This window comes from Bacillus rossius, chromosome 15 (genome assembly GCF_032445375.1).
Source record: "Bacillus rossius redtenbacheri isolate Brsri chromosome 15, Brsri_v3, whole genome shotgun sequence".
Taxonomy (NCBI): domain Eukaryota; kingdom Metazoa; phylum Arthropoda; class Insecta; order Phasmatodea; family Bacillidae; genus Bacillus; species Bacillus rossius.
In genome coordinates, this window is record NC_086342.1 from 35,482,615 (window position 1) to 35,770,972 (window position 288,358).

Consider the following 288,358-nt stretch of genomic DNA (forward strand, 5'->3'; position numbering starts at 1 on the left):
ACATTCATCAACAATACTCCCCTAACTGTCTACGCAAGCATAAACGTTAACGGAAATATTATTGTTCCTCTCGAATGTCATAATCTGATGGAGAGTTGACAGGAAACTCAAACCAGACGTATTGAAAGCCACAAGTGGATCCAGATACGAACTGGCTCGGCTAACATTGACTTCCGCCGGCATCACACCTTTCATAATGGCATACAGAAAGCAATGCAGCTCGGGACAAACAATATTGACACAAGCTTTCCTATTGGATATAAACGTTGGTAATTTCGTGTGCGGCGCGCCAACAAAGAAAGCCTTAGCTTGAAACATGTACATCCATGTTAATCAATCGCTTTAGAGCCCACCCACTGCCACGAGCAGCGAACTATGCTTAATACTTAACTATCTTTACAATATTATAAATTTTAACTATGCTTAATACTTAACACATTGTTTGTATAATATTTATTTTACTCGACGTAAATTAATAGTCTTTGTCCTAACTATGCTTAATACTTAACTATCTTTACAATATTTATTTTACTTGACATTATATAATAGTAACTATGCTTAATACTTAACACATTGGCAGAGAGCCAATTACTACACAGTGTTTGTACAATATTATAAATTTTGACTATGCTTATTACCTTTTGAACGTGATCTGCCACAATAGAGGTCCTACATTTTTTAACTATGCTTATTACTTGGCGTGTTGCACAAGTGCTACCACTAAAGCATTTACACACACAGTGTTATTTTAAAGACATTATTATGCTTATAATATGATGTGGGGATTATAATTACGCAGTTTATGAGTGATGCTCCAGCAGACAACATCTCGCTCTCTGTGCGCGGGATTTTTTTGAGGTTATGTTTCTCTCAGGTATTTAGTCATAGCTAGTATGGCGGTGTTTGTTTTAAACATACTCTGGGTGGTGGCATCTTTTAAGCATAGCGGTTGGAAATTAGACATGGCTGCTTAATCATAATTTCTTTTGGAAAAAAAAATCAAACATGACGGTATATATATTTTTTGGAAATTTTAAAATATGGCAGGTTAGGGATAGCGGTTCGAAATTTAAATATGACATTTTAAGCATAGTGGTTCGAAATTTAAGCATAGCAATATTTTTATTTCTTTTCGAAATTTAAATATGGCGGCAATTGTGGAGTGGTGGGGGTGTGTGTGTGTTTTAAGCATACATCATGGCAGATTTCTTTTTTCGAAATTTGATGGTTTAAGCATACAACATGGTGGCGGTTGTGGAGTGGCGGGGCTTTTAAGCATATTTTATTAAATTTAAACATGGTGGTTTAAGCATACAATATGGCGGGTATTTTAAGCATAGCGGTATTTATTTAGGCATAGTGGTGATAGTGGGTGTTTTAAGCATACTTGTAGTGGGGGTTGGAGGCATTTCTTTTCGAAATTTAAAAACATGGCTGATTTCTTTTTTCGAAATTTGACGGTTTAAGCATACAACATGGCGGTTTAGACATAGCTAGAATGGTGTGGCTTTAAAGCATATTTTTTTAAATTTAAAGACATGGCGGCATATGTACGTTATTTAATTCCCCATACTTCAGCTGGTTCAGTGGTCTAGTGGCAGTCCGCCCCGTGCTCGCGTGGTGAGCGGACGTGTGCGACGCGACGTGTCTCGTGCGCTGTTACTCTCCTGGTTTAGTGCGAGAGCGAGTTAAGTGTCGTGCGGCTTACACGTAACGTATTCTAAAGGCTTCTTACTGACTTTCGCAGGACCATCATGGCGACTTGCCAACCGACCCCACGAGTGAATACCCTTCGCGTGAAGTGTCAAACCAAACCGCTCGCGTTGGACTTACTCCGATGGCTCGACGAGACCCTTGGGCTGCAGGATGACGAAGTGATTGCTGTACAGGTCGACGGACGCCAACGGTGCATCTTTGTGAAGTTGACATCACTACTACACTGCGAGAGGATCATCCGAGAGACCGGCGGAACGTCTCAGATACACGCAGCGAGCGGTGAGTCACTACAAGTAGACATAGAACTGGCGCTAGACAACCTGAAAACCGTCAGGGTCGTAAACATTCCCGTGGAAGTACCAAATGAACGGATTGTTTACTCGCTCACTCCGTACGGAAAGATACACACGTGCGTGGACGAAATGTGGGGGGTGTATCGCAAGTTCAAAGCCAAGACAGGGGTACGAATAGTGAAAATGGAACTCAATCAAAATATTCCCTCACAGCTGGTAGTCGATGGGCATCACGGGTTCGTAGTGTATGACGGACAACTCCAGACCTGCAGTCACTGCTCGCAGGCGGGACACCACCGCGCGGCCTGCCCCACTCTTCCGCGCGAGCGGTCGGGCGCGCCGCGCACGTGGGCGCAGACACTGCAGAGTGGCGCGCAGAGCAGTCGCTCGACAGAACCGCACGAAGTGCGGGACCGGCCCACCACCTCTGGGGCGAGCTTACATCCGCCGGCACAAACTCTGACGTCAGAAGACAGGGAGGAGAGGCCTTATGAGGCGGTCCCACTCAAAACTCTGCTGTCCACCATTACCGCATCACCTCTTGCTCCGACTCAACAGGACATGCCCGCCCCGGATATACGACTCGATACGCCCATTGACATGGAGGATGACGGAATGTCCGAATGCTCACAGGAGGCGCACTCCACCAACCCCCGCTCAGGCAAAAAGTCCGGTGGGCGTGAACGGCCCCCGAGCGGGCGCAAGGACAAAAAGGCCCGTCATGCGAGTCGCAGTCCAAGTCGCGACACCGCCCTACCGGACAGCCCGCGTTCACAACGTAAATATTCACTCCGCATTGCCCAGCATGCGATCGAGCAAATCAAGGGGGGCGCGATCAGCATAACGGAACAGAGTGGGGGAGGGAATGACGTAGCTAGTAGCAAAGACGTAGCGGATGACTAGAGTTTTAACAATTGCCACTGTCAACATTTGTGCAATTGAAGCTCCTTTCAAATTTCATGCTTTACACAGCATTGTACGTGCGCACGCTATCGACGTACTATTTTTACAAGAGTGTGCGCTAGAGCGGCTACCATATTTTGACCAATATAATGTGTACCCCAACATCGGCCCTCAAGGGAGAGGAACCATTGTTGTCACAAAGAACCATCTTGAACTCACGCACATCAGAGCGCACGCATCTGGGAGAATAATCTCTGGCACACTCATAGCGCTCAATCCCTCCAGCGCTACTGGCAGGAGCATCATCGGACAATGTGTGAATGTCTATGCCCCCTCTGGCTCTCAGCGTCGAACAGAACGCCAGGAATTTTTTCGCCAGGAAATCCTTCCATTTATAAGGAATGATGGCACGGGTCTTATTCTAGGTGGAGATTTCAATTGTATAATTACACCCAGTGATCACGTTGGTGGACACTACCCCATTAACACGGCACTGCATGAGCTCGTTACTGCCATTGATGTGGAGGACATGGTCGACATTCTTCAAGTACCCACACCACATTACACCTTTCATGCCTATTCATCTAGTTCGCGCCTAGACAGGTTTTATATGTCCCGCACGCGTCGACACAAAAAAAAAAAAAAAAAAAAAAAAAGTGGTCAAGGCGTCTGCCTTTCAACCACGACGTTGCTGCGTCCCACGGATCGAATCCCCACGCTGCTCAGGATTTTTTTGTATACAATTCCCGCCTTCGGAGCGACGGTGGCGCGCTCCTGTAACTAAAGGCTGAACTAAGATGGTGGCCTTCAGCAGATGTAAACAACATGGCGGCCCCCAGTGGCGGCGATGGTGGCGCGCCCTGATAACCAATGTCAACAACAATGGCGGCCCCCATGAAACAAGATGGCGGCCCCCAGGGGTAGTAATGGCGCAATGTTTACATTTCAATGTTTACATTGATCCAGTATTCATTCGGTGCCCCTACTTACAGTATTATACAAACATAACTTGTAGAACATTAAACACAAAATTCATTAGCCCTATATTTATACATCCACACACAATTTACAAATTTTGTATTATCTTATTACTTATTTTGTTACACTGTAACACAATACCACTCACTGGTTATGGTGTCTAGTGCACTGCACTATGCACATTAGTTGCAAAAAGATAAAATATCAATTAGTGAAAAAAATTAATATTCGTCATGATATACATAACCCATGAATAGCTGACATTTACTTTTGGCAGAATCATAAATAGGAATACAAAATAATAAAATTATTTTAAAACTAATATATTAATTTATTAACTAAACACAAATAAATAAATACCATGTATTCCTAAATTCAGTATTTACGTTTAACCGAAATAACATTCAGGTTTTTCCTATCGTTCATGGCGAGATACGATGATCCATAGGCGTACCCAACCATCCCCCCCCCCTTCCACAGAAATAAGGCAAGAAAATTATGAACACTCATGTCATTCGAGCTCAATTTCTAAATACAGAGCAGCGAGAGAAATAACGTCACCAAGCAGCCCAATTGGTAAGTAAACGTAAACAAATTTGAATTGCAGTGGTTGGTTTATGATAGGTCAGTCTAAATTCTCAAATCGCGGTGATTGGTCTATGGAATAATCAGTTCAACTCTACTTTGATTATGTTTTAGATTTGCTTAGTATAATTGGGCATTGATTAACAGTAGTGATTGCGACCTAATTTCATACAAAACTTTATAAAATTATTAAAATGTTGGAGGGGACGTTTTTTGGTCATTGGTTTTGACAAGTCAGGTACTTTCATTTAAATACTGTACATATGTATGTATAACACGTAGAAAAAAGTTTGATTATCGCAAGGTGTCTAATTTTAAACGACTGTTACAAACATTGAAAAGAAGAAATGTAAATTTCTCGCCTCAGATGAAAGGGACCTCGTTGAGTGCAACGTGGTGTAAAGTTGTGTTTGAGTCAGTAGCTTAATGGCCTCAACTTAATGTGTAGGTGTTTTTAGCGAATATTGTAAATGAACAATATAATTTAATATATATTATACTAGCTGCCTGACCCAGCTTCGCACGGCTATACTAATGGGGGGAAAATTAGACTAAATATCCCATTTACAGTAATAATAAATGAAATAAAATGCAATTAATTTCGACAAAAATTTATTACAATGCTTTGTAATGTACCGGAGAGAACACGAGTAGCACCGATGGTTTCCCATTTCTCGAGCACGCAACGTACAACTGATGTACCCGTACTTCGCTACGGCAGTCTACAAGCAGAACACTTGCGCCACTTATTATACATGCCCCTCCTTGTGGGTACGCCACTGTCGCACCTCGAATGGAAAAAAAATCAAAGAAATTCTCGTTGCCATGGAGACGCAGAAGGCATAAACAATGCAAAATCCCGCTGTCCCACTGTTGCCCGGGCTTAACCACCCTTGGGAGTTGATTTTCGGAAAACGTCATTCTGCATAACATGAGGAACATTACTGTCAAGTTCAAGTCTGTAGGATATAAAATTGAAAAAAAAAGGCAATTTTTGATATTTAAAGTCCCCGTAAAATTTCAACCGTGATGAGGACTGCACTAACAGTGAATCAGTTGTTGCCATAAAGAAGAGTGAAGCATCAACAAAGCAACAGCCGTTGCCATGGTGATTTTCTACCAAAAACTGGAATTTTGATATTTTACACCCCCAAAACTCCCTTCGGAAAATCATATCTTAGTGAGCATCTACATACATCACAAAATGAGTAACTATGCTAAGTTTCAATCGGTTGAAAGATTTCAAGTCAATCGTAATGAGTCAGTCAGTGATATTTCGCACAAATATATTTTTAAATTTAAATAATTTTACATAAAATAATAATTAAATATATACAGAAATATGCCTCGAATTGAAAAAAAATCGATCTAAGCGATGCCCGTTGCCATGAAGACGCAAAAGGCATAAACAATGCAAAATCCCTATTTCATGGAGATGGAGTACCCACTGTGTATATATATATATATATATATATATATATATATATATATATATATATTGACGCCAACCATTAGTGCTCCTCGAATCCGCACAGACCGCTATGGCGCACCGCCGCCTCGCCCCGAGCGTGTGCGACGTGAACGCACCTGGGTGCAGGGTGGTGCAACGCCTCGAACGTAAGCTGCCCTGCCTAATCGACTGTCGCCCGCGCGAAAGTCGACCACGGGGGTACCGTTAGGTGACCTGATTACCTGGACTTTGAAATTAACATTCAGCACTCTAAAAAACAATATTAATTAAGTAATGACTATGTTTAAATATTAATTGTAATTCTGGACTTAGCGCGATCAGGCGGCGTGCATGGCCCGGGATTACTTTTGCACACGACACGTTTTCGCGGGAGTGAGGCTGGGGAGTCGTGCGCCCGCGGAGCCTCTCGACCTCCGCCCTTGCCGTTTCTACCGGAATTGCGTGCGTTTTCAGCCCATCAGAAACGTGTCCTGTAGAGCGCGGCTCCCAGTAAGCGGGTCATGCACGACGCAGCGCATGTATAGCGTGCCTGACAATAAACCACTTTGAATTGAGCCCCCGCGTATTTTTTACAACGCCCGTAGTATAGCGTCCCTGGTGGCTAAAACAGCCGGGGGTAACTCTTTCGGAACGAACCTTACTGCCTACCGGCCACGTGGCGACGTCACGCCCTGAGTCAAGAGTCTCGGCTACACACTAGCACGTAGCTATTATTGCTAGTTGGCGCCCAGAAGCAACTCCACACCCTCATCATCACCTTGGCAGAAGGCAGAAGGCGTCTATATATATATATATATATATATATATATATATATATATATATATATATATATACACACACATACATACATCTTTTTGGTTTTTTTGTAGGTATTTTAATATTGTAATGTGAACTTACTTAAGTTAATAGAAAGAAATGTTACATACAAATTAAAAAATAAAATTTGAGACTATTCTATTTATTTACTCAAGAAATAATTAATTTTTGGTGTTTATGCAGTTGTTCTTAAAAATCTGGAAGAACACCCCCCGAAAAAAATTCCTGGGTACGCCTATGCGATGAGCACACCGTTACAAATGTACAAATAAATTTACGTTTCGAATGTTTGCTAGCTCATAAATTTAATCAATTGTCCGGTAGAACTTAAGATCTATTATAGTCTTAATATCTGTAAGTCAGTTGTGTATTTGAATGTTCGTATGATTGTGCCATTTAACACTTCAAAGAGGCTAAAAAAATATTCAATATAATATTTAAGAGTGGGGGGTTAAAGTTTATTAACGTAATGTCAATGCAATCAAAATATCGCTCGCAAATGTTAATATGTTGCGTGGCGTCGGTATAGGCTAGTTTTAGTGACAAAGCATTAACAAAATGGCCATACCGGACGGACGATATATTTTTACGTTAATAACGTAAAAATTTCGAATGATCGTTCGCAACTTATTATATCATCAGCATTATGATGATATCTGGTATCTTTTTTAAATCTAAAAATAGCAATCAGTAATTATATTTTCATATTACAGAAATACTAAGTTTATCTTCATCACTTCCTTATTAATAAGAGCATGCATTTTCTGCGAAAATATTTCGAGACTAGCTGAGAGTTAAAACACTAGTAGGTATTGTCTATGTTTCATGACTGGTTCAGTTTCGTTCAAGCACATGCTTACTATTAGTATGCCGTCGCCTGGGTTCTCGTGTTCGAGACTCGGCGGTGTTCCTAGCGGGAAGGCTGTTCTGTTGCGGGGAAACGTGTCCGGGAGGGCGCCAGGCTAACGCGGTGGTTAGCCACGAGGTGGGTCGTGAGGTTCGGAAGCCCCTGCGTGGCCCACTAGGAACGGCGGCTATGGTGATGATGCTAGGGATCCCTAATGCGTGTTGCCCCACTGACCCTACACAGCATAGGACGCTGATCCCTAACTGGATTGGTGAGGTTTAGAAATAATATACATGGTTTGCACTGTCGTTCGCACGTCACACACAGAGTGTGCAGAGTGGATTTTTAATTACGTTGGCAAATTACACGGCACTTACAATCACACGAATTCCCTAACATAAAGTACATTGTCCATTACACACGAGGCGCTCTGACGTGCCATCACTAATGTTATGCCCTCACGCCAGTTGCAGCTGAGGGAGAGTGTTCGATTAGAGTCGGCTAATCCCATAATTGGTAAGCTGCGACGCGCGGGCCCACCTGTGTGGACTGCGGCTCGCTATTAAATTAAGAACACGTCTACGATTGGATGTAGCTAGTGCTTGTGCACTAAGCAATTAAGTAAAGTTCTGTGGTGGCGGGAGTCGGCCCGTGCCGTATATTGCACGGCCCCACGTAATGCGTTGTGTGGGGCGTGTTAAATTGACGCGGCTGGGTAAGGCCCTACACCGGAAAAGGACCAAACACACACGGGGAGTATTTAAAAAAGGGTTCGGTTGTGACTATAATAACCAGATTGAAGTTCGATGAATACAAAGAGATGCTGGCTCCCCGTGGGACGTGCGTCCGTCCCGGTCCGCGAGTCGCGCTGTACTGGCGTCTGGCCCTGGCGCGAGGGGAGGGGTGAGTTCCCTGTCGCGCCAGAGTTTCTAAAGTTCCGTTATTCGTAAAAAATTACGTTAATAATAAAAAGCAAGTGGCCCTAAATTCATACAATAAAACTTAATGATTAACTTAATATCTATATATGTTTTAGAAATTACATTTAATAAGTTTGTCTAAAATAAGTTTGAATATTAGAGTCAAACTGGAGACTGTCTGTTTCTTGATATCTACTCCAGTGGCGAATGATAATGCTAATTTGGGGCGGTTTGAGTTAAGTCACATATTTCACTATTGAATTTAGGCTGAAGGCCGCAAGGGTTGCACTCACAGCTGTTTTAGTAGAAAGCTACACGTGAGTGACCCAAGCACTCCTACGTCGCACTTGTGTTGCATGGTGTTATTAATTCAATGTGGCGGGTTCATTAAAGTTTGTTGAATTTACTGTATACATGGCTTGATTTGTCTTGCCAATTAATGAAGGGCGTTGAAATACCTAAGTTCCACGGCGCTCGCCTGACTCGGGTGGGCCATGGCTAGGGGCGCGTTCCATTGGCGGGGTCGGATACTGGCGGTTGCAGGTCGGGCTTTAGGGTGGCCTTCGGCCGGACAACGTCAAGTACATGAATCACAGCCATCCAGTGCGGGAGAAAAAGTGTTCTGATCTGCACTGTGAAATAGGGCTGTCTTCTCTTGCAGGCGGCAACCAGTCACAAGGAGGAAACTGTTGGCGTGGGCATACATTTTTGCGGTCTAATGGGCATTCGAAATTTTCGCGAACTTCATGGTCCTACTTATAGTCGAAAATAAATTAATTTTTGGATATGTGATTGGTCTACGGAAATGTTTCTTTTTCGTTAGGCATTAAGAAACATTTAATTACAATGTTCCTGAGACCTTTACCCATTTGTCTAACTGTTTTTAATAATAGGTGTTGCTTTAACTCGCCCGTGTTTCTCCACTCTTGATGTCTGTACCAAATTTGCCAACGATTTCTTACTTTTAACACCGTTATTCATTTTCTTGATAAAAAAAAGTTGGTTGTCTGTAAAGTCGGTTTACGGACGATAGTTTAACGTGACAACGTCATAACAAAACATTGATGAAATTATTGCATACTGTTATGAATAAAATTGAAACATTGTTATTGAATGATCACTATTTTGTATGGATAAAAAGAAGAAGTGAAATGAAATCTACAATTTAATTGATCAATTTACTTTTATTTGCACTCATTAATTCAAATATGTTTATTACTTTAACAAAGAGATTATTTTAACTATAACTTTTATACATGTTTGCTATTTAACTTCTTCCAATCTGTGTTATTCTGTTAAGGATAGGACGATGATAGGATAAGTAGGAAACGAATGGGAGTGTTTCAAGTTTAATGTGCCTCGAAAAAGTCAAATCGATGGTTGTTCCAATCGAGTGGAAGAGAGATATATGCGGCGCAAGCGCACAATGAGCGTAACGGGACACAGCGTAATGAGACAATGTGAGTTACGGGACACTTTTTCGTTCGTGCAGCCGGCATCCATCGATTTATTAGACGTTGTCACGTCAATAAAGAGCGTTTTGAACGTTTTCGCCCTTTCGTAACACCTTTGTGCCACTTTGGCATTTTGACAGAACCGAAAATGCCGTAGACTGCACTCCAAATCTATCGCTCCGTCTGCAGTTTGGCAACAACGGAGAGGGCGACAACCAGGGAGGGGGCGAGCCCAGCGTCATTTCTGATAATCGGCTGTGAACACGAGAGAATGGTGTCATAGATAAAGATAAGAAACGGGTGGGCTGGGCGGTGGGGAGGAGTAAAGGGACGACAGAGGCAGCGCTATCCTACAGGCAACAGTTGAACTTTTTTCTTATTCTTGCCCTATGTTTCTGGAAACGACCAACAGATGTGTTAGCATCGGAAATTTATCCTCGTAGCCGAGGGCCTAATAAGCCTTAACAGAACTTAGTTGCATTTCGATAGGCTGACTTAACTGACGATAACTTAAAACAGCTTGTTTATGATAATCAGATTTTTCGTGAGCTCGAAATCTTTCCAGAGCTTTCTTCCAATTCTTGAAACCGTGCGTTGTGAATGAATTCTCCATTTTATTCACAAGTATTTTGTCTGGATTTAAACGGCAATATCGAATGCAGTAGAAACAAATAATACCGTTTACGTTTTGTTCAATACTTAGCCATTTGAAGTCTTTAAACCACGAAATCTGAAACTGCAGGGTTCGTCCTTTTAGGTTTTGAACAGGAAAGTTCTCTGGCAGTTGAAGCGGTCTTATCTGCATCATTTAAAGTAACACTAGAGCCAGCACTTTCAGGAACACGCACTGAAGTTCGTACTTCAACATTACTTTCATATTCATTTAATTGTGTACTTGTTGATTATTCCTCACATTTACGCTTCTTAATTTTAATAACGAACTTATCCATGTTTTCATTAATATATAAAACCTAAATTTGCGAGTACCGTAACTAAAACTACAACCACTCCTACAGTTGGAAGCTTCGGAACTGGCATATTGATGTGTGTGTAGGTGTGTGTGTATGAGCAAATTGAAGGGCGTCGGATCATGTTACTGGAGCGTACAGATAACGATAGCAGCATCTCATGTTCTTATTGGCTTTCAAAGTGCCGCCCGTCGAACATAATACTCCTGAGATATGCAGTTATTCTCCTATGTGTTAGGGTTTTTTCGAAGAATACATTTCTAAGAAGAGAAGGAAAAAGGACTTACTTTTTCAATCATATGCTTTGTGTGTAGATATTAGCTGACAAATGATCTACTAATTTATTCCATTAATGAATCACATGTATTTTATAAAAATTAAAATACTATAAAAATACTGGTTGTACTTGAAAATATTAGGGGGTATGTGTCCCCCGCGTCCCCCCCCCCCCCCCGTCTGAGACGCCCGTGCTCATACGTCATATACCGTTTTATCTCATTGTATAAACCGGTGTGGCATTAAATTTTGTGGTCGATTAGGATAGGTTAGCTACATTAAAAATACTTTAAAACATTGTGGATGGTTGGTTGTATTAGGTAATACTGTAAAATAATTTTATGGTTGCTTAGCAAATAACTTTTTAATATGTAGCTATCCAGTGCTAGGAAACCATTTACATGATTTCACAGTATCTTTAATGTAGCTATTCTAACCAAATCAACCATCCACAATGTTTTAAAGTATTTATAATGTAGCTAACCTAACATAATTGACCATTAGATATCATGAGTTGTCCAATATAAACATTCACAAACACATGGCAAACGAAAAATATGGCGGCGTACAAATAAATACCATTGCCTTGTTTATGGTCTTTCCTTTTATCAACATCGCCATATTTATTTACAATGAACAAATAAAAAACGAAGATGCATGATCGGGTGTTTGGCTCTCTCGTCTGTGAAAAGGCGGCTTCCCCTAAGAGCCCGTCTACAATAGTCCGAACCTGTGAGTGGTCCATGTCCTTATCCGAATGTGAGTGATGTCACATTGTCTCACAGAAAAATGCCCTGTCCACAATTGCGATGTCCGATGTCCGAATGTATTGATTTCTAAAGTTGTCACCAGAGCGCAGTAAATGTGCCAAACCAAATGTTTTGGTTTATTTTTTTATGCTTTGTAGTTTGAGATTGAACTTATGAAAATTGTGGGAGTTCAATATTATATATTTATTCAGTAAGGTAAAGTGGCAAATGTAAATGCTAAAAAATTAACTCATATCACACTGCCAGAAATGTATTCATGTGTACGGTCTTCTGGTTTTTTGCTGCAATATTTCTGTTCTTGACTTACAACACATTCCATTTCCTTCAATAACGAAAACAAACACCACGTTTTCAATGGGAACCGGAAATTAAATTATCGTGAGTGTTCTGTTCTTTTTCTGTGTCCGAAGTACACAGGTTGGGACAAAAAGTGCAAATTGACGAATGTCTTCGGACCAGGTAGGTTCGGACCTTCGCCCACTTGACGCAGGACGTCAGAGGGTCAAGTGGACCAATCAGCGACGAGTGTCCTTCAGACACAGTTTAGGACATTGCTATTGTAGACGGGCCTTTAGTGCAGTCAAATTAGACATTGCAGCATAGAATAAAGAGTCATTGCATTGACGCCACTCCCGCTGCCTGTTTAAGTTTTTGAGTAATTATTAATCTGAAAAGTGATCTCAGGGGCAATAACGGGGATTCGGCCTCGTGGCTGCAGGAAGGAGCGCGTCGCGGTTCGAAATCTACCCAGGCTGTTCAGGCCACCCAGGACGCCTTATAAATAAATGGTAAACTGATTGACACGACACTGCACTTTATTAAGAACCATTACACACACTTGTCCAAGGACTGGCCGTGTCTGTTGTATGACCGTCGCTGCACGCGAGTTTCTATACGTAGACAATGCGCGCGACCAGGATAGATGGTAAAACGGTATGTGCGGACTTATACTGTGGCCGTTATCGACGTGAATGATGCAGCAAATAATCGCGGAGCTACTATGCTGCAACGGCTTATGCAGTCAATGACGTTAACATGTAAAACAGCACATACAAATGAATGTTCTAAAGTTATCTGCCATCTAACCTGTTACAAAACGTTAAAGTCTCGAAATGTACGTAGGCCCGGTTGACGTCGACCCAAGTGTCGATCCAACTCTCACAGCCCGTTATGCCATGCCAACGCCTTCTCCTGCCTGTGTTGCGTGTACGACGATAGTGCTGTGTGGCTAGGGCAGGGGAGGGAAGAGAGGTTGGCACGCTAGGGGAAGTTTAATGTAAATACACAAGAACCGGACGTGACTTACTATTGTAAATATTCTTTAAAATTCTTTACTGTAAATAGTTATTTTATTATTTGGTGTGTTATGTATAAGTTATGTTTAAGTTTTTACTTGTTCACCGGGCGCCAAGGCCGTGGCTTCCGCCTGTGACTAATCAGCGTGTTCCGCGGGCTCGCGGAGTGGGGAGGGGATGCGGGTGCTGTCGCGCGAGGCGGGGAAGGAGTGAGTCGTCAGTCAGACGCGAGAGGCTTCGGTCGCGGGAGCAGGCCGCTCCACGCTTGTGTCAAGGCAGTCGGCAGCTGGGCGCAAGAGACAGCAGATGTGTCTGCGAGATCGCTCCAAAATGGTGAGAACGGGCGCGGTGTCTCGCTGTAGTTCAGGCCTTGCCGAGAGGAAGGAATTTCACTTCCTACAGCCGTGTTGTCATTCAGGCGAGTGTGTCACCTTGTCATTCGGTCGCGGGTTGCAGTTTGTAATTTTTCTCGAGTGCGTGTTTCTCTGGAGGATTGCGAGTCGCGGAATACTTTTGTGGACTGGATATTCGCCATTGCTTGTACAGTAATTTACGGGCCCTCACGGGCACTGTGTTGTCCGGTCGGAGAGTCATAGCGAGATCAAGTCTTAGCGGTGCGGGTAATGCTCGTCACGAGCGGGACGTCACATATTTTTCCAACACAGTATAAGTGCGCGGAACCGGGCTTCGCCCTACAGAAACAGTCACAGGCGGAAACGCGGCAGCCTCCTGTAAACGGTTTGATTTATCGTATATAAAGAACCTGTAAACTGTTTTCGAGTGCTTAAATTGTTATTCTGGTGACTAAGTCCCTTGGCCACGCGGCCCGAACCCCCCTCTACCGAACACTGAGTAGCCTGCGAAATACTATCATTCAGGGGCTAGTCGACCAGGCGACGACACGGTTAGATGAAAACATAAAAGTCACAGTCACTTATTACAGCTTGAAACAGTTATTACGTGGTTAGATTGCATGTTATATGTTATATATTTAAATAAGATAAAAATTAAATTCGTAGATTAACGAGTTAGAACTCGACACACGAAGTTGGCTAGCCTTTGACGATAATGATTACTTGGCTTCGAAGCCTGAAAACTGCGTAAGATTCATTTACGCTGTCCTTAAACTCTGGACATGAAAATTACGTAATAAGTAGAAAATCTCCCTGTTGGGATTAAATGACTAAGTAACGAGTCGCACTAAATGACGTACGACTGAGTGGGGTTGGGCGCAGAGCTGGGAAAAGGATTTGACGAACTTACACTATTGCTGAGACTTGGATGTGGCGCGCGAAATCTGAGGGCTCTGCGTTCGCGGAGCGACCGACCCCTGTGAGCTCCCGACGGCAACTGGCGCGAGGGCGCCGTGCGACCTCGCGCCGAGACACGTGAAGCGTGGGAAAACAGCTCCGACCAGTTTTGGACTTAAATGACATATTTAACAATATATGATTATTGAACAAATGGACATAATTTCCTTTGAATTGATTATCTTTTAACTGTTATTAATTAGGTTGTTTTTGATTTAAAATAATAATTACTGATTTAATTTAGCGCATTGCTACACCCGGCCGGGCGCAGTAATCGACTTGGTGTTCGTCGCGGTGCACTTTCACTCACTCGGCGGACATCACGCTCAGGCGTGTTCGATGCACTTAAGAGTACATGTTGTTGTGACATAACGGCCTGTGCGGACCAGAGGGAGCACCGGTGGTTGGCGTCAGCATGTTGCATCAAATCAGGTATTTTTGCTTTATTGATATGTTATTAATGGTGCAAAGAGAATGCCAAATCCAAGTTTTCGACCTCGGCAGACGACCGTGTCATTATCAAAAATTTATAACCCTCGATATTTTCGACCTTTTATCAGGTTTGGTCGATTTTGACCCAGAAGGACTGTTATTATTATTATTATTTTTTTATTTTTTAGCAACGTTGGTTCATTCAGTTTTGAAGAAGTTTAATTTGCAAAAATTTGAGATCAAAAACATTTTTCTAGGACTAATAAGTTTTGAGCTGCAGATTTTAAATATTTGCCCAATGTTTCAGTTTATGTGATTTTTAGCAACATTTCATAGTTTTCAGTAACATTTGTGTTTTTGAAGACCCAGTTTATTGTTCGGAAACTCTTTCCTACCCTTTCAATGTACTCTACTGAGATCTCAGGAAACCACGAATTCATCCCTCATCCACTTGAGCAAAAAAAATGAGATATTTGTATTTTTATTTACAGGCAAAGGAATGTGAAAAAAAAATCGAAATATTAAGTTACTTTTGTTATATTTTAATTATTGGGATGAACATTTATATATAATATTGAAAATAAGTACGTAAATGGAAATATTTGAAAATCTAACATCATTACTATTTAAAAATCTAACATAGGTACATATTTAAAAATTTTTAAGGATTTGTTTGTTATTTTGTTGCGTGTGCTTCGCCCACGCACATCCAGATATGTCGCGCGGCGCCTAACCGCGCGCCGATGCAACCAGCACAAGCAAAGTGTTCGCGCGCTGCGCGCGCGAAGTTCGGAGCCGCTCGGGAGCCCTCGGGGAGGCTCGTTTTGGCGGGCTTGCCAACCGGACATCGCCGCAGCCGCCGGTTCCGGTTGCCCCGACCGAGAACGTTCTGCCATGTTTGATACGAGCAGTTCGCAGAATATAAAAGGGGGCCCATATTACGGTGAAGGAGGAGACTCGTCGCGACCGCCAGCGACACCAGCCGGAGGCCCTGCTGGCCTTGGCTGCGGAAGGAAGCTACACCGTCAACACGTCTCGCCGGCCTGCCGTCACGCTGCCCGTTGGAAGAAGCTCCCACTTGGTAATGTACTGTTTCGTCGTAGACACTTATAAACCGAGTGGGTAGAAAACTTAGACTGAGAAGAGGGGCAGTGGTGACGGAGGCAAGGCTTGGAGACGGCGGTGTGAGCTGTGAGTCCCGAGGAAAGACTTGACTACCGACTGGACATACAGCACTTAGGTGCGAAACCCGGCAGTGACACCCGAAGAATAAACCCAGTGCCCACACCGACGAGCATTTCTGGCGCTAAGATAGTTTGCGCAGATAGTCACTGGTAATCCATGCATCGACTTGCCCGCAGAAATACGTGTCGACAAGAGTCGACGAGGTGTTAGAGTAATTATTAGAGGTCTGCGTGCCTACGTAAATACATGGTATATGTATTAGTCTTCTTGTGTACAAATGGTATTATTTTAGTTACTGATGTTTGGTAACTTGTTCATTGACAGAGGTCAACAATATATTTTCTTTTACAGTCTGGGAACTTATGTACGTTGTAACTTAGCTTTTCTTTTGACGGTGTACCCAGCGCCGAGCGGCGTGCCTAGTATGAGAGCACGGGCAATTGTAAAGTTGATGTGTTAAGCTGCATTCACGTGTCTCATAATTGTTAAATGTTTCTGTTCGCAGACTTTCGAATCAGAGCCACGCCGCAAATAGGAACTGTTTATGTTTTCGTCATTAATGTTGTAATGAATAATTTCTTGTATGATCAGTAATAAATGTATTCAGTTGTAATAGCTTTCGATGACTTTTCGCCACACTCTGTTTCCTTCCTACTCCTTGTTCCCCTCGTGTGTTTAACACGAGAGGCTACAATTTTAATAAAATTTCATCCTCTTTGATGGACCTGATTGGTCCTAGACTTCTTCTGAAATGACAGATGGGTATTAAAACAATGTCCGAGACGGGCGTACCACAATTCTTCATTTAGTTCGTCTTCGTCTATCATTTCATCTGAGACAGGTAAGTAATTCACTCCAAATGAGAGCTTAGGGACGTTTTCACATGAGGTTCCCTCGCAGTTGCTACAAACGATGGTGACGTCCCATACCCTGAAGTCCCTAAGTCCCTGTTGCGAATTGTCCTGAAACTCGTCCTGATTTGCCCGCGTAGCTCCAGTTGGAGAGATAGTGGAGTTCAGGCCAACGTGGCCGGGACCAGGAAATGTAGGACCGGGAGGGAATCATGTAGATGTTTCAGGTTCTGATTAAGGTAGAAAGGAAAAGAAGTTGCTTTCCGTTTACACGAGCTAGTTTATTTCGATGAAGTCCTGTCGCAGCCTGGCCGACACGTTGCAGGACGAACGCTCTCCCCCACCGCGGCCCGGACTTCCGATATTACACGTAAAATAACTTGTACGCGACTTACACTGACTGTGGAGGCAGTCCCATGTCGAAACTTACTGATAACGAATATTCAGCCGTACTCGGTGCTCGTCTCGCGCGGAGCGAGCGAGAGCAAATCTGCTCTGCTCGGAGACTGGCAAGCGACTCCCTCCCCGCCCGCCCGCGCGCCGCTACATGCGGGCCACGGAGGAGGGGAAGGGGAAATAGGCAGGCTTGGGAGAGATGCAACTCGCGGCGGGCCAGGTTGCGGTTCTACATGCTAACATAGGCACTGCACTGAAATTATATACAAAATGTTTAAACACAAATTATTAAAGAATTTATGAAAACATTAAAAATTTCTATACAAAAAACGTAAACACAAGTTATTACGAATTATGAAAATATTACAAATTACTATACAAAAATGTAGCTGCTCGTGAGTATTTACAACAGGAAACACAATTATAAAAGAATTACAAAACAATACAAATTATATACAAAACACGTGGTCGTTTGTGGACAGTCCAGGGCGCACGTGGATGCATCCCTGATCGTAAGACACTACACCACACTGCATCGTACTGCACCAGTAATTCAACAGAGGGCGCCGACGAGGCATAATGGCCTGAAGGAGCCGGGGAGACACTTGGATCGACGTCAAATGCCCCTCCTCGGACGAGGCCGTTATGTCCGTCAGCGCCGCTCATTTACCCGCATGGACATGATAAACTAGGCCGTTGCACTGGAGCACTAACCTGGTGAGTCCGGCGATGTTGTGGTGTCCGTGTGGCCCATACCTGTCACCATGCAAGCGGCCGAGGTGGATGGTGGCGGCGTCGCAGCGCCTTCAGAGGCAGGCGGCGGCGCGCATAAATCGGCGAGCGTGGCAGGCAGCGGCGTCGCGGCTCCTTCAGCGGCACGCATGATGCGCGGAGGTGGCGTGGCATCTTCAGCGGCGTGTTTGACGTGCTGAGGCAGCGTGGCACCTTCAACGGCGCGCATGACGTGCGGAGGCGGCATGGCGCCTTCAGCGGCGTGCTTGACGTGCGGAGGCGGCATGGCGCCTTCAGCGGCGTGCTTGACGTGCGGAGGCGGCGTGGCACTTTCCGCGACGTGCATGGCGTGCGCAGGTGGCGCACCCACAGTGGCGTGCATGGCGGCATGCCCTTGGTGACGTATGGTGGCCCGGCCGGCTTGCACCGTGTCAACCCCCTGGGAGCCTTCTCGGCAGTTGGGGGCGGCGGCGTCGTGGTGGGCGAGTCCGTATCGGTGCCGGGTTGCCTGGCTTCGGCAACATGGTGGTCTGCCAGACTGGGTCGCGATGTGGCCGTTACGATGTGTGGCCACACCAGTCGCTCCCTCAGTGGCTGGGGGCGGCATCGTCGGTGGTGCAGGCCTGACGCATCGTCGGCGGCCTGACGCATCCACCCGGTCCCTGCGTGCCAATTGTACCACAGGGGCTGGACGGGTGCGGCTTCCTCCGTCTGTGGCGATGTCTTTCCGCTTGGCGTCTCCACCCCATATGGCGGGGGGGCATCGAAGCCGGCGTCGGCAGTACTGGTGGCAGTGTAGGCGGCGTGTCTGTGGAGATTTTCAGCTCCGTCCAGTCCACATATCCGCCCCTTTTGCTGTGCAGCTCTGTGTTGTTGTTGGTCTCTGTTGGCTCGGTTGCCACCTGTGCAGCAACAGGGGGCGCCGTCGGAGGCGGCGTGTCTGGGCCGGCCTGACGTGTCCACCCGGTCATGGTGTGCCAATTGTACCACAGGGTCTGGACGGGTGCGCCTTCCTCCGTCTGTGGCGATGTCTTTCCGCTCGGCGTCTCCACCCCCTATGGCGGGGGCGGCGTCGGAGGCGGCATCTGTGGTTGCAATGGCATCCGGAGTATCGTCATCTCGAGCGTAGACAATCTGAGCAATGTGTCGGCGTCCGCACAGTTTGACCACTCGGCTCTCGTGGTCACTCGGCCCACAGGAGTTGTTAATGTGTGAACTTCCAGGGGTGGCGTAGTAACGATTGCGGCAACGCCTACACCCAGCTTCGCTCGGCACTGGTCACATGTAAATCCAAACATCCACGCCTCTTCTCGAGCGATTGGACGCGATTACTCCTCATACCATAGATTCCCGCACTTCTCGCAGATCCACTCATCAGTTGTCCCGCCGGGGCATGAATCCGCACCGCACATCGTCGTGCCATACGTCCGGTATTCAAAACTAAATCCACATTCATAATTTGTAAAGTGATAGCAACTCTCGCCTGGCTTTTGAAAGTCTGCGTCGGCCCAGGATTCATATGCTTCCTGGAAGTCGTTCGTGTTTTCGAGACGTAATCTTAGCTGCCCGGTAATACAGTCCACGCCTTCCCGACGCGTTATCTTGCTCCGGCGATCTTGCTGCGTCGCCGTCTTGGATTCCCGGCACTCTCACATCGTGTTATCTCGCGCCAATGTCTCGGGTTCGCGCCGTTCCAGCGCCGTGTTATCTCGCGCCGAAATCTCGGGTTCGTGCCGTTCCCGCACCGTGTTATCTCGCGCCGACGTCTCGGGTTCGCGCCGTTAACGCGCCGCCTTATCTCGCGCCGACGTCTCGAGTTCACGCCGCGTCCACGCTGCGCGGCCGCAGCTTCCGCCGTCCGCGTCTGAGCGTGCGAGACCCAGCCTGTCCCGTTTACGTACGTTTATGTGCGTTTACGTCCGTTTATCTTCTGGCCCCAGGTTGGGCGCCACATGATGTCCCACGCCCTGTGGTCCCTAAGTCCCTGTTGCGAATTGTCCTGAAACTCGTCCTGATTTGCCCGCATAGCTCCAGTCGGAGAGATAGTGGAGTTCAGGCCAACGTGGCCGGGACCGGGAGACGTAGGACCAGGAGGGACTCTTGTAGAAGTTAGAGGTTCTGATTAAGGTAGAAAGGAGAAGAAATTGCCGTCCGTTTACACGAGCTAGTTTATTTCGATGAAGTCCTGTCGCAGCCTGGCCGACACGTTGCAGGACGAATGCTCTCGCAGCCAGGACCCAGACTCCCGAAAATACATGTAAAATAACTCGTACGTGACCTGCTCTGACTGCGGAGGCAGTCCCGTGTTGAAACTTACTGTTAGCGAATATTCAGCCGTACTCGGTGCGCATCTCGCGCGGAGCGAGTGAGAGCACGTCTGCTCTGCTCGGAGACTGGCAAGAGACTCCCTCCCCACCCGCCCGCACGCTGCTATGCGCAGGCCGCAAAGGAAGGGGAAATAGGCCGGCGTGGGAGAGACGCTACTCGCGGCGGGCCAGGTTGCGGTTCTACATGCTAATATAGGAACTGCACAGGAATTATATACAAAATTATTTGAACACATATTATTAAAGAATTTATGAAAACATTATAAATTACTATACAAAAAACGTAAACACAAGTTATTACGAATTATGAAAATATTACAAATTACTATACAAAAATGTAGCCGCTTGTGAGTATTTACAACAGGAAACACAATTATAAAAGAATTACAAAACAATACAAATTATATACAAAACACGTGGTCGTTTGTGGACGGTCCAGGGCGCACACGGGTGCATCCCTGATGGTATGACACTACACCACACCGCACCACACTGCACCATTAATGCAACAGAGGGCGCCGACGAGACATAACGGCCTCAAGGAGCCGGGCAGACACTTGGGTCGACGTCAATGGAGCGCTTCAGCCCAGTCTTCTTGCAGTTGCAAGCACTGCCGCAGCCTTTTCTGCAGCCACAGGAGATGATCTCCAGCAGATGTTGAGGTGGCGCATCTCTTGTCATGATCTTGGGGCTGAGACCTTAAGAAAAAAGTGTATATTCTCAAGGATCCATTCTCTCTTCCAAACCCAACATATCCTGAACATACAAGTGAGTACACTTAGAATTAAAAAAGTGGCCTGCAGCATGGAAAAATGGTGTGTGTGGAGGTTAAATGCAAATCCCAGTACCCTGTTCTATCTGCTTCGATGAAGTGTTTCATCAGTGTCACCATTTGAAAATACTGCAACCACAATTGGGCAGTAGGACCATTGCTTTGAAGTTGGTGAAGGGCACTAATTAAGTTTGCAGTAACTGCTCGAAGCTTCTCATTGTCCTTGGAAGTCAAAATTACTGATTTATCAATATTTAATAACAACTCTTCCATGATGCTTTCATCATATTCTGTCACTAGCATTGTTTTTACAACTTCATTTGCTAATGCTATTTGGACCAAAATTTGGGCCCTCACTGCTCTAGCATAAGCATAGGCAGACATTATCTTGGCAATGCTGTTTTCTGCATAAATGTTTGAAAGTAGTTCTTTGAGTCCACTTCCTTCCATGATCACACCAATTGTACCCATGAATGACTTGAGTAAGTGGAAACCACCCAACCTTACCACTATGTTTCTCAAATCAGTATCGAGGTAGTTCTCGATGATCTCTTTGGCTTTGATGAAAAATGGTTGATAAAAGGTGATAATGCAGGATTTCGACCCATGGATTCAAGATTTTTCACTAGCAAGCTGGAGAATTGTTAGTATGGTGTCATAATGTGATGGTGGGTGGTTGATGAATGGAAGACAAAAGAGGTTTGGATGTTTCAAACAATTTGTCTTGTGTGGCCTTTTCCATGAAACTATTCCATCCGCTGCTAGGCAAGTTCTTCTGAGTTTTGCTTAGCAGCCATAATAGATATTAATGGAGTGGCAAAATATCTTCAGGCAGGGTATGGATTATGTTAAGATGTTCTATCTCAATTGATGTCAAATGATGATTGTTAGCATGTAGGAAGTTTTCAAACTGAATAGGAGGTTTTTCTCTACGATTTGAGCAGCCGTGATATTTTTTGTAAGACAGGGTATACTTCCTTCAGGATGTACAGAATAAAATGGAGTCACAATCATTAAACCTCCCATTGCGTGGAACATTCCAAACCCATCCAATGTGTTTACATTAAAATCGCCATTGTCGAATGCAAATTGCAGGAAGGATGATGGCTTCATGCAGAGATTTTCTGGTCGCAGGATAGCTGAGGTTGCAAGAACTGAGGTATTAAAGTAGGATGCTACAAATCCAAGTGTGAACATCAAATCAATCAGATGTTTTGATCCAGATTTGTGATAAAGGTAAACGTTGACTCCATGCAATGATAAGGAAATTAATTACCGAGGTCTCACTGCTGCTGTTACTGCATGTGCAAGAGCAACACACTTCTTTATATGTGTATCTAGACAGTACCGTTTATCTTTAAGAATTAATGTTTCCAAAAGTAGTCGCAAAGATTCGGGGATCACAGTATTTACATCATGAAAGAAATCATCTGAGTGTGAGATGAACTTGTGTCAAAAGGTTTTGCACGAATAACCTCTCATATTACATTGGCTGCTACCTGAACCACATGCAGTCTCTCTTGTTGAGAATCTGAATGTTTATCATTGTAAGAAGCATTATTCAGAATTTTGTGTCAGTAGGTGTATTTGGTAGGTCCTGGGACACCGGCTCATGGCTGGGGATCCGGGGATCTGGTGGCCATCTTGGATTACGTCACTTCCGGCCGACATCTTGGATTACGTCATGTCCGGCGGCCATCTTGGATTTGACCTTGACATTTGACCCTGGCAGCCATTTTGTTATTCTAGAACATTCCACCATTTTGTTTTTCTAGAACATTTCGACATTTCGAGTTTCGTCCGCCATCTTGAAAATCTTTATTTATTATCCGATTTTAATGAAAAAAATAAATATATATAAAAATATTAAATAATCAAAATTTTAAAATAAAATTAAAAATATATTATTTAATAAAATTTCAATTAAATACCTGCGCATCGAATACCCCACTCCTCTACATTACAAATGCACCATCTACAACCCCACTCCTCTGTTACAATGATATCATCATCGAACACCCCACTCATCCATGCTACAATTTTTCGTTACACAGCATTCTTTAAAATAAATTTATTATCAAAATAAAAAATATATACCATCGTTGTCTGCCGGAGGCAGCCATCTTATTTAGTGAAGACCACCATCTTGATTTCATCTGATGGATGTCATCATCGGGTGTAGGTTTCTAAAATAAGTTAGTGTATGTACGGTCGAGTTCCAATTCTCTACCAACATTATTATGAACCTTATAGACAAAAATCCACAAAAATCCACAAAATCCACAAAATCCACAGTCATTTCGTTGTTGTAACCATCCTTTTTTCTTAAAGTCGTATCATTTATAGGTTTTAACTAAAATATATGTTATCAATAATACCATTGTGGATGTGATAGTTAAATTAATGATAAAACAAAAATGTTTATTACTCGATCTTAGCAGACCAGAAATTTTTCAGAGTCCTAACTCACAAGTAATATTCTCTTCTAATGTTTGCGTACTCGTGTTTTAAAAGTTGCATGGAAGGAGATATTTTTAATGTCTGCTTATAATTACATTCCTAAACAAGTTCATGTTTGTGTACCCGTGTTTTAAAGCTGCATGGAAGCAGATATTTTTAATGTCTGCGTATAATTACATTTTACCATTCTCTATAAGACATTTATAAGTATTAGTACCTTTGATGATATGGGTGTTATATTAAAATAATAAACAGTTTGACAGAAGCACATTCATAGAAAATAACGCACAATCGGAAGCACAATCAACAAAAAGGAAGCACATTTGGAAGCACAATAAACAAAAAAGGAAGCACATTTGAAAGCACAATCAACAAAAAGGAAGCACAATCGAACATTTTACGTTTCAACTTAGGGCGGTATTCCAAGACGTTTGAGTAAGGTAGCGAATATGCACTGCCTTGTTGGGCAACTGCGGTACCCTAACTCTCGGGTCATATTCCAAAACGTGTCCTAACTGAACCCCTGTAAGGTATCAGATCGGCAGTCGTTTTAATAAACTAGAACTTGTGCGAGGCTATACACAGTTTTACTTCATTGAATCCATCGTAATTTTAATTTATTTATTAAAACTATGGAATTATAATGTGAAATAAAATATTTAGTTTTGGTTGTACAAGAATAAATGATGAATTTTTGGCGGTATTTATGTTCGCTGTTTTTTAAGATATTAGGGGGGGGGGGGGGGGTATTGTAATCGTAAATGTTCTGTTAAAGTTCATTAAAAAGGAAAAAATATATATATACAGTTATGGATCAAATCGGCAACAGATAGGACACCAAAAATCAGTGCCCTAAAAATTAGGTACTGGCCGTGTCCTATAGTGCACTTGGAATATGGTTAGAGTACAGGTATTGATTATTCAACACCTAAACCCTTATTTTTCTGTCTTGGAATATGGCCGTAAGTACGCAGAGTGAAGGAACTTCTCGGGCTGAGATTTGCAGCATGGTTACACAGTGAACAATATTCTTATAAATAGGAGTGACAAAAGATGAAGTTACTTTAATTAACAATTAACAATTAGTGATTATTTAAAAAAATTATAATGACAGATCTATGTCCAGCGAACGAATAAATAAATGAAGAAGTTGAATGAACGGATTAACATTTCTCGATAGCCACCCGCACGTCGTTCGACCCAACGATCTCGTGTTAGTTCACTTCGCTACAAACCAATGCGTTTGTTGTACACATTTGTTAAGGATATCTGGGGCCGTATTCCAAGACACAAAGATAAGGGTTTAGGTGTTGAATATGCAATACCTGTACTCTAACAATATTCCAAGTGCACGATAGGACACGGCCAGTCCCTAATTTTTAGGGCACTGATTTTTGGTGTCCTATCTGTTGCTGATTTGATCCATAACTGTATATATATAATGACGTCCCTCGGCTTTAGGTCCCTGACTCCCCATTTACGTGATTGTCCTGTTAAGCCCGTACTGCTCTCGTCGGAGAGGTGTGGGACCAGGCCAATGTGTCCGGGACCGGGTAATGCGGGACCTGGAGGGAGAGTTAGGTGAAGAGGGATAGTGGTAGGCTGTTCCAAGGATAACTCGGCGTTGACGATTTCACGAGCCTCTTTTATTGACGTTTTAGAGCCTGCCGCAGCCTGGCGGAACCGTCGCGGAACAAGCGCCCTTCCCGCGGCGACCCGGACTCCCGTAAGACCGTACTGTCCGTTAACATGTCCCATCACAGATTGGGAATTTTCCCACGTAATACTGATCCCGATCAAGGTTACTCCACGAAGAAGCGCAACACGTGCGCGGTCCGTTACGTAACGTTTCGTAAAGACGACGAAGGTTCAGTGACCCGTAATTGCACGTCCGCGTTCTGGAACTCTCGACTGGTAACGTCCCTTGAAAGACTCGTAAATTCAGTTAGATGAATGACTCGCGGAGGCAGCTTGGCTGCCGCGACAATCCGTGAACTAAAACGTACGAGTGGCCACGAGCTCAAGGTACGCGCCTCGCGAGCAGCGCGGAGCGGCGTACACGACTGTCTCGGTTCGAGCCCTGAACACGACTGACCTTTCCCGCCCGCCGGCAGGCCGGAGCCCGCGTGCTGAGGGGGAGGGGAGGAGAAATCGGCCGGCGTGGGAGAGGTCCCGCCCCGCGGCGCGCCAGGCTGCAATTACATACTAGCACGGCGAACACTTGAGAAAATCACAGAATATTTACACAACTAAACGAAACATTAATCAAAAGCAAATTTACAGAATTAATAAACTACGATTACATTGTTTACATACTGGTTGAGGCCCGTGATCACTTGGGAAAATTATACAAACACAGAATTATCTATTACACAAAAAAAGGCTCACTGGCACGCTAGGGCGCACGCGGGTGTGTCCCTAGCCGTTGCACTTCACCGATGTTGCACTGGGGAAACAAGGGAGGACGTTGACGAGGCATAACGGCCTGAAGGAGCCGAGGAGACACTTGGGTCGACGTCAATATTTTTTCCTTTTTAATGAACTTTAACGGAACATTTACGATTACAATTTCCCCCCCTAATATCTTAAAAAACAGCGAACATAAATACCGCCAAAAATTCATCATTTATTCTTGTACAACCAAAACTAAATATTTTATTTCACATTATAATTCCATAGTTTTAAAAAATAAGTTAAAATTACGATGGATTCCATGAAGTACAACTGTGTATAGCCTCGCACATTTCTAGTTTATTAAAACGACTGCCGATCTGATACCTTACAGGGGTTCAGTTAGGACACGTTTTGGAATATGACCTGAGAGTTAGGGTACCGCAGTTGCCCAACAAGGCAGTGCATATTCGCTACCTTACTCAAACGTCATGTGGCATAACGGCCTGTACGACAGAGGAGCACGACGGTTGGCATAAAATTTAACCCTTTTTTAAAATAATTTTTTCAATGTATTAATTTTGTTGTTGATTTCCAAATCTTAAAAAATTATACCAATCAATTTTTATTTTTTCGCAATCATTGTTCTTATACATCATTCTTCTATTTTAATATAGAGTCTGTCTTATCTTTATTTTTTTTGCTACCAAATGATAACCATTTTTATCTCGTGTTTACTTTTCAAAGAAATGCGCGGGATTTTATTAGCAGAAAGATATCGTGCCGTAAATCCATAAAGAATTTTGCGTTTTGAGTCACTGTGAGTTAATTCCCAAATCGGTCTTGACTCTGGTGTTGTTTCAACTGTAAGTTCCTTTTTTTGATTGTAATATATGTGATAATTATTTTTGTACACATTTAAAACTGAGGAAAGGATTGCTTAAATTTCATTACGTATGTTGAAAATTCTGCTAGCCTCCGTTTGTTTAAAAATGTAATATAATTATTAAAACTTTATATTTGACAGTTAAGTATATTGTATAATTTTATGTCAAAGTATGTTAACATAACCCTGAAATGGGAGTGGTGTACAACGCGTTAAACTATATTGATTACGTTACCAACATAGAGGTGTTGACGCTTGACGTTATTACTTCCCCTAAATTCTTTTGGGTAAATACGGGAATACGTGGATTTTGGGCGGGGAACATTCGGATGCAGTATAAACATTTCTTAAAGTAACTAGCTCCAGTTCTACTTATTCTAGTATGCTGCAGCTTTTTCGAAATTTTTTTTTTACGATATTCCAAATGTTATGTTTTTTAACACTACGGAACGGACGTTCCTCTATACAACCTGAAAACAAAGTTTCAAAATTCCTCATGGTTTCTGAGAAATTACAGTTTATAGTGGACAGTATGCACTTATGTGGCTTTCGCCATATTGTTTTTTTATTATCCTAGCTTAGACCGTTTTCTATGAGAGATGCATGAATGTTGTCGCCACATTAATGTTTACTTGATACTAACCAGTGATGCGGCCGTTGCAATATTGTGGGTTATTAGCATAGCCGAAACTGTGTTTCACAAGACATTAGCCTGATTGTTGTTGCCAACTTACTGTTTACTTATACTAGAGGCTTTTTTCAAGCCGACAGGGTTAAATATGTAGTTTAGCGGTATTTGCGAAAGAAAATGTTAAAAATCCGAAAATACTTTTATTATATGCTCTTTAACTTCCTCTTTTCATTAAACCCGACGGAGATGAGAAATTCCAAATACTTTAGGAGATATTGAATTTTTTAATTTTCATAGTTAGATGATATTTGTTAAAAAAAATTTTTAAATTCCAAAAATACATACTTGTATTCTATGCTCTTTAACTTCCTCTTTTCATTAAACCCGGCGGAGATAAGAAATTCCTAATACTTTAGGAGCTAACAAATTTTTTAATTTCCATCACAATACCTGTGCATTCATGCTGCTTTCACAATTGTTTCTTGTTTACGAGTATGGAATTTTTTTTTCTTGCGGCGTTCACCCACTCTAACTTAGGTGAGTTTTTAACGTTTCAAATTTTAATGTTTTATTTGTTATTTGGATATTGTTGCGCAAGTAAAAAGTAAAAAAAAAAATTACGTGAGTTCCTACTGTTCATCCTTTGTCCCGGTTTGTTTGGTCAGGTTAGTTACATTATAAATACTTTAAAACTAAACAACCATTAAAATTAATTCACATTATTTTTAATGTCCGCTTAGTTTGAAAGTATTTATAATGTAACTGACCTGACCTAATCGACCATTTTAATTAATTAGGCATTCACGAACACACGGCAAAATAAAAACATGGCGGCGGTCGAATAATTGCACAGGTCTTGTATAGCAAAATAAAAACGGCGATATCTCCTAAAATATTTGGAGCTCAACTCACTCGTCCATCACACACGGCACACTCCGCACTCAAAGCCCCTTGCTTGTCGTCCACCTTCACTCACCCAAAGGGTTCACTTCGCCCTCTTCACTTCGCTGTCTCGGAGGCTGGCTTCACCATTTTTACACCCATCTGCCCCGTTCTGGAATGGTCTCCTACCCCTTCGAATTATCGCATCATCAGAGTCAACTTGACTCACGATGTTCCCAAAACAGTGATATCCTGGTTGTGTCACTTCACGTTGGCAGGGCTCTGGGAACTACTGAACATTCCAGAGGTGCTGATGAAGGGGAAAGCACTGTTGCTAATACGATCATACACGCTGCAGTAATAGACCATGCCCCAGCCAGCTGTCTGACCAGCCAGGCCACTGGCTCGCCCAGCGACCCCACCTCCAGTGTACTCGTAACAGTATATCCTGATACCCCTTTTTATAATTTAACTATTCATTTTCAAATATAATTTTAATGCCTTGGGTACCTACTATAAAAATTCTGTAGCCCTACCCTTTCTTCTAATATAGAACATAATATTTATATAATATCTACGGCATTGTATGCTATACTGCTATCCCACCTATTTTAGTATATTTTATGATACCCCATTTGTATGAGTCAATTGTTTATTATTTTGTACCGTGATTTAAACTTATCTGGTATTGTAAGGTGTATTTCAGCTCTTCCTATTCCACCTTTGTGGCTGGCAAGTACTGTGCTTTTGCTCTTACACAATACCTTTTAAAAACAATATGAGACAGTGGAATTTTTAGTGTATATTTTCATTACAACAGCACAGAAGGATCATCTAGTTTTATTATTTATAGTCTTTGCTTTACTTTTTACTAAGTACTAGATGCTTTGAAAAGTGTTGTACACACTTTCCGCGATATTTTTCCCTTTCAGTGTAAACATCAATCTACAATTAACTAAACCTGAACAACCCTGATGGCACTGATTTACATATTTTTTTTTTTTTTTTTTTTTTTTTAAGATTTCAATGATTAACTTTTTTTTAAGAATTTTTTTTAAGAGCTGCAGCATGTGGATTGGTCGACTTCACTAACATTCATCAGTACTACCAAAAAGTGTAAAAGTGTTTGTAATGGTGGCTTTTTGAAACCAATTTATCTTTATTTTTGTTTGTTAGACTCAGGGTTGGCTGATTTAAATCACAATGGCTTAAAACACTGTTATACTTATTGGTCCTAACATGTTGTCAGATAGAATCAGTTTATGAGTAGGCATGTATGGTTTATTATAATTTTGTGGATGAATTGCTACAAAATGATCAGGTTAGTTGGTATGTATCAAATGCAAGGAAGATTTGGAAAACTGGAATAAATAAGGGAATTTTGAAAGGTATCTTTAAAACCTTTAATAAAAAAAAATTCATTGCATCAGTTTTTTTTCCTCTAAAAGGTACTATGTAGTTACTTAATTTCTTTAAACTGGTTTGTGCTTATTTTATCCTAAATTAATGTGCTGTTAAATAATTGATACAATTTTTACTTACTTTAAAACAAAATGTTAAGGGATACCTACAAACAAATGAAGCACAATCAAATCTCTTTAGTTTTAACACCTTTCCCAGCTAGTATTGTATTGTTGTATAGTTTGCATAGCAGACTGTATATTGTGCAAAAAAAAAAAATTATAGTCAGTTCACTTGTCTGATCCGGAGAAACAGCTACATACTTATGAGAAGGAGGCTCTCTCCTGCCTGTTCAGAGTAGAGAAATTCGCCTCGTACCTGAATTGCGCAGAACTTGAACTGTTCACTGACAACCAGGCTTTTAGCTGGTGGCTTAGCCATCCTGACCAGTTCGGTGCTCCAACTCTCACGCTTTCGTTTTAAACTGCATCACATTAAGCGGCGTGGGAATGTCGCTTTGTTGACAGTGTGGTGGACATAGAGAAATGATACACAATTACTGTTTGTACATCTATGACCTATTATTTTCTCTTCACCCGTGGCGATTGGTTGAACGGTTTAGAATTTGATGCGCTACAGTGTCATCTAGCGGAGAGTTACAAAAACATGCATGAAATCCATGAAAAAAAAAAAAAAACTTTGATGTGCCAACTTCCATGGTGATTAAATAAATGTTGGTGTGTTCGTCTTCGGTTTTGTAAAGCTAAAGATATAGGTAGGAAGATATAGACATAGAGAGCTAGAGATATAGAGAGGTATAAAGAAATAGCGAGGGCGATATAAAGTTGTATAGAGAGATTTAGAGATAGTATTGAGAGAGGGATACACACACACATACACACACAAACTATATATATATATATGTGTGTGTGTGTGTGTGTGTGTGTGTGTGTGTATATATATATATATATATATATATATATATATATAGATAGATTAAGATGTAGAAACAAATACATAGAGAGATGACATAGAGTGATATGGATATATATATGTGTGTGTGTATAGGGACATATATATATAGAAAGATAGAGAGAGTTGCATTTTATATGTGTACTTCAAAAAGTTATAAAAAAATTGAAAGAGGTATAGCATTACATGACTTGTATGTAAAAAATATTTAAAAAAGGTCGGAAATTTTTTAAATTTTGGTCATGGAAAAGTCAAGAAAATTTGTCTACAGATTTGTGTGGACATTCTGTATGGCGGTATCATTTAGCACTTCAATGTTAAATTTGAAATCTAATAGTAAAACTGCAGTCAAAAGTACATATTTTCATTTGCCTTAAACTTTCAGGAAATTTTTTTTAGAGAAGTTGTCTTAAGCCTGAATCCAATCAATAATATATTGTGTTCAAAGTTTTGCGTTGCAAACTGTACCTAGGGCTATATTGTGCAGGATAAAACATTTTATGGTCAGTTTGTTGTAATAAGTGGTAATCCTGTAGAGTGTTTCTGGACTGTCGGCAGACTGGAGCCGATGGCCTCCGAAGCGGTGTTCCTGAAGGCGGTGGAGAACTTGCCGCCGCAGACGGATGGCAAGACGCCCCGCGAGTCGGGGGACGCGAGCGGAGCCCGCGACCCGGGACCCCCGCGGCACGAGGAGCACCAGTACCTGGACCACATCCGGCTCATCCTGGAGAAGGGCGTGAGGAAACAGGACCGCACCGGGGTCGGCACCTTCTCCCTGTTCGGGGCGCAGATGAGATACTCCCTGAGGAATGGTGCGCTCTTTTTGTTTGTATTTATACTGCTCCTCCTTCATGTACAGTAAGTCCTCGGTTTACGTCGGGGTTACGTTCCTGAAAACCGCGACGTAAATAGAAACGACGCAAAATGAGCCATGTTTCATGCCACCGGCCGACCACGGCCCAAGGTCGGCCGGAAGCGCCGGCATACAGACGTGACGTGACAACGGGCAATTTTATCAGCAAATGACAACCGACAGCGTGGGAAACAAGTCCAACTAGTACTTCTCAGCTTTATAGAATGGTTATTTAACCAGCTGCTTTATTACCTTTATTGATTGAAATATAAAAACAGATATATAGTCGTTTGGAAGACATCTTATGAAGAAAAAATCATAAATTGCAGTGAGCTGATACTGTAGGCCTACTACAAACGCATTTAATCACGATAAAGTTAACAACGGCACGTTTAAAACTCCGGCCAACTCAATGATATCATAGCGACTGAAGTCGTGTATTCGTTACTGAGTAACGGGTGCGGCATCTAGTAACGAGTAACGAAACGTTACACACGAATGCATTTCGTTACTCGCATTTTTCGTATGTTTTACGCATGCGCGCGCTTATTTGTTACAAAGAACGATGTTTGTTTATTAAGAAAAGTATAATTTGGAAATTCGTCGTCCAAGTTTTTTACTGTTTATTAAAGGTATTGTGTGTGTAGACGAAGTTTGAGATTGGAATAGAAACAACGTAAGAAAGTATTTTTTACAAATTATAAATATGTATGTTTTTGTTTTTTATTATCGCGTATTTTCACGTTTTTTTGTTCTTATCTTAAAAGAGATATAATAAAGCTGCTCTAATGAGATTTTAGTTTCTTGGTTAACAAAAGCTGTTAATTATCAAATACTTTCAATTGTTTATATTCAATTTATTATTATTTACGCGACGTCATACTGTACGCGTACGAAATACGACTCGATTCGTTGCTGTTACATAACATAGCATGTTATGCGGTATCAGAAGTAACGAGTAACGATACGAAAGTAACGAGTACTAATTGTTATAGTAACGAATACATACTGGTACACTTTTTTTAGTTACTTTTACACCTCCACTGAAGTGCCAAGGAGTTGAACGAAAAGGGGTAGGAGAAAATGCTGTGTCGTTGCGGGAAGTAGATAACACTTCTACGTGCGAGATACGTGGGTGGCCGAGCGGGCGGGCTGGTAGTATTGCATCACCGCGCGGAGAGCAGCGGAGAGCAGGAAGCGTCCCTCATGATATATGATAAGATAAGGCGGTGAACGTGTAGCTTACACTACATAGCATAAATTAACTACCGAAGGAAACAAAGAATTATAAACGAATTATATAAGTTTTTTTGGTTAAAATAAAGATTTACGGTCATTGTAAACGACGTTATTGTGAATCGGTGACAACTTAAATTGAAACATGAGTACTCAAACATTAGCGACGTTAATCCGAAACGACGTAAATCGGTACGACGTAAATAGAGGACTTACTGTACTTGAAAAGTCCTTAATTTGTCCTTACTTGAATAAGGACCCTTAAAAGTCTTAAATTTCACTTAAAATCCTTAAAAACTCCTTAATAAAGACTAATAGGGTGTAAATAGTGAATAGGGACAAGATTATATGGTTTCATTTATAGGATAATTTAATTTAAAAAAAAATTCTATGTTTTTTTTTGTTTTTTTTTATGAATTCTGTTTATTCATAACTGATCCTATGTCAGATTAGTGATTTAGCTGGGGGAAAAAAACTGAGCAAAATAATTAGATCAGACAAAAATTGTCAGTGGATGAGACAAAAAATTTAGATGATTAATTCAGGTTCTTGTTAAGATTGTTTTTTTGTCCACATTCCCTGAAGATATATCAGTAAGGGCTGGAGAATTCAGCATCTATTTATTTCCCCAAAAAAGCATCTATTATTGTGAAATTAGCATTATTATTGTGAAACAGCATTTACATTTGAAATTAGTAAAAAGTAAAATAGCATCTTAAGTGTAAATTAGCAACAAACTAGCATCTATAGCAAAATCCTAATTTTTCCGACCGCTAATGGTCATGTTCCACGCTGTATCACGACTCGTCCATGATGTTCCTCCGCCCAGTTTCTACTTGCTGTACGGTGCTCACTTGTTACTGGGGCCTACTGCATAAAGGCCATCTGCGTGGAGACGATTACAGACATCCCGAGTCCTTTTGCTGTTTGCATTCTGCCCTCTGTTCCAACATGCTTGTAGCCCATACTGCTGCTGGAAACACATCTAGTTTGATTCCCTATTTCTTTTGGTCTGATCTCACAAGTATGTATGTCAGATGCTCTTATATTTTGACCAGTGTATTACAGTGATACCTCACTAATAAAAACCTGTTAGTACAAAACTCTATTAATACAAAGTATTTTTCACAGTCCCTGGAAATTACATAGGAGTTACAGTGCTACATAATTTGTTTGATACAAAAGTAATTTAAAGTTATTCTTGTTACAAGGGTAAACACTTACATGAAGTAAAGGATGGTAAATACAATATTCCAGAATAATGTGAAGAAAAAATGTGAATTTTGTGCCGTTTCAGTGCCACTTTCAGGCACAAATGTACGAATTTAAATTTAATTTTTAATTTTTAAAGAAGAAAACCAAATAATAAATTTGTATTTTTTTTATTTTATTAAATTTTGTTTCCATTACTGTACACTCCGACGTAAGCTTGTGCTACCCAGTGCACCTGTGCTTGTTCACAGGCTTCTATTAGATACTGGTTGCTGACGATTTGTGATCGCAGCATCTCGGCCGCGGTTCGCGTCAGGTTTGCTCCATGTAACAAAATGACGTTCATGTTAGCGAACGCTACCCCAACCCCACTGCTAGCAACTTTCTTTTCTCGGAGGCAAGCATAGGTAAGGGTTTTGCAAGCATGCCTCTGGACCAAGTTACAGCCAGCGGCGAAGCCTCGGGACGGTCCACATGACGCCTTTCCCAGGCGACTTAGCAAATTTAAACCCCCCTCCCCTCAACACCCACCTGTGGCTTCACGAGAACTCAAACCCGGAGCAACGACCCCCAGTGAACCCCGGGCGGAGACCTTGTCTCCCCAAGGACATTCACACTTGTCAAACAGAGCCCTCCGCGAAGTCTAGCGGCGGGAAAAATCCCTAACCTTGCTCTGAGCGCTGGTCGCGAGCGCGCCCACTGCACTCTAGCGGACGTTTCTGTGACCCTCCAGACAGGTTCTCGTCTTGGCCACCAGAGTGCAATACTCATCCCTCCCATAAGAGACAGCTTGTCACAATCAACCTTGGCAGCAGTCGCAGTGCAATTGCGATTTTAGTTCAACTACGACTCGCGTGAGAGCGCAGCGAACAGGTTGCAGTCTGCTTCGCCCCTTCGGGCATCTCCGGACACCTTCGGGCAATCACCCCCCCCCCCCCCCCCTCCTTCTTTGGCTGGGGGCAGTTGCTTACTTTAATTAGGCGCCCCAACACAATTTTTTGAAGATTCGGCGGGCAGCATCTGGTCTGTGCAGACCACGCGTCGGGATCCGCGAGAGTCAATCTCTGTTGTTCGACCAAGACTCAACACTACGTCATGTAGTCGCCAACGTCAAGGCATAGAGGCCTCAATTTTCTTAGTTTTAAATTTTGCTGCCCGCAATAGTTATTTGCTAATCTAAATTATTTCTCTCTCTCTCTACATGTCTACCGCGACCATTCGTGCCGCGAGCTGCCTTCTCTGCTCCTGCAGCCAGCGTACATGACTTCACCCCGCTCTTTTGGGTAAGTGGTCGTCATCCCTACCCCCCCCCCCCCCTTTTTTTTTTTGCCTTTCACTGGGCATAGTCTTGCCCAGGCTTAGCCGCCTGTTAACCAGTCTAAGTAATTTGGGACTTTAGTTGCAGGCGGGGTCCAAGTTGAGGTCCAAATTTGAGGTCCAAATTCAGCCTCCAAATTGAGCTCCAAGTTCCAAAATTAGCTGCAAGCTCCACTCCAAGTTTAACTCCGAGTTTCTACTAAAAATGATTTCTTCTGGATGTTAATCTGCCGAAACCTCCGGTGCCAGGACACAGGACATAATTAAATGTCAATGTAATTTTTTTTTTTTTTGAGCCTGCGAGCTAACTTAAAACCAGTATTAAATTCAAGAGGTATTATGGTGTTACTTTTATATGTATTTTGTTGCCCCGGGGCTCCCTCCATTTTGTAATCAAGATGTTTTAATACCAATATAATTAAAAGATAAAATCAAAAGTAAATTAGTTAAGTAAAAGGGCACTTATATAAATCAAACCACCAGTCTTGTTATTTCATTAGTATTCATCCCCGATCCACATAGCCTACTAGTGTTGCTAGGAGGTTATAAATAAAATTCTTTTATACAATGTCTGGGCACCTCTGTGACTATTGTTGTTATTGTTTTGTTTTCTGGGCTGACGCTTCCAAGGCCTTAATTTAGTTATTCACTTTGAATGTTTACCTGCAGCCCAGCGTTCGTAATAAAAATGGTAGCAGAGCGTGGTTTCGATCCACGTACCTCTGGGTTATGGGCCCAGCACGCTTCTAAGGCCTTAATTTAATTATTCACTTTGAGTGTTTACCTGCAGCCCAGCGTTCGTAATAAAAAATGGTAGCAGTTAGCGTGGTTTGATCTTTGCTACAAGTTGGTAGCATAGAGCAATTTTCTGCTTTATGTTGGAAGTTGGTAGTATTTAACGTGGTTTGGTTTATATGCATACCCAAATAATAATTTTAATTTTTAATTTGAAATTTCAATTTTAAATTTGAAACATAATGTAATATATAACTAAATGGTTTTTCGTGTTTATTTAGACTCAGATTGTATGACATATTGTTGTAAGTCCTAAAACTGGCACCCCCTTCTTTATCCTTAAATTCATTTAAGTTAAAATTCTGTTTTCCCTTTGACCGGCGGACGCGTATTTTTCTCCACGCGGCCCAAGGCGGGCTCCAGGCCTCGTCACTCAGCTGTTGGCCTTATCACTAGGACGTGCTCAACCGTTGTAAACAACACCCCCTCCCTCCTCCGCACCTTATCTCTCACTGCGCGCGTTGTCGCGTCGAGTTCAGTTCACCGCCCTGGGCGACCTTCACAGGACGACTGACCGCACTGCCACAGCGGCCTGCTGGGCACGCAACTTGACGAACGTCGTTCGTCCCCCGAGCCAAGCAGTAATAATTAGTTTTCATTACCGGCTAGGACGCATGTGTTTGACCCATCCTAGGTATAAAGTTAAAGTTTTCTAAACAAAGATTTTTGTTACTTTGGGCACATACTTCCGACCTGCTGGAGTAACGATGATATTATTAAACTAAGTTATGTTAAGAGTGTCTTATGTATAGAATTTAAGGTACTTTTTAAACAATAGTTTTAAGTCTTTGTTGGTATTTTTTTTTTTTTTTGACCAACCAACGTCAAAAGTTAGTGTATTTTTTTTGTCTTTGTAAGATTGGACCAAGGTCCAACGACGAAATGAACACATGGCTCACGCCGGAGTATCTCCTCCGTGACGAGCTTATGTATGAACTACGGTTTCGAGGCTTATCAGACCTCGGCGACGTGGCCAAGCTCCGGAAAAGACTCCGAGCTGCGTGTGCCGAAGAGATTCAGCCACAAATAGCTAATCTCGCGAACTTGGACCCATTGAATGAATTTAATTGTGTTTGTAACGAATTTCAAGATCTCTACAGCTACACTAATTCTGTAGGAGATGAAACAAATAAAAACAACATCCTCCGTGCGCTAACTCGCTTGAGCCATATCGGCACGAGGTTTACCAACCTCACGAGACTAGCTACAAACAAATTGATCTACCAAGCAGAGATCGACAGATGTAGGCAGCAGATCCCTGGCTTACACTTCAAATTGCGGAGCAAACTAGCCGCAATAGATCAAGCATTACTTGAACCCGTAGATGCAGCGGTAGGAGGAGTAACTGACACTCAAGTACAGCAACCCCCAAAACAAATGCAAACTGGAGGCAGCTCAGTCCCTACCCCCCCTCCTTTAACCTCTCCCCCTCCATCACCCCCCGTAACACCACGCCGTCAGGCATTCCCTGTCACCACCCCTACATCCATTAACTTGCAGTTTCCCTCCGCGACTGTCATGGCGACTGGTACTCAACAGAGCACCAATGTTACATACACTCATCCCATTCAATCGTTCACAGCTCACCCTTTTTACAGGCCTCAACCATTATACCTACCCTCCACCTCACCCACCATTTTCAACCCCTATCGTGAATTCAGGTCCGCCTTTTCATCCCTTCAAACCTCTCCGGAAGCCCACCCCACCTCCTCGGCCATTGAAAGGTCAGGTTCGCCACTTATAGCCTTTCCTTCCGCCCTGGCAGCTACGCTGCCGCAAGCAGCATCTGTGCCACCCGGTGGCAGAGTAGAGTCGCAACTTCCATACATCAGCCCCGCCACCACATAACTGCCATTGGCTCCGCAGGTATATCAACCTCAAAATCAACCTCAACCAACCCCACTTCCATCCTCTACCCTAGCACCGAACCCAGTACCTGTATTTTCTACCTCCAATCAATCAGCTGGAGGCAATTTCTATGCTAAGATTCCACATCCCGTGGAGAGGCTCTTAGCTAATTTCAAGGAAACAACGGGATTGGAGCCCAGGAGCCTAATCGAGTTCCTCAAGCATTTATTCAGAATCAAACAAAAGGCTAATATTCCAGACAGGGAACTGCTGGAAATCATTTTCCCCTTCACACAACCACCCTTGAGCGAGCGAGTGACGCTCGCCATTGAGCAAAATTATTCATTTGACCAATTTCACGAAGACGTACTAAATTATTTTATTCCAGCCCGTTTGATTACCAACATCAGACTGGAATGGTACAACAGGCTACAACAAAGAAGTGAAGCCTTACCAAATTTCATAGCAGACATCAAATTAGCTGCACAAATTCTTCGGTTGCGAGTGTCTGAGAACGAGATAGTTTCAAACATCCTTGATGGAATTAATCCGCAGGAAAGATCGAGGGCAGTTTTCCAGTCTCGACCGCAAAACTTTGTCGAGCTTGACCGCCTGTGTATCTCCAACACAAACGTAGAATACGCTGACCACCAGCGAAATCGAGAAGCTAATTCCTACGCCCACAACAACGCACGGACGGGAACAGAAAATAAACAGCAATTTTCCAATAAACAATTCCAACAAAGGCACAACTCTGAACACTTTGCTAAGCCCCAGTACAAAGATGAAAGCATACCGGTTTGTAGATACTGTAAAAAGTCTGGGCACTACATTGAACAGTGTCGTGCAAAAAACTATCGGCCAAATTTTCACTATTCTCAAAATTCAAAAAACGTGTAAATCGCTGGCCAGTACACCAATCAGCTGTAAGAAATATTTGCTTCCACACAAACGCAAATAATGAATCTGACAGCAACAAATCAAAACAAAACACAGCTTCCCCAAATCGGTGGAAAAATAAACAACAAAAACAAAAACACAAAACAAACAAGAAAGTCGGAATTAACAAAAGAAAACAAACTGATCATAGCAAGACTGTTACGCTCAGGTGTAAGAAATGTAACTGTCCTCGCACGACTGACAAACGAACATGTCATAACATTTTCGCCAATCTACCCACAGTTTTGCCCTACGCAAACACAACAATTGGAAAACAAGAAGTCCCAGGTCTAATTGATACTGGATCCGTGCGATCATTCGTGTCAGGCCAGCTGTTCAGGAAATTACAACAGGACCGTTTGACTCAAAAGGTAGAGCCAATAGAAATACAGTGTTTTACAGCTGCTGAACGGCCTTTGAAAGTAAATCGCATTGTCCTTGTTAAAGTAAAAATCGACTTGTTTTCTTGGACTTTCCCATTCTTAGTAGCAGATGATTTAGCCACAGATTTAATTTTTGGTTCAGATTTCATTGTTAAAACAAGCATGATAATTGATTTGAAAGCACGAAAATTTCACTTCAAATTTAACAACCAAGTTTTTGTTTCTTTTGTGTCACCTGACGCAAAATGTCAGAGCAATGTAAATGCCATTCACGCAGATGCTAAAGGTGAAAACAACATTTTACTAACCCACCTTAACTCCGAACAGAGACAAGAAATAGAAAAGTTATGCAGGAACTTTCCCGACGTTTTGAGTCAGAAATTAGGACGCACCCATCTCACACAATATGAAATTAAGCTTTTGGACAAAATCCCAGTTAGGTGTCATCCTTATCAATTATTAGGACCTAAAATGCAGATAATGCGGGATCACATACAGAATTTGTTAGACAAAGATGTCATCGAACCTTCCACCTCCAGTTTCGCCTCCCCGGCATTTTTGGTACCCAAAGATCAAGGTCAAGGTCACCGCATGGTGGTCGATTTTCGCCGTGTCAACCGTCAAATTGAAGTAGAAATGACGCCATTACCAGATCTAAATTCGGCATGTCACTGGTTCAGTAAAGCCAAATTTTTCCGTGTGTTTGACCTAAACTCGGCCTATCATCAAATACCACTAACTCCAGAGTCAAAACACGTCACAGGTTTCTGCGTTCCGTGGAATCTCTACCAATACAAAGTAGTACCTTTTGGTCTAGCCACAGGCGCGCAAGTGTTAACACACCTTCTAGACCAAATTTTCGGCGACCTGAAATTCAAATTCGTTTTTAATTATCTTGATGACGTCGTTGTTTATTCAGAAACTTTTGAAGAGCATATTGCTCATTTGCAAGCAGTTTTTGAGCGACTACGTAAAGCAGGCCTAACTGTCAATACAAAGAAGGTAAAATTTGCAGTGCAGGAAATTTCTTTCCTCGGACACCTGATTTCAAGTAGAGGAGTAACCATAGACCCTAGTCGCACACAAGCGATAAAGGATTTCCAACCCCCTAAAGATGCTAAAGGCATTTCCAGATTTATCGGCATGGCAAATTTATACGCTAAATTCATACCTAATTTTGCTGAGCATGCAGCACCACTGAATGCTCTACGTAAGAAAAATTCAGTTTTCAATTGGGGTCCAGAACAGGACAAAGCCTTCGATTTCCTAAAAAACAGGCAATAGCTAGCCCTCCAGTGCTCAGAATGGCTGATTTGAGTAAGCCTTTCATTCTGCAAACCGATGCATCCAGTGTGGCCATTGGTGCCGTGTTATCTCAAGAGTTCGATGGCTGCAGGCAACCTGTAGCTTTTGCCTCCTGCACCCTAACACACCAGGAGAGAAAAGCCTCCTCGGTATACGAACTTGAGTGCCTTGCCGTAGTTTTCGGCATAGATAAGTTTCGGCCATATCTAGAACATAAAGAATTTCTACTAGAAACAGACAACCAGGCCCTTGCTTGGCTGTTAGCCCATCCGAAGCAATTAGGTAAATTAGGTCACTGGATTGTAAAAATTGCTTCTCTCAAATTCAACATCCAACATATTCGTGGTTCACAAAACATCGTGGCAGACACTCTTTCTCGAATGTTCGAGAACCCTTCCAACTCCGATATTCAGGAAAACAATCCCATTGCCTGCCACGCATTGTTAACAATTTCAAACTAAAATAATACTGATGTAGGTTGGGAGAAAAAAACATAGAAAATGATGGTTCATTTTTTTGTTGATAGACTTTAAACCTTTGCTTTATTCTTCTGTCTGAAATCTTTTTAAAAGTAGTACAGTACAAAATTTTTTTGAGACACAATAGTCATCCTAAAATTTTGTTTTACAATCCCTAAAAAAGTACATTGCTGTATAAAAGTGTATGCAAGTTTCCTTGTAGCATATTATATTTTTTTTAGGTGTGTGAGTGTGATTAATCTACTAAATGAGAAAAACATATTTTTATTTTATTTGAATTTTATTTTTAAATGATCTAAAAACTGTGAGTAAACTTTGTAATAGTTATGGTTGATACAAACCTCGGTTTTGCAAAGTGAAAAAAAAAATACTGTCCCTTCAGGTTTGTTTTATTGAGGTTTTAACAGGAATACCAAAGCAGAATATTAATATACAGCACAGCACTTACAAAAAAAAAACAGAAAACACAGTAAGTACTGAAATTATTACATTGGGTGAACTAAAAATGTGGGCAGCACAGTGGCACAATCTAGCGGTCACATGCACATGTACTTGCACTCTCGCACGCACTTGTATGCTCACACTCACACACACTCACACACACACTCACACACATACACTCACACACACACTCTCACACTCTCACTCTCTCTATAGGTGCCAGATCACAGAATGTGCCTAAACGGAAATACCTGATTTTAGTAGGAACGGTTTTTTATTGAAATGATTCTTCTTTGCTGTTATGAAAATTCCAATTGCATGATACAGGAGGAGACGGCAGTGGCGAGGTAGAAATGACGCAGCATGCTTTCACACTTGTATACTTGCATATTCACATATTTGCACTCTCACATACTTACATATTTGACCACTTGCGTACTTTGTCACTTGCATCCTTGTGTAATAGTGTAATTTAGCACTCGCATACTTCATATATATATATATATATATATATATATATATATATATATATATATATATATATATATATATATATATATATATATATATATATATATATATATATATATATATATTTTATCTGTGACCTCAGCCAAAGAGAATTTTGTTTCCTATACCTAATATAATAAGCAGTAGTTTCACTTCTGTCTTCTGTTACTCTGTAAAAAGAATGCATTGATTGCCAGTGTTGTTCTGGTTTGTGCTGAATGCCGTGTGTTGTCAGGTGTGTTCCCACTGCTGACGACGAAGCGCGTGTTCTGGCGAGCAGTCGTTGAGGAGTTGTTGTGGTTCATTCGCGGATCGACCAGCGCCAAGGAACTCCAAGAGAAGGACATCAGGATCTGGGACGGGAACAGCTCGAGGCAATACCTCGACTCTCTAGGGTTAACGGACAGAGCAGAAGGTAATCCTAAATGATTTTTATGATTTTTATGACTTTTTATACTTTTTTATATTTATTGTACTTTTGTTATGACCAGTAACTAACCAGGGTGTCTACAGGTCATGAAAATTATGAGTCACAAAAAAGTAATGACCTATTTTAAATTTGCTGCCTTATCTACGTGCTGACAGTTCTAAACCATTTTTAACAACTTGAGTGGTTCTCTTCCTGGTAAAAATCACATCATCTTGGATGTTATTTATGGCCCAAACACCGGCGGTGTCGATCTTCCGAATCTTCAAAGTTTTTTTAATGTTCCCAAAAATAAAGACTTTTAGTCTTTGATTCGACTTCGACTTTTCAAAGCTTCACACGCCCCTATTGTTTTTCCGTCCTGTGATGTTAACTCAATATAGGCCAAGCTACGTTTCAGTCGACACATTTGATAGATAACCTTTTTTTGTGTACTAAATGTTAATATGTGAAAAATATAATTTGCTCGACTACTCGAGCTCATGAGCTTTAGCTTAGGATTCGATTAACACTCGACTTAAAAAACCTCAGCTCTTAGATGTCATATAGTGATACTTCCAGAGGAATCACCCCTAAACAAAAATTATGTGAGAATGCAATAATAAACACCATTTAGCGAGACTTCATACATTTTCTGCCAAACTTTCATTTTAGTTACGATCACCTACAGATAGACCTGAAAAGGATGATGTTATTTTGACATCTACTGCCTTTAAGAAACCGAATTGGCAGATGTAAATTCTGAGGATGGCATTTGTGACATTGACCTGTGCTTTAACTCGCGGAGCGGAGAACTCTTGAAGATCTCGGGGTCGTGACGTAGCCACGTGGCGAGTGAGGCAGTAACGTGTGGCTATTGTTTCTTAAATGAGTATACACACATTATTCTGGTCAGATAGTTGTTTATTCTGACAGAATTCATGGGACTGTGCTTGCATGGCCTATCTTAAAACGGAGCCGAGGTCCATCTGATTGTGTTTATTGACAGGTTTCCACTTGCTCTGCATGGGCGCAGATATTCCGCGTAATGTCCATGAGGATGGGTTCTCCATTGAGGTTGAGGAGTTACACGAGAAGCGTACTTGCGGAAATCATTTTTAACACTGGCACTGCAGGGGTGAGAGTCTGTTGCTTAACTCGGATCAGCCGAAGGTGCACGTAAAAACACAAAACTCCGAAGCTTATGTGGCATACAGAGCCTTGCGCTAAAGCGGTCCAAGGAGTTCCACGTGGTCAAACCGCAAGTCCTTTATCACACTAATGCTCATGACCGCAAATACATTATAAGCCCCACACACTTACACAGAAGCCTACACGGCAAAAAAAAAACACTGGAACATTGAACCCTAAGGTGGTCACGAAAGAGGTACCACGTGGTCACACCGAAAGTCCTTAAATTAAGCAATGTTCTGTGAATGGTTGGTGTTATTGTGCCAACCAGATGCTGAGTAAAGTTGAAGAAAAGCCTGATGGTGTGGAACTGCCTTAAGTTGAGGTCCAGCGCATCCCTGACGCCCGGACAATGTGCGATAGGTAGTTGGGTGACCAAAGCCCTTACGAGCACATATAATTAAGTAAAGTGGTCACTACATGCAAGTACACCGTAGGGTCAGCCGCAGGGCCTCAAAGAAAGGTTTAGGAGATCATTGCGATGAACTCAGATGAACTGCTTCAGCCAAGGGCGGCTTTCGTGCTCAAACTTAACTCAGACGTGAGTTTTAGCTAGGCCACAGTGTGAGTTGATACAGCTGTATTAGAGATAATAACTTGGAGTGTTATACGTATTTTGTATTATCCATTTTTCTGTATATTTTGTGTATAGTAAATGTATTCACTGAGGTTATATAATTATGTAATTAATATTTCGCTAAGTAATGTGTCATGTTATCTTGTCCTTTAGGTATTTATGTCTTCTGTTTTCATGTTTTGTGAATATCCTGTGTTGTCTCTATTTATTGTGATAGAGTTTGTTTTTACTTGTTTTGTGTCGTGCCCACCTCTAAAGTCTCAAGACTGTCGGTGGGCATGTAACAAATTTAAATAAATAAATAAATAATGCTATAAAATACACGAACCTGTCACGCTGGCAATATATCATTGATGCCGTTCGGCACGCTGCCTGCACTGGTGGCTTGGGTGTAGCACGTTGTGGCACACACACTTGTGAGACGACGATGGAGCATGAGGGCCTGGGTGTTAGTTTTCTCAGAAATAGGTTGTTTTTTTCCAGACTTGATGTGATAACAATGGTTTTAATTGGTAATCTAAACTGTATCTTGTTGTGAGATGTATTTGACAATCTATTACCAAAAGACAGTTTGCATAGTTTTTAATTAGAATGGAAGCAATTCATAAATCACCTATTTACTGCTTCATATGGATTTTATATTTTTATGTTAAGATGGTAAATTCTACGAATTGAAAAATTACTTTTCTTGCTATCAAAACAATGACTATAAAACTATGCTTGTAAAAAGATTTAAAAACCAATTTGAATAATTGTTTGACAAAAAATATTATTTCTTTCATTATATTTGGACGTAAGTTTTGTGTTCGAGTTTTTATTAAAAATTTTTTTTTTGTGTCAATGGCCAACAAAAAGTCACAAAATTTCTAAGCAAGTGTTTTTGTAACCAAAATGTGAGTCATGGTAAAAAAAACTAAGTACAAATTAATCAGTGGTGTTTAAATATAACAAAATAATCATTGTTTGGAAATTATTTGTTCAAGAACTTTAAAGTTCTTGACATGATTCATGCAATGTACAATTCTTTGAACATACTTTATTGTGTTTGGAGAAACAGTCAAACTGCTTAAGTTTCCCATGATACTAGTTCCTCCAAAACAGTGTAATTTTGACTGCCACATGATGCAATTTTCAAAATAATGATTTTTAATAAGTATGTCTTAACTTTCTGGAAGAAATAAAATAAATCTTGTGGCATGAGCCTGCCACTGTATTTTATTTTTTCATAATTGTACTTATTTTCTGATTATTTTAGTAACATCAGTTTTATTTAATTACACTTATTATTTAGTTTATCCACTTAAATTGTTAATAATTTACTTTACTTTTGGTAAATTTGGTTTTATATCAGGTTAGCAATGACTTAAAAAAAAAGAAATGAGCTGTAAACTCTGAGAAACAGATGCTTTATTTTATTTTAAGTGTATAGTTAACTTTTTATCTAACTTTTAAATGGTCAGGTCTTTTATATACAATTTTTTGGGGAGCATAGACACATCAAGCTTTTATTCTAATTTATATTTGTATTTACCAGTGCAATATAAACTCTAGAAAGTGTGAGTGACATTGTGGTGCGAGCATGCAGGACTAGTGGCGTGAGGCGCGGCCAGTGTGTGGGCGTCTACCCGAGGCCGGTGGTTGTACAGGGTGGCGACCAACCGGGAAAACCGGGAAAACCGGGAAAAGTCAGGGAATTTTGCCAGCAGGGAAAAGTCATGGAAAAGTCAGGAAATTTTTCAAATAGTCAGGGAAAAAATTAAATCTTGTCTAAAGTTCCTGCTGCAGCATTTTACAGCTTAATATTATTCATAGTCTTTGTTAATTTGTTAATTGTATGTAGCGAATTATTAACTGAAATTCTGAATACTATATTTTATACAAAGTTTGACATTTTAATGAAGCCATTTTTGATGTCGCGGGTCCATGAAAACCTTGCTGTGTTTGCATTGCTGATAACAGCTGGCTGGCGTGCGCGCGCATGCATTGTATTGCCACCATAGTCATGGTACGTGTACCAAATTATTCTATGCTTACTAGTTTTATAGCTCATAGTACACCGAGATGACCGAAATAGTTTTATTTTTGTTTCTCGTATTATTGGCAACTGTGGTACAAGTACACGAACGTTTTGGGATGAAAACGTGAGTGCTTTTTTTTGTTGCCAGTCGTGTTGTGTAGTGCTTCTCTACGTTTTACTTTTCAGATGTACTATTTATTTCATTTTGCTGTCCTCTTTGTGTAAACGTTTTGAATAGTGGTGTGTACATGTTTTCAGTATTATTTAGTAAGCTAGTCGGGCTTTGTTCTGAAGATAAAAAGGAGAGAATAGAAGTAGTAGACAAAGATGGGGGGAAAAATGTGCGCGGGATCAGATATGAACGTGTGGGCTTGGGAAGAATATTGCCGTTGCTGAAAGCTAAGAGTAAAGGTGATTAATGAGTTAAAGTGTTTATTCGGTTATATTCAAATTTTTAGCCCATTACTTTTATGGAGTAAAACATTTTTTTTAAAATGAATTCCAATACAGGATAAGAAAAGTGAAAGGTAAATATTAAGAGTAGCTAATCATTAGACTTGCGCATAAGGGCTCTTTCACACGGAGAGCCGTGCGGCTCGCACTCGCGAGCGGGAGCTTTTTCTGCTCCTACCTTCCACTCTTTCACACGGGGAGCCTTTTTAGCTAGGGCGCTAGCCATTGCGTAGTCGCAAGTAAGCATTGGAATGGATCGTACACGTGTCGTGGCCATGTATCTTCTTTACAGTAGGCGACGTCTTCGACGACAAAAACGCCGATGTACCAAAACGTATTGGGTACATCCTATTAATCAAAGGCGCGATGAAACAGGTGTTTTTGCCACGCTTTATCAAGAACTTCGACGAGATGGCAACAAGTTTTACAACTACTTTCAAATCATTGGCCTCATTGATGAGCTCCTTGGGAAGATCAAGAATAGTATCCAGCTCGAAAATACTAACATGAACTGCATTCAGTCTGAACTGAGGCTGGCTGCAAACAACTTCTACACAAACTAAAATTCTATTTAATTGAACTAAAAAATCTTGAGAGGGAATAATTTTAATAAACTCATATGTTCTTTAATTTGCAGCATTCTTTATTGCGAATAAAATTAGCAATGTATATTAAGCTTAAATAATGCGCACTGAAACCTCACAGTTTGTATATAGGTAATACAAAAGTTATTTCTAAAAATAATAAAAAATAAAAAATTGAAGGCATTGAAAAAAGAATATACACAATGAAAAAATAATTCATTAGGCAAACACATACTCATTGAAACAAGACAATTACAGTATCGTCCCATATCCTGTGGAAATGGAGTCTGTGTTGGAGACGTGGTTGTGGTATTGCTTGGGCTGGGAGAGGGCATACATGAGGTGGGCATTATATGCGAGTAGTTGTAGCATGTCAGAAATGCGTTCTGCAATTATATCATGTCACCTGTTGGTGCTGTACCATGGCAGATGAATGCAATTTAATTCTGTAATGCAACAATGTCAAAAATGTCTTCTGTAATTGTTTTATGTTACTTGTTGCTGTAACATTGCAGATTAATTCAATTTAACTATGTAATGCAACAATGTCAGAAATAATTTCTGTGGTATTTCGCAGCACCACGTATTTATTTTTTTATATTTTATTTGTAGGTACCTGCCCAGTAACAAGATATGTAAAATGTAAACAGAAACAAACAGTACATTAAATAAAAAGAACACAAAAATTGATCTAGCTCCATATTTGAGTACTTATTTTACTTGGCTGGTAAACTGCCGTGCATTCAGACTGAAAGTTTATTTTATAAATACTTCATTCCGGTCCTTTTATAACTCGGTACTTTTGTCCCAAAGGATAAGCCAGATACGCACTGAATTAATTAAGAACTCGACATCAACATCCATCTTGAAAGCGAGAGACTGAGGAGCGAGAGCTATTGTCGCCCTTCGTGTGAATGCCCCCACTCCTCCCTTTGCATTTCGAGGATGAAGCGCGACCCCCGTCCGCAGCGCACGGCTCGCGATGCGCGCATCCGGCTCGAGATGCACGAGCCTTGCCGGCCCTCGCTCGCGCGTCCTGAAGGCCCGCGCTCCCCGTGTGAAAGCTCCAGTTGCACTCTCTGCATTTCAGTCTCGCGCGTCTCGCTCCCGCTCGCGAGTGCGAGCCGCACGGCTCTCCGTGTGAAAGAGGCCTAATAGTTCGCGACCGGGAGCGCTCCTATTAAAAACGTTTACACAAAGAGGACAGCAAAATAAAATAAATAGTACATCTGAAAAGTAAAACGTAGAGAAGCACTACACGACTGGGAACAAAAAAAAAAAAAAGCACACACGTGCGAACTAGGTCGCTCTTTTAGTTCGTCCGCTCCCATTTCGAATTCAAAGAAGACAGGTCACAGATAGTTCGTTCGCTTTGCTACCGCTACTGCAGGCGATCTTCTTTGTATGTTATAGTAGTTATTTTTTATAATGATCAGTGTTGTGAACGCCTAGACTATTATCCTTTTTTGGGTTATTATACATCAAATGAGTAAATAAAACAATAATTTAAATAATTGGGTAAAATGGCGTATATAACAGTTGTTTTTAATCTTCACTTAACATATAATATAATCGAAAAATTTTAATTTATAAAAGGATTTATTTTATAGCTAGTAAAAGAAACATTATTTATGAAATGTGTTTATTTTAGTGAATAAAATTCAGTTTTATAAATATACAAATTTTAATTTTTTTTTAAGTTTTAGAAATAATCAACAAAAAATGCGTTATTATTTACAGGCAACAAAATTACGTACATTATTAAGAAAAAAGACCCATTACTCTTTTAATTTGTTACCTTACAATTAGACATAGAAAAACTAATAAAAACTCTTTAAGTAAGATTGTTTGCTAATATTGCTTAAGAATGTGTATGTTCATTAGTACCTATATATAATTCACTAAATATTAGCAAGTTCATCATCACTTAACATACATTATAATCGAAAAAATTTAATTTCTAAAAGCTATTATTGTTTGTCTGATTTTGTTTTGACATATATTTGTGTATGTTATCTGATAAGTTAGTTATAATATGTAAAAATAAGAAGGTTTTACGCTTAAAAAAATTGATGAGATTGTTAGGCATGGTCAGGGAATAAAAATGATTTTCCTGGAAAAGTCAGGGAAAAGTCAGGGAATTTATTCTTTACAGTTTGGTAGCCACCCTGTTGTAGCAGGCCGCGCGAGCCACACAACACGGGTTTCGAAGGCGTATTCGGCACAATGCCATGAATGTGGAATTTTTTATGAAGGTGATCGTGTCTGCGAGGATGTGTCACGCTTGTAACGAACTTGATCGTAGAATCTTTACTCGTGCGATGTTTGTGTACTTTACGAGTTGCGCGATCGAGATTTCCGTGTCAAAATGTGAAGTGGATGTTTGCTAGCGGAATCGTGTAAACACCAAGTTCAGCTGTTGCGGGGAAGCTGACAGTGAAATCTGTTCAGAGTATTTAAGGGCGTTTTTACATTTTTATCCACCTACCGCAACTTGAGACGTGAGTTACCTCACGCGAATGCTGTTCCAAACTGGACTTTGCAACTACAATTTTGTGGGGCCCTGTCTCCCTGTTTCCCATTCGAATTCAAGTAAGACCGTTAGTGTGTTTTAAAGAGAAACTCATGGGCTTGGCCTGTTTGAAATCACCAATAACTATGAAGTTTAAGACTTTTTGCACATGAAATATATCGAGTCACGATGGACCTTTTTTTTTATAAAGTTTACTATGCCGGCATAACTCATATTTAATAAACTTTTTGTAAGACCTTTTCATGTAACTAATAGTTTAATATTTTTTTAAGCGCCCCAAATTACATTGTATCTACGAACGTTTTTTTTAATAATTTTAGTAAATGTGTTTAAGGTGCTTTTAAGTTTCTAATAATTTGTACTTATTAAAGTTATGGCATTTTTTTTTGTTATAATTGGCAGAATAGTCTAGTTTGCCTACGTGTGGAAAGGCAAACAAATAACTTTATAATTGTATTATTGCGATTTTTGTCTCGCACGCACAATTAAATATATGGTGGTAATTTTTTTTGATAAATCCGTTGTAAAAGTAATTTTATCTAGTTGCCTCATTTGTTTATATCATATTTTTCTATTAAATGTTTAGCAACCTTTTTAGTTAGATTACTACTATCACACATCCTAAACGTCTTGCTATCTTTTGACTTATTTACCAGTCATCTGCTTGTGCGATTTTTTTGGGCCCATACCCTGTTGCGGTCGGACCCGCAATAAATGGTCAGGCTGCGTTTTCAGAAAATTTCAAAGTTAATTGTTAAATGAAGCCGCTGACGGATGCAGTCTCAACCTCAGGATGGAGACGGAAGTTAGTAGCTGCAAGATACAGTACTAACTTCCAATCTGTTTAGTATTTCTGTGTTTGAAAAATGTAGTAAGGTTATAATGTAACAAATGAGGTAATTGATAACAGTTGCAAGATTTAAAAAAAAAAGTAACCTTTTTCCTATCATTTTTATTAAAAATATGTTACAAACATTGTGCTAAATAAATTACTTTTATTGAATTCAATATTTAAAAGATTAAGTATTTGTCATTAGAGTTACATTTTGATTGAAAATAGTGATTAGTTACATGAATTTAATTTTGAATCATTTTGGTGCTTTATGGTGTATTAACTTGAATTTCGGTGTTATTTCTGTTTTATGGCAATTCACTTGATATTTTCTAGGTCTCTACATATACACAAGCGAAAACCTATGTACTCTCTTGTGGGAAATAGAAATAAAGAACTGTATAAAGGAATGGATTAATGTAAATTATCCAAAATAACTTATATTTTTCTTGGAAAAAAAAAAGTAAAATAAATGGGAGATGCACCAGTGCTGATTGTCAGTGGTGTGCTTGCGACAGGCGACCTGGGCCCGGTGTACGGCTTCCAGTGGCGCCACTACGGCGCGGAGTACAAGGACATGTTCAGCGACTACGCCGGCCAGGGAGTGGACCAGCTGGCGGAGGTGATCCGGACGCTGAGGACACGCCCGCACGACCGCCGCATCATCATGTGCTCGTGGAACCCGGTGGACGTGCCCAAGATGGCGCTGCCGCCGTGCCACTGCCTGGTGCAGTTCTACGTGGCGGGAGACGAGCTGTCGTGCCAGCTGTACCAGCGCTCGGCCGACATGGGGCTGGGCGTGCCCTTCAACATCGCCAGCTACGCGCTGCTCACGTGCATGGTCGCGCACGTCACCGGGCTCAAGGTGAGCCCGCCCTGCCTCCCACATAACGGTTCCCCCGTCATTTGCACCTTACCATTGTACGGTAATTCTGAATATCTCACGCTTTTCAAGCTTAAGGTTTATTTAATGTTTGAGTTTCGTTTTTGTTACAATATGGCAGCTCATCGTGACGTATTCGGACGTAAAGAAGAAAAGGTGAAAAAAGGTTGATGGAACAAAATCTAGCTAACCAACTGCAAGATTACCTTCTTTTTTCTCTCCGTTAAATTACCACAAGGAAAACTTATTCACATGACGTCTAGCTTCGTGGCGGAAATGGCGGCGTCTGTTGTTGGATTGTATTTTTCTGTGTATGTTTTCAGAAGTTTAATGGTTTGTGGCCAGGTGACAACGTTACAGCACGGCTGCATACGCACGGACGTAAAAACATTTGGTCCTTTACACTCCATAGCCGCAATTTAACTTGCCATAGCTGATGTTTGTACAACAGCCGATAGCGTAGACAGACCTGTGCGCGCATCTCTTCCCCCCTTGTTTGGCTAACTGTATCCCACAGCACATCTGTTGTTTACAGAAGTTGAAACAGACTTTATGGCGTCGTGCTCGACTTTTTTTATTTTGCCTGCAGAGATTTTTTGCTATTAGAAATTTACAGACGTGCAATTCAAGACTGGGCAGTAAAATTCACATCGCGCTAAATATATCAGCGCAATCTGAAGACGTGCTAAGTGAGGGATAGGTGTACCATACGATTCCATGCATTCAATAAAAGCTGCTACTGGCATAAAAGTTTGCCATTAAGTTCATAACAACAAACATTAAATAAGGACTTTTTTTTATTACAAAATGCCTTTTATGAACAGTTAAAAATAGTTTTATTAAGAATATGTTTAAAATCATTTGCAAAACCATGTAATAATAGACACAAAATGATTTAGGCTCCTATTCCCTTATGACGACGGGACCGTGAACCATCTCGGTACTGATTCAGTTGGTGTCCTGCCAGGTTGTTGGGATGGAACTCGCGATCCTTCCACAGAGGATTGTCAGCTGTCACCACCACTGAGGACACAAGTCTCTAAAGTACAGTAAAACCTCATTTTTTCAGCCCTCATTTGTCTGGGTCACTGGATAATCCAGATCAGATTTGGAGACATTTTATTTCATGTCCACATAAAATTGTTTAGCTATGTTAGCAAGAAAGCCAAAGTATGCCAAATATTCACTTTTAGTTTGCTTTAATGTACAGTACCTGCATAGCTGGTAGAATTATAGTAATAAAATGTTGAGTTTAAGAAATTGCACCAGCTGACAAACATCATGGCGTCTCCGACACCACTCTAGCTGAACTAAGGATAAAGCGTTTGCATGACCGCGCTTCATTCAAACACCATACATGTTTAAAACAGAAGAGAGAGGACCAATTATTGATTGAGAAAATGACGTGAAAAGTTATTTTTATATTAAATGTCTTGTAATCAATTTAGGGCATATATACAAGGTTTTTTTTTTGTTTCAAAGCTTAATTTTTTATCGTAATAAATGGCAAGTCTGCTTTTTTAAGGATTTTTTTTTGCTTACTACCCATAATACCCAGACTTTTGATTGTCCGGATCGCCTTTGTTCCCAGTTAGTCCGGACAGACGAGGTCCGACTGTAGAGCGACGTGCGTTGTGTTGTCTTTCAGCCGGGCGAGTTCATCCACACCCTGGGAGACAGCCACGTGTACTTGAACCACGTGAGCGCCCTGAAGGAGCAGTTGCAGCGCGCACCGCGCCCCTTCCCCTCGCTGCGCATCAACACAACCGTGACGCGCATCGAGGACTTCAAGGCTGACGACTTCGAGATACTCAACTACAAACCTCACCCCAAGCTCAGCATGGAGATGGCGGTGTGAGACATCGCAGCTCCACACTTGACTCTAAAGAGCAGTGTAAGTGCACACGTGTGTAGATGAAACCAATTACATATGCCAAACTTAGCAACCAGAAGAAACACAGCACGTATGTATAGTGATCTAGTAAGCTGTCATAGACTTGGGTATGTCATTGCTTTATTAGAAAGTTTTTAGACTTAAACTACAAAGTTTAAAATAACTGTTTTAATTTAATGTTTTTATATGTGCATAAGGTTATCAGATACAAAAGTTGTGTTTTTAGTAAATTCTAAATTTACATTTGGTACGACTTAAAAAGTGTGGTTTTATATCAGTTACACTGATGTTGGATTGGTTCCGTATTATGATGAAAGTCTCCAAATTTTTGGGTTAGTTGAATTCAGTAATATAAATAATACTACCTTCATGTCTCGTCAAGCTTGAGTAGTTTCAAAAGTTGTTTTTACTTGCTTGAATAGTTTCAAAAGTGGTTTGTACTTGCTTGAGAAGTATCAAAACTTGTATGTACTTTGAAGTGTAATAAAATGATCAGTATTATAATAGATTGTACTAAAGTACTGAGAGTCAAAATAAATACCGGTTTTTTTTATCTCAATCGTTGCACGCGCGTAATTGTCGCACCAATATTTTAGGGCGTCAAAATTTGGATGAAAAAACCTCTCGTGTAACGTCGCACAATGTTTTTGGTCTTGCTATTAGATTCTGAGCACTTTGTGTGTATGTTTTTTTTTCCTCGTAGAAAACTATGTATTTTAAAGTAGAAATCTAATATTTATTCGAACATTATCACTTATATTATTAACGGAAATACAAAGTTGTCTGATGTGTAAATTTTCTTTTAAAGAGGTTTTTAAATGTTATAACCGTCATCTGTTCGTATGCGTCGCCACGGTGTACCACTTACAAAAATGTAGCCAGCACTAGTTGGCATCATTCATGTTTGGTTATGTTTCTTCCCGTATAGAGCGCGCACACGTAGTCGAATATCGATATTGATATCTAGCCATTGCATGCAACGCGCACTCTCTGTCAAGTGCCGAGTTAACTAAATTTAATGGCCTGCACTCTTATGTGGTGTTAACTATGACGATAGTTATGTATTATTTCAGGCTCACAGATTTTGTTTTTATATGTAAAGTTGAAAAGTTTTTGTTGCATGACCTATTAATTTAAATAGTTTGGCTTGTTTTTGTATACTTTACTTTTTAAATAAACGTACTTTCCATGAATAGGTTTTGTTTTTATGAATAACTTTACCAAACAAAATAAAAATTATTTCGCATAAAAATCGCTTATTTACTTTTCAAACTTGATTTTAGTATAAAATGTGCGACGATCGTGCGATAAAACACGGTATTTGCATGAATATGAAATTTAATATTTTAAGTGTACAGACCTTATGATATTTAAATGTTTTAACTATTTAAAAAATAGAGCTCATAACAGGCCATGACCTTAAAAATAGTTGGAATAGTGACCTAAAATAAAGTGACCAATGGTGATTTACAGAGAGAATTAAGTGACCAATAGTGGCATTTCCTTCTATATTTCCAGGAATTAATAAATAATAAGGAAAAAAATTGGTTTCAGATACCACATGAATTGTTAAATCTATGAATTATTCCTTAATAGCAGTATTATTTGCAACTTACTAGTTTTTTCTGAATAGCTTTTTGCCTACGTCATCAATGATTAGCTCACTGATTTTTTATTCCAAATTTGTATAGCCCTTTTGAAAACTATTATAAAAATGTTTGACTTAAATTGTGCAGAGATTTTGTGTGATCATTCATGAGCCTTTAAACTTGTGTATATTTGGCCCATCTGAACCAAGCACTAGCAATGATTAGAAACAAGAAATTATGGTGGATTGTGATAAAACTGCAATAACAGCAAAAACTATGTCAATACACCATATGCCACTTAAATGCATTTTATTACACCATAAAGCACTGAAATGCAACTAAAATCATGAAATCAGCCATCATTTTTAATCAAAACTTTATTAAGATCATGTAAGCATAATTTTAATATAGTAAATTCAATTGTTAATTTATTTAGCATGACGTTTGTATCAAAATGCATTACTAACTAGATTGAATTTTTTTTTTACTTTGATCTTGCAACTGTTACAAGTAGCTTATTTTTAGATTGCAGCATTGATACATTTTTTCAGACATTCAAGTACTTGCCAATTTATTTTTATTGTTCCGAGTAGTGTTATAAATGCTTTTTACAAATTGTTATATTTTGAAAGTACGTTATGTATCAGTCAAAATGAAACTGTTTTAATGGAATATGTATAATCAAACTTAAGTGCCATATTCGTTAAAGGGTTGTTACCACAACGCCGAACGTACAATAACGCTGAATACCATAACGCTGAATGCCAAATTGACCGCAACGCAGGCAGCTAGAAAACTGCTGTGTACCACAACGCCGAAATACAGTAACCTGAAAAATGCTGCGGGGAGGGGGGGGCCACAGGAGCAAAATGAAAAACAACTGAATGAATTTGTGTGTGTTTCTTAAATGTATCTTAACGCCGAAATACCACAACCTAATGGTATCCTGCAATGGCATTTTTGGGCGTTGTGGTACACAGCAGTTTTCTAGCTGTTGGCGTTGTAGTCAATTTGGCATTCGGCGTTATGGTTTTCGATGTTATTGTACGTTCGGCGTTGTGGTGCGTCCCCTTCGTTAAATAATAGGTTATCATTAGGATTAAAAAATTAATTAAAAAACAAAACAGTAACACGGAACAATGTTTCATAAATGAAATTGACCTAAAAATAAAACCATAAAATCTTCTCTATAGCAATAAATGACTGGGTAGTTGAACATCTATACTGTAGCCTTACAAGATTTTTGCCCAAGAAAAATGTCTCCAGATGACTTGACTTACCAGTACCACCTGATTAATCACATTTAAACAATACGAAACCATTCATTGCTGATTATATTTTCCGAGCAGAATTTTTTTAATCATGGGTGAATTGTGTAGCAAGGTGCCAACAGCCAGCACTACATCTTCTAAGATATTTTCCTTGAAATAAGGTTCAGGTACTCCATTTGAAAGACAAAAAAAATACTCAGGAACTTCAGCAGGAAATATAGCTTGAAAGGTTTCCAAAATTCCACTGGCTAAAGATGCTGTGCTCTTGTTGCAATGCAATATTTTGCCAACACCAGAAGAGAATGAAACTAAAAAACTAAAGGCTGCAGTGTAGGGAAAAAAGTGGCATCTCAGTATAATTGACACATCACAGAGTATGTATAAGGGACAAGATTTTATGGTTTTATTTTTAGGTACATTTCATTTTTAAAACAGGAGATTTCATTGTTATTGTTTTATTTTTACACTTTGAGTTTAATCATAAGAATGGTGTATTTATTCCAAACATAAAACTGAAATATTTCTTAATATATACTTATTTCACAAAATAGTCACATTTTTTCTGACACATGATGCACTTATGTAAGTATGTCGCAAATACTTATTCTGAAAAATTAATTAGCATATTTTTCAGTGTTTGAAAAATGTGCCAACTTGATTAATGTAAAATATGTAACTAATAAGAGGGGCAAGATCAAAAAACATGATTTTAATTGTTTCCAATCCATTTAATTTATACATTTTGGTACAAAAGTCATGCTAAATATTTACATTTAATGAATTTACGATAATGAAAGGTAACATTTTTGTGTTATTGAATTAGGTAAGTTTTGTCAAATTTCTGGTTGATTTCATGTTTTTAAATACATTTGTGCTAAATTGTGTGTTAACTTGAATTTTGGTGTTATATGTTGTATTTACATGCGTTGCGTGTTATTTCGGTTTCATTGCAATTCACCGTATAATCTTCTCTCCAGGTATTAGATATGCTGGAAGCAAGAGTGGAGTGACAGCAGTAAGGCAAAGTTTAAGAGATTCTATCTTAACGTGAGCATTTTCCTTATGCTATTTATAGAATGCTATGACAATACTTTGATTTTTGGATACGCTCTTCTTGGGGTCACGTTGTGCAAAGGTCCTTCACTTTTGAGGCCATGCTGGTTGAGTGCTCTGATCACAGCCAAACCTGGATGCTTCACAACGTGGACGTTGTCGACAGCTGGTGGGATTTATTGGAGTACTCCTGTTCATTGTCATACTCCAATTCATTGTCAATACTCCTTTCTCATGCTATATCATCTCCTATCATCTTTAATGTCATTGATGTTGACAAGACATTAAGCCCATTTATTGACTAATTACTTCATACGTAAAGTGTTGTTACTTAACTTCTTAACCATTTTAGATGCCTATTTTTGATCATTCTTTCTAGTTTCTGATTCTAGCTCACTTCCTATTCATCAGGACTTTTGATTTTAATTAGTGGTGCACCGATGCGGATACCGATGAATCGTAATCGGCGATTATGGGTACTTACCGATTAATTGTAATCTGCGATTATCGTAACGATTACTTGCCGATTATTTACGTCCCGGCGTAATTAAGTAGGTTTTTACCGTGCAATATTTTGTTACACATTTTAGGACGAAATACGGTAATATTTGTATATATTACAAAATTTATCTAACTGCGTCATATAATTACAGATATTTCATTAAGTTTAATAAATCTCATTGCCTCAAACAATAAAAAATGCATTTTTCCTACACGTTTATTTACGTTTCCTCTTTTGTTTAGTGGCCTTGTACATTACGTATAGCCAGAGAAGTAAAATAGATGGCACGCAATCAAAATACCACAAACAGTTGCAGTGGATTCTATGACAATCGATCTTTTCGAGTCGTAGTAGCGGTTCAAAATCGTGGTCCCGATACCTTCTAGTTTTTATCACTGCGTTTTACAAACTAGTTATGGGCGTCTTTGGTAACATAATCCGTTTGTTATTTGTGTGACGTGAAAAGTGAAAAAGTATTAATAATTTTATATATTCAGTCAACATAAATAAAATCACATGTGCTAGAATTGGTTTTTAGTCATTTTTATAAAATTATAGTGAGATGGCGAGTACGGAGAAAAAAAAGTGAATTGTGGAAATATTTTTCTATAAACTCAAGTGAACAAAATAAAGCAGCATGTTTACATTGTTAAACGGTAATTTATTGATGCAACCTTATGTGATCGTCGATAATAATGCGTTTTCCGCAACAAAAACTTACCCATTGTAAATTACAATTATTAGACTGTAGTTCAAGTTGTTTACAATAACAAATATTTAAATAGAAGTTAATTTAATTTCCCCTTTCAATGACTTAATAGTGTATTTTATATATTTTTATACTGTTATAACTGTAGTCTCAATTTTACCTAATCTTATTATTAAATTCACATGGGAATAAAAATTTTTGTGTGCATTATCACACTTAAAAAAATTTCTTCATTATAATCGGTAACTGAATCGGTATCTGCCGATTATTGCTCTCATAATCGGTAATCAAATCGGTAATCGGTAAAGTCATATTGGTGCACCACTAATTTTAATTTCCCTGGACACTACTAAATACGTGTAAAGTGTAACAAAAACATCGGATTAATAGTACGAGCGAAATTTTAGCATATTTTGACTGGGCTATTCCTTCATTAGAACTGTATTGCTAGTTTGAAAGCTTTCAACAAACGTTTTTGACAAATAATCTCAGTCCTGACATTTGACAGTTGATTATTCCTCTGCATTTTACACGATCATATTTTTACATATTTCACAGATGCTGAAACAAACACCTATATTTTCGACCGAGTCATTGATTTACCCTCTTTTATTGCATAATCGTCGCACCTATGTTTCAGGCCATCAAAATTGATATAAAATAAAATTCTCGCGTAAACGTTGCATTTTGTTTTTGGTCCTGCTGTTAGATGCCAAGCGCTTTGTGTAGGTATCTTTCCCGTATAAAACTATGTATTTTAAAGTAGAAGTGTAATATTTATTCGGATATTACCACTTATTTAATTAACGGAAATATGAAGTTGTCCGACGTGTAAATTTTCTTTTAAAGACGTTTTTAAACGTTATCACCTTTATCTGTTCGTTTGCGTCGTCACTATGTACCAGTTACAATAATGTAGCCAGCGCTAGTTGGCATAATTAGTGTTTGGTTATGTTGCTTCCCGTATACAGCGCTAACACATAGTCAAATATCGATATCTCGCCGAGTGCATGCAACACGCGCTCTCTGTCAAGTGCCGAGTTAACTACATTTGATGGCCCGCACTCTTTCGTGGTAAGTCTGTACTTCGACGATAGTTATGCGTTCCAACTCACATTCGCATTAAAGTTTTGGTTTTTCTATTTAAAGTTAAAGAAAGGTTTTTGTTGCATGACTTATTAAATTAAATTTTTCGGCTTGCTCTTTTAAACTTCACTTTATAAATAAACGTACTTTACATGAATGGCTTTTCTTTTCATGAATAACTTTATCTAACAAAAAAATTTTTTTTCTTGCATAATCGTCCCACCCCTACTTTTCAAGCTTGATTTTAGAATAAGATGTGCGACGATTATGCAAGAAAACACGGTATAAACCTCCTTCTATACGTGTCAGTGATTGCACATTTATAAGTCGTTTGCTAAAGCTCGGCAATGAAATATTTTACATTAGTTAATGTTTTAAAAAAGAGTACTTAATAATGAGATTATTTCACTTAACGTATAAAATGGCGCAGTATGAAGAATTATTTATGCATTGCAGCATTCTAAAATTGTTGTTAACAAAGTTTAAAATTACATTAGCAAAACATAATGCAACAACACTGTCATTTGTGTTTAAAAATTAAAATTGAAATTAGTGTATAGCACCAACATAAAAAATTTAAGAAATATTTTCTCCCCCTCATTTTTGATGTCTGGAATGGATTTTGAGGCGTGGAAATTACAAGCTTTTGGAACTTAGATAGTTCATTAACGTATTACTACATAATATGCGCCAATCATTTTGATACCAACCAATTCAAAACTGAAGAACTCTTTAAGTTATTTTGGAATTCCTAATTTGGTGAATACAATATTTATTTTGTATTCAAATGGACCAATTTTTATTAAAATACAATAATTATTACACCATCTGGAATCGAACACCAATGAATTACTGATTTATGTGGCTGTTTTTAAATAACTTTGTAATATTTCAAGGAATAATTTTTTGTAGGGATGGGACGATTCCAAAACTTTCGATTCCGATACCCGATTATCGATTCCTTAAAAAATCCTTCGATTCTCGATACTCGATACTCACCTAGTTAACTTAATATTAAATAATTCAAATTCTATTTGCAACATTATTTTTCAGCTTTCAAAATATATATATGATGTAGCATAAATCATAAATTCAAAATTCATATTTATCAAATTTGAGTACACAACTAAGTTATTAACATTAACTCATATAAATGTTTACATCATTAGAAGTTAATGGCTCATATGTCAAAGGGGTCAAACTAATCTAAAATTTGTTTTGTAATAAGGAATAAACTATAAAAAAATTTTTTAAGCTTTCCTTGAGCAGTATAAATAATTTTTGTTCATACAACTTGCCTAACTTAGAGAAGGGTACAAATTAACTAAAAAAATTTGTGAAATGAAACAGTAACAAAATTAAGCAACTAAAGAACTAGCAAATGAAAGTGTTGTACTTGATTGTGTTATTTCGGCGTTAAGTTACATTTAAGAAACACACACATTCATTCGTTGTTATTTCGGTGTTGTGGTAACAACCCAACAAAATTTATAAAACACTGACCAACTAATCATCATCGTCACACTATTCGAAAATGAATGTTTGTTTACATTTTCCGCTTTTTGGCACGATTTAAAATGCTTGTGCTGCCCCGTACGAATGGGTGACGAAGTAAAGATGTTCCCAAGGTCCCCTATAGGAGTTTCCAGAGCCTGGTACCTGGTTCGCCCGATCCAAGGTTAGTAGATCTAATAACCTTGCGCCCGATCATCTGCTTAATTCTCAATAGCCTACAACTCACGTAGTTTCGGTTCCCTACCACGTTCGTGTAACTTCGGATTTCTCTCAAAAATTGAAGGGTTAGGTTATGTTAGGTCAGTCACAACATGCTTGTTTTCATTGGAAACCTGATTTAGCGGCTGAAGTGGCGTTAATACCAAAACACAAAACTTCGGAAATCTTCGGAGCAGGGGGGACACTTCCTAGGGCATGGCAATCACATTTTTCTAGTTGCTATACAGTTTTATCCAACATCTGAGCACGAAAATTATAATCAAAATACCACGTTGATTAAATAAATATTACATTTGTTTTAACATTTTATCAAATTTATGGCATAAATTGGTATTGTTGAAATGAAAATAAATAATATATTTACTTAAAAGAAAATAAACAAATTTTCGTTGGCATGTTGAACCACTTGTTTATCCAACAACACCATAATTAATGGCGTCGGCGTTGAATGAAGCAATATTAGGTTTAATAAAAAACTTTCTAAGGAAATTTTGTTTCAATCATGTTGAAATAGTAATCTCGTAAAATAATATCAATTATTTCATGAACTACTTTATAAATCACTGTTGACTGTTATGAAACATGCCTGATTCAGCTACGTGTTGTGTTAACTACTGGTACAACAAGAGAAGAGATAATAATAATTAACATTACTTTAAGTTTCCGCTTGACGAAACTAGGTATGTGTAAATTATTAAAACGAAACAAAATAAAAGTTTTGTGTAATTAAAATAGTGATGAGCATTTTGTTTTCATGCCCTACAGAATTTCCTCTTTTTAGGCTGTGTGTAGTCGCACGTTGAGGACAAGCACACAATACATTAATACCTAGGTACTGTTCTAAATGTCAATGAGTCTCAAATTCTGCTCAAACTTGCTACTTATGTACTTTAATTAGTCTAAATGTTTTGTATGAATTTTATTTTTAGGTCGAGAGGGAGGTGTGGGTAAAAATTCTGTTTTGCGTATCCAAGTCTATCCCTTGATACTAATGGCATTATCCTGTGGTAATGATTCTTGCTGTTTTAACATTAATTAAAACAGCAAGCATCATGTGCCACCGGATAAATTATTCATGATCATGCCAACAGGATCAAGGGATAAACTTGGATACGTGATACGGAACAATTACCGAGGTGAGGGTTGCGATAAAATTAAGTGTCTTTTAAATTTTTATGTTGAAATTAAGTTTTTTTCTTCTTAAAAATTGCTATACGCCTGTCTTCAAGAAGTGAAGATACGAGAATTTGTACTTTCACCTAATCCATAAAGAATTGATGCCATTGGTAACAGCTTCATTTCAGTTTTTGTGGGAAAATTGTACAACTTAGGCAGTTAAATTTGCCAGAAATACACATTGCCTGTGTTAATGATTAAATACTTCTGCACGTTTTTTTATGCATTAGTTTTGTTTGCGATTTGTAATGCAATTCGGTAGGTACCTACGAAAATCCTAACCTTAACTTCAATCAACGTGATTCTACTAGAACAGAAATTGTTTCTTGGACATAAAAAAATGCAGCAATTTAGTATAATCCAAAATATGTTACATGTTATGCATTTTAACAAATGTTATGATACGTAAACAAAACATTTTTAACCGAAATGAGGTTAAGGCAAACACTGTCCCAAAGGTAAGAAATTTACTTATTGTTTTAAAAATATTGCTCTCCTAAATCATTTTATGTTATGTTTACCGATATTTAGTTAAATGATTTGCTTATAAGGGGAAAAAAAAATAAAATCAATATTTTTATAAATATTAATGCATGCACGAAAAAGTCACAAGCTCGCCAACATTCAGTTGAAGCTGCAAATTTCCCTACTATTCAAATTAGTGTTTTAAGCATATTAACTGCAAATTGTACTTTCTACGATCAATGTTGTATTTAAATTAAAATTTACTTATAATTTGAAACGTAAGTCTTACTCCAGAAGGTACTTTATCTCGGTTTTAAGCCATTGCAACTTTGTTTTAATGTTTGTCAAGTTTGCGTTTTTGTATAGCAACTAGAGCATTTCTGAATAAAAAAAAACGTAGAACTGCAATAGCATTGAGTGTCCACTCTGTACTAGTACTTTATTTACTCTATGCTTCGGAGGGAACCGAAACTACGTGAGTTGTAGGCTTCCAGCTTGATACTACGACGCTGTTCCAACTATATGCCAGCGCCCCCGACTGACGTGATATGGCCACTCACGTAAGGCTGTTCCAAACAAGTTTCGCCCAATCATCTGCTTGCTTTAGTATTTATCCGTTGTCGCTGTTCCAAGCTGACGTCAGTGCCCCGAGCGGTGTGCGTAGGCTTTAAAACTTCGTGTGTTTGTCTTATCTATCCAAACATTATGCCGGAAAGGAAAATAAACACCGTAGTTTTGCGTATTTTTACAGTATATTTTTGGGTTTAACATTATAACGTGAGCGTGTGTAAGCTTTTGTTTGCTTTAGTGCATTTATGATTAATGTTCAGTGGCGGCCATATTGCGGTGTTTGTTTACCAGTGACGAGACAAGGCTTTTACCCAGTATTTAAATTTCCCGTAAAAACATTGCGATTTCACGTTTTAATACTAAATTTCGTGTAAAAACGCTGTGTTGGGGCGATTTCACGTAAAAACTGTATTTTACGGTGATTTCACGTTTATCGTCATTTAACCGCGATCGCGAAAAGAACAGGCCCCTACTAATACACAGTGATAATTTTTTTATAAATAATTTTTATACTTTGACTTGTGTATAACATCGACCCAAGTTTTAGATATTGTTTATTTGGGGAAATATGACTGTTATACATGCGTCTAGTCAGTCATAACCCCACTCAGAGTCGTTAAATAATTGTATCTGACAAATTTGCAATGTTGTTAAATGATTTTTTTTTGCTACATGCGGAAATCGACTTTTATCATCGATTATCAATTATTTAAGTAGAATCGGTAGGTATCGATGAAATTGGGAATCGGTTTTCCTATCCCTAATTTTTTGCTTTTGGTTCTTTAAATAAAATACATTTGTGTTAAAAATATTTGCGCATCTTTTTGACGAGCATAACCTCCAGCCTTGTCAATGCGCTGGCCCTCCACACAGCAACGGAAACAATACAAACGAATAAGAGAGAGAGAGAATACGTGCGCGAACTTGAGACAAGTGCTACTACAGCGCTCTAGCGTGGGAGATTGTAACCACGAGTGCCATCTTTTCGACAGCAGAGCTGTCTGGCGAGGGTGCTTTCAACTATCTCAGTTTGGCTCCCAAAACTAACAGAATAAATCGTATCCCCTTGCGACTTCTATTCATTATATATATTCAATGATATAAGCCTGATGCTGTTGGTTGTACTAGCGGGAGTATATCTGACAAATACCGGAACAGAAATAAACATATGATTCACATGGATAAGATAGTTAAATGAATGACGCAATGAAAATAAAATCACGGGGCTGACAGTATTGGTATGAACCAAGCGGTGATACATGAATAAGCACTTTAATTTTTAAAAAATTGAAATGTAAATATCCGGACAGTAATATTGATTTCACTGCCAGTACAGGATAGTTTTGAAAGTTTGTGGAAAGGTACGCAACGTGAATTGAAGGTCACACCCGGGCGGGCAAGTCAACTAGCCGACTGACGATAAGTACATAGCCACCTATCTCCCGTTACACGGTGTCATGTTTGTCATACAAGTATTTAATGGTAGGCATATAATAATAAATGGTGTGACATTTATTGTGTGTTATGTAAAGAATATTGCCCTACACGTTTTGGAACACATTAAATTTTAAATTAGCCTTATATTTAAGGAGACTAATGCTTCAGAATACGTGATTTTGAATAACACAAACATTTTTAGGAATGCTAAGTGAGGGATTGGTATAGAATAGAACATGACAGTTTCATTTTAATGACCAGTTTACTTTGCACCTCTGCATCATTCAAAGCGAATATAGCTGATAAAAAACATTTTTGGCACTGTGAGCTCTAAAAATATCATAGAAATGATATAGACCAGGGACAGGGCCGGCACGTCCATATAGGCGAACTAGGCAACCGCCTAGGGCGCCAAGTAGCTGGGGGCGGCGCAGCACGACACATAACAGCTGTTTAACGATTATTGAAACTAGATGGAAATGGATTTTTGTAACAATTTGAAATGTTTATATTGATATAAGTAATTATTTAAAGTCCACGGTGACCTGTTTATGATTTGTAATAAGTAAAAAAGAAAAAAACACAAGCCTGCTTACATTTAATTGTTGACAAAATATTAGGCTTACGTGATGTATTTTGAGGCAAGTAAAAATTTTTTTTGGGGTGTCGGGGGGGGGGGGGGGGGGTGGGTGGGGGGGCATTAAGGTTTTTCGCCTAGGGCGCCAATTTACCTTGCACCGGCCCTGACCAGGGATGCCACCAAGAATGGTTATAAAATCCTGTATTAGACCATAAAAAATCCTGTAAGAAGAAATTTTCTGTAAACAGGTTTTTCATTCTTGCCAACATTTTTTTTTACAGCTAAGACACAACAGAAAACAAAGTACAGTCAAACCTCTCTGAAACGACCCCTCACGGTTCCCAGGAATACGGTCGTAATAGAGGGGGGGTCGTAATAGATTTTTCCTGAAATTTTCAGTTCATTTCAAAGCCCCCCCCTCCCCAATTTCCCAAACCGCTACTCGCTAAGAAACCAGCCGTTCAATGGCAGGATACTGTCACTCACAATGCTAGATGGCTTTGCTTTAAACCCACATCAACCTTCATGACAAGTCCATCGCCCTACAGGCCATTCTAAAGAAAATATGTCAAAAGACAGTTTATTTTTACTGGTTAGTTGACATGTACGTTTTCTGCTTGCCGTAGTTAAATACACTAGAACGCCGATGTCACGAACCCTGGATTTAACCAAGCAGTGATTTTACGTATACATTCTCGGGAACCGTCAAAAAATTGGACATTTTGACTAAAAAGTGAAAATCAGAAAAAAAAATATAAAAAAGAAATGAAAGATCATTAAAATCTGTTAATTTTAACACACAGTGTATTTTTGTGTCGGCTTTAATACTTCCAAAAATGTTCATGTAAGAATAACAAAAAAATAATGGGACATTTCCTGTAAAAATATGGCAGCTGTAGGTTCTGCAACGCGAGTGGGCGCACACGAAGCTCGCCCGGCTGGCTGGCGGCAGCGGCTTCATGACGCATAAGCTCACCCCTCCCTCCCAGACACACAAATCATCTAGTGTCCTCCCTTATAACACCCCAACTTCGCTTCCTTTGAAAAACCTTCAGTGAGAAAATGCTCATTTCACCCTCCCTTCTCCTGTAAAATTGGGCTATTATGAATGGGGTACTAAAGTGGTGAGGGAGGGGTCAAAATATGTCACTTTTCACACCAAGTTCGAGATCAGTCATCTCTGGCAAGGAATTTACATGCGTTCAAACTTAAATATAAATGTATTTTAATAGCAAGGGTTCTATGAAAAGGAATATACCGAATAAAATCAAACTGCTGTCACCAAACAAAGCATAAAACGGTCCAATGCGTGGTCGCTTCGTTATTGCTCGCGCGAGAGGTGAGACGTGGAATGTTAGAAGAAAGATAAATGCAGGGGAGACAGACGGCAGCCAGCTGTGTTTCCTGCGTGGGGAATAAGTGGCGTAGCCTTTTTTTTTTATGTTGGGTAAAGCAACCTTTTTCTGTCAACCCATGGGAAAAGATAATTGCTTGAGCTGTCAAAATAAACATCGCTGTGGCAGTTAAAACAAGTCTAGGCGGGCGTGCATCCAGTCGGTCTCTGTGTATTGTCAACCGATAGTAATCAAAATCAAGAGAAATCCAGCAGGCAGCTTTGCCTTAACTGCGTACCACACTAGACACTCACAAAAAGCTAAATGTAAACACGTTGCCACAAAAATCTTTATCTGCACCCTGCCGGCAAAGGGACGTGGAATTGGGGTTGTTAAGCGCTGACAGCGGTCGTAAACACCGGTCGTAAACACGTTGCCACAAAAACCTTTATCTGCACCCTGCCGGCAAAGGGACATGGAATGGGGGTTGTTAAGCGCTGACAGCGGTCGACAGGAAGTGGTATATATTTTTAGATATGCGCTGCCTACGGCAGTACAGCACTCCGCAAGAGAAATGCAGTAACACGCTACTCACCACAAGAAACTTATTTTCTGCCCGATTTTCTTCGGATTTTCGGCAATTTTTCCTCGAAATCGGGTTGTAATAGAGAGGTGGTCGCAACAAAAAGGTTTTACTGTATTATAATCATATTTCTTCAAAAATCAGCTTTTCCTTCATTCCAGTTGCATAGGCCTACCTTAAAATAATAATAATAATAATAATAATGAAGATAAAAAACTGATAAGTTTACATGTAAAGAGTTAAGTACCAGTATGAGGTTCTCACAAAAATCACTTTAAAAATATACACACAGACTATGATGTATTTGCAAGCATTTCTTGCCTGAACACTCCAACTGCTTCACTTCTTCAGGTTCCTAGCTTTTTTTCTCAGCTCATCAGTGGGTTTGAATTCTAGCCCCAAATTTTTGGTCCTGTTGTGGCAGTGCAATAAATGCATCCAACATTGGCATTTCTAAACAACAGCAACTGTTTTACCGGGTTGCAGCAACTTTAATTCTACTTCCCACTCACGTTATATCGTTGTTTATACAGCGTTTGATCTGGAGATGCCTTGTGTTTTCTTTCCATTTCTTTCAATTACTATCTCCACAAAGATGCAAGCCGAATTTTTTGTACGTAACAATTACTTTAAAATTAACAACAAACTGTAAACACTCTGTCAATCCATCATAGAAATCGTGATTGCATGGTATAACAACACAGACTGTATAAACACCGTCACAGATATCACTTCGCACAAATATTACTGGGTGTGTTCCGTTACACGCAAGAACGCAAGATCGCGCAGAAGAGAGAAACAGAACACGGTGTCTAAAACAACTGTCATAGATATTATGATGCATAGTATACTTTCATCCGTGAAATAAAAAAATGCTTCCAGACATAAAAGGTAGAGCGTGAATTGTTATCATCTTACAAAAACTGAAACAACGTAGCAAAGTGAAGTGTCTCTTGACATGTTATTTATGAAGTGGAGCGGGAGCAGTAAGTAAATATTTATGTTTGTGCGTTCGTCAATTAAAATATCCGTGATTCGAAGTGCTTATCCTTTAATCTGGTGTAACTCCAAAATATCTGTGAAAACGGATAAAATCCGTAAAAACGGCAGCCCTGATATAGACTTCTATTTATTTTTTTCAATAACTGTAGGTGCCAATTTTTTCCCCACATTTTATTTAGTAAATCTTTACAGTAGGAACACACAAATACACTCAACTTTTCTATTACTGTGCTAGAAGTTAGTGGTTCCAGATAAGAATATCTAGAAAGTTATGCTTTAATAGAACTACGCTAGATGAAAAGCATTGTTAAAATCTGTAGTTGAGAATATAATGCACAAATTAATATGAAAAATACTCTTTGTCATTACAATATACTACGATGAATCAAACAGCTCAAGAATCGACCCTATACACTAACAATGCAGACATTTAGATGAAAGACTTATTTTTATATTTTACCAACTCAAAAAATAACCAATGCATGCTAAGGCAGAACATAAAAATAAAAAGGCAAAAAGTCTTCCAGTTATAGGTGAAAACATCCATATGAAAATTATTTCTTTATATGTATATAAAAATTATTAGTTACACATGTAACTAATTTTCACCACAAAACAATACAGTACTATGTTACAATCACTGAAGAAGTAAAGTTTAGGAGATGTACTTGAATACATTCATACAATTAAAATCACACATTTATGTACATATCAATGACATCGTCATCACAATTTTGCTTTCTGACACGGCTACAATCAGTCGACGGCTGCACCTCCCCCTCCTAATAGTAAATAACTAAAATGTGACCAAAATAGCAGTTTATTGCAGTAAAAATAAAATGTATGTACAAACTGAATCAAAGCAACTTGATGAATTTAGGTGAGTTTAATTGTTGTGTTCAAACAATTAGCAGAGCTATTAGAAATATGGGAGATTTCTAAATTCTTTGAATTACCATTTTGACTCATGCTAAATGAAGAAACAATTTAGTTACATGCAGTATCGAACTTTCTCTTCATGTGCACAGTAGATCACATATCTCATTCATTTTCCTCTGAAGCCACCCATATGTTAACACATCATGTTAGTGTCACCATCCGAGGACTGTTGAACTGAATCCTGCAAAAAAAAAAAGTAACAAGTGTTATGAACTGTGAAAAAATTAAACATAAACAAGGTACTATTTGAAGTCAGCAGTTTGTATAAAGCAAGAAGCAGATAGTACAGCATGGGGAAATGAGAGACTATGATTCAAGAACAGAGTGAATCAAAATTCAAATACCGAAATAACTTAGCACTCTATTTTGGCTTTGTGTAAATAACAATTTGTTCATGTCTTTCTAGATGAAAATACTAAGATTCTAATGCTGATTTTCCTTTATATATATAAAAAAGGCAGTGCAATATGCTAGCAAGCATTAAGTCACAGGTTTAATCCATAGTAATTCCCAAATCAAAAGGGTTTATTGGGTCAGGCTAGAATTCATCACAGTGAAGAGAATAATACCAGAAAATCACCACTGCATGGTTAAAGTAAAACAAACAGGGAACACTACCAAGTACAGTACACACTCGATTATCCGCGAAATTAAGTGGCACGGCCAACGCGGATAGTGAAAATCGCGGATAATCCGCAAAAGAGCTGAAAATGGGAAACATTTATTTCAACTTAAAAATCGAAAAATTTATGTACAGTAAAAGTTACAATTAACAGTAAAATTTTTTAAATGATGCTAAAATTTTAGTATTTTACGGAATAATTAACATACAATACATTTCAGTAATGTGAACATAAAAGTGTTCGGTACTTGCTTCGTAACAAGGATACAGTACTGTACGTACTCAGAGACTGTATTAGACACTGTGTGAGTTCCGAGAAGGTCTGTGGCGTTTTACTGTAAACCGCACACAATATACTCGTCAGTAGAGTTCAAATTTACTCACTTGTAATAAAATACAGATTTATGATTTATATATGTGCTGTATTTTTTCGTAGCAAGCGCGGATAATCCGCACCGCGGATCATAGGAAGTTTACTGTACCTGTAATACTGATCTCCCCGCTACAGGAAAATGCAAGAGATTGAAGTCTGGTTTCCTCTTATTAGCCAACTATCAACCTTTCGTCCTTGAGATGAAACAATTTGAGGCCATAATGGTGGCTGTGTTGTGTTTGTGTATTACTTAAGTGTTAATTAGTCTTAAATGACCAACATACATTAAATTTTTTAAAATAATTGAATTATACATGCACATGTGTCTTGGGACACAAACTGCTAAGTATGAATATAAAGTGAGTCAGGTTAATGAAGTCTACAAGACAGGCTTATTTTTTTAAAGTGTGAAACTATAAATTTTGTACAACAATTTTGACAACTATTACAAAATGTGAAGCAATTATGTGGCATTTTATGAAGGATATTTTACAAATTAAAAACATTTTAAATTAATTTAACAAAAGGAAGCATTATTTTGAAAAAATAATGCTTCATTGCATTTAAGTTGAAAATAAGCAAAAAAAATATATCATGGTGGCCACTCACAGCCACCAAAAATATTCCCTGATTGTTCCCTGATATTTACAATTACAAAAAAAACAAACTTTTGATGAAAAAATATAATATTATAGAAAGAGATTACTAATATTTTAGCACCCTGCTGCATTTTCTTCATCATATACATACGGAAGTTCGTTAAATAACATAATACATTTTAAATATGTCACTTTACATTATAGCGTCCCTTTCAATGACCTGCAGTCTGTGTTTTGTTTTATGTCTAGAGACCGGAAAAATTCGCGAATTCATTTCGCGATAGGCTAAAATACAAATAGTTATACCTCAGTGCTGCCTCTGCTATTGGCTCACTACTCACCTGGATGACTCTGGGCCAATGAGAAACACCCGACCAAAGCTTTATCGAATCTCAGGCTGCTACGTTGGGACGTCTCACAAGACAGCAGCCAATGAGTGGGTGGCATTTGACCGAGATTACGCAGAACTATGGAGTTCATCCTACAGGTCATTGAACCCGCGAATTTTTCCTGTCCCTAGTAATGAGGTATTTCAGTGGCAAGCACTCAAACATTTTTTCACACAACTTTTGATAACTGTTCTTACATTCATTTTTGAAGTGTAACATTTCTAGTTGTGAAATATTCTTAGTCTTAGTACTCTCAACAAGGGATAACAGTACAGTGCAAATTTTACCTTGTGTTTGATTTAAAAATGAAACAACTAATAGATAAATCTTCACTGCATTACAATCAGTACTCCCATCTGTAGCTAAAGCAAATGGTTCACTTACTAAATATTCAATAATTTCAATTTAGTTTCACCAGCCATATACTCCACTAAGGCAGATGTTTTTGCACTCGCACAGCTGTATTTCTGTGCAATTTTTGAGTCCGGAAACATAGCTCTATACAAATTACCCGAATGATCGGCTACTGCTATCGGTAAATTGTGTTCTACCAAAAAACTTGAAAACAATAACTCTGCGTTTGTTACTTTCGTTTCTTCAGATGTAGCGAAAAACGGCGATATAGATTTATTGCTCGCCACGGCTTTAAAATGTTCTACATGTTTCTTTGATTCAATATGCCGTCTACAGTCATCCCTTCCACCATGTGCAATCGAAAAGTTACACGTGCATACATTACAAAACGTGTGGCGTTCCAAAACATTTGAAGATGAAAAGCATGGCCATTCTTTTGAATAGTTTGGTCGAAAGTTCTGAAGAATAACGTTCTTTTTTTTTTTTTTATCCCAGATACACATTGTTCTGTCACACGCTTCATTTCTACAACCGGCACTGAAGAACACAACACTATCGAACAACATAAAATGGTTTCACGTCTGTAGACACGACAAAAACACTTTGATGAAAAAAATGGCTTTCAAGAAAGTAATTAACACAATACAGGTTAGCCAAAGTACCGTACAAAAATTATCGTGATGTAAGTAGCTAACAAACGAAAAGTCCGAGAATATGTACTAGTTGTATCGTACAACGGACGTAATACCGTACCATTTCTATTACAAAACACAAGAATTAATCTACTTATTTCGACAGTACATGCGCATATTTATTAGTTCCGTTATGTGCGCAACCACGTGATGTATTCAAACTGCGTTCACGAAACACACACACCAGAAACGGAATTTTTTTCCGTTACCCAGCAGCACAAAGCCTCGTTTCCGTAATAAACCAGCTATGTTCCGTAATTCCGTGTTAAATCTGTGATAATTACGAAAAATCCATAATGGTTGGCAGCTCTGCGGAAATATACATGACACAAAAAATTCCCTGACATTTCCCTGATAATTCCCGATCAACGTGATTTCCCTGATAAATCCCGGTTTTCCCGGTGAGTGGCCACCCTGTATATATAGAGCAAGATGTTCTCATCCTGACTAACAGCTCTATATAACAAACATACTCCTGAATATAATAAAAACTAATTAAATATATAAAATATTAAGTTAGCATTATCAAGTACTAATCGCATTAATTTATTACTAATAAAATGATTAAAGAAAGTATTAATTCCGGGACAAAATAAGCACGTTTCTTTAATTTGTTGAAAGATAACGATAAACTTCCCAGCCGACCACATGATGAAAATAAACATGAGTACCAAATAAGAACTGGTAAGTTTTTTGTTTTTAATTAGGTAAAGATGCCCTGAGTAGTGCTCTGTACGGACACCACATTACTTCAGTGCAATCACAGCTATACATCATGAATCACGCTGAACACAAACTTAACACCTCTGCACCTCTTCTCAGCACATATTGAACTAGGTTGGTTTACCTTCGCTGTAAATAGTCTAAATGAAACTGGGCCACCCTGTACCTGGAAGAGGGACTGACTAGAGGATCTGTTGGTGGAGCCGAAGGGGTTGATGGAAGTCTCGTCCACACGAGGCGAGGCGCCCAGCTCGCTGAGGTGGGCAAGTTGCTGGGTGAGGGCCATCGTTCCGCTCTCTGCGACCGTCACGATCACCCAGATGATGTCTGGCACAGAACCACACGCATCACTTCGTCGTGCGTGGTTTACATCACAGCCCATCAACACAACGCAAACCATCTCTAAATGCTAGTTCAGATTCATACACTACAACGGGGTGGCCACGCAAATCCATATATATATATATATATATATATATATATATATATATATATATATATTGTTACGATTTCCCTGCGGGTTCGTAAAGGATAGCCCAATTAATAGATTTAATTCACACACACAGTTTTATTTATTACCACTACTTGTCACTTACAAATAATCTTCTAAATTGGCAGATAATTAATTACACGTAAAGAAATGTCAATTCCTCAGTCACTCGTTTCACACACCTTGCTGGGCCGCACTTCCGGCGCAACTCTCGCCGCAGCACCCCTCGTGAGTCTCCGCCGCGGGACTCTGTCGCCGCACTCCGCCGCCGCCGTCACACCCTTCGCCGAGATCCCACACGACGACTCGCTCGCAACTTCACTCGGGACTCTGCCGCACCCGCGACTCTATCGCCCGGAAACTCCCGACTCCACTGATCTCACTCACTCCCTGCCCTGGAACCTTCGTCCAAGGACTTCGCCACTCTGCCGCACCCGCGGCACTATCGCCCGGATCTCCGCCGCGGGAGAACTCCCCACTCCGACTCTGACTGACTCTAAGGTCGGCCCAACCTCCTTATATAGCCCTTGGGTTCCCATCCAGAACAATCGGGCATGTCTCCGAGATATCGCGCGACCTTCGCCGTCGAAATGCCCAGAAACGCGTCGTGAGTCCTCGAAGGACGCGGCGGCTGCTCAAAGAACGCCGATAAACGCAACAAGCATCGGGTTCCCACAAAACGCGCCGATAAACATGTCTGAGTCCTTTTATTCCGCAGTGCGGCCTCTTTAAGTAACTCGATCTGAGGCAGGTGCGCGCTGCGACGGTCAGGATGTCGCGTGATAGTATGACACCAGATACCAGGGAGAGGATGCGGGTGGAAGGGGGCGCAGACAGGCCGAACGAGCGCGGCGACGCCAAGCACTGCAGCCAAGCGCGATCATAACATTGCCCCCTCCTTAAACCTGTTCGTCCCGAACAGGTAATACATCTCCTCGTGGAGGTCCCCATGCTACTCGAAGTTTAGGCCTCCTGCCTTTCCTCCATCGCGGGTTGTACAGTCTCACCCGATAACCCTCTCTCTCATTAGATGTAGCTTCTCTTGTCACCTGGCGACACTTCTGCGTCGCAGATGCCCCATGTCGTTCAGCCAGCTGCCCGAGACGGGCTGACCGATGCTTTGGACTGACCTGATACTCTTGAGTGCATTGCTTATTGCCTTCCAAATGTTTCCTTGTATCTTCCCTTTTTCTCTCCATTTCATCTCTCGCAGCTACTTGTTCGCACAGCATTTCTTCCCGGCTCCTCTTTGTCTCTTCTTGGTTCCTCATTCCCTCTTCATTCTTCTGAATATCTTCTGGACTGCACTCAGTTACTCCTTGCACCATCTTCATCACTCTTTGTGTGCTCATTGTCTCTTCTCGGTCTTCCTTCCCCTGTTCTTGGTCTTTCTTCATCTCTTCTTGGTCTTCCTGCATCTCTTCTTGGTATTTCTTTGTTTCTTCTTTGCGCTTCTCTATCTCTTCTTGACTCATGTTCATCTCTTCTCGGCTCTTCTTCAGTTCTTCTTGGCATTTTACCCTCTCTCTTTGGTTTATCTTCATTTCTTCTTGTTCAATATTCCACACTTTGTAACCCATCTTCACTACTTCTGTGCTTTTCTTCAGCTCTTCTTTCATCTTCATTTCCTGGCTGTTATCTTCTCCTTGGCTAATTTCCTCATGACTGTTTTTCTCTTCACTGTACTCCTCTTCACTGGTCTCCTCTTCGCTGTTCTTCTCTTCACTGGTCTTCTCTTGGCTGGTCTTCTCGTCGCTGGTCTTCTCTTGGCTGGTCTTCTCTTCGCTGTTCTTCTCTTCGCTGGTCTCCTCTTCGCTGTTCTTCTCTTGGCTGGTCTTCTCGTCGCTGGTCTCCTCTTCACTGGTCTCCTCTTCACTGGTCTCCTCTTCGCTGTTCTCCTCTTCACTGGTCTTCTCTTGGCTGGTCTCCTCTCGGCTGGTCTCCTCTCCGCTGGTCTTCTCTTGGCTGGTCTTCTCTTGGCTGGTCTCCTCTTGGCTGTTCTTCTCTTGGCTGTTCTCTTCCAGGTTTATCTTCATTTCGGTCTTCTTTTCATTCTTCATTTCTTCCTGGCCATTCTTCATTTCATTCTGATCCTTCTTCATTTCCTCTAGGCTATTGTTTGACCCGCTCTTCGTTTCTTCATGATGGTCCTTACCCACATTATTTTCACACTTCACTTCTTTCGCAGAGTTCTTCATACTGGTGATCCATGCCCTCATGTCATTCACCATTTCTTCCAGGATAACCCTTATCTTCCTGATATCTTCTACATTTAACTCTTCAGCAGCCATCTCTTTCTAAAGCATTTACTAATTAATCAACCTAAATAATTTTTTTCTAATACTGTTCTTAATTTTAAATGACCTAGCCGAACCTTATTAAACTAAAAATATCTCTCTTACATTCAAAACTAACACTGACTACAGTATACTCAAACAAACTCTAGGAAATTTCAAATTCACTAAAGTTCTAAACACTAACTATATTCTCGTAAACTAAATTCTATCCTTAACTTTTATTCTAATACTCTAACTGAATCCTAAATCTATTAATTAGGGCTATCCCACTTCTGACACCAAAATGTTACGATTTCCCTGCGGGTTCGTAAAGGATAGCCCAATTAATAGATTTTATTTCACACACACAGTTTTATTTATTACCACTACTTGTCACTTACAAATAATCTTCTAAATTGGCAGATAATTAATTACACGTAAAGAAATGTCAATTCCTCAGTCACTCGTTTCACACACCTTGCTGGGCCGCACTTCCGGCGCAACTCTCGCCGCAGCACCCCTCGTGGGTCTCCGCCGCGGGACTCTGTCGCCGCACTCCGCCGCCGCCGTCACACCCTTCGCCGAGATCCCACACGACGACTCGCTCGCAACTTCACTCGGGACTCCGCCGCACCCGCGACTCTATCGCCCGGAAACTCCCGACTCCACTGATCTCACTCACTCCCTGCCCTGGAACCTTCGTCCAAGGACTTCGCCCGGAAACTCCCGACTCCACTGATCTCGCTCACTCCCTGCCCTGGAACCTTCGTCCAAGGACTTCGCCACTCTGCCGCACCCGCGGCACTATCGCCCGGATCTCCGCCGCGGGAGAACTCCCCACTCCGACTCTGACTGACTCTAAGGTCGGCCCAACCTCCTTATATAGCCCTTGGGTTCCCATCCAGAACAATCGGGCATGTCTCCGAGATATCGCGCGACCTTCGCCGTCGAAATGCCCAGAAACGCGTCGTGAGTCCTCGAAGGACGCGGCGGCTGCTCAAAGAACGCCGATAAACGCAACAAGCATCGGGTTCCCACAAAACGCGCCGATAAACATGTCTGAGTCCTTTTATTCCGCAGTGCGGCCTCTTTAAGTAACTCGATCTGAGGCAGGTGCGCGCTGCGACGGTCAGGATGTCGCGTGATAGTATGACACCAGATACCAGGGAGAGGATGCGGGTGGAAGGGGGCGCAGACAGGCCGAACGAGCGCGGCGACGCCAAGCACTGCAGCCAAGCGCGATCGTAACAATATATATATATATATAAATAAATGATCATTTTTTCAAAATCTTAAATCTTCGAAAGATCTTCACTGATTGCTTTGAAATTTTAATACAACATTGCAATTGAACACACGTGAGCTTTTATTTACCTATGTCAAAAAAATAAAATAGATAAAAAATAAGATTGATAAAAATACAATGAGTGATTATGTGTCTGTATTCTGTTTTGTAAATATATAGATACAAAGATATAGTCATAAAGAAATAGAGCTATAGAGGGAGATATACAGAGATAGTGAGATAATTAGAGGGACATACAAAGAGAGATGCTTTGTATGTGTATACCTACTTCAAAAAAATTACAAAACAACTGAAAGATGCATAGCAACACATGCCAGACATTAGATAGTCTCTAATAAAATATCCCTGGCTTACTTAAGTAAATTACCTATTTTATTTTTCTGAGAAAAACAAAGGCCTCCACCATCCCCATAGCAGGCCTAGTTCAAATAGACCCTTGTATACCCCATTTATAGTGTATGGCTATGCATTCAAACACAGTCTGAAAATATTTTTTTCTCAGTCTGGGTGTCTGCAGACTGGAGCATGACATCACTGAGAAATATACACGACTTTTTCAGAATTTCCCAGACTTTCCAGAATGTGGACACACTGTGCAATGCTCTCTTCCACTTCAAGTGATTACATTTACAATGAATAAAATCAATTCCACATTAACCATTTCATAAAATTCAAAACTCTTTAATTTTTGAATCAAAATTATAAGGGACACACATACTCACACATAAAATATTTTTCTCTTGACAATAAATGTACTTTGAATAATTTATTTTACCAATTTTTTTGCGGTTATGAGCCCATGAAATATAAATTAATGTAAAGAATTAATTAATTTATATTTTTTCTATGTATCCTTTCAAACTAGTTCCAGCAGCACATAACTATTCAACTTTACCACTGACCAGTTATTTCACTTCTATTAAGTACTACAGACTTATGTGCTACTATTGATTGATACACATGGAATTGGGTTTCCGCCCAATGGCAAGGAGTCCCCCCCCCCACCTTTACCCAATTTTTGAAGCCTGTTCCTAAAGTCCTTTCCTCTTCTCACCAGTTCCTTTAATTTCTATCCCTAGGGTATGGGTCCCAAATTGCCGCTGCATATTCAAGAAATTGGCCTCACCAACACTGAAAACGCCTTCTCCTTTACTCTCTGTCCTGTCCCCTTCAGTGTCCTAGCAATCAGCCCCAACCCCCTCCTCACCGTCTTTACCACCCGCTGCACCTGCTTTCCCAAACCTAGGTCACTCATTAGGGTTACTCCCAGGTACTTGTAGTCCCCTTTCCCTGAATCTCTTGCCCTAACAACCTTTCTTCTCCTTGTGAATTTAATCACCTTCGTTTTGTTGATATTTATCCCTAATCCATTTTTCCTTGACCAAACTTCCAGCTTCTTAAAGTCTTCCTGCAGGTGTGCCGCTTCCCCCACCGTTTCATAGATCACACAGTCAACAGCGAACAGTCTCAGTTTGCTATCTAATTCCTCCGCCAAAACGTTCATCATGATTAGGAAAAGCAGGGGCCCCATAACGCTCCCCCGCGGTACCCCTGATGTCATGTCCACCTCTTCTGACCATTCCATTCACAACTTCACCTGCTGTTTCCAAGCCCTCAGAAAGTCCCCTGTTCAATTCACCACCCTACTATGCTACATCAACCTTCTCCATCACCTTCTTCTGTGGTACCCTATCGAAAGCCTTCTCAAAATCAATAAAGACTGCGTCTACCTGTTTGCCCTCATCCACTGCCTCCACCAAGTCCTCCAACAGTCCAGCCATTTGAGTCTCACACGAGAAACCCTTCCAGCTCTCCCATTTTTTCCTACCGTACACCTCACTATCAGTATTTCCATCACCTTCCCTGCACTTGACGTTCAGCTGACAGGACTATAATTGTCTGTTTTTGTCTTATCTCCACCTTCCTTGAAAATACCACTACCTCCTTCCATTGCCTTGGCAGCTGTCCCTAATCCAGTGAGATGGCTGTTTCCTATCCCATCGGGACCAACCGCTTCCTCCCCTTTACCCTGCCCACCTCCTCTATCTTTAGTTACAGGTCTCTCTCTCCTCTTGGCTTCTCACCCTGTACTCCATACCATACTTCTCCCTCCACAAAACAGACAGGTATTGCTCCTGTGGTAATTTCACCTTTTCCAGATCCCCGACACACTCCTGCCCATCTCGCCCCATCATCACTGGTAGCCCCTCCTCCACCATTACTCTTTTGACATAGCAATACAGATCAGTCCAATTCCCCCTACCCCCTTTATCCACCAGCCAGTGTTACATGCATGGTAGGAGGCAAGACCTCGACGCGTGCCAGGTACCTGAGCGGGCTTTCCAGAGAGTCTGGCCCAGCAGCTCTGCACAGGTGCTGACATCATGCATGCCACGCCGAATTACAAGGGTCTCACTAGCCATTCTGCTCCCCTGCCCCTCAGTCTCACCTCTGACTATTGTCATTGATACCTTTAGCAGCCTGGGAATTCTGGGAGCTTTATGAGGCTACAGCGCAGAGAAACGCAAATAAACACAGCCTTTCTTGATCTAGCGGGTGTCGGGTCGACCCAGGATGACACAACTCATCACAGCTGCTCTCGTCCGTTCAAGAAGGATGTCAAGGTACATAAGAAGCAACGCTGGCATCCACGGGAGTTCAGACAGTTCCGTAAGGGAAGGGAAGTGCAACATTGGGAAGAGGAAGAGAGACCCGTTCGAGAGTGCCGTGATGCGGAGAGACGGGATTGAGTGAGTGCGACTGAGTGAGGCAAGACTGTGTGTGGACAGGCGCGAGGTAAGTGGCACCTATCTAAACATTCAGTCTCGTGCCACTCAGTTGCACTCTCTCGATCTCGTCGCTCCGCGTCACGCTGCTCTCTAGGAGGTTTCTCACCTTATTTGCAGATGTTGCATTTCCCTTCACTCGCAGAACTCTCCGAACTCTGGACCTCCCGCAGTGGCTGGCGTTACTACCCAAAAATACCTGTGGCGCCCTTCTCAAACTGACGAGAGCGGCAGTGACGAGTCGCGTCAACGTGGGCCACCCCGTGACCCAAAACGTCCAGAAAGGCAGTGTTTATTCATGCCACTCCGCGTGGCGGCCTCGGGAAACCAGCAGAATCCCCAGGCCCCTAAAGGTGTCAATGGCAATAGTCAGAGGTGGGACAGTGATGTGGAGGGGAGGGGGACGGGTACGCGTGATGTCAGTGTTCGTGCGGGGCTGCCGGGCCAGACTCGCTGGAAAGTCCGCTCAGGTACCAGGCACGCATCGCGGCCTTGCCTCCTAGCACACATGTAACAATATGGTATTACAAGATACTAAACGTGAACATAAACAAATTCAATTTCTAGTGCCATGATGCATACATACCATCAATAAAATCATTGTCAATGATTTTATTTAATTTAAAAGTGTTATCCTCTTTCACTGTGCAAATTTTAACTAGTTAAAATGTCATGTATATAATAAAAACATTGCAGACTTTTATGCGCACAATGCCTGCGTCTTTAAAAATCTTAGGAAAACTCCATTTAAAATTGGAATACAGACACATGACGAAACGCCGAAAGTTGGGTGATGCTTGCAGGTTGCATGATTTATAAATGAGTATAAAAAAACTGTTATTGAACTTGTTGCATCTTGCATCAACTGGCAATGTTAGAGATGAGTAAAATAGGCAAAAATATTGTGACCAAACAAAAAATTAGTGTCTAGTCATAGCTGCAAAAGCTGCTCTAATTAAACTGATGTAATTGATTAAAACTCTGTTAAGAAATATCACAATGAACTTGAAAATGCTGTCCTATAAGCCAGGGTTAAAATGCATTATGTTTGTAGGTCAAGTTCAAACTTATTAAGCAGGAACCTTAAAGGGTTACATGTGCTTACAGAATCAACACCGTACAAACAGTACTCATTCAAAAGAACAATAGAATAGATAAAAATACTTAAAGACAGGTATGTAGGTAGGTATGTATTTTTGAACTTATAATTCTGTTAAAATGTTGAGGATAAAATTTTAAGAATTTAATGGAAATGGAAAGATCTGTACACACACACACTAAGGAAGGAAGTTTAACATGATGAACTCATGTGGCCATGAGAATGTCATCCATATAGACAGCATATTAACCTGTTTATATTTGCTTTCATTAACATTGGGAGATTTACCAAGTGTATTGGAGTCCCAAATAAATCTTTTTAACAGCAAAACTATTCTGGAATACATTTTATAAATATTAAGTCACATAAAGCAATAATCACAACCTTAAAAATACATTGTAATCCTGGGATTAAGCCATTAATAACTGAATATCCTTGCATCTCTCTAAGTCACTGACAGCTCAGTGGCTCAATGCAAGATTAAGAACATGAAATCTACCAGCTCTAATTGCAACATAGGAAACAAATTTTTTTACACTATAATTGAAAAAAGTAATATAATTACGCGTTAGTTTATTAACTAACTGTTATATTGCTTTTAAATATACAAGCATTTCTGTTTGTATGTTTTTTATACAAACCTACAGATTTACTCCATACTTGATAAAATATTGCTCACAACAAGAGGAAGGTCACTGCCTACATGAGATTTCAAAAAACCACCCCAATCCCTCTTTCACACCTTTTAAAAACAGAACTTTGATACTACTTGATGGAATTTTGCTCACTTTACATACAAAATAAGATGGAAATTACTGTCTATATTTCTATACAAGAGGCAAGTCACTGTCTACATGATAGTTATATATAAATAAAATAAAGCAACTCATCCCGATTTCCCTAACCCCTAAATCAGAATTGAGGTACTTGTTCAGGAAATTTTGTAGACTTGACAATAAAAATAGGACAATATGTGTAAAATTATTGAATACATTTGATTTTGAAAAAATTATTTCCCCAACCCCCTTTTTTAACCATTAGAGCACACAAAAAAATAATTAAACTTGATGATTGAAATAAGAGGCATACTGTAGATTTTTAAAAAACTTCCTAAACCTTTTGTTTCCCATTTCTTAAAGCAAAATTTTGCATACCTGACGTTCAAAATACGGGGAAAATTTCAGTTTACATCTGATTTCCAAACACTAACCCCATCCTTCTTTCTTAACTCTTAAAACCAGAATTTTGGTTAGCTACTTATGAAATTTTTCACACATGATGTTCAAATTTTTCTACAAATGATAATAATAATAATAAAAAAAAAACAATCTCCTTTCCATCTTTAAAAGCAGAATGTTGGTACTATGCACTTGATAAAAGTTTGCATACTTTATGTTCAAAATGTGGGGAAAATTACTGTTTGAATTTGATTACAAGAAACAATTTCCATCCCCTTATCTAACCCCTTTAAATCATAATTTTTTTAATTTCTTGATAGATGGCACAGCCAAAGAGGGAGGAGGTACCTCCGAAGTAGCAGCCGGACGGCGTGAGCATCCTCCACTTGCTCTCGTACATGCCCGGCTGCCCGGGGCTGATCATCTCCAGGCTGAGATCAGTGGTGCAGCCGGGCCCCACGGCCAGCACAGGCACTCTGTCCGCCGGGCACAGCTGGTCGCCCCCGCTGAACCTCAGGCAGCAACCGTGGGGCCACGCCTCGTCCCCCGTGTTCTGCACCCGCCACGTCTTGGTGAACCTGCGACACCAGCGTCAGCCCTCCGCTCGCTCGAGCCCACCTCTGCTCTGCGACCCCCGCTCCTTTCCCCTCCTCCTCTTCTCCAAGTCCCTTCCCACAGGTTCTGGTCCTCCCTGCACTACATATGTACAGATAGTCGGCACGGTGGGATGAGCTAGGCAAGCCAAGCCGAGCGTCTAAATACAGACACTACAACAGGCAACATTTGACAGCCATTTTACTTCATACCGGAACTGAGCCACCCTTAAATCTTAAAAATCAGCAAACACTTGTGCCCCGGCCGTCGTGGCCAACGATTCGAACAAAGTGACAAGTGTCGCAACATTACAAACACAGTCGCACACTCCTGGTGACGGGGCAAGGTCAGAAGTGGAGTTCCAGACTGCCTGAACCACTTCCCAACCAGCCGGAAAGCTTGAAGACTGGATGTGCAAGCCGCATCCACAAGAACAGAGCAGTAGTTTCTACCGCTGTGCACAGAGGAGATTAAGTCCAGAACTTTGGTTTAGAAGAGTGAGATTAAAATTTTATTGTATTTGGTAATCATTGTCAAAAAATATTCAGTAGTGTTTTCAGTTAAAAATAGTGATTTGTCGAATCTCACCTGTATGTGGATAATGAAGCTACTGCTAACAAACCAGCCCAGAAAAATTTATTTGGTATTTCGGCTTTCACAAGATTATACTGCATTGTAACAAAGGTTAACACTCTTGGAGTGTCCCGAGTGTATGGGACACATCTGTCCGTAATTTACAGACTTAAACATTGGATAAAAACTATATTATACGCATTCCAACTAATTTATACTCACTTTTGAAGTAAGCATCGAAGTCCACCGTATAACATTAAAAATTAAATCCCTAGTGCCTAGTACAATAAATTAATGACTACAATCATACTACATATATTGCAGCTATTTTATATTTGTTAGACTATCACAACTAATAATTAATACTAAATATTAACACTTATGGAAAAAATAAATACATGTTTAGTGTTATACTACAAATACCTACTAAACATTACGTACTGTTTATACAAATGACTAACTCAAAATGTTAAATTCAAAAATCCCAGATAGGTTAATTTCAGTCAAATCTGGTGATTTATTTTTAAAAGTTAGCAAAGATAAATCCTAATAATAACAACTGCTTACACTTAATGAAACAATTGCTAGGAAATATCTAGCCTAAACTTCAATGATTCTGTACATTAAATAGACAAATAACAAAATCACAGTATGAATTACAAAAATTAGCATTATAGACAACCACTCGCAACGATGTGAACTCTCACAAGTGCGCCCAATGTTAACTAACACTACGAGTGACAAGTGATGAGTACTTATCAGACATCATCGGTCCATCGAGCCTCCCGTGCTGCCTGCCCATGTGTACTTTGATGCCGACTTCAAAAGTGATTATAAATTATATATTTATACATAATAGGATTCGTTTAGTATTTAAGTTCTGTAAATTAATATTATCATGTAAATACTATGTTCACACATTTGTGAATTAGGTAGGTTTTATTACGAAACCGTACATGATAACATTATTTTCATATTTTATCATATTTTTATAAAATTATAATATTAATTTTTTCTATATGTAATACCAGTAAAGATATTTTTTTTATTCTTTCTTGTGCAGTTTTCTGTTTTAATTATTTTTTTGAGATATTAATTTATTTAATGTAAAAACTAATTTATAATGGAATGGTAAGTGATGCAACACAGGCACAAAAAAATTGAAACAGCAAAATCATATTAACTTATTAAATAGCGTGATAGGAAATTGGTATTAACAGTAAAATGATTCAATAAAAAATATCTACAAAGTTTGTAGTTGATCACATGACATACACAGGCACAAACATATACTAGCAAAATTGTTATTATTATAAGAAATCAGTTGTTGCTGACAAGTAAGATATTTTTGAGAAATAATTAACATAAGAAAACTTTTAAAAATCTATTAAATTCATTATGATAAAGCAGGATAATAATTTGGAGAAAAGAATAAAATTAAATAAACAACATCATTAAAGTAGTTTGTTTCTGTTGGAAAACGAGATCTTTACACTTCAAATTTAAAATGCAGATTATGCATCAACAAAAAAAAAACTCTTTGTTTTTAAAAAATTAGATATTTGGTCCTCATTGTGTCTATATCAGCTCTCGACATATCCAAAAATATTACCAAATTTGTGTTTACCTGAAATTATGTAATGTAACTGAAGCAAAGGCGAAAATATACTTTCTACTTGTAAAGCAATGAATAGAGGCTTAAGGGACCTGCCTAGTCTGGGTGTATCTGTGTTAGTGAGGCGGGATGATAAGTGTGACGGTATCTCTTCTAAGAGCAAAGTTCTGACTAGTAAATTGTTAAAAGAATTTTTAAGAAACCTTACTATTTATACCATATGTACAGACACAATTACAGTTATGGCTACGGTAATGTTTACAGGCAGTTTTTAGATTTATTTTTTAATTGTGGGGTTAAAAGTTGTACACTAAATAATTCGGACAGGGCCCTTAGTTCTCTTGATGGCCAAAATTAACAGTTTGGCTGTCTGTAGGTGTTGTGTCTGCGTGCGCGCATCCGTGCGTGTCACAAAACAAACGGTTTCATTTAAAATTTAAAAACTACTTACTTTTTGAACATGTGACGTGAAATGATAGTACATATTGATAGTGAATTTATATTTATTTAGTTTTTACATCTCGTTTTCCAAGTCATTAGAGACCAATGGCGGATGCAGGGCGCAGTATAAGGGGAAAATAATTTGCAAAAAATCAGTGGAGGCAGTATGTATGTTATCTATTTTGGGTAATGCAAAGTGAGTTGTTACGACAACCTCCGTAGGCTGAGGAACATGACTTAATCTGTTCCAAGCAAACTTCCTTCTCTTTAGTTACCTATCACCAACTTCCTCAAAAATGAATAAAACTTGCATTAAGTCACATCAGTTTTTTTTTAGATTTACTGTGTTAACTTAGTTGTACTAAGCTTTGTCCATGCAAAGTGGCTAACAATATTTTTTTTTTCAAACAAGAGTACCTATACATATGGTAATTTAAGATCTTAGGCTTAGAAATGTTATCTCTTTTAACTACACCACATTCAGTTTAGAGAATGAAGTGTAGGCATCCACTTCAAGATCAACCTACACAATACACTGCAGATAACATTCAAAATGATTATAAACTCGTTCCTGCTACCTTCCTCACCTAACAGCCTATAATTTGTAAACTTTTTTTTTATCAATTGTCTTCGGTGTTTTTTTTGGATATCATGTAATCATGATATAAATAAAGTATGGTTATATTTTTAATTAAATACTTTTCTTTATAATTCTATAATAATCATATCCCCCCTTACAAGCAAATGAGTTGGGCAAAGACACAGAAACATAAATTTTATAAAAATATAACTTTCATCTGAAGTGTGACCTGGAAACTAAGAGACAAACTCACCTGCTGATTGCAACATGTACACTGGTTAAAACATGAGGAACCTGCTTGAGAAGTTGCCACAAAAAAGTTGAATTAAATTACCACTTCCTCATACTTACACCTACATACAGGTAAGTCTGAGGAAGTTACACAAAACATGATTAACTTTTGTCACCAAGTTAGGTTAACCAAAAATGTTAAAGATTTAAGACTAGGAATATAAGTTATATCTTTGTTCCACCACCATTTTGAGAATTTAACTTAATGGCATTCAGCAAAAAAATTATTTTGCAAATTGTATATCTAATGATAAGCCTATTAAAAGGGAAACATATTTTTAGTTTTCAAACTACTTTGTGACATTAAAATTGAAATTTTATGAACGTCAACACATATAATAAATACAATTTACCATTGGCTGCAATTAAGTGACGTAGTCATAGCAGTTGTTAATTCCTTAGAATTGCACATTATGTAACCAAAATATAACCATTCCCTACTTTCATTTCAAGAGATTGAAAGCTGCAATTCCTTCAAAGATTCTAGTTTCAGACATGTTCTACATTTTTTGAGAGTGATTTTTCACTCCTCATTTTTTATAACTTAAGCAATTTCATTTCCCTATAAAAATAGAAAATTTTTAAAGAAAAACTTTTAAGTGAAATAGCACTTAATGTTTGTAAATACCATCAAATAAATTTTTAATGGTCAATAAGAACTTTCAATTCTTTCTCATAACTAACAAAAAAAAAAAAAAAATAGGCCAGGTTTATAAACAAAGCAAGAATGCAAGACTCAAACACTATAACAATGTTTTCGACTAGGCAACACATAAAAAAATAATACAAGTATCGTGGGTATAAAAGGATTTGAAATTAAGTGTTCTGAAATCTTTTACAGATGCAAACGTTAAATCAATAAAAGGCCAGGATGCTGTTTTATTGTTACGAGTTCACCTATCCCTCACTTAGCACAACTAATTCGTTCCTAAAAATGCTTGTATATTCTGAAGCATTAAATTCCAAAAATAGCAAGGCTAATTTATTTAATGTGTTCAAAATTGTGTAGGAAAATATACTTTATGTAATATAAATGCATAGAATAACACTCAACTATAAATATGTCACACCATTTATCTTTATATGCCTCCCATCGCACTTTGTATGACCAATATGACACCGTGTAATGGGAGATATGTGGTTATGTACCTTATCGTCAGTCGGCTGGCTGACTTGCCCACCCGGGCGTAGCCTTCAACTCACGTCAAGTACCTTTTCAAACAATCCTTTACTGTCAGTGAAACCGATATTACTGTCCGGATAATTACTTTTTATTTTTCAAAAATTAAAGTGCTTATTCGCGTATCACCACCTGGTTCACACCAATCCTGTCAGGCCAGTGATTTTTTTTCATTGCAAACATTCATTTAACAACCATTTCCATGTGAATCATCTGTTAATTTCTGTTACGATATCTAATGTAAAATATATTCTCGCTAGTACAACCAACAGCATCAGATTTATATAAACTTTTCATAAGAATAATTATTTTGTGCGATTGTCCGCAAAGTTGATTGCTTAAACCTAGAGCGCAACCAACATAAGCGCGTGACAATCTGTGTGCCGTAATACTTCTAGTTTTGTCTCAAATACTTGAACACGATGCATTATGAGTGATCAAGCACGTACAGTTACCGGCATCTGAATGGGCAGACATTGCTTTTGTTTGAGTGAATTCCGTGCCACTTGCCGGACCGAGTTCACGGCCCGGTCTGTGGCCAGGGGACAATGCGGCACAAGACGTTGAAACAGACTTCGTGGCATCGTGCCAGACTTTCTTTTTGCCTGCGGAGATTTCGTGTTAACCGAAATTTACAGACATGCTATTCAAGACTGGGGCAGTAAAAATTAACATCGCGCTAAATGAAACCGCGCAATCTGAAGATGTGCTAAGTGAGGGATAAGAGTAATGTGGAGAGAAAACTGGGTTCGTAAAAGATAGCCCAATTAATTTGATATACTTTTTTATTAATTACTAACATTTGCACCTAAAATTAAATAAGGAACCACTCCCAGTCCAATCTCTGTCCGTAAATAAGTCTCACGCCGATCCATCATGCATCAGCTCGGCTCGACAGTGGCTCGCTCCTCTGCCAGTCTCTGTCCGCTCACTGCAGTCCTTGACGACCACCCCACCACTCACCCACGTAGCGCCGCAACACGTCCCGGACTGTCGCTACTGTCGCCTACCAAAGAAGCTCTCCAGACTATTATAAAGGTAATGTTACTCTTTATAGCAAGGAGTAATGAACGATTTAAACTCAAGGAATATGTTTGTTTTTCTCTAAGCTTTCATACAAAATGTCATGTAAGGGTTTTAATGTGTGGTTTAGTTTTGTTTTATCTCTGGTTGTTGTTTAGTTGTTTTAAAAAAAGAAAAGAAATAAAAAGTACAGAAGATAAAATAATTTAAAAACTTGAATTATAATTTTATTTTATGAAGTTATACCAGACGACTACTGGTAGTACTGTGCCATCATAGGTACGATGAAGTGTCACAGGAGTGTTCCATCTGGTGTTCGTGTACTGCTTACATCGGTATACGTTTCCAGGTATTAATATAGAGATCACTCTACCAAAGGACTGGTTATATAAAAGACCTTCTATGAGGTTGATCAATTGGTTGGATAAGGAGAACCGTAATTTTTTACTATTTATAATTATTTAAACTGAAGTCTTTCTCCAATATAATCATTATTGCACTAGTGAAGGGCCCTTTGTTTATAATCAAATATTAAATAATAAGTCAGTCGATTACTAGTAAGGATGAGTAGTAGTTTGATACCCGCATGATTGCATTTGTTTAATGTCTTCTTTTAGTTTCTTTATCTCCACTTGTACAACCCCAGAGGAAAACACTCCGACTGAGTTGGCTAAAGCTTGGCAAAAATAATATCTTTGTTTATTCAATATTCGTAAAAATTAAAATAATAATTTTTAGAGTATTGCTATTAAATTTAGGGAATGAAACCAAATATCTAATTATTAACTTTGAGTACCACCTACCTTGAGCATACGATCTGGTATAATAGAAATGTTATCCAAAATCCACTAAAGGGAGTTGTATAGAATTGGCCGCCCAACGTGGGGCTCGAAATAGTTGGTACAAGTTGAGGATAAAATTTAGAAACTTTAAGTAATCATGACGGATGATGTAAGAACTGCGTATTTCTTAAGAGGAAGTAATTTTAGAAACACTTTAGAAACAGACTCCACAGGAAATCCAGAAATAATGGAAACCAGTAATAACATGGAAGTACAGAATAGAGAAAGGGATTATACTAATCAAGATACTGCAGCAGAACCAACGTCAGGCGAAGTAGTTTTACCGAGGATAGAGACTAATACGCTTAGTTTAGAACATGTACTGAGGTTCATGCAAGAAGCAGAGGAAAGGTGCGAGCGGGAAAAACAAGAAGCAGAGGAAAAGGAACGTAAGCGTACAAAAAGGGAAAATGATGAAATGTTGGAAAAAATTAAGTTAATATTCACTAAGGAAACTGAACAAATTCGTGAGGATTTGAATAAGACGTTGCAGGAAATGGAACAGAATTTTTCTATGGCATGTAGCAGACTAGAAGCATTAGAAAGCACTTTATCTAAAGTAGAAGAAAGGGTTGAAGACAAATTGAAAGAGCACGAAAAGAAGTGTCATGATATTGCTGTAGGTGTAGTAGATGATAAACTGGACTTGATAAACAGATATAATGAAGCTAAATTTCATAAGCTACATACACTACATAAAACATCACAGGAGAATGCGGAGACACGATTCGACAAAGTAGAAGTGCGATTAGATGAAATTGAAAAAGGGATAAGATTAAATAATGCTACTTGTACGACTAGATATATTGAAATCACACATTTACAGAATGGACCTACACAACACCAAAACACAAATGTAGACAGTTCAGCTGAGAACATTCCGGAGTCGGGAAGTACTACTGTGTTAGTTAAATCGTCGACAACAGATCCAATACTAGCTATGCATCATCCAGCAAAGAAATGGCTTGATAATATACCTAATTACTCTGGAAACAGTACAGAAAATCCTATGTGATTTATACGGTTATTTGAGGATTACTGTAAGACGTTTGCACTGTCCGAATCTGACAAATTAAAATGCATAGGACATTGTTTGAAAAATACTGCATTTTTTTGGTGGGAATTATTACAGGATACAGTAACAGAATACGAACAGTTCAGAAAATTATTCTTGCAGCAATTCTGGAACACACGTATTCAGAGTAATTTAAGAGTTCAATTACATTCAGAGAAGTTTGACAATAGGAAAACGAAAAGTTTAGAAGCACATGTGAGCGAGATGTATGAGCGAACTCGTTACATGGATTGTAGAATGGAGGACGAAGAGTTTGTGGCATTAATTTTGTCTCAATTACCAATTAAATATCAGTTACAATTAACTGGCAGATCATTTTCAAGTATAGCAGATTTTAAAGAACAGCTTCTAGCGTACGACAAACTTGAAAAATTAGAACGAGTCAACAGCAACAAAGAAGATTACGAACGTCGTAATACTAGCCAACCAACACCGCTATATCAAAATTGGCAGAACAAAAAATTTGATAGGCCAAGTGAACAGGGACAACCACGAGCGAACACATTAAGAGTGAACCAGTATAAGCGACACTGGTACAATAGGAATCAACAGAATATGAGAAATTATGGAAACAATAGTAACTAGTATAACAGGAATCGTAAGTATGGCAACGAACAGGGAAGGACAGTAAATTCAACTGGATATCGAAGGGGTGAAAAACAAGAAATGATGAATAGTCATTGTGAAAGAAAAGAATTTGGAATCAATATGACACAGCTAGCACAGAATGCAAATGGCGAAAAAAATGAGTCGATAGAAAACTGGGAGTCGTCACAAGGTAATAGTGTTAAAACACCTCAGTTTACATTCAATGTTGATAGTGCACATGTGTGGAATCCTAACACTAAACTGATGTCTGAGAATCCTCTGAGAAATTTTATACTGCAAAGGAACAATTGTTCTGATGTTACTACTAGCAATAGTAATGTGACCAAAACATGGACACCGCAGGAAGCAACTAATAATTCGCACCATCAGGTAAACTAGCTTGGGTTGGCGAAAATAGGCTCCGAACGTCTAACCCAGGTATGGAGAATGGAGCTAGATTAGTAAATAACAACGGCGTAACGAATGTTAAAGACGATGTGGCGCTTAAACCATTATGCACTATAGTTTTAGATAACAGTGACAGAGAATTTCTTATTGATGAAATGAATGATAATGCAATCAATACAAAAGAAGCATTATGTCCCGAGATCACTTTATTAGTAAATGAAGTGAAAGTTCCCGTTTTGTTGGACAGCGGAGCAGAAATTTCGTGTATAAGTGCAGATTGTGTGGAAATGATCGAAAGCACTGGCATCAAATTACCAATTTTACCAGTACCATGTTTAAAGATAATGGGAGTGACATCTCGATCTAGCCCAGTAATAAATAAACAGACTTTGCTAGAAATAAAGGGACTTGGAAGTACTAAACAAGTACCTGTATTGATCGTGAAGGGGCTGGCGAAACCAATTATTTTAGGCACAGATTTCTTGAATAAATTAAACGTGATCTTAGATTTTGGAGGATGGTTAGTTACAGCTAAAGACGATGAAACATTATCAACCACTGCTGAAAATTGGCAATTTACAGATAAAAACATTGTCACTTTTGAGGAAAGAAATACACGAAGCAAATATATACTGTACCAATGTAAAAGATTTGATAGCGACTGAAGAGGATTTACGGAATGTGACTATGGGAGTTACATTAGTTAACGAAGATTTGAAAGCGCAGTTATTAGAAGTTTTGAGAATTCACATGGAAACATTTTTTGACAAGCCCGGCTTAAATAATCTGTATCAAGCAAAAATTAAGGTGAAGGAAGGCGAGCCGTTTCACCGTAAATCATACCCGATCCCAGCTAAATATCTTCGAGAAGCTGAAGAATACTTGCAATTGATGTTAAACTGGAAAGTTATCAAAAGAGCAGCTAGCCCATACTCTAATCCAATCATATGTGTTAGAATAAAAGATGGTTCAGTTCGATTATGTTTAGATGCAAGAGAGGTTAACAAAATTACTATGAGAGACAGAGAGAGTCCTCGGCCTACCAGTGATATACTAAGGTTGTATCAAGGAGTGAAATATCTTACCACTTTGGATTTGTCGGCTGGTTATTGGCAAATTCCATTACAGGAACAATCTAGGCAATACACGTCATTTTTGTTTAGAAATTATCAATATGTTTTTCAAGTAATGCCGTTCGGACTCTGTAATGCCATTGCCGAGTTTACAAGGTGTCTGGATGAAACCTTTGGTCCGGAATGTAGAAGTTTTGCTCGCGCGTATGTCGATGACATTTTGATTACATCAACAGAGTATGAAGAACATCTGGAACACATACACATTGTATTATCCAAATTAAAAGAAGCCGGAATGACTGTTAAATTATCTAAATCAATGTTTTGTCGTCAAGAATTACCGTTCCTAGGACATATACTTACTTCCAACGGTATTAAAACATCTCCTGATAAACTACAAGCCATAAGCCATTTTCCTGTACCTAAAAACATCAAGCAACTTCGAACATTCCTGGTTGTCCTTGGATTTTACCGGAATTATGACAATAAAATAGCTTATGTAGCGATACCTTTGTTTAACTTGTTGAAAAAGGATCAAGCATGGAAATGGGATCAAGAGGAACGTGAAGCGTTTGAATGTTTGAAGTCAATTTTTCTTAAAGAAAGAGTCATTCATCATGCAGTGCAAGGAAAAGAATTCCTATTGTATACAGATGCTTCCGCGTATGCATTGGGTACGAAACTGGCTCAGTTAGATGAATACGGGGTAGAAAAGATAGTGGCTATGGCCAGTAGAACATTGAACAGTGCAGAAAGAAACTATACTGTTACTGAGAAAGAGACATTGGCTATTATTTGGTTACTCCAAAAATTTAGAGATTTATTATTGGGTGAACGTATTAAATTGTTAACTGATCATCAAGCTTTATTATGTTTGAAAACTGGAAAAATATTTGGTAGTAGGTTAACGAGATGGAGTTTGTTAATGCAAGAGTTTGACATTGAAATCCATCACATTAAAGGAAAGGAAAATCTGGTGGCCGATTATCTGAGCAGAATACCCGATTTATCTACAGGTGCATCACAGTATGATACTCGCACTAAAGAATATTTGATTGCAAATATGGAGGCTATCAAAAATATGTTTAAGGTATTGGGTAAGCTACAAAGTGAAGATGAATTTTGTAAACATATAGTGGACAAATTAAATAACATGAAATAAACTCATAAAATACATTGTAAATATTGTATTTCCAAAGATGGTATAGTTTATTATCACAGTAACACGCAGGGAAAATTCGAAGATATGTGGAAGCCTATAATTCCAAAGACTGCAATTACGAAGTTAATTCTTGAGTCTAATCGTTGCTGGGGTCACATTGGTTCCAAGAAATTGTCAAAAGCTTTAAGTAGGCAAGTATTTTGTCCAAATTTGCCTACAATTGTAGCAAATGTTACATCTTCGTGCGATCTTTGCCAAAAGGCAAAGTATTCACATAGAATGTTAGTGGGTGAAAATCAGCCAATCATTCCGAAATCACCATTATACTTGGTATCTGTTGATCTTTTTGGACCATTACCTTGCTCGTCAGCAGGTGTAACTTACGTATTTGTTATGAGGGACGTATTCTCAAAATACACAAAGTTTTACCCTATGGTAAGAGCTACGGGAAAAGGTGTATACAACAAGGTAAAACAGTTTGTTAAAGAAGTAGGCCTACCTTGTTTCATACTCTCGAATCGAGGTACTCAAATTTACTGGGAAAATTTGGCAAGAAGGATTAAAGAAGTTAAACATTATTCCTACAACTTCGTCGGTAAAACATCCTCAAGCGAATCCTGTCGAACGAATAATGAGAACACTTGGTACCTAATATGCTAAGAGCGTTTTGTCATGACTCACACAGAAGTTGGAGAAATAAAATTCCATATATTGAATGTGTGTTAAATCATACAATACATAGTTCTACAGGTTTAACGCCATACAAAATATTGACAGGAAAACGTTCTACTGTAATTCCGGAATCAATTTTGCCAAAGATAGCGGTTGATATACCAGAAGAAGAAGAAAAAAGTTTTAAGGAAACTTTGAAAGAAATACAAGTTATGGTAAAAGCAAGACTAATAATTTCAGCTAACATCCGAAAAAGACAACAGAAAGCGAAATTAAAAACTACACTGTCTTGTGGTGAATTGGTGTTGAAGAGGACAAATCCTATTGGTCGATTTTGGGAGTATTTCACAAGAAAATTATTTCTTTTGTATGATGGTCCTTATATAATAACCAAGGTTATTAGAGAAAACTGTTATGAGTTAGCTGAGATTGATACAGGAAATATAGTTCGTCATTATAATATTTCTCAGTTAAGGAAATATAAAAAGCCTAGCATAACAGACTTTGATTAACTTATGCTTTGTAAATACTGCATAATCTTGAGTTTTATAGCTGAAATAATGAAATGATATGAATATATAGGTACACGCAACCTTGTAACATATGTGACATCATGCCTGAATAATTAATGATAAGCAAGGATATGATTTATTTTCCTCAATGTATGATTGTTCATTTAATACCGATTGTATGTAAAAAAAAAAATTTTTAAATATTTGAAATTGTTAAGATAGGTTTTTGTTGTAAACTGCTATTGTGATATAAGTTTGTTTTAGTGATATCATTCATGTTGTGTGTATGTGTATGAAAATTGCCTCTAGTGTAAGACTAGACTATACACAATATAGACATTTTTCGAAGGGGCATTTCTATAAAGGTAAAGTTACTCTTTATAGCAAGGAGTAATGAACGATTTAAATTCAAGGAATATGATTGTTTTTCTCTAAGCTTTCATACAAAATGTCATGTAAGAGTTTTAACGTGTGGTTTAGTTTTGTTTTATCTCTGGTTGTTTTAAAAAAAGAAAAGAAATAAAAAGTAGAGAAGATAAAATAATTTAAAAACTTGAATTATAATTTTATTTTATGAAGTTATAGATGTGACTAGAGGTAAAATTGCTGGATTGTAAGTTGTTGAAAAAGCTTGGGAAGTTGGGATTTGTCGAAATCCTTGAAGACAAACTTTATAATTCAGCGACGTGAAGAATGGTGCCGGAGCCAGATACGGAATGTATGTTGAATTGATGAAGCTACCAGACGACTACTGGTAGTACTGTGCCATCATAGGTACGATGAAGTGTCACAGGAGTGTTCCATCTGGTGTTCGTGTACTGCTTACATCGGTATACGTTTCCAGGTATTAATATAGATCTCACTCTACCAAAGGACTGGTTATATAAAAGACCTTCTATGAGGTTGATCAATTGGTTGGATAAGGAGAACCGTAATTTTTTACTATTTATAATTATTTAAACTGAAGTCTTTCTCCAATATAATCATTATTGCACTAGTGAAGGGCCCTTTGTTTATAATCAAATATTAAATAATAAGTCAGTCGATTACTAGTAAGGATGAGTAGTAGTTTGATACCCGCATGATTGCATTTGTTTAATGTCTTCTTTTAGTTTCTTTATCTCCACTTGTACAACCCCAGAGGAAAACACTCCGACTGAGTTGGCTAAAGCTTGGCAAAAATAATATCTTTGTTTATTCAATATTCGTAAAATTAAAATAATAATTTTTAGAGTATTGCTATTAAATTTAGGGAATGAAACCAAATATCTAATTATTAACTTTGACTACCACTTACCTTGAGCATACGATCTGGTATAATAGAAATGTTATCCAAAATCCACTAAAGGGAGTTGTATACTATCTTTCACGGTCATCCTCGCTGGTATCAATACCACAATGACTCTTCTCCGGTAGCAGTCAAACAGTTGCTCTGATGCCACCATGCAGGTTATCACCGGTCTCACTCCCTCTACCCTCGTGCTCATAGACATACTCACGGAGGCCAGGGGTAAAAGCACCCAGAAACAGCATGTAACGCCTGCCCCACACGACACCCATTTCCTTAGCAGTTTTCATGTAATTTTTATGCTAGCGCGCCTGCTCCCGTGTGGGTAACATTTCAGCACCCTTCCAAGGGGTCTGGCTCTGGGTATAAAAGTTTTCATAACCGAAGTCTTAGCCAAAACCGTAATAGAACGTGTTCTATTTTTCTGCTATACCCACGAGCTGGAGCCGTCAAGATGGCGGACCCACGTGTTGCAATATAACCCCGTATATAGTCTGTATTGTCAACATTAAGGGACGTAACAAATGTAATGGTATGCCAAATGAAACTTTATAATAGTAAAACTACTATGGAATATATTTGTTATGCTGAAATTGCCACAGAAAGAAGTAATCGGAAATTTTAAAATACGTTATGAAAATATGTTGCACTTTATATTACCCATTATCTCCTATCACGTTCGTAGAAGTTGCGGTAGCGTAGTGGCGAAGAGCACGATGGTAGCGGTAGAAGGGTGATTTTGAATGTGGTTCAAATCCTCATCAGTCCAATTTTTTTTTATTTTTTTTTTAAATAACAGATAATTAAATTGTACATACTGTGCTTTCTGCAAATATAAATTATTAGAATTAATTTTAGATATAATATTATTAACTATATTTAGGTGTCTCAGTCCATTGATTTTATTCATAGTACTACGTACCTAGATTTATTTTTACTTTTAAAAAAGTAAAGTAAAATCACATGTTCACAAATAATTTAAACCAAAAGTTAATTTTATAATCAAACCGCCAACGTTTACTAAGAAACGAGTGTCCATAAATTAATAATGAATAAACTGATACTTCATAGCGACACACCTGTGAGGGTAAAAAAAAACATGCAAAATGTTTTTCTTCACCGAAGATTTAAATTTATTACGCGGTATGTGCGTGTTTATTTGTCTCACTGGGTTACAAAAAATATTAGTTACAATTCCTCTAATTATGTAGTTAAATATATAAGTAATCAATAAATCTTATATATAACATATATGAATCGGTAGCATTTTTTTACTATTACAATGAAATTAGCTTGATTAACTGTATGATTAAATTAAAATTAGAATTTAAACCGTACATAAACTACATTTAGTAAACCCAATGTCCCTTGTATCATTTAAATTTATAAATTTTTAGATTTTGAAATTAACCTACAACTTAAAAATATATTTGTAATTCCAAAATTGCTCTTAATTTGTTTTTAAATACTAAACCAATTTTGTTATTTATTTGCAAATGAAAAATATAAGATAAAATATCAAATAATATTTCCGCAAGTTACATAATTTTTAACACAAACAGGTGTAACTTTCACTTTTTTTTCAGTATTTTGATAAGTTGACTACGACAGGTTTATCCTCCCCTGATATGTTTGCTTTGGTCGTCAACTGCGTTGGCTGGTTTTCTGTTAGCATTCTAGGTATCATGTGTATGGAGTTAAGAAATCTTTCTGCGGTTCTGCTATACAAATTTTTATGAAAATTTTTATACCCATGGGTATAACAGAAGTTATAGCAGAAAATGGGCATCGTGTGGGGTGGGCTTAAGCGTCCCTGGTCAGACGCCACAAGTGTTCCTGATCCATCCCCCCCCAGAACTCTCGCGACATCTCGGCGGCGGCGTGTTGATAAACCCCAGGCCATGACTGGGCCTGCGCTCCAGGGCTCTAGCAGGGGGCTGCGGGGAGCAGAGGAAGGCTGCGACTGACATGACAGGCCGCTAATGGCAAGGCGGCACACACCTCTCTGGCTGGGGGGGAGGGGGGGGGGGGGGTGGAAGGGTCCGCGTGACCTCCCGGACTATGACCGCGGCAGCCAGTGGCCAGTGTAACATCATTATAAACATTACATTTTAACACATTTTTCTGTACAATGAAAGAAAATAACACTTTTAAATCAAACTATTGACAATTTAATATGTTTTTATGATAAATATTAATTATCAAAAGAAGCTCAGGGGAAGAAATTTATTTTCTACTGTTTTACAATTTCAAGTTGTAGGATTGGTGACTTCTTGAGATTTTCGTGATTTTCTTAATGTTGGTTGCATGCTGTGTGTATACGACGTTGCGTCCCTTGCCAAGTTTGTAATCCCATTCTTAAACAAACTTCTGACAATTTAATTAATGTTTATTCAATGAAACATATTAACAGAGACCATTAAAGTTACCTACTTGACATGTGGGAAATGGCTTTTCATAAAACACAACTATGACATTTTAAATGTGTTATATGTATTTAACTTCTACTAACCATTGTGGTGGTTGAGCTCAAACAGGAATGCAAGGTCGTGAGAAATTAATTAGTTGCAAAAGGTTTAGAGTTCAAGTCATGTAGATAATCACATACGTACTTAATTAGCACCATGGTAACCAGTTTTTTTTTGTTTTGGTAGCAGTTGAGTCAAGTTGGTACTTCATTAATTATGGGAACAGTTTTAAATGTTGTTTTACAGCTGTGTACATTATTGCAACTACATATTTGGATAGGTTTTTTAATGTAGGCTACTTGCATTTTAATTTATTTATTATGATTTGCGTTTCATTAGTATTTTAAGAAGCATTTTTACTCACTTAGTGGGACGGATGCTAGAATTGTGAACTTGAATTATTTGTTCACATAACATTTGGTGTGTTGATAGCTATGTGAAAGCATCAATTAGCTAGAAGCAGAAAAGTATGGTCATTTGTAGAGGATTCTTCTGTTTCGTACGTTATATTCTGATGTAAGCATGGCTAGTGTTTCTGGAAGGGTGGCGTAATGTGAGGCAGAATGTAAGTCGGTATGCTCTGCGAATTAGGTAATAATTTATTGTGTTGAATACCTCGTGGAATTCACGTTTCGTCAATGGTTCTATACGATTGTGAACGTCTCAATTTTCTGCTCACAGCAAAGATGATGTAGGTACATGCCTCCCACATAGGCAAATGTTCACCGTTCAATGTTGTTGTTATGGGCCTATGTTATACCCAGATCCTCTGCATTTCATCATGATGGCATGATCTTGTACAATATTTATCCCACGGTACAAGATGCTTGCTGTTTTAATTTAGTGCATTAAAAAATCCTGTACATTTGGTCCTAATGGCATGATCCTGAATACATTAATTCTGCAGTCAATGATGCTTGCCATTATAATTTTTTTTTAATTTGAAAATCCTGTACACTTGATCCTGTTGGCATGATATTGTAAGAAACTTTGTAGTGGAAAACAAACTAAAATCCATAGGTAATTTTTTTATAGCAAACTAATAAAAATAAGTAAATAGTGATGTCAAATTATTACAATCCCTGTAATATTTCTATTTCAAATACCATTTCCAGAATATCTCACCCCCCCCCCCCCTCCCCAACCAACTATTCAATAGCCACCAATCTAGGAAATTACCAACTTAACCTATTTTCCTTATTTTGATCCAGTGGTACATGATGCTTGCCGTTTAATTTAGTAGGGCCTACTTTAAAATATCCTGGACATATTCATGATGCAAGTTGAATACAAAAGAACATTTCTACAAGGCCTGCCATAATTCGTTTAAGTTCTGATGTTCGGGTTCTTGTTTGGCAAATATCTTTCGGTAAATATTTACTTGGGCGGTATTTCCGAAAAAAAAAATGTTAAAAATCCTAAAATACCTTTATTTTATGCTTTTCAACTTCCTCTTTTCATTAAAATCGGCGGAGATTAGAAATTCCAAATACTTTAGGAGATATCGAATTTTTAAATTTCTTCATATGTAGTTGAGCGGTATTTGCGAAAAAAAATGTTAAAAATCCGAAAATACCTTTATTATATGCTCTTCAAATTCCTCTTTTCATTAAAAGTGGCGGAGATGAGAAATTCCAAATACTTTAGGAGATATCGAATTTTTAAATTTCAGCACAAAACCAGCGCATTCCTGTGGCGTGCGTGCACCATTGTTTCTTGTTTACTTACGAGTATCTATTTTTTTATTGGATAATGATGTCACGTGATTGTTCGTGATAGGCCAGAATTCAAATGAACTAATACGTGATTATTTAGTTAAATTATTGTTTAAAACGGTGTTTAATTACCGCCTCCAACTTAGGGGAGTTTTTAACGTTTCTAATTTTAAAGTCTTATTTGTTATTTTGATATTGTTGCGCAAGTAATAAGTAACAAAAAAAATTACGTGAGTTGTTACTGTACATCCTTTGTTACGGGTTTGTTAGGTAAGGTCAGTTACATTATAAATAATTTAAAACTAAAGAATAATTAAAATTAATTCACATTATTTTTAATATCACCTTAGTTTGAAAGTATTTATAATGTAACTGACCTGACCTAATCGACCATTTTAGTTTACTGTTCACCCTCTGTCCGGATTTGTTTGGTCAGGTCAGTTACATTATAAATATTTTAAAACTAAACAGCCATTAAAATTAATTCACAAAATAATTTTTAATGTCGGCTTAGTTTGAAAATATTAATAATGTAACTGACCTGACCTAATCAACCATTTTATTAATTACGCATTCACGATTCACGTATTCACGAACACACGGCAAAATAACAAAAATGGCGCCGCTCGAATGGTTCCACAGGTCTTGTATTGCAAAATTAAAAAATTCGATATCTCCTAAAGTATTTGGAATTTCTTACCTCCGCCACTTTTAATGAAAAGAGGAAGTTGAAGAGCATAAAATAAAGATATTTTCGGATTTTTAACATTTTTTTTCGGAAATACCGCCCAAGTAAATATTTACCTATCTTTCAATTAAAACAGCAAGCATCATGAACCACAGGATCAATGTATACGGCATCATGTTATCAGGATCAATGGATAAACTTGGATATATGATGCGGAAAGCATTACCCACTAGAATGCAGCAAATGACTTACAATACAGGCCTAAGCAAACATAACACAGCCTTGAAATATGAAAGCAAGAGCATGTAAGAGTTTAACTTACTTTGTGTTCGGAGTAATGCTTTCCCCTTCCCCGATCGTAATGTCTCTAACCAAGGACATAGACGGTAGTTTGTACGGAGCTTCAAAGTCGAAGTAAGAACACACTGCACCTTGCAGATTCCTATAGAGAAACAAAAATATAAAACAAGTTAAGAACAACATATCACCTGAATCCCCTGTGATTTCATAGTGAATCCTATGCTCATGCTGAAATCACAGGTACAATTTTCCCAATTAATCCTTGTTTGTCGCAATTTCTTTTGATATTTCATTACTAATGAACTTATAGTTCATGCTGGTTCACTTTTAATGCTTGATATAATCTGATTCCTTGCAATATATTCAGAAATCTAAAAATTAATTCATGGTAAATAAAGAAGAGACTGATAAAAATGTTTGCAGCATTTGAAAATATTTTTTTTTACTTCCTTGAGGTAAGTACCTTTCAAATTACTTACAAAAAAAATTTGGTAGGTAAACATAAACTACAGGGTTGAAAGGTCCGTAAAGTTATGTCAGAAACATTTTAAATACTGCATAACTGTTAAAACGTACAAATTGTTGATAGATAAAATGTTGTTTAGCAATATAAAAACAGACTAGGTATTGATATAAAATTATGAAACTTGCATTAAAATAATTAGCTATAGCTTAATGATTTTAATACTTTTGAGGCTAATATATTCTTATTTTTTTCAACCCTGCAATTCGCCATAACTTCATCGACCACCTCAATACCAACAAGTTACCAAGTTTTTTTTTTTGAGAATCCAATTCGGATTTGAAAAATCCCTTTTCAGGATTATTAACTACCATAAAAAGTACTCAAAACATTATTTTCGTAATTATTATTTTTCAATAGGTAGAGACTTTCAACATTTACTTCTTAACATAAAGGTATCTTAGGTACACCTAATTTAATTTTTACACTAGATTTACTCCTTAAAAAATTAGATATCTCATAACATTAAATATATTGAAAATTAAAAGGTAAAAATTGTTAATAACCTTGACTCAGGAACACACTTTAAATAAACAATACCCATACGTTTTCGCTTACGCGAGCTTGTCATGTCTTCATAAGCATGCTAACTTGAATTTGTTAAATAACACAGTTGGAACTTCAGTAAAAATATATTTATACTGTGAATAAAGTTACTACGTGAAATGATACATAATAACAGGCCTTATTTAGTATGTACACCTACTTCCAAGCCGAATGACCCAAACACTATAACCCTATTTAAATGTAAATATTACTTAGGACCACGTACCAGTTATTCATTTCCAAGAAGAACGAAGCTGCAGTTTCATTTAAATTGTTTCCAACTAAAATTTGTAACTGTTTTATTAATTCATCTCTGTCCGTTGTACCCAAACAACTAAATTGCTGTAATAAGGTTTGATCTATATCGTCGATATCCATTGTAACTTCTCATAAAGTATATGACGTGAAAAAAAAGTTAATACTGAAAGTAATTTTTCTTCAAGGCTAAACTCGACACGTTTGTCTTAGCTCAACACAAAAATACGCTTGTATTTGTTACACAACAAAGTAACTACTTCACCATCTTTCATTTACTGATTTGATTCAGCGCATTTACACCGCAGTAAGACAGCAGCACCGTCGTATAATCTCCAACCCAAAGTGCACACCGAGTCACGTGATTCAACTGAGGCGGAGACTACAAACTTTTTGTGTCAGATTCAATTTCGAACTTGTCGCGGAACAATTGGACGAGTAAATACGGCTTTAAAATGTGGTAAATGAAGACGTACTCCAGGAATTTTTTATTTTCAGCGTTATGAATGGATTAAAGTGACAGTTTTTCAGCTCAACCGTGGAACTGATATTTATTTGTGTGATTATTGTGTGTGAGTTTAGTGTTTAGGAGTTTTCGGTGTTGAAGAGAAAAAATATATTTATTCTGTTTTGGGTAGGAAATGATAATTCCAAGGTTAGAAAACTGTACGGATAACGAAGAAACATCTAGGTACGACGAAAATGAAAAACAAGATACGCTGGGAAAAAGAAAGTTTTTTAATGTTCATGACGACGCTGGTAATTCTAAAATATTACCTTCCAAACGTTTCTGTGTCAATAATGATAGTGAAAACATAATTAACTTGAACAACGGAACTGCTTCCAAAACATTAGAAATTATTGTAGTCAACGGAACCTGGGACACCAGTCGAAAAATACCTTCTGTTATAGCTGAAATGCACACTGTAAAACTAAATCATGTTGAAGAGACTGTTGTATCGTCAGAAATAAGTGCAATAAACCATAAGGGTAACTTGCCACAAGGTGAAAAATTGAACGGGACTGTTTATGGCAACGTCAATGATGAAATTGTAAACAATAAAGTATGTATGGATACAGTGAGTGATGACAACAAGAGCCTCTCCTGGCTTATTAATTTTAAGGTTGATACGCTATTTCGTAATTTAGAGCTTCAAGGATATGGTGATGAAGATTGCTGTGCAGGTTAGTTCACATTAATAACTTATCTTATGACCTGTATGATTGTTTCCAATTTATCAAACAAATCGTTTAAGTTAAATCTACAGAATGAGTTAAAAAAAAAAAGTTCGTCTGTTCTGTATTACTGACAGTCAAAAGATAAAATATTATTTTGCGTTTCACAGTAATTCACGCCGAGATTGTAGTAAGCTCCAAACCACTTGGATACCAAGTTCTCATCAATTAAATAATGCCTCAAGTTGGGATCGAACACTCGACCCTAACAGTATGAGCATGATGTATCAGCGATTACGACCACTTACTACCGAATATCCCATTTTCTGATTAGGATATTCCGTTTCCGGTTCAAATTGATGCTGATTTGAAGTAGTCAGCTAGTTAACAATATTTCCGACATTATGATTGTTTTTACTTCCTTATCGAGTGATCACTTGAACTCTTTTTAGATATGTACATAAAGAAAAATTTTTTAAAAAATTTTGTTTAAAATAACAGTTTATTTATTTATTAATTTAAAGCAAAATATATACTTTTAATTTTAAAATATTTGCGCATGATTGACAGTTAACTATTTGTAAGTAGAACCATAGCAGTATAAACTACTAATTTGTTTATCCAAACCTTTTTTAAAAAATAGGTATAGTCACAGCTTTTAATTTTGTTCAGTTTATAAAAAAATACTGGTAAGTTTCGTGCTAGACTCCGTTCAACCGAAGCATTATTTTTTACGTTTCGAGCTCAAAATAGTCATCCTGAGCCTTATAAAACACTTTTAAGTAACGAACTTAAGAAGTTGTGTGTAACTCAATTGTTTAATGAAGTCGGATTATATGGTCAGGTTTAGGTACATCATACTTGAATTAGCATTGTCCTTTACTCATTGTTGCCTTCATTCACAAAATGTCCGTAACACAAACCTTAATACATAAATCTAATCATAATTCTGTTCTGTTTTCATGTCAGGTTTAAACAGAAACGCCGAGGGTGGGGAGGGGGGGGGGGGTATTTTTCGGAATTCGCTCTTTTTCGTGTGGTAAAATCATCCACGGGGCCACACACTAATAAACAATAACATAAGTAAGTAGGTACATTATTTATTTGTTAAAAGAAAAATATCTTATGGCGAGGATTATTTACAAATTTTCTTTAACCACAGCTTCTTGCGCCTTGTTTTATTTTTTTCATCTTCGGAAAGGGGACTCCTGTCCCCTCCCCCTCCTTTTTTGGCCGTTGGCAAACTTAGTGAAAATATTTGAATGTGCCTGTTTAACAATGTGTGCTGTTGCCCCGCAGGAAACATAGCACCCTCGCCAGATGCGTGCTCTCAGAAGAAACAGGCAACCGTGTACCTCTCCAAAAACACCAAAGTGTTTAACCACAAGCAGAAAGATCAGTCCAACCAAGAGCACGTAGTTCCTCCAAGTTTTACTGACATCAAAGAGAAAAAACCGCCCTTCACCTACACGGAACTCATCGAACAAGCCCTCGAAGAGAAGGGGGAGCTGACCGTCTCGGAAATCTATCAGTGGATCTCGTAAGTCAGCAACATTCTTTATCTAGCTTGTAAATATATCGTAGACTTAGCATAAAAGACTGTTGGTGTTGGGTCAGTGGTGGAAAAGGGTTTTTAGGAGTAAATTGGTTCTTAACTTCCACGTAAAAATATATTTTAAAACAATATAAAGTTTTTAAAACCCATTCTCACACTAATTTTAAAATTAATTCTGCGTGAATTAAAGATTTGACTGGTAAACCTTTTTTTTATTTTTCTGTAACATTCAAAAGGAAGAATAAAAATAAATAAAAATCTAATGGGAGCACAAAAAAATGAGCTCTAACTTTTACATTTTAAAGAATATATTAGCTGTAAGATTGAATAAAAAAAATGCCACCCATTTCCCCCTCACTTATCCCACAAATTTGTTTTTCAACAAATTTTGGCCTTATAATAAAAACTTTTATGTCAGACCTAGCATTTACTGAAATCATGAAATCATGTGGTATACCGTTAAACCATTAAATAAGAACATTATCTGTAGAAAAATATTTTTAAAAAAATTATATATGGTTATTTTATGAATTTATTAAAAATCATGTGCAAAAACAAAATCATATAAGCAAAATAATGTAGGCTACTACCCCCATAAGGGGTAATCCAAAACGTCTCCAGTTCCTATATTACTCCAACATCTCTTTCGCTGTTCACTCCATTCACGGAGCGAAATACTACTGGCTTAAAACCTACCCACAGTGACCTGAAAAATTCGCGGATTCATTTCGTGTTATGCTAAAATTCAAATAATTATACCTTAGTGCTGCTTCTGCCATTGGTTCACTGTTAATCTGGAGGACTGAGGGCCAATTAGAGACCCATCACTCATAGAAGTGTCGAATCACAGGCCCACGCAATCGAGACGACTCACAAGTCAACAGCCAATGAACAGTTGGAATTTGCCCGAGTGTGTAGAGGATATTGGAGTCTATCGTGAAGGTCATTGAACCCGCGAATTTTTCCGATCTCTACCAATGACGAAAACACCCAACTTTGCACACGATTGACGGTTAATCACGTACAATAACTATTTGCTATCAAAACCATAAGAGAAAAGACCATATTTTTTTTTGCTAAGCCCTTTTCAAAAATGGGTAGTCATAGCAGTAGTATAGGATAGCCGGTCCGAGGACTGGGTTCTGGGTGTGGAGCCAGAGCCGGTGTCCGCCATCTTGGATTGTGACGTCACGGCGGCCATCTTGGAGGAGTGTAACGGGACATAACGTAACGGGACAAGTTTGACCTTGACCTTTGACCCTCAAAATTCGCCAAAATTGGGCAAAAATTGCCCAAAATTCCTCAAAATTCGTCAAAATTTACATTTCTGTGAAAAAAATTCCGCCAAAAAAAATCTCAAAAAATTCCACAATTCAAAAATTCCCGTTTTCGAGAGAAAAATTCCCGTTTCGAGGGAAAATTTCCCGTTTTTAGTCCTTAAAAATCCCAGCGGCTAGAAATGTCCATATGTAGGCTTAAGCATCCATGTCTACAGCCTACGATAAGCCTCTGACGTCATCATGGATTATGACGTCACTGTTGCATTTTCCGTTACGGCCGCCATCTTTAACTTTTTTATTTATTATCCGATTTTAATGAAAAAATTTTTAAAAAATATAAAAAAATTCAAATAATAAAATTTTAATAAAAAATATTTAAAAAATAAACTTTTACGACACGGAGTTCAGAGTCCTCGGTTCGAACCCGGTGAGGGCAAAAAAATTAAAAAATGGCGACCGATCCTTCCCTCACAGTGACTGCTGGCATACTGACTCCCACCACTTTTTTCATAGCATATATCATCCGGCAGTATGACGTCATGTACGTCATCTTTAAATTTGGACGCCATCTTGAAAATATTTATTTATTATCCGATTTTAATGAAAAAAATTCCAAAATTCATCAAAAAATTAACGTATTTGAATTCTGTTTGATTATACCGATGTACGTCCTTGGTTCGATTCCCGGCGAGAGTAAATTGTCGATCCTTCCTCCATGAAAGCTACCTAGACTGATCTACCACCACCAGTACAAGGTATATATCATCAACTGGTATGACATCATGTCCGCCATCTTGTCTTCATCCGCTGGAGAGCACCATCTTGTTTTCGTCTGCTAGAGTGTGTCGATACCATGTAGTATAATTATCTGGTTACCAAACCTTTGTCCTTGACCTTGAACTTTGACTGTGACCTTGAACTTTGACCTTGACCTTGAAATTTGACCTTGACCTTGAAATTGGACTTTGTCCTTGAAATTTGACTTTGTCCTTGTCGACCATCACGGATCCGACATTTTATGTTCAGTACATGCTACCAGGAGCGACCACCTGCTGGAGTACACCATCTTGCGCGTGTACTCATATTATAGAGTACATTTCCATCTGGTTAATTTTATTCTAACCCGCTACAGTGCAGTAATCATTTATTACCGAGGTGCCCCCGCCATCTTGAAATTCGGCCGCCATCTTGAAATCATGTAATAATGTAGCTAGAAAAGCGGGAAAAAATCCAAAATTCATAAAAAAAATCACTCATTAACTTACATATCGATTCGATCCGCTCCAGTCCTTGGTTCGATCCGAGATCGATGCAATAATGTTTAATTTTATGTAAAAAAAATAATAATTTCCATAAACCATGTTCAAAATTCATTAAATAAATTTGTAATCCATATAATGAATGATTGGATCGACTTAGGTCCTTGGTTCGATCCCTGGCCGATACAAAACAACTTTAATTTAAAAAAAATACTAAAAAAGTGCTAGGTGTGAGAAAATAAAAACACCACAAGTTCTTTTAAAAAAATTTTATTACATAAATTCAATACACTACTACAAGTACAAAAAAAAACACTGACAAATTAACAAAGCCTTTTGGATTCCTCGATTCAAACAGTCTTCTTATTGTACGGACTAAGCCTTTTACATGACTTTAAATGTCTATCCGATCCGGTCATCACCGCAGCCAGAGACGGACTGAAGTTCAAATCACTTATATAGTCTCATTAGCCGGTACAACACATGAGTCAAATCAATAACCATGTTCATTATACGTCTCGGAGCATTTTTTATAATGACGATGTAAGCTATCGATACGTGAAATTAGTTTATTGCACTTATTGCACTGAAATTGTATTCTTTGAACATTATTAGAACAACCGCTTCTTTCATGTCTGCGAGCATTTGAGGTGATAGTAAATGATGCACCACAGTATTTGCACTGATGCGAAGTACGCTCTTCATTAATTGAAGTATACAATGTTGATGAAACTTCAGCTGATGGTGGAACAGCACATATCGAAGTCTCCTCCAGTGTTGTCAGAGGCGTTGCCAACGGGATCTGCTCCAACATCGTCGGCGCTGACGTCATGGTTCCCGTAGTCGATGATACATCCTCCATCGAGTACGACGTTAAAGTCGGTAAAGATGCCATCGAAGTCTCAAGAACAGGCAATTACACGACTTATGCACCAGAAGAAACAAACTAGGTGATCCCTACACCACCGTCACCAGTAACAAACTGAGCGTCCTGCTGTCTAGAACTCGCTTATATACAAGCACCGTATGGAATAATACGCTAGTCAAATCAAGAACCATCTACAATAATACTAGAGTCAAAACAACGTTAAAAATAGAAGCACCGACTACGAAAAGGCAGCACATTTGGAAGCACCGACTACGAAAAGGCAGCACATTTGGAAGCACCGACTACGAAAAGGCAGCACATTTGGAAGCACCGACAACGAAAAGGCAGCACATTTGGCAGCACCGACAACGAAAAGGCAGCACATTTGGAAGCACCGACTACGAAAAGGCAGCACATTTGGAAGCACCGACAACGAAAAGGCAGCACATTTGGAAGCACCGACAACGAAAAGGCAGCACATTTGGAAGCAACGACAACGAAAATGGCAGCACATTTGGAAGCACCGACAACGAAAAGGCAGCACATTCTGGAAGCACCGACAACGAAAAGGCAGCACATTCGGAAGCACCGACAACGAAAAGGCAGCACATTCGGAAGCACCGACAACGAAAAGGCAGCACATTTGGAAGCACCGACAACGAAAAGGCAGCACATTTGGAAGCACCGACAACGAAAAGGCAGCACATTCGGAAGCACCGACAACGAAAAGGCAGCACATTTGGAAGCACCGACAACGAAAAGGCAGCACATTTGGAAGCACCGACAACGAAAAGGCAGCACATTCGGAAGCACCGACAACGAAAAGGCAGCACATTCGGAAGCACCGACAACGAAAAGGCAGCACATTCGGAAGCACCGACAACGAAAAGGCAGCACATTTGGAAGCACCGCCAACGAAAAGGCAATGCATTTTGGATGCACCATCATAAAGACAGCGCATTTTGGAAGCACCATCGAATAAGGAAGCACATTTTGGAAGCACCATCGAATAAGGAATCACACTTGGAAGCTCCATCGAATAAGGAAGCACACTTGGAAGCTCCATCAACAAAAAAAAAGGCAAAAAGGAAGCACAAGTTACGAGATCTAAGTCTTAGTTAGAAATCAGAATACACGAAATAAAAACCTTAAATTTTTATAATTTAAATTATTTATTTCTTTACATTATACAAATGCAAGTAAAACAAGCCATTATTGTATGTATCCAGCTTTCCTCAGTTCCTTGAGTATGAAGGATATTTCTTTGATGCACAAATAGTTTCCTGCACAAAGCGAACCATGTAGAAGTCTTAGCCGGTCAACCAATATGTTTGGATCTTTCCATGATGTGTAATCATTCTCTTCTACCACCATCTTCCTTGCACCTTTATAATAAATATTATGATCTCTGGTGTCTTCCGTTTTACCACCAACCTCAGGGTAACTTTCATGTTTGAGACGGTGATCATCACAAGCTTGATCAGACTTATTTAATATATCACGACGTTTCCACCGTTTCGGTCTCAGGACACCTCCACATTCTTCGATCTTGGCAGCTTTAGGTGTTTCATCATAGTCTATGTCTTTGTCAACAGCCTCAGAGTCACTGTAACAATCACTGTAGAAGGAATCGTCTTCACCCAATTTACCGTAATAATTCGATGTTGATGATGTCGAAGTGTCTTCATCGTCTTCATGCTTCCTTTTTAGGAGTCCATCATTTTTACAAAGTAGGAAAGATCTACTTGAATTCGGCTGGAATATATTCTCACTTTTCGCGTTAAGGATTCTTCCATTGTCTTCATTCTTCCGTAAATCATCAACCTCCTTCAATTTAAGTTCTTTGTCGAGATCGGAAGAGCCAAGAAGATTATTGTGATAATGCAGATCACTCTTCCTTAGGCTAGTAGATTCATCGTTGTCCTCTTGCTTGTACGCAGGCTTGGCGCTACAAGTTCTGCCATGTCTTTTTAGGCTCTCTCTCCGCGTAAACGACTTGCTACATCGAACACAACTTATCATATTGCGCAGAGGATTTTTAACACAGTCATTCTTCTCGTGTTGTCTTTTATTCTTTCTCAAGATAAACTCTTTACTGCAAAACTTACACCTATGTTCTTTCGATACAGCGTCAGATCCCAAATCGGAATTCATATTAGTTACTGAGACTAATGCCAGATACCAATTGAGTGTTTTAAATTAAATCCAATACTTAAATAGAAATTTTTTCATATTTCATCAGCGAGAATTAATATATCTCATGCAAAAGTACTTTATGCATGTAGTTCTGCTTTTCAACAACAGATGTCGCCACATGTTGCTTGCAGGTAAATAATATTTAGTTCTTTTATGCGGGATGCGGGATGCTCACTAACGATCGCAAAAGAAGGATGGCTTCGCTAGACTCCAAGGAAAAGGAAGTTCGTCTTGCATGTTGGTGCTCCACAGATGTCTCATGGTGTAATATTAATTTGACTGAGTAATGATATTTTTTTTAATTCCACCTGATAAAAATATTGCAAGTTTTGATTTAGTAGCAGAAATTATCGAATTAAATGTAACTCCAAATAAAATGACATGTCTCATTAGACAAAAAAAAATCCATGCAGAGATAGATCTCTCACAAATAATCAGGAGCACTCGGTGAAAACCATCAGATGTATAGTCAGGAATAATCAGAAAAACTTGGAGAAAGCCATCAATATAATAACAAGAATAATCAGGAGCACACGGAGAAAACCATCAATATATTAACAAGAATAATCAGAAGCACTCGGAGAAAATCACCATAATATTGTCAATAATAATCGGAAGCACACGGAGAAAATCACCATAATATTGACAAGAATAATCGGAAGCACACGGAGAAAACCACCACAAGTTTTCTTTGATATCATAAAAATACAGAAAAAAATATTTAATAAATAAAAAAATTAAAAAAAATTTAAAAAAATGAAATAAAAAAATACATAAAATTCTGGCTTGTACTAGAACTATATCTTTGCTCAACAATGAGAAGTTCACAAGCTAGCAGAATCTGTTTATGTATTTTTTTATTTCATTTTTTTAAAATTTTTTAATTTTTTTATTTATTAAATATTTTTTTTCTGTATTTTTATGATATCAAAGAAAACTTGTGGTGGTTTTCTCCGTGTGCTTCCGATTATTCTTGTCAATATTATGGTGATTTTCTCCGTGTGCTTCCGATTATTATTGACAATATTATGGTGATTTTCTCCGAGTGCTTCTGATTATTCTTGTTAATATATTGATGGTTTTCTCCGTGTGCTCCTGATTATTCTTGTTATTATATTGATGGCTTTCTCCAAGTTTTTCTGATTATTCCTGACTATACATCTGATGGTTTTCACCGAGTGCTCCTGATTATTTGTGAGAGATCTATCTCTGCATGGATTTTTTTTTTGTCTAATGAGACATGTCATTTTATTTGGAGTTACATTTAATTCGATAATTTCTGCTACTAAATCAAAACTTGCAATATTTTTATCAGGTGGAATTAAAAAAAATATCATTACTCAGTCAAATTAATATTACACCATGAGACATCTGTGGAGCACCAACATGCAAGACGAACTTCCTTTTCCTTGGAGTCTAGCGAAGCCATCCTTCTTTTGCGATCGTTAGTGAGCATCCCGCATCCCGCATAAAAGAACTAAATATTATTTACCTGCAAGCAACATGTGGCGACATCTGTTGTTGAAAAGCAGAACTACATGCATAAAGTACTTTTGCATGAGATATATTAATTCTCGCTGATGAAATATGAAAAAATTTCTATTTAAGTATTGGATTTAATTTAAAACACTCAATTGGTATCTGGCATTAGTCTCAGTAACTAATATGAATTCCGATTTGGGATCTGACGCTGTATCGAAAGAACATAGGTGTAAGTTTTGCAGTAAAGAGTTTATCTTGAGAAAGAATAAAAGACAACACGACAAGAATGACTGTGTTAAAAATCCTCTGCGCAATATGATAAGTTGTGTTCGATGTAGCAAGTCGTTTACGCGGAGAGAGAGCCTAAAAAGACATGGCAGAACTTGTAGCGCCAAGCCTGCGTACAAGCAAGAGGACAACGATGAATCTACTAGCCTAAGGAAGAGTGATCTGCATTATCACAATAATCTTCTTGGCTCTTCCGATCTCGACAAAGAACTTAAATTGAAGGAGGTTGATGATTTACGGAAGAATGAAGACAATGGAAGAATCCTTAACGCGAAAAGTGAGAATATATTCCAGCCGAATTCAAGTAGATCTTTCCTACTTTGTAAAAATGATGGACTCCTAAAAAGGAAGCATGAAGACGATGAAGACACTTCGACATCATCAACATCGAATTATTACGGTAAATTGGGTGAAGACGATTCCTTCTACAGTGATTGTTACAGTGACTCTGAGGCTGTTGACAAAGACATAGACTATGATGAAACACCTAAAGCTGCCAAGATCGAAGAATGTGGAGGTGTCCTGAGACCGAAACGGTGGAAACGTCGTGATATATTAAATAAATCTGATCAAGCTTGTGATGATCACCGTCTCAAACATGAAAGTTACCCTGAGGTTGGTGGTAAAACGGAAGACACCAGAGATCATAATATTTATTATAAAGGTGCAAGGAAGATGGTGGTAGAAGAGAATGATTACACATCATGGAAAGATCCAAACATATTGGTTGACCGGCTAAGACTTCTACATGGTTCGCTTTGTGCAGGAAACTATTTGTGCATCAAAGAAATATCCTTCATACTCAAGGAACTGAGGAAAGCTGGCTACATACAATAATGGCTTGTTTTACTTGCATTTGTATAATGTAAAGAAATAAATAATTTAAATTATAAAAATTTAAGGTTTTTATTTCGTGTATTCTGATTTCTAACTAAGACTTAGATCTCGTAACTTGTGCTTCCTTTTTGCCTTTTTTTTTGTTGATGGAGCTTCCAAGTGTGCTTCCTTATTCGATGGAGCTTCCAAGTGTGATTCCTTATTCGATGGTGCTTCCAAAATGTGCTTCCTTATTCGATGGTGCTTCCAAAATGCGCTGTCTTTATGATGGTGCATCCAAAATGCATTGCCTTTTCGTTGGCGGTGCTTCCAAATGTGCTGCCTTTTCGTTGTCGGTGCTTCCAAATGTGCTGCCTTTTCGTTGTCGGTGCTTCCAAATGTGCTGCCTTTTCGTTGTCGGTGCTTCCGAATGTGCTGCCTTTTCGTTGTCGGTGCTTCCAAATGTGCTGCCTTTTCGTTGTCGGTGCTTCCAAATGTGCTGCCTTTTCGTTGTCGGTGCTTCCGAATGTGCTGCCTTTTCGTTGTCGGTGCTTCCAAATGTGCTGCCTTTTCGTTGTCGGTGCTTCCAAATGTGCTGCCTTTTCGTTGTCGGTGCTTCCGAATGTGCTGCCTTTTCGTTGTCGGTGCTTCCGAATGTGCTGCCTTTTCGTTGTCGGTGCTTCCAGAATGTGCTGCCTTTTCGTTGTCGGTGCTTCCAAATGTGCTGCCATTTTCGTTGTCGGTGCTTCCAAATGTGCTGCCTTTTCGTTGTCGGTGCTTCCAAATGTGCTGCCTTTTCGTTGTCGGTGCTTCCAAATGTGCTGCCTTTTCGTAGTCGGTGCTTCCAAATGTGCTGCCTTTTCGTTGTCGGTGCTGCCAAATGTGCTGCCTTTTCGTTGTCGGTGCTTCCAAATGTGCTGCCTTTTCTTAGTCGGTGCTTCCAAATGTGCTGCCTTTTCGTAGTCGGTGCTTCTATTTTTAACGTTGTTTTGACTCTAGTATTATTGTAGATGGTTCTTGATTTGACTAGCGTATTATTCCATACGGTGCATGTATATAAGCGAGTTCTAGACAGCAGGACGCTCAGTTTGTTACTGGTGACGGTGGTGTAGGGATCACCTAGTTTGTTTCTTCTGGTGCATAAGTCGTGTAATTGCCTGTTCTTGAGACTTCGATGGCATCTTTACCGACTTTAACGTCGTACTCGATGGAGGATGTATCATCGACTACGGGAACCATGACGTCAGCGCCGACGATGTTGGAGCAGATCCCGTTGGCAACGCCTCTGACAACACTGGAGGAGACTTCGATATGTGCTGTTCCACCATCAGCTGAAGTTTCATCAACATTGTATACTTCAATTAATGAAGAGCGTACTTCGCATCAGTGCAAATACTGTGGTGCATCATTTACTATCACCTCAAATGCTCGCAGACATGAAAGAAGCGGTTGTTCTAATAATGTTCAAAGAATACAATTTCAGTGCAATAAGTGCAATAAACTAATTTCACGTATCGATAGCTTACATCGTCATTATAAAAAATGCTCCGAGACGTATAATGAACATGGTTATTGATTTGACTCATGTGTTGTACCGGCTAATGAGACTATATAAGTGATTTGAACTTCAGTCCGTCTCTGGCTGCGGTGATGACCGGATCGGATAGACATTTAAAGTCATGTAAAAGGCTTAGTCCGTACAATAAGAAGACTGTTTGAATCGAGGAATCCAAAAGGCTTTGTTAATTTGTCAGTGTTTTTTTTTGTACTTGTAGTAGTGTATTGAATTTATGTAATAAAATTTTTTTAAAAGAACTTGTGGTGTTTTTATTTTCTCACACCTAGCACTTTTTTAGTATTTTTTTTTAAATTAAAGTTGTTTTGTATCGGCCAGGGATCGAACCAAGGACCTAAGTCGATCCAATCATTCATTATATGGATTACAAATTTATTTAATGAATTTTGAACATGGTTTATGGAAATTATTATTTTTTTTACATAAAATTAAACATTATTGCATCGATCTCGGATCGAACCAAGGACTGGAGCGGATCGAATCGATATGTAAGTTAATGAGTGATTTTTTTTATGAATTTTGGATTTTTTCCCGCTTTTCTAGCTACATTATTACATGATTTCAAGATGGCGGCCGAATTTCAAGATGGCGGGGGCACCTCGGTAATAAATGATTACTGCACTGTAGTGGGTTAGAATAAAATTAACCAGATGGAAATGTACTCTATAATATGAGTACACGCGCAAGATGGTGTACTCCAGCAGGTGGTCGCTCCTGGTAGCATGTACTGAACATAAAATGTCGGATCCGTGATGGTCGACAAGGACAAAGTCAAATTTCAAGGACAAAGTCCAATTTCAAGGTCAAGGTCAAATTTCAAGGTCAAGGTCAAAGTTCAAGGTCACAGTCAAAGTTCAAGGTCAAGGACAAAGGTTTGGTAACCAGATAATTATACTACATGGTATCGACACACTCTAGCAGACGAAAACAAGATGGTGCTCTCCAGCGGATGAAGACAAGATGGCGGACATGATGTCATACCAGTTGATGATATATACCTTGTACTGGTGGTGGTAGATCAGTCTAGGTAGCTTTCATGGAGGAAGGATCGACAATTTACTCTCGCCGGGAATCGAACCAAGGACGTACATCGGTATAATCAAACAGAATTCAAATACGTTAATTTTTTGATGAATTTTGGAATTTTTTTCATTAAAATCGGATAATAAATAAATATTTTCAAGATGGCGTCCAAATTTAAAGATGACGTACATGACGTCATACTGCCGGATGATATATGCTATGAAAAAAGTGGTGGGAGTCAGTATGCCAGCAGTCACTGTGAGGGAAGGATCGGTCGCCATTTTTTAATTTTTTTGCCCTCACCGGGTTCGAACCGAGGACTCTGAACTCCGTGTCGTAAAAGTTTATTTTTTAAATATTTTTTATTAAAATTTTATTATTTGAATTTTTTTATATTTTTTAAAAATTTTTTCATTAAAATCGGATAATAAATAAAAAAGTTAAAGATGGCGGCCGTAACGGAAAATGCAACAGTGACGTCATAATCCATGATGACGTCAGAGGCTTATCGTAGGCTGTAGACATGGATGCTTAAGCCTACATATGGACATTTCTAGCCGCTGGGATTTTTAAGGACTAAAAACGGGAAATTTTCCCTCGAAACGGGAATTTTTCTCTCGAAAACGGGAATTTTTGAATTGTGGAATTTTTTGAGATTTTTTTTGGCGGAATTTTTTTCACAGAAATGTAAATTTTGACGAATTTTGAGGAATTTTGGGCAATTTTTGCCCAATTTTGGCGAATTTTGAGGGTCAAAGGTCAAGGTCAAACTTGTCCCGTTACGTTATGTCCCGTTACACTCCTCCAAGATGGCCGCCGTGACGTCACAATCCAAGATGGCGGACACCGGCTCTGGCTCCACCCCCAGAACCCAGTCCTCGGACCGGCTATCCTATACTACTCATAGCTTTTAATTTAGTTCAGTTTACAAAAAAAAAAAACTGCTAAGTTTCGTGTAGGGCTCCGCTTCAACCGAGGCGTTACTTTGTACGTTTCGATCTAAAAAAAAATAGTAACCCTGAACCTTATAAAACACTTTTAAGTAACGAACTTAAGGAGTTGTATGTAACTCAATTGTTTAAATATGTCGGATTATGTGGTCAGTTTTAGGAACTTCGAACTTGAATTAGCATTGAATTTAATTCGAAAATTGCCCGTTATAAAACACTCAATGCATAAATCTGACTATAATTCTGTTATTTTTTCATAGCAGCTTTAAACAGAAAGAAGGAGGGGGGGGGGGGGGGTTGGAATTCGCTCTCTTGCGTGAGTTAGGATAGTCAATGGCGCCACACACTAATAAACAATGACAAAAGTGTGTGGGTACCTGCCTCCCCAACGTGCGCCTTGTTTTCCACTTGCGAAATATCCGGGTTCTTACCCGACTGGGAAACGAACCCGGATCGCGAACTGAGGGAACTATGACGTCGACTGCTGGCCACCGCGAGCTGGACCTGCCGGCAACAACACAAGAGGAAGATAACACCTTAAAAATACCTAAGTTATGCCATGTGAATTAGGGCCATTAATGAAACCCAAAGGCCCGAAGGCCAATAATTCATCCGGGACTGTTATTAAAAGTACTGAAATTGCAACATCCAAAGTTTCTTCCATATTCTACAACGGAACGATACATCCAACAGCAACAGCAACCACAAGAATGATCGTGTGTGGGGGAGGCTTCAGTTCAGTTCAGACTGTTGGTTCCGAACTGAGCAGGAAGACTGTTCGTACGTGCGGGCCCTAAGGCTACGGCCACACGAGCGTGTTTTCACGCAGAGATTCTGCGTGAAAACACGCCAGAAATATGAACCGCAGCAAGGAGAATGAGACCGGCCAGACGCAGCGTGAATTCCCGCCGGAGAGAGGACAGAAAGGCGCGTCTTCAAGGTCGCCCGCAAGAAAATGCACCGCGGCCAATTCGTTGGCGTGATTTCACGCAGCGTTTCAGTCGATGCCCGGCCACACGTGCGGGAATTCCCGCCGCGTTCTGTTCTGAAATACTACCCATTGTAGTCGATATGTTACGACTTCCGGAAAATGTTCATGTAGTTTTTCTTTTCATACCCCAAGACCTTAAAACCATGGTCAACTCAAAAGCGCGCGCGCGCGTGTGTGTGTGTGTGTGTGTATATATATATATATATATATATATATATATATATATATATAGAGAGAGAGAGAGAGAGAGTTTAGTTATTTCATGAACATTTTTCGGCACATTCTTCAGCACTAACACATTCTCTCATTGCTGTGTTCCTTTTTGATATATTTTCTTTTACCATAGACAAAAGTATTTCAAATGAGTTAACGGACATTCTGAAGTACTCAAAAAACTTGTCTGGATTTTCTTTTAGTTTATTATGAAAGAGCACAAATTTTCCTTTCGTTGATGTTTCACTCAATATGGGATGGACCCAGTATTTTCTTGAATGCTTCCGCCGACGACGACGCCTACGAAACAACAGCACAGCACTTAAAACCACAGCAGCGTTCTTGCTTAATCTATACTAGTATTATAAAGCTGAAGAGTTTGTTTGTTTGTTTGTTTGTTTGAACGTGCTAATCTCAGGAACCACTGGTCCGATTTGAAAAATTCTTTCAGTGTTGGATAGTACATTTATCGAGTAAGGCTATAGGCTATATTATATTATCAATAACATTAGGGATCCTTACTAAAAGTCCAATTTAGAATCAAATGCGTTGGAGGGGGTTAGATACAACATGCAGTACACGTACGAAGTGTGTGTTGACAATGCCGCAGGCGCTAGAAGTTTATTTCATATTGCCTATTAACATTGTTGCCACGCACTAGATGCCTTATCATTCTTAATTTTCCCATACAAGTAACAAAACACCCGTGTGATATTAACAACGAAGCAATCAGTACCCTCATAAGAGTTCAATTAGTATTTAAATACTATTTTATCACTTTAAATCGCAAACCTAAACTATTGTTTTTTTCCTCTCTCTGTGTTTAATTTGTTTTTTTTACTATAATTATTTTTATTATTTTTATTTAATTTTAATTTTTCGGACCATCAATAATTTTCCTCCCCCGTTACAATTCTGACAAGGACTTGTGTGTGTGTGTGTGTATATATATATAATATATATATATATATATATATATAAGCGAAATACCACTCACTGACTCACTCATCACGAGATCTCTAAAACTATACACCCGATTGACTTGAAATTTAGCATAGTTACTCATTTTGTGATGTAGACGCTCACTAAGAACGGATTCTGCGGAAATCAAATCCCAAGGGGAGTTTCGGGGGCGTAATATATCAAAATTTCCAGATTTTGGTAGGAAATCACCATGGCAACGGCTGTTGCTTTGTTGATGCTTCATTCGTCTCTATGGCAACGACTATTTCATTGTTAGTGCAGTCCTCATCACCGTTGAAATTTTGCGGGTACTTTAAATATCAAAAATTGCCCTTTTTTTTTCAAGTATATATATTTTACAGTCTTGAAATTTCACAGTAATGTTCCTTATGTTATGCAGGATGACATTTTCCGAAAATTAGATCCCATGGGTGGTTAAAACCAGGCAACAGTGGGTACTTTATCTGCATGAGAACAGGATTTTCAATTGTTCATGCCTTCTGCGTCTCCATGGCAACGGGCATCGCGCGGCAGTGGCGTACCCACAAGGAGGGGCATGTATAATGAGCGGCGCAAGAGTGATATGCCTGTAGACTGCCGTAGCGAAGTACGGGTACATCAGTTTTATGTTGCGTGCACGAGTCGGGAAACCATCGGTACATTATACAGCATTGTAATAAATTTTCACTGATTTTTTTTAAATATTTACTATTACTGTAAATGGGAGATGTGTCTTAATTTTTTTCCATTAGTATAGCCGTGCGAAGCCGGGTCGGGCAGCTAGTGAATTCATAATCAAGCCTGCACAGCATAGATGGGTGCCAGTTCACAATACAACGCTCACATGTGGCCGGGTAGCGGATTCATTCTGCGTGAAATCGCGCGCTAGGCTTCAGCGTGAAAACACGCACGTGTGGCCATCGGTCGCTCAGGATCTCACGCTGCGTGAAAACACGCTGTAACAGCAGCGTGAAAACACGCACGTGTGGCCGTAGCCTAAGAGTGGCTGCCCTGCTCGGCTGTTGGACGGCGTGCAGACCTCCCCGGTTCACGAACCTCTCCACATTATTATAAAAGGTGTATGATCACGAAAAGCAATTTGTTCGAACATGAATTTTTTTTTGGGGAAAGAAAAGAAATCTAAATGTACCTTTTGATACACAGTATTGCAAGTCTTACGGGGACGTGTTTAAGGATATATGTCCCATCCCAGGTCATTATTTTTTTTAATATTTTTATTTAAATTTAACACGGTTTAACTAGTAGACGTTTTGAGTGGCTAAACTTCAATAAAGTTGGAAGAATTATTTATAGTGCATATTTTTTTTTTGCATAACTAGCTGGCAAAGTTGAATGATTAATAGTTTTGTGCCGCATGGGTAAGGATAACCAATTGGAATAAATACGTGATAATTTTTTGGGCAATGCTGATGACTACTGCTAGGTATCGTTTAAATATATTTCAAGTAAATTAAATTTAGAATGTATTTTTCTCAGAAATAGAGAATCTTAAGAAAAAAAAAAGTGTAATAACCATTTGTGTAGAGAATTGAATGATCTACAATGTTTGTCAAAGATATTTTTATCATTAAACTAACCGTTTCGCTAAAAAAAAAAATTAAAATTAAAATTCACGAACTTTGACCTTGCATAAATTATTTTGCACACACGGAATCGATGGGGACTTTTCACAATTTCATTATAATGGTATCCCTAACGTTCATGTACATTTTTAGCTTCTTGGGAATTTATGCAATGGTATTTTTTTTTTTGGGATAACTTGACCGGACTATTGTCTCCCTGAGAACCCAGAGTCAGCGCGAGTTAACAGTGCTAATTTTTTTTTTTTTTTCATAACCTAACTAAAACTAAGTGTATTTATTTGGGAGGGGTCTGGTCCCAGGTCTAAGCTAGTCATGCTGGGTTTCAGCCATGCATTGTGTGGTGTGTTCGGGGAGTGGCCAGCCATGGAAGCAGTTGATGCTATTACTTAAATCCCCTACACTATACATATATTTGTAAATTGAACTGAAATATTCATATAAAATTACAGATATTTGTAAATTTGTACATTTACACGAAAACAGCTGTATCACTACAAAATATTGTTCGCAGTAATATTGGGTTTGAATTCTTACTCAAGTAGTTTTTACTTTGTGTTGTCACAGTATCTCCAATAGTTAAAGTTATTTGTAAACCGTTCGCTAGATAACTTTCTGGGTTGAATTTTTGATTATCTTTTCCACGTTTTAAAAAGTAATATGCTTGAATTAAACATTTAAAATGTAATATTATGCGCCAATTTACGTAAAAAATACACAGTATTATCTCGAAAAATTTATTTCATATAATGCAAAAATAACTATAGATATGTGTTGTTTCCAAGTGACAATATATTGTAGTGTTACAAGCTATTTTTTGCCATCTGGTTTACAAAGGATATTTTTTTTTGTCTTTATCTTAAATTTAGACTATTTAAGTTGGACCCAGGTAAAACGTGCATAGACACAGGTAAATCCCTGGGCTTATTCATGCGGAGTTAAATTTTTTGCAAGCATTAAGCAGGCGGGTTCAGTACAGGACAAGAAGGATGGTCCAGGATGAAGAGTTGGTCAGGGTAGTACAGTCCCAACCGTGCTTGGGACTTGCGGTCCGCACTGGTGTTTGCGCGCGTCAGTTGATTGTTGTGACACCGCCGCTGCAGGGTGTGCCACAAGCTGCACCACCATCCCACGGGCCTCGTGATGATCTGGATGCTCTGCCGGGCATCGAACTGCGTGCCTGTACAACACCTCCATTATTAACATTTAGAATACCCCATTGTTAGAGACCTGCAAAATTCGCGGTTTCGATGGCCTTCGGGAAAATAACGCAAGTTCATTAGCTGCCAACTTGTAAATCGTCTCAGCTGGTTTGTCTGTGATTCGATCCTTCTTTTGTTGAGGGTTTATAACTGGTTGAGATTCGTCCAGATGAACAGATAACTGGTTGAGATTCGTCCAGATGAACAGTAAGCCAATAGCAAAATTATCTAAGAGGTATATGTGTTTGAATTCTAGCCTATCACCGAATGAATCCGCGAATTTTGCAGGTCTCTACCCATTGTTGCTTTGCATTGCGTGTCACAGAGAAACATCAACAACGGACAAAAACGACGAATGCACCAAAGGCCCGTCCACAATTTCAATGTCCCTAATTGTGTCCGACGGACACTTGACCCTATGGCGTCATGGTGTGGTACGAATACATTGGTCAACTTGAACTTTTTGTCAAAGTCTGCGTCCTTTGGTAGGACAGAAGAATGGACACTCGTGATATTTGCTGTTTCCGGCTCCCGTTAAAAAAAGTTAAACAGACAATAACGGACATTTATTAGCATTTACTTTTGTCTTACAGGATATAAATATATTGTTATGTTTTACCGCGAGTTCATAAAGGATAGCCCAATTAAAGATTTTATTACACTGCACAGTTTTATTTTTTGCCACAACTTATGTCACTTCTAAAATATGTCACTTCCAAATAATTAATTACACTTAAAGAAAGGTCTATTCCCCAGTCACTCGTTCCACACTTCGCTGGGCCGCACCTTTGGCGCAACTCTCGCCGCAGCACCCCTCGTGGGTCTCCGCCGCGGGACTCCGTCGCCGCCGAGGATCCGCTCGACTCCTCGCTCGCAACTTCGCTCGGGACTCCGCCGCGCCCGCGACTCTATCGCCCGGAAGCTCCGCCGCGGGAAAACTCCCGACTCCACTGAACTCACTCACTCCCTGCCCTGGAACCTTCGTCCAAGGACTTCGCCACTCTGCCGCAACCGCGGAACTATCGCCCGGAAACTCCGCCGCGGGAGAACTCCCGACTGAACACTCCGAACTCATTCAGACAGACTGACTCGAAGGTCGGCCCCACCTCCTTATATAGCCCTTGGGTTCCCGTCCAGAATAATCGGGCATGTCTCCGAGATATAGCGCGCGACCTTCGCCGTCGAAATGCCCAGAAACGCGTCGTGAGTCCTGTCGAAGGATGCGGCGGCTGCTCAAAGAACGCCGATAAACGCAACAAGCATCGGGTTCCCACAAAACGCGCCGATAAACATGTCTGAGTCCTATTATGCCGCAGTGCGGCCTCTTTTAAGTAACTCGATCTGAGGCAGGTGCGCGCTGCGAAGGTCAGGATGTCGCGAGATAGTATGGCACGAGATACCAGGGAGAGGATGCGGGTGGAAGGGGGCGCAGACAGTCCGAACGAGCGCGGCGATGCCAAGCATTGCAGCCAAGCGCGATCGTAACTATAATTATTGAACTCCCACAAAATTCACAAGTTAACTAAATATTCAAAACTTAGCTGTGTACATTTTACAAAGCATGAAAATAGTAAACAAAAAAGATTATCTTGGCGCTCTACATTTACTGTACTCTGGTGATTACTTTAGAAATTAGTAGATTCAGACATCGGACATCGCAATTGTAGACAAGGCTGTTTTCCGCGTGACAATGTGACGTTATTCACATTAGGATAAGTACTCGGACAGTCCACAGGTTCGGACTATTGTAGACGGGCCTTAACACATCTTTTCTTTGTCCGTTCTTGAGGTTTCTCCATGACGTACAGTTTAAACCAGCAGTGATGTATGTCCACAAATCTATTTACAATAATCCTTCCCCATCGCAAGAATCATTCAAATATCGCATTTAGAATTTGATTTACATTTGCTGTAAAACTTAGTTTAAGAGATATTATTTATTTCATTTTAAGTTAGGGCTGGAATCTGCGATATGTGTGTTGCGAATACATTACAATGACAGGTCTATATCCCGAACTTTCGGGATCACGGCCGTGCGGGATAAGCGATTTTTCCAGATTATCGAATGTCAACATATTTTTTTAACGGGAATACCAATGTGGAATTTAATGCTCTAGAAAACATTGTAAAGTGCACTGGAATGCAAACCGACAATAACGATAAACCCAGAGTGAACTGAATTTGTCAGCAGCACAGTAGTGTGACATGGTAGCCAATGTTAGCTGCTGGGATCCACAAAAAAATTCTTAGCGCGGCGTCTCGATTGGTGCCGGATTACAGGACATGCCGAACCATGGAATGTGGTATAAGGATCTCTCACTGTACTGTTAATTGCCATAAACGGGGTGTGTGGGCATTGAGCTAATGAGATTCGAAAGTACTGGTTGGAATCCCTGCGGACTAAGGCATAGTTCCTACAGTTGGAAACCTGCAGTCCCCCCCCCCCCCCCCCCCAACTGTTGAGGCAGTTTTTAATCGTGAAACACCAAAACTATGTTTAACAGAAAGCTTTTTAATAGGTTTAGACTGCCTACACAGATAGGCATATATATATACAGTTAGTATTCTTCTATATAGCGAAACAAATATTTTCTTGATGTAGGCTACCTAACAAAAGATTAGTTTGACCAAACCAAATTTTGCGTGTAGAAAAATTGATTTTGTACCCCTAACAAAATATGTAATTGAGTTGGCAATACCACAGTGTTGGGTCAATCAAATCACTCCTATAGCCAAATATTAGTTTCAATAAACCCATATATATTTACTTGGCCGTATAAAACAAATGTTTGGCTTAGGGAATGACTAGTGGGATGACTAGTCGCAAATATCGCAATAGAACAATATGGGAAACTCTGGTCAATTAGCACCGGCAGAGCGCGGGACAATTTGTTGCACTGCTTTCAAACTATTTTACACTCCACGCCGCTATTTGCCACTAGGTACACTGCACACCGCCAGATTCGCTGGCATCAACCTGTCACGCGTTTTTCTTGTCAATCACCCGTATCGTCCCTGTTACAATCAGTGGCGGATCCAGAGGTTCACCTCGGAAGGGGCACTCTAGGATTTCAGAATAGCCAGAGAAAAAAGTCTTAAAATTACTAAATTTGTATTTAATCTACTCATACTACACATAACATCCAACCACCAGATTTTATGATTCTACAAGAAATTCATTTATTATATTAAAATATTTTATTGGTTTCAGAAACAATAATTTTTTGTCGGCAATATTAATGTAGCAGACAACTGGTTTTTCGGGGTGGGGGGGGGGGGGCACTTGCCCCTGGTGCCCCCCCTTGGATCCGCCACTGGTTGCAATACATGTATTTGCTGGTCGGCAGTACGCGCGCAGACCCCAGCGGTGGCTGTGCCCATGTTCCAACGAGGCGTGGAGGAGCGGCATGGGGAGGGGGCAGTCGATAGACCGTGCCTGGCGCGGGGGCGCACCGCCAGGTGCAAGCGGGGGGTCTTGGGGGAGGGGGAGGGCGGGGTGATGCACGTGTCTGCTGCGCGCACCCGTCTCCCGACTTCCTGTGCTCCCTCCCGGAGACGCTTCCAGAACTGCCGCGGTCTCAGCACGCGACAACCCCTGCATACCCCTCCCGACCTCCCTAAATCCTTTTAAAAATATATAAATTTCACCAACAGGAGCCAACTCTTCCTCTTCCACCCCCCTCTCAGGGATCATCATCTTTCCTTCACCCGGTGCAGAAATTATATTTACCGGCCCCTCACACATACACAGCAATACACGTACCCGGCATAACTTGTTTTGCATCCCTACTGTATTTATAGCAAAACTAGGGACCGGAAAAATTCGCGAATTCAATGACTTACAGGATAGACTCCAAGATCCTCTATGCATTCGGACAAATTACATCTGCTCATTGGCTACTGACTCGTGACAACTATTAACTAGAATACTTTTGATTCATTACTTCTTTCGTTGAGGATTATTTATTGGCTCTGATTCCTTCAGACAACCTGCGGTCAAATCACTGAAGCAGCAAAAAGTTAATTCTAGCATATCGTGAAATAAAACCGCGAATTTTTCCAGCCTCTAGCAATAACACAGTGTTCAAGGTTCAATCACAAAAGATTAAAAAAATTTATAACAATGACTTTCGTTGTGTTAATCGGCAACTACGCAAGCATGAGACGACAGCACACAAGGCGCAGAACAGGGATGTAACAAAAGGGGGGGGGGGGGGAATCCCTTTGAAACCAGTTGGCAAGAAAGAGTATGAAATACAATAAAAAAATATTGTAAGTTTATTCAACACGATTCTGTTCTTATTTTTTTACATAAATGAAATGATTTTTTTTGGAAGTAATACTAAATATTTCTTGCTGCGCTTACGAAAACTGGCACGTAAAAAAAATTAAATTTTGATTGGTGTTTTATACAAGCAAACATTTTTTTTAAAAAAACATTTTAATATATAATTGAACATACAACAATCGGACTTTATTTTGTTTTATTGTGCTTATTAATGTGCGCAGTTAATTCTGGAAAGCTATTCAGTAAATGGTTTACAAATAACTTTAAATATGGAACAATGCACAGAGTAAATTCCCGAGCAAGAAATCCGAACCCAGAATAATTTTTTTTGTAGCGATACAGTTGCTTTCATCTAAATATACAAATTGACACGTATATATAATTTTAGATGGTTGTTTGAGTTCCATTCACAAGATTTTGACAGTGTGAGGAAAGAATCGGCCACAGATTAAAGTAAGGTACCATACCAGACATTTGCCCGAAGTTATATCAGTAAACCTTGGGTAAACTGAAACCAAGATGACCGAACTTGAACTCGTGGTCTCTGGAGTGCGAGTCCAGTGTCTCATCACTGCACTACCTTGCTATCATTACGTCGGAACACCACAAGAGGCAGAAACTTCGTGTTTCCCCCGTGCCTGCTCCCAGAAAAAAATTAAAATCTGAGAAATCGACTGGTTTTGGATTTTATTTTTTGTATATTTACATATCCATCTTTTTGAGGTTTCTTACACAATCAGTGTAACCAGCAATGATAAAAAAAAATTACTTTTTAAATCAACCTTCCGCCAATGCAAGAACCATTCAAAGAATGTTATTGGTATATATGTTTTGCTGCAAAGTTTTTTTAGTTGAGACTATACTAACCAAAATAAAAATAAAAACTTTATTAACAACATATGAATGCTTAGAATCTCTTTCATTGGAAAGAAGTTTTACCCTTGCATTTCCATAAATGTTCCATAAATAACTCCTCACACCTCGCAACAACATTCTTACTAGCCATCTGGTGTTTTAAGAAATATACACATATATGAACTCGGAGGTAATGAAAACCGATAATCAGCCAAAATAAAATATAGAGGACGGGACAAAAAAAAGTTCATGGTGTGCAGGTTGCCGTTCGTAAATTATTATTAAAACTGTAATTGTAGTGATTTGTTATCCAATTGACGATTACGCACTTCTGCCTTAGTAACCTGTTTGCTCCGAAAAAAACACACGAAGCCTTAATCATGCATGATAATATTGTGCTACAAACAAATATGATGATTCACATTTGTACAGTGTATTAGATATGCCCATCTCGAGAGAGACCATATCCAACACATAACATTTTACGTTTCAACTTGATGTCTGATCGCTTATGGTGTATATGATGCAATTACAACACTCAACTCAGCCATTACTGCCGCTACGAGATGCACTTCATATCAAATTAAAATAGTATATTTTTAAAATTCGTGACAAGAATTCGAAGTAAATAAAATATAAAAAAAAGGGGATTGTCTGTAAAGTCTGTTTACGGATTATAATTTTACGTGATAACGTCATAAGAAAACATTGATGAAAAATTGCATACTTTTTAATTTTAAAATATTATTTACAGTTTTTGCACATTTAATTTAAATAATTTGTTTAAATATAATCACGAACAATTAAATTAAAAAGCCCGCCTTTACCTGTTTGATATTATATAACATTTTCTCGCACGGTGGTTGGCCGGTTCTTGCACGCTCGGCTCAGGCGGAACGTGACAATTCTTCGTGCGAGCAGCCGGCGTTCATCGATTTATAAGACGTATTCACGTCAAAAAAAAAAAACAAGTTGTTGATGGTGAACAGGACATAATCTCCTGTTAGCGGTTTTGCGGTACCGGCATACGCGGTCACAATGTCATTGCCCTTCCGTCATGCGGGTGCTCTGACCGGGCAGGTGTTGAGCCATTAGCCTTGTTGAAGTTTTCACTGTCATCTCGCTACACCCGTGAATCGTTAAGCTGGAGTCACAATGCCACGACGGACAATGAAATACAAGATCGCCGGACGTGAACCGGACAAAATACGAATCCCGACAGCCCGCAATAGGTAGATTATATTTCAAATTTCGCCGTGTCGTTCCGCACGACGGCAAACAAAGCGGAAACCGGTACTTACGTATTAACTCCACCGCAGCTACAGATTTGGCGGTTTTTAAGTGCCGCACAATCTACACCTAAAATTTCTGCGACAAATCATAAAATAAAACACTTGATTTAAAAACAAAGTAGTCAATCGGATTTCGGTGGAAAATGGATCGATATAGAGTTTAACGTAGATTCAAAACAGTCTCTATTTTCTTTCACCTGATGCTGTCGCCATATGAACTCTGATAAATAAGATTCCAAAAGTCCGAATAGCCACATTTTAAATTTGTGATTCCTAAGCAACTATGATAAATATTTTATAGTTTTTGAAGTTAGACTTCTTTAGGCGCGTTATGAAAAAAATGATGAGAGTAACATTTTAAGATGCGCGCGCATCACTGTAACTTAATAAAGATTTACCTACTCGGTAAATCTTCGTAAATTTTCGTTTTTCGTGTGGGCACACTTTCACGTTTGTATTGTACCTTCAACTGTGGTGCAGCATGTCCCGAGGGGCGACAGAACCCTCTCGTGTCGAGTTGCGTCATGGATGTCTAGGCCCCCCTCCCTTCCCCCACCCCCCTACGTGGGCTCGGTGCCAGGTCGACCGAGGCACGGGACACGTCACCCTCGTGCGCGCCCGCTGCGGCCACAACGGCACGGAACATTCCACTGCCACGTCTGCTGCTTCCACGATGCACGGAACATTCCACTGCCACGTCTGCTGCTTCCACAATGGCACGGAATATTCCACTGCTATGTCTGCTCATTTCACAATGCATGGAACATTCCACTGCCACGTCTGCTGCTTCCACGATGCACGGAACATTCCACTGCCACGTCTGCTGCTTCCACAATGGCACGGAATATTCCACTGCTATGTCTGCTCATTTCACAATGCATGGAACATTCCACTGCCACGTCTGCTCATTTCACAATGCATGGAACATTCCACTGCCACGTATGCTGCTTCAACGATGCATGGAACATTCCACTGCCACGTATGCTGCTTCCACGATGCATGGAACATTCCACTGCCATTCCTGCTCATTTCACAATGCATGGAACATTCCACTGCCATGTCTGTTCATTTCACAATGCATGGGACATTCCACTGCCACATCTTCTCATTTCACAATGCATGGAACATTCCACTGCCACGTATGCTCATTCCACGATGCATGGAACATTCCACTGCCATGTCTGCTCATTTCACAATGCACTGAATATTCCACTGCCACCTTTGCTCATTTCACAATGCATGGAACATTCCACTGCCACGTCTGTTCATTTCACAATGCATGGAACATTCCACTGCCACGTCTGCTGCTTCCACAATGCATGGAATATTCCACTGCCACGTCTGCTCATTTCACAATGCACGGAATATTCCACTGTCACGTCTGCTCATTTCACAATGCATGGAACATTCCACTGCCACATTTTCTCATTCCACAATGCACGGAACATTCCACTGCCACATCTGCTGCTTCCACAATGCACGGAACATTCCACTGCCACGTCTGTGGTACGGGGCTGAGGCGGTGACCATGCTGGGTTGTGGCTGTTATATCTTTATTATATGACGTTGTAGTCATTTTTACAAAATACATCAATATGACACCATCTTATATCACGCACCTTCTAACTTTCTGCTTCAGCTCATCAAATACTTTCTGATGTAAGGGTAGCCACTGCCAATCGACTCCCCCTTTAAGTAGTTCATATAGGGGTGCTGTAAGTGTTGCCATTTGCGGTAAGAAACTACGAACGTAATTGAACATCCCCAGTATTTGTTGCAATTCCTTTTTGTTTGAGGGTGTTCTTAAATTAATTAGTGTGCTCGCTCTCTCTGGATCTACTTTCATACCTGCTGCAGAGAAAACATGGTCAATGTACTTAACTTCCATAGCTTTGTACTGAAGTTTATCCACATTAAATTTTATATTTCGAGCCCTAGCCCTTTCCACCACTCGTTCAACAGCTTCATCATGTTCTACCTCGGTGTTTCCCATACAGAATAGATCATCAAAGTATATTACTGTGTTAGGTATGTCTGCAAAATTACTTTCAACTAGATGTTGAAAAAGTTCTGGTGCACTGGCTATTCCATAAGGTAGTCGCAGATATCGGTAGATCCCAAATGGGCTGGAAAAGCAACATTTCAGTGATGCCTCCTCCCCTAATTCAATTTGATGAAAACCTTCCCGTAGATCAAATACGGAGAAGTATTTTTTCCCTGCCAGCTGCTCACTGATGTCACTGAGTTTGGGAACCATGTGATAATGTCGTTTGATTTGTTTATTTAGGTCCGTTGGATCAAGACACACTCTAAGCTTACCATTGGGTTTTGCAGTGACAACTAGGTTGCTTACCCATGCCCTGGCATCAACCTCGTCAACCTTTTGAATAACCCCCTTTGTCTCTAGTCTATCAAGTTCAGCTTTGAGTGCCCCTCTCAAGGCCTGAGGTACTCGTCTAGGAGGGAAACATACAGGATCAGCTCCTACTTTAGTAATGATTTTACCTTATTGAGGAAAGCAACCCAGGCCATGAAACACATCTTCATTTTGTCGCACAAAACTGTCTTTCGACGTCCTGTTGTCAACAGAGTGCACCCGCTGCACTAAGTTCAGTTGTATGCATCCTGGTAACCCGAGCAATGGCACTACATCCAAGTCCACTACCATAAAGTCTATATAAGCTTCAGCTCTCGTAGCTTGGCAGTTTAAGGTTACTTTACCCACAGGTGTGATAACACCATCCAATGTCTTTAATTTCACGTTCGTAGGCTCAACCCTAAACTGCTTGTCCACTTTTAAAAACCTGAAGTGGAAGTACACTAACCTGTGAGTCGGTGTCTAGCTTCACCATCATTTTTACGCCTTCAATGCTTACTTTTTCTTGCCACTCATTGGGGCAGGAAGCACTACTGCTGTCTCTGTGGCTTTTTATGCGACCCCTAATATCAACAGGACATACACTGACACTATCACAATAAAGACTCTCTTGCGAGCTGGACAATTCAACTCGCTCCACAACTTGTACCTTACGAACTCTACATGACCTTGCAAAGTGATTCAGGACTCCACATTTAGCTCATTTCTTTCCATATGCTGGGCATGCTTTGGGTCCGTGCACTGACTGACATAGCCTGCACTGAAATTCTCCCCTTGTTTCCCCGTCTTTCACCGGCCTCTGACGCTGTTCACTTGAGCTTTTACTAACCACACTAATTAAAACAGTGTCAGACTCATTATTACCATTCTTGCTGTGTACTAGATGTGCTTGTTGCTTGCTCTGCTCACACGCTCTGCAATATGCTGCTGCTTTTTCCAATGTGAGGTTATCAACTCGCAGCAAAGATTCTTGGACGGCCTTGTCTAGTACACCATGAACTATACGATCCCGCAGCATCTTGTTTTCCGCACTCTCACCGGTGGTGTTAGTATAATTACAGTTCTTCACGAGATGCCGTAAGGCAGTGAAAAAATGCTCAAAACTTTCCCCTTCCTCTTGGCACCTCTGAGCAAACACATATCGTTCAAAGACCTCATTGATCCTGGGTCGGACGTACCTTTCTATGGCCTGCTTCCACTTAACATAACTTTTCTTATCCTCTTCCACCATGTTAACCGTTGACAAAATGCGAGAAGAATCACTGCCCATGATGTTTCGCAAAAGTGAAATTTTAACCTTGTCTGGGGCATTGTCTTGTCCAGTACTCACAAGGTAGTCTTCAAATTCTGACTCCCAAAACTTCCAGTCCGCATATGCATTTTTGCTATGTAGCCTAAGTCCAAATCAGGTGGCAACTTAACTCCGCCACCCACGGCCATTGTTTACGAATATTTTACTTAGCACCTACTTTCACTGTGGTTACTGGCCCGGTCTTGTATAATCGTTTAAGGTAAACACAAAATCCTACCGACTGCGCCATGTAATATCTTTATTATATGACGTTGTAGTCATTGTTACAAAATACACCAATATGACACCATCTTACATCACGCACCTTCTAACTGTCATGAGTGCTAACTACCACACCCATAACAGTGGCCCCAGCCGCTGGTTGTTGCCGAAGCTCTAACACCCTCCCGATCAACAAAAGGTAGCGATCCCTAACAGTTCTGTTCCTTTAAAAGCTCTGGAGTGTTACTCCCACCCTACCCTATTAGGGCGCATATGTGGGAGGGGAACGTGAGGATGCCGGCCGTAAGGTCGGAATAATCTGCCACGTCTACTGCTTCCACAATGCACGGAAACGTAATAAATGACAACCATTGAGATTCCATATAAAGATACTGACTTTATATTAAGCTTACATATGTATTAAAAATAAATGCCAAATTAATAACAGAACACCAAATATTCTTATAATTGAAACTATTTTTAACGTATTTAGAACATAAACAAACATGGCTACCACCGCAACCAAGTACTCGGATTCTATTGGTCGCACGGGAGCGATGTAAACGGCAGCATTGCCGAGCTAATACGTGCGGGTCTGTCTCCTGCGAGATATATTAGAAACTCTGTTCCTTGAAATACAAATACGTCTCCGTTTACGTGATCCGTCCCCGTTTACGTGCCCTTGTAGAACGAGCCTAAGGGGGTAGCTCTACCTGTATTAATAATTTTGCATCTATAATTTTGTGTTTTTACAAGTGATTTAATTTGAAACCATAATATAACTATAGTTAATAGTTTATGGTTTGTTTTGTCAATTAAATAAGGGATATTGAATGGTTTTGAAAACCATAAAGATAAATTTGTATTTTTCAGTCATAGCATGAATTAAGAGCACGAAATCGTGTGTTGTCCATTTTGAAAATCTCAGGATCTTGGCTTATTTTGAAAACCAAATTTTTATTAATTTACGATTGATATCCACGAAATAAAGTGTTTCACGACATACAAACTGTTAATTCAAAACTGCATACCACACGATTACATGCTCTAAGATCATGCTGTGATTTTAATATAAATATTGGCCTTTACATTTTTTGAAACAATTAAATAAATACTTATTAAATTGATAGAACTGATATTTACAAACAACTACCCATAGTTTTATTATGAATTTATTTGAAATCACGAAAATAAAATGATTCTAATAATGAGTATAATAATTTATATACCAACCCCCTAAGGTCGGGTTTATAAACCTCGTAAGCAACGCATCACGCTTAAGTTCAACAAACTACGCACGAAGAAAAATCGCAACGTCAGTATCGGGCAACTTGCATTTTTTTTCTCTTTTTTTTTGAAGTGAAAACTTCTATGGGAAGGTTTGGCTAGGGAGTAAAAATTCATGTAAGTCGTCATTGACATGGTCACGTGACGTGTTAACGATAACACTATATCTGTTCCGATTAGTAAAACTTATTGCGCTTTTAAATCTTAAGTATACGATTACTGTGCAGTAAAATGTGAGTATAAAATATATTAATATTCTCATATAGATATATAGTTTGAATAACGAAGAAAACGGAGTTTTGTAGCAATATAACCTAAAATTAAGAACATCATTATTTATTTTTTTAATACATACAATTACTATGCAATGCGTATTTTGTATTAATTTAGGAGTTATTTTACTAACGCGATGAAACAAATTTGTTGTGTGATAATATTTTTTCGTAAAAATTGCGAAAACGTTTTCACTTCTGTCGGCAGTCCTCATGACTGCTTTGATTTTTTTTTTTGCGTTTCGGCTTGCGCTTCAGCCTTCCATATTTGAAATGAAGTTTACAAAAGTTGAAAAACGCGGGCTTTATGTGCTTGGAAGGCCATGATGATGTTTTTATGATATACATCATGTTTACACTTTTTAAATAGTAAAAGAAAATAACCCTTTTAATTCAATTTTTTTTACAATGTAATAATGTTTTCACGATAAATATGAACTATCAAAAGGAGCTCACTGGGAAAAGGGGGGGGGGGGGCTTGTCTGTAAAGTCGGTTTACAGAGGATAATTTTGCGTGATAACGTCATAACGTCATAAGAAAACATTAATGAAAAATTGCATACTTTTTAATTTTCAAATATTTTTTTACATTTTTTGCAAATTTAATTTAAATAATTTGTTTAAATATAATCACGAACAATTAGTTAAAAAGCCCGCCTTAACCTGTTTGATATTATAGAAGATTTCCTCGCACGGTGGTTGGCCGGTTCTTGCACGCTCGGCTCAGGCGGAACGTGACAATGAGTCATGCTTGCCTTTTCGTGCGTGCAGCCGGCTTTCATTGATTTATAAGACGTTATCACGTCAAAAGAGTTGTTTCCTAATATTTTACAATTTCAAGTTGTAAGATGGGTGACATCTCGCGACTTCCCTGCTTTATTGAATGATCGTAGTTTTCTTGCGTGGTTTGCGTGTGCGTTGTTGCAACGTTGCGTTCCTTGCGCAGTTTATAAACCTGGCCTCAACGTCCCTGCTTCTGCCGCAGCGCCCGAGTCACCGCGCCTGATGCCAGTCACCTCGGTCAGCACTCGTGGCCTCGTGTGAGCATTATGCCACCTGCAGTCCCCCGAAGTCTAAAACACACAACTTATCCAGAAAGAGAAAATACTTGTTGGCATGGTGGAAGGGGGGGGGGGGGGGTGCGCTAAATTGTATCCCCTTGGAAAGGTTACCTTTCATACTTTTGGTGGCGGTAGTGTAGCTGGGTAGAAACTAGAAAGGTACCCTATCTGATTTCTTAAAATGTTTCGTCTTTAATGCAAATATGTACTGGAAAGGTATCCCCTCGGAAAGGGTACCGTTAGGATTTTCTGTACAATAACACAGCAGAAAATAAACTGGAAAGGTACCCTTTCCGATTTCTTAAAATGTTTTAGTTTTAATGCAAATATGGACTGGAAAAGTATCCTCTCGGAAAGGATAGGTTAGTTTAGGTTAGGTTAGGTAAGGTTAGGTTAGAGGGGATAACTTTCACAATTTTAAATCATAAAATAAGATGCATTTTAAGAAATCGGAATGAGTACCTTTCCAGTTTATTTTTTGCTGTGTCATTGTACAGAAAATCCTGAAAGGTACCCTTTTCGAGGGGATACTTTTCCAGTGCATATTTGCATTAAAACCGAAACATTTGAAAAAATCGGAAAGGGTACCTTTCCAGTTTCCACCCAGCTACACTACCGCCACCAAGAGTATAAAGGGCACTCTTTCCAAGGGGATACAATTCTATCGTTCCGAAGGCAAGAGTAGGATTCACAAAGGAGGGTTAACCGACACAAGTCATCTCTGGATAAGGGGTGCTTGTCTGTTTTATACTGCCCATATACGTGCGATAACCAGAAAACTTTATAATACACAGAAAATTTCCGATGAAACATCGTTTTGACGTTCTCACTCACACGCCTCGTGTAACAGTTACTATTTTGCAAGCGAAGGACTTCCTAATGCCAGGGAGGAACCCCCCCCCCCCCCCCCCTTGCGCATGCTTGAAGGAATCTGAACGTTTAGCCCTTCTAATAACGCATCATGATGACCGCGATATTAACGTTCTATTGATTGAGTTTCAAGTAAAAAGATGTTATTTGAAGCATAATGCCAAACAACCGGCAGACGACTGGCCGTCACAACTGTTCCTAGAGAGGAGGAACGTGGAGGGCATGACTTGGCTGACCTGAAGGCATCTTGCCCCCGCGACTAGGAAGACTACCCGCCATACTGTTTCTCACAATAGAATCGTGCAAGGGCACACACCCGGTGCACAGAGCTTCAGGAAAAACAACGCGATTTCAAAACCACTAAAGATATCCGAGTGGGGTCTGCTTACGAAAAACATTTAAAAATGCGCTGAGGGCCGAAAAGTACTTTTGATAGACGACTGGCCGTCACAACTGTTCCTAGAGAGGAGGAACGTGAAATTGTATTTTTAGAAGAGTTAAAATGACTAAAAGGCGTGTTTTCAGAGTAACTTTTAGGTGTAAAACAACCGGTACAGAGATTTGAAAGCACTTAAGGGACTTTCACTACACATTGACCTTCATTTCTATGCCATATAATGTCACGGTAATCGCTCAAATTTTATAGTTGTCTTATGCACTGCGAGAAGACTTGCGCTTAGAGGCGACACCGCTCTAGAAGCACCAGCGATCGTGGCGCTTATCATCCCGCCTCACTCATACACACCTGACGAGGCGGGTCCCTTATAAAGTCAAAAAAGAGACTACGAGTAAAACAAACCAAATACACACTGAATTTAAAAAAAAGCCACATATATGGTTAACTAATATACCCAGGTACTTGTTACATTTGGTCACTTTTAGGGGTTATGGTAGTTGAATAACCAATCGTCGTGTCACAGTTTGTATGTACGCTGGCTCTCAGCGTGAGAAGTTCTGTGTTCGAGTCTCCGCATTACATTTGTCTAACAAAGTCACAATTATGGTTACACCGAAGTAAAATTAAAAAAAAAGTATGTAAACTTTGTTAAAAATAAAATGGTGGTTTGCTATTTGGTACTCAAAAATAACCAACAAGCCAAACAGTTTTATGAAAACTATAAAATAAAATAATAATGTCTCTCGCCTCCACCCTACCGGCGTGGTTAACGTGGATTTTTTTATCGCAAAGATGGAAATGTGGCGGACGATGCCGTGAGTCGCTGGGGTACTTTTACTTCATTCAATCCATCACTTCTCCATTAGCATCCCATCACATTTCATCGTCTCTAATTACCTCGATGTGATGGGGTGTTAAGCTCATTCAATAAATCACAGTAAAAATGCTGATAGTAATAATAGTTACTCCGGGGACTGGCTTCTGGCTGTGGATTGAGATTTTCATAGTTCCTCCGAGCGCAGAGATTCTCATGAGGTGTCGGTGTCCGCCATCTTTCATTGAAACGACACGGCGGCCATATTGGAAGAACATGTTCTTGACCTTTGACCTTGACCTTTGATCTTCAAAATATGTCAAAAATCGCCAAAAATGACTCAAAATTCCACAAAATTGGCCAAAAATACAAAATTTTCCAGTTTTTTTTTTAAATCTCCAAAATTAGAAAAGTAAAGATTTCCCTATTTAGAGGGAAATTTTCCGATTTTATTCCTCAAAAATGCAAAAATCTGAACTTCGAATAACCTCACAAGACTTTTGACTCAGATAGAACCAAAATTCCCCAAAAAAAAATGGTTGAAATACCGGATAACAAGCTGTCCCTAAGCCTCTGGCAACCATTTTGGATGCCCATGACCTTGAACTAAACCGTAAAATACAAATTCTTTAATTCTTAACCAAAAAAATCCGAAAAAATTATAAAAAATTTAGACTACTTTAAATGTTTAGTTATTTAATCGATTTTGGTCTTTGGTTCGATTACCGGCGAGAGTAAACATGTAATTTATTAGTAACATATTTTTAAAAATTCATAAAAGTTTTTAAAAAATAATACAAATTTCTTACGTCACACACGCCAACTTGAATTATGTTGTAACCGCTGCAATTATCGTTACGACAGCAATCTTGAAAATCAGTAATTTTTATGCTAAAATTTCGGGGAAAAAATTTAAATTAAAAAAAACTAATAATATATAAAAATATATAGGTATTATTTTAAAAAAAAAAACATTGCCCATATCGTTCGGTTGCCATCTTCAATTCTAGAAACGTTTCACTTTTCGCTACGCAGGTCATCTTGGATGTGTATGTCATCGTTTCACGTTAGATTAAGTCTGCCAAATTGTATTCTGGATCGTTGCAATTTTTGTTACGGCAACCATCTTGAAATTCCATAATTTTTATGGTAAGAAATCTGGAAAATTTTTTAAATTTATAAAAATAATAAAAAATTAATAAAAACACTCCGCCATCTTGGATTATGATGTCACTGCCACCATCTTGGAAATCCGAAAATATAAGATTTTATTAAAAAAAATTAAAATTTATAAAATTTTTAATTCGTAAAAATTTTAATAAAATATTATTTTAATAACACACGTCATGAAGTCCTCGGTTCAAACCCAGTGAGTTCATTCGATTAAAAATGGCGACGGTAACCTTCCTATACAGAAGCCACCAGCAGACAGGCCTCCCACCACTAATGACAAGTTACACACACACACAGATATATATATATATATATATATATATATATATATATATATATATATATATAGCCAGCTAGTATGTCTTCATGTCCACTATCTTGTTTTCGTATGCTGGATGTCACCATCTTAGTTTCGTCTGCTAGAGTGCGCTACCGTCAAGTTAATTTTCTTTTTACCTGATAGAGTATAGTAATCATTTATTATTACTGTGTAGCGCCCGCCATCTTAAAATATAGACGCCATCTGGGAAATTCGTAAGTAGCTATATATTCGGGAAAAATTACAGAAATCATCAAAAATAATTATTCATTAATTTACTGATTGAATCATAGGTTTCCTGTTCTTGCTTCGATACTTTATCAAAGCAAATAATGTATACTGTAGGCAAAATATACTGTATATAGGTATATGTTCAGAACCTAAAAGCGACTTAAGTTTCTAATATACCAGCATACACTAAGCGGATATATCCACCATCTTGGAAATTTGAATTTATTGACCTTGAAATTCAGAAAAATGTCCAAAATTCATCAAAAAAATCACTTATTAAAATATTCATTGTCGCGATAAATTTCCGTTCTTGGTTTGATTCTCGAATAGTGATTAAGGTCACTAAAACGTAAAAAAAAAATTTAAATTCTGTTTTCCATTACCTTTCGTGGAGTTTATCATTCACTCTACAAAAAACAACTCTGGACAAGATACCTGCCCGACGAATTAAATATGTTGACGCGCTACCTAAAACGAAAGTCTAATATTTTCCGATGCATGAAATATATTCCAACCAGTTCATGTACAATATACATATAGACCAATTGTCTAAGGACCAATAGATCAGGGCATGAACAATGTCAGATGTATAGGCAGGCATTACCAAACCAAGACAACCTTCGTAGATAGCTAATATAACATATTTCAAGCAGTCAAGAGAACTCTTCGAACTTTCAGACCGAAATGATGTAACGTACGCTGGGCTGCAGGTAAACACTCAAAAAATGAATAAGTGTGAGTCCAGTGTGTACTGTTAGTGTACTGTTAGGCTAGTTTGTAGTACTGTGTGTTCTTTCTTTTGTAGAAAGTGTGTCGTTTCATTATATGTGCGTAGTCAAATCTGTAGTAGCTCTGAATATTTTCTGGTTCAAAATCTTTTGCTCTTGATAAAACATTTACCAGGGATTCTTGGTTCTTTAGTGAGCGTACAACATGTTTCCATGGGTCTACTTGCTTGTAATATATTTAATCGATTATTACATCTGAAAGTTCGAAGAGTTTGTCTTGACATCTGACATTGATCATGCCCTGGTCTCGTGGTCGAAGACACTTGGTCTGTATGTATAGCATTGTACATGAACTGGTTGAAATGCATTTCATGCATTGAAAAATATTAGTCTTAGGGCGTTAGGCAGCGCGTCAATAGATTTAATTCTTCAGACAGGTATCTTGTCCACAGTTTTTTTTTCATAGAGTGAATAATTGATGAAAGGTTATGGGAAACAGAATTTAAAATTTATTTTAAGCTTTAGTTACCTTTATTACTGGCCGAGAATCAAACCAAGAACGTAAATCTATCACGACAATGATTATTTTAGTAAGTGAATTTTTTTTGATGGTTTTTGGAATTTTTTTCCAAATTTCTAGTTCAATAAATACAAATGTCCAAGATGGCGATTATATTAGCTTAATGTATGCTGGCATATTAGTAACTTAAGTCGCTTTTAGGTTCTGTACATGATTAATTAGATGAGTATATTTTGCCTACAGTATATATTTTTGCTTTGATCAAATATCGAAGCAAGAACAGGAAACCGTCGTTTCAATCAGTATATTAATGAATGATTTTTTAGATGATTTCTGGCATTTTTCCCGAATTTATAGCTAATTAATTACGAATTTCCAAGATGGCGTCTAAATTTTAAGATGGCGGGTGCTACACAGTAATAATAAATTTGGGCAGCCGTAATCTAACGTGCAACTATGACATCATACACATCCAAGATGACCTGCGTAACGAAAAGTGCAACCTTTCTAGAATTGAATATGGCGACCGAACGATATGGGCAGTGTTTTTTTAAATAATATATATTTTTAATTTATTTTAATTTAATAATTTTTTTATAAATTTAAAATTTTTTCCCGAAATTCAGCATAAAAATTACTGATTTCCAAGATTGCTGTCGTAACGATAATTGCAGCGGTTACATAACAATTCAAGATTGTGTGTGTGACGTAATAAAAAATTATTATTTTTTAAAATATTTATATGAACTTTTAAAAATATATTATTAATAAATTACATGTTTACTCTCGCCGGAAATCGAACCAAGGACCGAAATCGATTAAGTAACTAAACATTTGAAGTAGGCAAATTTTTTATTATTTTTTCAGAACTGTTTGGTTAAAAATTAAAGAATTTGAATTTTATGGTTAGGTCAAGGTCAAGGTCATTCAAGATGGACGCCAGAGGCTTAAGGGCGGCTTGTCATCCGTATTTTTACCCTTTTTTGGGGAATTTTGGTTCTTCCTATGGCAAAAGTCTTCTGAAGTTTTTTCGCATTTTGAATTTTTGAATTTTTGAGGAATAAAATGGGAAATGTTTTCTCAAACCAGAAATTTTTCCTTCTGAATAGGATTTTTTTGAGATTTTTTTTCCAAAAAACTATAAATTTTGGTGAATTTTGTAATTTTTTAAATAAATAATTTTTAGTCATTTTGGCATATTTTGAAGGTCAAGGTCAAAGTCCAGGCCATCGAATATGGCCGCTGTGTCTTCGAAATCCAAGATGGCTGACACAGACACTTTACGAGAATCTCTGCGCTCGGAGGAACTATGACAATCTCAATCCCCGGAGTAAATATTATACGCTTCTGCTAATAAATTTAATTTTTATTAACTGTTATTTATTGGAATAGAAGCTACATAACTGAATTTGCAGAGAAACCTTATAATTATTTTGTTTCAGACAGCACTTTCCATTCTACAAACCGAATGACGATCGGTGGAAGAACTCGGTTCGCCACAACTTGTCGATAAACCCTTCGTTTCGCAAGGGATGCAAAGCACCCCAAGGAGCAGGTCATCTGTGGACAGTCGCCAAGAAGAACGAAGATTCCTGCAATTCTTTGGTACTGCAAGAACTCTTTATTTGCACCGCTTATTTAAAGTTTATCGAGTCATTTTCATTAGACATAGAGATTGAGTTAGTGGCACATGTAGTCATATGTTTTTACATGTTCGTAAAATTCGTAGAACTTCATCAAGATCTCTAGCGTCCAAATTCCCAAACCCCCACATGGTAGACTCTTTTCTACTCTTCTGCTACTCTTCATCTAGACCATTCTGTGTATCCTATATTCTCCTACAATATTAACTTAGTTTTAATCTAGTTTTTAAGATAGGAAAGTCAGTCATGGCTTTAATTGCTGCCATGGCTGACCAATCCCCGTAAAAAGTACACGATACTCTCTGCATGTCTAATCCCAGCTTGACTAGGCGTATAGGCTTCGGCCTGAGATGACCTAGGTCCCTCCTTAACCCAGACTATTCTACAAAATACACTTAATTTTAATTATGTTAGGAAAAAAATTATGTCTGAATGTAAAAACATACCGGGGTAGGTATGTCGGTCTCCACCATAATGTGTGCAAATGTAATGCCAAGGTTGTTTTTTGGACCTTGGCTGAAAATACACAGTAACTTAAATATTTTTATAACTTTGGTTTTATTAAAAACAAAAATCAGATAGTACCTCTTCTACCATGACTACTTTCCCTTTTTTACTGACAGCGCTGCGGTAACTGCTAGTAGCAAACCATTTGGGAACCCCAACTTAAGTTAAACCACTTATGTTAAGTCGATCAAGGCATTGAAATGCTAATGTGTTGTAATATTGTCACCTGCATAATCGAGTGTGTACTTATACGTTAACCTTAGAACATATATGTGTAACTATCAATAGCGTTTATAGACTCTGTCTTGTATGTAATATTCCCCTGTTTCAATGCATGCATGTTGTGTCAGACTATATGTAGCTGTGGAAAACAGTCAAACTTCAGAGGAAGCTTCTCCCAGAGAAATCAAGGAGCCTAATAAAGGACTGTAGTATGAAGTCGTCATTTATTAAATGCCTCCCTTCGGTAGCAGCCTTCGGGAATCGCTCCGAACCTCACCGATTTCGTTTCCATCGGTAGTGTCCTTCGATACTAGTGGGGGAGTGGCGACAAATTTTTGTATCTATGACAAGCTGTGACCAGCGACACACAAGTCGCAGCGCCTTATAGCGAAATCGTAATCTCGAATCATCACGAACGAAATTTTATGGAAGGACATCAATACAACCTTGTTTGTAATGTATGTGGGTGGGAGAGATTCTCGAAACAAATTATTTAATTAGGTATATCCATGCATGGAACTGGAAAAACTAAAATTATATTAATTTTAAACGAAAAATGTAATTTATTACATTACTTTACCTCGCTACTCAATTATTATTATTATTTACTGTGTGACATTAATCATGAAAATTTAAAAAAAAGAAAACTGGAATATGTAGGCCTATGCTTTGTTACTGTAGCTGTTATTTTATTCAAGTGTGCACCCAGCTTTAATGCTGCTCTAGGAGAGTGCGACATGACATGACCATGATCATACAGATAGGTCTGGCAATTTCTCATCCTTTGCCTTGGCGTGTCTTGTCAGCTCAGTGAAGCTTGCGGCGGCCTGCGAACAACGGCGCTTTTAGTAGTTAAGCCCATAATTAACATTATGTGAATGGATATGTCTTATATTATATAATCTTATTCCTAATTCCATCTCAATTTTTGAAATTATTTTCCAGGTTAGTATTTTTTTCATTTGCATGTGTTACACATAGTTAATAACATAGTAAACCCAAGCTCTGTTACCATTTTGTCACACTTCACTCTCTCTTGATGACTTTGGTAACTGGTATAGCTTTTAGTTTCAAAAGGCTCAATAATAACACATGATTTAGTCTGGATATAAGTACCTCTATGTTTATTTAACTTTTAATTACGTGCACATTAAAATAATATTTGATAAATTGATTGACAAATATATTAAAATTATTGAATTATATTAACATGGATTAAAATTAAAATTATTTTAAGAATGGGCCGGCCCTAATTAGAAAATTGCCATTAATCATTAGACATAATTAAAATAGAATCAAAAACAATAAACAGGTTAATTATTTACAATCCCAGTACATTAGAGCAATTAAAGTCCCGAAAGAAAAATTTCTAGTATTCTGATCTTTTCAACATCGTGATTTAATATTATTCTGAAGATATAAAAAAACGGAAGGACTGGAGGTTTGACGTTCGCTGGCCGAAGTTGAGCTGCTAACGAGGCATCAGGGCGCCTTAGTCGTCCTGATTGCTGGAGGAAGGACTCGAGGGTGGTGTTCTTAGGTCTGCATCCGGCCCTTGGACCCTGTCTGTGATCAGGTCCGAATCAAACATCAGAACGTGATCACAGACAGTGAGCAAAATAGGTAGAAAATGCCTACTACCAAAGATGATTGTGGTCGGGGAATAAGGTTTGTCAAAAACTCACCATACAAGGAGATGGCTTCTAGCATCAGCCATGGTGCGGAGCTCGCGAACACGCGGTGGTCGCGGACATTTCCATGATTCAAAAAGATATAAAATATAATGAAGTATTATTAACGAAGCATGACTACTTCTACGAGGTACGCAGACTGACTATTTACTAATTACTAAACTTGTAGGGATCACATCCCTTGCCTAGCTGATTACATCTTTAAACAACGACCGGAGTGAAGTCTTGATGTGCGGCTCGCCGACGATGTGGTGTGGTCAGTCTGCTGTCGCGGCGCGAAATAAGTTTGGGGCGGCAGCGAATCGTACTTAAAAGACGACATCCATCAAAAGAAAGTTGGGGAGGCTTCGGGTTCTGGACCGAAAGTTTCCGAAGATTTCCGAGGGAGAGGTCGAGAAATACTAACTTCGATATCTCGAAGTTGGTGGTACTCAAGGTTTGTAGAGAGAGGTTGCCTCGATCGCTTGCGCATCGTTCTGCGCATCGCGTCGCTTGCAGCCCCGGCTCGGCTTGCCGGCCCGTCCGCTCCTATCAGTTACTTAGTTTACAAGCACATCTGCTCGTAATAACGTGTCAAACTACAGCGTAATGCGGGGAGAGTTATTGTTGTGAGGAGTTTAATTGAGAGTGCGTGTGTTATAAAATGTTAGTGTTGCTTATATCATAAGTGCACAGGTGCTTCGTTAATTATAACTAGCAGGCAAAATGTTAAGAACACGAATTTAAAGTGAATTTGTTTTGTTAGGCTAAACGCTGTTAAAAAGTTGTATTTAAACATTACAATGCCAGATACGCGGTGTACAGTGGCTGTGTGTACACATAGTTTGGTAAAAACAAAATCTTTACCTGAATCAAATAATATAAAATATCATCGATTCCCACGTGATGATCATCTGTTGAAAGTGTCGGTTCAGAAATGCCGACGTGGTGAGTGGAATCCAAAAACAACTTACATATGTTCAGAAATGCCGACGTGGTGAGTGGAATCCAAAAACAACTGACATATGTTCAGAGCACTTTACAGATGATGATTACGAGCGCGACTTGAAAGCTGAGTTGTTAAATACATGCGCTAAAAGACGTCGTAAACCAAACGCTGTACCTTCATTAAAACTTGGAATTACAACACCTGTAGAAACATTAAAAAGTCGTGTGTGCCGAGAAGACCGAGTTAAATGCAGGGAAAAGAAAAAAAAATGTTATGTAAATTAATTGTAGATTCAAATGAAAATGTAAGTGAGGAAGAAACATGTTCTTGTAGTCAGTTAAAGCATTCAAAGTCTTGTTTTAACAATGACTCGGTTGAAATGCTTAGGAAGGAAATCCAAATTCTTAAAGAAATGTGTTTCTTGCCGAAAGAAAGTCAGTTTTAAATTTGGAAGTCATGAAAAAACTCAAAAAAAAAGAAAACGTACGTAAATCTTACAAACAAACAAAAAAAAAACGTTCTTCGTTAGAGTTCCGCATGCGGAATTTTCTTTCAAGTGTTTTTCAAAAAATCAAATTAACTTATTACTTTCGTTGAAAAAAAGAGTAAACTGAACCAATGAGGAAATAGCTCTCGCTTTCACTTTGCGTTATTTCAGTAAGCTATGTTATTTATTTTTAAAACAGAAACTTAACTTTCCATTGCCTGGACTTTCAACTCTTCAACGATGGGCATCTTCATTTGACATGAGAAAAGGTATCTTAGTAAACATGTTTGAATTTTTTAATGTAGCACGTTCTTCGTTGCTAGACTTCGAACGCATTGATGTTCTTTCATTTGACGAAGTAAAAGTGAAGAAATTGCTCGAGTATGATGCAAAAGAGGATGAAATTGTTGGCCCTTATTCATATATGCAAGTAGTCATGGATCGAGGGCTGTTTTCAAACTGGAAACAACCTATTTATGTAAATTTTGACCAGCAAATTACAAAACAGATATTAGACACTTAAATAACTAAACTGCATCATGTAGGTTACACAGTAAAGGCATGCGTTTCGGATTTGGGAGGAGGAAATTTAGGACTATGGAGAGAGCTAGGTGTTTCCACGATGAAGACTTTCTTCGAGCATCCATCAAATGACAATATAAATATTTATGTTTTTGCAGATGCTCCTCATGTTCTTAAATTAATACGAAACTGGCTTCTTGATACAGGGTTTATCTTGTATTGTGGCAGTGTGTGTACCAAAGAGCCACTTGTAGATCTTATTCGTCAAGAGTGTTCAAATGACTTGAAAGTGTTGCATAAACTTAATTTAAACCATATATATTGAGAAAACAAAGCGGCAAAACGTGAGAAAAGCTGCGCAGCTTCTTTCTCATACAACGGCAATGGCACTAAGGTTTTTTAATCACAGTGATCGAGAAGCTGCTATAATACTATCCAACACTATCGACATGATACACCGCTGGTGGCATTTAATGAATTCATATGTAGTGAAAAACATTGGTGACCCATCTAGGAAGCCGTACGGTAAAGATCTGGCAGCTCAAGATGAAATTTTGGACATTTTGCTAAATTTCATGGAAACAATGAGATGTTGCAACAAGAAAAATGTTTAAAAATTTTTCAGAAGCGTTGCATAATGTCAATGAAGTCCCTAAAATTACTTTTCAAAGACCATAAATGTAAACATTCAAAGTTACATTACCTCCTAACGCACCGACTAAACCAGGACTCCCTTGAAAATGTTTTCTCTCCCAAATTCGTACTCGTGGAGGCCTCAATGACCATCCTACCCCTCTGAATGCAATCAATCGCATGAAGATGATAATACTAGGAAAAAATCAAGGGATAGTTCAGAAAAATCTTAACAGAAAATTAAAATTTTGACGAATTTCTTGTGAGCAAAACAGTGAAGGATGGCCAAATATCGACATAGTCCGCAGTAACTGTCAAAGATCAACATGTAGGTTGTAGAGAAACAGATGAACGCGAAAATGGAATCCGCAAGTGAACTCGAAACTTCAGCCCTTGAGTATTTGGCAGGTTGGGTTGCCAAAAAACTGCAGAAAAGGTTTTCTTATCTTAGTGATGGAAGGACTGCTAGTAACAGTTGTTAATCTCCGTGGATAAAAAACTTTTCATTTGGTGGGCTAGAAAGCCCATCAGTACAGTGGCTAAGTCAAGCAAAGGAATTGGATAAAGAGTTTCAAACATACCATGGCTCAAAACTCAAGAAAGGAAAAGGTGTAATTGAAAAACTTGTTAAAATTTCTTCCGAGAAATTTCCATGTATTCCTGAAGATGTCATTAAAGTATTTGTACGACAAAGAACTTTCATACGAATGAACGTTTTAAATGATATTTCAAGTGGTTCAAGAAAAATTTGTAAAAGTGATGTTGCCTGCATCAGTTCAAAAAGGACTTGCGAAGGTTACGAATCAGATGAAAAGAGGAAACTAACCAAGAAATACAGAAAAATTATGACGTAGACAGAGTAAGTATGCTTTCTTTATTAACTTTTTTATTAAATTGTTATGCAAATAATAAAATTTATTGTGTGAAGAAAGTGTAGGGGAGGTAGGGGGAATGGCGCCACCTTAAGGCATTTTCTAATTTTTTAACATTGTAAATACTTGTAATCAACATTTAATTATTTCGTTAAACATCAGCTTCATTTGCCCATCCATTTCCAGTTCAATTATCAGTTTTATTGGTAAAACATCCCATGTGTTAGCATATTTGTTTAAGACTGCATTTGACGGCATTACCCCCACATACGGGGTAATGCCGTCATTGTTGTGGGGTAATTCCGTCCTATACAAAATAATAGGTGTATCATCTCTATAAACACTTTCAGACTTTGCAAAATTTTCACTCCTGCAAATAATGTAATGTTATTGTTTCTTAACTCAAAAAACTGTTCTTAATTAAAAACACTTTACAGCATTTTTAATAACCTGTTCCTATTAAATTATTCTGTGTTTTATTTATATATAGATAAGCAAAAGAAAAGGCTTTCAAATAACATTTGACAATAACACATTCGTGGATTTCTTTTAAAGTCACATAATATTAGACTAATTTTATATCAAAGAAAATGTTTTTTAAGCACACAATATTAAAAATATGTTTTCTTCATATAATTTAGGTAGGTAAATGAAAATTTTAACAGAACACGTAACTCTGTTGCAGTTTTTTTTTTTAAGTTATTCAATTTTAAGCTAAAGTTGCATATACAATAATGTATTCTACTCAAAATACTTGACATTAGGCTACACATAGCTTCTCAATAATAATAATAAAATCCCAGTATTTAAAAGCATAATTACACTCTTTTCTTTATAAAAACAAATACAAAATTTTAGTTTTTGGTCTAAGTGTTAAAAGGAACTGAGTTAGGTTGTCAAAAATCTGATTACATTCATCATATTTGCCCTTTAAACATTTCATGCCTAGTTTCATCGTAACAAAGAGTAGTTAGGCCTACCTGACATCACTTTGACATAGCAAAAATGTTTGTTTCAAATAATTAACTTATGATTTCATACAAAGATCACATTTGTAACCATCTGGGGAGTCCCAACCGCTGCATTCAGAATGCGACCAACCAGAACACTTGACACATCTATACCAGAGTTCGTTGTTCATACCAAACTCCCCGCACACAAGACAGTTGTTATCAAATGGGTCAATATCATCTAGAGAATTGTCATCACACAATTCATCTTCATTTAGTCTTTCACTTTCACTTTCAGAAGATTCGAAGGAAATGTTTCTTCTACGTCTAGGCCTACACATCTTCTTTGTAGTCGCAGACATGCCCTGCTGAAATTTCCTTTTTCTTTCTTTTTTACTTTCCTTTCCTGAAAGCCTGCATTTTTTCTCATTGTTTCGCAATTTTTTATCTCTTGCTTCTGCTAAGATGGATTTCATTGGAGAAGACGTTAGAATTATGGAGTGCTGTTTATTTTTTTGTGATTGAATCGAACTACGCGACTTGGCAAATTGGCGAGTAGAAAGGGGAGAAATGTCTGCAATATGGACCACTGAACTGGAGGTTCCTGCAACTTGAATTTCACAGTTTGAGTCTGTGGCAGAAGTTAGAGGAACATCATTTTGATATTCTTGTAGGTGTTTTGACTGTTCCTCTGGTGCTTCGCCAACATTGACATCTTCATTGTGAATGATACAGGTTGGTTGTTGGGACAAAATGGCTGCAGGTGTGAAGTCTTCCTCGCTAAATTTATTGAGTCAATTGGATATATTCCAGTGCTAGAGAATCCAGAGACTGCCTTTTCAATTGTGGCGACTCTCATGTATGCTTTGTTGAAGATACTTGCTAGTTCATTATGGTGTTATTCTTTCGTATGGGTGGTTTTTCATATATATATCACATTCCCTATTGAAGGCACTTTTCAATGGGCCATAGAAGGTAGCGTCCAGTGGCTGCAAGCGGTGTGATGAATGTGGGGGTATCGAAACAATGACTATACCGTTCAATTTGCAAAATTCAAATACTTGAAGGGTTTTGTGGCTGCTGTGGTTGTCTAGTATTAATAAAACTGGATCCTCTTTCATTGGCTTAACGTTCTTTGCAAAATGTTGGAGCCAAATTAAAAATAATTCCTCGTTTATCCAACCGTTCTTGGAACAATGGTATATTGCTCCTTCGGGGCCACCTTTCTCAAGCAAGCAACTCATCCTTTTCCTGGGATAGATGAACATGGGCGGAACATAGTTTCCTGATGCACTCATTGCACAACAAACTGTTACTGTTTTACCCCTTTCCCAGCTTGTTACAGCTCCTACCTGTTTTTGTCCTTTTGGGCCAAGAATCTTAACTGGCTTTTGGACAGTCGAAATTCCAGTTTCATCCATATTATAAATATGAGTGGAACTAAATTTGTGCTTGTCCATAACATTCTCTACATTTGAATAAAACAGTTCGACTTCTTCTCGATTAAATGCAGTAACCCTGTTTAAACTGGTTGCCTCGGGCTTCCGCAAGCTAATTCCATGATTTCTTTTCAGAAACCCCTTTAACCAATCTACACCAGCAAGTCTTTCTGTTTTGTTGAAGTTGTTGGGAATATTCCTTTCTTTCAGCAATTTCGAAAGCTAATCGCCGTAGTTCTATCGGTGTAAGGCCAAAGAACATTTTGGCAAGAAGTAAAACATGCTCAGCGATTTCCTTCTCTTGGGCTTCTGTAAAAAGTGGTTTTCTACCCAGACGAGCTTCATTCAGATTGCTTGATGACAGTCGATCTCTCAGAGTTGTTCTCGGGATACTGAATTCTCTCGATACACTTTTAACACTGTGGCCATCCCTGAAAGCACTTACTGCTGCCTCTAATTGTTGCTTGGTCCACTTTGCTTTATCACTTGTTCGTTTGCGAGACCGTGCCATCTAAAAAAAAAAAAAAAAAAAAAAAAAGAGGACTGATCGCACTATTAGGAAGCATTTTTTGGTCAAGAAATTTTTCTACCTAATTAGGTCTAGGCCCACCTAGAAGCACAAAATAAAAATATAGCTTATTCAAAATTATTAATAATATTAGGGTTTCGAAAGCCTACTGTGGATAAATATTACCGAAAAACAAGGGGATAAAGGATAGGACGGGATGCTGAATGCCAACCAGAAACAATATACCCAAGTCTCGTATGTTGTTCCAACAATAGCATAGGTAAATACTTCGGCCCAATGTCAAAATTCGTCTTGGCCATCATTGACTATATTATTTTGTTTCGATTACAGTTTATTTCCTACAAAATGCTAAGAAACTTTATGTTGTCAATTAAACATCGGCTAACTGTTGGCACTATGACAGTTTTACGTACATTTGACCATTAATCAGTATTTCGAAATAGGATCCACATAAAACGTACAACATTCACTGTATTATAGTATATTGCACTTTTATAATCGATTTTATTAATGAAAAGTGCACACCTACATGCATACAAAATCTTACGTTTATATATTTGAACAAAAATGCCGTAAGGACATTTTATTTAACAAATATCAATCATTTAATCATTTAAAAAATAAGTCCGCTTTTATCAAACTAAAAATATTTATGACTCGTTCTTATATTCAATAATTACAATATCCATTAAAATTTGTGTAATCTTGTTGATATTATAAATAACTTTTTTAATGAAAAAATAAAATATATTTGCAAATAACATTTGTTGGGGTAATACCGCCATTATTGAGGCAATACCGCCACCCTGCTGTGACGGCATTGCCCCTTGAACGGTTAGCACGCAGTTTTCCTCCTACTCACTAAACAAAACGTTTAACATGGCAAACAGTAAATTCAAAAATTGGCTAAAGAAATTGACTTTTTAAATATGTATAGGATGTAAAGATTAAACAACACTGAATAACACTTACCGCGTAATTATATAGTGTCGAATATTATATGAATTATGCGCTATAATACATTTGTCGCCCTCACAAACGAAGCGTTAGGCTGGGTTCACAATTGAAAAAATAACAGTAAGGCTGGGTTCACAATTGAAAAAATAACAGTAACAGTAACAGTAGGTCGTGTGCATAGGATATGAACGCCATGTTTCCTAACCTAACGATTCACAATAGCAGAAAGTTGGTCGTGTGCATGGGAGCGAGGTCGTGCGCATAGGAGTGAAATGAATATATTTTATTTCGGTCGCGCACGCATGGCACAACAGCCAATGAGAGAAGAGCAGGGTGTTTTTTTGGTGGGACTATAAATATGTTTATATTTATTAACCATATTGTGGTAAGAAAATGTCGAGATAATAAAAGTATTATCGTTATTTTGAAAGTTATTGTTTATTTACTAACACTGCAAACAGATGTCGCATCGTTCGCGAAATTTCATTGGCTGAAATTAACAGTAAGAATTCAATTGTGAAACGATTTCGCAGTTCGCACAAGTCGTGTGCACAGGTCGTGTGCATGGCTTGCTATGCACTCGCTTAATTTTTTTAATTGTGAACCCAGCCTTACGCGCAGATCCACCATGACAGTTCTCAAGTGTTTCACTTGGGTGTCCAGAGATGGCACTGCAGAGGGGGAGCGGCCAACGCGTACAATACGGAATTTCAATGGGGTGGCGGTATTACCTCCTGTGGCGCCATTGCCCTTACTTCCCCTATGTCTAGCCTGTATTTAAACGATTACACGAAAAACTGCTCTATTCATGTTAGAAATGTATTTTTAAATCTAACTTCAGTTTATTTATATTGCAAACATTCCTAAAATGTTTTAATGAGCTATGGCGACTTTTATTAAACACTAAGAAATTGATATGCCATCATTTTAAATATTATAATCTTGCTGAGAAATAAATACAACTAAACCATTTTGTTTACTAGTTACATGTTAATTATATAAATTTTTAAAAATTCATGGATTCATCATTTATATTTTGAAAAGTTTTACTGTCACTGAAAAAATATGTTGAAATAATAATTCATCCTTGTTTTCAATCACAGCATGTTGTCATTTGAAAAGCATATCAAAGCGATTATAATTAACAGTAATCTACAAAGCAAAATTAAATACTATAAGTATTGCGTATCAGACATGTGAAACGAGCCGAGCTGATAAAGAGAAAGCCGTCAGTCAGCAGGTGTAGTATTACGGCTGGGAACGGCGGGGCTGCAGATGACGTCACAGTGGAGTGTCAGGCTGTCTACACTGTTCTTATGGGATCGAGACAACCTCTCTCTACTAACCTTGGGTGGTACTGGCCGATTTCAGCGCGACCTACTGAGGAATGTCCGAAACAAGGAGAGATCGACTCACACGAGGTGACTGCTAAAGCATTGGGCTTATGGAGGGGACTAGATGCGCTCTGGTGGCTTGGAAATGAACTACGGGGCACTGTTTGTTGTGTGAGGTGCCAAGGGGCAGGCATTTAGCGGGCATTCAAACACCCAGGGGAAATAACTCGCAACTCTGCCACTAGAGGTCAGAGGTGATACATTCTGAGACTGGAGCCGTGGCCTCGGGACAGGTTGGGGTTGTCGACCGGCCAGTTCACTGGCCCTGGTTCCCAGGAAAGGCTGTAGGGAAGTGGTGGGGTGGAACTGCGCTGCTGTGGATAATTTAGCCAGCGACGTGCGAAACATAAGTTAAGATGAGCTGCGGGTGTGCCTGAAATCGCTCGCGTAAGGCTGGCTCTCAGAACCTAGCTGCTCTAATAGCTTGCAGGACATAGCACTTCTTGTCACGGCTCGGAGGAGAATTCCAGGCGACGGACGTGTGCCAAAGGCGGGGATAAGACGATAGCACTTGCTGGGTCATTGAATGGTAGGCAAAATTATATTTATGCTGGAAACGATTGGGGAGACAGGTCTGACAAAGATTAAACGGGAGTGTACAGGAGGCGGGAAAAGTTTAAGTCCTTGCAGCAAAAGAATGACTGGCGACAGAATTTTTCAAAAATTTCAATTTTAGAATTGTGCCAAAAATACTAATTGGCAGCACACATGGGTGCTTAGTAAATGCCTTATCCCTGACGATGCCTTAAAATTGTCTGATTTTTCAGTTAAGTTGAAGTGTTGAGAAAGTACTCGCTCTTGTATTACACCTGGTCGCAATGAAGGTTGCAGCTCAAAACCGTCATGTTTCTGCTAAACCTTAAATTTTACATCTCAGACAGTAAAAAATTGAAAATTTTTGGGTTTATGTATTGTTATTAATAAATCTATGTTACGACTCTTATATAACTCAATCTGTAAAGTTACCCACTACATGTGTTAATTTTCGTTAAAAGCAGTACATGGGTGTAAAATTTGCAGTTACCATATGTGAACATAAAAAATATTTAGAGTTCTTAATAAAAAAATATTTAAATCCTCAAAATAAATTTAAATTCGAAAATCACATTCTGGGCACAGGTTACAACTTGAAAATGATATAATATAAAAATATTAGCTTATTCATTCAAAGAAGGATGATAATACATTCTATTAATTATAATCCTTAATAATTTAATTAGATGTAAACGAATCTCTTGAATATAAATTATAAAATTTAGAGGATCATCCATTTGCCTTTAGGTTATGATTGAACAAAACGAACTTCTGATAATTTACATTTAAAAGAAAAAAATACTGGATCTCAAAAATTACATTTGAAAGAATTGCACTTGCTTGAAGATTTAAATATATAACAAACAAATAGTCTTGACTTAAATACGTGCTTGACATTTAAAACATGTTTCTTATGGGAGATCCCAGTCTTTTTGGGATCTACATTCTCAGCACTCCAACTTATAAATGACAATTGTGGCAAGTTACAAATTATTGCTATGCACTGATCCCATACAAAGTTTTCAAACAAAATAAAGATCCTAAATCATAACCGATGTTTGAAATGAAACAGAGTTTGAAAAAAAATATGCCCACTTTCATACGAAAACCCTACTAAACACCTTGTTAATATTGGGTTGAACTATTACTAGTGTCGTTAATTCGCAGGCCACCGTGAGTTTCACTAAGCCGACAGAAAATGAAGGTAAGCTACGTTGCAGACTTATCTGCACGACCGTGAACATGACATTTTTGCTGTCGCGGATTGTGGCTTTGCCATGCGACTTAAAGTTACAGACGCGACCGCTACATGCGATATGGCTGTCGCCATGACAAAATCGCTGCGACTGTAAATATCCCCATCCCTCTTCGGGAAACACTTTTACCTCCTTCCCTATTCCACACTCCTAATGAACATCCTGGGTAATGTCATTCGGTTTAATCATTCTAGTCTCGCGTTCACCTCCACTCGGCCCATTTCATATATGGGCTGCTTAACCTAAATCGTAAAGTGCACACGTACACATTATATCATGGTTACATTAACCCATGTAAACATGATGTGTGTAAGTTATCCTTTCATGGTTAGGTCCATTTGTCGTAGGCTGGTCGACAAGTCCCTGACATGCTTCCATTCTGCCGGCTACTCAGGGTTCGGTAGAGGGGGGGTCCGGGGCACGTGAGAACAACTCGAATAGTTTCCTGGTTCTTTATCCTCAAGAAGATGAACACTTTACATGGGGCTGCCACGTTTCTGCCTGTGACTATTTCTTTATTGGGCGAAGCCCGGTTCCGCGCACTTATATGGTAATGAAAATACGGGATGTCCCACCCGTGACGAGTATTACTCACACTGTAAGGAATAGAATTCTCTAAGACCCGCGCGCAATAGGATGTCTGTCTGACTGTACACCACAATGACCGGGAAGAAATTTAAAGGCACAGAACATACGACGGCGAATGCCCAGTTTGCAAAAATAAACCGCGACTCGCAAAAATTAAGAGAACACACGTGAGCAAAAATGACAAGATGCGAGCACGCGACAGAATGACAAAGTAACAAACTTGACTGCAAAACTGAAAACGCTTCAGCATGGGAAAGTCTAGAGCTCCTGCAAATACCGCGCCCGTTCAATCTCACCGTCCTGGAGCGACATCACCAACATGTCCGTTGTCTCGTGCCGGGTCCACGACTGACTCCCACTCCCCTGACGCGTCCGAGCGCCCGCGTCTCTCCCCTCTCCGCGAGCCCGCGGAACACGCTGATTGGTCACAGGCGGAAGCCACGGCCTTGGCGCCCGGTGAACAATTAAAACTTACCCGAAATACATAACCCTTCAATACAAAATTAATTATAATAAAATATAAGCAGAATATATACAAAAATTGTAAAACAAAAATATATTTACAATAAAATAATATATCAAATCCTGTATGGAAACAAAACGTCGCACGTCACCTTCACTTGCATCGCACTACACACGCAAGAGATGGCGCTGGCGAGTCATAACGGCCTGAAGGAGCCGGGGAGACACTTGGGTCGACGTCAAATGCCCCCCCTCCGACGAGGCCATTATGTCCGCCAACGCCTCTCATTTATCCACGAGTTTTCGTAGCCGTGCACTGCGTAGCACTGGGTGTGGTGGTGGGGACGACGTCTGGTACCGTGGGTCGTGAATTATATACCCCCTTGGTGACAAAATAAGGCAATAGGCTCATGACACTATCTCGGGGCTCCAATGGCAAGACAGGACTGACTGCGCCCATCTGCGAGCACACGAAGTCTCGCAGATACCCTGGTGCCCGTCGTGTCCTAGTGGGACGTGTCAGTTTGGCAGGTGATGTGTTGGAAAATGTGACCGGTTCTGGCTGGCCATCGCCCGCCGAGTATCTCCTGGACCTGACCCGGTCCAGCTGTTTTGCAGCAACTGCGTCGCGGCGCCCGCCGCCCGTTTTGAGGGTAACATTCCCCTCCGCCGGTCTCCTCGTCAGAAGATGTCTCCGCCTCCGTCATGTCTGCAGACCCGTCTGTTCGTGCCTCGTCCATCGGCAGGGGCGGTGAACACTTTCCGTCATATTCCTCCTCGTCATCGTCCATCTCGGGTTCCGTGATCCGGACCGAAAAGTCAGAGTCAGTGAGGCTAATGTCTAATGACCACAGGGGCTCCCCAAGCCTCTGGCGCTCCTGGTGTCTCCCGGCCAGACTCTCGAACCATACTACTGTTCTGTTTGTGACCCGTGGACTGTCGTCCATCGGCACTTGTCCGTCCGTCGGGGGCTCCTGCGTCTGCACTTCGTCCGGCTCTTCAATCAACCCAGGAAGAATCACGTCTGTCTGGCTGTCTTCCATTGACCACTCGGACACCTCGATGGCCGGGTCCTCCTGCCTCTTTCGCTCACCATGTTCTGCCTGCTCCACGGCCTGTGGCTGGTCATGCCTCCACTCGCCGTTCTGTCTCATGTCCTGTCCTTCCACCGGGTTATTCGCCCGCTCTTCTCGTGTGTCGTCAGTGTCCTGCTCGTCCCGCGGCCCGTGAGGAACGCCCTTGGCGCGGCCGGTGTCATGTGTTGCGTCCCCTCACGTTGTCTGACGGGGACCCGTCCTGTCTTCCCTGTCCTCGTCGTTAACCCGTCTCAAGTCGTCACGGTGTATTTTAGATGGCCGTCCACTAGGTGTCTGGATGTAGTAGGATGTCTCGCCTGCACGATGCAAAACCACTCGGGGCCCGTCCCACTTTGGGATCAGCCCCGCGCTGAACTTGTTGGCTCCCGATGACAGATGGTGCTGTCGGACGTACACTAGTTAGCCTGGCTCAAGAGGTTTGGGAGGGCGATTTGTCAGTGGAGTGTTGTGCTACAGGTACTTCTCCTGCCGCTGACGTGCCTGCTCTCTTATTTCAGAGAGTTTCACGTGGGGGTTCTCCCCCCATCCCCCCTCTGTTGCCGCCACAGCCACGTGGCACTCTCCCGGGAGGGCCAACTTTTGTCCCTGCATCAGCTCCGCGGGAGAGTAGCCGATGACGGCGCTCGTCCGCCGCCGTAGACAATACAACAGATTAGGAATGTGGACGTCCCATTTTGAATGGTCCTCTCCCAACCGGAGGCGGAGCTGTGCCTTGATCTCCTGGTTCCGCCTCTCGGTTAGGTTAGCCCGTGGGCAGTAAGTGGGGGTCGTATGATGTTCGACACCCCACTTCCGGCAACCCATCTTCCACCTAGCTCCCTTAAATTGTCCGCCATTGTCCGCCATTGTCACTCAATAGCACTGCTGGGTAATCGAAGCACGGGAACACCTCCCCTTCAAACAATGCCACCACAGTTCCTGAACGTACATTGGACACTGGGTATGCCTCAACCCACCTTGTGAAAAGATCTGTTATCATGACCAAGATCTGCTTCCCTCTTTTGCTACGTGGATATGGCCCCATTATGACTAATGCCATGGTGTGAAAAGGCTGCTGGGGCCGACGGGGCCGCTGCTCCTCCTCTCCATCTGATCTCCGCACCTTCCTATGCTGACAGATTGGACAGCGGCGGACATACTCCCAGATGTCCCTTGTGATGCTCGGCCAACAGAATGTCTCCTTCGCGGCTCTCAGCATCTGTTCCGCTCCCGGGTGTCCTGCAAGAGAGTGGTCGTGGAAGAGTGACATGACTGCTGTCCGCGCCCCCTCCGACACTTAGATACTCCAGGACTCCATGTCCCCCGGGACTCGGACCTGCAGTACTCCCCCTCTGCACCGCCTGAAAAGTAGGTCTCCCGCACGGCACTCCTCCATCTGCGCCAAGGTCGCCGCGTCCCCCAGTTGCGCCTGCTGCACTGCCTGTACCAAGTCCGAGAGTGTATTCACATAGCCCGACAGTGTCAGGGCCGCGGGTGACGGCCCCTCTATCGTGGACGAGACACCCCCTTGGGGTGGCACCAAGTCATCCCAGCTTCCCTCGTCCTCGAACACCATGGTTGGATCAGGATGTCTGGATAACTCATCTGCCAATTGATTTGTCTTCCCTGGTACATGTTCGACCTGAAAATCGAATTTTTTAAGCATCATGGCCCAGCAGGTGAATTTAGACTTCTTCCCTTGCATTGAGTTCAACCATTTCAGGCACTGATTGTCCGTACAAAGCACAAACGACCTCCCCTCTAAGTGGTGACGGTACCTGCCCACCGCCCACACCACTGCCAGACACTCCTGTTCGTTGACATCATACTTGCGAGCAGCAGGCCCGAACTTAGCGTTTGCATACTCCAGGACCCGCCACTCGCCCTCGGGCCCAAGCTGGTAGAGCACGGCCCCCATGCCCACCTGACTAGCGTCTGTCTGGAGGTACAGGGGCTCCTCTGGCCTCAGCCTGGCCAGCGTATGACATGAAACAGTGTCTAGACAGCAGTCAGCGCCTGGTCCGCAGCTTCTGTCCAATGGTACTTAGTTTTGGAGGACAAGAGATCAGTCAGCGGTGCGGTTACTGTTGCAAAATCTGGAATAAATGTCCTGAGCCAATTTAGTAGCCCCATCAATCGCTGAAGCTGCTTCCTCGTCCGGGGTACTGGTTTGGCCTCGATGGGATCTAGGTGCTCGGGGAGAGGGCGGCACCCCTCCCAGTCAACAATGTGGCCGAGGAACTGAATCTCCTCCGCCCCGATGTGGCATTTCTTTGGCGCGCAGGTCAGACCATGTCTGGCCAGCCGCTCGAGAACCATGGCGAGGTGTTGCGCATGGTCCTCCCACATGTCCTCCCAGATGATGACATCGTCCAAGTAGGCAGTCACGAACTTTCCCACATACCCGTCAAGGACACCTGCCAGTACCCGGACTTCAGATTTAAGGAGAAAATTTTGGCCTTACCCAGGCCGGCCAAAGCGTCCGTGATGTTTATCAAGGGTGGTGGGGCGGGAATTGTGACCGAGTTCACTGGTTTAAAGTTCACACAAAACCTCAGGGTCGCATCTTTTTTCTTTGCCAACACCACCCGACTGTTGTAGGGGGAGTCACTGGGTTTAATTACCCTGTTCCTTAACATTTTACTAATCTGTTCCTCAATTACCTGCTGTGCCCTGTGTTCAGTGTCATGTGGCTTCACGAAGATGGGTGTGTGGGGCCTGGTGGGTATAGTGTGTTCGGCATAGGTGGTGCGGCGCAGCATGTCCGTCGCCGCAAACACCCGTAGTTGCTGTGCGAGCACGTCCTCAAACAGCGACACAAACTCCGGAGGCACGCTATTTCGGATGTCCCCTAGACTAATGGGCGGGGAGGACTGGGGTGGAGCTCGTAAGCCGATCCGGTACAGAGTACGCCTGCCCTGCCGACCCACATGCACCTTACCTTCGCTGACGTCTATTGCCGCGTCTTCCTGTATCAACCAAGGTAGGCCGAGTATCAGGTCCTCTCTCAGTCCCGGAATCACCAAGGCTGTTGTCTGACTCAATTTATCACGATCGCCGATGATTACCTTGGCGCACCCAGATGTGGGTGCACAAATTCCCTGCATTGCCAGCTAGACGTTCTCCTCGTATGGCTCCACGTCCCCCTCTGTTACCAGGTGAGCGGCAACAAAGGTCTGGCTGGTCGCCGTGTCCACCAGGGCTCGAACAGGGCGCCCGTTCAGGTGGACTGGCACCCGGAGGAGCTCGGCTACGTCCCCCCCCCCCCAGCTGTTCGAGACGCGGAGACGCGGCCCCATGTCTGCCAGGAACAGCCGGGACGTCCTGTTGACCAGGCCGCTCGACGGCGACATCAGCTGGTCCGGCGTTGATGGCTGGTGCCCTCAGTGTGCTGGTAGCTCTGGGTGTGATGATCGGCATCGTCTTCTTGGAGAATCCAGTGGTGGTGTCCAGGTCCTCCCTCGGCGATTCCTCATGCTGAATGGCCCGTGTCAACATAGTCCTGCCCCGCTGCTTCCGCCCGTACGGTTGTGCTGAGTTGTCCAGGCACTCTGGTGTCGACGTGGTAGCTGTCTGGGTCCTAACAGTTCACGTACCTCTTCCCCGCACTTCGGTATAGTCCTTCTGCCATTCGCATTCCTAGTGCCGCCGCGCCGGTGTTTCCTGTGGTGACCCACGTGATTCAGTCAAACTGAATCTCCGGGAACAGTGGTTGACTGTATCACTGTTCCCTACTGGTAGTTTCCCGGCTGGCATCCCTCGTCTGCCATTTTCTTCCACACACCGTTTCTTGTCGGGCATTCCGCGTGCCAATGATACTCCTCCGTGGCACAGTACAGGCACCTAGGTGGTCGGCTTCCAGTCGCGCGCCTGTGGACGTGGCGCTCCTCCTGACGTGTCGCCGGGTCGTGTCTAGCCACAGATCTTGCTTGTAATTGGCGCGGAGGGGGTGGGGTCACGTAAGGGACAACTGCCCAGGTCTCTTCCCGATTTTCCTGTTCCGTGACAATATATCTCTGTGCATTGTCTTTCGAAGCATTCCCACACCTAATCACCAATAAGTCCCCTTCTACACTGTGCGCGAGCTCCACAAACTCCCACAAGTCTAGTCCGATAGAACTGCGCAAAAACGGCCACAAAGTCGGATGCAACTGTTCGCAGATCATTGGCAACACTGCACTCAATGGTCCATTTGTGCCTAAACATCGGTACAGGCACACTTTTCTATGAATAAATGCCTCCGCACTTTCCCCTTCCGCCTGCGGCGTACAGTAAAGCTGTCGTTCGCAACTGGAGCGCGCCATTGGTCTGTCATAACGTCTCAACAATGTACGTTCGAACTCATCCCACTCCGCGAGAAAATTCCCGACCTCCGTCCACCATGTCTGTGCGTGTCCTCTTAACTGTTCACTCACTCTCGACACCCATCTGTCCTGCGATATATCCTTCAATCTGTCCTTGCAAGTTTGAAGAAATGTCCGCGGATCCTCATATGCCTCCCCTGAAAAACTTGGTAACAGTTCCGGCACCTCCACTACGCGCATGACTACCGGTAATTGTTCGTGCCCGCATTGCTCGCACTCAGTCACTTGTCTGCATGCTCCGTGCCGCACTTCCCCCTGGCTAGCTGCGTCTGACTCTGCCGGTTGCTGCCCGCGACTGTTTTCCGCACTGTCTGTGTCCGTGTTTCCGTGTTGCACTGTCATTTTTTCCGACTTTATCGTGCTACCCAAAGGACACGAGCAAGTTACCGTGCCGATCAGTCCCGTCTGCGGTAATCCGCACCACTCGCACTGCTCGTAGTTATCTGCCATTATCCGTTACTCGTCTTCCCGACGTATTCAATCTCCGCCTTATCTCGTATCTTCCCGCGACGTTATCTCCCCCGGGTCGGCGATCTCTTTCCGTCGCGAGATACGTGATCCCGCGCGGCCAGCGATAAGCCATGCTGCTCCGCCGCGCGAAATACGATGCTGGCGTGAGACACAGCATTATCTCGCTCCCGTGCCGCTGTGTCGCGCTTTTTCCTGTGCAGCTGCTCCCACGTCTCACGACTGTCTCCGCATCTCGTTTCGCCCCGCACACAATGTCCGAAAACTATGTCCGATGTCCCGCGCACTATGACTTTTGCCACTATTTAATGTTCCGCATGCGTAGTCTTTTAACATAGACAAAGTTCGAAAACGTATTTTGGCTAGGCCACACTAGTTAGGGTGCCACATGTCGTAGGCTGGTCGACTAGTCCCTGACATGCTTCCATTCTGCCGGCTACTCAGGGTTCGGTAGAGGGGGTCCTGGCCGCGTGGCCGAGGGACTTAGTCTCCAGAATTGAAATGAGAATAACTCGAATAGTTTCCTGGTTCTTTATCCTCAAGAAGATGAACACTTTACATGGAGCTGCCGCGTTTCCGCCTGTGACTATTTCTTTATTGGGTGAAGCCTGGTTCCGCGCACTAATATGGTAATGAAAATACGGGATGTCCCACCCGTGACGAGTATTACTCACACTGTAAGGAATAGAATTCTCTAAGACCCGCGCGCAATAGGATGTCTGTCTGACTGTACACCACAATGACCGGGAAGAAATGTAAAGGCACAGAACATACGACGGCGAATGCCCAGTTTGCAAAAATAAACTGCGACTCGCAAAAATGAAGAGAAGAACATACGTGAGCAAAAATGACAAGATGCGAGCACGCGACTAAATGACAAAGTAACAAACTCGACTGCAAAGCTGAAAACGCTTTAGCATTGGAAAGTCTAGAGCTCCTGCAAATACCGCGCCCGTTCAATCTCACCGTCCCGGAGCGACATCACCAACACGTCCGTTGTCTCTCGTGCCGGGTCCACGACTGACTCCCACTCCCCTGATGCGCCCGAGCGCCCGCGTCTCTCCCCTCTTCGCGAGCCCGCGGAACACGCTGATTGGTCACAGGCGGAAGCCACAGCCTTGGCGCCCGGTGAACAATTAAAACTTACCCGAAATACATAACCCTTCAATACAAAATTAATTATAATAAAATATAAGCAAAATATATACAAAAAACGTAAAACCAAAATACATTTACAATAAAATAATATGTCAAATCCTGTATGGAAACAAAACGTCGCACGTCACCTTCACTTCCGTCGCACTACACACGCAAGAGATGGCGCTGACGAGTCATAATGGCCTGAAGGAGCCGGGGAGACACTTGGGTCGACGGCACATTTTGTGACTTTTATCACAATAGCCCGCTCTAAGCCACTATGACAGTGAAATGTGTACACTTACACTTTATATCACGGTTACATTAACCTGTGTAAACATAATGTGTGTAAGTTATCCCTTCATGGTTAAGTCCATTTTGTGACTTTTAACACATTAGCCCACACTAAGCCACTATGACAGCGAAATGTGCACTTCCCAATTTTTACTGAGGACAGAGGTTCGTTGCCGTTCACCACTTAGTTGCCCGCGTGGTATTCACCATAATTTATGGCCCAGACGATTTTTATTGTAACGCAGCAGCAACCAGCATGGGTTGAAGACACTAGTGTTGGCAGTCCTGCATCACCAGTACTTTAAGAACATATTTAATTTTGAAACATGTGCTTCAGTGCATTTTGTATCAAAATTTGCATCACCAGTGCTTCAGGGATTATGCACTTCAGTGCATTTTGGAACAACCCACACGACACTTTAACTTCAATGACATTTGTAACTACATAATATGCGTTTCAGTTCTATTTGTAACAACCTGCATATAATCAGTAATAGGGATTATGCACTTCAGTGCATTTTTGAACAACCCACACAACAAATGCACTTCAATGACCCTTGTAATTGCATAACGAGAATTTAAGTGATTTTTGTAACTGCATGGCATGAAATTTAGTGCACCTTGTAACACCATAAACGTCACCTGCACTTTGCTGACATTTTTAATTGGGTAACTTGTACTTCAGTGACATTAGTAATTACGTAAGTTACCGCTTCGGTGACATTTTTAACCACCTGCATATCAGCGGCGCTTCCGTGGCATTGGCAGTCTTGTGCGACAGATTTCCAGCCCATGCGCTTGACAACTGCGCCAAGCCCCAGACTGTGTAATAATTTAAAACATATTCGTAAAACATCTCTTCAACTTAACTAAAAAATTCGAAAAAATTTGAAGGCTTTGCAAAGATTAGACATTTAACAAGCGCCCAAACGAATGAAAAAAATAGTAATCTAGGAAGAAATTAAAGAAAATTTAGATGGAATTAGGAATGATATCATATTTTATACGAAACTCTTATTTAACACAATTTAAATGATGGGTTCAACTACTACTAGCGCCATTAGTTCGCAGGCCACCGCGAGCTTCACTAAGCTGACGAAGAATAACGGTAAGTTGCCAGACCTGTCTGTACGACCGTGCTTGTTAATTCAACATGGTGTAAATATGGGCACCATATTTATTTATTGTCTTAAAGTTAATTTATTTTAAAAATATTCTAGATTATTGACTTTCAAACTACTATTACATATTTACTACATTATAGGTGGCAAAACTATTATTAATATCTATCATTTCAATTCCAAAACAACGATATACAGAAAGATTTTAAAAATGCCTCTGGAAAAATGAGGTGTAAATATGGGCCCTCTCCAAAAAAATTATTTTAAACCTTTTTAAAAATGGATAAATAACTCAAAATGTTACACAGAACATCACACCAAAAATTATTTACAGAATTCACAATCATAAATGTCTCTTTAAGCCCCGGCACAATCTAAGTGAGCCCACATCTAGCACATAACACATTTAACCCACACTTCTCCACGAGTTATTTCAGAGAAATTCATATAGCAAAAGATACAAGTTGCATCGCTCGAGTCTGGTGTATCCCCATTGTTTATATTCAGGTCGTCATCGCTGTCGACAAGGGGAGGGTCGCTAGAGTCTGATGAGTCTGATGATAAAATGTAGCTTTTCGTGGGTTGAATTTTCTTTTTTCTGAAGGCCTTTTGTCTTTATGCCCCTACCTCCTGGCTGGTCTCTTGCCCCGGGAAAACTAAACGACCTCTTCTTGTGAGCGCTTTCGTCAAGCGATTTGGTCAACTGCATCTTGTATGGTGATCCAGTGATGAGGGTGGCCCTTGCTGCTTTGCGCTCCCGAGTGTTGGTTCTCCTCTTAATGTTTTAATGTTGGGGACAGGAGATATGTCAAATGGTGAAACTGCATTTGAAGTTCCTGTGGAACATTTTGGTGTTTCAAGAGCCTCATCAACTGGCATAGAAGGAGCCTGATGTGTTTGTATATCAGGATAACCTGAAGGAGAGGCAGATTATGTTGATGGTCCAGAGAAAGCAAGTAGAGGAGCACGTAATTCAAAAACATTATTTGCCACTATGGAGCAAGTTTTTCTTGCTACCAACTCAGCAGCTATAAAGTCAGCACCATTGAAGATATAGCGATTCATAGGGTATATTCCAGTTACTCTGAACCCATTTATTGCTATCTCATCCGTTTGGGCACGAACATAGACTTTGCCAAAAACCTCCATAACATCATAGGGTGTGAGAGGACGCCCATTCTGTTGCAACCATACTCTCACTGTCTTGCTGTAGTACAACTTCAGAGGCCCCATAAAAGTTTTATCAAGGGGCTGTAATTTGTGGGTGGAATGAGGAGGAAGCGAGATGATATTCACACGGTTCTGCCTTGCCAAGTCAATTACATCTGGATTACGAACATGGCTATAATGACCATCCAAGATGAGTAGAACAGGCCTTTGTTCAGTAGGGCATGTTTCCTCAATGAAGTGAGTGAACCATTCTGTGAACAAATTGTTTTGAACCCATCCAGAAGGATGGGCTCTACCAACTGCACCATCGGTACAGCCTCTCATCAGAGCATGGGTCATATTTGTTCTAGGGAAAATTATCATTGGTGGGCCATAATGACCCGAAGCGCTCATGCTTGCGATAATTGTAATTGCAGCCCCTCTTTCTGCGGATGTTAGAGCTGCAATTTGTTTCTTCCCTTTCATCCCTATCACTTTAGGAATTCTGCTCTGGACAATGGACGTTATACACTCGATCTGCTGGAAACGACTGTTTGTTAAAAGTATCTGCCAAGAGATCAAAGACAGCAGCTACATTCTCTTTATTGAAACCCAAAGCTCGAGCATAGGATGTTCCACAGGGTTTGCGAATTAATAGCTGATCCTTGTGTAAGAAAAAGGTCAGCCCAAGCTCGTCCTGCCTCTCCATTTTTGAAAGGGGTTGTAAAGCCATTTCTCTGACAAGTAAATATGCCATTCTTCTCAGGTCTGTCAAAGTGCACCCAAAAAAATTTTGCTCCAGGAGGTAAGAAACTAACTGTTTTTCGAGTTCTGCATTTAAAAATAGTTTCCTTCCAAGCCTTGATTCTTGAACCACTTGCTCGGGGCTTTTATTAATTTTAAAAATATCTGCAGAGTACTACGTGGTACTCCGAATCTTCTTGCGGCACCTTTCACAGAAACCTCCTTTGCTTTTACAGCTGTGATAGCATGTACCATCTGAGATTTATCCCACTGATTCCTTTTGTTCTTGCATTCAAAACGCTTCTTAGTCCTTGGCATTCTGCAACAACCAGAAAATAATTACTAGCATATTTCAATGGTGAAAAACTGCTACAATGCCCTCACATTGATTTTTTTTAGCTCTTACTAAGTGAATAAGATAATGTATATAATGTTATATGCTGCACATTACCCAATATATTATAAAATAAAACTTCCATATGCTTTGAGGTAGGAGAACTTTAAATGTCCTTATAACTGTTTAAGAGAAAATTTAAGAGAAAACATGGTGTAAATATGGGCCCCCTTTAAATGGAGGCCCGTATTTACACCAGGGAAGGGTGCCCATATTTACAGTATCATCACCAGAGAAAGTTGGCCTCTACATCACATAACCTAAAAGCATGCTCGACTAGAGCGGTGCTTCTAAAGGTACATAAAAATAAAACGATTTCACATATCTGCCAAAGGTTTGCAGGCTAGAACAAACACCAATTCACACATTAACTGAAACTGTTTCCACACTTCTTGAAAGAAAGATCCAACTGATTGCTGCTATCATATAGCAACAATGGCCGCTGTTTACATTACTGGCCGCCAGTCTGCAGCACCTCCCATATCCTCATCTTGAGGGGTGTTCATATTTACACCTGTGCCCATTTTTACACCTTTTCCATGACATAGGTGATTGACCTGAAGGCTTCCATGAGCTTCATAGGAAAGTGTCAACAGGTGAAGTACATTCACGAGAACCTTCAACCGCGTGTAACACAATCCTTAAAGTTAATAAAATAATATGAGCTGAGTAAACAGTGTTCAAAAGGGGATTCCAATTAATTATAGCCAAGGACAGATGCAAAGGTTAAATTAGCAAGTACTTAAATTAACTCATTTCGTTTAATTATGGGCAAAAGCCTCATGCAATCCTCATACAATTACACCATTCTTTCACATATAAATTAATACTGATTAATTTGCAAGAAAAGCACTAGTACAAATGTCACGACAATATACGTGAACGTATTTTTTATATTACAAATACTTTAGTATATACTTTAAACAGATAGTATTGGAAGGTAAAAAAAATACTTTATAGATAAATTAACGTTAACACACAGCGACCAAGAATGTCGTTAGCACAGACAAATGCCTCATTAGACAATACAAAACCCGTAAAAAGACATGCAGGCGACCGCGGCCTAACCTACACTAGGCAGTATGAAACTTACTTAAAGCATAACATCAAAAGAAAACCCATAGTAGGGGCCGTTAGGGTATTTCGTATGCTCCTTCGTGAAGAAAGCAAGAGACAAATTTTATTGTGTTCCTATATGTCCCAGGATACCGAAATACCTTGGTGCCACTTTCACAGTGACGTCATTATAAATTGGCAGCCATTTCAAAATGGCCACCAATTGCATTCATAAAACAAGCTGTATCTCTGCTTCCCTTCATCCGATTTTCATTTTGTTTTTTTTATTAGACAGATCTTTTAACGGTGATTAAATTAGTTGCACACTACATTTTTGATAGGTCTAACCATTTTCAAAAAATTTAGTAAAAACGGAATATTTAAGAATTTTTATTTTAAATATTTTGTCACTGTGAAACAACAAAGCAGTAAACGATAATAAGTGTTTTATGAAAGTTTAAGATAATTTATTAAGCTTTAATTTGAAATATTACACAAGATTCTGTTCTACAGTATAGCAACATAGTAAGCGAATTAATCTGGGAAAGTGTATTTATGTAATTGACAAATGCTCCTTACTAAACTTTATTTATTTTATGTGATGATTTGTTTAATCCTCATGTAGTTTGTTTTCAATGTATGCATAATATTTACACTATAAGTGAATATATCTTTATTATTTTATTATTGTGTTAAGGACAACATGTTGATAACAAAAAAAGAAAACACAAATATGAATAGTCTTATCAAAACAATGAAATTTTTTTATTCTTATATTTCTTGGTACGAAATTATACTCTTAAACAAACCATGTACTCATTTTTGGCGTTCTTATGCATAACATAAAAAAATTAAAATTAAATCAACTGAAATTATTGCTCAAATAGCATCTTATGTCGCATTGTCTCATAAATAGAGTTATAATTAGGTACATAATAATTGCATTATGTAGACATAATAATACAGCTGTCATGAATATTTTTAATCATTTTGATTTTACATGAAATGAACACCATTTTCATCTTCATCGTCACTTTCGAATGTGAATGTTTCACTGTTTAAACTGTTTCCACACAAGTCAGCATCTCCACCACAATTTCACATTTCTGTGCAGGGGAGTTTACTTTTTGAACACTTACAGCGAACAGTTTGACATTTTGTTTTGACACAGTTGCACTTAACAAGCTCAAGTATGCTTGAGGGGCTGGAGTATTGTTGCAAGTAACAGGGACTAAGTGTCCATCTTCATATTTCCAGCCAAACTCTGTGGGATTTTGTGAACTTGGATGTCGTTTGTCGCACTGATGCCATTCCATTGCCTGCAAATGTGCCCTCAATATAGCCAATCTAAGTGAAGACCTCGTTGGAGGGAAATTTTCACCCACCACTTGCTTTTGTGTAAAAAGCCACCATCTCAATTCTCCAATTGTAGTAATATTTGTATTGGGCACATACACTTTGCATAGGAACCTCTCAATTTCCAGCATTACATCATCAGACACTACTTCAGTTTTACCAAGGTTTGCCAGTGCATGCAGAACATTATTGTCAGCAGTCATGAAGGGCTTGCAGAAACTTAATTTCCTTTTTTTGTGAAACGAGCCACTGATATTGAGTGTAAACCCACAAGTGCTTCAGCTTTTAGATTTCCCAATTTACTGTACAGTGGTGAAGTGGTATAGTTCTGTTCTTGTCTCTACTTCCAGTGATGAAATTTGTGTTTTGTGGGAGTGATGGATACTTGCTCAAAGCAAGAACAAAAACATCAGTGTCAGGAGAGATGATGTATAAATGTGTTACTCCAGCCTTTTTTGATTCTATGGCATTCAAAATGATCTTTGCATCTGCCTCTTCATGAGAACTGCTCAAAAAAGATGCACATTCATTTGTGCCCTTAGCAATCTGACGCCAAGCAACTACCACCTCCCGACCTGTGCGTGCTTCATATTTTAGAAACTGCTCAGCTAAAAGGTTGGACAATTCGTTTTTTGTCTTTTCATGGGAAAGGAGCTTCTGTTTTGAAATTGTGTAAATAGTAGTTTCAGATTGAATTCGGTAATGAGTTGGCTCAACATTAACACGGCATCTTTCCTTAGTGAACTGCTTTAAGGAATCTTCTATGTATGAGTCAAATATCAAGTGGATGCATTTGTATGAACGACATTTTTTTAGTAATGCGGTTTATAAAGTGGTCTGCCAAGTCTGAACAAGTCTTAATGTGAGGTGGTTTGTCTAGCGCCTGTACCTCGGCCATGGCATCAATAATAGCAACACTGCCACTTAAGTTGGGTTGCATTGCTTCGACCATGTCTGAGTGGCTATCTTCATTCTGGAAGTTGTCTAGTAATGACTTATTAGCTTACTCTTCTGAGAGCAGTGCAACATTGTTTCATCAGGAGCAAACATTGAACGTGGTACAACAGAAAGTTCATAATTACTGATGGTATCGCACACATCCACCCGAGGACGGGATCTGGCCACTATGAGCAATCTCGCAAAGAGGTTCCTGTCTTGTTTCAGTTCCAAAACAGTGTCTTTCATTTTTATTTGTACTGTCTTCACTGAATGTTTGCAGGTGCTAAGATTTAATTTTTTATGGGATCCCATAGGTTTACTTGACCAGTAATTATGCGCTCTGTTGTGAATTTAAAAAACTTTTTGTCCTATGGTTGACATGTTACACATATCTTCCTTCGTCTTCTGAGGCATAACACACATTGTTCTTATGTTTATCAATTCATCTCTGCAGTATTTGAATGGGTTCCCGACTCTTTCAAGGGTTTTCAAAAGTGCTGAAACATTTTTGCTTTGCCTTCCTGAAGCAACTTTTGACAGTTCATGATGTTTGGTTTTATCGGATCCCTGAAACCCAGTCATATCCTTAGCTTCTTTTACAAGTCGCGTAAGCTCAGGAGAGGTGAGAAAGAAACGGGTTCTTGCATTTTCATTAAGAGTAATTCCTACAATTCCTCCCATAAATCTCATAGCCCTGTTTTCATGCTCTAAGGCTTCATCTGCACCCAAACTACAAAATAGTTCTTCTGTTTTGTTAACTATCCAGTTTCCCTTTTCAAACTCTTCTCAAATTTCTGGATCTGTAGTTTTAATTGTTTCCATTTCATCCAGGTACCAAGCAATCATGCCAGAGTAGTTGAAGAGGTCAATTGCAAAGAAATATTTTGTGAAGTCATGTAAGGAAGAAAGATGCAAATGCCAATCCCCTGTGCGTACTGAGCTTATAAATGCTAGTATGGACTGTACCATCTTCATGTACTGCCTCATTACTTTGAAAGTAGGGTTCATAACTTCATTTGAATTGTAGAAACATTCAAACTTATTGATAATGTCCTCACAGGTTAAAGTATACATAAGATCTTTGTGAGCCATTTTGACATTTCCATCAGTAAAATCTTTAATAAGGACTTTCAACTTAAAACTTGAAATCTGCTTCACTTCTGGATACTGCTCAAAAATGCTTCTTGGTAAAGTAAAAAAAGAGATATGAGAACGACTTTATGAGCCTCTAGTGTTCTCCGTACATGCCTACCTTCCAAGATTTGTTTCACAGTTGCAGGGCCATATATGTTGGACTCGACCCACAATTCTGGGATACCTGTGCCATCGATATATTTGCCTATAGTTCTTAGTTGAGCCATAATAATATGCAACTCTCCAGGTCGAAGGATCCATTTTGTTTTGGTTGTCGGTGTGGTTGATACGGATGTTGCCTGTAGTATCAACCAAGCAGTGTTATCATATTCTGCTCCTTCAAATACATTTCTGTACATGTTGGTGTTCAATTCTGCATTGGCATGATGACATGCATTCATACATCAAACTTTGCGAAAGTCGTACAGCTCTGTTATTTACTTCTGACGATTTGCTAGCATTCACATGGGACATATCTACTTGGCCAACAATGCAACACTTGAAGAAATAGTACAATTCCATTGGCACAATATCATCCACATTGTCTTGTAATAGAGACCATTTAAAGTTCCAATTTTTTGCTCCCAATGCGAGTTTTCTGATACACTTTGCTGCAGAGTACAAATTCCTCAGGTTTTCTCCAACATTTTCGTCTTCTGCTTGTGCCATTGCGACATCTTTAACTGCTTTCAATGACACCCTTTCCGATTCATTTTTACGCTTTGGAGAACTGAACAGCACGTCAAACTCCAAAAGTTGTTCTTCAATCAACTTCTTTATCTGCCGTCTACTCTTAACTTCACTTTCAGGCACACCATTTGCTAGACAAATATTTTTGTACACATTTTCCAATTCTGCCATACTAACATGTCCTTGTTCCAAAAAATCTCTTAGCGAATTAATAAATTCAATGTCTGATGCCTCAACAAATTTGTCTTGCTTTTGATATGGAACATTTACTTGCCGCAACTTGTTGTTCACATTTGTATTCTAACAATTTTTATGATTCATTACATCAATGGTGTGAGCATCTGCAGGATTTAAACTTTCATTTACTCGCACACGTAACCTATCGTCATTACTGAGTTCTACAGCTTTCAACAGTTACTTTCCCCGGCAATGTCAGTTTGCACTAAATGAAGTTTATTGTGGTTGGTTGGACCATTGTCACAAAAAATGCAAACAGATTTCACATAAACACTAGTTTTTGCTCTGGTGTATGGTAAATGTAGAGAAGAGCTACATTCTTGTTGACACTCTATTGAACTTCGGGACTGTTCAATGAACATTCTGTGGGCACGTTCCATATGCCCTTTATGTGTGGCATTTTGATAGCAAGAACGATGCCACTTTGCTTTGTTTACTTCAAAGTCTGTTGCTATCAACTCACCTAGGCACATTTTCAACTCCACAAAGTTCAAGTCATTCCATGTTGCTCGCTCTGTGATACAGTTGTATAACTTCTCATAACTTTCTTTACGTTTTGGTTCCGAAACACTTTCTGCAGTGTCTAACTGGCACAATAAACACAGTGTCCATGTTGTTTCCGAGGTTCGCCTTCTCTTAGCAGAAGGTGGTAGGTCGAACTTAGCAACTGATTTTATGTTCTCCATCATATGTTATGTTATGTTATGCATAAGAACGCCAAAAATGAGTACATGGTTTGTTTAGGAGTTTAATTTCGCACCAAGAAATATAAGAATAAAAAAAATTTCATTGGTTTGATAAGACTATTCATATTTGTGTTTTCTTTTTTTGTTATCAACATGTTGTCCTTAACACAATAATAAAATAATAAAGATATATTCACTTGTAGTGTAAATATTATGCATACATTGAAAACAAACTACATGAGGATTAAACAAATCATCACATAAAATAAATAAAGTTTAATAAGGAGCATTGGTCAATTACATAAATACACTTTCCCAGATTAATTCGCTTACTATGTTGCTATACTGAAGAACAGAATCTTGTGTAATATTTCAAATTAAAGCTTAATAAATTATCTTAAACTTTCATAAAACACTTATCGTTTACTGCTTTGTTGTTTCACAGTGACAAAATATTTAAAATAAAAAAACTTAAATATTCAGTTTTTCCTACATTTTTTGAAAATGGTTAGACCTATCAAAAATGTAGTGGGCAACTAATTTAATCACCGTTAAAAGATCTGTCTAATAAAAAAAAAACAAAATGAAAATCGGATGAAGGAAAGCAGAGATACAGCTTGTTTTATGAATGCAATTGGCGGCCATTTTGAAATGGCTGCCAATTTATAATGACGTCACTGTGAAAGTGGCACCAAGGCATTTCGGTATCCTGGGACATATAGGAACACAATAAAATTTGTCTCTTGCTTTCTTCACGAAGGAGCATACGGACTTCAATTTTCTATCCTAAGGGACTGGACTACCACCAAATGTAACAAATTAACACATTACATACATTACGTAAAAGCGAAAGACAAGTCCTAATGAAGAGTGAAGACATGACGGGGAGAAATGTCGGACAAACTACACGTAGCAAAGAGAGCAATTAATCAAAAAAACGAATAGGGTAAAAAAATGCCAAATAGAATTTAGAAGGTGACGACCGAATAAACAATTTAGAGTTTAGCTATTACCAGTTACCAGTTACATGACTGTAAGGGTCACCACCTTACAAACACTTACGTGCAGTCTCCCCGCTGTCACACTCTCTCTAAATCAACTATCTGACCTACATGCTTAATTCAGTGCGTTACCAGCACCGACTGGTTATCACGACCAATCTACATGAGTGCTAACGAACAAGAAGAGCCTTCAAGGCAATACACGCAGTTTTAAGTAAAACAGAGGGCGCCACGCGCATGCGCGGACACCTCAAGAGGGGAAGTCAATCATAGCACTAGACGCAGGGAGGGGGGGGGGAAAAGGAGCAAGGGAAGGAGTGCCAAAGCCCGCCGCGCGGCGCGAAGTTCAATCACAGCGCACCGACCACTTCAACTCCCCCACCCTTGACGAGCACAACCGCGAGCCTCGCCAACCAAGTCTCAAGGACACGAGCTGGCACTGCAGGTCCGGTCACAACACTCTTGAAGTAAAGAATCTCAAATGTCAAGTCAACACATTTCTATGTGTATACAATAACAAAAAGTGTTTCTAAATGACGATTTCTTGAAGCGAGTACATGACTGGCATAATTTTCCATGTAAGACACATAGTATGGATTCTCCGGTGTTTCCACTGAAATAAAGACTCTTCAGCGCTGAAGAGAAAGTTTAGAGTACGGGACGTCCCTAATAAGTTCAATTTCGAGCAGCATCCCCTTCATCCCAGAGTAGCAGGAACAGCACGCCTTCACCCAGCGCGACACCAGGGCGAGAACGGCGGGCGTCCCCACCGCCTGCCCACGCTCGGCGCCTGGCAGGCAGGGCCATCCGAAGCGGCCGCTGCAGAAGAGTCAGTCTCCGCACGCGTCACGGCCCCTCACGGGCAGGAGACGGCGGCGACCGCATGCCACCGCTCCTCATCGGTGACGTGACGGCGACCAACGTCCCAGTAAGCGAGTGACCTCGCAGACACGACGAACCCGGCGGGCGGCTGCGGTCACGGTATCTCGGGCAGGGCGAGGAGCGTCGGGTGCACTGCGGCGCGAAGTTTCCACACTTGCTCTCTTAAGGCTTTAACAATACTAATCGCCTTCATATTTTTTAAGGGGAGTAGCAACACAAATTTGGAAAAGATGTCCAGAACAACTAGAATGCAAATATTTCCCTTTTTGGAGCGTGTAAGGGGGCCAAAAATATCCATATGCAGAATGTGCCATGGAGCAACCGGGGGATCCGCACAATACAGGCCAACCTTGGCACATTGCGGGGGTTTAGAAACCTGACAGTCAACACACGACCTCACGTGGTGACGTACGTCTGCTCGTAGTTCAGGCCATGCCAGATGCGCGCTGATGCGGCGGAACGTTTTTTCTATACCCAAGTGAGCACCCAACAAGGAGTCGTGAAAATACTTAAGAACCATCGGACGAAGGGAGGCAGGGACCACAGCCTTCCTCTGCTTGCCAGACTTCCCTGTGTAATAAATTACACCTTGTTCCTCTACGTAGGGCGTAACAGTGCCATGATACAAATCCCTGCGTATGTGAACGCACTGCGGGTCATCCTTCTGACAATCACGGATACTAAGGAAAGACTCTGGGAAAACCTTGCACACCGCGGCACTAATTGGCTCAGAACAGGATACTGGCAAAGCACTGGTGTCAAACTCCTCAGGGGTAAACATCCGTGACAACGTGTCCGCGACCACATTGTCACTACCCTTAAGATGGTGTAGCTTAAAATTAAAACGGGACAGCCGTAACACCCAGCGCCCTAATTTTCCTAGCTGGTTAGGGTGGTTAAATAACCAGCTAAGCACCTGATTGTCAGTGTACAGGTCAAATTCCTGACAGTCCAGGTACGAGGCGAACTTCTCAACGCCGAACAAGCATGCAAGCGCTTCCTTCTCATACACGCCGAGACGCCTTTCTCCGTCTGTCAACGATCGGCTAGCATAAGCTATGGGACGTAATCTTTCATTTTCAAGATGACCCAGGACGGCTCCTAGAGCAATGCTAGATGCATCGACCTGAAGTGCGAACCTACGCTGAAAATCCGGAAGGATCAAAACGGGGGGAGAAGAGACAAGGGCCTAAAGATTATCAAAGGCTTTCTGTTGTGCGTCACCCCATTCAAAGGTTATGTTTTTCTTACGCAGCTTATTCAACGGACCACAGACCGCAGCATAGTCCGGTATAAAGCGTGCATAGTAACCTGTCATGCCTAAGAATCTCTGAATTCCCTTGACGTTTTTAGGGGGCGGAAAATTAACTATGGGTAAAACCTTGTCAGGATCCATAATGAGCTTTCCCTTAGAAATAATGTAACCAAGGAACTTAACATGGTCCTGGGCCAAACGAAGTTTGTCAGGATTAACGGTTAAACTAGCCGCTCGAAGACGGTCAAACACCTGTGTTAGATGTTGTTTGTGCTCTTCTAAGCTAGCGCTATAAACAATAATATCAATATAGTTAAAGACAAATGTATACTTTAAATCAGAAAGAATATGGTCCAGCACGCGGCCAATGGCCTGACTACCAAATGAAACTCCCATGGGCACCCTATTGAACTGAAATTGTCCCCAAGGGGTAGAAAATGCGGTGTATTTACGACAATCAGGATGCAAGAGAATTTGATGGAAACTGGCGTTTAAATCGATGACGGAAAAAATGGCAGCCTCTCCTAGGTGTTGTAGAGCGCTCTCTACCGTCGGTAATTCATAAGAGTCCTGAATGACCTTATCATTTAAAGATTTGAAGTTGTGAACCAAGCGAAATTCTCCAGCCTCCTTTTTAGGAACTAGAAAAGTGGGCGAGCTAAAATCAGAAATGGAAGGGGCAATGACCCCAGCTTCCATGAGGCGATCAACAATAATCTTCATTTTTTGTAGTTTAGGGGATGATACTCTGTGGCCCTTGGCCCTAACAGGCGTGCGATCCTTTAAATAAAACTTGTAGGGCAATACATCACACCTACCTATACGACTGTTTATTACGTCAGGATAACGACTGAAGACGTCCGAAATCAGAGAGTCTCTGAAGGTCACGTCATTCATGTCGGGACAAAACATGACTTCAGGGGCGGCATCCTGCGGGATTAATTTAATTTTTAATGATGGGCGAAAACCAAAAACAAGATGCTGATTAGCCACGTCAATCAAGCAACGAGTTTTCCCCAGACAATCCAGACCAAGGATAAGTGGATGACACAAACCAGGAATAACGTAAAAATGCCAGTTCCAGGAAAATCCGGCAATTTTAATGTGAAGCTCAACTGTCATGTTAGCACGTACTACTTCTCCGTTAGCTACACAAATAATTACGTCAGGGCACGTGGTCACACGGCTCTGCAATGCAGGATGTTTATTACGTAAGGAATCAAAAAAATCAGCACTCAACAAGGAACGAGTGGCTCCAGAATCCACTAAAGCCGGAACAATGTCACTAAATAAATTAACTTGAACAAAGTTGTAAAATTTATGAAAGGCGGCTTTTCTCTGACGACGATTGCGGCGACCGCACATACGCCCGATCGGGGCCCGTTTCCCGGACACTGATCCCTATAGTGCCCTGCGCGGTTGCACCTAAAGCATTTGCGTAAATCGCGGCTCACGGCAGGCTGCGTGCACTCAGACACAGCGTGACCGAACTTTCCGCAGTTGGCACACCTGGACCGGCTGGCCTTACGGCCGGGCGCATTAGTGGGAGGGGGGGGGGGGCCTGTCGGTGGCGCGGCCGGCGCTGTCAAGGGGCTCGGTTACACTAACCGCACAATCGACGAGCTGCGGCGCGCGAGTAGCACGAGCGGACTGAGAATAAACATTCACAGCAGGCTGAAATTCAAAGTTTTTGGGCTTAGAAAACAGCGATGTAGATGAAATGGGGAATTCCTCCTTATATTTTCTAACTGCGAGCAAGCGATTCTCCACTTCAGAGCTCCACTTGCGTAAGGCATTCAAGGTTGTTGGAGGACTAAGCATGGCGCTATGTTGAAGCACAAGCGGAGAGACATTCCCTAATATAGTTTGTACTAACTCAGTTTCCGTGAGGTTTAAATTAAGAACGGCCGCATAATTGGCCACGGAATTAATAAACTGAAGAGTGGGCTCGTTAGGCAATTGAAACCTAAATACTAAGTCCCGTTTACAGCTCTCAAGCACACGTGGAGGACAGGCAAATTGCAAAACTGAGCTCTTGAACTGAGCAAAAGAAAGATTCTGAGTAATTGTGTCAGTAAGTAATTGCAAAAATGCGGCTCCACAGAGATTTAGTAGGGCCTTTAACAATTCTGCCTCACTGACTAATTTCAGCCCTTCAAGACGTGAAGCCGCACTTAAAAAATCCAAAACAGCTCGTGGCTCGCAGCTATCAAGCCGAGGAAGGAGCTTGAGGTTGGAAAAAAATATTTTTGAATTAAATTTTGAGTTCAAGGTGGGGCCAGAAGGGGGTGGGAACTGCCGAGACGGTACCTCCTCCGCCGATTCCCAGGAGTTACGAACATGCTGGACGAGTAGGCTCCTCAGAACAGCAACGGTAGCGCCCTCCTCGAAGGGAACGCCCTCCTCGGAGAGGATTTGAACCAGCTCGTCACGGCGCAGACGATACACCCATCCCGTGACCGGTGACCCCATGGTGCATGCAAGACAAAAGAGAAAAACAAACACTTTAGAACTCTGCGCAAAAAAGCAGAGTTGCGCAGTTGAAGGCTTCCATGAGCTTCATAGGAAAGTGTCAACAGGTGAAGTACATTCACGAGAACCTTCAACCGCGTGTAACACAATCCTTAAAGTTAATAAAATAATATGAGCTGAGTAAACAGTGTTCAAAAGGGGATTCCAATTAATTATAGCCAAGGACAGATGCAAAGGTTAAATTAGCAAGTACTTAAATTAACTCATTTCGTTTAATCATGGGCAAAAGCCTCATGCAATCCTCATACAATTACACCATTCTTTCACATATAAATTAATACTGATTAATTTGCAAGAAAAGCACTAGTACAAATGTCACGACAATATACGTGAACGTATTTTTTATATTACAAATACTTTAGTATATACTTTAAACAGATAGTATTGGAAGGTAAAAAAAATACTTTATAGATAAATTAACGTTAACACACAGCGACCAAGAATGTCGTTAGCACAGACAAATGCCTCATTAGACAATACAAAACCCGTAAAAAGACATGCAGGCGACCGCGGCCTAACCTACACTAGGCAGTATGAAACTTACTTAAAGCATAACATCAAAAGAAAACCCACCAAATGTAACAAATTAACACATTACATACATTACGTAAAAGCGAAAGACAAGTCCTAATGAAGAGTGAAGACATGACGGGGAGAAATGTCGGACAAACTACACGTAGCAAAAAGAGCAATTAATCAAAAAAACGAATAGGGTAAAAAAATGCCAAATAGAATTTAGAAGGTGACGGCCGAATAAACAATTTAGAGTTTAGCTATTACCAGTTACCAGTTACATGACTGTAAGGGTCACCACCTTACAAACACTTACGTGCAGTCTCCCCGCTGTCACACTCTCTCTAAATCAACTATCTGACCTACATGCTTAATTCAGTGCGTTACCAGCACCGACTGGTTATCACGACCAATCTACATGAGTGCTAACGAACAAGAAGAGCCTTCAAGGCAATACATGCGCGGACACCTCAAGAGGGGAAGTCAAGCACAGCACTAGACGCAGGGAGGGGGGGAAAAGGAGGAAGGGAAGGAGTGCCAAAGCCCGCCGCGCGGCGCGAAGTTCAATCACAGCGCACCGACCACTTCAGACCAAACATCAAAAGAGGCTACGCTAAAACCGAAAACGGCAAAAACAGGCATTGTGTTTTCAGGAAAAGATAATCATAGCTACACGACACAACTTTGAACATTAAAATTGCTTTTAAACTCTATGTTTCATATTACATTCACATTCAATATCATAAAAAGATAGCTGCGAACACCAAACATCTATAAAACAAATTATATAAACCTGAGTAAAACCTTTAATTCCCATTTTGAAAATCGAAATTTTTATACGAAAAAAAATTGCATTAAACAGTAAAGTACTTAATATATTTTGGCATGGTTGCAGTTGTACAACTGTGCTCTGTATCTATACATATTCTACATATGTGGCTTTCTTTATGTCAGTCTATGTTATTATACAGAGTGTATAAAAATTCATGTTACAACGCTTGAGGGTAGAAAGCTCTTATTGTTTTCAACCATTTTTGCCAATAAACATGTTGCCGGAAACGGGTAGTTAAGCCCCGGTAGCCTCAGAAAGAGTCAGCGTAGGCAACCCGTGTTAGAGTGTTATGTTGTAGATGTGCGGGCGTTCTAGTAGAGAAATAACCTTTTTAATCGTGGCACAGATTTTAATTTCACTCTGAAATATATCACACCTTCGGCTTTGTTTCACAACATTGAAATTGTTGCATACGTTTTAACAACGTGACAGCCTAAAGCAACGGCTCAAAAATACGCCCACCTTGAGCGACACAGAGGTGGCAACAGCGAATCATGTTTTCACGGATACGCTGGAGCATGTGTGGAGTCGACCTTATGAATTCGAACGCTTCAATGATTCGCTGTGTAAGCTCTTCTACCGTTTCTACTGGCGTAGCGTAGATAAGCCCTTTTACATAACCCCACAGAAAGAAATCTAACGGGGTTAGGTCCGGTGACCTTGGCGGCCATGCGACAGGGCTCGCTCGTCCAATCCATCGGTTTGGAAATGTTTGGTTTAAATACTCTCGCACTTGCAGGGAAAAATGAGGTGGTGCCCCGTCATGTTGGTACCACATCACACGTCGGACATGCGATGGAACCTCTTCAAGAAGACCTGGTAGTTCGTTCTGAAGGAAGTGGAGGTATCTGGCGCCGGTAAGTCGTGGCGGAAGAATAAAAGGCCCGATGAGTACGCTGTCAACAATACCGGCCCACACATTAACTGAAAAACGTTCCTGGCGAGCTGTACCACACGTTGCATGCGGATTGACATCATTCCAAACATGACTGTTGTACGAATTCAGAATAGCGTTTTGAGTGAACTTGGCTTCATCGCTGAATAAAACTGCTAACTCGGGGTTCCTCAATACTCTTCGAATGTACCAACGAGAAAAGGCCATGCGAAGAGGATAGTCCGCCGAACCCATGTGTTGCACTTTTTGAAGGTGGTACGGGTACGAGAGTTGCTCATGAAGAACTCGCCAAACAGCCATTTTGTCAGCGTCCATATCGGAACCTTCTGCCCTTGTGCTTGTATCCGGACTCTCCTCAAATCTCTGAAGTATATCTTCTTCAAAACTGGGAGTACGAAGCCTGCGTGGAGCACCAGCATTTGGTCTTGTGACGGCACATGTACCAGTATCACGCATTCGCTGAGTAAGTCTTGCAAACATGGTGTGAGCTGGAATCCTACGACCCGGATATCGTTCTTCGTACAGACGATGGGCGGCTCGTCCATTTTGTCTAGCTTCCCCGTAAACAAGCAGCATGTCCGTGTACTCACTAAACGTGTACTCCATTGAGCTCTACTAAAACGTCGCCCTTTTCAGAACCACAGCGAAAGAAATGACACCACGAGTTTGCTTGTACGACAGAACAGTCAACGACAGACCACCAGTGATATCAAAACATACTGCGATGTCACGCTGCGCAGTGCTATGGCATGGCACGAACGGAAGAAAAGAGGTGAGGGCGCCACCAATGGAAGTAAAAAGGGGCGGGGGTCAGCATTTGACATCGTACAGTCCCCTCGAGAGCTGCCCCGCGTCGTAAACACGTAATTCACCAAAGCATCGTCTGTCTCGCACAAAGCCCAACGGGTTGCCTACGCTGACTCTTTCTGGGGCTACAGGGGCTTAACTACGCCTTTCCGGCAACATGTTTGTTGGCAACAATGGTTGCAAATAATAAGAGCTTTCTACCCTCAAGCATTGTAACATGAATTTTGATACACTCTGTATGGTAAGACAACCGTGAGTGATCAAAACCATTTCCCGTTTTCGCTACAGTCCCGTCAATTTGAAATACAGTAGTGTTTAGTTTATCAGAAATTACGTATCAACTTGGGGGGGGGGGGGAGAGAAAGAAAGAGAGAGAGAGAGAGAGAGAGAGAGAGAGAAAATCAATCTGCAAGAAGAACTGCAAGTTGCAAGCGTGAGTTTTGTCTACTTTTTGATTGTATGTAAGTGTGAATAATTTTTTATTTATATTAACAATTTGTACAATTATAACAAAGTTTGATGTTTCATATGCTTTTTCTTAATACCTCTTTATTATACAACGATTTTAGTTTATATAGGATATGCGAGACTTTACTGTAGGTGTCCTGTAATCCTTTTCTAACAAACGTTGTAACCAATACCACAACATATTTAGAAATGAAATTTTTAAAAAATAAATCTCAAAAAAATTTAAAAAAATTAAAACAAAATTTTATCTTTTTCGAGGGAAAAATTTCTCGTTTTGAGGGGAAATAAAATACGTTTTATACCTCAAAAATTCAAAACTTCGAAAAATTAAAAAGTATTTGCTTCAGTAAAAGCCTAAAGTCCGCAAAGTGGCCTAAAAATCCATATCTACAAACTACCCTAAGCCGCTGAGATCATTATCTTAACAATTAAATTCCATGACCGCCATTTTGAATTATGAGGTAACCGCTGCAATCATCGTTATGACCGCCGTCTTGAAAATCTGTAATTTGTAAGCTAGAAAATCAAGAAAATTTTTAAAATTTATATAAAAAAATTTAAATAAAGGAACCTTGCCATCTTGGATTGTGATGGCACAGTAACAATTTTGTAAATCTGCAATATCACATTTTAATTGGGTAAAATTAAAAATTTAAAAAATATCAAATTTATCAAATTTTGATAAAATATTATTTGAATCACGCACATCATGGAGCCCTCAGGTTCGAATCCGGTGAGGGCAAAAAAATTGACGACAGATCCTTCCTCCACAGAAGCCACCGACAGACTGACTTCCCACCACTAATGCCAAGGTGTGTGTATATATATCACCAGCTAGTATGACATCATGTCCACCGTTTTGTTTTCGTCTGCTGGAGGCCACCATATAATTTTCATCTGCTAGAAAGCACTGCCGCCATGTTAGTTTAATTTTTAAGTGCTAGAGTGCAGTATTAATTTATTACTATGGCGCACACCATCTTGAAATTTGGATGCCATTCTGGAAATTCGTAATTATTTAGCTATAAATTCGGGAAAATTTCCAAAATTTATAAAAAAAAAATCTGCAATTAATATACTGATTGACTCGATCAATGCATCCTTTCTTCGATACTGAACGATGCAAAAAAATTGATTTATGTAAAAAATATTAATTTAAATAAATCTATTGGAAAGTCCTAAAATCAGTTTAGTTTCCTAGCCAACCAGTCAGTAGTAAGTCGAGGATGACAATTTGACCACCATATTGAAAATTCGTAACTATTTAGCTAGAAATTTGGGAAAAATTCATCGAAAAAAATCTCATATAATATAGTGATTGATTCGATAGATATCCGTCATTGATTCGATATTTAAACAATGCAAAAAAAAAAAAAATATTTTAGAAAAATATACTCAAGTTCAAAATCATAACAGCAACTTAAGTTCCCATATACCAGCCTTCTATAAGCCGATATGACCGCCATCTTGGAAAACTTTAATTATTTACCTACAAAGTTAGGAAAAATTCCAAACATCAACACTTATTAAAATAATGATTGACGCGATAGATTTCCGTCTTGGGTTTTATTCTCGGCTAGTGATTAGGAAACTAAAGATCAAAATATTTAATTTCTGTTTCCCGTTACCTTTCGTGGAGTTTATTAATTTTTCATTCTACGAAAAACAACATAGACAAGAGTAGAGTAGAAAGGGGGCTCCTGGCACAGGCTTCTAGGCTGTGGTGCTTGGTGAGGGTCAGAGACCGATCCCACTGACGTCACGGTGGCCATTTTGGACTCAAAAATGACTAAAAATTCCCCAAAATTGACTAAAAATTCCTAAAACAAATTCCCATTTCCGCGGAAAAAATTCCCGTTTTTTAGGGAAAATTTCCCGTTTTTGTTCTTAAAAATGCCAGCGGCTTGAAATGTCCATTTTAAGGCTTAAGCATCCATATCTATAGCCTCCGATAAGCCTCTGAACTCCTTGGATTATGACGTCACCGTTGCAATTTTCGTTACGGCCGCCATATTGAAAATCTCTTTTTATTATCCGATTTTAATACAATAATCTAAAATTCATAAAAAAATTAATTAATACAAATTTAATAAAAAATATTTAAAAAACGCACAAATGTCCTTGGTTCGAACTCAGTGAGGTCAAAAATAAAAATTGACTATAGATCCATCTTCCACGAAAGCCGCCGGTAGAATGACCTCCCACCACTAAATTAAAGCTAGGCTATATATATATCGCCAGCTAGTATGACATCATGTCCGATAAATTGGAAATTTGTAATTATTGACCTAGAAATTTGGGAAAAATCAAATTCATCAAAAAATTCCCTTATTAAAATAATGATTGGCGCGATAGATTTCCGTCCTTGGTTTGATTATCGGCCAGTGATAAGGATAACTAAAGCTTAAAATAAATTTTAATATTCTGTTTATCATTACCTATCGTGGAGTTTATTAATCATTCACTCTAATAAAATCATCCCTAGACAAAATACCTAAAATACCTGCCCAACGAATTAAATACGTTGTAGCTATGCCTAACATGGAAGTAAAATTTTTCAATACTTAGGATATATTCCGAACAGTTCATGCAAAATGATATACGTCGGTATAGATCAAGTGTCTTCGGCCCACGAGACCAAACATTTTCGAACCATGAGACCATTCAAGCCCTGAGTACAGAAATAACGATCGACAACCAAAAATGGAAGCACAATTGGAAGTAAAATCAACGAAAAGGAAGCACAAATGGAAGCACAATCGGAAGAACAATCAACGAAAAGGAAGCACAATCGGAAGCACATTTGACAAAGGGGAAGAACAATTGGAAGCACTATCAACGAAAAGGAAGCACAATCGAATGCACAATCAACAAAAAGTAAGCACAATCGGAAGCACATTTGGAATCACAATCAACAAAAAGGAAGCACATTTGGAAGCACAATCAACGAAATGGAAGCACAATCATCGAAAGACGACAGATCCTTCCTCCACGGAAGCCACCGACAGACTGACCTCCAATCACTAATGCCAAGGTATATGTATATAGGCTATTACCAGATAGTATGATGTCACATCAGCCATCTTGTCTATATCTGCTGGAGGCCACCATCTTGTTTTCGTCTGCTAGAGTGCACTGCCGCCATGTTAGTTTAATTTTCACCACTAAAGTGCAATAATAAATTTATACTATGGCGCCCGCCATCTTTAAATCTGGATATCATCTTGGAAATCCATAATTATTTAGCTATAAGTTCGGGAAAAATTCCAAAATTCATAAAAAAAAATAACTTATTAAAAGAGAGATGGAAAAGAACGATTTATGTCCTGTGTTCGATTCTTGATTGTTGAAAAAAATTTCATGTTATGTAAAAATTAATAATTTCAATAAATACCGGTAATGTGTAAAGTCCTAAAAAAAGCTTAAATTCCTATAATACCAGCCTCTAGTAAGACGTTGATGACATATTGACAGCCATCTTGAAAATTCGTAATAATTAACTTAGAAATTCAGGAAAAAATCCAAATAAAAATCACTCTTAATTTACTGATTGAATCGATGGTTTACTATCTTGCTTCAAACCTTGATCGATGCAAAATACGTTGTTTAATTAAAATTGTCAATAATATTACATGTCCAAGAAATAAAACAAAATTACAAACAAAAAAAAATTACAATATCCAACATGGCTACAGGAATACTTGCTAAAGTTAGCAAGCCAATAAACATTTAATTACACACTTGCTTGAACGGACTAATTGACAGCTTAAAACGGTTTACCGAAGACAGAGACCAGAAAGATTGTTTTCCTACATAGTCCTTTTATTCCCAACATAGTTTCTCGATACTGTGTTTAACAGACTACTTCACATCGTCGGAATTATAAATGGGAATATTCTTTGTCTTGAATGACAACTCTTCACTTGGTCCTCGAACGGATATGGTTTAATACACACGCAGTCCAGCAACAAGTTAGATTTTAAAGGCCCGTACGTTGATATTTCATCAGTAAGGTGATTTATAATGTTTTGTTTGATATCGTCAAGAAAAGTACAATTTTCTTTGCCTCCAACTGGTTTTGGCTCCAACAGTCTTTAATTCCAAATGTCTTTTGGCTCCAAAAGTCATTGGCTTCAACAGTCTTTAACTCTAAATGTCTTTTGGCTCCAAAAGCTATTGGTTCCAACAGTCTTTGGCTTCAAATGTAATTGGCTACAAAAGTCATTGGCTCCAACAGTCTATAGCTTCTACAGTCTTGGGCTACAAAAATCATTGACTCCAAAAGTTCTTTGGGTACATCTTTGGCTCTAATAGCTCCAAATGCTTCAAAAACTCCAACTGCCTTTGGCTCAAACAGTCTTTGGCTCCAAAAGTCAATGATAGTTCCAACAACTCAAGTGCCCCAAAGCTCCAAGTGCTTCAATCGCTCTAAGAGTTCTAAAGCATCAAAGCTTCAATTACTTCAAGAGCTCTAATGCATCAATTTTTTTAACAGCTCCTATTGCTCTAATTGCTCCAAGTGCTCCTATTCATTTTTGATCGAACTTGGCCTGAATGCCCTTATGACATTTTTATTACTCTCCATTTTGTCTGTCAATGAAGGTGATGATGATTACATCTTTAAGTTAGAAGTTGTATTACGAAAATGTGGCATTAGCTAGAAACAAGATTTCGAGAAATTAATCTATCACCATTGAAATCCAAAGTATAATTTATTTTTTATTTTTCAATTTTATACAAATCCAAGTAATACAAGCCATTATTGTATGTAGCCACCTTCCCTCAATTCTTTGAGTATGAAGGATACTTATTTGATTTGCGAATATTAGCCTGCAAAAAACGAAGCATGTAGAAGTCTTAACCTGTCGACCAATGTGTTAGGATCTTCCCATGAAGATAAACAATCTCTTCTGCTGCTATCATCTTCCTTGAATGTTTATAATAAACATTATAAAGATCTCTGGAGTTTTCCGTTTCAACGCCAGCCTCAAGGTCACTTTCATTATGACCCAGTGTTCATCGCAAGCTTGGTTAGAATAATTTATTTTAAAAAGGCATTTCCAACATTTTGGGCTCAATGCTTCATCATAGTCTTCGATCTTGTGGGCTTCAGGTACGTCATCACATAATTAGATCGAGTCAGCCTCAGATGTGTCATCATAGTATTAAATCATGTCATATTTAGATGTTTCATCGCAGTATTCGATTTTTTCAGCTGCAGGTAGTTCTCCGTTGTTCGCATTTTCATGGAGGCGACTAGAATTTGGTTTAAGTATCTTTACATTTCTCTTGAAGGTGCTACTTTCTTCGTTATGTTTAAATTTTAAATTATCACCGAGATCTAGGATAGTAGTATTAGCATTTTTACATTCTGTGTAATCATTATAGTCGTATAATATTTTTCCTTCGTTCCACTTCCTCGGTATTGTAGACCAGTCCTCATTATCTTTAGTTAGCTTAGTTGTACATGTCTTGCAAAGTTTATTTAAGAAATATATACGATAAAAGGATTCCTGATACTGACTGCAACTAAATGGTTTTTGCAAGGACCCAAAATACACTTGCTTCTCTCATGACGTTTAGCATTTTTTCACAAGATAAACACCTTGCCGCAGTATCCTAAGCGATGTCTTTATGATATAGCTACAGGCAACGAACCAGGATACATGTTAGCTTCTGTGACTAATGCCAGAAATGAGGATAGCTGGCTACATACAATAATGACTTACTGTATTACTTGAATGTGTATAAAATTAAAAAAAAAATTATATTTTGGATTTTAATGGTAATTGTTTCATTTCTCGAAATCTGAATTCTATCTAATGCCAAGTTTTAGTAATACAAATTATAACTTCAAGATGTAATAATTATCATAATTGACAGACAAAATGGAGAGTAATATTAAAGTAATAATAGCAATCAGGCAAAGTTCGATCAAAAAAATTGAAATCAATTGAAGTCAAATGTGGATGGAGTAGTTGGAGCATTTAGAGCAATTGTAGCACTTGAAGCTATTGCAGCAGTTGGAACAGCTCTACTGTTGGAGCACTTGGAGCAACTGGATCAGTTAGTATAGTAGAGCAGTTGGAGCAATTGGATTAGTTGGAGCACTTGGAGAAATTGGAACATTGGAGCTCTGGAGCACTTGGAGCTGTTAAAGCAATTGGACCATTGAAGCATTGTCTTTTGGAGCCATTTACTGTTAGAGCCAAATACAGTTTGTGAACTTGGAGCATTTGGAGCTGTTGGAGCCGAAGATGTATCCAAAGAATGTTGGAGGCAATTACTTTTGGAGTCAATGATTTTTGGAGCCCCAGACTTTTGGAGATAAAGACTGTTGAATCATATGTCTTTTGTAGCCAATGAAATTTAAAGCAAAAGACTGTTGGAGCCAATGATTTTTGGAGCTAAACACTGCTGGAGCCAAAGACAATTGTAGCTAAAACTGTTGGACCGTTCTTGACGATATCAAGCCGAACATATATAAATCAGCTTACTGATGAAGTATCAATGTACAGGCCTCTATTATATAACTTGTGGCTGGACTGCGTGTGTATTAAACCGTATCCGTTCGAGGGCTAAGTGAAGAAGTGCATATTCAATACAGTGAATACTCCCATTTACAATTCCGACGATGTGAAGCAGTCTGATAAACATAGTATCAGAAACTCTGTCAGGAAGAATAGGACTATCTATGAAAATTATCTGGCTGGTCTCTGTCTTCGGCAAACCATTTGGAGCTGAGAAATAGTCAGTTGAAGCCAATGCAGAAATAAATGTGTATTAGATTGCTAACTTTAGCTAGTGTTCCTGTAGTAGTGTAGGATTTATTTAATATGTATTTTTAACTTTATTATTATTTTTTATTTTTTGAATGTGTACTTTTTTTGGTAATTTTAATTAAATAACCCTTTTTTTCAACTATCAAGGATTGAAGCAAGGACAGTAATACATCGATTCAATCAATAAATTAATGAGTGATTATTTGTGATTTTTTGAATTTTTCCCGAATTTATAGCTTAATAAATACAAATTTCCAAGAAGGTGATCAATATATCATCATCGTCTTACTTGCATCGATCAAATGTCGAACAAAGGTCAGAAATCGATCAATTCAGTCTTTATTTTAATAAGTGATTTTTAAAAATTAATTTGGGTTTTTTTCCCGAATTTATAGCTAAATAATTATATTGCTTGATGATATCTAAATTTTGAAATGGCGGGCGCCACAGTAATAAATAGTGGGTAAATATTAAACTAACATGGCACCAGTGCATTCTAATAGACGAAAAAAAAAAGATGACGGCCTCCAGCAGACGAAAACAAGATGGCAGCCTCGACGAAAATAGTTGGTGGACTTGACATTATACTAGCTGGCGATATATATGTACCTACCTTGGCATTAGTAGTGGGAGGTCAGTCTGTCGGTGGCTTTCGTGGGGGAAAAATCTGCCGTCATATTTTTATATTGTCCTCGCCGGGTTCAAACCGATGAATCCAAGCTCCATGATCTAGGTGTGTTTTTAAATTAAAATTTTATTAGAATTTGATTAATTATTTTTTATAAATTTTATTTTTTCCCCAAACTTTTCGATAATAATTACGGATTTTCAATATGGCGGCCGTGAAATCTTACTCCAAGATAGCAAAACGTTTTTTATTAGAATTATTTTATTAATTTTTTTATAAGTTTTAAAAAAATTTCCGATGATATAGCAAAACATATAAAAATTTTCAATATGGTTGCCGTAAAATTATTAGGCCTACAATGATTAAGTAATAATTATTTTAGATCGTGCCCGTGATGTAATAGTTTAGGTCATGACCTAGGCTGCTTATGGCGGCTTGCTTTTAGGACTCTTAAACTGCTTTTAGGAATTTTCAAGCCGTTACCATTTTTTAAGACTAAAAAGGGAAATTTTTCCTCAGAACAAAAAAATTTCACTCGAAATACAGAAATTTTCATTTTCCAAATTGTTTGAGATTTTTTGGCAGAATGTTTTTCCTAAAAACTGGAAATTTTTGGTGAATTTTGAAAAATTTTAAGAAAATTTTAGCAAATTTTGAAGGTCAAGGTCAATGTCATTTAAGATTTTCGCCATGATGTCACATCCAAGATGGCTTCGACAATCTTCAATCCACAGCCTGAGGCCTGGGCTCGGACCGGCCAGTAAAAACTGCAGACATGTTAAAATAAATTATTCTGATCAAGCTTGCGATAATCATTGGGTCGATGACTAAAGTGACCTTCAGGCTAGTGTTAAAATGGAAGACTCCAGAGGTCTTAATATTATTTATTAAAAACATGCAAGGATGAAGATAGCAGCAGAAGAGATTGATTACGCATCATGGGAAGATCCGAACATATTGATCGACAGTTTAAGACTTCTACATGCTTCGCTTTGGGCAGGAAACTGTTCACACATTAAAAAAATAGCCTTCATAATCAAAAAACTGAGGGAAGCTGACTACATAAATGACTTGTATTACTTGCATGTGTATAATATTGGAAAAAAAAATAATATTTTGGATTTCAAAAGTGATGGTTTCATTTCTAGAAATATGATTTTTATCGAATGCCGAGTTTTTGTAATACAACTTCTAACTGAAAGATTAAAAAAACATCATCACCATTGACTGACAAAATGGAGAGTAATAATAAAGTCATACCAGTAATCAAGCCAAGTTCGATCAAAAAATGTAATTGAAATCATTTGAGGCCAAATGTAGAAGGAGCAGTTGGAGCACTTAGAGCAATTAGTACAATTGGAGTTCTTGGAGCTCTTGGAGCAATTGGAGTAGTGGGGCAATTGATTGTAGCTCTTGGAGCAATTGGAGCTTTGGAGCTCGTGAAGCATTGGAGCACTTGGATCTTTGGGGCACATGAAGCTGTTGGAGCCATTGGAGCATTGACTTTTGTAGCCAATAACTGTTGGATCAAAAAAAAACTGTTTGTGCACTTGGAGTGTTTGGAACTGTTGGGGCCAAAGACGGATCCAAAGACTGTTGGAGGCAATGAATTTTAGAGTCAATGGTTTTTGGAGTCACAGCCAGTTGAAGCTAAATACTTTTGGAGCCAATGACTTTTGTAGCCAATGACAGTTGAAGCGAAAGACTTTCCTGCCAAAATACATTTACAGTTAAATAATGTTGAATACAATGACTTTTGGAGCCAAAAGACTTTTGAAATTACAGACTGTTGGAGTCAATAAACAGTTAGATGCAAATAAATTTGTATTTTTCTTGACGATATAAAGCAGAACATTATAAATCACCTTACTGGTGAAGTATCAACGTACGGGCTTTTAAAATAGGGTTGCTGGACTGCGTGTGTATTAAACCGTATCCGTTCGAGGACCAAGTGAAGTTCTCATTCTAGACAATGAATATTCCCATTTATAATTCCGTCGATGTGAAGCAGTCTGTTAAATTCAGTATCGAGAAAATCTGTTGGGAAGAAAAGGACTATGTAGAAAGATAATCTTTCTGGTCTCTGTCTTCGGTAACCGTTTGGAGCTGAGAATTAGTCGGTTCAAGCCAATGCGGAACTAAATGTTTATAAGATTGCTAACTTAACAAGTGTTCCTGTAATAGTGTAGTATTTATGTAACAATTTTTTGTATGATTTTTATTTGTTTTATTTCTTGGACATGCAATATTTTTAATAACTTTAAATAAATAAAGTTTTTTGCTTCGATAAAATATCGAACAAAGGACTAATCGATCAAATAATTTTTTTTTAAAATTTAATAAGTGATTATTTTACGAATATTTTATTTTTCCCGAATTTATAGCTAAACAATTACGGTTTTTAAGATAGCATACAAACTTCAAGATGGCGGGTCCACAGTAATAAATGATTATCGCACTATAGTGGGTAAAAATTAAACTAACATGGCGGCAGTGTACTCTAGCAGATGAAAACTACATGGCGGCCTCTAGCAGAAAAATACCTGATTGCATATGTGGCATCATACCAGTTGTGTGTGTGTGTGTGTGTGTGTATATATATATATATATATATATATATATATATATACATACATACAAACACACACTTAGACATTAGTGTTGGCTTCCGTGGAGAAAGGATCTGTAGTCTTTTTTTTTTCTCTCTCGCCGGGTTTTAACAGAGGACTCCGAGCTCAATGACGTGTGCTTTAATTAAAATTAGATTTTTTTATTAAATTAAAATTTCCCTCCATTTTTCTAGCTCAATAATTACGAATCTACAAGATGGCGGTAATTACATACCTAATAATCCAAGATGGCAGAGTGTTTTTATAAAAATTCTTATTAATTAATTTTTCATTAATTATAATATTTTCCCGATATCCTAGCTTAAAAAAATACGGATTATCAAGATGGCGACCATAAAAATTTAAATGGATACATAACAATTCAAAATGGTGGCCATGTCATTTTAATTGACATGGTCATAACCTCAGCGGCTTATGTCGGCTTGCTTTTAGAACTGTTAAGCCGCATTTAGGAATTTACAAGCTTTTTGTTTTCATGACGAATAAAAAGGGGAAATTTCCCCTCAAAACGGTAAATTTCTCCTTGAATTAGGGAAAATTCCCCCCTACCTACATTTTAAATATTTTAGGAGGATTTTTTTCTTCAAAAAAACGAAATTTTGGCGAATTGTGCGCAATTGTTGGTATATTTAGAGTTTTTTTTTTGGCTAATTTTGAGGTAAAGGTCAAACGTCGTCATCTGATACTCGCAGTGACGTCGCTATTTAAGATGGTGGTCGGACATACATAAATATACATTCATATACTACTGCACTCCAACTCCAAACGTTTTGCGAACCACTGCACTGCCCATAGAACCTTCAAATTAAGTACCAACAATAATTATTGGAGTTGAGAAAAAAATGTAATTTTAGGTTCAAAATTTTTTTTGTGTTTCTTTGCTATTTTACAAATTTAAAAATGTCAAGTTGTTGAGTGTGGTTGTGTTGAAACTGACCGAGGCGACGCTTGGTTGTGTTCGGTCGGCGCGGCGGCAGGAGAAGAAGCAGCGCATACGCGCGTACCTCGCCAACAAGATCCTGCTGGACGAGGTGCAGCTGGCGACGGCCAGCATCGAGGAGAACCTGGAGAACCGCTGCAACCCCGCCGACGAGGGCCAGGGCTGGGACTCGCCGCCTCCCCCGGGGCAGGCCATCAGCCTGGAGCAGTCGGCCGAGGAGATCCTCAGCGGCGTCAAGAGGAGCGTGGAGGTGCAGTACCTGGTGCCGGGCCGCGAGGACACCAGCACCTCGGGTGAGAACAGGGTGGTGCTCGTCCAGCCCGGCCCCGGCGACCAGCCCGGCCTGTCCGACAACTACCTGTTCGACCCCGTCCTCATCACGCAGCCCTCAGGTACGTCCGCTCCCCTCCATCCTCCTCCATCCTCCTCCATCCTCCTCCATCCTCCCATCTACAATCCGATTGCACGACTCATGTCACGTTCCGCCTGAGACGAGTGTGCAAGAACCGGCCAACCACCGTGCGAGAAAATTTTCTATAATATCAAACAGGTTAAGACGGGTTTTTTAACTAATTGTTTGTGATTATATTTGAACAAATTATTTAAATAAAAAATGCAAAAACTGTAAATGATATTTGAAAATTAAAAAATATGCAAAATTTCATCAATGTTTTCTTATGACATTATCACGTAAAATTATCGTTCATAAACCGACTTTACAGACAACCAGTGGCGTGCCCAGTATTTTGCTCTGTGAGGGGGGGGGGGGGGTCAGGCAAAAGGCTAGGGCCTTTTCCGGGGGGCCTGGGGGGTATGGAATACCCTCCATCTAGGCGGGGGGTCCGGGGGTCCTCCCCCGGGAAAATTTTGAAAAATACGTGTTCAATATTGCTGATTTAGGCTATCTAAAAATACTGGCCGTAACTTCATAAAAGTAATTATTTATTTTTTTCATTTTATGAATTATATATTAAAATATTTTTAGCCCAGGGGTGGGGGGGGGGTCCGGTCCCGCTCGTCCACCCCCCTAGGCACGCCCCTGCAGACAACCCCCCTTTTTTTTATAAAAGCTTATTTCTAATACTACTCCACAAAAAAATAGGGGTTATATATATATATATATATATATATATATATATATATATATATATATATGCTGCATTTTAATGGTAACAAACAATTTTTAATAAATTGCCGTAAAACAGATACATTCAGAACTACAAAAATAAACTAACGAGATTTTAGGGGATGCACAATAAAACTACTTGAATTAATTTGACGCCGTCCCTGTTGCCTGATCTGAATTTTACGTGAATTAGAAATGTTTTGATTAATTTTGATCTCAAGGGCGGGGTTCCTGGCCTCGTGGCTGCAGGCAGGGACGCGTCGACAAAGGACTCCCCGGGCTGTTATGGCCTCCCAGGACGCCTTATTAATAAAAACACACACGTACTTTTAGCTGGTTTATTCCGTCGCACACTTTACACTTTACACGCTCACGTAACTGGCCGCTTCATCGTCGACCTAAGCTCCACGCACGCCACCCTCTATTGGCGGACTTGTTACGGCCACACGGTAACCTGGTGGCAAGTACGTTGATAGGGGTTGTTCCCGGCGAGTTGCGAGTGGGATGCTCGGGCGAACGGTAAGTCTGTTCCTACCTACGTGAAAGTCTGCGGAACGCAACGTGAAATGCGTGGGCGACTGGTCATACAAAATTATTTAATACAAAACACTACACTACAGTCACTGTGGTTAGTCCCGGGTTCGGACCAGATCCGGGTGTCCCACACAGGTGGTTATACAATGGCGGCTACTCCGCGTGGTGGCTGGGGCCACGTTACGCTGGGTACGGACGCGGCGGAATCCGGCAGGATATCGCACTCGCGACCGTGGCACTTCCCAGTTAATGACTCGTCTTAACACTTAGGTTCGCGTTTGGCGCAGTGCCGCCCCGCGTGGGCGAAGAACTAATTCCCGAGGTGGGATTTCACTAGCGTGAGGCGCAGGTGCCACGAGGGGTCACCTAATTGATTACGTAGCACACTATGAAAGCCCGGTATCGGGCTACACATTATATTAAAGGACCGTGCGAAATCTCGAACGGCCGATTCGGGCCGACCGGGGAGCTGAATGAAACGGTTTGACTATATTTACCTATTGTAGTGACTGGTGAAGTTGGCGCGAAAGTTGACAGCTCCCCGTGCGTGGGCTGCCGGCCCTGGCGAGTGCTGGATGGCGACTGACTAACCTCCCTGGCCGCCGGGGCCAGGGAGGGGGGAAATTCCGCGGGAAACTGCGGAGCGCGGGAAGATGATTTCGGCCAGTTTTGTGAATGATCCCAGTTTACAAAATGATTATTAAATTAACATTAATTATTAGTTATTTTACAAGTATTAGTTTTTGTTTGTCTTATCAAATGCATGAACAAATTATTTAGTTGCGCAGTGCCACACCCGGCCGGGCGCTTTGCACACGTAGGGGGCCGTGACTGACGTCACGCCGTTCGGGGCACTGCACTGTGTTGCACGCATGGGCGCGTTCGAGGCGCGGCACTGATCAGGTGTTGAGGACACATAACGGCCTGTGCTCTCAGAGGGAGCACTGACGGCGGCGTCAAATTTTTCTGACCCATTCATTTTGGTACAAAATTTTTTTGTCCAGAAATAATAATAATTTAAAACATTAAAATATTTATAATTACAACATTTAAATATATTTTTTTTCATGATTTGAATTAAGTTTTGGTTAAAGGCCACTTAATTCCATGATATAATTTGCATTTCGGTGTTATATGGTGTATAACTTGCATTTCGGTGTTATGCGGTGTCTTGGCATGATTTTCGGTGTTATTTCGGTTTTATCGCAATTTACCATTGTCATGTCCTGCATTTGCCCTCGGCCCCCTTGTGCGAGTGCTGCATGCTCATCCCTGAAACGAACATGGCTGCCACAGGCACCGCAGGGTAATTTTACCTAGTATCTATGCCCAAGCTAGTTATCCTGTAAGATGGTGATGCACCCGGCGACAATAGATAGTGCCTGCTGCAGAATGTAAATAATTGAAATTCATTGTGGCATTTCTCAGATAAGGAGTGGGCTTCCGCTCGTGTTGAGAGCATCCCGAATTCAGAAATCAGCATATTACCAGGACAGTCAGTGACATATTATAGAACATGTTGCAAAGGTTAAATCCGTAAATATTGACTTTAGTTATAATGTAACCAACTTGTATATAAGCGTGGCTTGCACTGTACTAGCGAAGGAATATTACCCCAGAGAAATCTGGTAGATCAGAGTGCTAATCAGGGACTAGAATGTTACTAACTCAGTTACAGTTACAAATACTCCATTGGAAATGCAACCCTGTTACAGCTACAAGTTACACTACAGAATAGGGATGGGAAATATAGTTCTTTGGAACGAACTAGTTCGTTCGGAACTAGTCACTTCAAAGACTAGTTCTTTAGGAACCGTTCTATTGAACTACATCGGTCGCGGACTGTATCGCGGTTTCCAATGTTTAAACAAAATATTCCATACATTACACCAACACAATCGTTACAGACTTTTTGTTTTATGGGCATTTCTTTTTCTATAAATAAAAGAGGCACACAGTAATCCGATGCTTGTAAACAATATCTCCCATTACAAATGAGCGACTATCATATTGTTTTTCTTTCACACACTTCTTACATTTTTGAATGTGTATTAATTTATTTTCTGCAAGTAAAGTGCTTATTTTCACATGTTTACAAAACAAAATAATGGTATAGTGTTTTCTCATCTGTGACAACCTAAGCTGATTTTTTTCGTATTAGGTAAGTTTTATTATGTTTCTTTAAATTTTAGTGTAGTTTTGTAATGTGTGGTCTATGTGTAATGAAAGTTTAATTTCAGGTTGTATAGGCTATCTGAAATTTAACGTAATTACACTTATTTACGTGACACGTTTTTTAATGTCAATATGTAATGTAAATGTCTAAAGAATATTAGATAAAAATTAAGAGTTCACGATCGTCAAACGATACATCATTGCGCAAGAAAGAACGAAACGAAAATAATGACCGACAGCCTAACTACGCAATTAAATAAACTTACTGTGTGAACTATCTATGTCTTTGAACTAGCTAGTTCAGTGTGTATATGTACTCCCTTTCTCTTCGGTCTTCGTAGTTCAGATCAGTACTTGGAACGTCTCTGCTTGGAACTGAGAACTGACGAAGCGATGGGGAAATATAGGTAAGGGGGGGGGGGATGAGACCAAATAAAGAACAAACGTAAGAGAGGGAAGAAAGCAAGAAAGAAAGACGTGACATATTGGGTGACAGTGGTTTGTTTGGGGGGGGGGGGGGGGGGGGTGGTTTATCTTTCGCGCATGCGCAGTAAGGACCAAACAGAGTAGGAGACGAGAAACACGCAAAGAACGAAAGAACGATTGTTTTTGGTAACAGCCAACTAGTCACCTAGTTCGCTCGTCAGAACAGTTCCAAACGAACTGGTAGTTCGCGAACTACCCATCCCTACTACAGAAAATAAACCAGTTTCAGTTAGAGCTTAGAGGTGGGTTGTTACAGCAATTTTCAGTATCTGTTCCAACCTGATACTGATACAGCATTGTACCATGTTACAAGTCTCTGATACTTCTGTATCAGACGGTCCCAGGAGGTAACAAAGCTCCGCGTACGCAGACCGTGCGACCGGAAGGAGAATCTAATACATTATTTATCACGCCTGGTAATTCTCTACCTCTGATACTCTCATGCCCGCCTGATACAACCAGTATCAATCAGTTCAACATTCACTGCAGTTCGTCCTGGCCGTGTATCACCATGTTGCGGGCTGTCATGCTTTATAGTTAGTATCTTTATAGTGAAATAAGGAATGGATAAGTGCACGTAAAAGACTTCATTTGTGTGAAATTTTTTCACGGAAAATAATGAGTTTGCTAATTGTAATTTGTGTAAACAAAAACTGAGTTATAAATCATCGACTAATTTGAAGAAACATTTGAAAAAACATTGATATAGTATGCTCACTAATGTACCAATCTGTTTTTTTATTTTTTATTTTTGATAAAATCGTGAATTTTTAATGTATAAAAACACTAGTTACTAATTGTTTTCGAAAAAAGAAAGTCCATATGTTGATTACATCTGTTATTAGTGTCAACTGAGAATTTATTTGCATTTTCATAGCTGTTAGGTGCACAAATATAAATATTATATCTTGTATTAATGTACTTTTTAATATTAAAATTTCATTAGTTTTATTATTGAACGAGACGGTGCACGCACTGCGCACTGAGCGTACTTTGAAGTAGGACAATAAACAAAACGACTTGTAACCAGGGCTGCCACTCTGATATTCATGAAAAACCTAGATAACCTACAAAAAAACCCAGACACATGGGTAAAAAACCCAGATGCGTCTAAAATGCTATCGTTGAAAATGTTTGCGTACTAATTCAAAAATATAAACATAACTGGTTTTAATATAAAACAATTAATTACCTTACAAGACTGAAAACGGTTAAATACAACCAATACAAGAAAATTACACTGCAGCAAAATGGCTGTATAAGTAATTCTTGGACCACCACATATCATAAAAAAACCTACAAATATATACATGACAAAACAAACACCATCACTGCATTCTTTAAACCGGTAATTGTTTTTATAAAACTGCATCATGTACGTTAGTCTTTATTCAGAGTCTGATTCTACAAGATTGGTTTGAAGGTTAATTGTTGCATTGGTTTTGTGTTCTGCAAGCCTCTTTGAAGAATGTGTCTAATTTAATATTCGACTTAGCTTCTTGAAAACTAGTTTTGTGTTTATATGTATTTTTGTGTGTGAAACACATAGACTTGTTTGCATTTATCAAACAGATATTGCAACAGATACAGTAGCTACTACCTTTATTATTGTTTTAGGTATAAAAATAATTAAAATTATAAAAAACCTAGAATTGTTGGAATTCATTATTTAAAAACCCAGAAACCCAAACACCATTGGAAAAACCCAGATCTGGGTGGAAAAACCCATGAGTGGCAGCCCTGCTTGTAACAATATCGCTTTGCGCCTCTCCTTCAAGGCTTCAACGCCTTCCCCTGCGCTTCCTCCCCTACATTCTTTCCCTTCTTTATCCCTTATTCGTCGTTCCTGCTCCCTCCCCTTTCACAAGCTCCGCCCAAGTGACCGTCATCTGCGATCGGGTACTGCACTCATTGGCCGTGGTGTTGTTCCAGGTGAATTCTGAACTGATACTAAAGTCTCTGATACTTTTCAAGTGTACTCGTTTGCCGTTCCTGATACAGGCGCGTATCAGTGACAAAGTATCAGGTTGATACTTTTCGACCCACCTCTAGTTTCAGTTAGGGATGCAGCATCGCTCTTAAAAACATCGATATCACGAACATCGATGTTCAAACGAAAAAGCATCGATGTCAAAAAACATCGTTCTGACAACCGATACATCGATGTTTTAACCGATGTTTTTAAATATCAGGAAAAACATGCCAAAATGATTTAAACAGTGGCGAGGCGTGAGTTTTACATGAGGGAAAGCAACAAATCCGTTCACCCCAAAACACGGTCGAGGGGAGGGTGGCGGTCCGGGGGCCCTCCCCCGGGAAAATATGGATTTCAAGGTACAAAAAGGTGCTATTTAAGTTGTTTTCTTAACTGAAAATTGACTATTCCAAAGGTAGGAAAATTGACATTTTTTTAAAATTATAAACTATTTTTGAAAAATAATGTTTGGCATACATTATTCTGATAATAAAATACCTACTCTACATTATTTATATACTAAGTGGGAGTGTAGTATCATCGATAGCTGGTACAAAATATATAAACAGACAACACATGACAAAGTAAGTACTTAAAATAAAGAGAAGAAGCTCATAAAAATGTACTAGAATAGTAAAAATTAAATATTGGTATTTTTTGTACCAACACAAACGAAACTATCTTCATACGTGATCAGAAACTCTGTTAACTGGTACGTAGTTATTCACAGCCACCCCAGCGAGATTGCAACTCTCGAGCTGGGATCCCGTATCCGCCACCCGCGGGACGCGGTCGGTAGAAGTTGGCACTGCTAGGCCGCCTCCCGTACGCCCACAAATCGCCCACGCACTGCCAGCCTTTGGTTACCCAATAGGGCGCAGGGAACTCCCAGCCAACAGCCCGCGAGAGAGATGCGCGCGCCCCGAGAGACGACCACCGACTGAAACGCCTCCTCGCCACCTGCCCTGCCGAACTGTAGCGGACATAGCCGAAGCAGTCGGCGGAAGAATTCCACCGTCTGCTTCGGCCATGTTCGCTTGAGTTCGGCAAGAAAGCGCTACCTTCGTAGCTTCTACCACGTGTTTTTACAGCCAATCCCCTCCTCGAACCTTTGTACCATGCCACCCCCCTTCCGAAAGGAAACTACTGCGGCAGCCTTCCTGCTGAAAGCGGTCCTACCAGCGCTTCTAAACCTAGCAACGCTTCTAAAACAGCATGTTTTGTGTGTCGACGAGTTCTTTTCTTATAGCGCACAGTGAACAGTATTGGGTCCCAAGAAGATAATGTAAAAAATACATACACCTAACTGCACGAGCCAAAGTAAAATACTATTCTGAATAAAATATTTATTTAAAAAATACATTGTCTGCAAACTGCCTGGGCAAGCACTGCTTGCCTTGCTTGCCCTGACGAGACGCCACTGGATTTAAACTATAGTATGTAGCCAAAAACCATACCTACTACAGATTCCTGACCACAATATCCACAACCTATTTACAGTCGTGTCTCGTGCAGAACAAAAACGCGAGTGTTCGGCAGTCGGTTCAGCATCCTCACAGATTTTTATGATGGTGGCGATATGTCCACCCTAGGTTCCACAGCCGACTAGGCTTCCAGTCGTGACAATCTCAACACTGGCTCTCTACGCATCAAGAACCCCAAGCGGAAACCGTCCCCCAAACAGTCATCCTCCGATGACTCTTACACCAGGGCTTCTGCAGCACAGACAGCTACGAGAAAATACACCCTTCAGGGCGCATCCCACCCACTCAAGCTCCGGAGGAACACCACCACTCAACCACCAAACCAAAACCAGAGTAGTCTTAGCCCTATTCGCACCGAGAACCCTACTCATCTTGGCCCTACTCACAACGAGCACCCTACCCGTCTTGGCCCTATTCTCACCGAGCACCATCCTTCTCGGCCACCGAAAATTCCCTCGATCTACGGTCGCGGGTCACTGGGCGACAAGCCCATGGTTTTCCTTCGCTCTTTGGAGCAACAGTCGGGAACTTTTCAAGTGCACCAAGCAGGGCACAAGATCCGATTCGACCCCTCTACACCTTCAGTTCACGCATCACTTCTTCAGCTTCTTATTGAAAAGGGGGATGGAACCCTTTACCTATCCAATTATGTCGGCCTGTAATGCGAAGGCATTATTTCGGCTGCTCCAAGGACTCGACACTCAAGACATTTAGGATAGTCTGGCCTCCCAGGGCTTCCACGATACCAAGATCCGGAAACTGGGTGACCCCAAAATCTCCTGATCGCCGGAATACATGCCACTCTACTTGATAACCCTTGAGGGCTGCACACAGGAATGAGAACTACACGCCATTCGCCACATCGGCCCCTTTGAGGTGAAAACAGAGCACTACACACCAAACGGCCCTACTCAATGCTCCAACTGTCAGTGGTATGGTCACTCAGCCCGGGCCTGCTACAGGAAGCCTCAATGTATGATGTGTGCCAAATCCCACCTTAGCAAAGACTATCCTCACCCGCAGGACCGCACCCCTAAGTGTCCTAACAGCGAGGGCCCCCATGTAGGTGGTTCACAGTTGTGCCCTCGAAGACAAGCTTGGAAACAGGCAAGCATTATGGCACCGCCACTTGCGTCGAGCTCCCAAGCTCCTATCTTTAAGACCTCAGATTTTCCGGCCATACCATCTGCTTCATTCCCCAGCGAGGCACCTCTGCCACCTCGCACTTCATCGCATTCTTGAACCACGGTAAAGGGACCTCCACCACCTGAGTCTCCTGCGGTGCAATGACCTATGTTGAATTCCGGTCTAGAGGCTCCGCAGACATTTGCCGCCAACCTTCGGCAGACCAGCAATGTACCTACTCTTGACACTACTCAATCGACTACAGCTGCGATCTCCGACATGTTTACCTTCATGCAGGAACTGCATCAACTACTAGACACTTTCTGTGTGTTCTTACCCATTGTGAGGGCGGCCGTCCACCGCCTGAATGGTGCACGTACCACTGGCGAGAAATTCCAGATGTTCGAAGTGCTGTGTTCATTCTTTGATGGCAACACGGCTTAAGGTCGCTACCTGGAACATGCGCTCTCTTGCTTGTAAGATGGAGGATCTTCTCGAACTGCTACAAACTCGTCACCCCGACATCATAGCCCTCACCAAGACATTGCTCACCCCACACCATCGACTGTCACTTCCCGGCTACACCATCTATCGCAAGGACCATATTGGCCCAGGGGGTGGGGTCGCACTACTCGTGCGTTCCTCTCTCCGATGCCATGCCATTTGGCGGCCTCCTCTGGACACCGTCGAGGCGTTTGCAATCCACCTGCAGAATGTGTACACTACGACCACCATCATCGCAGCCTACATACCACCTGGGCATCGGTTTCCCATAGCGGACATGGTTTCCATCTGGCACCTGGACCAGCGTGTTCTTTTAATGGGGGATTTTAATGCCACATACCACCACTGGGGCTGTCCCACAACCAACCGCAGAGCTGCCCATTTCTACTCCTACCTACGTCTCATGCCGCTGTGCATATTTCCCCCACAAGAGGACACATACTATCTAGCGGCTGCCAACCGCCTACCGACTATTCTTGACTTTTTCATTACCACCAGCAACCTCACGATCACTTATGTTACTGTTGTGCGTGTTGGTACTTCGGATCACTATCCAGTTATCGGCCACATCCACCTTCAACCTCTTTTTCGTAATATTCCCCCCAGGTTCAACTTCCAGCAAGTTAACTGGTGCCAATCCCAGCAGCTCATAACGCGCCAATTACTCCTGGACTTCTCCATCTGTACTCTTCGAGATCTGGACCTTTGGGTCGAACAGTTAGTGTCAGTGATCAAATCTGCAGCAGCAGCCTCCATCCCCCTGAAGGACTCTGTGGCACATGACAACCCCATCCCATCTTATTTGCTAACACTACTGGACATTCATAACCGCATTCGAAGACTGGCAATGCACACAGTACCCACTCCACCAGTGTGGCTACAAGATCTTGCGGTCACATTGTCGAAGTCTGTATAAGCGGTGGTGCATTCTCGAAGAAGAACGCCGACTTCGTGCTATAGCTCGCAGGGGCGATACATTTTGGGCCTTCGTTCGCCGCCTCAAGGCCTCCACACCAGAGGTGCTTACCTCTGGCGGGCGCACTGCAAACACTGCAGAAGAGAGGGCAGACGTGATTGCAGAGCAACTCGCAACCACCTTTTGTGCTGTACCCATGCCACTTTTGTCATCCTCCTCATCATCATCAGATGATACACTGCATGCTGCCGAACCCGAGCTCTCACTTGTGCTTCCACCATTGGCCCCTACACCGGACATTAAGCTTGTCACCCCCCGCGAATTTCAGATGGTCATTTCGGGCCTACGCACTTCGATGGCCCCAGGTAGGGATGGTATTCCCAATGCTCTTCTGGTGCATCTTCCGCGGGCAGGGATTGTGTACCTCACGAAACTCTTGAACAGCATGGAAGACTGCCGTCGTTGTGACAATCCCCAAACCGGGCAAACCCCCGGAACTACCAAACTCTTATAGACCGATATCCCTTCTCTCGTGTCTCTCGAAGATCGCCAAATGGATTCTCTACAATAGTCTTTCCACCGTGGTGAAAGAGAAACGCTTACTTCAGTTTGGCATCAGGCCCAACCACTCAACGACCCATGCTCTCACTCATGTGACCAGAGTTATTCATACCGCAAACAGCAGCGGTGCAGTTTAGTGCTGCTGGACCTCAAGCGTGCATTTGATTCCGTTCACCACAGCATCCTCATCGCGAATCTGAAGGCAGCAGCCAATCCCCACCACCTCCTAAGACGTCTCCATTCTTTCCTCAACAGCCGCACCTTTTACATTAGAGTGGAGGACTGCATCTCTCGACTGCGCCCCATAACTGCCAGGGTCCCACAAGGATCACTGCTCATCCCGCTCCTCTTTTCTCTTTTCATTCGCCTCATCCCTGTACCGAGGTTCACGACAATCACGTTGTATGCATATGACACGGCCTTGATTGCGTGCAGCTACACGGATGAGCAACTCAGTCATCGCCTACGCGACTTCGGGACCATCAGTTGCTTCTTTACATCCATCTGCATCACACTCAACACAAGCAAGACACAAGCTGTGTATTTCTGTCGCCTACGAGATGACCACATACAACGGATTACACTCGGTGATGCTGACATTCTTTGGCAGCCTACTGCCAAATACTTAGGAGTCATGCTGGACTCACACCTACTCTACCACACCCATCTTGTTCCACTTCTCACTTACGCTGCCCCCATTTGGACTACCACCAGGCGAACTGCCTTTCGCCCTCTCTACGTTGCTTTCTACCTTGCACTTCGGCTTCTCCTCGGACTGCCCAGGCGAACTCCTCGGCACATTTTGTTAGAAGAGGCGAACATCCAGTGCCTCCCCTACTACCTTCATCATCAAGTTGACTGCTTCGCCATCCGACTTCCAGCCCACCACAATCCCCTCATCCGGGCTTTAGCCATACCTATACCTGGTAGTAACATTGCTCCGTTTACAGCAGACCACCTCCAAGAAGATTACCAGGTTCATCTCCATGACTAGAAGATTGGCAAACAAGCCTCCAAGAACTCGGCATGATGACAGTGGGTTTTTATGCCGGGACCTCCTGTTTTTGCCACTCATCAAGACACCTGACTCACAGGAATGTAGTATTCACCCACGCCACCTAAAAAAGGGTGAACACTAGAACCAATGAAAAATGGCCCCAATAAATTAATAAAGAATTTCCCCAACACTTTTCACAGTCAGTAGCACCATACCTGGTGGGAATGACTGACAATGCCTCGGACTAATGAATGCAGGCCAAAAAAAAGCAGGAGTCTAGAATTTGGTGTGGTGCTTTCTGCTCTCCTCTCCTCACTCTCACTCTCTCTCTCCTTCCTCCGGAGCAGACTTCGGGATTACGCTTTGGAATCCTTCGCTGGAGCGGCCCTCGGGATAACGCTCTAGCATCCCTCTTCCCCTGGAGCGGCCTCTTGAGGATTACGCTCTAGGACCCTCCCCCATGGAGTGGCCTTTCGAGGATTACGCTCTCGGACCTTCCTCCTGGAGTGGCCTTTTCGAGGATTACACTCTAGGGCATTCCCTCTTCCTCTTCCTTGTTCCCATGCCTAGTAAGAGGGCAGGTCGCAGGCATCTCCGACACCACTAACATCCGAGAGACAAGGAGGAGCAGCTGCTAGTATACTAGCAGGGTTACTTCACCAGCCAACCTCTTTTGGTCGAGCCGAGCCCTGCCTACTTCCCCATTCATTCATACCAGTTCTCCCCTGTCCCTTACTCTCCAGACTCTTCCCCAACCAGGTCCCCGCTCTTCCCACACCCCAACCCTTCTTTCGCCCATAAAACTCTGCAGTAGTACCCTTATTCTGGTCGAAATCCCCAACCCCCATCTCGCCGACCTTCGACACCCTACTCAGCGAGCACCCACCTTGCGACCCGAGGCTGCAGCCCCTCTCTACCCGGCTGACTGCCTGACTACAGGAACTGTTCGGCAGTAACGACTGAGAATGTCACACTCTGGGGGGTTTTCACCCCCCACCTCAAGCCACTCCAGCACCAGACACTGTTGCCAGGACACATCAATTTGGCGCCCAATGTGGGGCCTGTGTCAGTCTAGATAGGCTGAGGACCACGACCTACCACTGCTAGAGCTTCTCATCACAGCCAGAACCACACCCACTTCCAGGAGTGAAAGAAAAAATACCTGGTGGCACCCACCCACTACTATGATGGCATCATCACAGGTCACCACATCAGATGGCAGCATCCAAGAAAGAGCAAACATCAGCTGTGTATGCTGCGGAGACACTCCCCACCAACCCTGCTTAAGGGAGGCCGAGCTCGACAACAACTCCCAAGACTTTATCTACATATGCCGCTCCTGTCGAGAGCAATTACGAGATCAGAAGCCAACCCCAGTAGTACCCCCGCGATGCTTCGCCCCTGGGTGTCCACAGACTGCTATTCTTGTGATGACATGCCAGAGCTGTTTTCGGGAATACCATCTCTCCTGTCTAGGCTGGGAAGGAATCCCACTAGACCTGGCAGAACTATCATTCAAGTGTGAAGAGTGCATGAACCCTCAGAGTCCTGGAGTGCTGAAGGGAATGGAGACCAAGGTTACCTCCAGACCTTTAGGGGACAAGACCATGAAGATCCGAGTCAACAAATCAGACAGTGGGAAAAGGCACTACAATCACAAGGAATTCACCACACCGAATGTATCGACCATATAGAGGAATTACTACTGGGGGAAGCGGCCCGGTGGTGGAAGAACCACGAAGCATTATATGACGACTGGGAAGCCTTCACCTCCAGCTTCATAGATAATTTCGGCAGTCAGACCCATATAGCTGAACTCACTTCACAATTGTTTGGTAACAAACAGAGGGAAGGTGAAGATGTGGAGAGCTTCATCACGTGGAAGAAGAGACTTCAAGCGATTGCACCCCAACCAGGATGCCAAGGAGTTCCTCCCGACTGTCCTAGAACTCATGAGGCCCAATCTACGGCCATTCCTAAGGCATCCACTACTACAAGACTGGTCAGAACTACGCTGCCGAGCCATGGCAGTACAGTGAGACTACCAGGAGACTTGAAACACGAGTGCCAACAAGACCAATGTCTCGCCTGCCCGGGAGAAGGAGAAGACTGTCGCTCAAAAGGAGAGTCCAAACTGCTGATTCTGTCCTGGGAGGTATCTGAATGCAGACTGCCCGGTCCGAGGCCAAGGACCAAAACCCCTGAACCAGAGGACCAACCAGGAAAACCTTTAAGAGAAAGGCATGCAGCCTCCATAACCTTTCCCGATAGGAATAAAATGCCTCAGGGCAGTCAAGGAGGCAACAGGGAAGCTGGACAAGTAACCAGCATCCTCCAAGAACTACCTCAGATTCTACCCCGCCTCTCGGTACAGCTTGCTCATGACCAAATATATGCCCTGTTAGACTCAGCTGCTACAAACAGTTATGTTAAAGCCAGCTCTGTCAGCTGCACTGGTGCATCCATAACCCCCATATACTACATGCCCAATTGGCACAGAAAGGCGCCCGACTGACACTACAAGGCCGGTCTGCCTTACAATGTCAAATCAGGGACAGGGAGTTTACAATATGCTGTCTAGTAGCCAAGGATCTACATGAGGATCTAATCCTGGGACAAGATTGGCTGATCGAACAACAAGCCGTCATGGACTTCGAGGCCCAGAGAATATGCTTTGGGTAAGCACCTCGCCAGTCCCTCTACTGGGTTACCAAGCGGGGTAGCGAAAAGGAGGTCCCCACGTTGACTCTGGAAGACCTCCAACAGGGATTCTCCAAACCACTGCAGCAACAACTTCTGCAGACCCTGCAACCTTTTTGGGAAGTGTTTAACGGGATACAAGAGCCAGTCTTGTCAGTCGTTATCCGATAGAGCGCGCGGGTATCGCGAATGTGCAGCGCTCGGCTGCGGCGAGGCTTACTCCGCGCGCGGGGTTGCCAAGTCGTCAGTCGCGCGCTGGCAGCTGTCGCAGTGCCTTGGTTATCTGCCTCCCTGCCACCCGATATGTTTCCTCGCGTCCAGACACCAGCTCCGCCGGGATCCACGGCCTTCACATGCTGTGCGCGTGCTATTTTACATACCTTTTCAATTAAACAGTTGTCAACTACAATTTCTTCGCTGAAACAATTTATTTATTTGGGATTTAGTTACTATTTGAATAGTGGCTTACAGCGAGAGATTCTGATGTATAATCTCGGCCCGGGTATGATTTTGTGGTCTAAATTCGAGCATAAACCGAAAACAATAAAAAAATAATTCCCAGTCTTATAACTCTATTCGATTAAAAAACCGTTCACTCGATAAGAAATAACTTTTTTTTAATTGTACTAAATACTTTAATAAAGTAATGTCTTAAATACTTCCTGAAATGTACAAGAACAAACACTATATAAAATTTTATGCTGTATTAAACAATGATACTCTGACCAGAGTTTATTTGTGTAATTTTACAGAGAGTTCACAAAGATAGTTTTTATGTATGCACATTAATGATACCGTTGAAAGACACCATTAAAAAATGTATACAATATGTGTACTATTTAAATACCTAAATATATTAATTACATATAATTTAGCATAACATTAAAGATTGAAATTAACATGTTGACATACGTTTTTAAACAGAGAAATTATAGTCTTTCAAGCAGTTTCACTGCTACGATACACATAATATTACTTTAGTAAAATAGATGTCTATATAAATTTATAATAAGTTCGAATTTAATCTTCAAATAAACATAAAATATGTGTTTGATATTCCAAATTCTAAAAAAAAATCGTATTGCTTTCACGATCAAAATATGATCATAATATTATCTACACTGTTATATTAGGACTGTGTCAAAAACAGAAGAAAACATGCATAACATTTAGGAAACCAAAACTGAAGTAATCTGTTTTAAGTTTTTCTTTAGTGATTTTTGAGCTTCTTTTACAAAGTCAGGCTCTCGCATATTTAGTCTTCTTCCGCAAAAAATTGTTGTAGTTTTGACAGCGTGAGTTTTTCCCAAATTTCTTTGTCGAACAAAATTCTTTCAACATGGAAATCATTTTTCGTATGAACTACAAAGTCGTAATATTGTCTACTGCAGATGCCAAGTTGACCTTGAATCTGGTAAAAAAAATTAATAATAGTGTGGGTTTCCTTTAGACGCATATCTCCAAGTTTTTCTTCGAAACACGTTTTTTTTCTTTCCTTTTTTTAAACATAGTCCTTTATTTATCGTCCCCAGCTGAAAATAAACATTTAACTTCCAGCAAACCATCGTCTGCCACTAGTAAATCTGGAGATATTCCGAGAAATGAAAAGCTTGGGTGTACAAAAAAAGCCACAAACTTCGACTTCGACACATTTTTTAGTTTGGAATACATATTCTTAGCCACATTTTCGTTAACTCGTCCAAACTGAATGGCTTTGGAATTTATCTCTTTGTGATACAAAATTTTATTTTACTAGACAGTGGCAGGATGTATGCGTTCTTTTTACCACAAAACCGAAACTATATGCTGTAATTCTGTTCATAGGAGCATCCCTCCATTTAGTGTTCTCGTGTTGACCAACAGTACTTCCTTCTTTCCAACTCATGAATATTTTTTAATGTTGTTGCATCCCGATTCAGGTTTTCGAGGATAAATTTCATCTGTCTTCAGCACATGGACCATACTCCAAATCAGGACCAGGAGTGTTGTTTGGTCGTCTCTTTTTATTTGGAGGGCCATCTTCATACTGGAGACAGCTAATTTTTAAATCTGTTTGGAAGTACTTTTCTGGGCTTCTACCAAATTTGTTTTTCCATGGGATGAAGTGTCATGATTCAAGCAAACGATGCGCAGAAGGTGGAAATGACATATTTCTGGAAAATTTGTGCAAATGGTTTTTTTACAATGTGGTTTGCACACTCAATTTTTATGACTTCCCTTCCGTAAGGAACTCGCTGCTTTATTCTAGAGTAAACACTGAATCTCCGTCACCAAAGTATTTTAACAAGTGCTGCTCAACACTCCCGCAGAACCCTTCTACTATTATAGTTTGTTCCATTACAGTGCTTGGACCACTATAGTTTTTAAAGCAAAGATGTTCATTCACATTTTTGTCTCTGAGTCTTGCAAATTCGCATGCGAAGCAATACTTCCCTTTCACTCCCAGGTACAAGAGTTGGTTTGTTTCGGCTCCGATAATGCAATTCTTCAAAAGAAAAAAAAAGATAACATGCACATTTTGACTGGATGTTATAAGTACTGAAATATTTTATTTGGTGAGCAACAGACTATAGAGTAAGCATTGGTGTAAACAGGAAGATAACTCACCACTCCAGTTGAATTTTAACTATGTCAGTCAGTCCTCTTATTCCAGCCGCCGTCCCCTACGACACTAATATGTGGTGTATTATTTTCTACGTTCCCTATGGCAATAGCTAATTTTTTTTCCATTCTCTATCATTTTCTTGGAAAGTTGTCTTTGCCGAAACTAAATAAAAAAAACCATTGTAGTAATAGCGTTAAGAAAAGTTATGCAAATCACATGTACACATATTTCACTACACAAATCTATCACATTATATGGTTGTGCGAATAGTGGATTTTGGTGGTCGAAAATTTTTAAATCAAACAGGAATTTTTTTTTAAATTTATTGCGAATAATTTCAAAGTCCAAAATTTATCTTACATTTTCACTTAGATAGATACATAACAATACAGAACACATGTAGTGAAAATAGTAATACTATATTAACTTTTGCAGACAAAGTGAAAATTGTACCATGTTTATTAACTATTGAAGCAATGTAAACATCATTAATATGCACATTTCTCAGATAGAAATATTAAAAAGTGCAGTGTTGTACTTTTTAAAATTAAAATTAAAATCCAAATTCAATGACTGAAATGAATAACGAAGGGGAGGGGGGGGGGGGGAGAGAGAGAGTTGAGAATTTGTAAAATTTGAAGGAAGTAGGCTGGAAAATAACTTGTTGCACTCATGGGTGCCGCGTGTTGAGATCCTCTTCAAGAGAACTATACTACCAGCCAGCTTGTGTTAGCTACCCAAGGTCGACGGCCCACTGAAGAGTAGCTGGTATTTGAGATTCAGCGCTTCGTTTCGTGTTGTCACTGGGCGCCATCACACGTACATACCCACACCACTTGGGGCAGACATTCTCAGCTGCCCGAAAGTAGCGGCAATCTCCTGATAGTTCTGTAGATCTCTTTCCAGGAATGTCACGTGAAGGCTGACATTTCACGAATGTGGTAGCACGGTCGTGGGCGGCGAGTGCTAAGCGATGGTGTTATCATCTTGTGACGCGTATATTTATAACTGTGTTTGTATGTAAATCTGTTTAGTTTCGCTATTTAAAACGTGATTATCTTAAAACGTTCATTGGTTACCAAAAAGTAATCAGTAGGTAGAAACCAGAGTATATAACTGTAACTGCCATTTTTACTTCCACGTATTATCATAACGAAAAAAGCAACCGTTTTTGCGGAGCGTCACAATACGATTGGGCACATAGCGGCGGTGAGGACTGCCGTACACACAGTGTTGAGGTAACTTTGCGTGAAATAAACCCTGCATTATTTGAATGCTGATATTGTTCCCGCAGTTGCTAGCTGCCAGACGAATGGTCACGTGTCACGGCTTGTTTTGGTATCAATTCAGGTCCTACGCATAGGCGTGCGCACGGTAGGTGCCACAGGTGCCTTGGCACCACCATAAGGATTAACGTTATTTTATTTTTTTACAAGCAGAAATAATACATACTTACAAAAAACCGTATTATTTCCAAAAAAAATATGTTTTCCAATCGTGTCGAGTTACAGATATGTGCTCATAACACTATCAGTATATCAATTATCAATCGAACCAACTATACACACGGAAACAAGTCAGGTGTAATTACTTGTGTTGTTGTTGTACACGCGGGCCGCGGCTACGAAACTTTTGAAATGTAAATACTTCTACTAGTTCTCCTCGAATTACATAGAATGCGCGCTCGGTGTCCACTGTTCACTCCACTCGGCAGGCGCACGGAATAATAGTCGCCGTCCGCCAGGTAGCACTACTGTGTGGTGTTTACTCTTACTGTTTACTCATCAGTTTACTATTCTAATGAGTACACGAGTACAGCCTGTGTTTGTTACGTGAATCACTCATTAATTAATTATAATTTAATTTTCACTAGTTGACAGTTGTTATAGTTCGTTAATTGCTGTATATATCTGTCTGTATGATGTATAAATGGGTGATTAAAATTAAAAAGCCGGATCCCGAAAAGGATTACTCGATGACTTATAGGCCTATGCAGTCGCCGACAAAACATTTTTGTTGTATTCCAAAAGTTAAAACTTTTGCCCACTCTTATTTGTGTATTTTTATTATTTTAATATTTTACATATTTGAGGTATGTTACAAAAACTCCCTTGATTTGTTGATTTTAAAACTTAACATTTGAGAATGTTTTTTCTAACATTTATTTGGCGTCTTCAGAAAACATGTAAGTACGGGTTTTCAAAGCCACCAGCATGAATTCCGTGCAAACAATTTGTACAATTTACTTTATGGCTCAACAAAGCTTAAAACTGTAAATAGTTTAGTAGTTTTCCTGGCGATTAAAACGTTCAAAGCCATAATTTGTCATAAAAAATGTTAAAATTTTTACATCTGTGTATTTAATGTTTTTGTTCGGAAACACCTTAAATAGCACCATTTTGCGCTTTCAAATCCAAATTTTTCCGGGGGAGGACCCCCGGACCCCAACCCCCCCCCTGCTTTAGTCTCGGGTCCGTGAATGATAGGGCTGTTGTGTAATCTGGCACCACCACTACTGAAGTCCTGCGCATGCCTATGCCTACATGTACTTGTAGGCTATCAGTTTTTTTCATAAAACAGCCATCTATTTAGGGAAATAAATAGTTAGATATAACAGTGTATTATTTTCGTGCTAGAGAAGGTTGAATACGGATTCAAGAGAAAAAAATGTTTTTATTAGGTTTGATCGGGGATGGTCAAAACTAGTCTAAATGACAATAACGATGCTTTTACCTGGAATCGTGAAGTGTCGTATGATTAAGAGTTTATGTATATCGGGAAATAAGCAATGACGACTATAATATCTTATGAAAAAAAGAGAATTTTGGCTTCACCTGAGTATCAACCAGCAACTACAGATGTGCCTGTAAATATTCGCAATTTTAATCTTTGATATTCGACTTCCGAATGTGAATAGTTCATAAATAACTGCGCAGCTATTCGTGTTTACGAATATCCACACACCCCAATACATTTTCCATTTTTTTTGTGACTAATATTGGTATACTAAAATGAAATAAAATACTCATTTTTAGGCAACTAATAAGATTTTCAAACTGTTGTCTCATTGCTATGTGGATTCATTCAATTCCTAAGTAAAAACAAAATAATGCCTGATAAAGGGATTTATCTTTAAGTTACATTCAAAAAGTCGTCTAAAATTTACTATTATTATTTTTCCTCCGAAGAACAGAATAACTTAAAATGTTATGTAATAGTAGTAGTTAGGAATAGCCGATCCGGGGACAGTGGTGCTTGGTGCAGGATTCAGGATTGGTGACCCTTGACCCCTGACGTCACTTTTATGACCTTTGACCGATGACATCATCACCGATTTCCTGGAAATTTCCCGATTTTCCGCCAATTTTCCTCAAAATTTCCCGTTTTCCCTCAAATTTTCCTCAAAATTTCCCATTTTCCTACAAAATTTCCCTACAAAATTTCCCCATTTCAGGAATTTTCTAACAACCCGCAAATCTCCGGATAGTGGCTTGGTATCCCCCTTACCTACCCTCCCATCTCCGGATAGCGGGTTGGTATCCTCCTTACCTACCCACCCACCCATAGATGACATCACCGCACCCCCATCTTGGATTGCGTCATTTCCGGCCACCATTTTGAATTCTAGAACTTTCAACCATTTTGTTTTCCAGTATTTAATATTATGAATTCATAGCCGCCATTTTAATCACACCTGTTGCAATTTTCGTTACGATCGTCATCTTTGTTTATGAATTCACAACAATCATTTGTTTTCGTCTGCTGGAGGCCGCCATCTTGAATGTTGTTACTATCGCCATCTTGATTTTTTTTTCTTCTGTGCTGGGGCCCACCATCTTGTTTTACATTATGTTCCGCCATCTTGGATTTCCCCATCTATGTTTCTGATGTTTTTTTTTCCTAGAGAGTATCATCGCCATCGCTCTATTCATACACATAAGGTCGATATTACGTTACATACCAATGTTATTATGGTCCTTATCAATATATTAAAATTTTTTTTTATATACAAAATACATTCGGAACTGCTGAGATTCGAACCATCACACAGCTCTGACCTTTAGGTTAGAAAACATACGCCTTTAACCGCTCGGCCATCAAGACAATTACCGATGTAAGAATTAAATAAGGTATATATATATATAAAACATTAACACACATATTCGGACTTGTAATATTTTTATTGAAAGTAATAATAGCATCATCTTTTCGAGAATTATACGACATATATATTTTTATTATTGTTTCAATACTTGCTACCAGGAGCACTAGTGTCTAGCAGAGTGCAGCCGCCATCTTGTTTTCCGTATTCGCTACCAGGAGCGCTAGTGTCTAGCAGAGTGTGCAGCGGCCATCTTGTTTTCAAAATTCGCTACCAGGAGCACTAGTGTCTAGCAGAGTGTGCAGCGGCCATCTTGTTTCCAATATTCGCTACCAGGAGCGCTAATGTCTAGACAAGTGCAGCTGCCATCTTGTTTTCAATATTCACTACTAGGAGCGCTAGTATCACTTAGTACACACATTAACTACCAGAGGGCGTCATATTAGTTTGATTCTGCCCTGCTGGAGTGTAGTGCTGTCTTGACCTATAACATCTTAAATATGTCCCTTACCTTGAACTTTCCACTATATTGGATTATAGCATTTATGTTCGTCATCTTGTCACCAACACTATCTTGGCATCATCACATTTCACATTACTGTCGACACCCTGAACTTCCCGCCATCTTGGACTATATCATCACATTTGACTTATAACATATCCACACCGCCGCCAACTTAGATTTTGTTATCACACACTTTAATCTTGACCACCAACATATTATATTATCATCTCATGTATGCACCCACCATACTTGATTATATTAGCATACTAACTTTCATCCTCTGCTAGAGTATGTAGCTTAATTATTCGTAATGAGCATCACCTGATCCTCCCAAATACTAAGATTTAAAAAAATGTATTGTCATTAAACTTATCACGGTCCTTATAACAAAGTCATACTGCAGACTGTGCACTGTAGCACCCTACTCAAACTGACTTACATAGCTTATGTTTTCTTTACATGCTTTCATTCGCGCTTACAATTTCTTTGAGGGCTTTCATTTGCGCTTACATTTTCTTTGCGCTTACATTTTCTTAACATGCTTTCACTTGAGACTACAATTTCTTTGAGGGCTTTTCTCTACACTTATGTTTTCTTTGAGTGTTTTAAGGTTCGCTTACATTTTATTTATATTGTAACTCTGTATTTCATGTAAACAATATTTAAGTATCCATATATATTATTAATCTTAATAGCAAATGTTATGGTCATGCATGCATCCTTATTTTTATAGTTGTCACCATAAAGTAAGCAGGATAAATTAAGGGAAATTAAAAACATAGTATACATGAAACATTTATTTTATTTATAAAGTTTATTATATACACAGTCTTTTTACACAAAGATATATACATCTATTTATCTAGTGGGTCGAAATGGCTAATTCTCAGCTCCAGACGGTTCACCGAATTCAGCGTCCAACCAGATCCTTTACCCATATATTCTTCTTCTTCCTTGCAGAGTTTTTCAATACTCTGTTTAACTGACTGCTTCACGTCGTTTGAAGTATAAATTGCAGCAGCCGATGTCTTGAAAGCACGCTTGCTCACTCGATTCTCGTGCGGCTCCGGTTTACCATATAGACAATCCAACCATAAGTTATATTTTAAAGGCCCATGCGATGCTGTATCGTCCATAAGCTGTTGTATTATATTCTGCTCAATATCACTCAGAAAAGTGCAAATATCTTTTGCCTCACTAAAAGTATTTAGATAGTAATAGTCTTTCAGAACTCCTCCAAATGCAGATTGTGCCAAGTAAAATCCATTAGCATTTGTCTGTAACTGACCAAGCACAGTGTTAGATTTATGTCCAGTTGACGATGCGGGTGGTTGTTGATGCTGATTTCCTTTAATGCCGGAGCCTGTGCGCATGGGTACCTCTAGTTTAAATTGAGGAGTCGTGACGTTCACATGCTGTTCTACAGGCAAGCGAACTACACCTTTACAAATCTTCATATGTCTTTTCAAATTATCTTTGCGAGTAAACCACTGATTGCACTTAACACACCGAATCTTTATACGAGAGGGACTCTTCATACATTTACTTCTCTCGTGCCTTCGCGCATGATGAGCAAATGCAAACATCATGTCGCAGTAGTTGCAAGGATGTCTATTTGATGTGCCTTCCATGTCTCGGTTAGCTGTGTCCAAGACCGATGGTGCTTCACTTAAGTTTGGTGTGCTATTTTCAAAATCAATGCAACGCTGTTGTGCTGATGTCCTAACTTTCGACCGCTTAGCTCTTCCTTTGCATATCTTCAGGTGTATTTTCAAATCATCATTGCGAGTAAACTTCTTCCAACATTCATCACATCTAATCATAGTGCGAGACGGATTCTTCAGGCAATTACTCTTCTCATGACGTCTCATATTAAAACCTGTTAAGAACATCATATTACAGTGCGGACACCGATGCTTGATTGGTGGCGATGGCTCCATGCAGGATTCCGAAGAACTCGCGGTAGGATCCATACTCTCCCCAGATGTCTTTGTAGTTAAACAAGAAAGATAGCTCCCAAGCGATGTTCACTCTTCGGAGTCAGGATGACAACTAAGCTACTAATTCCGTCCACATCCCTACATATATAAAGACAACACCTACCCCCACTACGGCACTCTTCACATCATCAAAATGTTTACTTAGGACTCAGCTTACACAGGGTCTCTCTCTCTCTCTCTCTTCTACTCCAAATCATTCAACTATCATAGAAGTCTTGAAACTATCTAGATGATGCAGATTCATAACCTGACCAATTCAATCATGAGATGATTCTTGATATGGTAAACACAACTAAAATACATCTCCTCCAGCTGCCATGATATATTATTAATAAAAAAAAGCCTAGCATCCTCTTAAATATTAACATCCTTATAGGACTTTGCACACCTCATTTAATTTCAAAAACTCCCAGCAACTATATCTACGCGGAACAATAAATAATTAATACTATCCCAACTCAGTCTCACACCAGCATATTTGTGTAATATTATCCACTGTATTTTTTTCGTAAAGTTAGCATTCCAACATAACCTACTGACATAATACTTAAATAATGTTATGTAGCATTCCGTCCCATTATATCAGTTAAAGTTGTTACCGTGCATAACTATACTCTAGCCATTGTTCCAAAGCAGCCAGAATTTAATACTATCAGTCCATCATCATCAAACTACTTAATATAATTCCATAAACATTTACCATATGCAAACATTAACTACACCATATTAAATATGTACTTGGTCCACTCAACAATCCAAAATGAATATCGGTCAAAAGGCAGTTTTAAATCTACGAGCCATAACATACATTCCTATTCCTCAGCCTGCAGTACCCAACATTCTTCAGCTTACAAACTCTTTAAATTAAACATTTATACATTTATGTACTTTCTTTCATGCTTTGAATGATTCTTGCAGTAAAGAATTTTGAGTCAAATACCACTTACAGACATGACCAGTCACATCATGCCATACAAAAAAAAATCACAGCACATCTCGACTTAACCATAGGATAAATCCATACAACATCTTCAACTAAATAGATAATACTTAAGATATGTACAAAGTCCGATCTAACATTCTGGTCGAGTCATTGCATATGAATACAAATATGAGGAGGGTACATACAAGCTGTCATTACATACGAATACAAACATGAGGAGGAGGGATCGTAGCATACATAAATTACACCCAACTTTACTCAAATACCAACTATATCAACCAGAAAGTAAATTATAAGAGTTCTGTTTCCAATTTAAATTACTTTCCGATCAATCATTCAGAAACCAAGGCACAAAACAAAACATAAAAATTTCGTCTAAGATCAAAAGAACTGCAAAGTCAACATATAATAAAACTGATGTCACAGTCTAAGCCATAAGATCTATGTCCATCGCATTTTTATCAACCTTTTCCCTTATCCACCTAAAGTGTATGAAATCTAAGGCCAGCAAAAAGAAATACTCGATACATATCGCCCATTTTAATTGTCCTTTTTCACAATGAAAATACCTGTAATGATTATGCGTAGAGATTCCGAAACCAATTTCTTACTTAAATAACAACTACTATGCCACCAATTCATATTATGAGTACTGGTAATACCACATCTCCTTACCCACATAATACGAACGTAGTGTCAAAAAAAAAAATAATCAACCATCATTCTCAGTTCTCATATTCCTCAACATGTTAGTAGATCTACATAACAACAATATGTAAAGTCATATGTATAAGTATTTACAAAACTTGCACGAATCTATAAGTTAAACCATACAGGCTAAACATCACTTTAAGACTTTTAAAAGCAGTTCACAGCGAGTTTTCCCGAACGATGGAACATATATTTAGCTTTTGCATTGTTGCTAAGCTACATACATACACCCAAGTTAATGACATTAGCAATCATTCGATTATTGAGTAACAATATTGAAGCAACATCTATAATGTAATGTCAGAAAAAGGAGAAGTAAATGAAATGAGAAGAATCTAGAATTAACAACAAATGCTGGAATTTGGCGCATAGCTTAATTTTACTATCTATCACTGATACAGGTAGGTACATGATAGCATGGACAAGTTCTTGCACTTTCAATTACGGCCGATAATATTCGATGATTCTGGATTCAACTGCGAAAACATATCATGAAAAAAAAATGTTCTTTATCAGGTTCTTGTAGTCGGACATTACTTAATGTGCCAAGTTAAATCTCTTTAGGTGAATATCTATTACACACCGTTAGTGAACAATCATTTCCAACTGCTTCACTTGAAAATCACATCATCATCATCATCAGGAAGCTGGCGAGATCTTGTAAACTGGAGGCCAGTCTCATAGTAGTTTGTGCTGGGCTGGATGCTTTCATAAGAATGAAATTATATGTTGCAGCGACTCATGTGCACATTCAAAATATCGATTCGTGAAAACTACTTTCCACATCTATCACACTGATGCGACTTGGAGGTAGGATTCACAAGACAATGATGTTCTTCATGTCGCCGAGCACTACTGCTGCTTGCAAACTTCTGCTTACAATATCTACACAAAATTCCGGATTTACACTTCACAATATGGAGGTTAAAATTTTCTCGTCGCATCAACAACTTTCCACATCTGTCACACAGAAGTATTATATCGGGGGAAGTCTTCATACATTCATATTTTCCAACACGTGATGATTCTGGTGACACTATAGGTGATGTAGGCGTTGGTGATGACGGGTGCGATGACCTCGGCTTCATTTCCTGTGTAGTAGAATGATTCACTGCTAGTGATCTACCACTAAATATTTGGCCCATTGCAGGAGAAAAAATAACCCGGGAAGGCTATCCCAAAGAGTCTCCGCTATTTAAAGCCCAGAAACAAACTGATGGATTGCTATTTACATTGCGCCTTATATACTCTCGAAACCATGATCACATCATAATAACCAATTAAAGAGAGCCAAGTTCTCTTACATACATAAATATGTATTCACATGGACATTCACTGCACTCACTGAATACACACAATGACCATACAATTAGACTAAATCTAGCTCCAAATGGATCCAAATACCTTCAGTAGCTATAATAGCTCCAACTGCTACCATAGCTCCAACTATCTCCAATAGCCCAAATAAGTTCATTAGCTCCAACTAGCTCCAATAGTCCAACTAACTTCATTAACTCTAACTAGCTCCAATAGTCCAACCAACTTCATTAGCACCACCTAGCCCCAATAGTCCAACTATCTCCAACTAGCTCCAATATCAACAACTGCTACATTATCCCCAACTAACTTCATTAGCTCCAACTAGCTCCAACAGTTCCAACTAGCTCCAATAGTTCCAACTATCTCCAATAGTTACAACTATCTCCAATAGTTCCAACTTCTATAATAGTCCAACTGCTGCAATGACTCAAAATGAATCCAACTGATAAAATAGCTGCAAACGGCTCCAACTATCCAAATAAATCCAATAGCTCCAACTAGCTCTAATAGCTACAATAGCTTTAACTAGCTTCAGTACTTACAATTAGCTCCAACCTCATCTGAATCTAGCGCCTCAATTGCCCCATAGACTCCAAAGCACCAACCGATTTCAGATATAAGATTACACGAAATAAAAAAGTTTATATTCATATTAAAAATTTATTTCACAATTTTATACACGCTTCGGTAAAACATATTATTGTATGTAGCCTGCTCTCCTTAGTTAACGAAGTATAGTCAATGTTTCTTTGGTGATGAATACTTTTTCAGCATTTTGAAAAGCAAGTAGAAGCCTTAACCTATCGACCAATACATTAGGATCAGCTCATGATGTTTAATCTATCTCGCCTGCTGCTGCAATCTTCCTAACATGTTTGTTATTAATATTTTTAAGCTATCTGAAGTCTTCTGTTTTAGCAACCATATCATTGTCTTCCACGCAGTGATCATCATAAGAATGACCAGGTTTATTTATTTTAACACGACGTTTCCATCGTTTAGGTCTCACCGCTTCAACATATTCTTTAATAGTTTTATCTTCGGGTGCTTCATCAAAGTCTTTGATGTTTTCAGTAACTCAACACTTCCCTTGTTTAGATCTCACAACTTCATCACATTCTTCAATCTTGTCAGTTTCGGACACTCCATCACATTCTTCAATCTTGTCAGTTTCGGGCACTTCATCAAAATCTTCGATACCTACGGTTCCATCGTTTAGGTCTCAAAACTTCATCACAGTTCATAATCTTGTGAGCTTTAGGAGCCGCATTACAGTCTTCGATATTGCCAGCTTCGAGTGCTTCATCAAAATCTTTGAAGTTGTCAGCTTCAGCCTATTCTATGTTGTTCATAATTTAGTGAAGGTAACTTGAATTTGGTGTAAATATTTTTTTTTAATTTCGAATGAAGACACTACTTTCATCATTAGATTTCAATTCTATTTCATTAGTGATATCTAGTTATAGTTGGTAGAACCAGCATTTTCAACTTCGAGTTCATAATAATTTTTTAATAATTTATCTTCTTTCCTCTTCTTTGCTGTTGTAGACCTGACATCGTTATCATTAGATAGCCTGGTTGCACATATCTTGTGATGTTTATTCAACAAATATCTTCGACCAAAGTATTTCTGACACAGATTGCAACAAAATGGCTTTTGGTAAGGACTTAATGTACACTCTGCTCTGTCATGTCGCTTCGCATTTTTTCCCCCCCCCTCAAGGTGAATTCCTTGTCGGAATATACACACCTGTGTCCTTTCGACTAATACCAGATGCATATTGGAAGTTTTAATTTGTAACAAATACTTAAATATTATTATTTTAACATGCCATCAGCGGTAACTAATTTTCCTTTTTTAAAATATGTAGGTTGCAAGTAGTTTCGCTTCATGCTAACATATATCACCACATGCTGTGTCAAAGTAAAGTTTGTGTATAATTAGGTAGGATGCTCTTTCACAGTCACAAGAGATGGAGAGATTCGTTAGACCTCTAGGGGGAAGAATTATTTCTGAAGGAAAAGATCAGGTAACATACCGAACTGATGCTGGTAGCGATAAATAATCCATGTTAGCTTCTACAACCAATACAACTTATGTGTTATTTTAATAGTAGACATAAAATTCCAACACCAAGAATAAATGTTACTACTAAGATAAATAAAATAATAAATTGGAGAAGGAGATGTATCAATGTATTTGAATATTAGAATATGTCGTTGCGGATGAATGTATGTGTGTTGACAGCTTTCTTAATATTTTTTTTTATAACAACTGCCTGCAGTCAGCTAAAGAAAAATCAAGCTATAATAAAATAAATTATCTCCCACGACGGACAATTTCTTTTCTGATGTAGGTGGGCACCATATATATATAGTATATAACTTATGCTAAAGCATATAATATGCTTAAGCATAAATAAATTTTAATTTTAGATATGTTAAAATATATATGCTTCAGCATATGTTTTAAATATATATATAATACAAATATGCAAGCATAAAAGCTGATCCTAATGTATTGGTCGATAGGTTAAGGCTTCTACTTGCTTTTCAAAATGCTGAAAAAGTATTCATCACCAAAGAAACATTGACTATACTTCGTTAACTAAGGAGAGCAGGCTACATACAATAATATGTTTTACCGAAGCGTGTATAAAATTGTGAAATAAATTTTTAATATGAATATAAACTTTTTTATTTCGTGTAATCTTATATCTGAAATCGGTTGGTGCTTTGGAGTCTATGGGGCAATTGAGGCGCTAGATTCAGATGAGGTTGGAGCTAATTGTAAGTACTGAAGCTAGTTAAAGCTATTGTAGCTATTAGAGCTAGTTGGAGCTATTGGATTTATTTGGATAGTTGGAGCCGTTTGCAGCTATTTTATCAGTTGGATTCATTTTGAGTCATTGCAGCAGTTGGACTATTATAGAAGTTGGAACTATTGGAGATAGTTGTAACTATTGGAGATAGTTGGAACTATTGGAGCTAGTTGGAGCTGTTGGAGCTAGTTGGAGCTAATGAAGTTAGTTGGGGATAATGTAGCAGTTGTTGATATTGGAGCTAGTTGGAGATAGTTGGACTATTGGGGCTAGGTGGTGCTAATGAAGTTGGTTGGACTATTGGAGCTAGTTAGAGTTAATGAAGTTAGTTGGACTATTGGAGCTAGTTGGAGCTAATGAACTTATTTGGGCTATTGGAGATAGTTGGAGCTATGGTAGCAGTTGGAGCTATTATAGCTACTGAAGGTATTTGGATCCATTTGGAGCTAGATTTAGTCTCATTGTATGGCCATTGTGTGTATTCAGTGAGTGCAGTGAATGTCCATGTGAATACATATTTATGTATGTAAGAGAACTTGGCTCTCTTTAATTGGTTATTATGATGTGATCATGGTTTCGAGAGTATATAAGGCGCAATGTAAATAGCAATCCATCAGTTTGTTTCTGGGCTTTAAATAGCGGAGACTCTTTGGGATAGCCTTCCCGGGTTATTTTTTCTCCTGCAATGGGCCAAATATTTAGTGGTAGATCACTAGCAGTGAATCATTCTACTACACAGGAAATGAAGCCGAGGTCATCGCACCCGTCATCACCAACGCCTACATCACCTATAGTGTCACCAGAATCATCACGTGTTGGAAAATATGAATGTATGAAGACTTCCCCCGATATAATACTTCTGTGTGACAGATGTGGAAAGTTGTTGATGCGACGAGAAAATTTTAACCTCCATATTGTGAAGTGTAAATCCGGAATTTTGTGTAGATATTGTAAGCAGAAGTTTGCAAGCAGCAGTAGTGCTCGGCGACATGAAGAACATCATTGTCTTGTGAATCCTACCTCCAAGTCGCATCAGTGTGATAGATGTGGAAAGTAGTTTTCACGAATCGATATTTTGAATGTGCACATGAGTCGCTGCAACATATAATTTCATTCTTATGAAAGCATCCAGCCCAGCACAAACTACTATGAGACTGGCCTCCAGTTTACAAGATCTCGCCAGCTTCCTGATGATGATGATGATGTGATTTTCAAGTGAAGCAGTTGGAAATGATTGTTCACTAACGGTGTGTAATAGATATTCACCTAAAGAGATTTAACTTGGCACATTATGTAATGTCCGACTACAAGAACCTGATAAAGAACATTTTTTTTTCATGATATGTTTTCGCAGTTGAATCCAGAATCATCGAATATTATCGGCCGTAATTGAAAGTGCAAGAACTTGTCCATGCTATCATGTACCTACCTGTATCAGTGATAGATAGTAAAATTAAGCTATGCGCCAAATTCCAGAATTTGTTGTTAATTCTAGATTCTTCTCATTTCATTTACTTCTCCTTTTTCTGACATTACATTATAGATGTTGCTTCAATATTGTTACTCAATAATCGAATGATTGCTAATGTCATTAACTTGGGTGTATGTATGTAGCTTAGCAACAATGCAAAAGCTAAATATATGTTCCATCGTTCGGGAAAACTCGCTGTGAACTGCTTTTAAAAGTCTTAAAGTGATGTTTAGCCTGTATGATTTAACTTCTAGATTCGTGCAAGTTTTGTAAATACTTATACATATGACTTTACATATTGTTGTTATGTAGATCTACTAACATGTTGAGGAATATGAGAACTGAGAATGATGGTTGATTATTTTTTTTTTTGACACTACGTCGTATTATGTGGGTAAGGAGATGTGGTATTACCAGTACTCATAATATGAATTGGTGGCATATTAGTTGTTATTTAAGTAAGAAATTGGTTTCGGAATCTCTACGCATAATCATTACAGGTATTTTCATTGTGAAATAGGACAATTAAAATGGGCGATATGTATCGAGTATTTCTTTTTGCTGGCCTTAGATTTCATACACTTTAGGAGGATAAGGGAAAAGGTTGATAAAAATGCGATGGACATAGATCTTATGGCTTAGACTGTGACATCAGTTTTATTATATGTTGACTTTGCAGTTCTTTTGATCTTAGACGAAATTTTTATGTTTTGTTTTGTGCCTTGGTTTCTGAATGATTGATCGGAAAGTAATTTAAATTGGAAACAGAACTCTTATAATTTACTTTCTGGTTGATATAGTTGGTATTTGAGTAAAGTTGGGTGTAATTTATGTATGCTACGATCCTTCCTCCTCATGTTTGTATTCGTATGTAATGACTTAGCTTGTATGTACCCTCCTCATATTTGTATTCATATGCAATGACTCAACCAGAATGTTAGATCGGACTTTGTACATATCTTAAGTATTATCTATTTAGTTGAAGATGTTGTATGGATTTATCCTATGGTTAAGTCGAGATGTGCTGTGATTTTTTTTTGTATGGCATGATGTGACTGGTCATGTCTGTAAGTGGTATTTGACTCAAAATTCTTTACTGCAAGAATCATTCAAAGCATGAAAGAAAGTACATAAATGTATAAATGTTTAATTTAAAGAGTTTGTAAGCTGAAGAATGTTGGGTACTGCAGGCTGAGGAATAGGAATGTATGTTATGGCTCGTAGATTTAAAACTGCCTTTTGACCGATATTCATTTTGGATTGTTGAGTGGACCAAGTACATATTTAATATGGTGTAGTTAATGTTTGCATATGGTAAATGTTTATGGAATTATATTAAGTAGTTTGATGATGATGGACTGATAGTATTAAATTCTGGCTGCTTTGGAACAATGGCTAGAGTATAGTTATGCACGGTAACAACTTTAACTGATATAATGGGACGGAATGCTACATAACATTATTTAAGTATTATGTCAGTAGGTTATGTTGGAATGCTAACTTTACGAAAAAAAATAGTGGATAATATTACACAAATATGCTGGTGTGAGACTGAGTTGGGATAGTATTAATTATTTATTGTTCCGCGTAGATATAGTGGCTGGGAGTTTTTGAAATTAAATGAGGTGTGCAAAGTCCTATAAGGATGTTAATATTTAAGAGGATGCTAGGCTTTTTTTTATTAATAATATATCATGGCAGCTGGAGGAGATGTATTTTAGTTGTGTTTACCATACCAAGAATCATCTCATGATTGAATTGGTCAGGTTATGAATCTGCATCATCTAGATAGTTTCAAGACTTCTATGATAGTTGAATGATTTGGAGTAGAAGAGAGAGAGAGAGACCCTGTGTAAGCTGAGTCCTAAGTAAACATTTTGATGATGTGAAGAGTGCCGTAGTGGGGGTAGGTGTTGTCTTTATATATGTAGGGATGTGGACGGAATTAGTAGCTTAGTTGTCATCCTGACTCCGAAGAGTGAACATCGCTTGGGAGCTATCTTTCTTGTTTAACTACAAAGACATCTGGGGAGAGTATGGATCCTACCGCGAGTTCTTCGGAATCCTGCATGGAGCCATCGCCACCAATCAAGCATCGGTGTCCGCACTGTAATATGATGTTCTCAACAGGTTTTAATATGAGACGTCATGAGAAGAGTAATTGCCTGAAGAATCCGTCTCGCACTATGATTAGATGTGATGAATGTTGGAAGAAGTTTACTCGCAATGATGATTTGAAAATACACCTGAAGATATGCAAAGGAAGAGCTAAGCGGTCGAAAGTTAGGACATCAGCACAACAGCGTTGCATTGATTTTGAAAATAGCACACCAAACTTAAGTGAAGCACCATCGGTCTTGGACACAGCTAACCGAGACATGGAAGGCACATCAAATAGACATCCTTGCAACTACTGCGACATGATGTTTGCATTTGCTCATCATGCGCGATTGCACGAGAGAAGTAAATGTATGAAGAGTCCCTCTCGTATAAAGATTCGGTGTGTTAAGTGCAATCAGTGGTTTACTCGCAAAGATAATTTGAAAAGACATATGAAGATTTGTAAAGGTGTAGTTCGCTTGCCTGTAGAACAGCATGTGAACGTCACGACTCCTCAATTTAAACTAGAGGTACCCATGCGCACAGGCTCCGGCATTAAAGGAAATCAGCATCAACAACCACCCGCATCGTCAACTGGACATAAATCTAACACTGTGCTTGGTCAGTTACAGACAAATGCTAATGGATTTTACTTGGCACAATCTGCATTTGGAGGAGTTCTGAAAGACTATTACTATCTAAATACTTTTAGTGAGGCAAAAGATATTTGCACTTTTCTGAGTGATATTGAGCAGAATATAATACAACAGCTTATGGACGATACAGCATCGCATGGGCCTTTAAAATATAACTTATGGTTGGATTGTCTATATGGTAAACCGGAGCCGCACGAGAATCGAGTGAGCAAGCGTGCTTTCAAGACATCGGCTGCTGCAATTTATACTTCAAACGACGTGAAGCAGTCAGTTAAACAGAGTATTGAAAAACTCTGCAAGGAAGAAGAAGAATATATGGGTAAAGGATCTGGTTGGACGCTGAATTCGGTGAACCGTCTGGAGCTGAGAATTAGCCATTTCGACCCACTAGATAAATAGATGTATATATCTTTGTGTAAAAAGACTGTGTATATAATAAACTTTATAAATAAAATAAATGTTTCATGTATACTATGTTTTTAATTTCCCTTAATTTATCCTGCTTACTTTATGGTGACAACTATAAAAATAAGGATGCATGCATGACCATAACATTTGCTATTAAGATTAATAATATATATGGATACTTAAATATTGTTTACATGAAATACAGAGTTACAATATAAATAAAATGTAAGCGAACCTTAAAACACTCAAAGAAAACATAAGTGTAGAGGAAAGCCCTCAAAGAAATTGTAGTCTCAAGTGAAAGCATGTTAAGAAAATGTAAGCGCAAAGAAAATGTAAGCGCAAATGAAAGCCCTCAAAGAAATTGTAAGCGCGAATGAAAGCATGTAAAGAAAACATAAGCTATGTAAGTCAGTTTGAGTAGGGTGCTACAGTGCACAGTCTGCAGTATGACTTTGGTATAAGGACCGTGATAAGTTTAATGACAATACATTTTTTTAAATCTTAGTATTTGGGAGGATCAGGTGATGCTCATTACGAATAATTAAGCTACATACTCTAGCAGAGGATGAAAGTTAGTATGCTAATATAATCAAGTATGGTGGGTGCATACATGAGATGATAATATAATATGTTGGTGGTCAAGATTAAAGTGTGTGATAACAAAATCTAAGTTGGCGGCGGTGTGGATATGTTATAAGTCAAATGTGATGATATAGTCCAAGATGGCGGGAAGTTCAGGGTGTCGACAGTAATGTGAAATGTGATGATGCCAAGATAGTGTTGGTGACAAGATGACGAACATAAATGCTATAATCCAATATAGTGGAAAGTTCAAGGTAAGGGACATATTTAAGATGTTATAGGTCAAGACAGCACTACACTCCAGCAGGGCAGAATCAAACTAATATGACGCCCTCTGGTAGTTAATGTGTGTACTAAGTGATACTAGCGCTCCTAGTAGTGAATATTGAAAACAAGATGGCGGCTGCACTTGTCTAGACATTAGCGCTCCTGGTAGCGAATATTGAAAACAAGATGGCCGCTGCACACTCTGCTAGACACTAGCGCTCCTGGTAGCGAATTTTGAAAACAAGATGGCCGCTGCACACTCTGCTAGACACTAGCGCTCCTGGTAGCGAATACGGAAAACAAGATGGCGGCTGCACTCTGCTAGACACTAGTGCTCCTGGTAGCAAGTATTGAAACAATAATAAAAATATATATGTCGTATAATTCTCGAAAAGATGATGCTATTATTACTTTCAATAAAAATATTACAAGTCCGAATATGTGTGTTAATGTTTTATATATATATATACCTTATTTAATTCTTACATCGGTAATTGTCTTGATGGCCGAGCGGTTAAAGGCGTATGTTTTCTAACCTAAAGGTCAGAGCTGTGTGATGGTTCGAATCTCAGCAGTTCCGAATGTATTTTGTATATAAAAAAATATTTTAATATATTGATAAGGACCATAATAACATTGGTATGTAACGTAATATCGACCTTATGTGTATGAATAGAGCGATGGCGATGATACTCTCTGGGAAAAAAAAAATATCAGAAACATAGATGGGGAAATCCAAGATGGCGGAACATATTGTAAAACAAGATGGTGGGCCCCAGCACAGAAGAAAAAAAAATCAAGATGGCGATAGTAACAACATTCAAGATGGCGGCCTCCAGCAGACGAAAACAAATGATTGTTGTGAATTCATAAACAAAGATGACGATCGTAACGAAAATTGCAACAGGTGTGATTAAAATGGCGGCTATGAATTCATAATATTAAATACTGGAAAACAAAATGGTTGAAAGTTCTAGAATTCAAAATGGTGGCCGGAAATGACGTAATCCAAGATGGGGGTGCGGTGATGTCATCTATGGGTGGGTGGGTAGGTAAGGAGGATACCAACCCGCTATCCGGAGATGGGAGGGTAGGTAAGGGGGATACCAAGCCACTATCCGGAGATTTGCGGGTTGTTAGAAAATTCCTGAAATGAGGAAATTTTGTAGGGAAATTTTGTAGGAAAATGGGAAATTTTGAGGAAAATTTGAGGGAAAAACGGGAAATTTTGAGGAAAATTGGCGGAAAATCGGGAAATTTCCAGGAAATCGGTGATGATGTCATCGGTCAAAGGTCATAACAGTGACGTCAGGGGTCAAGGGTCACCAATCCTGAATCCTGCACCAAGCACCACTGTCCCCGGATCGGCTATTCCAAACTACTAATAGTTGGTACAATGGTACCTATATGTACCTACCGGCTGCTTATTCTACTGAGCCTTTTATTTAATGTAAACCTTAGCATGCGAGTATGAAATCCATTATGAAACTTTTCGCACAGTGGATCTAAGCTGTTCCAAAATATGTAAAATATATTTAACCTATCTAAGGTACAAGTTTCAAGTTTCTACTTTTGGTTCACATTGTCTTGAACTCCAACAAAAAAGGAGGGGGGGGGGGGTAAGAGAGAAACTATCTCACAGCTAGTGCACTGAGATTCTCACGGTAGACGAATTAAGTAAAAATTATTGACGGAGTAACGAATGGTGCTAAGAAATTAAGTTTGCCGCTGAATATGGGTTGAATTCCCCAACGTAGCCATGTTAATATTTTAAGTCTTACACATAGGAACTGAAATAATATATATTGAATTGTAAGGCACAATATTTTTATAAGCAGCAATTCGTTTAAAAGTTGGCTGATTGTAACTAACAATTTGGCTTGGACAGCTTATAATACTCGCGTGAATGAAAACTATACAACCGAATTGAGAACCTCCTTTTTTAGGTCGGTTGAAAATTAACTTGTTTTCATGCTTACCAAATCTAATTTTCCACGTAGAACTGTTTGTTTACTTAAGCTGAGGATTTTTTTACCTAACTTATACTTACATAAAAATAAACACATTTCTTGAATCAGGATAGTTCAGTTTGCAAAGCGTCACTTGAACACATTTCAAATTTAAAAAATTGGAAGTTTTTGAAAAGTACATTATGGCACAATATATTTTTTTGCCCAAACAAACTTTAAAGTAAATGGAAAAAATAATTAAAACTATAAAAATTTTGGGTTCACCTTCTCTTCAAACCTTTCGCTTTTCGCAGCACATCCATGCGTCTCTGAATTGATAGCGCTGTTCTTAGCTTTCTTCATGTCGTTGACACAGTACTCCGCACCATGCTGATTATTTACTGTCACGGAGGAGGTGGGGTCAGATTCCGTTAGCCGAGGATGGGCCCGAAGTAATGACAACACGGCACCCGGCTGCACGCTCCCGCGCGCAAGACAGGCGCAAGTGAACCTACTCGCGGCCAGAAAAAATATCTGAAAATGCAAAATACGAAATATTTCTTGTTCTAATAAAGTTAGCAGTATGCCACCGCTTACTTTTTTTATCTTTACTTTAGAAGGAAAAATAGTACTGGCTCTAAATGTTTGTATATCTTACAGCCTGTTTTTTAGACCACTTTTTCGGTTTTCCTTAATTTTAAAAACGTAAAATAAAATACTTATCAATATTTTTTTTACAATATTAATCTGACAGATGATTTCTGTTGTAAAACTGCAGCAAACAAGTCAAGTACGAAATTTTTATCTGAAAAATTGTAGATACAGAAAACACTTTTTAACCTACAATTCCCTATCAAGTCGCTGGACCAGGGATGGCCTTAACAGTGAACCAATGGCAGAAACAGCACTTACGTAAAATTATTTGAATTTTTGCATGACACGTAATGAATCCGCGAATTTTTCAGGTCTCTATACTTATTACTTGTGTTGACACGTCTTAATAGACATGGCTTCATTCTACGAAATCAAAGGTTTGAACATACTGTCTCTGTGTCAGACGTGTTTCTTGGCTAAATGTTAATGATGGTTTAAGTTTTTTTTTTTTTAAAAATAACTAATTTGTATATTTAAAATGATACACGTGAAAAATTTTATCCACTGTCATTACTCTGTAGTGGACTGTTGAGCGAAATGACTTGTGATTGGGTTGGCACGAGCGCTTGCGTGTTCGCTTTTGTCATCGTTAGGTTGTCAGTATTTCATGGCCGGGGGGGGGGGGGGGACAACCTTGGGGAGAGAGGAGACCAGCAATTATTTATTTCAGTGCCTAGTTCAGGCTCTCTAGATGGGCGTGAGTATCTATCATGGTTTATAACTGGCTCAAGGAGGTTCGTATCCGCTTTCTAAAGGAAAACGGAACGTTTCGGGAGGCGTCGTAAAGTTGAACGTGTTCGTGAATTAACTGCAGCTCTGTGGCTAATGTCCCCGCGGGGATGTGAGCGGGAGAAAGCTGTTGACTGCAGTGCCACCAGACATCCGCTTGGCACTTGCTTGTGGAGGGGAAGCCTTCATTTCACAGGCGAGAGAGCCACACCCGAAGTTCCCCGAAATTCATGCTAGCTTTTTTTTTCGTACCACAACAGGTGTATTTATTTGGGATGTAGCTTACTCATACGTCATACGCCGTACTCTCATTGTATAAACCGGTGTGGCATTAAATTTTGCGGTCGATTAGGATAGGTTAGCTACATTATAAATACTTTAAAAAACAGTTTACATGATTTCACAGTATCTTTAATGTAGCTATCCTAACCAAATTAACCGTCCACAATGTTTTAAAGTATTTATAATGTAGCAAACCTAACCTAATTGACCATTAGTTATCATGAGTTGTCCAAAATAAACATTCACGGACACACGGCAAACTAAAAATATGGCGGCGTACAAATAAATACCGTTGCCTTGTTTATGGTCTTTTATTAACACCGCCATATATATTTACAATGAACCAAAAAAATGGAAACCTACCAAGAACCTCCAGTGCATGCCACCAGGTGACCCTGAAGGACGACCGACCCATCTACATTCCACCCCGTGCCCCATCTCACCTCAAGCAGAAACTGATCATGGATCAAGTGGCAGAGATGAGGGCAGCTGACATCATAGAACCCAGCCGGTCAGCATACAATTCCCAAATTGTAATAGTAGAGAAGAAAGACAAGATGCCCCACTTCTGCATAAATTTTCAACCTCTGAATCATGCAACCATCAGTGCTGCACCACCCGCCGTAAACATTCATGAGACACTGAAGGACATCGGAACGGGGCGCGTCTTCTCAACCTTGGACCTCAAGTCCGGCTATTGGCAAATCCCCATGCACCCAGACTCCAAACCTCTTACAGCATTCAGCACGCCAACCGGAGAGCACTTAAACTACCAGTTTAAGGTTATGCCCTTTGGACTAAGAATGCACCTAGTACCTTTCAGAAAATGATGACTCAAGACATGCTGCCTGACCTCATCGGCCGGTGCTGCTGCGCATATCTATATGATATCATAGTGTTCTACAACTCCTGGGAAGAACATCTCCAACAATTGGCGCAGGTGCTGGAGCGGTGCCAACTACATCACCTGACCTGCCATCTGAATAAATGTCATTTCGGGAAGGAGCAACTAGAATACCTAGGGCATTTGGTGTCAGCCGAGGGGAACGAAGCTAACCCAGAGAAAATCCAAGCCATCATGGAGGCAGAAACTCCCCGAACCGTGAAGCAAGTTCGAAAACTTCTGGGTCTATTCAATTGGATGAGGGAGTTCATACACCACTTTTCCAGTATCTGTGGATACAACTACTCAGCCCACGAGTATGCTTCCACTGGGGTATCGAACAGGCCCAGCCCCTTTCGGATCTTCGAGAAAAATTCTCTAACCTCAACAAGCTGAGTAGACCCAACCCCACGCAGCCCTTCACCCTGCAAACTGACGCCAGCCAACGAGGGTTGGAAGCCGTGTTGTACCAGGTGTCTCCATCCGGAGATAGGCGAATCATCTAATATGCTAGTGCCAAGCTCTCCCCCACCGAGCAGAAATACCACAGCAACGAGTTAGAGTGTCTGGCCATCATGTGGGCAATCAAACGATTCAGGCCCTACCTTGAAGACAGGCACTTTACATTATGTACAGATAACAGGTCACTCACCTGGCTAGGCTCCATGAAGGACAATAAAGCCAAACTCGCACGCTGGGCACTGCTGCTCCAGGAATACAACTTCACAATCGAACATTGCCCTGGGAAAGAAAATGAACTAGTGGACTCGTTATCCAGAAACCCCACCGGCCCACTACTGGAAAACAATTTTCAGGATTGTGACAAAATGCTGTTGGACACTAACGAACTACAAGACCCAGGAAGTTCAGAGATAAGCCTCCAACAGATGGAGGTACCAGAGAAAAGTCTCTGTCAAGAAGTACAAATGAACCAACAGTCTGATCCTGGGATATACACCCTGGTACAGCACCTGCAGGACCTGCAACGCTGATTGCTTTCGGAATAGACCCCTTATGACCAACTTTTCCACCAGACTCATCGCCTCTTCTCGGGCAGTTTAGTCCGGTGGCCAGAGAATGGAGACAATCCGCAGCTATTAGTTCCCCAGGATTTACAGCAAAAGGTGCTGAGGGAATACCATGATGCGGACCTCGTGGGCCACCCCAGCATAGCCGAAAACTGACAGGCCATACAATTGGGCTACACCTGGGAAGGAATCAAATGAGACGTTGAGGAATACGTGGTAAGGTGCCGTCAATGCAACACCACTAAAGCACATCGTCCAACCGGACACAGGCAGCTACAACCCCGGGAAACCCGAACAATTGTGGGAGACCATGGCAGTCGATCTTATGGGGCCATACCCAAAGAGCGCCCGGGGAAACCGATTCCTGTTAGTGGTGACTGACCTATGCTCTCTATGAGTATAAGCTTTTCCCATGAAGACCGATAAGGCACCGAAGGTGATACAGATCCTGGAGACCGAGGTCTTTCCTCGCTGAGGATTCCCCAAGCAAATCCTCAGTGACAATGGGAAACAGTTTACCAGGGAACAGTGGAACAATGCCTGTCAACGATGGCAGGTCAAAATATGGACTACTGCATTATACCATCCTCAGGGAAACACAACCGAAAGGCGAAACCGAGAAATAAAGAATGGCATACGCCTACGACTCCGCGAGGACCATCGCCAATGGGATCAACACATTCCTGCCATCCTCTTCACACTCTGGACCAGATGCAACAATGTAATAGGCTGCAGCCCCAGCCGATTACTGATGGGAAACGACCTCCGGCGACCAGGGGATTGGGACTTACCAGCGGCCCAAAACGACGCAGATAAGGGTGTCTCACAGAAATGTCCTTGCTCCCAAGCCGAAGCGAGACAACAAGCTGCTAGAGAACACCAATCACAGTAACACATTCGGACACAAGCCACAACCTCCAGAGAGATGCCTGCCTCAAATCTCAAAGTAGGGGACCTCGCTTATTGGAAGACACCAATATTTTTACTATAAATTACTTAGCAAGGAATAAAAACACTGTCTTAAATATTGTAAATAAAAGTATAAAGTTTCTAATCAATTCAATAATAATTCAATTAAGCCATAATATGCTAAAATATCATAATATAAAAATTCTAAAACTAAATCGTACTTACATCTAAGATCCAGCATAACTGTTTATTTGCAGAGAATTTCCAATATGGTTGCAGAATGAAACTGTAGCAACATATCATCAAATATATACATAATTTATTTATATTTATATTGTTATGATTTACCGCAGATTCGTAAAGGATAGTCCAATTAAAGATTTTATTACACTGCACAGTTTTATTGATGGCCACTACTTATGTCACTTACAATTAATCTTCTAAAATGGCAAATAATCAATTGCACTTAAAAAATAATGTTGCTTCCTCAGTCACACGTTTTCACACACCACACATCTCACTGGGCCGCACCTCTGGCGCAACTCTCGCCGCAGCATCCCTCGTGGATCTCCGCCGCGGGACTCCGTCACCGCACTCTGCCGCCACCGACGCACTTGCCTTAGCCGAGGATCCACCCGACGCCTCGCTCGGAACTTCGCTCGGGACTCCGCCGCGCCCGCGACACTATCTCCCGGAATTGAACTCTCCGCCCTGGAACCTTCGTCCAGGGACTTCACTGCTCTATCGCCCGGAAACTCCGCCGCGAGAAAACTCCCGACTCCACTCACTCACTCCCTGACTCCAAGGCTTCGCCACTCTTCCGCACCCGCGGCACTATCGCCCCGGAAACTCCGTCGCGGGAAAGCTCCCGCCTGAACTCTCTCTCAACTCTCAGGCCGGCGTCCTCGTCTTATATATCACAGACGCCATTTCTAGAACCCACAAGCGCGGCTGGGGCCAGTCGCGTCATTCCGCGCCGACACGACGGCAGAAATCTCTCGAAACACGTGTCGGTGGCTCGCGTAACTCCGTAATTGTCAGGTTTCGGATGTCAAACTAACAGCGCCACGCGGGGAGCTGAGGGCTGGAGGGAGGGGAAGCGGCGACCCAGGTGCGCACGGCACATATTATGTTACGGCGGCATGTGATGTCAGCCCAGCTAGCTCTGCACCTGCGCGTGACGCGGCCTTGCTCACGTTCGTAACAATATTAAAACTTTAAAAAATATAAAAATAATGTATTTAGCACATGAAAATGAATTACATTGTGCAAGTTCAGCTGCCGTCGCTAGGTGTCGGACGTGAGTGATTAAGTTTAGTGCAGAAAATATATGAAATTTTGTCAATGATTAAATTTTAAACTCAACATTATAACCATACTTACTTCAGATTAATTATTTTATAAATCCATTTATATATGATGGTGGCAACAAAAAATTGTTTTACTATACATCAGAAAGTTACATTTTTTTTTTAATTTCCACTCTCCTTCATTTTCTTTGCGATAATGCAGTGTAAAATCTAACTGTCCAAATTGACAGTTTACGCTGTCTGTTGAGGGTATTGGAAACTTCATAATGTAGTTATATTGCCTTTTTTGCTTCTGAGGGAAACCTTGAGTTTTTAGCCTTAAGGATTTCACCTAGCATGTGTGTTAGTGAGACATAATGATAAGTGTGATGCTCGCTGGTGCTTCTAGTGCGGTATGTGCGCAAGGCTGTGGACTAGCGTGCAGTCTTCTTGTCAGGCGTAGGACATTTGAGAGGCAACACAACGTTACATGGTAGAGAAATGAAGATAAAGGTGTATTGCAAGTCCCGTGAGCGCTTTCAAGAGTATGTGCCGGTTGTTCCGTGGCTAAAAATTATTATGAAAACAAGCAATTTAGCCCTTTTTACTTCTTAAAAAAAAAGGGGTTGTCTGTAAAGTCGTTTACGGACGATAATTTTTCGTGATAACGTCATAAGAAAACATTGATGAAAAATTGCATACTTTTTAATTTTAAAATATTATTTACAGTTTTTGCAAATATAATTTAAATAATTTGTTCAAATATAATCACGAACAATTAGTTACATAAATAAACTGGAATCAAAACAATGTCAATAAATTGTTAATTTGAAATGACGAAATTGGACAAATAAATAAAAAAAAAATTAAATTGCGGCTTTTAAAAAGCCCGTCCTTAACCTGTTTGATATTATAGAAGATTTTCTCGCACGGTGTTTGGCCGGTTCTTGAGGCTCGGCTCAGGCGGAACGTGACAATGAGTCATGCTTTTTCCGTGCGTGCAGCCGGCGTTCATCGATGTATAAGATCTCATCACGTCAAAAATACAGTTTAAAAACGAAATATGGAAACGTAACCCTCAGCACATGCACATGCTCGTATACTCAGATGTGTTACCTGCGCGCAGGCAGGCGGTGGGGAACCGCACTTGGACCGTGCTTGTTGGCAGACCTGCTGAACTCGGCGGTGCGCGACGCCGGCCTGTCCCTGGAGTCGGACGGCCTGGGCGCGCCCTTCTTCATCACCGACCTGACGCCCATGTCGCTGGGCCTGGGCGCGGGCGACGACAGCGCCGTGTTCGCAGAGGAGATGAACTTCCAGTACTTCCAGCTCGCTTCGCCCGTCTAGGCCCGCGCACGCCTCCACACCAGTCACGCCGCGCCGCGACCTATATTTTTATACCGTTTGTAACGTCCTGCGAATAACGATCATCCATCCAGCTTTTGTCTCCATTACGGGGGAACAAAAAATTCAAATAAGCTTTTTTACGGAAATGAAAAAAATAATCATTGAAAAAATATTTAATACATAATTGATAATTTATTTATAGTCAGACACATTACCAAGCGTTTTTGTACAACTGTGATCTTGTATCCGTATATGCCAAAAATATATATATATTTTTTAATCAAAGAAAATTATAAGGTGTTTGCATGACATTACTCAAGTGTCAAACAACAAGTCTAATAGGAAAAATACTTAGAAGAGAAAAAAAAAAGCTATTATACAGTTTCAGTTATTGTAAACACTTGATAATTGATTAAAATATTAATTGTTGTAAGTTTTGCTTCCATCTGTATGTAAAATGTAAACAGTTGATGAACAACTGAAATTTTTGTATGTATTAACATTGTAATGAATTTTTGTAACATGCATAAAGATAATGTAAAATTTAAATTCTGCACAAATAATAAAATTAGTTTGTACTGAAAAGAATTTTAAACAGTAAATTGTAATATGAACAATTTCAATTAGTGATGGCTTAATACTGAAGAACCCTGTTAGAGGATTAGAAAATTAATATTTTACCAATCTGATAACCAATATTTGTTATGGTTTTTTAAAAAAATTGTCTTTAAGTGCATCAAATAAACTAATGTCAGGAAATTTCTAGTAACTAATGTGTTAAACTTAAAGACCTATTGAGAACTATATTTTTAACATTTTGATGTTCCCACTAAAAGCTCTCTAACTTGAAAATTTTTGTTGGATTGCACATGTCTGGTAAATTGCAACTGAGGAAAAGAGTTCAACAGCAGTATCTGTAATCATTTCTTCATACATTACTTTTTACAGAAAAACTGGACATGAATGGTACATTAGATCACTATGTTTATTTAGATCACTATGATGCTTAGTACAGTATTATGAATAAAATTCATAAGCACAATACAATAAATAAAACCTTCTACATATGCCATTGGCTGACTTAATAATAAAATGCCTTCCTAGACATTTTCAAGGCAATGTGCTTTTGAAACAGATTTTTAAAGAATAAGTAAAATACTTCTTGAGTGGTCATTCTTTCTAATCTGTCACTGAAAATTTGAGTTATAATCAATCGAAATTGTGTACTTGTAAATTTACCATTTAGTGCATCTAAGCGCCCTATTTTCTCCCTTTTGGTGTAGTTAATGATTATGCAAACATATTGTTTGGAAAAAAATTTTTGCAAACTCTTACTGCTGCAGCCCAATAGCATTACAAATTTTAATCCAGTATATATTTAAGTAAATGTTCCTTCATTCAGAATCTTAAATCTGAGAAAGTTATTCACCGTTTGCTTTAAAATTTTGACACAACGTTGCATCCAAACGTTTTTAAATACTTGTTTTTATAAACCTATGAGTAGTATAGGAAAGTATTTCCTGAAACAGGCGCCAGGCGGTGGTGGTGGTGTCGGTGTCCGCCATCTTGGATTTGTGACGTCACGGCGGCAAAAATTCCTCAAAAATCCTCAAAAATGACTCAAAATGACTCAAAAATTCCCGTTTTAAGAAAAAATTTCCCGTTTTCGAGGGAAAAATTCCCGTTTCGAGGGAAAATTTCCCGTTTTAGTCCTTAAAAATCCCAACGGCTAGAAATGTCCTAATAGAGGCTTAAGCATCCTTAACTCAAGCCTCAGTTAAGCCTCTATCAGGATGTGACCTTGACCTTTGACCTTGACCCCGACGGCCATCTTGAATCCACCATCTTGGATGACGTCATTTCGTTTTCTCGAAGATTCCGGCATTGTGTTATCCGCCATTTTGAATTATGACGTCACCGTTACAATTTCCGTTACGGCCGCCATCTTTAAATTTATTATCCGATTTTAATGAAAAAAATTTAAAAATTATAAAAAAATTAAATAATAAAATTTTTAATAAAATATTTAAAAAACAAACATTTACGACACGGAGCTCGGAGTCCTCGGATCAAACCCGACAAGTGCAAAAAAAATAAAAATGGCGACCGATCCTTCCCCCGCGGTGGCTGCAGGCATACTGACTCCCTCCACTTTTTTTTCAAAAGCATATATATATCGTCAGGTAGTATGACGTCATGTCCGCCATCTTGTCCTCGTCTGCTGGAAGCCAAAATCAGTGTATCGTCGGCGAGAGTGCGCTGACGCCATGTTAGTTTAATTCTTATCCGCTAGAGTGCAGTAATCATTTATTATTGCTGTGACACCCGACATCTTGTCATTTGGACGCCATCTTGAAAATCCATAATTATTTAGCTAGAAATTCGGGAAAAATTCCAAAATTCATTAAATAAATTTGTAATCTATATACTAATCGATTAGGTCGACTAAGGTCCTTGGTACGATCTAGGACGATGCAAAAAAAATTAAATATAACATCAATTTAACATAATAGTAACAGGTTCGAGGAATTAAACACCACAAGTTCTTTTACAAACATAATATTTATTACATAATTTCTATTCTACTACAGGATCATTTGCGAAAGCCAGCAATCTTATAATCATTTAGTTCCGCAGCGGTGTGAAATGACTAATTCTTAGCTCCAATCGGTTTATACTAGACAGAGTCCAGCCAGAACCTTTACAGACATAGTCCACCTCTTCTTGACAGAGTTTCTGGATACCGTTTTTAACAGTTTGCTTCACATCGTTAGAACTGTAAATTACTGCAGCCTATGTCTTGAATGCACACTTCTTCACTTTGTCATCGAACGGATATGGCTTTCCATATAAACAGTCCAACCACAAGTTATATTTCAAAGGTCCGTTTGTTGCTACATCATCAGTAAGCTGATTGATTATGTCCTCTCTGATATCATCAAGAAAATTACAAATGTCTTAAGACTTACCTAACGTATTTAAATAATAGTAGTCCTTCAATGTTCCACGAAATGCAGACTGCGCCAAGTAGAAGCCATTATCGTTCACTTGTAATGCGCCGAACACAGTCTTAGGTTTATTTTCCTGTTTCAGACGTCATACCAATCGGTTTCTGCACATCGGTTTTCTTGCTTGTACGCTCACGAGCCTTCAACCTAAACCGAGGAGTCGAAATTTCTGCAGGTAGTTCAGCAGTAGGCACACGGACTTCACCTTTACAGTTTTTCGCATGTCGTCGCAAATTATCAATTCTAGTAAACCATTCATGACACACATCACATCGAAACTTCATGCGAGATGGATTCTTCGTGCATTTGCTCCGCTCATGTCTTCGTGCATCATGAGCAAATGCGAACGACGTATCACAGTAGCTGCAAGGATACCGTGGTGATGAAGACGAACCTTTCAGACCCGATCCAGATACTGACGTTGCCGCAGTTGCACCATCTGCATCTCCAGGCATACTCTTATGAACATCAATGCATCGTTGTTGCGCCGAAACCTTTACTTTCTGCCGAACAGCAGGACCTTTGCATGCCTTCATGTGCGTTTTCATATTATCTTTTCTGGCAAACTGCTTATGACATTTCTCACAAACAAACATTTTACGATATAGGTTCTTGACACATTCTCTATTCTCATGTCGTCGAGCATTGCTGTTGTTTGAGAAAATCTTGTCGCAGTAACAGCACCGATGTTCGTTAGTTGTTGTCGATTCGGCATCCATTGAAGACTCCATTGATGGCGAACCAGCGTTTGCCGAGTTTCCCTGTGCAGCCAGCACTAGCGGCATTAAAGTCTCTTCTGCTGGCGGTACCACGTCTGTTGAAGTCTCCTCCAGTGATGACATCGACGTTGCCAACGGGATCTGCTCCACCATCGTCGACGCTGACGTCAAGGTTCCCGCAGTCGATGGTACAACTTCCATCGAGTTCGTCGTTAAAGTCGGTAAGGTGCCATCGAGTTCGCAAGAATAGGAAATTACGTGATTAATGCACCAGAAGAAACAAACTAGGTGATCCTTACACTGACGACGTCAGTAACAAACTAAGCGACCTGCTGTCTAGGACTCACTTATATACATGCACCGTATGGAATAATACGCTAGTCAAATCAAGAACCATTTACAATAATACTAGAGTCAAAACAACATTAAAAATAGAAGGACCATCAACAAAAAAGCAGCACATTTGGAAGCACCGACAACAAAAAGGCAGCACATTTGGAAGCACCGACAACGAAAAGGCAGCACATTTGGAAGCACCGACAACGAAAAGGCAGCACATTTGGAAGCACCGACATGGTAAAGGCAGCACATTTGGAAGCACCGACAACGTAAAGGCAGCACATTTGGAAGCACCGACAACGAAAAGGCAGCACATTTGGAAGCACCGACAACGTAAAGGCAGCACATTTGGAAGCACCGACAACGTAAAGGCAGCACATTTGGAAGCACCGACAACGTAACTGCAGCACATTTGGAATCACCGACAACGTAAAGGCAGCACATTTCGAAGCACCGACAACGAAAAGGCAGCACATTTGGAAGCACCGACAACGTAAAGGCAGCACATTTGGAAGCACCGACAACGTAAAGGCAGCACATTTGGAAGCACCGACAACGTAAAGGCAGCACATTTGGAAGCACCGACAACGAAAAGGCAGCACATTTGGAAGCACCGACAAAGAAAAGGCAGCACATTTGGAAGCACCGACAACGTAAAGGCAGCACATTTGGAAGCACCAACAACGTAACTGCAGCACATTTGGAAGCACCGACAACGTAAAGGCAGCACATTTCGAAGCACCGACAACGAAAAGGCAGCACATTTGGAAGCATCTCCTACGAAAAGGCAGCACATTTTGGATGCACCATCGAATAAGGAAGCACCGACAACGAAAAGGCAGCACATTTGGAAGCACCGACTACGAAAAGGCAGCACATTTGGAAGCACCGACAACGTAAAGGCAGCACATTTGGAAGCACCGACAACGTAAAGGCAGCACATTTGGAAGCACCGACAACGTAAAGGCAGCACATTTGGAAGCACCGACAACGAAAAGGCAGCACATTTGGAAGCACCGACAAAGAAAAGGCAGCACATTTGGAAGCACCGACAACGTAAAGGCAGCACATTTGGAAGCACCAACAACGTAAAGGCAGCACATTTGGAAGCACCGACAACGAAAAGGCAGCACATTTGGAAGCACCGACAACGAAAAGGCAGCACATTTGGAAGCACCGACAACGAAAAGGCAGCACATTTGGAAGCACCGCCAACGAAAAGGCAGCACATTTTGGATGCAACATTGAATAAGGAAGCACATTTGGAAGCTCCATCAACTAAAAAAGGCAAAAAGGAAGCACAAGTTACGAGATCTAAGTCTTAGTAAGAAATCATAATACAAGAAATAAACACATCAAATTCTTATAATTTAAATTATTTATTTTATTGCTTTACACTATACAAATGCAAGTAAAACAAGCCATTATTGTATGTAGCCAGCATTCCTCAGTTCCTTGAGTATAAAGAATATTTCTTTGATGCACGAATAGTTTCCTGCACAAAGCGAACCATGTAGAAGTCTTAGCCGGTCAACCAATATGTTTGGATCTTTCCATGATGTGTAATCATTCTCTTCTACCACCATCTTCCTTGCACCTTTATAATAAATATTATGATCTCTGGTGTCTTCCGTTTTACCACCAACCTCAGGGTAACTTTCATGTTTGAGACGGTGATCATCACAAGCTTGATCAGATTTATTTAATATATCACGTCGTTTCCATCGTTTCGGTCTCAGGACACAGCCATATTCTTCGATCTTGGCAGCTTTAGGTGCTTCATCATAGTCTATGTCTTTGTAAACAGCCTCAGAGTCACTGTAACAATCACCGTAGAAGGAATCGTCTTCACCCATTTTACCATAATAATTCGATGTTGATGATGTTGAAGTGTCTTCATCGTCTTCATGCTTCCTTTTTAGGAGTCCATCATTTTTACAAAGTAGGAAAGATCTACTTGAATTCGGCTGGAATATATTCTCACTTTTCACGTTAAGGATTCTTCCATTGTCTTCATTCTTCCGTAAATCATCAACCTTCTTCAATTTAAGTTCTTTGTCGAGATCGGAAGAGCAAAGAAAATTATTGTCGTAATGCAGATCACTCTTCCTTAGGCTAGTAGATTCATCGTTGTCCTCTAGCTTGTACGCAGGCTTGGCGCTACAAGTTCTGCCATGTCTTTTTAGGCTCTCTCTCCGCGTAAACGACTTGCTACATCGAACACAACTTATCATATTGCGCAGTGGATTTTTAACACAGTCATTCTTCTCGTGTTGTCTTTTATTCTTTCTCAAGATAAACTCTTTACTGCAAAACTTACACCTATGTTCTTTCGATACAGCGTCAGATCCCAAATCGGAATTCATATTAGTTACTGAGACTAATGCCAGATACCAATTGAGTGTTTTAAATTAGATTCAATACTTAAATAGAAATTTTTTCATATTTCATCAGCGAGAATTAATATATCTCATGCAAAAGTACTTTATGCATGTAGTTCTGCTTTTCAACAACAGATGTCGCCACATGTTGCTTGCAGGTAAATAATATTTAGTTCTTTTATGCGGGATGCGGGATGCTCACTAACGATCGCAAAAGAAGGATGGCTTCGCTAGACTACAAGGAAAAGGAAGTTCGTCTTGCATGTTGGTGCTCCACAGATGTCTCATGGCGTAATATTAATTTGACTGAGTAATGATATTTGTTAATTCCACCTGATAAAAATATTACAAGTTTTGATTTAGTAGCAGAAATTATCGAATTAAATGTAACTCCAAATAAAATGACATGTCTCATTAGACCAAAAAAAATCCATGCAGACAGCGGTTTCTCAGAATAGTCAGTAACACTTGAAGAAACCACAGGAATGATTGCAAGAACACGGGAAAAACCATCAAAATATTGTCAAGAATAATCAGGAGCACACTGAGAAAACCACCATAATATTAACAATAATAATCGGAAGCACACGGAGAAAACCATCATAATATTGACCAGATTAATCGGAAGCACACAGAGAAAACCACCACATGTTTTCTTTGATATCATAACATTACAAGAAAAAATATTTAAAAATAAAAATAAATTAATAAAAAAATAAAAAAATAATAAAATGCATAAACAGTTTCTGCTAGCTTGTAAACTTATCATTGTTGAGCAAAGATAGAGTTCTTGTACAAGCCAGAAATTTATGCATTTTTTTATTTTTTTTTATTTTTTTATTAATTTATTTTTATTTTTAAATATTTTTTCTTGTAATTTTATGATATCAAAGAAAACATGTGGTGGTTTTCTCTGTGTGCTTCAGATTAATCTGGTCAATATTATGATGGTTTTCTCCGTGTGCTTCCGATTATTATTGTTAATATTATGGTGGTTTTCTCAGTGTGCTCCTGATTATTCTTGACAATATTTTGATGGTTTTTCCCGTGTTCTTGCAATCATTCCTGTGGTTTCTTCAAGTGTTTCTGACAATTCTGAGAAACCGCTCTCTGCATGGATTTTTTTTGGTCTAATGAGACATGTCATTTTATTTGTAGTTATATTTAATTCGATAATTTCTGCTACTTAATCAAAACTTGCAATATTTTTATCAGGTGGAATTAAAAAAAATATCATTACTCAGTCAAATTAATATTACGCCATGAGACATCTGTGGAGCACCAACATGCAAGACGAACTTCCTTTTCCTTGTAGTCTAGCGAAGCCATCATTCTTTTGCGATCGTTAGTGAGCATCCCGCATCCCGCATAAAAGAACTAAATATTATTTACCTGCAAGCAACATGTGGCGACATCTGTTGTTGAAAAGCAGAACTACATGCATAAAGTACTTTTGCATGAGATATATTAATTCTCGCTGATGAAATATGAAAAAATTTCTATTTAAGTATTGAATCTAATTTAAAACACTCAATTGGTATCTGGCATTAGTCTCAGTAACTAATATGAATTCCGATTTGGGATCTGACGCTGTATCGAAAGAACATAGGTGTAAGTTTTGCAGTAAAGAGTTTATCTTGAGAAAGAATAAAAGACAACACGAGAAGAATGACTGTGTTAAAAATCCACTGCGCAATATGATAAGTTGTGTTCGATGTAGCAAGTCGTTTACGCGGAGAGAGAGCCTAAAAAGACATGGCAGAACTTGTAGCGCCAAGCCTGCGTACAAGCTAGAGGACAACGATGAATCTACTAGCCTAAGGAAGAGTGATCTGCATTACGACAATAATTTTCTTTGCTCTTCAGATCTCGACAAAGAACTTAAATTGAAGAAGGTTGATGATTTACGGAAGAATGAACACAAAGGAAGAATCCTTAACGTGAAAAGTGAGAATATATTCCAGCCGAATTCAAGTAGATCTTTCCTACTTTGTAAAAATGATGGACTCCTAAAAAGGAAGCATGAAGACGATGAAGACACTTCAACATCATCAACATCGAATTATTATGGTAAAATGGGTGAAGACGATTCCTTCTACGGTGATTGTTACAGTGACTCTGAGGCTGTTGACAAAGACATAGACTATGATGAAGCACCTAAAGCTGCCAAGATCGAAGAATGTGGCGGTGTCCTGAGACCGAAACGATGGAAACGACGTGATATATTAAATAAATCTGATCAGGCTTGTGATGATCACCGTCTCAAACATGAAAGTTACCCTGAGGTTGGTGGTAAAACGGAAGACACCAGAGATCATAATATTTATTATAAAGGTGCAAGGAAGATGGTGGTAGAAGAGAATGATTACACATCATGGAAAGATCCAAACATATTGGTTGACCGGCTAAGACTTCTACATGGTTCGCTTTGTGCAGGAAACTATTCGTGCATCAAAGAAATATCCTTCATACTCAAGGAACTGAGGAATGCTGGCTACATACAATAATGGCTTGTTTTACTTGCATTTGTATAATGTAAAGCAATTAAATAAATTATTTAAATTATAAGAATTTGATGTTTTTATTTCTTGTATTATGATTTCTTTCTAAGACTTAGATCTCGTAACTTGTGCTTCCTTTTTGCCTTTTTTAGTTGATGGAGCTTCCAAATGTGCTTCCTTATTCAATGTTGCATCCAAAATGTGCTGCCTTTTCGTTGGCGGTGCTTCCAAATGTGCTGCCTTTTCGTTGTCGGTGCTTCGAAATGTGCTGCCTTTTCGTTGTCGGTGCTTCCAAATGTGCTGCCTTTACGTTGTCGGTGCTTCCAAATGTGCTGCCTTTACGTTGTCGGTGCTTCCAAATGTGCTGCCTTTTCGTTGTCGGTGCTTCCTTATTCGATGGTGCATCCAAAATGTGCTGCCTTTTCCTTGGCGGTGCTTCCAAATGTGCTGCCTTTTCGTTGTCGGTGCTTCCAAATATGCTGCCTTTTTGTTGTCGGTGCTTCCAAATGTGCTGCCTTTTCGTTGTCGGTGCTTCCAAATGTGCTGCCTTTTCGTTGTCGGTGCTTCCAAATGTGCTGCCTTTTCGTTGATGGTCCGTCTATTTTTAATGTTGTTTTGACTCTAGTATTATTGTAAATGGTTCTTGATTTGACTAGCGTATTATTCCATACGGTGCATGTATATAAGTGAGTCCTAGACAGCGGGTCGCTCAGTTTGTTACTGATGTCGTCGGTGTAAGGATCACCTAGTTTGTTTCTTCTGGTGCATTAATCACGTAATTACCTGTTCTTGCGAACTCGATGGCATCTTTACCGACTTAAACGACGAACTCGATGGAGGTTGTACCATTGACTGCGGGAACCTTGACGTCAGCGTCGACGATGGTGGAGCAGAACCCGTTGGCAACGTCGATGTCAACACTGGAGGAGACTTCAACAGACGTGGTACCGCCAGCAGAAGAGACTTTAATGCCGCTAGTGCTGGCTGCACAGGGAAACTCGGCGAACGCTGGTTCGCCATCAATGGAGACTTCAATGGATGCCGAATCGACAACAACTAACGAACATCGGTGCTGTTACTGCGACAAGATTTTCTCAAACAACAGCAATGCTCGACGACATGAGAATAGAGAATGTGTCAAGAACCTATATCGTAAAATGTTTGTTTGTGAGAAATGTCATAAGCAGTTTGCCAGAAAAGATAATATGAAAACGCACATGAAGGCATGCAAAGGTCCTGCTGTTCGGCAGAAAGTAAAGGTTTCGGCGCAACAACGATGCATTGATGTTCATAAGAGTATGCCTGGAGATGGTGCAACTGCGGCAACGTCAGTATCTGGATCGGGTCTGAAAGGTTCGTCTTCATCACCACGGTATCCTTGCAGCTACTGTGATACGTCGTTCGCATTTGCTCATGATGGACGAAGACATGAGCGGAGCAAATGCACGAAGAATCCATCTCGCATGAAGTTTCGATGTGATGAGTGTCATGAATGGTTTACTAGAATTGATAATTTGCGACGACATGCGAAAAACTGTAAAGGTGAAGTCCGTGTGCCTACTGCTGAACTACCTGCAGAAATTTCGACTCCTCGGTTTAGGTTGAAGGCTCGTGAGCGTACAAGCAAGAAAACCGATGTGCAGAAACCGATTGGTATGACGTCTGAAACAGGAAAATAAACCTAAGACTGTGTTCGGCGCATTACAAGTGAACGATAATGGCTTCTACTTGGCGCAGTCTGCATTTCGTGGAACATTGAAGGACTACTATTATTTAAATACGTTAGGTGAGTCGAAAGACATTTGTTATTTTCTTGATGATATCAGAGAGGACATAATCAATCAGCTTACTGATGATGTAGCAACAAACGGACCTTTGAAATATAACTTGTGGTTGGACTGTATATATGGAAAGCCATATCCGTTCGATGACAAAGTGAAGAAGTGTGCATTCAAGACATCGGCTGCAGTAATTTACAGTTCTAACGATGTGAAGCAAACTGTTAAAAACGGTATCCAGAAACTCTGTCAAGAAGAGGTGGACTATGTCTGTAAAGGTTCTGGCTGGACTCTGTCTAGTATAAACCGATTGGAGCTAAGAATTAGTCATTTCACACCGCTGCGGAACTAAATGATTATAAGATTGCTGGCTTTCGCAAATGATCCTGTAGTAGAATAGAAATTATGTAATAAATATTATGTTTGTAAAAGAACTTGTGGTGTTTAATTCCTCGAACCTGTTACTATTATGTTAAATTGATGTTATATTTAATTTTTTTGCATCGTCCTAGATCGTACCAAGGACCTTAGTCGACCTTATCGATTAGTATATAGATTACAAATTTATTTAATGAATTTTGGAATTTTTCCCGAATTTCTAGCTAAATAATTATGGATTTTCAAGATGGCGGCCAAATGACAAGATGTCGGGTGTCACAGCAATAATAAATGATTACTGCACTCTAGCGGATAAGAATTAAACTAACATGGCGTCAGCGCACTCTCGCCGACGATACACTGATGATGGCTTCCAGCAGACGAGGACAAGATGGCGGACATGACGTCATACTACCTGACGATATATATATGCTTTTGAAAAAAAAGTGGAGGGAGTCAGTATGCCTGCAGCCACCGCGGGGGAAGGATCGGTCGCCATTTTTATTTTTTTTGCACTCGTCGGGTTTGATCCGAGGACTCCGAGCTCCGTGTCGTAAATGTTTGTTTTTTAAATATTTTATTAAAAATTTTTTTATTTAATTTTTTTATAATTTTTAAATTTTTTTCATTAAAATCGGATAATAAATTTAAAGATGGCGGCCGTAACGGAAATTGTAACGGTGACGTCATAATTCAAAATGGCGGATAACACAATGCCGGAATCTTCGAGAAAACGAAATGACGTCATCCAAGATGGTGGATCCAAGATGGCCGTTGGGGTCAAGGTCAAAGGTCAAGGTCACATCCTGATAGAGGCTTAACTGAGGCTTGAGTTAAGGATGCTTAAGCCTCTATCAGGACATTTCTAGCCGTTGGGATTTTTAATGACTAAAACGGGAAATTTTACCTCGAAACGGGAATTTTTCCCTCGAAAACGGGAATTTTTTTCTTAAAGCGGGAATATTTGAGTCATTTTGAGTCATTTTTGAGGAATTTTGAGGAATTTTTGCCGCCGTGACGTCACAAATCCAAGATGGCGGACACCGACACCACCACCACCGCCTGGTGCCTGTTTCAGGAATTACTTTCCTATACTACTCCTATGTCACACCTGAAACAGGTAAAAAGATGGATAAAAATATAGATACGTAATAACATAGATTTTTAATATTTTCATTGCTATAGAGTGACCTATATAGAGATATATGGATAAGGTAGATATAGTAGATAGAGATATATATATATATATATTTAGAGATATGGAGAGATAAACATGGATAAATATTTACTTGCGCACCTACTCCAAATAAATTCCACAAAAAAAAAGATTTTGGCATTGCAATGCATGCCGGACATAAGCTAACGAATAAATAAAAAAAATAAAACACTTTTGACTTGTTCCCATCAGCACACAAATTCTAATGATATAGTGTTAAAACCTTTGGTAAATATCACTGCTGTTTAGTTTGTTCCTAAAATTAGATTTTTTTTGTATGTGCACATGGATACAACTTTAAATAAATTGTTGACCGTTGGTATGAGAGAAAAGAAAAACAGTTATATGCATAGACCATTTTTTAAAATTCAAATCAAAGTCTAAGATGAAATTAAAGATAACTTAAATATTATTCTACATTTAAAAAAAAAAATCTAGTGATAAAAATTTGAGTGCTTATGTAGGTGCATTATCAGCATGTCCCACATGACACACACCAGGGGCGCAGATCTGTAGGGTTTGCCAGAAGGGACCCGTGTGCCCACAGAGTTTTGAGCGTGGGTTTTAACTTTGTCTGTAACAATTTTTGAAAAACAAAAACCATTATTGAAAGGGGTTGAAAAAACCTGGGGTTGGAATAATAAAATAAATAATTCTTCCCTACCATGTACACTATCAAAAATATGAAACAACGGTTTAACATCTAGCTTGTTAAACTAGGGAAAACTGCCACAGAAACTTATGCAATGTTGAAAGAAGTCTACATGAATGAATGTTTATCCCGCACACAAGTTTTTGAGTGGTTTAAACGGTTTAAAGAAGGGCGTGAAACGACCGAAGATGATCGGCGCCCAGGACGGCCCTTAACGTCAAAAACCGACGAAAACATTGAACAAATTGGTAAATTAATCTGTGCTGATCGTCGTCTGAGTATCCGAGGGCTTACTGAAATGACAGGAATCGACAAAGAAAGTGTTCGACAGAATTTGCATGAATCATTTAACATGCGGAAGGTTTGCGCAAAAATTGTGCCGAAACTCCTCACTTCCGAGTAAAAGGAATCAAGACAGAACATTTGTAATGACATCCTAAACAACATCGCCACTAATCCAGATTTGCTAGACAAGTTGATTACTTGTGATGAATCGTGGTTTTTTTTTACTTTCGATCCCGAAACAAAGAGGCCATCCATACATTGGAAGAGCCCAAGCTCGCCAAGGCAAAAAAAAAAAACCAAACCAGGATGAGCAAATCCAAATTCAAAGCAATGATGACTGTCTTTTTCGACATTCATGTCATTGTCTACATTCACTGGGTACCCGAAGGTCAGACGGTCTATCAACATTTCTACATCGAGGTTCTGACGGCCCTACATGAGCATGTGTGAAGGCGAAGACTCGATTTGTGGGAGACCAAGTCCTGGATCCTTCACCAAGCCAATGCACCAGCCCATTCTGCCTTGTCTATGAAAACGTTCCTCGCAAAATATGACATCACAGTGTTGGAACATTCACCGTACTAGCCCGACCTAGTCTCCTGTGACTTTTTTTCTATTTCCCAAAGTCAAGTCGGCGCTGAAGGGGACAAGATCTGAAAGTGTGGAGCGATTAAAGCGAAAGCGACGGAGGTTCTCAACCAGCTGACAGAAGAGGCCTTCCAGGACTGCTTTCAACAATGGAAACATCGTATGGAGAGGTGTAGGGATAGCCAAGGGGAATACATTGAAGGCGATAAAACTGCTGCTGTAATTGGTGACGAAAGTGTTATGACTTCAGTCTGGTTATTTAATAGGCATACCTCGTATACTGATAGTTTACCGCTGTAGACCTTGTGCGTATCACCGAAAACGAGCAGTTAATTCCTAGATAACAGCGACTTACAGCAGTCCATTAAAATGCTTCCCGTTTACGCAGATTTTAACATAGATTCTCCATAAATATACCAAATTAATTTAGAAATACTAGTTTACTCATTAATTTTGAAAAATAATCCGAGTGTTAATATTAAAGATAAGATTTAAATCGATTAAGTAATGAAATACGTATTTTTATCTCTGGCACCCAAATAAAAATACAATTTACACAAAAATGAAAAGGCCAATGTGAACATTTACTCATATGTGTTTTTGCGTACTCTTTTAGCTGTGAGTCAGTATATTTATGAAGAGTCTAGCGTAATAAGTTGGCTTACTAGAGCGGCCCGAGCGTTGATTGGTGTATCGAACTGCGGCGGTTCTAAGCTCTCACGGCCGGCGCGACATTGTGACACTCATTATTACACTTAGTCTTATCTAGGGATAATTAGAAATAAATCTGATTCATATGATTTGTATATTTAAGTTACATCTTTCAAGATATATTACCTGTTGATTCTCTTATATGAATAATTTTTGATACATGAAAATTAACACTAAATGATTTCTGTTTGGAATTTGTAAATCTAAAACTCTACAACAACGTTGGTTTTCTATCTGTAGTTAAATAATTTGTTACAAAAATTGTATTATGTATTTAAATTTTAAAAGTATTTAAAAACAAATATATATTTTTTATGCATATTTTTATTTTCGATCAGAACAATGCAACATTTTAAATAAACCTATATTATAAAATATTTTAAGCAATTTAACTCCATAAAATATTTTTATGACTACATTAAAATGATGCAAATGCAACAGTGTTAAGTGCTAAGTCAGAGATTTTTTCACTTTTATAATATTTTTACTATATATTATTCCCATATTTTTTTAAAGTTTATGTAGTTGTATGCTGGATCTCTAGAGTGACAAAGAGCAGAGTGGGTGTCTTTGCAAGGGCTTGACCGTTGTTTATTACCCTAGCGGCGAGAGGGTGTCTGTCCCAGAAATACTGTTACGAATGCAGACAGGACTGCACAACGCAACAGGTTCGGAACTAGCTGGCGGCCCTGCCAGACCACTGGCGTCATTCGCAGTGTCATGTGCCATCCATGATGTAAGGCATGCCACGCGTGCCTGGCCGAATCACACGGGTCATCGCTACCCCTCCCCCCTCCACTCGCGGCGCATCGTTATTCCTCGGCGCTGTTATATATCGCTGGGTGGCCACCGCTCGGAGACTGTTCGGGCGTCAGGTCGGCCCAGTATGACGTGACTCGCCAAAGCCTCTCTCATCGGTTCTCAAAGACCACCCTCTAGTACTTCAGCAGTGACGACGGCCTCCGAGGGGGTTCCGAGAGTTCCAAGCGGTTCCGCGAGTGAGGGGAAGTGCGACATCGGCGAAGAGGGTGAGAGACCCCCTCGAGAGTGGCGCGACGCGGAGTGACGGGATCGAGAGAGTGCGACTGAGTGGCGCGAGACTGTGTGTGTGGACAGGCGCGAGGTGAGGGGCGAACCACTGTCGAGCCCAGCTCCAGTGAGGAGTGCGGACTGTGGAACTTGACAGAGTGACTTGTGAATAAACATTTTTAAGTGCCAGTGATTGGTGATTGAACATTTTTAAGTACAGTTATTTATAAGTAAATAAATGTTAGCAATTAATAAAACTGTAAAAAAACTCAATTGTGCTATCCCTGTCGAAACCAGTTCTCCCCACATTATAAATAGTAACATTTTGGTTTCAGAAGTGAGATAGCCCTAAATAAATAATTTACGAATAGTTAATAGAGAACTATAAAAAATAAATAGAATTTACATTGGTTTTGTATTACAATTAGTGTTTGGAACTGTAGTTAGTTGGAGTGTAGTTGTAGTAAAGTTAGTGTTAGTTCTCAGTAGAATTTTCTTTAACTAGTAGGTCAAAATGCACTGTAGATTGTAGGACTGTAGTGAGAGTGACACTGCTAGTGTATGTGGACAAGAAAGATGGCTGCCGACGGACTTAAGGATGTAATGGCTTTCCTAGCCAAGTTTTAAAATGGCATAAAAAATGACCAAGAAGAGATGAAGAATAAATTGATAACTGTCAAGAGGTAATGAAAATGCCATGAAGAACGAGATCGAAGACATGAAGAAGAACCAAGAGGAGATGAAAAGGTGTCAGGAAGATATGCGTAATGATCTCGTTGCTGCTCAAGAGAAATGAAGAATAAGAGTGATGAAACAAGCATCAAATTCTAAGGTAAAGTATAGTGTTTGGAGCTGCATCTCGCACAACAAGAACAAAAACTTGCCAGACACGAGCAACAGCTAGCCGAGCACGAAGAACTGACGACCACAGCTAGCTTAGTTCGAGTAGACCACCGAACAGTGTGTAGCAGCTGTGTGCAAGCTGGGAGAGTTACTCCGAGAATGTTAAGTTGAGCAGTGGGGGAGAGGGAGTCCTAGGACTTAGGCTACTGAGGGAGGAGAGGGATAGTGATCAGTAAAGGTAAATAGAGCCCCTCTTGTGTGGAGAGGGGGGTAGGGGAGGGGACAGTATTGTTGACATGACATGTGGGTATTCAAACAAGTCGTCTGCTGGTGGCCGCCATCTTTTTGTCGTATGCTGGTGGCTTCCATCTTGTTGATGTTCGCAGTTTTGTTTCCGAGGGCAGGTGTTGTGTACAAAAATCCTGGCAGTCGCTGTGATTCGATCCAGGAGGCATGACGACATCGATGTTAGAAAGCAGAGACCTTAGCCACTAGACTACATGTTATTTGAAGAGTATAGAAATAAATAACAAATAAAAGGTGTATCTTTAAGGCAAAAGTACTAGCTATATTTAAATTTCAAAAATAGAGGGTGCCATCTTGGGTATATGTCTTTGAGGCAATAGTAATAGCTATTTTTAAATTTCAAAAATAAATGCCACCATCTTTAATTCCACATCCCGCTCCCAGAGGGTGCCACATTTAAAATTCAAATATTATTCGACAGAGAGCACCGCCATCCTTAATTCCAACTCCTGCTCCCAGAGGGTCCACTTTTTAAAACATAGGATGCAATCTTGTTGTCATCTGCTGAGACTTGTTTATTTACATGCACAGAGTGCACAATCAATGCACTATATTCCCCGCCATCTTCTTGATGTCTGATAGGACTTATTCCTTTATGTGCACAGAGTGCACCAATAACATCTCACCATCTTGTATTGAAAAAAGATGCTATCTTGAATGGAGAAGCATAGTGCACCTAAGAATACATTCCCTAATGTGAATTAGAAGCACAAATAAGAAAAATATTGTTTGTTACACATTAGCCTATAGGGATAGAAGTAATCATAAATATATGGGTATAGTATAACCTGTATGCTTATACATGACCAAGGATGCATATGGGCATAGTTTAAAATATAATGTAGAATAAAGTATTATAGTGTTTGGTCCTTTTTTGTTTTGTATACTAAAGATATATATTAATAATTAAAATAATTTTAATAAGCATAGTTAAATATTATTTTACATATGCCATATGTGGGACCTCTATAGTACTAGTCACCCATTGTTTATAGTGTTTAATCACACAGTGTTAGCTCTCCTGTAATAAGTAGAGTATAAGTGTGTTTAGTAATAAAAAAAGACATATATGCATATTTCCAATATCTCTCTTCAGTTGCAGTGTACTGAAATATTAATAATTAATGTTATAGTGTCGTGCAGACAGTCTCTTCTTGTTTGAAGTGAAGGAAAGTCTCTCTGGAGTGTAAGCTGGAAGACAACTTGTACTTGAAATCAGGTAGTCAATGCTCGTACATATATATTTTATTCTGCTAAATGCTTAGTGTGTAAGCCCAATGACGATTCGGTGGCTTGTTGATGGCCCTTGCGCTGATGAGCCAGACGGATGTAGAGACGACACCCTGCAACTTCTTCTAAAAAAAATATGGCCTGCAGGTGGTCGAGTACAGTTTCCATGAAGATACTGTAAAACATCACATTTCCAGCATCACATTCGCTACAACACAAAATATCACTCAAATCAGACCTGAAATTAAATAAACTTGTCATTTAATACTGGCTAGCAATTGAGCCTGTCAATTATACGTTAAATCAGGATAGCCTGTAATCTTTTAAAATCAAGCTATCATGTAAATGTTTAATCCACCTGCTGCAATATGATAGATTGAAAAAATTTGTACATTATATGTAATGCCTATAAGCATAAGGGCGAGGTGGGAGGCCATAGCATGGCAAGGATTTAGGATAGGTATTTGTCACACAGCAACAGTATTCAACATTAATAAATTTTTAATTAGGCCAAAATACAAACAACAAAATTGATTACTTATTTAACAACAACCAATGTGGTCTACAAAATCTATTAAAGTGCTTAACACACAGCAAACATTTTAAGTGAAGGAGCCATAATCAAGGCCACAAAAAGTTAAAGAACAGATTTCCATTTACGTTTTAAGTTTAACTAGTTACGCCGGCGAAACATTGCGCGAAACATTGCGCGGTCCCATCAAAAGGGGGCGTCACAAGGTAAACGCATTGAAAGCAGCAAAATTACAACCTTGTCAATAAGTAGGGAAAACCTACTACAAAAAGCTCGTTACATTGCGTTACAGACATAAGTTACATTTTGAAACAAATTAATCAAGTTACGTTTTATGTACGTCGACGTCTCAGGGGAGAACAGTTACCAACAAAGTGAAGTTAAATTAAGTTAAGTTAAATTAAATCCAAACGTAATTTTTCTAGGTGGCGATCGAAAGGGAATTTAACCAAAATAGACAAACATTTACAAACGCTTACATTATGGCAAGGGCCACCGCCTCACTCCAACTTACATTTTCTTTTCCTCGAGGTCGCGCACGTCGTACAATTTTAAGCCTAACTGACTGACTACATGCTGGATTACAAAACTACTCGAGCTCTCGAAAGAGACTAAAACGAGACCAGACTAGCTATACGAGACAAGACAAACAAGACCGAATTTAGGCTTTACAGCCGTATTCAAGGCATATAGGTTCGGTGCAGCGCGCATGCGCCGACCGGAGGAGGGGAGGCGAGGAGCAAGCAAGCACACACCAGGAGGGTGAAGGAAGGAGGGACGACGTGCCGACGCCCGCGCAGACGCGCGGTTTTCAAATGAAGCGGTGATCCTGACGCTTCAACTCCCCTGCCCTGGAACCACCGTGCTCGCCGCCCTCGTCAGCAACAAAGTCAATGTCAATTCCATAGTTATATGGGTTGCAAAAAAAACTTGAAGTACAGAATGTAAAAAACCACACTACACACCACTCACACAGGGCAAGTGCGCAGTAGCATTCGTCTGCATCGAGATCAGTTGACATTTCCTGCACAGCTGCTACGATATCTCCATCTGTGTATTCCTTGAGGCCACAGTCGTCAATGGCCGTCCACTTTTCAACGCACTCTTCTGCATTCTCGCAACCTGATACAATTTTTTTCACTAGCTGAAGAAGTTCAAACTTTTCTTTTGGCGGGGGGAAGATCGTTTGGACAAACTCTAAATCAGGCCAGAGATTTTTCCATGATTTCTGTAAAGATTCTTTTTGTGTTTTCTCCCAAGCTTCTGCTACCCAGTAAATGACATATTTGATGGTGATTTTCTTGAGTTTATGCAAGATTGTCAGTTCTTCATTCTCTTCAAGCAGGCTACGAAGTAGCATTTTTCTGTAATTCTGTTTCAAAGCCTGCAAAACTCCTTGGTCAATTGGCTGCAAAATTGAAGTGACGTTTTGTGGGAGAAAAATGGCTTTGATGTCACCGCAAACAAGTTGTATTTCTTCAGGATGTGATGGAACGTTGTCTATGAGTAACAAAGCACTAGGAGGAAATCCATTTTCTTTGTTAAAAGCCTTTACTTTTGGCACAAATTGTTTTTCAAACCAGTCTTGGAACAAGACACGATCCATCCAAGCTTTCTTTTGGTTTCTGTAAAATACAGGGAGAGTGTTCATGTTCATGTTTTTAAAACAGCGTGGTTTTGCCCATTTGCCGATAACCATCAGTGGAAGCTTATTTGTTGGCAGAAGCGTTGCAGCAGGCTAACACAGTTAGGTGTTGTTTATTCATTTTAAACCCTGGTGCAGATTGTTCCTCTTGTGATGCAAGACTTTTGGTAGGCAATGCTTTAAAGTTAAGTCCCGTCTCATCCGCGTTATAAACTTACTTTGGCGAGTAGGAAGAAATGATATCTTTGAACTGCTCAAGGTATTCAATAGCTGCTTCGTTGTTCGCTGAGAGTTTCTCCCCAGTTATTGTAAGCTGCCTGATTCCATGTTGTTTCTTCCATCGGTCTAAGAAACCGCAACTAGCTGTAAATGATGCGTCATCATCCATGAGCTTGTTCAACTGAAGCACTTTTTCTTGAATCAGAGGGCCAGTGATAGGGATTCCTTTTGGTCTTTCTTGGCTAAACCGCGAAAAAAGTGCTTCGTCCAATTTTTCGTAAGAAGACACTGTCGTTTTGCTATGTTTTTCAATAATTTTTTCACTTGTTGTAGTACAAAACTGCTTAATTTTACCTCTGTTCTTTTTCCCATCGGAAATGGTTGCATTGCCGGCACCGAATTCTTTCGATAACAGAGTGGGACCTTCACCTTTGTCAAGTCTTTTCAGCACTTCCAGTTTTTCTTTTAATGTACATGAGTTATGCTTAGTTTGCTTGTCATGATGACCAACAGCCGGGACAAGCACAGCATGTAAAAAACCACACTACACACCACTCACAAGGGCTCACAAAACACAGGGAAAGTGCGCAGTAGCATTTGACGCACTGTCTGTCTGACTCATCATAATTGGAAACGGAAGAGGAGCGAAATGCGTAAGCCTATGCGGGTTAGGAGGATGGGGGCTTTGTTTACTCTGGTTGAAGTTCTGTGCCGGAAATTAAGCATTTCGTCACCTTTTTAAATTTTTTCTATAATTTTAAAATTTTTTGGGGTTTCTTATTTTTTTAATTTATCTGGTTGTTACTGGGGGTGATTTACTTTTTGTTAGGCCGGTGTACGCCACGGATTTAAACTTTGTGCCAGTAGACCGAAGCCCCTTCCCAGGGGGCCAATCTGATATTTTGCTGTCTAATGTGGACATGGTCAGCCCGGTTGAAATTTCTCTCGCCTGCAGTCACGTCCCGAGTTTGTAATTTTAATTCCCTGCATGACCAAAACTGCATAGAGCAGCTCCTGGGCTGCAAGCTGCTACCTTGTAGAGACCTGCTGAGAATAGCATGTCTCGTCACGAATGGGTATCCAGTGGAGCTGTGTTCCCAGCGGAGTGGCGTATTCTGTACCCCCCCTTCTCTCTCTCTCCACATCACTTTAGTTCTGAGAAATCAAGCTAGGAGCAGTGACCGGACAGGACGATGGCCTAATTCAAAAACCTTCTCCCTGGTCCGACAGACACATCCCCAACATCTAGCAGAGGAAAAAGTAACCGGGGGCCTGGTCGCCAGCGTGCAGAGCTCACCCTCATGACACCTGGTGGCAAGTCAGCTCACCGCCTCAAGTAGTTCCCCCTTACGCCGCTAGAAAGCAGCATCGCGGTGCCATAAGGCACTATGCTTTCTTCTCGCGGCCTGTAGAAGTCGATTGTTCGTTGCCTTCGTTTCTGTCTGGTAGAGAGCGCGCATGTCGTGTTCTTGTCACGCCCGCCTCGGACTCCGGAAATTTTCGGCTTAGAACCGAACCTTCCCCCGTCCTCCCTAGGGCTTTAGCGCCTGTTTTAATTAGAAGCCTTGTCCGCGATCATGGCACTTAGTTCTCTGAGCTCGGCTGCTGACCACGTGTTCTCGGTGTCCTCTGCGCTAAGAGGCTTTTCGCGGGAACGGCGATTTTCGGTTCAACAAAAGATGTAGTCAGTTGCTTAAGGGATGTGATCCCATTTGTACAGTAGCCAGGTAGAGGTAGTTTTTAGAACAGTCATGCGTAGTTAAATTTTTTTATTTATATTTAATTCTAAAAATTCTAGTTTCCTTCGCGCATCCGCGAATTCTCGGTGCGCGTCATCCTGATGTCGGCGCGAGACACCTCGCGAGCCCTGTTTCCACACCCTGTTTGGTAAGTAATCGGTTTTTTTTTGTTTTTTTTTTTGTTTTTTTTTTTTTTCCACAAATTCCCGTTGTTGGATTTCGTGCCAACTGTGTATGACTGTCTGGACGCAGGTCTAATTCGTTTTGAATTTGGGCTGTGTTTCAGACAGGGTCGAGGTTACGGAGGAGAGAAATTGCTCCCCGCATGATCTTCAGGACCTCCAGCTGATCCCCCCTTTTAGAAGAGTTTTCCTCGCAGTCCGATGTCATCCTGGAAAGACCCGGGTGATATGAGATATATATTTTTTCCACTTGCATAGAAGGAACTAAATTCATAAAACAAAGATACCAGCGAGCAGTGCTTTAAGGACGTCATCCTCAAGAATCTGTAAAATCGAGGAAACTCATATATATATATATATATATGTAATCGTTGGGAGCTATATTTGAAATTTTGTTAATGTAATCATTTGTTTGTTAAGGTGTAATATGTATTGTTTTAAATAATGCCGGGGCGCCCCCCTTAACTTTGTTAATTACTAAGATTTTTATTGTCAGGTTTAAATAATGCGAACACAAAATTCCTTAATAATAAACTAGGAAAACCTATAGACCAAGCTACCGATGTTGTGTATTTATTTATCAAATACCTTCTTCATTGTAACGATCCACGAACTCCCAAGTTACTAGTGTGCAAGGAGTAAAATTTTGTCTTGTTCACCGTCTCGTGCCCCCTCTGGTAATTAACTATAAATTTTCTTAATATTTTGCCCAGCAGTTTCCAAGGACTTTTTGATTAATTAAAAATAATATAAAAATTGGACACGAGGGGCATTTCAATTCGTAGCAGAGCGTGGTTTGGCCGTACACCCGGTAGTTATATTGCTTTTCTATTTTGAAGTTATGATTGAGTTTTAAAGTCCCGTGCGGACTTAATCTGCGCGCGGAGCAACAAGTCGCGGCTTCCAGTTCGCTAGCGGGCCGGCAGCGAGACGTGTCTTATCTCTCGCCTCAGCTGGCGTCCCCCCCCCCCCCCCTCCCAAGGCCCGCTCAAGCCAGCGACACGCCAGTAATCTGAGGGCGACGACACGGCCCTGTTCCTCCCGCACACCCCTCTACCTTGTCCATCGTGGGAGACGACCTTGCGAGGGGCAGGTCAGTCCCCCTGTTGACGTATACAGGTTGGCAAGTCAAACTGACAGGGGAAGTTCGCGCAGTTGCCTGAGTAGTACGGTGACTTTATACGCAAATAAATTTGGGCACATAACCCCCCCCCCCCCCCCCCCAACAAGAAAGTGTGACTTACTCCCCGCGGTTTGGGGCTAGTTGGTATTTTATATTAATATAGGAAGCCTTATGAGGTATTTAAAATTAAGATAGTTGTTAAGGGAGGAGAATTTATAGTGTACGTTTGAATCGTACATGTGTGATAAATTTTTGTTTTAATTAGCAGTAATTTACGTCCGAGCAGTATGTTTAAGCCGGAGTTATTGCTGTCAGATGAGCTGACCTATGAGTTACAGCTATGCTATTTGTCCCCCATTGGCAATGTCCAAGTCCTCAGGAAGAGGCTCAGGGCCGCCCTTCATGATGGCATGCCCACTAGTGTATCGGATTTGGATTTAGATGTAACTGAAGAATTCAACCTTGCTTGCGCCAAGTTTTATGATATATCGGCTTTCGTAAGCTATCTAGATGTGGAGGAAAATTTACCCAATGTCGAGCGACATATAGTCAGGCTAAAACTAGTTACCCGACGTTTGCAAAACCTGAAACAGCTTTCGGCAGACCTTTTCCATGGAATTTATATAAAAGAGATAGAACGATGTTTGCAACAGACGGCAGGTTTCCACATAAAATTGGCGGCGAGAGCAGCCTTTTTGGAAGACACACGACACAGTCAGCATTATGTGGCTGAGGCACAGGCTTTAGGCATCGATTGTCCCGCTTTCCCGGAAGGGGACTCTGCTAACTTGTCCCTGGGCGTAGAGCAACCCGACACGCGACCATCAGGAGTACGGGCGACGGTAAACAGACAGGAGAGGGAAACAAGCCGATCGCCAGATGCAGCCCCTGACTCACAGCCACTAACGTCGCTTCCAAACCAACCGATACCCGTATCTACAACTCATTCTGAGCCGCTTGTGCAGTTGACGACAGCGGCGACAAACATTACAACTGGTCACATGACAACCCACCCCATCACTAGCGTGACATTTTCACAAGGATTACCAACCTTGGCACACCACATGACGCAACCATACCCACCAAACATGTTTGTCCCGTATCCGACCGCTCAGGGCTATTTTAACCCTTATGCTCAATTTCAGCCACAGTTTCCTTCATGGTAAACCACCCCACTTCCGAGTGCTGGTATTCTGCAGCCGCCACTCACAACGCCCCAGCTCACTCCACCACAAATCAGCCCCTCGGGTGCGACTCGGGAACAGACTCAGTCGCACCCGGTGTCACATCAGCCTTCACCTCAGCCGGCAGGAGCCGCGGCTTTGCCCCACGACTCAGTATTGAGGAGCACGACAGCCCCAGAAACTGGCTACAGTTTCTACGGAAAAAACACCCATCCTGCAGAAAGGCTACTCAAGGATTTGCCAGAGGCGTCGGGTCTGGACGCACACAAACTTATTGATTTCCTTCGAGTCTTGTTAAAGCTACAGCAAAAGGGAGGGATTCCCGACAAACAAATTTTTGAAATTGTTTACCCATACACCCAAGTTCCCTTAAGTGAGCGGATCATGGCAGCCATTGAGAATGACCTCACTTTCGACGAGTTTCATGAAGATGTGTTAAATTTTTGTATTCCGAGTAGGCTACTCACAAACATCTGGTTGGAGTTGTTTAACCGCTTGCAACAGCGTAATGAAGCCTTGCCGAATTACGTTGCTGACATATGGGATGCCAACCAGGTACTCAGGTTAAAGGTTTCAGAGAGAGAGGTCGTGAGTACGATCCTAGACGGTTTGAACCCAGCGGAGCGCTTGCGCTCAGTGTTCCACGCACGCCCCCAAAATTATGCTGAGCTAGATAAACTTTGCGTACACGCCACAAACACAGAATACGCTGATTTTCAGCGAAATAAACAAGGCACATTCGCTAGTCAACAAGGTAGCAGAATGGGAACGGAGCGCAGTAATTCGCAACATAAGAATGCAGCACAGAAACATCAGGGCAATACATTTTTCTCTTCAAGGACACAAGGGAGATATCAACAAAATGCACATTGTAATCTCTGTAAAAGAGATGGACATTCCCTGTCCCAGTGTTACCACAAAAACAACAAACAAAATGGCGACACTCCAAAAACGCATAACGCGGTGGCCCGAAAAATGTTATTTAGGGTCACCGAAAAATTCTAGTGTTAAAAAATATTCTTATAATTGGGAAGTTAAACTTGTGCCAAGTAATAGCAGTACACAAGAAACACCATTACACAAAAACAATAATCCTAACATTAAAGAGTCCAGGAATAAAAGTAACAAGCGAGGTCACAAACATAAACAAAGAAAGCACGATGGCAGGAGAAATAACAAAAATAAGGGAAATGGTAATTCAACGCACACGTACTCATGTATAACGTGTGTTGATCCTACAAATAAGGGCAAGAGAAAGTGCCACCAAATTTTTGGCAATATTCCTACAGTAGGCCTAATTCCGTATGCAGTAACAACGATTGGCGAACACACTGTACCGGGACTAATTGATCCGGGATCAGCGCGCAGCCTAATTTCTGGGCAGTTGTTTGACAAGTTAAAACAGAGCAAATTAATTCTAAGGACTGAGACCACTAAGTTACAGTGTTTCATGGCTTCAGAGCAGCCATTAAATATTACGTTAGCAGTTGTGATCAAGGTGAAGATTGATTTATATTCATGGAACTTCCCATTTTTGGTGTCTGATCAACTTGCCACAGACCTAATCTACGGGTCTGATTTCATTGCCACGACAGGTCTAATCATTAATCTTCAGGCGAAGAATTTTGTTTTCAAATTCAACATGGGTAATCCTATTCCTTGTGGGACCCCTGAACAAATAGTTTCAGTTCCGGCCGAGCCAACGGCAGCCATCTTGGATCAGGGTAGCACCACTTCACACGAGCACCTTAATACACAGCAGCGGGCCGCCATTGATAAATTATGCAGTAGTTTTCCAGATGTCTTGACTAGTAAACTAGGTCGCACAAATTTAGTCGAGTACCAAATTGAGTTAGCGGATAAAATACCAGTGAGATCCCACCCTTATCATTTTTTAGGCCCTAAGATGCAGACAATGCGCAATCATTTTCAGGAGCTTTTGGAAAAAGGGGTAATCGAACCCTCGACCTCCACCTACAGTTCCCCAGCTTTTCTGGTGCCTAAGGGCAAGGATCAACAACGATGTGTAATTGATTACAGAAAAGTTAATGAGAAAATAGTGATACAAAACATACTAATGCCAGACCTAAACACTGCTTTTCATTAGTTCAGTAAGGCCAAATATTTTAGTATGTTTGATCTAAATTCTGCTTACCACCAAATTCCCCTCACTGCGGATTCAAAACTTATCACAGCCTTCTGTGTCCCTTGGAACTTGTACCAATACACAGTAGTACCTTTCGGACTTGCCACGGTAGCCCAAGTACTAACTCGACTCCTGGATCAGATACTAGGAGATCTAAAATTCAAAACAGTGTACAACTATCTAGACGATGACGTCGTATATTCAGAAACATTTGAAGAACACATCAAACATTTAGAGGAAGTCCTAAGTAGATTTCGTAAAGCGGGGTTAACTGTTAACACAAAAAAGGTTAAGTTTGCAGTCCAAGAACTGTCTTTTCTAGGACACCTGGTTTCTAGCAAGGGAGTTACCATTGATCCTTCACGTACACAAGCTATTCGTGATTTTCCGCCTCCCACAAAACCTAAGCGTATTTCACGTATTATTGGTATGGCAAATTTTTACTCAAAATATATTCCCAATTTCGCTGAGCACGCAGCACCACTAAATACTTTGCGTAAGAAAAACACACCTTTCACATGGGGTCCGGAACAAGAAAAAGCTTTTAATTTCCTGAAACAGGCGATTTCTTCCCCGCCTGTACTCCGCATGGCAGACTTCACCAAACCTTTCATTTTACAGACTGATGCGTCCAGTGTGGCTATTGGCGCAGTACTGTCACAGGAAGTCAAAGGCTGCAGACAGCCCATTGCGTTTGCATCGCGGACACTTACCCACGCCGAGAGGAAAGCCTCCTCGATCTACGAATTAGAATGCGTCGCCGTGGTATTTGGCATTGACAAATTCCATTAATTTATAGAACACAGGGAATTACTGTTAGAGACAGATAATCAGGCATTAGCTTGGCTTTTGGCACACCCGAAACAATTAGGGAAACTCGTACGATGGATTGCAAAAATTTCCTCTTTGAAGTTCAAAATCCAACACATTCGTGGCACACAGAATATAGTAGCGGACACACTGTCTCGCATGTTCGAAAACCCAACTCAGACTCCGCCCGAAGGAACACCACTCTTATGTCAAGCCCTATTGACAGAGTTTCCGTTGGCATTTCAGGATTTACAGAGCCAGCAGGAAGCTGATCCCCACATTTCCAGTATTATTAACCTTTTTAGTTCAGGAACTGCGCCAAAATACTTTAGGATGTCTAAGGGGCTGTTGCAAAAACGCACCCCCCAATCAAAAACATACAAAATTGTGCTCCCACAATATCTGCGTAATATTATTTTCCATTATTATCACACCTCACCAGTGGGCGCACACCTCGGTATATATAAGACCATTCAGGCTATCCGACGTCATTTCGTGTGGGACAGCATGCACAAGGACTTCACCGAGCAGGTGAAACTATGCAAAATCTGTGCGCTGAGTAAGCCAGCGCAGAACACTCGTTTCGGTTATTTAACTTCAGATGTGGCCGAGCGCCCCATGCAAAAGATGTTTATCGACTTTGTCGGGCCTTTCCCGCGCTCAAAGACAGGAAACACTATGCTGCTGGTGGGTATCGATGCCTTCACAAAATTTGTCTGGATCATCCCCATGCGAAAAGCCACCGCAGAAAACACTGTATCTGCGCTACATAATCAGATCTTCAAGACGTCGGGAGTCCCGTCTATAGTAGTTTCAGTCAATGCAACCCAGTTCACGGCTAGGATTTTTAAGAACATGTGCTTCTCACATGGCATTCTGCACGTCACAACCTCGTCTTATTATCCACAGCCCTCGCATGCTGAGAGATTCAACCGCAATCTCCGGTCTGCTCTAATAGCTTACCATGCGCAGGAGCAGCATAAATGGGATTCGAATTTGGTGTGGCTGCAAATGGCCTTTAATTATGCACATCATGAACGACACAAAAGTACTCCTTTCGAACTCATGTTCACTTACCGACCTAATACCCCTCTTTCAAATCTTTGGTCTTTGAATGACCTATTGCCCGATGATCTGAGAGACAACAGGGAGATTTGGAGAAGAGCTCGTAAAAATCTCAATCTGGCTCATGAGAGCAGAAAAAAGAAATACAACGAAAACCGATCTCCTAACCCTTACAGGGTAGGCGATTTTGTGCTTTGTAAGGCACACCCACTCAGCAAAGCAGTGGATAAGTTTTCCGCCAAGCTGGCGTACCGCTGGAGAGGTCCCTTTCAAATACAGCGATTTTTAACGCTAGTTACGGTTAGCCTAGCTGACCCCAGTTCAGGAGAATTCGTGAACAGAGCGCACATCTCCCATCTAAAGAAAACACAGGCTGACTTAAAGTAGATGTGTTTAATTTCTTTCCCCTAACATAGGGGACTCTCTAATATTACGCATGCCAGAAATCCTCGAGGTCTTAAAAATCCATGGTACTAGAAATAAGAATGCTAGCTTTACGTTGTATTAGTTTTAAGTGGCGACTTAGTTAATAAGCTCTTAGTTAATAAGTTTGTTTAAGGGTTATCAATATGTTGTGCCTGAGAGGCGGACGTGTCTCAAAGGTGTTAGAATATAAGTACTAGGATACAGGCGAACCTGGTACTAGTTTTACTGAGTAGTGTAAGTGTTGTTTTTTTATTTTCCCTAAATTCTCCGCATTCAAGCGGGGGAGTATGTGCCGGAAATTAGGCATTTCGTCACCTTTTTTAATTTTTTTTTATAATTCTAAAATTTTTTGGGGTTTCTTATTTTTTTAATTTATCTGGTTGTTACTGGGGGTGATTTACTTTTTGTTAGGCCGGTGTACGCCACGGATTTAAACTTTGTGCCAGTGGACCGAAGCCCCTTCATAGGGGGCCAATCTGATATTTTGCTGTCTAATGTGGACATGGTCAGCCCTGTTGAAATTTCTCTCGCCTCCGGTGTCGTCCCGAGTTTGTAATTTTTTTTCCCTGCATGACCAAAACTGCATAGAGCAGCTCCTGGGCTGCAAGCTGCTACCTTGTAGAGACCTGCTGAGAATAGCATGTCTCGTCACGAATGGGGATCCAGTGGAGCTGTGTTCCCAGCGGAGTGGCGTATTCTGTACCCCCCCTTCTCTCTCTCTCCACATCACTTTAGTTCTGAGAAATCAAGCAAGGAGCAGTGCCCGGACAGGACGATGGCCTAATTCAAAAACCTTCTCCCTGGTCCGACAGACACATCCCCAACATCTAGCAGAGGAAAAAGTAACCGGGGGCCTGCTCGCCAGCGTGCAGAGCTCACCCTCATGACACCTGGTGGCAAGTCAGCTCACCGCCTCAAGTAGTTCCCCCTTACGCCGCTAGAAAGCAGCATCGCGGTGCCATAAGGCACTATGCTTTCTTCTCGCGGCCTGTAGAAGTCGATTGTTCGTTGCCTTCGTTTCTGTCCGGTAGAGAGCGCGCATGTCGTGTTCTTGTCACGCCCGCCTCGGACTCCGGAAATTTTCGGCCTAGACCGAACCTTCCCCCGTCCTCCCTAGGGCTTTAGCGCCTGTTTTAATTAGAAGCCTTGTCCGCGATCATGGCACTTAGTTCTCTGAGCTCGGCTGCTGACCACGTGTTCTAGGCGTCCTCTGCGCTAAGAGGCCTTTCGCTGGGAACGGCGATTTTCGGTTGCACAAAAGATGTAGTCAGTTGCTTAAGGGATGTGATCCCATTTGTACAGTAGCCAGGCAGAGGTAGTTTTTAGAACAGTCATGCGTAGTTAAATTTTTTTATTTATATTTAATTCTAAAAATTCTAGTTTCCTTCGCGCATCCGCGAATTCTCGGTGCGCGTCATCCTGATGTCGGCGCGAGACACCTCGCGAGCCCTGTTTCCACACCCTGTTTGGTAAGTAATCGGTTTTTTTTTGTTTTTTTTTTTTTTGTTTTTTTTTTTTTTCCACAAATTCCCGTTGTTGGATTTCGTGCCAACTGTGTATGACTGTCTGGACGCAGGTCTAATTCGTTTTGAATTTGGGCTGTGTTTCAGACAGGGTCGAGGTTACGGAGGAGAGAAATTGCTCCCCGCATGATCTTCAGGACCTCCAGCTGATCCCCCCTTTTAGAAGAGTTTTCCTCGCAGTCCGATGTCATCCTGGAAAGACCCGGGTGATATGAGATATATATTTTTTCCACTTGCATAGAAGGAACTAAATTCATAAAACAAAGATACCAGCGAGCAGTGCTTTAAGGACGTCATCCTCAAGAATCTGTAAAATCGAGGAAACTCATATATATATATATATATATGTAATCGTTGGGAGCTATATTTGAAATTTTGTTAATGTAATCATTTGTTTGTTAAGGTGTAATATGTATTGTTTTAAATAATGCCGGGGCGCCCCCCTTAACTTTGTTAATTACTAAGATTTTTATTGTCAGGTTTAAATAATGCGAACACAAAATTCCTTAATAATAAACTAGGAAAACCTATAGACCAAGCTACCGATGTTGTGTATTTATTTATCAAATACCTTCTTCATTGTAACGATCCACGAACTCCCAAGTTACTAGTGTGCAAGGAGTAAAATTTTGTCTTGTTCACCGTCTCGTGCCCCCTCTGGTAATTAACTATAAATTTTCTTAATATTTTGCCCAGCAGTTTCCAAGGACTTTTTGATTAATTAAAAATAATATAAAAATTGGACACGAGGGGCATTTCAATTCGTAGCAGAGCGTGGTTTGGCCGTACACCCGGTAGTTATATTGCTTTTCTATTTTGAAGTTATGATTGAGTTTTAAAGTCCCGTGCGGACTTAATCTGCGCGCGGAGCAACAAGTCGCGGCTTCCAGTTCGCTAGCGGGCCGGCAGCGAGACGTGTCTTATCTCTCGCCTCAGCTGGCGTCCCCCCCCCCCTCCCAAGGCCCGCTCAAGCCAGCGACACGCCAGTAATCTGAGGGCGACGACACGGCCCTGTTCCTCCCGCACACCCCTCTACCTTGTCCATCGTGGGAGACGACCTTGCGAGGGGCAGGTCAGTCCCCCTGTTGACGTATACAGGTTGGCAAGTCAAACTGACAGGGGAAGTTCGCGCAGTTGCCTGAGTAGTACGGTGACTTTATACGCAAATAAATTTGGGCACATAACCCCCCCCCCCCCCCCCCCCCAACAAGAAAGTGTGACTTACTCCCCGCGGTTTGGGGCTAGTTGGTATTTTATATTAATATAGGAAGCCTTATGAGGTATTTAAAATTAAGATAGTTGTTAAGGGAGGAGAATTTATAGTGTACGTTTGAATCGTACATGTGTGATAAATTTTTGTTTTAATTAGCAGTAATTTACGTCCGAGCAGTATGTTTAAGCCGGAGTTATTGCTGTCAGATGAGCTGACCTATGAGTTACAGCTATGCTATTTGTCCCCCATTGGCAATGTCCAAGTCCTCAGGAAGAGGCTCAGGGCCGCCCTTCATGATGGCATGCCCACTAGTGTATCGGATTTGGATTTAGATGTAACTGAAGAATTCAACCTTGCTTGCGCCAAGTTTTATGATATATCGGCTTTCGTAAGCTATCTAGATGTGGAGGAAAATTTACCCAATGTCGAGCGACATATAGTCAGGCTAAAACTAGTTACCCGACGTTTGCAAAACCTGAAACAGCTTTCGGCAGACCTTTTCCATGGAATTTATATAAAAGAGATAGAACGATGTTTGCAACAGACGGCAGGTTTCCACATAAAATTGGCGGCGAGAGCAGCCTTTTTGGAAGACACACGACACAGTCAGCATTATGTGGCTGAGGCACAGGCTTTAGGCATCGATTGTCCCGCTTTCCCGGAAGGGGACTCTGCTAACTTGTCCCTGGGCGTAGAGCAACCCGACACGCGACCATCAGGAGTACGGGCGACGGTAAACAGACAGGAGAGGGAAACAAGCCGATCGCCAGATGCAGCCCCTGACTCACAGCCACTAACGTCGCTTCCAAACCAACCGATACCCGTATCTACAACTCATTCTGAGCCGCTTGTGCAGTTGACGACAGCGGCGACAAACATTACAACTGGTCACATGACAACCCACCCCATCACTAGCGTGACATTTTCACAAGGATTACCAACCTTGGCACACCACATGACGCAACCATACCCACCAAACATGTTTGTCCCGTATCCGACCGCTCAGGGCTATTTTAACCCTTATGCTCAATTTCAGCCACAGTTTCCTTCATGGTAAACCACCCCACTTCCGAGTGCTGGTATTCTGCAGCCGCCACTCACAACGCCCCAGCTCACTCCACCACAAATCAGCCCCTCGGGTGCGACTCGGGAACAGACTCAGTCGCACCCGGTGTCACATCAGCCTTCACCTCAGCCGGCAGGAGCCGCGGCTTTGCCCCACGACTCAGTATTGAGGAGCACGACAGCCCCAGAAACTGGCTACAGTTTCTACGGAAAAAACACCCATCCTGCAGAAAGGCTACTCAAGGATTTGCCAGAGGCGTCGGGTCTGGACGCACACAAACTTATTGATTTCCTTCGAGTCTTGTTAAAGCTACAGCAAAAGGGAGGGATTCCCGACAAACAAATTTTTGAAATTGTTTACCCATACACCCAAGTTCCCTTAAGTGAGCGGATCATGGCAGCCATTGAGAATGACCTCACTTTCGACGAGTTTCATGAAGATGTGTTAAATTTTTGTATTCCGAGTAGGCTACTCACAAACATCTGGTTGGAGTTGTTTAACCGCTTGCAACAGCGTAATGAAGCCTTGCCGAATTACGTTGCTGACATATGGGATGCCAACCAGGTACTCAGGTTAAAGGTTTCAGAGAGAGAGGTCGTGAGTACGATCCTAGACGGTTTGAACCCAGCGGAGCGCTTGCGCTCAGTGTTCCACGCACGCCCCCAAAATTATGCTGAGCTAGATAAACTTTGCGTACACGCCACAAACACAGAATACGCTGATTTTCAGCGAAATAAACAAGGCACATTCGCTAGTCAACAAGGTAGCAGAATGGGAACGGAGCGCAGTAATTCGCAACATAAGAATGCAGCACAGAAACATCAGGGCAATACATTTTTCTCTTCAAGGACACAAGGGAGATATCAACAAAATGCACATTGTAATCTCTGTAAAAGAGATGGACATTCCCTGTCCCAGTGTTACCACAAAAACAACAAACAAAATGGCGACACTCCAAAAACGCATAACGCGGTGGCCCGAAAAATGTTATTTAGGGTCACCGAAAAATTCTAGTGTTAAAAAATATTCTTATAATTGGGAAGTTAAACTTGTGCCAAGTAATAGCAGTACACAAGAAACACCATTACACAAAAACAATAATCCTAACATTAAAGAGTCCAGGAATAAAAGTAACAAGCGAGGTCACAAACATAAACAAAGAAAGCACGATGGCAGGAGAAATAACAAAAATAAGGGAAATGGTAATTCAACGCACACGTACTCATGTATAACGTGTGTTGATCCTACAAATAAGGGCAAGAGAAAGTGCCACCAAATTTTTGGCAATATTCCTACAGTAGGCCTAATTCCGTATGCAGTAACAACAATTGGCGAACACACTGTACCGGGACTAATTGATCCGGGATCAGCGCGCAGCCTAATTTCTGGGCAGTTGTTTGACAAGTTAAAACAGAGCAAATTAATTCTAAGGACTGAGACCACTAAGTTACAGTGTTTCATGGCTTCAGAGCAGCCATTAAATATTACGTTAGCAGTTGTGATCAAGGTGAAGATTGATTTATATTCATGGAACTTCCCATTTTTGGTGTCTGATCAACTTGCCACAGACCTAATCTACGGGTCTGATTTCATTGCCACGACAGGTCTAATCATTAATCTTCAGGCGAAGAATTTTGTTTTCAAATTCAACATGGGTAATCCTATTCCTTGTGGGACCCCTGAACAAATAGTTTCAGTTCCGGCCGAGCCAACGGCAGCCATCTTGGATCAGGGTAGCACCACTTCACACGAGCACCTTAATACACAGCAGCGGGCCGCCATTGATAAATTATGCAGTAGTTTTCCAGATGTCTTGACTAGTAAACTAGGTCGCACAAATTTAGTCGAGTACCAAATTGAGTTAGCGGATAAAATACCAGTGAGATCCCACCCTTATCATTTTTTAGGCCCTAAGATGCAGACAATGCGCAATCATTTTCAGGAGCTTTTGGAAAAAGGGGTAATCGAACCCTCGACCTCCACCTACAGTTCCCCAGCTTTTCTGGTGCCTAAGGGCAAGGATCAACAACGATGTGTAATTGATTACAGAAAAGTTAATGAGAAAATAGTGATACAAAACATACTAATGCCAGACCTAAACACTGCTTTTCATTAGTTCAGTAAGGCCAAATATTTTAGTATGTTTGATCTAAATTCTGCTTACCACCAAATTCCCCTCACTGCGGATTCAAAACTTATCACAGCCTTCTGTGTCCCTTGGAACTTGTACCAATACACAGTAGTACCTTTCGGACTTGCCACGGTAGCCCAAGTACTAACTCGACTCCTGGATCAGATACTAGGAGATCTAAAATTCAAAACAGTGTACAACTATCTAGACGATGACGTCGTATATTCAGAAACATTTGAAGAACACATCAAACATTTAGAGGAAGTCCTAAGTAGATTTCGTAAAGCGGGGTTAACTGTTAACACAAAAAAGGTTAAGTTTGCAGTCCAAGAACTGTCTTTTCTAGGACACCTGGTTTCTAGCAAGGGAGTTACCATTGATCCTTCACGTACACAAGCTATTCGTGATTTTCCGCCTCCCACAAAACCTAAGCGTATTTCACGTATTATTGGTATGGCAAATTTTTACTCAAAATATATTCCCAATTTCGCTGAGCACGCAGCACCACTAAATACTTTGCGTAAGAAAAACACACCTTTCACATGGGGTCCGGAACAAGAAAAAGCTTTTAATTTCCTGAAACAGGCGATTTCTTCCCCGCCTGTACTCCGCATGGCAGACTTCACCAAACCTTTCATTTTACAGACTGATGCGTCCAGTGTGGCTATTGGCGCAGTACTGTCACAGGAAGTCAAAGGCTGCAGACAGCCCATTGCGTTTGCATCGCGGACACTTACCCACGCCGAGAGGAAAGCCTCCTCGATCTACGAATTAGAATGCGTCGCCGTGGTATTTGGCATTGACAAATTCCATTAATTTATAGAACACAGGGAATTACTGTTAGAGACAGATAATCAGGCATTAGCTTGGCTTTTGGCACACCCGAAACAATTAGGGAAACTCGTACGATGGATTGCAAAAATTTCCTCTTTGAAGTTCAAAATCCAACACATTCGTGGCACACAGAATATAGTAGCGGACACACTGTCTCGCATGTTCGAAAACCCAACTCAGACTCCGCCCGAAGGAACACCACTCTTATGTCAAGCCCTATTGACAGAGTTTCCGTTGGCATTTCAGGATTTACAGAGCCAGCAGGAAGCTGATCCCCACATTTCCAGTATTATTAACCTTTTTAGTTCAGGAACTGCGCCAAAATACTTTAGGATGTCTAAGGGGCTGTTGCAAAAACGCACCCCCCAATCAAAAACATACAAAATTGTGCTCCCACAATATCTGCGTAATATTATTTTCCATTATTATCACACCTCACCAGTGGGCGCACACCTCGGTATATATAAGACCATTCAGGCTATCCGACGTCATTTCGTGTGGGACAGCATGCACAAGGACTTCACCGAGCAGGTGAAACTATGCAAAATCTGTGCGCTGAGTAAGCCAGCGCAGAACACTCGTTTCGGTTATTTAACTTCAGATGTGGCCGAGCGCCCCATGCAAAAGATGTTTATCGACTTTGTCGGGCCTTTCCCGCGCTCAAAGACAGGAAACACTATGCTGCTGGTGGGTATCGATGCCTTCACAAAATTTGTCTGGATCATCCCCATGCGAAAAGCCACCGCAGAAAACACTGTATCTGCGCTACATAATCAGATCTTCAAGACGTCGGGAGTCCCGTCTATAGTAGTTTCAGTCAATGCAACCCAGTTCACGGCTAGGATTTTTAAGAACATGTGCTTCTCACATGGCATTCTGCACGTCACAACCTCGTCTTATTATCCACAGCCCTCGCATGCTGAGAGATTCAACCGCAATCTCCGGTCTGCTCTAATAGCTTACCATGCGCAGGAGCAGCATAAATGGGATTCGAATTTGGTGTGGCTGCAAATGGCCTTTAATTATGCACATCATGAACGACACAAAAGTACTCCTTTCGAACTCATGTTCACTTACCGACCTAATACCCCTCTTTCAAATCTTTGGTCTTTGAATGACCTATTGCCCGATGATCTGAGAGACAACAGGGAGATTTGGAGAAGAGCTCGTAAAAATCTCAATCTGGCTCATGAGAGCAGAAAAAAGAAATACAACGAAAACCGATCTCCTAACCCTTACAGGGTAGGCGATTTTGTGCTTTGTAAGGCACACCCACTCAGCAAAGCAGTGGATAAGTTTTCCGCCAAGCTGGCGTACCGCTGGAGAGGTCCCTTTCAAATACAGCGATTTTTAACGCTAGTTACGGTTAGCCTAGCTGACCCCAGTTCAGGAGAATTCGTGAACAGAGCGCACATCTCCCATCTAAAGAAAACACAGGCTGACTTAAAGTAGATGTGTTTAATTTCTTTCCCCTAACATAGGGGACTCTCTAATATTAGGCATGCCAGAAATCCTCGAGGTCTTAAAAATCCATGGTACTAGAAATAAGAATGCTAGCTTTACGTTGTATTAGTTTTAAGTGGCGACTTAGTTAATAAGCTCTTAGTTAATAAGTTTGTTTAAGGGTTATCAATATGTTGTGCCTGAGAGGCGGACGTGTCTCAAAGGTGTTAGAATATAAGTACTAGGATACAGGCGAACCTGGTACTAGTTTTACTGAGTAGTGTAAGTGTTGTTTTTTTATTTTCCCTAAATTCTCCGCATTCAAGCGGGGGAGTATGTGCCGGAAATTAGGCATTTCGTCACCTTTTTTAATTTTTTTTTATAATTCTAAAATTTTTTGGGGTTTCTTATTTTTTTAATTTATCTGGTTGTTACTGGGGGTGATTTACTTTTTGTTAGGCCGGTGTACGCCACGGATTTAAACTTTGTGCCAGTGGACCGAAGCCCCTTCATAGGGGGCCAATCTGATATTTTGCTGTCTAATGTGGACATGGTCAGCCCTGTTGAAATTTCTCTCGCCTCCGGTGTCGTCCCGAGTTTGTAATTTTTTTTCCCTGCATGACCAAAACTGCATAGAGCAGCTCCTGGGCTGCAAGCTGCTACCTTGTAGAGACCTGCTGAGAATAGCATGTCTCGTCACGAATGGGGATCCAGTGGAGCTGTGTTCCCAGCGGAGTGGCGTATTCTGTACCCCCCCTTCTCTCTCTCTCCACATCACTTTAGTTCTGAGAAATCAAGCAAGGAGCAGTGCCCGGACAGGACGATGGCCTAATTCAAAAACCTTCTCCCTGGTCCGACAGACACATCCCCAACATCTAGCAGAGGAAAAAGTAACCGGGGGCCTGCTCGCCAGCGTGCAGAGCTCACCCTCATGACACCTGGTGGCAAGTCAGCTCACCGCCTCAAGTAGTTCCCCCTTACGCCGCTAGAAAGCAGCATCGCGGTGCCATAAGGCACTATGCTTTCTTCTCGCGGCCTGTAGAAGTCGATTGTTCGTTGCCTTCGTTTCTGTCCGGTAGAGAGCGCGCATGTCGTGTTCTTGTCACGCCCGCCTCGGACTCCGGAAATTTTCGGCCTAGACCGAACCTTCCCCCGTCCTCCCTAGGGCTTTAGCGCCTGTTTTAATTAGAAGCCTTGTCCGCGATCATGGCACTTAGTTCTCTGAGCTCGGCTGCTGACCACGTGTTCTAGGCGTCCTCTGCGCTAAGAGGCCTTTCGCTGGGAACGGCGATTTTCGGTTGCACAAAAGATGTAGTCAGTTGCTTAAGGGATGTGATCCCATTTGTACAGTAGCCAGGCAGAGGTAGTTTTTAGAACAGTCATGCGTAGTTAAATTTTTTTATTTATATTTAATTCTAAAAATTCTGGTTTCCTTCGCGCATTTGCGAATTCTCGGTGCGCGTCAACCTGATGTCGGTGTAGACACCTCGCGAGCCCTGTTTCCACACGTTGTTTGGTGAATTATCAGTTTTTTTTTCTTCTCCCCAAATTCCTGTTGGCTTTCGCACCAACTGTGTATGACTGTCTGGACGCAGGTCTAATACGTTTTGAATTTGGGCTGTGTTTCAGACAGGGTCGAGGTTACGGAGGAGAGAAATTGCTCCCCGCATGATCTTCAGGACCTCCAGCTGATCCCCCCTTTTAGAAGAGTTTTCCTCGCAGTCCGATGTCATCCTGGAAAGACCCGGGTGATATGAGATATATATTTTTTCCACTTGCATAGAAGGAACTAAATTCATAAAACAAAGATACCAGCGAGCAGTGCTTTAAGGACGTCATCCTCAAGAATCTGTAAAATCGAGGAAACTCATATATATATATATATATATATATATAATCATTGGGAGCTATATTTGAAATTTTGTTAATGTAATCATTTGTTTGTTAAGGTGTAATATGTATTGTTTTAAATAATGCCGGGGCGCCCCCCTTAACTTTGTTAATTACTAAGATTTTTATTGTCAGGTTTAAATAATGCGAACACAAAATTCCTTAATAATAAACTAGGAAAACCTATAGACCAAGCTACCGATGTTGTGTATTTATTTATCAAATACCTTCTTCATTGTAACGATCCACGAACTCCCAAGTTACTAGTGTGCAGGGAGTGTAAATTTTGTCTTGTTCACCGTCTCGTGCCCCCTCTGGTAATTAACTTTAAATTTTCTTAATATTTTGCCCAGCAGTTTCCAAGGACTTTTTGATTAATTAAAAATAATATAAAAATTGGACACGAGGTGCGTTTCAGTTCACTGCCCTTCCGCTAATACACACTCACGAACCACCCTTCATTTCGACCTAATGTTGTCACGTAATGTAGGCTGTTGGATTTGTTAAACTCGGAATATTTTAAATTGCAGTTTAGGCCATGTGAGTAATTAAAAATATTATATGATACTAAATATGTACGCTAAATAATAAAGGTGTATCTTTTTGTCTGACCTTTCATACATATTTGACATATCAGACAGTAAATATGCCTCAAAAAGACAATATATGGCATTATATGACAAAATTCTGCCTAATCCGAATTTCCGCTAATCCGAACAGGGTTTGGTCCCAATTAGTTGGGATTAGCGGGATTCTACTGTAGTATTAAATCAATTTTGACAAATACAAAATGGCGACACCTGTGTACAAAGGTTTATCAAATGTTATCGAACCTTTCTGCAAATCTATGAGGACTAAATTTTCATAGATGATTTGCCGAGCCTTGAATGTCGAATGACCAACCAACTCAGTTGCCCCATAAAGCGAGTCACACCATGAAACAACATGTACATCTTTGTGTTTGTGTGTATTTTTCAAACTTTTCCTATACATGCGATTGTAAAGTAATTTAATGAACGATTTTCGAAGGGATTCGGAGCATGGGGACGACACTCAGCATTTAATCCAGGCCGACTGTTCAAACCTCAAAACCTGGTGTCCGCCCCATACTGAATGTAGTGCCACAATGTTTTGGCATGGACTCAGGGCCGGTGCAAGGAGTTTTTTCGGCACATGCGAGATCTGAATTTGGCGCCAATATATATATATATATATACACACACACACATATTAGTGACTTCATATATTGGTGCAAACGCACATATATATATACTTATACACACTAGCCTACTGTAGTAATAAAAACAAAGGAAATAAAGACTAAAAATTTATGATACAGTCAATAACAAAACAATTAATAAGGTCATCATCATCAACATACTCATAACTTCCTAACTACACTCGTTCATCAGCAGTGTTCTACTTCAGAAAACCTTTCTTTCTTGATTTAGCTTTTGCAAAATCCTTTAAAATCGTATCTGTATCTATTGTGTTCAATATTTCATTTTCAATGGCCAATGTGGCAAGACCACTAAGACGTTCTTGTGAAATGCTAGATCGAAGGTAGTTTTTTATTCTTTTTAGTTTTGAGAAGCTCCTTTCTCCACTGGCCACTGATATTGGTAATGTTAGTAGAATCCTCAACGCGATGAAAACATTTGGAAATATGTCTATTAATCTGTTTGTTGTGAGATAGCTCAGTGTTGTGTGAGGGGAGCTCTCTTCTTGTGACAACATTGGAATTAATATTGATATTTCCTTAAAAAGATCTTCTGCGTTAATGTCTCTTTCATCGCCTGCTGTCAGTACTTCGCTCAAACGTTGACAATTTCCTTTGATAGTTTTTTCTTCACCATTTTCTAATTTTTTCAAGTCATAAAGAAATTGGAAATGTTGGCTATGGTTGTGCATAAGATCAAATCTCTCAGACAATGAACTGATGGCTGTATCGAGAATCACAAAAAAGAAATTTATTTTGAAAGAATCTTTTCCTGTCTCTGTCTTAATTGGTTCGTCGACACCTTCATACAAAAATTTACGTTTAACCTTTCTTGCCCTTACTACCGTTTCATTAGGAAACTCAGAGCTGATTCCGAGTTTATGAACCAACTCCTTTGCGTCTGTAACAACATTATTAAATCCATTTTCTGTTCTCATTTTGATCAAAAAAGACTTTACGCTTTCAATTAGGGTCATGGCACTCTGCAGGTTGACTTCTTTTGCCTGAAGGGTTTTGCTTACCAAATTTATTTTGAACAAAACCTCATACCATGTGATCAAGCAACAAAGGAACCGAAAATCTGTTATTTTTTTGGCAATATCAGTGGCTGTATTTTTTCCAAAAACATCAATCTTGGCATCAGTAGAGGCTGCGTAAACAGCGTCGTATATTTCATCAATATGGTAGCGCAGAGGTCAAGAGCGTCAATCCTACTTTCCCATCGGGTTTCACTTAAAGGTTTTACTGTTAAATTTGTTACGTGATGTTTCAATATGTCCCATCTATGGATGGATGCCGAAAAATAGTTATAAATCTCTTGAACGTTACTGAAAAAGTTCACGGCTACAGTACAGGAAAGAGCAGCGTCGTTTACTACTAGGTTTAGTGAGTGACTTCCACAAGGGACAAAGAATGCTCTTGGGTTGAGGTCTAGGATCCTTTTTTGAATCCCAACATGTTTTCCCTTCATGTTAGACCCGTTATCATACCCCTGGCCTCGCATGTTGTTTAAAGCTATTCCTCTTTTTGACAACTCATCCAACAAAAGAGCTGTTAGTCCTTCTCCAGATGTATCAAACGCTTGCAGAAACCCAAGGAAGTATTCTTTGATTATTGCGTTTTCTCCTGGTATAGCGTGAACAAATCTGACTACTAGAGTCATCTGTTCTTGGTGGCTAACGTCAGGTGTACAGTCAAGAATGATGGAATAGTAGGTAGCTTTATGCAATTCACTTAAGATGAATTCATTAACTTTACGAGCAAGTACATCTATGAACTCATTTTGTATCTCTTTGCTTAAATAGTGTACATGAGTTTCTTTCGAAGTTATCCTGCGAAGATGTTCAGAGAGAACAGCGTCAAATCTGGAAATGTGCTCCACTAATTTCAAAAAGTTTCCGTTATTTTCTTGGAAAATCTTATCATTAGTGCCACGAAAAGCTAATCCTTGAGCTCCAAGGAACTGCATTATAGTAAGAAGTCGCTTCAAAACTTCATACCAATGCTCTGTTTCTGATTTTACGATGCGTTGGTTTTCGTCGTCAATGGTTTTCCCTGACTTCAATCTCTGGGAAAGTTCTCGATAAGAAATGGCAGCTGTTATATGATGAGGTGACTTTTCGTGTTGGCGTAAGAATGTTGACATGTTTTGCCAATCAGAGTAACCCTCTGTTCCAGAAACAGATATAACTTCATTACTGAAGAGTTTACAAAAGAAACAAAATACTTAATTTTTCGATTTTGAGTACACGAGCCATTCTCTGTCGATTTCTTCTCCATTTGACAATTTTTGTTTATAATTGGCAACTGTGAAGCATCTGCCAGATTTATGGTCAACAGGAAATTTAAAATGTTTAACCTGCACAGGGCCTTTCTCGACGAGAACTTGACGGATGTCATCGGTGATTTCAGCCGGCCATTCTCCACAGTCGTCAAGATCGTTCCTGTTTTCCTTGAGATGAAAATCCTGAAAACACATCAACACAGTGGTTAATTTCAGTGGGAACGCAACATAACGGCGTTCCCTTACCTCCCAAGAGTGCCGGAACGCAAGGGAATGCACGTAATTCGTAACTTGTAAAACTACAAATAAAAAAAGTATATGGTTAGGATCAATTTTAGGCTTTGCTCGCGATCAGGGAGGGAAGTCAGTCATCTCGCCCACGCTACACAATAACAAAACAAAAAACCCCGCCACTCTATTAAAACAGCTGTTTGTAAATGTTTGTTAGAAGTCTAGTCGGAAACCGAGAGGGTCATAATCAGCACTTTAAGTATGTGTAATAATATGAAAATTGTTGTGATTTTTTTACATCGTTTTTTGATTTGGATTAACATTAACAATAAAGTTAAAAACGAATTTTAAAAAAATAATTTTTGTTCATCCTCCCTTAATGGTGTGCTATAAGCTACGATTTCATGATCGGCTACTTACCAAATATAGAAACAATTGAACAAAAAGCACCTAAAATATATTTAAATTTACCTGCAGTGGATGTTGTTCGATGTTCTCAGATTCAATTTGAACAGTTGGTCTAGATGATTTGGGTAATGGAATAACCAAAGTTTCCTCGGAATCAGAATCCTGAAACACGTGTAACACATGTTGGATACTAAATCATCCCATAGAAAATGCACAACAAAAGTTGAGAAAAATTGTAAGTAAGATGGAGAAAATTTAATTTTTCGTTTAGTTTAAAAGTACAGATAAATATAATAATTGCTCTCTTACCTGCATTGTTTGTTGTTCTGCGGTGTCGTTCTTATGAGACTCAGACTCTACGGAAGAGCCAACTTCAGATCTAACAAAAAATTTACTCATTGCTTTCACCTGTTTTTCGTTTTCTCTTTCCATGTCCTTTTTTCTTTTTCTATAAAAAGTACCCTTAGGTTTCTTCTTGTCAGCCATGATACCACCACAATAATAATATCAAACTGGACAGTGGCGTGTGCATGCACTTGTCGAGTTGACAGATAGCACTAGCACTGAGACTGAGCGGTGCAGTGAGCAGGCACTTACGGTGGGTCGGGGGCAGCGGGAGGAGGGTGGGGAGGGCTTCACGTTGTGACAGGAAAGCAGGGAAGCACCGCGCGGCGCGCACCACCACCACATAAGTCATCGCCATCGCATCACCACCGATGCTCGCAAGTAGTATATATTGGCCGGTACTGGATCAGGCGCCAGGCGGTGGTGCCGGTGCCGGTGTCCGCCATCTTGGATTCTGACGTCACGGCGGCCATCTTGGATTGTGACGTCACGACGGCCATCTTGAAAGAGCGTAACGGGACACAGCGTAACGGGACACAACGTAACGGGACACAACATAACGGGACACAGCATAACGGGACACAGTGTAACGGGGCACAGAGTAACGGGATACAACATAACGGGACACAACGTAACGGGACAAGTAGATCACAGCAGCCATCTTGGATCCACCATATTTAAATCGAGCGCCCCACTCATTATGATGGAAATTTCGTCTCCGTCGCCATATTGACTTTTTTCTGTTCCACTGGAGGCCGCCATCTTGGATATCGTCGACTTTGTTTCTGCTGTATGTTCCTAGATAGCGCCAGCGGCGCTCATGTTTTTTTCTGTTCCGCCGCAGGCCGCCATCTTGGATACCGTCGACTTTAATTCTGTCGTTTGTTCCTAGAGAGCGCCAGCGTCGCTCTGTCTCATCACATAAGGTCGATGTTCCATTACCTACCATAGCTATTATGAACCTTATCAACATATTAAATTTAATTTTTTATGAAAAATATATTGGAAACGCTGTGATTCGAACCATCGCAGCTCTGATCTCTAGGTTGGAAAATATACGCCTTTAACCACTCGACCATCGAGACATTTACCAGATTGAAAATTAAATAAGGTATATATAAAAATAACATGCATATTTGGACTTGTATTTTTTTTAAATTTAAAGTAATAATAGCACCACCTGTTCGAGACAGAAGCACCATCATGGATTATGAGGTCACCGTTGCAATTACCGTTATGGTCGCCATCTTTGAAATCCGTAATTTTAATGCTAGAGATTCGGGAAAAAGTTCAAAATTCATTAAATAAATTTGTAATCTATATACTGATTGATTAGATCGACTTAGGTCCTTGGTTCGATCCCTGGACGATACAAAACAACTTTAATATTTTTAAAAAATACTAAAAAAGTGTTAGGTTTGAGAAAATAAAAACACCACAAGTTCTTTTAAAAAAATTTTATTACATAAATTCAATACACTACTACAAGAACAAAAAAAACACTGACAAATTACTAAAGCCTTTTGGATTCCTCGATTCAAACAGTCTTCTTATTGTACGGACTAAGCCTTTTACATGACTTTAAATGTCTATCCGATCCGTTCATCACCACAGCCAGAGACGGACTGAAGTTCATAGCTTTTATATAATCTCATTAGTCGGTACAACACATGAGTCAAATCAATAACCATGTTCATTATACGTCTCGGAACATTTTTTATAATGTCGATGTAAGCTATCGAGACGTGAAATTAGTTTATTGCACTTATTGCACTGAAATTGTATTCTTTGAACATTATTAGAACAACCGCTTCTTTCATGTCTGCAAGCATTTGAGGTGATAGTAAATGATGCACCGTAGTATTTGCACTGACGCAAAGTACGCTCTTCATTAGTTGAAGAATCCATTGCTGACGATGAAACTTCGGATGATGGTGGTATCACATCTGTTGAAATCTCCTCCAATGTTGACACCATCGTTGCCAACGGGATCTGCACCTTCTCCATCGTAGCTGTCGTCAAGGTTCCCGTAGACGATGGTACAACCTCCGAGTTCGATGTTAAAGTAGGTAACGATGCCATCGAAGTCTCAAGAACAGGCAATAACACTACTTATGCACCAGAAGAAGCAAATTAGGTGATCCTTACACCGCAGACGGCAGTAACAAACTGAGCGTCCTGCTGTCTAGGACTTGTTTATATACATTAACCGGTTTGAATAATACGCTAGTCAAATTAAGAACAATTTACTAAAATACTAGAGTCAAAACAACATTAAAAAAATAGAAGCACCATCAACAAAAAAGGAAGCACATTTGGAAGCACCATCAAAAAAGGAAAAACAATAGGAAAAACCATCAAAAAAGGAAAAACAATAGGAAGCACCGACAACGAAATGGCAGCACATTTGGAAGCACCGACTACGAAAAGGCAGCACATTTGGAAGCACCGACTACGAAAAGGCAGCACATTTGGCAGCACCGACAACGAAAAGGCAGGACATTTGGAAGCACCGACAACGAAAAGGCAGCACATTTGGAAGCACCGACTACGAAAAGGCAGCACATTTGGCAGCACCGACAACGAAAAGGCAGCACATTTGGAAGCACCGACTACGAAAAGGCAGCACATTTGACAGCACCGACAACGAAAAGGCAGCACATTTGGAAGCACCGACTACGAAAAGGCAGCACATTTGGCAGCACCGAGAACGAAAGGGCAGCACATTTGGAAGCACCGACTACGAAAAGGCAGCACATTTGGCAGCACCGACAACGAAAAGGCAGCACATTTGGAAGCACCGACTACGAAAAGGCAACACATTTGGAAGTACCGACTACGAAAAGGCAGCAAATTTGACAGCACCGACAACGAAAGGGCAGCACATTTGGAAGCACCGACTACGAAAAGGCAGCACATTTGGCAGCACCGACAACGAAAAGGCAGCACATTTGGAAGCACAGACTACGAAAAGGCAGCACATTTGGAAGCACCAACTACGAAAAGGCAGCACATTTGGCAGCACCGACAACGAAAAGGCAGCACATTTGGAAGCACCGACAACGAAAAGGCAGCACATTTGGAAGCACCGACTACGAAAAGGCAGCACATTTGGCAGCACCGACAACGAAAAGGCAGCACATTTGGAAGCACCGACTACGAAAAGGCAGCACATTTGACAGCACCGACTACGAAAAGGCAGCACATTTGGCAGCACCGACTACGAAAAAGCAGCACATTTGAAAGCACCGACAACGAAAAGGTAGCACATTTGGAAGCACCATCATCGAAAAGGCAGCACATTTGGAAGCTCCACCAACAAGAAAAAAGGCAAAAAGGAAGCACAAGTTACGAGATCTAAGTCTTAGTTAGAAATCAGAATACAAGAAATAAAAACATCAAATTCTTATAATTTAAATTATTTATTTTACTGCTTTACATTATACAAATGCAAGTAAAACAAGTCATTATTGTATGTAGCCAGCATTCCTCAGTTCCTTGAGTATGAAGGACATTTCTTTGATGCACGAATAGTTTCCTGCACAAAGCGAACCATGTAGAAGTCTTAGCCGGTCAACCAATATGTTTGGATCTTTCCATGATGTGTAATCATTCTAATCTACCACCATCTTCCTTGCACCTTTATAATAAATATTATGATCTCTGGTGTCTTCCGTTTTACCACCAACCTCAGGGTAACTTTCATGTTTGAGACGGTGATCATCACAAGCTTGATCAGATTTATTTAATATATCACGTCGTTTCCACCGTTTCGGTCTCAGGACACCGCCACATTCTTCGGTCTTGGCAGCTTTAGGTGCTTCGTCATATTCTATGTCTTTGTCAACAGCCTCAGAGTCACTGTAACAATCACCGTAGAAGGAATCGTCTTCACCCAATTTACCGTAATAATTCGATGTTGATGATGTTGAAGTGTCTTCATCGTCTTCATGCTTCCTTTTTAGGAGTCCATCATTTTTACAAAGTAGGAAAGATCTACTTGAATTCGGCTGGAATATATTCTCACTTTTCACGTTAAGGATTCTTCGATTGTCTTCATTCTTCCGTAAATCATCAACCTTCTTCAATTTAAGTTCTTTGTCGAGATCGGAAGAGCCAAGAAAATTATTGTCGTAATGCAGATCACTCTTCCTTAGGCTAGTAGATTCATCGTTGTCCTCTAGCTTGTACGCAGGCTTGGCGCTACAAGTTCTGCCATGTCTTTTTAGGCTCTCTCTCCGCGTAAACGACTTGCTACATCGAACACAACTTATCATATTGCGCAGTGGATTTTTAACACAGTCATTCTTCTCGTGTTGTCTTTTATTCTTTCTCAAGATAAACTCTTTACTGCAAAACTTACACCTATGTTCTTTCGATACAGCGTCAGATCCCAAATCGGAATTCATATTAGTTACTGAGACTAATGCCAGATACCAATTGAGTGTTTTAAAATAGATTCAATACTTAAATAGAAATTTTTTTCATATTTCATCAGCGAGAATTAATATATGTCATGCAAAAGTACTTTATGCATGTAGTTCTGCTTTTCAACAACAGATGTCGCCACATGTTGCTTGCAGATAAATATTATTTAGTTCTTTTATGCGGGATGCGGGATGCTCACTAACGATCGCAAAAGAAGGATGGCTTCGCTAGACTCCAAGGAAAAGGAAGTTCGTCTTGCATGTTGATGCTCCACAGATGTCTCATGGCGTAATATTAATTTGACTGAGTAATGATATTTGTTAATTCCACCTGATAAAAATATTGCAAGTTTTGATTTAGTAGCAGAAATTATCGAATTAAATGTAACTCCAAATAAAATGACATGTCTCATTAGACCAAAAAAAATCCATGCAGAGAGCGGTTTCTCTGAATAGTCTGAAACACTTGAAGAAACCACAGGAATGATTGCAAGAACACGGGAAAAACCATCAAAATATTGTCAAGAATAATCAGGAGCTCACGGAGAAAACCACCATAATATTAACAATAATATTCGGAAGCACACGGAGAAAACCATCATAATATTGACCAGATTAATCGGAAGCACACAGAGAAAACCACCACATGTTTTCTTTGATATCATAACATTTCAGGAAAAAATATTTAAAAATAAAAATAAATTTAAAAAAAATTTAAAAAAATAAAAAAAAATAAAAAAAATGCATAAACAGTTTCTGCTAGAGAGTAAACTTATCATTGTTGAGCAAAGATAGAGTTCTTGTACAAGCCAGAAATTTATGCATTTTTTAAATTTTTTTTTAATTTTTTTATTAATTTATTTTTATTTTTAAATATTTTTTCCTGTAATTTTATGATATCAAAGAAAACATGTGGTGGTTTTCTCTGTGTGCTTCCGATTAATCTGGTTTAATATTATGATGGTTTTCTCCGTGTGCTTCCGATTATTATTGTTAATATTATGGTGGTTTTCTCCGTGAGCTCCTGATTATTCTTGACAATATTTTGATGGTTTTTCCCGTGTTCTTGCAATCATTCCTGTGGTTTCTTCAAGTGTTTCAGATTATTCAGAGAAACTGCTCTCTGCATGGATTTTTTTTGGTCTAATGAGACATGTCATTTTATTTGTAGTTACATTTAATTCGATAATTTCTGCTACTAAATCAAAACTTGCAATATTTTTATCAGGTGGAATTAACAAATATCATTACTCAGTCAAATTAATATTACGCCATGAGACATCTGTGGAGCATCAACATGCAAGACGAACTTCCTTTTCCTTGGAGTCTAGCGTAGCCATCCTTCTTTTGCGATCGTTAGTGAGCATCCCGCATCCCGCATAAAAGAACTAAATATTATTTATCTGCAAGCAACATGTGGCGACATCTGTTGTTGAAAGGCAGAACTACATGCATAAAGTACTTTTGCATGAGATATATTAATTCTCGCTGATGAAATATGAAAAAATTTCTATTTAAGTATTGAATCTAATTTAAAACACTCAATTGGTATCTGGCATTAGTCTCAGTAACTACTTAATATGAATTCCGATTTGGGATCTGACGCTGTATCGAAAGAACATAGGTGTAAGTTTTGCAGTAAAGAGTTTATCTTGAGAAAGAATAAAAGACAACACGAGAAGAATGACTGTGTTAAAAATACACTGCGCAATATGATAAGTTGTGTTCGATGTAGCAAGTCGTTTACGCGGAGAGAGAGCCTAAAAAGACATGGCAGAACTTGTAGCGCCAAGCCTGCGTACAAGCTAGAGGACAACGATGAATCTACTAGCCTAAGGAAGAGTGATCTGCATTACGACAATAATTTTCTTGGCTCTTCCGATCTCGACAAAGAACTTAAATTGAAGAAGGTTGATGATTTACGGAAGAATGAAGACAATCGAAGAATCCTTAACGTGAAAAGTGAGAATATATTCCAGCCGAATTCAAGTAGATCTTTCCTACTTTGTAAAAATGATGGACTCCTAAAAAGGAAGCATGAAGACGATGAAGACACTTCAACATCATCAACATCGAATTATTACGATAAATTGGGTGAAGACGATTCCTTCTACGGTGATTGTTACAGTGACTCTGAGGCTGTTGACAAAGACATAGAATATGATGAAGCACCTAAAGCTGCCAAGACCGAAGAATGTGGCGGTGTCCTGAGACCGAAACGGTGGAAACGACGTGATATATTAAATAAATCTGATCAAGCTTGTGATGATCACCGTCTCAAACATGAAAGTTACCCTGAGGTTGGTGGTAAAACGGAAGACACCAGAGATCATAATATTTATTATAAAGGTGCAAGGAAGATGGTGGTAGATTAGAATGATTACACATCATGGAAAGATCCAAACATATTGGTTGACCGGCTAAGACTTCTACATGGTTCGCTTTGTGCAGGAAACTATTCGTGCATCAAAGAAATATCCTTCATACTCAAGGAACTGAGGAATGCTGGCTACATACAATAATGGCTTGTTTTACTTGCATTTGTATAATGTAAAGCAATAAAATAAATAATTTAAATTAAAAGAATTTAATGTTTTTATTTCTTGTATTCTGATTTCTAACTAAGACTTAGATCTCGTAACTTGTGCTTCCTTTTTGCCTTTTTTCTTGTTGGTGGAGCTTCCAAATGTGCTGCCTTTTCGATGATGGTGCTTCCAAATGTGCTACCTTTTCGTTGTCGGTGCTTTCAAATGTGCTGCCTTTTCGTAGTCGGTGCTGCCAAATGTGCCGCCTTTTCGTTGTCGGTGCTGTCAAATGTGCTGCCTTTTCGTAGTCGGTGCTTCCAAAAGTGCTGCCTTTTCGTTGTCGGTGCTGCCAAATGTGCTGCCTTTTCGTAGTCGGTGCTTCCAAAGGTGCTGCCTTTTCGTTGTCGGTGCTTCCAAATGTGCTGCCTTTTCGTTGTCGGTGCTGCCAAATGTGCTGCCTTTTCGTAGTCGGTGCTTCCAAATGTGCTGCCTTTTCGTAGTCGGTGCTTCCAAATGTGCTGCCTTTTCGTTGTCGGTGCTGCCAAATGTGCTGCCTTTTCGTAGTCGGTGTTTCCAAATGTGCTGCCCTTTCGTTGTCGGTGCTGTCAAATGTGCTGCCTTTTCGTAGTCGGTGCTTC

General features: G+C 40.0%; 4 protein-coding genes across 4 annotated transcripts; 2 read left to right on the top strand and 2 right to left on the bottom strand.

The window, feature by feature from the left end:
• Nucleotides 1–18,176: 18,176 nt before the first annotated feature.
• On the bottom strand, nt 18,177–18,806 carry LOC134539675 (uncharacterized). The gene has a single exon (XM_063381863.1). The coding sequence runs from the start codon at nt 18,804–18,806 to the stop codon at nt 18,177–18,179; it is 630 nt and encodes a 209-aa protein (XP_063237933.1).
• An 8,051-nt stretch (nt 18,807–26,857) lies between these two features.
• On the top strand, nt 26,858–54,802 carry LOC134539217 (thymidylate synthase). Its single transcript, XM_063381004.1, has 5 exons — nt 26,858–27,015; nt 31,480–31,733; nt 42,475–42,654; nt 51,351–51,697; nt 53,364–54,802. The coding sequence occupies exons 2-5, from the start codon at nt 31,490–31,492 to the stop codon at nt 53,571–53,573; spliced, it is 981 nt and encodes a 326-aa protein (XP_063237074.1). The 5' UTR covers nt 26,858–27,015; nt 31,480–31,489; the 3' UTR covers nt 53,574–54,802.
• A 10,642-nt stretch (nt 54,803–65,444) lies between these two features.
• LOC134539218 (protein ILRUN) lies at nt 65,445–103,275 on the bottom strand. Its single transcript, XM_063381005.1, has 5 exons — nt 102,910–103,275; nt 101,637–101,756; nt 82,875–83,104; nt 73,558–73,718; nt 65,445–69,820 (listed from the first exon to the last, which is right to left on the bottom strand). Exons 1-5 carry the CDS (start codon nt 103,059–103,061, stop codon nt 69,773–69,775), a joined length of 711 nt encoding a protein of 236 aa, XP_063237075.1. The 5' UTR covers nt 103,062–103,275; the 3' UTR covers nt 65,445–69,772.
• Nucleotides 103,276–103,297: 22 nt separating this feature from the next.
• Nucleotides 103,298–237,731, top strand: LOC134539219 (uncharacterized). Its single transcript, XM_063381006.1, has 5 exons — nt 103,298–104,123; nt 105,414–105,654; nt 141,817–141,979; nt 193,036–193,390; nt 236,968–237,731. The coding sequence occupies exons 1-5, from the start codon at nt 103,580–103,582 to the stop codon at nt 237,144–237,146; spliced, it is 1,482 nt and encodes a 493-aa protein (XP_063237076.1). The 5' UTR covers nt 103,298–103,579; the 3' UTR covers nt 237,147–237,731.
• The last annotated feature ends 50,627 nt before the right edge of the window (nt 237,732–288,358 follow it).

Bases quoted from the DNA above. Each gene is read 5' to 3' on its own strand.
- LOC134539675 (XM_063381863.1), bottom strand. From the start codon at position 18,806: ATGCCGCCCCCAGCCACTGAGGGAGCGACTGGTGTGGCCACACATCGT.
- LOC134539217 (XM_063381004.1), top strand. From the start codon at position 31,490: ATGGCCTCCGAAGCGGTGTTCCTGAAGGCGGTGGAGAACTTGCCGCCG. The intron at 42,655-51,350 runs GTAATCCTAAAT...TGCTTGCGACAG, and splicing joins GTTAACGGACAGAGCAGAAG to GCGACCTGGGCCCGGTGTAC. The intron at 51,698-53,363 runs GTGAGCCCGCCC...GTTGTCTTTCAG, and splicing joins CGCACGTCACCGGGCTCAAG to CCGGGCGAGTTCATCCACAC.
- LOC134539218 (XM_063381005.1), bottom strand. From the start codon at position 103,061: ATGGATATCGACGATATAGATCAAACCTTATTACAGCAATTTAGTTGT. The intron at 101,757-102,909 runs GTACGTGGTCCT...GTTTCTCTATAG, and splicing joins TTCTTGGAAATGAATAACTG to GAATCTGCAAGGTGCAGTGT. The intron at 73,719-82,874 runs GTACCTCCTCCC...GTTCTGTGCCAG, and splicing joins GTCCGGCTGCTACTTCGGAG to ACATCATCTGGGTGATCGTG.
- LOC134539219 (XM_063381006.1), top strand. From the start codon at position 103,580: ATGATAATTCCAAGGTTAGAAAACTGTACGGATAACGAAGAAACATCT. The intron at 105,655-141,816 runs GTAAGTCAGCAA...ATTTTGTTTCAG, and splicing joins GAAATCTATCAGTGGATCTC to ACAGCACTTTCCATTCTACA. The intron at 141,980-193,035 runs GTACTGCAAGAA...GCGCGGCGGCAG, and splicing joins AAGATTCCTGCAATTCTTTG to GAGAAGAAGCAGCGCATACG.